The sequence below is a fragment of the Scatophagus argus genome, chromosome 17, assembly GCF_020382885.2.
Source record: "Scatophagus argus isolate fScaArg1 chromosome 17, fScaArg1.pri, whole genome shotgun sequence".
NCBI lineage: Eukaryota > Metazoa > Chordata > Actinopteri > Scatophagidae > Scatophagus > Scatophagus argus.
In genome coordinates, this window is record NC_058509.1 from 21822848 (window position 1) to 22047499 (window position 224652).

Below are 224652 nucleotides of genomic sequence, written 5' to 3' on the forward strand. Positions count from 1 at the left end.
CTGCTACCATTATTATTGTTACTAATATTGCTATCATAATCAACATAGTACTGTACTTTCTGTATACTTAATTGTCATTATCATTATCATTATCTACAGTCCCAATACTTCTGGTACTATTTCTGCTGCTGTGCATCTCTGCTTGTGTGCTCCTTCTCTCACGCCCCACCCCCCTCCCTCTCTCTTCTTGTTTGTCTGTCTTTCTGTCTTTCTCTCTCTCTCTCTCTCTCTCTCTCTCTCTTTCTCTCTCTCTCTCTCTTTGTCTCTCTCTCTCCCTCAACCCAACCGGTCAAGGCAGATGGCCGCCCATCTTGAGCCAGGGTTTGCTCCGAGGTTTCTGCCTTCTACAAGGCAGTGTTTCCTCGCCACTGTCGCCAACTGCTTGCTCAAGGGGGAATGTTGGGTTCTCTATATTACAGTTTAATTAAAGAGTTTGGTCTAGACCTGCTCTAATTGGAAAGTGTCACGAGAAAACTTTTGTTGTGAATTGGCGCTATATAAATAAACTGAACTGAATTGAATTGAGTTTGCCACTATGACATCTTTCACTTTGAGCATTGTAATTTGGCATATTTTTACTGAATTAAATATTGACTGGTAGTAGTAGCAGCTTTAATAAATTTTATATTATATTGTTTTATTTTACTGTGAGTCTCCTTAAAAGGAAGACGCGCCTCAGGAGATTTCATAGCTCTTTTGTTTGTTCACTCTGCCAAGAGGTATTTTCCTGTCGCTGTAACGAAATAAAGTCTGCTGAAATTACCACTATCTCTGTGTCTGAGTCCTACCTTGAGCCCAAGCATGACATTTAAAGCTTCAGTTCAAAAAGCGGGCACCTTATAAATATGGGTCAAACTGTTAATAGAATGTACTACTCCTTCATGAATGTGGAAAATGTTGTGTCGCAATACGCCTAACAGGAACAAACATTAGGCAACAGCTCAGTGGCTTACGTTAGAACACGGGAAACCACAGGTTTCACATAGAGTTTCTTTCTATCTGATTTCATTAACCTCTACAAAGCTCCAGATCACTATATCACTTCTATCCCTCCTCTCTTTTTCTCCTTTTCCACCCTGAGATGATATAGGCCTCACCCAGACAGGTAGAAAGTTCAACAGGAATCCTGCATTGCGTAATTGTCTCGTCACTGTTGCATAACTTCAGTGTTTCCTTTTTTCCAAAATTATCCAAAATTAATTATTTTCCAAATTACATCACATTTTCTAAATTCATATGGCAGCTGGTCCCCCATGTGACTGAAATAATTTCTAATCCTCTTATTGAAAAGAAGTTAGCAGGGTCATTGCTTCTGTTCTGATGACTAGATATGTTGATACAAATTTTTATATACTTTTGGTCTGTGACTGTGTTTCACAATTGGAGATAATCCCCTTAGTTAGAATAATAGAAAATCCTAATACTACAACATATAATTATGTTTTAGACAAATAATTATATTTTCTTTCAACTTCCTTCTTTCTCTTCAGAAAGAGTACCCGTGGTGTTGAAGACATCATGCTTTGTTCCTGTCGAAGACGCTGCGTCCCAGTGACCCCAAGGACTACAGGCCTGTGGCTCTGACGTCACACATCATGAAGACCCTGGAAAGACTCGTCCTGGAACAGCTCTGGCCCATGATAACCACTTCAGGATCGCCTTCAGTTCGCCAACCAGTCCCGCCTTGGAGTGGACGATGCCATCATCTACCTGCTGAACAGAGTCTACACTCACCTGGACAAGCTGGCAAGCACTGTGAGAATCACGTTCTTTGATTTCTCAAATGCTTTTGACACCATCAGGCCGGCTCTGTTGGCTGAGAAGCTGACAGCGATGCAGGTGGATGCCCCACTGGTGTCCTGGATCGCAGACTATCTGACTGCAGTATGTACACCTAAAGTGTCAGATGAAGTAATCAGCAACACCAGGGCTTCACAGAGGACCGTCCTCTCTCCCTTCCTCTTCACTATTTACACCACAGACTTTAAGCACTACACAGAGACCTTCCATCTTCAGAAATTTTCTTAAGACTCTTCAGTGGTTGGGTGTATTACTGGGGGGGATGAGAGAGAGTACAGGACGGTAGTGGACAACTTTGTCACATGGAGTGGGAAAAACCACCTACAGCTCCATGTGACAAAGACCAAGGAACTGGTGGTGGACCTGAGAGGACTAAGGCTCCAGTGACCCCTATCAACATCAAAGAGGCCACTGTGGAGGTGGTGGAAGAGTACAAATACCTGGGGGTGTACTTGGACCACAAACTGGACTGGTGCAAGAAGGTGGACGCCTCTATTTTCTCAGACAGCTGAGGTCCTTCAACATCTGCAGGACGATGCTGAGGATGTTCTATGAGTCGGTGGTGTCCAGTGCCATCACATATGCTGTTGCCTGCAGGGGCAGCTGCCTGAGGGTGAGGGACACTAACAGACTCAACAGAGTCATTAAGAAGGCCAGCGATGTTGTGGGAGAGGAACTGGACTCTCTGACAGTGGTGTCTGAGAGGAGGATGTTGTCCAAAATAAGAACTACACTGGACTTTCCCTCTCACCCTCTCCACAATGTGCTGATCGGCTACAGGAGCTCGTTCAGCAAAAGACTCATACTGCCACGATTCACCACAGAGCAACACAGGAAATCATTACTGCCTGTCGCAATCAAACTGTTGAACTCTGCACTGTGACGGACACACATACTTTTATATATACAATGTACATATATATACAGACACATGTAAATACCTATATTTTAGATTTGTACTTATTTTATTTTTTTATCCTATTTTATATCTTTCACTTTCTTTTCTTAGTCAGAAAAACTGCAAGTACAATGTCTGTACAAAAACGAATTTTTCCTCGGGGATAAATGAAAGAATTCAAATTCTGCTTCTTTCAACAGTTATTTATGTATTTGACCTGTGCTTTCAACTTGACCACGTGTCCATGCACAAACCAGGTCCATAAAGACATGGCTTACCTTGTTAAGTGTAAGAACCCGTCTGGCCTGCACAGAACCATGAGCCCATATTTATCTTACTAAGAATTACACTTCAAATATGCATTCAGTATTAATTAATTTCTATCATTTGACAACAGGGTTGTATAACAAAACTGCATTTGTATTGTCTATATGCTACTCAGACACAGTACTTCCTGTTACTTGTGAGTGAACTTGTGTGAACTGTGTTTTTGTCATAAGTAATACATGTTTCACTAATAAAAGCAATAGAAAATTAAAACAAAAATGTGAGGGAGTTACAGGCTATTTCATGTACATGTGCTACTGTCACCATGGTTGTAATGCATGGATGTACATATGTATGTACTTATGGAGAATAAGACACATATATAATATAACTTTATTTTGTACTGACATTTACATTCCTTTGTTTATTCTATGGGAATCCAGTAACTGCTTTCCTAGTGCAGTACTAACAGCTGAATGCCAAGTGCTACTCCACTTGCTTGCACTACACAGCCTGCAGGAAACTGGGCTGTCAATCAAAAACTCATTAGCTAACCAGGACACCTCCCTGAAAAAAGAGAGCTGTGAGACGTGTCAGGGTTAAAAATGATCAGATGTGTGGAAAGGGCAGTGAAAGAGTTCCAAAGGGAAAGACATGGGGTTTCACCCCTGCTGTCTTCAAACAATTTCCCTTTTCTTCACTGAATCATCAACCTTCCACCACATTTCAAGTGGTTGACACTGTTTGAGTGATGTTTGATAGTTTTTCCCCCCAAAACTTAAAGAAGGTGCTGGTAATACATTCTGTAGACAGTAGGCCAAGTGTGACTCCTAACTGTACAACTCACAAAACTGAGTGATTTTTAAAGCAGTCATGGGACTTTCTCCACTGGCAACAGGTAGCCTATATTGGTTGTATTTGTATTTGTAAAATTCAGTGTAAATAGTTTAAAAATTGTGTTCAAACAGCTGCTAAAAGCAGGCAGGTACTGTGATGCCACAGAAGATTGACATTTTTCACAAAGAAAGAAATTAATATTTTAAGGGAGTCTAGGAATATTGTGGTTACTAGCTCAGTGGTGAAATGACATGAAATTAACCATGTATTGACAAACTTCTATGGCTTACTTTAGCAGGTAAGAGAGCCCAAACACCTATTTGCCTTACAAGTAATATTCTGCAATATGTACATCCTCATCTTGTAATGAGGAAGCTGAGCGATGGGCCGATCTACAAAAACGACTATGTATTCTTGGGGGACTCTGGGGAAAGTATCAAGTCAATTTTAGATGAAGGAAGTTTACTTGTTATAGCAGATTTAGAAATAGAAAAAATGTGAAGAGAATCGTAATGTACCACAACGTGAGGGGAGTTTTTCTCAGCATTTACTTTCAACTACAATTAAATGAAAAAACTTGATCAATGTTTTTTATAAGGCCATGTAAGGGGCAGTTTCTGTAAAGGAAACATTGTTTTCACATCCTTCCTTTCTTCTTGGTGTCAGGTATACTCCCCTCCTACAAAGTCACCCTCACTGGAAAACATGTTTAGTCATTCAGTGACACGTAACAGTAATGTAAAAGTGTTTCTAGTCAAAGCTGAAATTTTCCTTTCACTTATTGTACATTTCTACTTAACACATTCAGTGAAAAAAAGCTTACACTGTTCCTTCTTGTTTCGCTATATGTATTTCTCACTGTGTGTCACTGCACTGAGACAATTTCCATGATTTTGATTAATGTGTATGCCTATATTTTCACTGTTGGTGTGAGCATCCAGACCACATATTTTGCATATTGTATGTGTATGTGTATGTGTATGAACACAGTCACTTCCAAGTGACCAAGTATCAAATTAAAAATATAATGCATTTTTTAATAAAAATGTTTACAAGCAACCAGAACTCTTTTCTGCTTGTATGTTTGTTCTTTTCTAACAACTTTCAACCTAGAAAAATCTGTAGTTTTATTCAAGGTAACAGAATATTTTATTTGGTAACCTGTTTAACTTCCACGAGGGGGTCACAGAGTGAGGAAGGAAGTTCATTAATGCGACCTAACATAACATGAATAAGTCTTTAAAACATTACTTCTGTGTGAGTGATATCAGATAGATTTTCATTGGCAATAGTGGCTGTTTGAAGATGACAACTCCTATATACCACAAATGTATGTCTTTTGTTTTTCATTTATTTAAATACCCCTAATAGGGGAAATCACATCCATTTTCTATCACCATTTATATGTACAAAATCCACATATGATAAGTATACAAAATACACATTAATACAGAATATGCATCCATTTTCTATACCACTTATCCATCAGGGTCACAGGGGAGCTGGAGCCTATCCCAGCTCACTATGGGTGAGAGGCGGGTACATCCTGGAATGGTCGCCAGTCAATCACAGGGCCAACACACAAAGACAGACAACCACACACTCACAATATAGAATAGCCAATTAACCTAACTTGCATGTTTTTGGTATTGTGGGAGGAAGCCGGAGTACCCGGAGAAAACCCACACAGGCACAGGGAGAACATGCAAACTCCACACAGAAGGACCCAGACCGGGATTCGAACCTGGAACCTTCTTGCTATGAGGCGACAGTGCTAACAGATTTGAAAAAGCTGTGCATGTTGCATGTTGCAAGACTTTGAAGAATGTTATGTGTAGAGAACTGAGTGGAACAGAGGAACATAGCTGCTGCTCATTTACTGAGATACAGGAAATTCTGGGGGAGAGTGCCACCAGGGCTTTGAAGGAAGAAATAACTGGACACAAGTAATATCAGCAAAAGAAGAAGAATTGAGGAGGGAACTAAAGCAGGCATAGGGTAACACAAAAAGTCTGAAGAACAATCCAAATGATATTAAAAAAATCAACAAAAAGAGTCCTGTGGACACGAAATGTGGATGTTAATAGTTGGTAATAAAAAGGTGAATCCCCCATGATGGAGTCATATGGTTGATAGAGTCACTTGATCGACACAACCAAAGAGCCTCAACCTTTGCACAACATTAAATTTACCCAAAGCTACATATAAAAATGAAATTGTAAGTTTACTCTGATTAAATCATATTATTTATTTACTTATTTTTGCATTACCTCTGCCAACAAGGTTTTGTGTTCTCTATTGTTATAGAATAGAACGGGATTATAAGTTTAAGAACTCAATCCAACAACTATTTGAACTGTTAAGTAAGGATGAATGTCTTGGTGTGTAATTTTGCTTTTGCTACAGACAGCTGATTCAAAGTGACATTTCGAAATCTGTGTCTGATGTGGCTTCTTTGTAGTTTGCTGTTATGGAAGCAAACGTAGGTGGATGTTCCTCTGCCCAGGCTGCTTGTGATGATGAAAAGACCCACAAACTTTAATTATTTATTTTAACACATCCGCAATGTTCATCTTGAAATTACCTGAATCTTACCTCAACTCTCCATCTTGTTGGCTGAGATTTAGGTTAAAAAAAAACCCAAAAAACTGATAGTTGATAGCTAACTGATAGTTAGTCTTAATCTTCACTGAATCAATTTCTGACTAAGTCTCCCACACATACTCCTGTCTGCTAATAGACATGAAATATCCACCCACATTCTTACTCATCTAACTTGTTATTGCCTGCTTATGGTTGCTCTGTGATGTTGTCATAGACACATATAAACTGACTGACAATGAAAATGATATAGTAGTTTATATATTAATTTACATTAAAATAATTTATATAATAATTATATTATTCATATAATGATTATTCATATTTGATAAAAACATGTTCATATATTTATTAAATAATTTATTTCAGTTTTTCCCAAAGACCCCTGATGATTGGCTAAAAGTTTTTGTTTAAATTGTTGGGTTAGGTATGCTATGTGGATTTTGTGTTGTTTTTGCCTGTGTTTTTGGTATGCAGGTTTTTGGCAGAATATGAGTGTATTTGTGTTTGAAAGGATGTCTCATTATGTGTCCTTATCCTTATCCTTATCTGTATGTGAGTATCTATAGGTTTATGGGTGTGTGTATGTACACTGAGTTGAAAAAGGGGCTTCTACGCAGGTGTTTGTGCTACTGGGATAACACAGTCATATAGATGCCATGTGTGTAGGAGTGTGTGGTCCACGGTTCTGGGTCTCTGTTCCTCATTAAATCTCCACTCACAGTGATGAGTGACATCACTGGAGTTTCCCCTCAGGAGGGAACTGCTTATAAAACAGCCATTCACTGAGTGTCAATCAGTAAACCAGAGTAGCAGTAGAAGGCGAAAGAAAACAATAAGGGTGCTCAGCTTAATTTAAAGTAATAGAAGGAACTCATACAAAGCAATGGAAGGTGATTGCAAGGTTCTGCTTGACACTACTGTTGACACAGAAGCCAGGAAAGAAACAACACAGAGTGTCAAACTCAGCTCAAAGCTCAGCACTACCCTGCTGATGTTCACACTCTGCCTTGCTGCTGCTGCTGCTACCGGTGTCCTTGTCTTCAACAGGCATACCAAGGTGGGAACTCAAGTCAAGTGAAGAGCCTGGATATCTCTCACCGCGAATGGCCCAACTCATTTGAATTCAATTGATAGTCTTTCTCTTTCCTCTTTTTGACACAGGACCGAGGACAAAATGAAGACAATATAGGTGAGAACATTTCAAGGTCAAAAGTTCGGTATTGTACTTTTAGGGTTATATTGATAGCTTTGCAACATCTAATAACTCTGCCTGTTCTCACCAAATAGTGTCTGAATAACGCACAGTTGTCTTATGCAATTTTTGGGTTTTGTCAGTCTTTTTTCAACTTTGCCTGCACTCAGGTTTCTACATGCCTTTTTGAGGACAAATGTCAGAGAAACATGTCAAACCATGATCTTTTCTTGACCCTAACCTAAGTAGTTGTGGTGCCTAAACTAACCAAACAGTGACCACCTGATATTAACCATGTGTTTGCCATTGCTGTGATGACAACGATCACCTGACAATGATGACAAAGGTCATCTGACTTTGTCCTTTCCTGCATGCCCAAAACTCACAAAGTGCAGATGGTGTTAAATGACACATGAAAAGGTTAAAAATACATGCCACCACATTCAAAATGTTCTTTAAAGTGGCTGTTCAAATTTAAATTTGGCTATTCTCATATATATTTTTAGATATGCCCATCCCATGAGATCACATTGAATAACTGATAATTAGCTCATCTTGTTAGATTTTCCAGTTTTTTTTTTTTAGCTCTTAACATGATTCTAATTGCGCCAGAGAATCACATACCGAAAAGTGGAGTTGTATTGGTGTACTCTGTTTTATAAACCTCTGTCTTCTTTTTGCAGATCTTCATCACACATTGAGGCAAATTTCAAATGTAAGAGCAGCCATTCATTTACAAGGTAAAAGCAAGCAATATATTCAGCATCAAAGAATAACTGAGGCTATGTGATACATACAATAAGCACAATGTGAGAAAATTGGCAGGAGACATACAGAAAACTGGCACCCTCTGTGGAAATGTAACTTTTGTTTTTTTTAGTTCAATGGTTCTGAAACCAAATTCTTAAGGTTTTTAAGGAATTTCTCAGGTCTCTTGAGAAGGTTATTTGAGTTCTTAAGGACATCCAATGGCTGGCGTCTTGAGGATGTTCATGTAGTAAAAAAAATCTAGGGATTGTCTAAGGGCGTTGTAGACAGAGCTAAAAGTGTTTCAGAACTCAAAAGCAAAATAACAAATGGTCTCATTTCACTGTGAAGCAATTCATCAGAAATTGCAAACTCTACATTCTGATGGACATTAATATTAAATGGAATTTAAAAAATGTTTCAATAATTTTCCTACTTCAATTGCCAGAAATTTGTGAATATTGTGACCTCCATCATCACTTTACACTCATCAACAGGAAAATACAACCCTGACATCAAGAACTCAGTGGAATGGAGGAATCATGTGGACCAGTCCCACTCACAAGGAGGGCTGGAACTCGACAACAATGAAATTGTGATTCCTCGAAATGGTCTCTACTTTATTTACAGTCAAGCATCATTCCGTGTTGTGTGTGGAAGCAGTGATGCTGATGACATCATTTCAAAGCCTATGGTCCACTTGAGCCACACTGTGAAGCGCTGGTCCACCACCTATGGGAATGATGACACCAAGGAGTCATACGAGACCATCCTGCATTCTGTCCGCACAGCTTGCCAAAAAACAGCTAACAGCAGTCCAGTTCAGGAGGGCAGCTGGTTCTCTGCTGTGTACATGGGAGCTGTGTTCAACCTGAGCAAGGGGGACAGACTGAAGACAGAGATGGAAGAGAAGATGTTGTCCAATTTGGAGGACGAGCAAGGGAAGACTTTCTTTGGTGTGTTTGCCTTGTGAGTACAGGTGACTCAGGGCATTAGGTGAAGATATGTACATCAAGAACAGTTATCAGGCTCCGTAGTGGCTGCATTTTGAGGCATGCAGCTGATGACCCCACCTAAACTCATGTATGTTGAATGTAAGTTGCCCTCAGAGGGTTTACAATGCAAACCACTCTATATGACTTTTAGTATAGAATTTACAGTCAAAGTTAGATGAATGCGTTAGTAAGTTAATTTTGCATGTAAAACAACGTAGCAATGAACAAAAGAACTCGCTGTTGAATAATGTATTACCATGTACATTTCTGTGGGTCTAAAATATTATGTACTATGTATTTTCCTCTTAGTGTCAGTACCTTTTGTTGTACTCCAGTTCTTAATCTCTACTGTTTTTAACATTTGTACAAAGGCTGTTTATTTATTGTGTTACTACAAACTGATAAAAATGGATTTTAGAAGATGTATTTATTCAACATAATATTATTTTATTTATTGAATTATTTATTTATTTATTTATTTTTGTGTGCTTTGATGTATTTTCCAATAAATTTTGTACAAATTTGGCCTGAATTTTCTACTTAGTTTATTAAAATATTTATTGAATCTGATAAACAGTTCAACTGTTTGACTAACTGTTTGTCAGTGTAATTTTTTATTGACATTTGCAAATAATTTCATGTTGCCTAATGCACTGCAAAAATGTTTGAATAAAGAATCATTATGAATATTATAGAGCCAAATCAGGGTCAAAAGTTTCAAAAGAGCCCTGTTCTCAATCAATAATTCACCAATTCCAAAGATTTGGTTCCTATCAGTCCTTTACATGGGACAATAAGGTCCTGGTTATCCTTCCAGACGTGAACATGGTTTATTCATCAACCTATTTATTTGGCATGTTTTCCACCGGATATTTTGGCCGTTTGATGTATTCATTTGCCGGACAACAAAATGCCAGCTAACATACACTCTGCTTGTCCTATGCTTAATTTCCAGCTTTCGCCAATTCCCCTTCAGGTATGCCCCTATGTTATAAAATTACCCATCGTTATAACATCTGGGATCCTTTCTCAAAGTATCCATTAAAAAAATAGCTGACATTTCATCCGCACCAACATTTCAGCCTACCGGTTGACCACTGCTAGCCAATACTTTGCTTTGCTCTCTGTTGCATGTGGAAGTGGGAAACAAGTTCAGTTTAAAACAGCATGCTAAACAGAACCTTACCAATAGCGTCAGTTTTTTCACTGCCCATAATGTAAATATGGTGTATAGAAAGTGTGGAGTCATACATCGCACAGTACCTATATTTCTTGAAGGCAACATGATAGACAAAGGTCCTCAGTCTGTCTTTGTTAAGCTGTCACTAATGATTGCACCCTCCTCTAAGCTGAACAAAAGATCTGAAAGCCACAAAGAGATCTGAAACCTGATAAAATAAGATCTGAAACTGTAAGAAAAGAAGGTGGATCTGAAAACACAAAATCTGTAACTGAAAAAAATAAGAATTCAAATATTGAAATATATTAAAGTGAAAACTGAAAATAAGCAATTTATTAAAAAGAAATTCAGAACTGAATAAAAGTTATAATTAAATTGAAAAAACTTTCTATACACGTATTTTTAGTTTGAGTACAATGTTGTATTTTTCAAAGTTCAAATAGAAATTTCAACTTTCAAATTCACTTTTTTTTTTTTTTTTTAAATCAATTAAACTTTTGGCCCTGATTTGGCTCCAAGGGAAATAAGGTCCATATTAGAATCTGAATGTGGAACTAAAGAATGTGAATACAACAATTTCATGCATGAATTACAAATCTTGAGCCAGGATTTTTTTCCTAAGTGTTTTTATTTTTCTTAGGGCATGAAAAAAAGGGAAAAAAAAGTCCACTCAGGTGGACAGAATACGTTTTGAGTTTTTTAACTAAATAAATATACTGATATACCTTTATAGTAATGTAAACATATTTGCACAAATTGTAACACTGTTTAATTGAATTCATAAACACTGAACCTTGCACCTGACTCAATCTCAATCTACTATTCACTCCTGTGTCCGCCCTCCCTTCACTCCCTCATTCAGCTCCTTGCTCTCATCTCCTTAGCTCCTCCCTATCTTCCCCTTTTTGAACTGTATAGTATTTCAATGAACATCTTCTACAAAAATAACAAAATTACTGTCCATATCCAAACATTCTCTGTCAGATGTAATTCAGCAGTATCGTTTTTTCAGTTTCAGACTTGCACATCAGCTCACCAAGTCTATCTTTTAAAAAATTGGCAAAGCACCCAGGACCCTTTTTTCTTTCTTGCTCCACCTCTGAGCCAAATCTGGTGGAGACTGGCCAGCGCAGGAAGAGGCCATGTGGATCGCTGAACTATCTAGCCAATGTGTGATGATGATGTTTTCAGCATTGCTGATAACAGAGATCCTCTTCCTTCATTTTTGAGTTGCTTTCCACTCTTCAGTTATTGTTGTGCAACCTGGAGCCTGCTGATTCTGCATGTGCCAGTGCCATAAATGCCCTGTTGTTGCAATGCCTGAATGAGTGGATGCAAAAAAAGTTGTCAAAAAACACCTTGTGATTCTTTTGCTGTATGTCATCACAGAGACACATGACTGTATCTGCAGTCATTCCCAAACGACGGACCTGACATCTCAAAGCTAAACCTTGATACTTCAAATCTTCAAATCTGTACATGTATCCAGAGGTCCCTGCTCTCACCCACACTTTCAGACCTCATGGTTTGGGGTTTTTTTTTTAGATATACTGCTTGAGTGAAAGATGACCCTTAAAGGCCATGAACTCATGAACTGCTCGCCAATTGATTGAAATTCTTCAGAATCAATGGCTGAATGGAAGGTTTTCTTGAGTACATTTAACATTGGTCTGATTTTGAAGAACTTATCAGCATTTCCTGTTCATTTGAGTAATTGTCAATAAAATGAATGTACCTCAGAAGCTGCTCAAATCTGTTCACTGGCATGGAATTTGCTATCAAATCAAGATGAAGCCCTTGCTGTGATGACCAATACATTCTTGATCTTGGCTATCCAATGTATGACATGACCATATTCATTCCTAGAAATGTCTTCATTTCCAAGTTATAAGATCTTCAGGAAATTGATGCATGAAGAAATTGGTTGGTCTATTAGTTCTTGTCCCTCAACATTCACTTTCCACTCCCCTAACAAGGCGGGGAATTCTCCTTCAAAGTTATTGTCCTTGTTTTTCCAGACATTTCTGTTTTTCTATCCCTGATTTCTGTCAGGTGGTGCATCCTTTGCTCCCTCAGCAATGTCTTGTTCCTCTTCATCCTCATCTCCCTCAGCAGTCGCAGGTCCCTCACCATCCTCGTCTTCACTGTCACTACTACTATCACTAGTGAGTTGCTCTTTTTCTGGCAGCCACTCATCGTCACTTCCACTAGTTTCATCCTCACTTGAATCAGTTGGCAGTTGCTCCACTATCCTGTAGGTTATATATATATTTATCAAACTCATGGAAATTTAAGGTATTCCATACAGTTTGTTCAATGACAATGAAAATTGGTTTATAACAGTATGCATTTGCATGTAACTTTTGTGGTTTAAAAAAATGTCAGAAGGAACTATTCGCCCCTGGGCATCTTCACTTTATCAAATCTTCAAGGATTCAAGGATTCAAAGAGGTTTTATTGTCATTTCACACATGTAGAAACATGAGGTGGAACGAAATTAGTTCCTCAGGTCCCGGTATAAGCCCAATAACCTACAAATATGTAATACTATAAATATTAAAAAAATATAACATAACACTATATAATTTTTAAAACAGCCAGGATAAAAAAGATATAAACAGTGGCGGGGATTACAACAATATTTACAGTATTGTGGTATTGTGCAAATGAAAGAGTAGTGCAAATATGAAACAGTAGTGCAAGTCTGAAACGAGTAGTGCAAAGTTCTGTGCAAGATGGCTGTTGTTCCGTGGGTGGTTGTCAGGGGAAGGGAGAGGTCCTCCAGAGTTTAACAGTCTTATAGCTTCTGGGAAGAAGCTGTTCCTCAGTCCTGCTCTTAATGTTCCGCAGCCTCCTGCCTGAGGGGAGAGGGACAAACAATTTGTGTGAGGGGTGGGTGGGGTCCTTCATGATGCAGGAGGCCCTTTTCCTGCATCTGGAGGTGTAAATGTCCGTAGTTGTGAATAGGCTGCGTCCCACAGTCTGCTGTGCAGCTTTCACTACCTTCTGCAGGGCCTTCTTCTCTGCCGCAGAGCAGATGCATTGCCACACAGTGATGCTCTCCACCACAAATCTGTAAAAAGATGTCAAGACTGAGCTCCCCAGTCCGGCATGCCTCAGCCTCCTGAGGAAGTAGAAAAAAATATTAGGGTATAAAATGACAGGAGATAGGCCACTCACAAAACAGAACAAAAAAGTCATTTTTTTGATATTAGAGACATTTAAGCATTTAATTGACAGGTTAGTTGTGGTACTTACTCACTCACTTGTACCTCTTACTCATCCCATTTCTGCTCTACCAAAACCTTCTCTGAAATTTGTATTTCCTGGCTGCAATATTTAAAAATGGTGTGAATAATAAACCCAGTTAAGTACTTCTCTCTTCAAACCTGTGGACCTGTCTATGCTGAAAGAATTTCATTACTTTCTGATGAAGCCAACATTAATTTCTGTTTATTAAGTGGGTGGATATTATTTAACAAAAAAAAAAAAAAAACACTACACAAAAGAATCAGAATCAGAATTGTCTTATTGCCTTGTAAGTGAAGAGGTTTCACATGACTAGGAATCTGTCTTGATGATTGGTGCATATGTGGCCAGGTGAGTCGTTTCCTTCCCGCTGCTATATGGCACTGTTCCACGGTTCCAGTGCGCTGATTGTGGGGCTGCACCGCAACTATTTAAGCCGGCAGGTGGCTGCGCTCCTGTCTCTCTTCTTCCTCCTTGTGCGGCGGTGGCCTGCAGCAGTGGCTGTGGTGGACGTGGGTGCCGTGGTGCTCTGGTGTCTAGGTATGTGTTTTGTCCGTTATATCTGTGCGCCAAGGTACATTGCAGTCACAGCGGCTGTGATTTGTTTTGCAGCGTGCGTTGTGGCGGCGTGTATGCGGTGGGGCTGTCGTCTCCTCTTGCCTGGGTCCGCCTGTGGTGTTGGCACGGTAGGTTGTTGCAATATTGTGCTAGCTGTTCTCTTTTTGATCTGCAGCGGTGGTTGTGACGGGAGTGGCTCACCCAACGTTGACGTGGCCTCCCTTCCCTCCCCTTCTCCTTATCAGTGCACCGGGTAGGTGCTGCTGTTCTGGTTGCGCCGCTGTTTAGGACGCGAAGTCGTTCCGGACGCGGAGCCCGTTCGTCCAAGGGACTGTTAAAAAAGACTGAATTGAACGTAGCAGCAGCCACGTTTAGTCAGATTGCGTTGGTGGCAGTTTGTGCTTTATTTTTTTTGTTCCTCTGGATTATTTGTTATTTTGATTTATTGTGTAAATTTAGGTTTAATTTTTGTTGTAATCTCCATTGGGGTTAGATTATGTATGTGTATATTTACATTTCTTTGCATTGTTTCTGGGTTAAATTTAGTAAAGTAGATATAGTTATTGTGTTTTTCTTTCCTTTTTATTTTCTTCCTTTGTTTGTTTATTGGAGTGTGTGAGTGTATGTGTATTTTAGGTTGCCATGTTGTTGGGCCCCTGTGATTAATTTCTCTTTGTCTTCGCTGTACAGGAGCTGTGGCCTGGTGGTGGCGGTCCCCATTTCCTGGTGCTGGGTTTTGTCTCCACATTCTCATTTTATTGGATTGTAGTGTCACGGTGTGTAGGTTGCTCCCTTTTCTTTATTTCCTTCCCACCCTCAGTACTCCACAGTCCTGTTGGCTTTGGTTTTGACTTTGCAGGGCCCCAACGTACCTTGTTTGTGATAGGCAACAAATTTTAGTATTCACAATCAAATTTTATTGTTGTGCTTGTTTTTCCTTTTTCTGGATTTAATAAAAATTGTTCCTTGTACCCATCCTGTACCTGTGTGCCTGTGTGTATTTCCTGGGGTTGAGACACCTCTCCTCCAGGTGGCGTTGTCAGCAGCTGTCGTCCAGGCAAGACAAGACAACTTTATTTGTATAGCCCATTTTTACAAGCAGTTTGTCTCAAAGGGCTTAACATAACATCAGCAACATCCTCTGCCCTTTGACCCTCACATCGACTAAGGAAAAACTCCCAGAAGAAACCTTTAACAGAAAAAAATGGAAGAAACCTCAGGGTGAGCAACAGAGGAGGGATCCCTCACCCAGGACGGGCAGACGTGCAATGGATGTTGTACAGGCAGGAAAGCAGTTAACAACATGAGAAATGACATTACTAAAAAGACAAGTAAAACAAAAATCTCAACTGTTAAGTTTCACTTTTGATACCACCTCAATATGATTTTAACATTTCACAAGACTGAAATTATAATAATGAAATTATAATGACCTGCTGTATCATTCATGTATTTTTTTATGTGCTGTTGAAAATCACTATCCTATCAATTCAATTCAGTTCAATTTTGGCCCGCAAGGGAGAACCACCCCGCTGATAGTCGGTGCACAGAAGAATGACAGGCAGATGTCAACAATACACATTGGGTTGGTCATAGAGCCGGCTACAGTTCAACTTGAAGATCTGGATGGAGAGATACCTGCAGAAAGATACAGAGAGAGAGAGAGAGAGAGAGAAAGGGAGGGAGAGACACAAAACTATGAGGAGAACTGGACACACATTTAGTGACATAAAATAAAATGACATAAAATAAATATCTTTTTCTTCCCTCCTGAACTCTGCCACACATACATAGAACGTAAGAACGTGTAACATATAATAGATAGATAGATCGATAGATGTACTTTATTGATCCCAAGCTGGGAAATTGCAGTGCAGCAGCAGCAATACACACAACAAGCTAAACAAAATGTTAAAAATAGCTAAATAAAAAGTGGCATATATAAAATATATATACAAGGCAATATAAAAAAAGTCTATATACAGCAGTAAACAGTGTAATGTAGTGCAAAATAAAGTAGAGGTAGAGTGTAAGGTGCCAGCAGAATGTAAGGTGTAATGAACTGAGTGAGTAAAACATCAAGTGCATAATGACTGTATGTTATGACCAGACTTTAGCTGTTATTGTACAGTGTGATGGCATGTAGCAGGAAAGATTTCCTGTATCTGTCCCTGTCTGTCTACTGTGTGGTGGAGAGGGTGCTGTTCATTGTCCATGATGGATAACAGTTTGTTTAGCATCCTCCACAGTCTCAAAAGACTCCAGCCTGAGACCGAGTACAGAGCCAGCCTTCTTGATGATCTTATCAAGTCTGTTGGTGTTGCTGGCTCGGACGCTGCTGCCCCAACACACAACAGCAAAGAAAATGGCGCTGGCAACAACAGACTGGTAGAAGATCTCCAACATCTTGCTGCACATGTTGAAGGATCTCAGCTTCCACAGGAAATAGAGTCTGCTCATCCCCTTCTTGTACACAGCCTCAGTGTTAGATGACCAGTCCTGTCTGTTGCCGATCACCACTCCCAGGTATCTGTAGTCCTCCACCTCCTCCACCACCTCCCCCCTGATCCGTAGTGGCTGAGAAGGCGTCCTCTTCCTCCTGAAATCAATCACCATCTCTTTGGTCTTGTTGACATTCAGTCCCAGGTGATTCTGCTCGGACCACTCTACAAAGTTGTCCACCAGTGTCCTGTACTCTCCCTTCTCTCCCTCTCTAATACACCCGACAACAGCTGAGTCATCAGAAAACTTCTACAGGTGACATGACTCAGAGTTGTACTGAAAGTCAGTGGTGTATAAGGTGAAGAGGAAGGGAGAAAGCACAGTTCCCTGTGGAGCTCCTACATCACTGACCACCACATCAGACAGGACATTGCCCAGCCGTAATCCAGGAGATCCTTGCATCGTCAACACCCATCACCTGCAGCTTCTCACCCAGTAGCAGAGGTTGAATGGTGTTGAAAGCACTGGAGAAATCAAAGAATGTGATCCTCACAGTGCCTCCCCCACCATCCAAATGCAAATAGCTCATTGCAACAGGTAGATGACAGCATCGTCGACTCCGAAGTGGGGCTGGTAGGCAAATTGCAAGGGGTCAAGAAACATCCTCTCCTGTCTGGGCTAAGACCAGTCTCTCCAGGACCTTCATCACGTGAGATGTGAGGGCGACTGGTCTGTAGTCTGCCGGATCAGATGGCCTCGACCTCTTGGGGACTGGAACAAGCAAGAACGTCTTCCACAGTGTCAGGACTTTCTTTTGACTCAGGCTTAGGTTGTACAGATGTCCCAGTACAGGAGACAGCTGGCTGGCACAGGTCTTCAGCATCCTAGGTGTGATGCCATGAGGACTTGCAGTCTTCCACTGATGTAGTTTTTCCAGCTGCCTCCTAACCTGGCCTGTAGTCGCTGTTGGGTTGATGATGTCTTCCGTGGAGGAGGAGGTGGGGGAGAGAGAGGAGGGGCAGATAGAGGGGTGCTGTACAGGAGAATGCTGGGGGTTGGGTCGAACCATTTGGGACAGTGTGGGTGTGTGGGAGCTTAGGTTGTAGACGGGGTGGCAGGAGGTGAACTAAACCTGTTAAAAAAGTGGTTGAACTAGTTTGCTCTATCCAGGCTCCCTGATGTCTGCCTGTCTTTCCCCTTCATCCCCATGATGTGCTTCATTCCCGTCCACACATCCCTCACACTGTTCCGCTGGAGCTTGGCTTCCAATTTCCTCCTGTAGTTGTCTTTACATGTTCTCAGCATGTCTCTGAGTTCATGCTGCACCCTCCTCTGCTCTTCTCTGTCTCCAGACCTGAAAGCCTTCTTCTTCTTGTTCAGAAGTGCCTTCAGTGAAATCTCTCGGAAAATAATACAGGCGCATTCCCACAGCCAGCAGTTCAATGTCCAGGGTGCAGATCCGTTCCTTCATGCTAACAAGTCCGGGATTGCACCACCTCTCACTCACATAAAGTGCAAGCCCGCCACCCTTCTTATTCTGACTCTTGGAACAGTCTCTGTCACCCCATATCAAACTATAACCTGGGAGCTCAACGCTGTTGCCCAGGATGCTTCTGTTTATTTACTCATGAAATGAGGTGGGGGTTTGGCAGTATTTTTGAGCAAAATGCCACCTGATTGTTTTGATCATCAGTATATCACTATAGCTTTATATTACATAAGATACCGTAACTTGCATTTGTTGGCACTGCATCATTCATTTACAACTGTGGATTAATAAACATTTACCGTACCTTATTCTGTTATATGCTTTAGTCTAATTCACAAAGTTATAATCATGTAAAACTGGTTGTTTGTCTCAGTACTGCACACTCCGAGGGAGGTAGATGCGTCATGCATAGCAGGAGAAGGACACCATATCTCAGTACAAACATAGTGCAGCTATACTGATGCAGGAAATAGATGAACACACTAACCGACAGACGAGGACACTGATACACCACCCCTCCCCTCTGGCATGATTGGAAATGTGCTGTCTTGAGGTATATATAATGATGTACTTCCATAAGTGTTTTAGATCCCACTTGTCGTTTGACTGGAACAGAATTGTACTCTGTGGTGGGATCATCAAAGATCTCTGGTCGACCTAAAACAAAGGTAAAGCAGAAACCTGTTTTAACGAATCAAAGGGAAAGCATATGAGGAGGAGAGGAGAGAATGGTCTGAGTTGGCGGTCTGGTGGCAGGGTGCCGATCATCTACACCATATGTGTCAAACTCACGGCCCGCGGGCCACATCCGGCCCGGCGTATAATTATATCCGTCCCGCGAGCTCATATAGATCTATTATTATTGTTACCAATGGCCCTCCAATATGAAGCGCTGATAACACACAAACTACAGATCCCATAATGCAGCACAACTGCCGCTACCTGGGAACATTCCTACGTCAATCAAGTCGAGCTCTGTTGCTGTATACAACCGAGGCTGTTGATTTTGTTGGCCTAGCTTGCTCTTTTATTATTATTTTCAGCACAACAACAACGTCTCTACTTGCGCAATTAGCGCACTGCTCCTTCCTGTCGGAAAGCAGTCACGGCACGCTCATCTGTGCGGCGCCGGGCTCGAAAGGGTGATGTAATGGAGTGGGAAAACCGCAATGCATTGTGGGCTTTTCGGACAACTGAAAAGTGTGTTTACGCCGGCTGCTTGCATGATGCTATTCATGTGTTCTGTTGTTTTGTTTCAACAAGTTAAATGTGATACGAACATGCTCTGTCATTAACTGCCACAATTGTTCACATGATCACTTCGGTAAAACAAACGATCGGGTCAGTTTTTTTTCTCATTTCCTAAGTGCACGCAAACCCAAGGACCTCGGATCTGTGAGCTAACTTTCTTTACAAGAAAGTTAATAAAATTATGTCTGATGGTGATAATAAATATTGTAGTTCACTAGCAATATATAAAACTATATTCCAACTACTGTAATTGAGCCATAAGAAGTCTTCTGTGAGATCATGCCATTTACTCAAGCAATAATGTCTTGTCTTTTCAGTTTATTACCAACATTCTCAGGAGAAAAGCCCTTTTTTTCAAGGTTTTTTTTGCAGCATGTTTGTATTTCTAACTTGTTTTGAGGAGATTTTATTACATATACATACATATATATATATATATATAGTATATATATATATATATATATATATATATATAATATACTATATATACTATATATATATTATATATATACTATATATATATTAATTTATGAATGAATGATATTCCTGTTTGTTTTTATTTTGTATGTTTAAAAATGTGTTCAAAGTGTTCACTTTAGATTGGCCCACGAGTTTGACACCCTTGATCTACGCAAAGAGAATAAAGAAAAGCGAGTAGGAGGAGGCCAACACATCGGTCCAACCCCCACCCTACGCTCCTCCCACTGCACCATGTGAGTCCCCTCAGGGAAGGTACCCAACACTGAAAATAGAGAAAGGGCAAGTTTTCATAAGCATACCATACCCAACACCCACCGCCTCGGCAGCCAAAGGAGTGTTGGATAACGCCTCAGTCTCAACGCAGTCAGAACACCTGTAGGTACTAGAACAGACAGATAACGAATCAGAAGTGTCAGAATATCGCGCACTGCCAAGACAAGGCCATCGATAGAATAGTACACACCGTATACACACTCCTACCAGCGAGGACAAAGCGCTCCACGAGCAGCACGAACACCCTATGACCTTGAGATAACACACACACTCAACTGTGAACATTTTCCCTTTAATCGCCACCAGCCAGGGAGTCAAATACAAAACATTCGGACCAGGTGATGTGCAAGCAATAGTTGATAAAATGCCCCCAGTGGAAGAAGGTGGAGTATTGTGGTTAAACAAACTAGATAGTCTCACTGTAGGACAGACTCTGATGCTTGGACACTTTAAAACGGTGGCAGCCAGATGCATGACGGGAGCAGATCTGAGGGAAATTAAGTAGAAGGCTAGTACGAGACGCTCTACTGATAACACACAATTCACTAGAGGAAGCACTGACATAGGCAAAGCAATGAGAGAGAAGTATCCATTGCCCAACGCTGCAATGGTTCCAAAATTACAGTGCCAGAACAGCACCCACGTGAGTTTCTAGACAAATGTAAGGACACGTGGATCAAACACACAGGTGTCCACCCAGGGCCAAAAGGGGTACAAAGGAAATGCTACAGACAGGCAGTGTAACAGGGTATTCCAGAGGAGGTTAGAAAAGCCATGAAAGGAAATCCAGACATTCCAGGGTGTAATTCATATGTGTGGGAAAAACATTTAGTGCACCACCTCACTCGAGCACAAGACAAACAGCAAAAGGAGCTTCAGGGTCGATTACGGAAGCTACAACTGAACAAGGCCAGACAAAAGGTAAACAACAAAAAGACAAAAGAAAAAGGTGAAGCCATGAAGGTAATGGTTACTGCTGAGAATAATGATACTCCTGATTTGTTTCCTACCCACCATACGGCAGAGGAGGAGGCTCCGGGGGCTGACTACAGGAGGAGGATGGACGAGAAGACGTGGGGGAAGGTGCAGACTGCCAAGGGAACAGCTATGAAGAAACGTGTGCTGCTACTGCAACCAGCCAGGACATTGGGTGAAAGACTGTCCCAGTATACCGCCATGAGGGCGGGGCCGAGGTGGAGGTGGTCCACCACGCACAGGCCTGACGCAGGCACCCAATCACCAAGCAGCACCTACAGAACAGTATCCCATGGTGAACTGGGAGGAGTGGGGAACACACCAGCAATGACAAACCCCACAAAGAGACCATGACAGCATTGACACGGCAGACCCAATGCTGTCTATAAAGTTTTGGGGAGAGATCTCCTCATCAAGCTGGGGGCATCCATACTGTGTATCCTGGACAGACTCATAGTGACATTGCCAGACGGCACCCTTCAGTCCAACTGAAGGGTAAAGGAGACACATGGTACCACTGGAACCAGTGTACAGCAGTGGTCCCTCTTCGAGGTCCACCAGGACCTCCAGGCAGCAAACATCGGGGAAGGGAAGTCTTACCCTGGCACTGAATAACAGAAGAGAAGACATCACGGGAGGAGGTGAAATAGCGCCCCTCTCCTGCATGTGGCATGCCAAGCCACCAACCCCCAAAACAGATACCTCTGAAACCTATGAATATAATAATCAGAGAACAAAACGAATTGACCGAGCAGGTGGTATCACTCAGACAAAGAACAGATTTGATTAAACCTCCTCCTATAGCTATACTGAAGTGGGCAGAGTAGTAGGACATGACCGACATTTTAGGAGAACTACACTGTCCACTCCAGCCTACTGCACTCAGGTCTATTACCAACACTTGTAGGTGGCAGAAAAACTTTCCAATTGGGCTTTTCTACATTACATATATGTTGGACGAAATCAGATGTTGTTTTGATCAGAGTACTCGCTCCCGTAGAGGCTGGGGTACCTAGGTAGAAATTGAATTAGGACAATTAGTGTTGCATACCGGGAAGTCTATATATGACAAAATAGACAGATGGTAAGACGGTATGTTTTGAGAATCTAAGAAGTTTAAATAGGACGCAAAGATGTCCAACTGTCAAGTATCTTTCTTTATTGTTTGTGTTGCTTTCGCTCTTGCTCTAATAAACCTTTCGCTGTTTGTTCATATCAGAATATAAAAGGGATAAACTGTGCAATCTAGTGGCTGCTAGAATTGAGTTATAATTCATTTAATGCTGTATCTTTGCTATTTTAAGTGTGAACGCTTGCGTAATTAACTTTGAAGTGATTTTTTTACAGTAGAACGTCTTAAACCCTCTGTGACAGCGCAGGCACACCTCTCACAGATACAATCAGAGCCTGATTGTCATCAGAACGGAGTTTGAACTTGACATTCGTAAGTGATCTCCTAATAGAGATCAAAAGGGGGAATTGTGGATTAATAAACATTTACCGTGCCTTATTCTGTTATATGCTTTAGTCTAATTCACAAAGTTATAATCATGTAAAACTGGTTGTTTGTCTCTGCACATGAGGGAGGTAGATGCGTCATACATAGCAGGAGAAGGACACCATATCTCAGTAAGAACATAGTGCAGCTATACTGAGGCAGGTGTGACAGGTTGTCCCTCTCCCTGCCACTATATGGCACTGCGTCAACACTCTGAGCACCCTGATCGAGGGGCGGTACTATGCGCCCCTGTATATATATATATATATAGATATATATATATATATATATATATATATAGGTGCAGAAACACTCGCCTCTTCCTCTTCCTCCGCTTCCTTCCGGTGGCCACCTGTTTGGCATGACCACCGTGATTGTTTGGCGTTGCCGTTGTGGGTGCACGATCCTCTTCACTCAGGTAATGCATTCTGTGTGTGTATAGAGCAGTCATTTTGGTGACGCGATCTTTGCTCAGTATAGTGTGACCGGCTACCGGGGCCGTGGGGATGCATCGCTCCGCGGGAGGTCTTTCCTGGAGGTGCTCACCTGCCCCTTTTCGGTAAGTCCGCGATTGTCCGCCATCCAGCAGCTCTGTCTCTCAGTTCCCAGTAATTCTTTTCTGGTGTTTTGGTGTAGCTGAGTCATTGACCCGTGGCACGAGCTAGTTGTCCTCTACCTCTCTTTGGCATGACTGTAGCCCGACGGAGTGGTGTGTATGAATTTGTGTTTTCCTAAATGTTTCAATTACATAATTTATGCGTAAAGTTACAATTTATGTGCCTCTTTTTTCTCTAAAGGCCATGGTAAATTGCCGGTTATAATCAGCCACCCTTCCCTGGGTCCACACTGCTGTTTTGGCTTTATGTGGGTTTTGTTTCCTCTCTTCCTCTGTGTCGTTTTCCTTTTTGGTCCGGACTCTGGCGGCTGGCGTGACTGAAGCACACTCCGCCTTTGTCCATTTCGTTGAGCGCTGCCTGGGCCCGCTTGAGCGTGGCACTGACTGTTTTACGACTGCATAGTGCTCACGCCACCGATGCAGGTCCCGGTGGTGTTACGCCGTCTTTTATATTTGTTCTTTCTTTGTAATTGGGTTGGTTTCCTTTTCATTGCATTGATAAGTATATTACATTTTTTCCTTTTGTTTTTGCTTTTATTTAGGTAAATTTGTTTTTTATTTTTAATTTGTACGTTTGTTTAGTTCACACCAGTTCGGTTGAACTTTCGGACTTGTTTTATTAAATTTTGTTTCTTTTATTGCCAGGTGTTGTGGGCTCCCTGCAGAAGTTAATTCCTGGTGGTGGTGCGCTGTTCACGATCCCCCCCTTTTTCTTGATTTTGTGTACGTGTGTTTGCAGTTTCACGGGTGATTATTTTGAGGACCTCCCCCTTCTCCCCCACCTTTGATTGCCCTGCCACACAGTAGCAGTCACGGTAGACTTAAGAATATGTCAGCTTAAATAAATCCACTCCCCAAAGTCATATTAATACACACATTCCTCGAGACACCGGCCGAGGAGGTGGAGTTGCAGCCAAGTCAACTACCATTCATTCGAAAGCCTTATTCTTAGTGTCTCACACCCGACCTGGAAAACAATACAGCCAATTTTTATTGTTGTAGTGTACTGCGCTCCTGGCCCATACTCTGAATTTTTACTGGAATTTCCAGAGTTCCTATCGAGTCTTGTCCTTATAACTAATAAAGTAATTATTATGGGTGATTTCAACATCCACGCGGATGATAGTAATGATAGCCTTCGCGCAGCATTCATCTCTCTCTTAGATTCAATCAGCTTCTGTCAGTGTGTACATGAACTCACTCATTGCTTCAATCACACTCTTGACCTCGTTCTGACAGATGGCATTGATGCAGAACATTTAATAGTCTTTGAACAAAATCCTCTTCTGTATGACCATTGTTTAATAATTTTGAGCTTATACTATTTGACTTCATACCACCAAGAAAAAACTCCTACATTAGATACCTGTCTGATAGTGCTGTGGCTAAATTTAAAGAAACAGTTCTACTGTCATTAACTTCAGTATGTCCCGATACTAGTGAACACTACAATAATCCCTCTCAAATCGACCATTTCGTGGACAGTGTTGCAAGATTATTAAGGACGACTTTAGACTCTGTTGCTCCGCTAAAAAAGAAACTCATAAAGCAAAAGAAACTTGCACCCTGGTATAATACAGAGGTTCGCAAATTAAAGCAAAATGTGCAAAGACTTGAGAGGAAATGGCATTCCTCCAAACTTAATGAATCTCGCTCAATCTGGCAAGATAGTCTTAGATTATATAGGAAGGCCCTACGGACTGCCAGAGCAGCCTATTACTCGAAATTAATTGAGGATAACAAGCATAATTCCAGGTTTCTCTTCAGCACTGTAGCCAGGCTGACAGAGAGTCATAGTGCTATCGAGCCTTGTATCCCTGTGACCCTTAGCAGCAATGACTTTAAAACCTTTTTTAACGACAAGATTTTAAACATTAGAGACAAAATTCAGCACCTACTGACCTCAGCTGGTACTGATCTAACATCAAACACTAGTGTCTTAGAACCAGCAGTAGAAACAGATAATCATCTTGACTGCTTTTCTCCTATTGATCCCCATCAGCTATATTCATCCAAGGCAACAACATGCCTCTTAGACACCATCTCTACTAACCTTCTCAAAGAAGCTTTACCCTTACTTAGCACCTGTCTATTAGACATGATCAATCTGTCCCTGATAACAGGCTATGTACCCTAGTCCTTTAAAGTAGCTGTAGTCAAACCTCTCCTTAAAAAACACACACTTGTCCCAGAGGTTTTAAGGAACTATAGACCAATATCTAACCTTCCATTTCTTTCCAAGATCCTTGAAAAAACAGCCGCCAATCAGTTATGTGACTATCTTTGAAATAATAACTTATTTGAAAATGTCATGTCCTGGTTCTGTTTTTGATTTTGGAGTTCACATGCCATGTTTCATGTTTGTCTTCTCATGTGTTTTCATGTTTTATGTTCAAGGTTTCTGTCACGTCCTGGTTCTCTGTCTTTTGGTTTTTGAGTCCTTGTGTCATGTTCCATGTGTGTCTTGTGTTTCCATGTATTATGTTCAAGCTTTTTGTCATGTTCTGTTTTATTTTGAAGGTGTCACTTCGTCTGTGTGTCCCATTTTCATGTAGATTTGCTTTTGGTTTTCCTGATTGCTTTCTCCCTCCTAATGTGTGTCACCTGTGTCTTGTTGTCTTGTCTATTTAGTCCTTGTGTTCACAGTCACCTGTTTCAGAGCGTTTACATTGTCTTCATGTTATGCCAGGATTTGTTTTGTCTTGTCCCCATGCCATGCTATGCCAGGAAGTTATGCCACAGTTTTTCATAGATCCCATGCTACCGTAAGTGTGTGTTTTTGAGTATTGCTTTATTTAATTAAAAGACTATTCTTTCGGACCTCTGCCTCACATCACTGCTTTTTCACTCTATCACAGTTCAGCTTTTTTTTGCGTTAGCGACGCTGACCTTTTTGACAGAACGCTCTGACCAAAGATGAACCCCGCAGAGTCCTCCTCCTTCTTTTTTGGGGCACCAAACTGGCTATCAGACCCCCTCCCAGTCTGGGCCACCTCTGGAAGGTGTACATGTGCCGCTTGAGGTCCAGGGTAGGCCTGCATCCAGCGACAGGCTCCCCACTGCCGGAGCAGACTCTGCGGACCACCACAGAGATCCGCGCTCCAGTCCCTGCTCCATGGACCAGGCCGCCAGCCACCACAGAGATCAACATTCCTGTCCCGGCTCCGAAGACCAGTGCTCCAGTTCCGGCTCTGCCTTTTGGCGGGCTTTCATATGCGTTTTACTGAGGAGTGGCTTCTGTCTGGCCACTCTACCATACAGGCCTGATTGGTGGAGAACTGCTGACCATTGGGTTCTTGGTCACCTCGCTGACTAAGGCCCTTCTAACCCGATCACTCAGTTTAGTTGGGCGACCAGCTCTAGAAAGAGTCCTGATGGTTCCAAATTTCTTCCACTTACAGATTATGGAGGACACTGTGCTCTTTGGGACCTTTAATGCGGCAAAAATCTGTACCCTTCTCCGATCTGTGCCTTGACACAATCCTGTCTCAGAGGTCTACAGGTTTGTAGGTCTTATTGATTTGTTTTGTCTAACTGAAACCTGGCTGTCAGAGGATGATTACGTCTCCTTGAATGACGCTACTCCACCTAGCTGTATTAACGCTAATACACACACGACTGCTCTGCTATCCACCCCACAAACATGGTCGTTAAGTTTGCGGACGACACCACTGTGGTGGGTCTCATATCTAACAATGATGAGACCCACTACAGAGATGAGGTCCAGAACTTGACACAGTGGTGTTCCAGGAACAACCTCATCCTGAACATCAGCAAGACCAAGGAGGTCATAATGGATTACAGGAGGTCCAGGAAGACTGATCACGCTCCCGTCTGTATACTTGGGGAGGCGGTTGAGCGGGTGGACAGCTTTAAGTTCCTGGGCATCCACATCTCCTCTGACCTCTCCTGGTCAGTGAACTCCTCACACCTGGTGAAAAAGGCCCAACAACGGCTTTTCTTTCTTTCAGGAAGTTGAAGCAGACTGGACTGTCTTCTCAGTTGCTTGTGAACTTTTACAGGGCCACAATTGAAAGTATCCTGTGTCTTAGTGTGACTGTGTGGTATGGCAGTTGCACAGCACAGGACAGGAAGGACTTAGCCCGGGTGGTGAGGACATCACAGGGGATTGTGGGCTGCAGTCTACCAGATCTGGACTCAGTTTGCCCGAGTCCAGAAGAAGGCAAGACGCATTGCCACAGACCCCACCCACCCGGGCAACAAACTGTTTGTACCGCTTCCATCAGGAAAGCGGTACAGGAACATTAAAACCACCATGAACAGACTCAGGGACAGCTTCTTCCCACCCCCCTACAGGACTTCACACATACACCCTCCCCCGTCTAGCCACATACACACACACAGCATACCATAGACTGGCACTAAGTGCACTTTATTTACCTCACGTGTATTTTGTATTTTATATTTTTATATTTTTATATTTTTCTTAAGTGTTCAATTTTAATCTTCTGCTGCTATTTATAAGTGTGCTTTTAAGTCAAGAATCTGCACAAAATTTCGTTATGCTTGCATAATGACAATAAAGACTCTTGATTCTTGATTCTTGATAGGATTCAAGGATTCAAGGATTCAAGGAGCTTTATTGTCATTTCACACACGTAAAACATGAGTGGAACGAAATTAGTTTCCTCGGTCCCAGTATAAGCCCAGTTTCCTAAACAAAATAAATATAAATATAAACAATGCTATATAATATAAAAATATAAAAATATACATATATACATATATATATATATATATATATATATATATATAATACCCCTCGATGCTCTGGTCATGGAGGTGGGGTTGCAGCAATTTTTGATTCTTATTTATCCATCTTTACTAGACCAAACACAGGCTATAACTCATTTGAAAGCCTTGTTCTTAGTCTGTCTCATCCCACCTGTAGGACAGGTCAGCCTGTCTTATTTGCTTTATTATACCATCCTCCAGGCCCATACTCTGAATTCTTACCTGAATTTCCGGAGTTCCTGTCAAGCCTGGTCCTTAAATCAGATAAAGTTATAATGATTGGTGACTTTAACATCCACGTAGATGTGGTTAATGATAGCGTGGCTACTACATTCAATTCCATACTAGAAACAATTGACTTCTGTCAATGTGTGCATGAACCCACTCACTGCTTCAACCACACCCTAGACTTTGTGTTAGTATATGGTATTGAAATTGAACACTTTACAGTCTCTCCTCAGAATTCAGTTTTGTCTGACCATCATTTAATAACTTTTGATTTTATTTTAGCCGATGTGAGAGAGTGTGAGAGAGGGGGAAAGAGAGAGCGAAAGAAAGAAAGTGTGTGTGCGGGGGGGGGCGTCAGTGGTTGACTTCTCATTTGTTCATGAGCCTGACACCGTAGGGAAAGAAGCTGTTTTTTTGGTGAGAGGTTTTGGGGAGGGGAGCACCTCCAAGAGTTTGTGACTGGGGTGAGAAGGGTCGGCTGCAATCTTTTTTGCTCTCCTCAGGATCCTGGAGGTGTACAGATCCTGAAGAGAAGATAGGTTGCAACCAGTTACCTTCTCAGCAGAGTGGATGATACACCACTGTCTGCTAAGGTCTTTTGCAGTGGCAGCGGCATACCAGATGGTGATGGAGGAGGTGAGGATGGACTCTATGATGGAGGTGTAGAAGTCCACCATCATTGCCTTTGGCAGTTTGAACTGCTTCAGCTGCCTCAAGAAGAACATCCTCTGCTGTGCTTTTTTGATGACGGAGCTGATTTTCAGCTCCCATTTGAGGCTTCCCCTATGTTGAGCTGCAGGTGGTTCTGTCCACACCACACCTCAGTATTCAGCTTCCTGGTCACCAGTGATGCAGCCCACAATGTCAGAGTCATCTGAAAACTTCTGCAAATGGCAGGATTGTGAACTGTACCTTAAATCACAGGTATATAGTGTGAACAAATAGGGTGAGAGGACCGTCCCCTGAGGCGCCCCTGTGCTGCTCAGTATGGTGTCTGAGGTGGTATTCTGCAGCCTCACGTACTGTGGCCGGCTAGTGAGGTAATCCCCAATCCAGGTGACCAGGGAGTCATACACCTGCATGTCCAGGGGCTTACTGCAAAGTAGAGCAGGTCTTATGGTGTTAAAAGCACTGGAAAAGTCGAAGAACATCACTCTTACGGTGCTGCCTGCCCTGTCCAGGTGCGTGTAGGCTCTGTGCAGCAGGTAGATCTATATGTGATCAGAAAACACTAAATAAATTAAAATAATAAATACATTTTATGCTGACGACACCCAATTAGTATTTATCAATGAAGTCAGATGAAAGCAATCAGCTAACACAATTGCAATCCTGTGTTGCCTGGATGACCCACAACTTTCTTCTATTGAACTCAGACAAAACTGAGGTTCTACTAGTTGGTCCAAAACATCTTAGACAATCTTTAGCTAATAATATAGCCTTTCATAATGGACTCCTGCCTCGAGCACCATTGTAAAGAACCTCGGTGTTAGCTTTGATCAGGACTTGTCTTTCAACACGCACATAAAACAAATCTCGAGCACTGCGTACTTCCACCTTGACCACATTTCATCTGTGCTGGTCTCTCTACATTGGCTTTCAGTAAAATCTAGAGTAGAATTTAAGATCCTCCTCCTATTGTACAGACAATTTCTTTGACTTCATGGCTTGGTTTGTGCTCTGACATGCACTGTCAACTGTGAGGGCTTATATAGACAGAAGTGTGCCTTTACAAATTATGCTTTGTGACAGTCCATCAAATCAAAGCTTATATTCCAATGAACTAATGAAAACTTTCATCATCTGGTGGCATACTATTTACTAAGTCAAATGTTCTCTAAAGCTATTAAGATTCATCTTTTACAACCCTGAAAATCTATCCTTAATGGCAATTTATTATTATTTTTTAAATTAATTTATTATTAATTTTTATTTTCATTTATTCATTTAAACAAAATCAAAACAAATTCATATTTACATTACACTTCAACAAAGACAGAACAAGAGAAAAGGGTAAACTATCTACCTTCAAGATAACCTAAAAATTTCCTCCTTCATACTCATATTTCTCTAATTTGATACTTAACCACATAACCTCATAGGACATTGTCGTCTTTGCCAGAACATTCATCCATTCCCTAAAAGAGGGAGCTTCAGCGCTTTTCCAGTATTTGGAATAAGTCACAAAATTGGTACCATTCCCAGACTTAGAAGTTTAAGAGTCTCATCAATTCCCCCAACTTCATCCTTATCATTTAAAAGGCAGAGACTCGGTGTCTGCAGAACAGAGGGCCCCAGCCCTTCTTCCAGTACTTGCAACATTCTCTCTCAAAATGTGCAGAAAAACCAGGCAATCACACAAAGCTTGTACCAGTGTTGCTAAGTTGCCCAATTTAAATTGCTGTATCAGTTCTTCAACAGGAATAAAATATTCATCTCTGTGTAATTGTCCAGTAGTATATATATCCCTTCTCTAACCCATTTCTCGGAGTATATTGATTTTTTTTCCCCTACACAAATAACAGGATTGGACCAAATAGATGAGTAGCTTTTTCTGTCTGATAGTTCTTAAGATATTTCAGTCTGGGTGGTGGGTCGAACAGTGACGACAGTTTGAGAAAACATTTAGCTTTATTTTCTTTTTGCATGTTAAATAATCTCTGATATCAAATATTACAGCATACAGAAATATATACTGAATACTGTACCACATGAAATACTGTATGTATACGCAAAGTTCAATGAGATTATTTACATCATTATTTACAGTCAGTACACATACAGTATTCTCATTCATATCAACATCACATCTTCACTGCTTCACAGATTTAACAGTTAAGATATACAGTATAATTACAGAAAAGCATTTAGTATTTACACATGGTCACAAAATAGTAGTAGGAGCACTGCACAGAATTTTCATAGTTCACACATCTGGGCCTCATATTCTAGTTATTAGACCATTCAGAAGAGCTTACAACAATTTAAATCACCTACAAACTGTGCTACCACACAACAGCACATAAGATGAAGCTGGAAGTCAAGACCAACTCTATGCCTCAAATACAGACTTCACACAATATATTTGTTATGAGAATTGAAGAAAAGTGAAAGTGAAAAAGGTGTTTATAAGCATTTATTTCACACAAAAAAATGACATAAAATGTGAACCCTCAATTAAAAGAGCTGTTGCAAGAAGAGACAGGTACTGTATTTCCGCAGTGAGACAAACATTATGTAGTACTTTAATTAATAATTAATTTAATTAATATGTGCTGCTAATACTGTCTCACAAAATTGAACATGAAAATTTGTTTTTCACCTTGAAAACAGAAGTTGGGCCAAAATCATAACTCATGGTCTACATGACAACTTAAAGTCCATTGTGTAAAATTTAGTGGCATGTACTGGTGGAACACCCCTTATCTGTAAAACCAAAACTTAAGAGAGTAAGAAAAATGACCAGTTGAACATATATCAGCATGATAGTACTACCCTAGATAACAGAAATCATATTTTGGAAAAACCTATTTGATCCTTATTATTATCAGGATGTCCAAATTACTATTAATAACCTGCAGATGATCTAGAATGCAGCAGCTAGAGTTTTGACAGGAATCAGTAAAAGGGATCACATCTCCCCCATCTTAGCTTCTCTTCACTGGCTTCCGGTAAAATTCAGAATAGACTTTAAAATCCTCCTACGTACATATAAGGCTCTAAATGTACTAGCCCCACCATACCTGCAGGATCTAATAGTACCATATATTCCCAATAGATCGCTCAGATCACAGAGTGCAGGTTTACTTACAGTTCCCAGAATTCATAATCGTGGATCAGCGGAACCAGCGGACCCGTAACCAGTGGGTCGCTGGTTCGATTCCCCGTACCGGTGTCCATGGCTGAGGTACCCTTGAGCAAGGTACCTAACCCCCACTGCTCCCCGGGCGCTGCACGTGGTCGCCCACTGCCCCGGGTTTGTTGTGTGTGTGTGTGCACGTCACTTGGGTGGGTTAAATGCAGAGCACGAATTTCGTTGGAGTGAGTTCCCTCCAATGACAAAATATGTCACTTTCTACTTTCTACTTTCTATAAAAGTAGAACGGGAGGACAAGCCTTTAGCTATCAGGCACCCCCACTTTGGAACCAGTTGCCAATCTGGGTTCAACAGGCAGACACCACCTCCACTTTTAAGACTAGACTGAAGACCTTTCTGTTTAGTAAAACACATAGTTAGCCTCAAATAAAGTGTGTAGGGCTGGTAGGCATAGTTACACTCACCTCTTGATATATAGCCACAGGTAGAATAGGTCTGACTAACTCTTAGTCTTTAATCTCTATCATAGCTGTGCTGCTATAGGCCTATGCTGCCCTATATATATGTGTGTGTGTGTGTGTGTAGTTTGACTGAGATTGCCAGATCAGAAAATGCAGATTTGAATCTTGAAACAACAATTTCTCTGCTATATAGAGGGATACTTACTGTATCAAATGACTGATTATAACTTGCTGGTATTCAAATTCAGTCAAAACCAGACCACAATGAGAAAAGTGAAATAGTGTCTAATTTACTCCAGTGACTGCTGCTGATTTGTATTCAGCATCCTTTTAAGCACCCAGACTTCAGTTCAGTGCTGAAATACTGTATTTCTGCGGTGTGAGTGACGACTACTTTATTTTTGGTCCATTCTGATGTTTTTATATAATGAGCAATAGCATACAAGTGATACAAGTGCCAACGATTCAATCAGTGTTTCAGTCAATAAAAGCTTTTGAGTTTGGAAACCTTTTCTTTATGACTAAAATAATTATCTGTGTAAACGTACTTATAAAAACAATAATCTATCTGAGAAATGCTGAGACATCATAAACCCTCTTATTACATTTAGTTCTAGGAGACCCATTTTTTTGTTTCTGTACATGCTGTAAATTTATTTTCTGCTGTGAAAACCGTTTAATTGAAACTGTATCAGAAACTTCCTGTTTGGCCAGAAAAGCTGTGGTAACTTTAGAATGAGACCAAAAAAGCAGAACAGTGAAAACAAGTAGTGAAATGCTGCAGCAGTCTCTATGGAGGAGGTCTAATGTTAACCTGTTGGTTTTGTTTGAAAAAATTAACAGAAACACTGACTTTGTTTATAGTACAGAGGAAATGTAGATAGATAGATAGATAGATAGATACAGACATTCATCATATGAACAACTGTGCAAAATGGCAGTAAAAACATATTCAATATATGATATAAACTGTATGTACATATAGTAGTGCAGTAGGGTGTTCCCCTATTACACAGAGGTGAGCTGTTGTACAGGGTTATGATGAGAGGTAAAAATGATTTCATCATATGTTCTCTATGACTGCAGAGCTGAGTGAAAATGAGTGATGCTGTTTCTGTAGTGTGTCAGAGAGAGAGTGGGATTGATTGTCCATAATAGAGAGCATTTTGTTCAGAGAAATCTTGATTGGGAATTGGGAATGAATTAATTGATTTTGCTGGCATCTCTGGCACTGATGCTGTTCCTCCAGCAGACCACACAGTACTTGGTGCTCATCACCAAAAGACTGGAGGAAGATCTCCAGCATCTTGTTACTTCTTTTCATCTCTTTCTTGTACACCACTTCAGTGTCAGTCTTCCAGTCCTACCTCCTGTTCAAATGGCCAACAATTCCAGCCTCACCCATGACGTTTATGGACTTGATCTATTGCACCACTATCCAATATTTGCCTGGACTCAGACTCCTGCCCAAGTGGATCTGGGCCTTTCTGTGTGGAGTCAGTGTGCATGTTCTCCCTGTGTCTGCGTGGGTTTTCTCCGGGTACTCCGGCTTCCTCCCACAATACCAAAAACATGCACATTAGGTTAACTGGCTACTCTATATTGTCCCTAGGTGTGAGTGTGAGAGTGTGTAGTTGTCTGTCTTTGTGTGTCAGCCCTGCGATTGACTGGCGACCAGTCCAGGGTGTACCCTGCCTCTTGCCCGTAGACAGCTGGGATAGGTAGCTGGGATATATTGTATATTCATATACAATATGTGGATTTTATCTCTCTATTTATCTGAAAATACAACACTTGGCTGCAGTCTCACATTAAACAGATAAAGGTTTTTGGATGGATGCCTTTAGCCTCATGTAATGCTCCTTCAGCTTGAGTCTGGCAGTTACAGCATTCAATACAGATGATAGCACTGTCCCAAAATCAAAAAACACATATTTTCTCATACCTGTAGGGCTATTTATCCATCTAGATTGTTTTGTTTTGTTGTGTCTGGTTACTCAAGATATTTGTATAATTAAAAAGTTGCATGTACATTTTATCTTCTCTGAGAGAAAAGAAAAATAATGCAATGACAGCTTAGAAAGAGTAAATCAAGCAGAAATGTAAATCCTCACTGGAAATGTTTTTTGATATTAACCTTTCTACTGGCTATCATCCAACCTCTCACTTGTAAAGCAGCTGCAGCCGGCTGGTGTGGCAGTTATTTCGACTGATCTTGCTGTCTGGCTGGTAGAGGCTGGATGAGTTGGTAAAGGATTGAGAGATGGGGTGGGGGTCAAAGGCGGGGACGGGATACCCTGGAGGAGGAGCAAGCGACCTAGGGTCAATCTGGTGGATGGTGAGGTGAGGAGAGCTGTGGTTCTGATTGATGACAGTTGATGCCCTTCTCCTGGATTGCAGGGCTTGTCGCTCAGACAGCTGGTTCCTCAGCTCAGACACACGCTCTTCTTTCTGACAGAACAAATGGTACCAAAAACTCAAATTTCTCTAGGGACAAGTTCTCTAAGACTGTTTTTATTTTTTTTATTTTGTGTACTTCCTTCTTGACAGACTTGACTAAATATAAAGAAAGAAAAAAAATAATAATCCTGTGAAAAAGAGTGTGGCTGACCTCCTGGATGATCTTCTGTAGCTCTTTGTTCTCTCTCTCCAGCTGTCTGGATTTCTCCTCATCGTTGTTATTGGTGGACGATCCAGTTCGCATGGTGTCCTGGGAATCTGACTGCCACTCACCCCTTGTGATCAGACGTCGCATCTACAATTCACACACAAACCATTACTTTACATGAAAAAACTTTTCTTGAAAGTTAACCAGTTACCAAAGGACCATTGATTTACGATGTATCATTGTGTATTTTTAAATATCACATTTGTTTACTGCTAATCTTCTCATAAATAGTCACCCATTGCCAGTGATGTTCATCAAGGGTTAGATCGCGGATCTGTACAGTCGGCCTGGTAATAATGATTTAATGATTAATCTTTTCTTCATTAAACTCCTTAATTGTTTGGTTTATAAAATTTCAGAAATGAAAAATATCAAATACAATTTGGGTGGCAGTATATGTTTTTCTAAAACTTGAGGGTACCGTTCAGCATTAATGGTGCCGTCATATAGATGTATAAGTTAGCCATTGGACTGAGCACTAACACACACTGTGACACACCAGCACACACCCTGATCTCTGTATGCGCCATCTATGTAAATACTCATTCTTGCCTGTATATATTTCTATTCATTGTATATATTTCTGGTGGTCTCATTCTGGTCATCACATTCTGTATGTATCTCACCTCAATTGTACATATTCCTCAAGGCACAACCTTTTCTAACTTTTTTATTTATTGTTAATGTGGCACTGTTACCCCAGGGCAAAATCCTGTGTACACTGTACATTTGGCGGATAAAAAGATTCTGATTCTGATTCACTCTTACCACTGCAGATGCTGGCTTTTGAACTTTGCACTGGTAATATTTTGAATTGTGCTTTTGTAACCCAGCTGTAATTATAGCTACTAAGTTACTGTAAGTGTAATATTATTATTGTTTGTGTTTGTATTATTTGGGTGTAGTGCCCTTTAAGGGTTAGGACGGCACCCTATGACAGTTTTTACGACATGTCAGCTGAGCCATGGTAGTGCCCCAGCGAGAATCGCAGGCTCAGATGCCAGGGCTGCAGAGTGTGTGAGTGTGTGTCCACTGTGTGCTCTGATCATGTCGTGCTTTTCCTATTAGATGTGTCATGTGGTGTGAGAGACTGCTGTGGATTTCTTGTTGCGTCAAAGGAAGACAGTTGCGGGCTGTCATCGCCGGGACATCGGTTGCTTCGGATTTAATTTTTTATTTCATGGACTGAGGAAAGATTCAAACTAACAGAGAGCGGGTACAAGTTTGATAGTATCCATACAGAATTTATTTTTGTATATTATTTGATGAAAATGTGTTTTTGATGTGTAGACTGTTTTTGTTGGAAGAATGGGACATGTTGCATTTCAGTCCAGTTTGAATTTCACAATAAATCTGGACAGATAGTTCACTGTTATCAGGACTCTGCTTATTAAATCCTGCTTACTGGTTACACTTTCACTCTTTAGAATGGAGTACACAACATCCATGCTTTCCAAAACCAATTTGAACTTGGTTGACTTGTCACAGGCTTAAAGTGCAGACAAAACATCCAGTGGGCCTAAGTTCAATTCACTTAAATTCAGTTTATTTATATAATGCCAGTTTACAACAAAAGTTATCTCACTTTCCAATTAAAGCAGATCTAGACCAAACTCTTTAAATAATTTTTTTTAATACAGAGAACCCAATATTCCCCCTTGAGCAAGCACTTGGCGACAGTGGCGAGGAAAAACTGCCTTTTAGAAGGCCTCAGAGCAGACCCTGGCTCTAGATGTGCAGCCATCTGCCTTGACCGGTTGGGTTGAGAGAGAGAGAGAGACAGAGAGAGGGAGGGGGATCGGGGTGAGAGAAGGAGCACACAAACATGTGTAGCAACAACAATAATACCAGAAGTATTGGAACTATAACTAATTATAACGATGAAGTATACAGAAGGCACTATGGTGATTACAATAACAATAGTATTACCAATAATAATGGTAGTAGCTGTACAGAGTAGTAATAGAATTAAAATAGATTATGACTGAACAGCCGTAATCGCAGTAGGTTTCATGCAGGACTGCAGCAGGAGGTCCAACCATGATCCATGGGAACCTGCAAAACAAGAGGGCACAAGGACTCCAGGGAAGACGTCGAGTTAGTAAGATGCATTAATGGCACATAAATGTGTGAAGAAGGAGAGGGAGAGAAAGCTAAGTGCATCATGGGAGATCCCCCAGCAGTTAAAGCCTATAGCAGCATAACTAGGGCTTAACTATAAGCTTTATCAAAAAGAAATGTTTTAAGTCTACTCTTATATGTAGAGAGGCTGTCTGCCTCCCTGACCGAAACTGGAAGATGGTTCTACAGTAGAAGAGCTTGATAACTAAAAGCTCTGGTTCCTGATCTACTTTTGAGGACTCTAGGAACCACAAGTAACCCTGCTTCTCTGGTAGGATAACAGGGATGATGGTGCCTGGCTATTCGGGGCTTTATATGTGAGGAGAAGAATCTTAAACTCTATCCTGGATTTTACAGGCAGTCAATGTAAGGAAGCCAGTACGGGAGAAATATGATCTCTAATGCTGGTTCTTGTGAGTAATCATGCAGCAGCATTCTGGATTAGCTTGAGAGTCTTTACAAGATACAAGATACAAGATATTTTTATTTGTCACACACACAATCATACACGGTACAATGTACAGTGAAATTCTTTTTGTCCCTGCTACCAAAAAATAGGTAAGTACAATAGAAAGAGTAAAATTAAATATTATAAAATAGAAACTTTATAAAAATAATAAAATTAAAAACGTGAAAATGTGCAGTATTTACATGTACAGCATTTACATCTAGTGCAGGTGGGAGTAGGATTGTCCAGATTAACGCTCGCTGTTGAGCAGATGGATGGCCTGGGGGAAGAAGCTTCTCCTCATTCTAGCCGTGTTGGTTCTCAGGCAGCGGAACCGACGGCCTGATGGCAACAGGGAGAAGAGTGGGTGTCCAGGGTGATGGGGCTGCCTGAGGATCTTCTCGGCTCTCGACCTGCATCGTTTGATGTAAATGTCCTGCAGGTCGGGTACAGTTGTTCTACCCTCCTAAAGGCCAAGAGGTCCTGCTTTGTGCAGCTGCCCATCCATGTGGTGATGCTCCCACTCAAGATGTTCTCAGTGATGCAGGTGTAAAAGTTCCTGAGCACCTTGAGAGGGGAGCCTCACAGTCTCTGAGGCATCTGAGGTGGAACAGACGCTGCCTGGCCTTCTTAACAGTCCTGTGAATGTGCAGTGACCAGGACAGGTCTCGTGTGATGGTCACACCGAGGTATTTAAAACTGTCCACCCTCTCCACCCCAGACCCGCCAATGCAGAGTGGACGGATGTCCTTCTACTGCTTCCTCCTGTAGTCCACAATCAGCTCCTTAGTTTTGCTCACGTTCAGCAGGAGGTTATTCTCTGGGCACCAGCTCTCCAGGTGGGTGACCTCCTTCCCGTAGGCCTTGTTGTGGGAGATTAACCCCACGATGGCTGTATCGTTAGCAAACTTTATGATGATGTTGCTGTCTGATGTGGACACACAGTCATGTGTATACAGGGAGTACAGCAGGGGATTCAGCACGCAGCCTTGAGGGGATCCAGTGTTGAGGGTGAGAGGGGGGTGAGCTATAGGGGCCCACGCATAACACCTGTTGTCTGCCAGTTAGGAAGCTGGGGACCCACCTGCACAGGGTGGAGTTCAGTCCAAGATCACACAGCTTAGTGACCAGCCTGGAGGGGACTATGGTATTGAAAGCTGAGCTGTGGTCCACAAACAGCATTCTCACATAGTTCCCCATCCTAGTGTCCACGTGGGAAAGTGTGTTGTGCAACAGGAAGGTTATGGCGTCATCTGTGGATCTGTCTGGGCAGTATGCAAACTGAAGGGGGTCCAGGGTGGGGGGCAGAGAGGAGGCGATGAATGTTTTGACCAGCTTCTCCAAACATTTCATCACTACAGATGTGAGGGCTATAGGGTGTTGGGATCTCTGGCCATGTGCTCTGAAGAACAATAGAGCAGCCTACATGTATCCCATAAAGCCTGAGTTAGAGTGACTGCCGGTTCGAGACCCACTCCCCCATGATGCACACTTAGTTATAAATCTGAATTCAAACTCAGAACCGGCACAGACATTGGCTGTGGTCCAGCCATCTCCACAGGGGTCCGAGGTGACGTCACTCAGGTAATAAAAGTTCACTGCGACCCTCAGTCGTTGCTTTTTCCCCGTGCTTGCTGTGACAATGAGAGCTATTAGGCTGTCCGAGGTGTCCAGCTGCCGAAAGGAGCAACAGTCAAACGTTTGATTATTATCATCACTTTAAATCTTGGGTCACAGTTTTCAACTCGCAGGCCGAGAAACAGACTGCTGTGTTTTTTTTTGGAACTTTTTCTTTTTTTCTTTTGCCGACGTGGATCGCTGCAATCAGCTGATCACGCGTTAATGAGCCGCGCGCCAACTTTGTTTAAGGACGAAACAAAGTTAGTTTTTTTTCTTCACCGGTGATTTCCCCGCTGCCGCCGAGGGACACACAGTGATATGCCGCATCGCCAAAGGAACGAGACAGCGGACCGCCCGCATCCCGTTGAGGACGATGCTGCGAACGTTTAAGTGGACTATTAATTTTCCAACTCCAAAGGACCAGAGCAACTCACAGTAAGAGTCTTATGTCTGGGCGGACGCATTATTAAGGCAGAGGCAGCATTAAGATAGATAAGATTTTTGCTTGTGCTGCAATCATTTAATTTTTGTTACCGATCATCCAAGCTCATCAATTCAGTGAGCTCGCGCATCACCATTTAATATCTAATATCTATCACCAATATCTAAGCAGATAAACTTCGGTTTACTGACTCCGCTATTGTGTGGTGACAGTGTGAGACTCAAAAGAACTTAAGAACTTAAGTGGTGATCTTTACTGGGTTTTTAATTCTTTAAGTTCCTCTTCTGTCCTTATCTCTCTCTCTCACATTGGCATGTGTTAGAGTCCGAGCACGCGATCACAAATCTCCTTGCGAGACACGTGACGCTCGAGGGTCTTTCCCTTTGTAGTCTTTGTGTGCCACATTAGCCACATTACATGAGCAATCGCCACCTTGGCTCTGAGCTGCACGTCTTGCGTGCCACTCTGCTGCCATCTTGGTCTTGCTGACGTCACTCACGCGACGACCTGTCATCTTGGCTTCGAGGGACATGCCCCCTCGCGTCATCCTTCTGCCATCTTGGTCTCCATTGCCATCTCTCCCCCTCTCTCTCTCTCTCTCTCTCTCTCTCTCACACACACACACACACACACTCCTGTATATATGCACACCCATGTATAGATATACTCTTGCTGGTGTACCTGTGTTATCTTTAGTTAATAGCTAATGTGTATAGATAAAACTTGGATTATAATAGTGTTTATTGCAAAGTGATACTTATCTCTGGATGGTTGTTGCTGGTTAATGAATCCTGTTATAGTTTAACCTGTCATTGTCTGTGGTTATCGTGAATGTACTTGTAATAACAGCTGAATTCATGACAGTCAGTGCTCGGATTCATCCTTCATAATTTTAAGAGACTGTTATTTCCTATTTATTAATTTGGCTATTAGTCCCTGGTGACAGGGTGGTGCCCCGATTTTTACGTGTATAAAGCATACACTGATTTTGCTTTAATGATTATTCCCCAGGGTGGCAGGGTGGTGCAGTGGTTAGCACTGTCGCCTCATAGCAAGAGGGTTCCAGGTTCGAATCCCGGTCTGGGCCCTTCTATGTGGAGTTTGCATGTTCTCCCTGTGCCTGCGTGGGTTTTCTCCGGGTACTCCGGCTTCCTCCCACAATACCAAAAACATGCACATTAAGTTAATTGGCTACTCTAAATTGCCCCTAGGTGTGAGAGAGTGTGATTGTCTGTCTTTGTGTGTTGGCCCTGCGATTGACTGGCGACCAGTCCAGGGTGTACCCTGCCTTTCGCCGGTAGTCAGCCCCGCGACCTTGACGGATAAGCGGTATAGAAAATGGATAGATGGATGGATTATTCCCCATAATCATTGACTCTCTTTTGCCAATAACCAAATTGCTCCTACTAGTGCACAACAGGGGCAATAGTCATTGGGGTTACTGGGCTGGGCTGTCTTTGGGACGGGGACTACAACAGACTTTTTAAAGCAGGTGGAAATCACACACTGTGAAAAGGAAAGGTTGAATATCATTGTAAACACTGGTGCGAACTGTTCAGCGCAGGCTTTGAGGACTCGACCGCTAATGCTATCAGGCCCTGCTGCTTTCCTGGTGTTTAGAGACTTATTGTGTGATAAAAGGGAGTTTCAATAATCCATCCTGGAAGTAAGCGTAAATACAATAAAATAATACATGTCAACGGTAATGACACCCGACTGCGCCAGTTGGAGGTCATTAAAATTAATGTTAAAACTGTGTGTACATTTGCAAAAACTATGTTGGACTCCGTACTTTTCTCTGGACCCTTACTCAATCTGACCAGTGATGACATGTTTAGCCGCATGTCATCTGTCATCATCATGGCTGTCGAGGTGGTGTCCAGCAAATAATGTGGGCTTTGTAGATAATTGGCAGACCTTTTGGGGAAGACCTGGTCTCATTAGGAGAGACGGTATTCATCCCACTTTGGATGGAGCAGCTCTCATATCTAGAAATCTGACTTCTTATTAAACCAAAACCCTGACAACCCAGAGTTAAAACCAGGAGGCAGAGTTGCAGTCCTACACGCCTCTCTGCGCTTCCATTAAGACAGTTATCCACCCAATATCGGATTGATACTGTGTCTGTCCCCCAACCACTTAAATCAATTAAATCACATACAAAACGAGAAGTTATAAAAATCTAATAAAGATCTAATAAAGGTTTTGGTTTTATCAGTGGTGGTCCTAACTTGAATGGCACCCTGGCCGAACAGCCTCCTGAACTAAAGTCTGACCCTGACTCAACAAATAGCTTCTAACAATATTTTCACCACTTACAACTATCCTTTCAAAATAGTGGTGGCGACAACATCTCCCACCACTCTCTTTCCTAGGAAGAAAAAAAAAAAAAAGAAATCTGATGCCACCTTACTTGGCCCTCTGCATACCAACTCGGTCCTTATGCTGTCTGTCAGAGGTGATGGCCAGTCTGCAGGGTCTGTTAAAAGAGGCTCTTCCCCTGTGGCAGTTGAACTTTGTGGGGGTTCAGGCATTTCTGTAGAACAGCACATTTGATTTGGTACATTATTCAAAGCACACAGCAGTGGAACAAAACATGATTTTAAGAAATAGCAATATTGGATTAATTGCTTTTTAAAATTAAAATTAATTGCTACAGATGAGGCCTCTCATGCTGGAGATTCATCCTGGGCGGGAGGCGCTCCAAAATATTTTAGCAGTGCCCCTGGAAAAGTGCATCAATGTGCATGCATGAACAGCACACTTGAATACATTAGCTATCACTTAATGTCATTACGGCTGTTACATGCTATTAATCTACAGCGGGGAGAAATGCAACATTGCCCAAACTCTATAAACGTTATACTGAGACAGAAAATAATGGGTAAAAAGTGTGCAACATCCGTCTTTTAAAGGCTAGCTTACTGCACAAAAAATTCCGACGGCCAAATATAGAGCCCAGCGATAACCAAATGGTCACAAATCAATGACAGCAAAGGTGCTGATAGCTTCATTGTAGACACATTTATTGGTATGTATGTATGTTAATTCAGATAATGTTCAGGTAAACTATAACTAGTATACAAAATAGCAAACATGACCGCTAAACAGTTGGCCCCTTTTTATAACGTAATTACAGTAATACACTACAGAGGGAACATTAGCTACATACCGTTGTCTTGGGACCGTTTCTCCTCTTCTTCTTTCCTTTTCTTTCTGAAATAAGCACCTGATGGTTTTGGCCTTTTTCTATCCATTATGTTTATTACCTGAATCAGAGTCGGCTCTGGAATCAACAGGTTTTGCTCCCTATCCCCCAATGCTCTCTGACGTGATGGACAGCAGGGGTCAAGACTAAACCAGTACATTGGTGGTGTACAGATTTTTGTATAGTAAGGCTATATTATTGGACTTCGCACAACCCAGACAGACGAAAAACAAGAGTGTATGGAATTTGAAATAGGCCTACAGTAGACAACTATCTATCTAGATAGATAGATAGATAGTTATACTTTATTGATCCCAGGCTGGGAAATTACAGTGCAGCGGCAGCAATACACACAATAAACTAATACAATAAGCTAACAAAATATGTTCTGAATAGCAACATAAAAAGCAATATAAAAAAGTGTATATACAACAAATAAACAGTGTAATGTTGTGCAAAATAAAGTAGAAAGTAAGGTCCAGTGAACCGAGTGTGTAAAACATATAAATGCGTAGTGACTGTATGTTATGACCAGAGTTTGGCTGTTATTGTACAGTGTGATGGCATGTGGAAAGAAAGATTTCCTGTATCTGCATGGAACAAAATGCATGGAAGATGTAACCATCACCAAGGACATTACAGTAAGAGCAAATGAAAAACCCTGGTTTACCAGGGAGGTACGTGAGCTCCTGAGAGCACGAAACACTGCTTTCAAGTCTGGGGACAAGGAGGCCCTCAAATCGGCCAGTGCCAACCTGCACCGGGGCGTGAGAGCAGCCAAGCGTGCCTATGGACAGAAAATCAACTCCCACTTCACAGATACAAAAGATCCAAGACGCCTGTGGCAAGGCATCCAGTCAGTCACAGATTACAGGCCAGCCCCCCTACTGTGTGAGGACAACACAGACTTCCTCAACTCACTTAACACCTTCTTCAGCCGGTTTGAAGAAAATAACAAAACAACACCTACAAAAGCCCCCGTCAGCCCAGACAACATAACACTTCAACTGGACCCAGCGGGCGTGAGGAGGACCCTACTCAAAGTGAACCCCAGGAAAGCTGCAGGTCCAGACAACATTCCCGGGCGTGTGCTCAGAGACTGTGCAGACTCACTCACTGACGTCCTCACAGACATCTACAACACCGCTCTGAACCAAGCCTCCATACCAGCAAGCTTCAAAGCCACCACCATTGTACCACTACCAAAGAAGTCACCAGCATCATCATTAAACGACTACAGACCCATAGCACTCACTCCCATCATGATGAAGTGCTTTGAAAGATTAGTAAAGGCCCACATTACATCCACCCTCCCCACTACTCTGGACCCATATCAATTTGCATACCGCCCCTCCACTGATGATGCCATAGCAACAGCACTCCACCTCTGCCTGGCTCACCTGGAAAACAAAAACAGTCACGCACGGATGCTGTTCATCGACTTCAGCTCCGCGTTCAACACTGTTATCCCCCAACATCTGGTGAACAAGCTGAGTGAAATAGGCATCAACACTCCACTGTGCAACTGGCTGCTGGACTTCCTCACAAACAGACCGCAGACAGTCAGAGTCGGAAACAACTCCTCAGCGACCACCATCATAAACACCGGGGTGCCACAAGGATGTGTGCTTTCTCCTCTGCTGTTCACACTGATGACCCATGATTGCTGTGCCAGATCTGCAACAAATCACATCATCAAATTTGCTGACGACACAACAGTGGTGGGCCTCATCAGTGACGACGACGACTCAGCATACAGGGAGGAGGTACACCAACTCATCAACTGGTGTGAAAGGAATAACCTGTCACTCAACGTCAACAAAACAAAAGAAATAACTGTGGACTTCAGGAAAAAACAACCAACACACATCCCACTCTTCATCAATGGCAGTGCTGTGGAGTCTGTGAAAAGCACAAAGTTCCTTGGAGTGCACATCACAGAAGACCTCACATGGACCACAAACACCACCTCCCTGGTCAAAAAAGCACAGGCACGACTCAATTTCCTGCGGAGGATGAGAAGAGCTGACCTCCCCACATCTGCACTCACCATCTTCTACAGAGGTGCCATTGAGAGCATCCTGACCAGCAGCCTCTCTGTCTGGCACGGCAGCTGTCTAGCTGCAGACAAGAAGGCACTACAGAGGGTGGTGAAGACTGCAGAAAAGATCATCAGATCACCACTACCAGCCATTCAGGACCTCTACACCTCACACTGTTCCAGAAGAGCAATAACCATCATCAAAGACCCCACTCACCCAGCACATAAACTGTTCTCCCTACTACCATCAGGGAGGCGCTACCGCAACATGCGGTGCTGCACAAGCAGACTGAGAAACAGCTTCTTTCCACAAGCCATCAGACTCATCAACACACTGATGAACACTCCATGAACATTCCATGACATGTCACTCGCACTTTACTCTTTGCACCTTACATACTGCATCTACACTACTGCACATACCTGTATGTCCATTGACTGTACTTCTGCTGCTGTGACTGTGTGTGTGTGTGTGTATTTATTGTACATGGTTGTATCAGTATGTTGTCCTTTTACTGCACACTGTGTGTGTTTGTTTGGGTGTATGTGTATGGGTGTGTGTGCGCATGTGTGTGTAATTATTGTCACTGTCTTACCTACATGTTTAGTTTTTAACTGCACATTGGAGACTGGTCAAACGAAATTTCAATTTTCTGTGCTAACCCCTGTTACATAGATTTTTGACAATAAAGTACACTTTGACTTTGACTGTCTCTTTGACAGCGGAGCTGTAGCAGCCTGTGAGAGAAGGTGTTCCGCTGTCTGTGTGATGGAGAGGGTGCTGTTCATTCTCCATGATGGATAACGGTTTGTTCAGCGACCTCCTCTCCACCACAGTCTCAAAGGACTCCAGCCTGAGACTGAGTACAGAGAGAGCCTTCTTGATGATCTTATTAAGTCTGATAGGTGTCAAATGTCCCTGGTTCTGATGCTGCTGCCCCAACACACAACAGCAGAGAAAATGGTGCTGGCAACAACAGACTGGTAGATGATCTCCAACATCTTGCTGCACATGTTGAAGGATCTCAGCTTCCTCAGGAAATAGAGTCTGCTCATCCCCTTCTTGTCGGTGTTAGATGTCCAGTCCAGTCTGTTGCCAATCACCACTCCCAGGTATCTGTAGTCCTCCACCACCTCCAACACCTCCCCCCGATCCGTACTGGCTGTGAGTCGTCCTCTTCGCCCTGAAGTCGATCACCATCTCTTTGGTCTTGTTGACATTTAGTCTCAGGTGATTCTGTTCAGACCACTCTACAAAGTTGTCCACCAGTGTCCTGTACTCGCCCTCCTCTCCCTCTCTTATGCACCTGACAACAGCTGAGTCATCAGAAAACTTCTGCAGGTGACATGACTCACAGTTGTACTGAAAGTCAGTGGTGTATAAGGTGAAGAGGAAGGGAGCTCCTACATCACTGACCACCACATCAGACATGATGTTGCCCAGACAGACAAACTGTGGCCTGCCCGTCAAATAGTCAGTAATCCAGGAGATCCTTGCGTTGTCAACACCCATCACCCGCAGCTTCTCATCCAGTAGCAGAAGTTGAAAGCACTGGAGAAATCAAAGAATGTGATCCTCACAGTGCCTCCCCCACCACCCAGATGCAAATGAGCTCATTGTAGTGGGTAGATGATAGCATCGTTGACTCCCAAATGGGGCGGGTAAGCAAATTGTAAGGGGTCAAGAAACATCCTCACCTGTGGCCTCAGCTGGGCTAAGACTAGTCTCTCCAGGACCTTCATCACATGAGATGTGAGGGTGACTGGTCTGTAGTCTGCCGGGTCAGATGACCTCGACTTCTTGGGGACTGGAACAAGCAAGGACGTCTTCCACAGTGTCGGGACTCAAGCTCAGGTTGTATAGCAGCAGCAGCAGCTGCAGCCTTCCACTGATGTAGTTTTTCCAGCTGCCTCTTTACCTGGCCTGTAGTCACCGTTGGGCTGATGATGTCTTCCATGGAGGAGAAGGTGGGGTGTGGGAGGCTGGGGATGTCACCGGGGTGGCAGGAGGTGAACTAAACCTGTTAAAAAACTGGTTAAACTGGTTTGCTCTATCTAGGCTCCCTGATGTCTGCCTGTCTTTCCCCTTCATCCCCTTGATGTGTTTCATTCCCATCCACACATCCCTCACACTGTTCTGTTGGAATTTTGCCTCCAATTTCCTCCTGTAGTTGTCTTTGCATGTCCTCAGCATGTCTTGGAGTTCATTCTGCACCCTCCTCTGCTCCTCCCTGTCTCCAGACCTGAAAGCCCTCTTCTTCTTGTTCAGAAGTGCCTTCAGGTCACTGGTGATCCAGGGCTTGTTATTGGAGAAGCAGTGCACGGTCTGGGCTGGTATGGTGGTGTCCTCACAGAATCTATTGTTAAGACATCTAGTGTTAAGAATGCAATTTATTTTGAGTGCTTTTTGATTCCATTACTGTGGCGCAATTAGGAGGATCCCTGGTCCCCCTCCTCCTTATTCCAGTGGCGTGACCTCGGTGAGTGACCCTTCCTGCACCCCCCACCTCCCTCTTGCAGAGTTGCAGTAACTGCGCCAGGGTGTACGCCAGGAGGCATCAATATTTTTTAGCTTTTTTATTTTGCAAGGGGCGGGGCGGGGCAAAGTGTCACCCTGGGCGGTCATCCACTTCGCCCATATGAGAAACCGCTACTGGGTTTTATTATTTCCCGCTTTAGGCTGGAAGTTCAGTCTCCTCATGTGTCATGTTTTGTTTTACTTCCTGTCTTTGTGTGCTTTTCGTGTCATCTGTGTCTCCTTAGTCAATTAGCCACTTGTGCATTATATATATGTCAGTTGCCTTGTCTAATATGTCCTCTTTGCCCGATCCTCATTGAATTAGAAGTTGTCCTGGTCCACCATCTTGCAGGTTGTCCCAAAATTCTTCACTGTGGGAAGTGAGTACCAAAGAGCGGGGAGGGATCTCTGAAAAGCCGTGATCAAGGATACATGAGACCGAACGAATACCGACAGACATGCCAAAACTGATATTAGCTATTTATATGACGCTGCAGCTGATCAGACTGACCTGATACATCGCAACATAACTGAGTTTTCCTACCGAAGTGATGACAGATTAAGTCCATCCACTCATTTCTTTCCACTGATTTGCAGTCGAGTCACAGTGGCAGCAGATGAAGCAGAGTATTTCCAGCGTTCCTCTCCCTTATGTTTTCCAGCTTCTACTGGAGCATCCCAAGACGTTTCCAGACCAGACGGGATATGTAATGCCTCCAACAAGTTCTGGTCTGCTCCCAGGTTTCTTCCCAGTTGGACATGCCTGGAGAACGTCCAAAAGGAGGCTTCCAGGAGGCATCTCAATTAGCCTAAACCACCTCAGCTGTCTCCTTTTGACACAAAAGAGCAGCAGTCCACTCTGAGCTCATGCCAGTTGTCCAGTCTCTTCATCTTATCTCTAAGGTTGAGTGAAACCACCCTGTCCATAATCTCATTCTTTTGGTCACTACCCAAAATATTTACCTTAATAAATAACTTCCAGTGTTCATAAGACACCACAATAATTTTATATCAAATAGTAATAATACCACAATCAGAATATCAGTTAATATAGGTGCAAACAATGAATGAATAATATGCTTACAGTCTGCCAGCAGAAATGGTTCCTGTGTCTCTGAGAAGGCCACAATATAAACTTACATTGTTATAATTTATATATATTATAGTATAGTATATATATGGATTAAAACTCACAGGGGATGCAGGGGAAATAAAAAGTTACAGAGGAAGAGGGAAGCTTTGAAACAGCGGAGGCTTATGACTAGAAAGTTTGAGCCGTGTCTCCCCTCTATCGTCATGGGAAATGTGAGGTCACTCGGGAATAAGATGGACGAACTGATGGCACTGTCGCAGAGTCAGAGGGAATACCGGGAGTGCAGTTTGATGTGCTTTACAGAGACATGGCTGCACCAGGATATACCCGACGACAATGTGACAGTAACGGGCTTCCATACGGTCCGTGCGGACAGAGACTGCGCTACCAGCGGTAAGCACAAAGGGGGGGGGCTTGCCGTGCTTGTCAACAACCGGTGGTGTAATCCAGCTCACATCACGGTGAAGGAGCGCATCTGCAGCCCGGATGTGGAACTTTGTGCCGTTGGACTACGTCCATATTACTTGCCCAGGGAGTTTTCACATGTTGTCATGGTAACTGTTTATGTTCCCCCCTCTGCAAACCCCAGCAGGACATGTGACACTATTCACTCTGCGATAGCCCGGATACAGACTCAGCACCCGAGTGCATTCATTGCAATCTCGGGTGATTTCAACCATATTAACCTGGACAAAACACTCCCCACTTTCACTCAGTTTGTGAACTGTCCTACCAGAGAGGGAAGAACAATAGACCTGCTAATGCAAAGGACTGTTACAGCTCTTCCCCCCTCCCCCCACTAGGCAGGTCAGATCACAACCTGATCCACCTCTCCCCCTGCTATGTGCCTCTCGTAAAGCGTCTGCCCGTAACTTCAAGGACTGTGAGGAGATGGACAGATGAGGCGAATGAGACACTCCAGGGCTGTTTTGAGGTGACAGACTGGCAGGCACTCTGTGAGCCCCACGGCGAGGACATTGATGGGCTCACTGAGTGCATCACTGCCTACATAAACTTCTGTGTGGACACCATTGTCCCAACCACAACGGTAAGTGTTACCCCAACAACAAGCCGTGGGTAACCAAGGACATCAAAGCCATCCTCAACGACAAGAAGAGGGCTTTCAGAGCAGGCAATAGGGAGGAGGTGAGAGCTATCCAGCGCACCCTGAGAATAAAGATCAGGGAGGCAAAGGAGAGGTACCGCAGGAAGCTGGAGTGGAAACTCCAGCAGAACAACACGAGAGAGGTGTGGAGTGGCATGAGGACCATCACAGGTTACGGGCCAAACAGCGGAGGAGTTGATGGCAGTGTGGAACGGGCGAATGAGCTGAATCAGTTTTTTAACAGATTCGACACTGGGACCCCAATTCACGCTTCAATCGACTCCTCAGCAGTACGGTTGCAGCAACCAGCCACTCCAGCCTCTCTCCCTCCCCCCACATTCCATCTGGATGGCCTCGCTCACACCTCGTCCCCAGAAGCCTGGGTGGACCACTCTCACCTGGGTACCACAAGCACTCCTCCCCCACCCATCACCCCAACAATGACCTTCACAGCTGACCAGGTGAGAAGACAGCTGCAGAGACTCCGTGCAGGCAAAGCTGCAGGCCCAGATGGCGTGAGCCCTAGGGTCCTGAAAGCCTGTGCCCCCCAGCTAAGCGGAGTACTTCATCATGTCTTCAACCTGAGTCTGAGTCTTCAGAGGGTCCCCGTGGTGTGGAAGACGTCATGCCTCGTTCCTGTCCCGAAGACGCCGCGTCCCAGCGACCCCAAGGACTATAGGCCTGTGGCCCTGACGTCACACATCATGAAGACCCTGGAAAGACTCGTCCTGGAACAGCTCCGGCCCATGGTCCAACCACTTCAGGATCCCCTTCAGTTCGCCTACCAGCCCCGCCTTGGAGTGGACGATGTCATCATCTACCTGCTGAACAGAGTCTACACTCACCTAGACAAGCCGGCAAGCACTGTGAGAATCACGTTCTTTGATTTCTCGAGTGCGTTTGACACCATCAGGCCGGCTCTGCTGGCGGAGAAGCTGACAGCGATGCAGGTGGATGCCCCACTGGTGTCCTGGATCGCAGACTATCTGACGGGCAGACCGCAGTACGTACGCTTGAAGTGCTGCCTGTCAGATGAAGTGATCAGCAACACCGGGGCTCCACAGGGGACTGTCCTCTCTCCCTTCCTCTTCACTATTTACACCACAGACTTTACACACTGCACGGAGTCCTGCCATCTTCAGAAATTTTCTGATGACTCTGCAGTGGTTGGGTGTATTACTGGGGGGGATGAGAGAGAGTACAGGACGGTAGTGGACAACTTTGTCACATGGAGCGGGAAAAACCACCTACAGCTCCATGTGACAAAGACCAAGGAACTGGTGGTGGACCTGAGGAGGACTAAGGCTCCAGTGACCCCTATCAACATCAAAGGGGACACTGTGGAGGTGGTGGAGGAGTACAAATACCTGGGGGTGTACTTAGACCACAAACTGGACTGGTGCAAGAACGTGGACATGGTCTACAGAAAGGGCCAGAGCCGCCTCTACTTTCTGAGGCGGCTGAGGTCCTTCAACATCTGCAGGACGATGCTGAGGATGTTCTACGAGTCGGTGGTGTCCAGTGCCATCACATATGCCGTTGCCTGCTGGGGCAGCTGCCTGAGGGTGAGGGACACTAACAGACTCAACAGAATCATCAAGAAGGCCAGCCATGTTGTGGGAGAGGAACTGGACTCTCTGACAGTGGTGTCTGAGAGGAGGATGTTGTCCAAAATAAGAACTATACTGGACTTTCCCTCTCACCCTCTCCACAATGTGCTGATCGGCTACAGGAGCTCGTTCAGCAACAGACTCATACTGCCACGATGCACCACAGAGCGACACAGGAAATCATTCCTGCCTGTCGCCATCAAACTGTTAAACTCAGCACTGTGACGGACACACTCACTTGTATATACAATGTACATATTGGCTACTTCTACTTTTACACATTGTACATACCTGTATTTTTAAATTTTCTTAAAAATTTTTGAATACAGTTTTTTGTAAATACCTGTACTTGAGATTTTAGTTTTTCTGTAAATACCTGTACTTGAGATTTTAGTTTTTGTTTTATCCTATTTTTATACTCTGCACTTTTCTCCTTTCTTGGTCGGGAATACTGCATGTGCAATTGTCTGTAGAAACAAGAATTTCCCTCCAGGGATTAATAAAGGAATTCTGATTCTGATTCTGATAAAGACTGGATTGAGCTTGGTCTTTATGTGCAGGTGATTCATATGCAGGTGTTTGTTTAAGTAACAGATAGAATAAAAACAGTGAGTGCAGTGTTTGGGTGTCCACAAACTGGTATCTCCAGTATCTCCATGTAGCTATTATGAGTAGATGAACATACACAGACACATTGCTGTATGGAGAATGAGAACAGCATACTGTTGAAAACTTGAACGGGTATTAATGCTGACACAGACTGGACCAATCTACATTTCATTATGTTATACAACACAGATGACTTCTATGATGAAAGGCAGTTTATTATGTGTGATGTTTAAGTTGCAGCTAAACTGCTGGAAGGAGATGATGGGAGGAAGGCATTCCTCCACTTTTACCTTGGGGATGAAAAGAACCACCAGGGTGATGTAGACTGAGAAAACAATGGCCAAGGAGGCAAAGGCAAAGGAGGCATCCTGTTGAGAGGAAAGGATCATGGTGACCGGAGCTGTGATCAAACACAGCACCTGCAGAAAACAATGAACAGAAAGAGTACGTTCTTTTATTACAACAAAGGAAGCACATTAGAGGAAGGTCACAATGAGCCTGCAAGTCAAAAGGAGCTGGTGGTATTATGAGGAAAATAGCTTAAGAACATGTCTTCATACAGTGTTTTCTTCATATGGGTATCTTTCAGTTCAATAAAGTAATTAAATAAAATTATTAAAAAATAATGACCTGGACTAAAATGCCCGGAACACGAAACAGAGTCCAATCCTATCCTATCTGGGAATGGGTTTGACTTACTGCTAGCAATGCAAACCAAACTCTCACTCTGGCCCTTCTTGCAATGGACCATCCACCCCCTACCCCTAGAGAGCCCCCCACAGGATACTGTTAGGGACATGGTCATAAGCCTTCTACAAAGCAAAGAACAAAGAACAAAAAAATCAACAACAAAAGATTGTTGTTCCTCTTTTGATGACATGGCACTGTGACAGCGGCTGCCTGTCCCAGCAGCAACTGGATTGTCTTAGCCTGTGTGCATGTTGGAGTGACTTTTTGGAGCGATCTATGGACTTTTGAACCTGCCTGCACAGTCTGGAGCTATGATGATCAGACTCTGAAGCCTTTATTGTCATTGTACAGGGAATACAACGAAATGATAGCTGGGTGGATCGGACATCTTATTTTACTGAGCTTTGTGCTGGGACTCCTTACCACGCATAGCCATGTGTTATAAGTGCGCGTGAATGGCGGTTGGCCTGTTCACCTCAGAGATAACTGGCCAATGACCCTCGGTTGCAAGTAAGACCAACCTCTGTACGGGGCAGACCCAGCCCAAGAAGATAAAGGCAAACTACAGTTGGATATCTGGGCTCCTTCTGACTGAGATTCTGCGAGAGCTCTGTCACTCCGAGCCAGCGCTGCCATACTTTACCTGTGACCCAAATATATTGTACTTCTGTGAACTGAAGATCTCTCTGGCCTGTTCTTGGGCTTCCAATTAAAGAATCGAGCTAACAAATTTGGTGCCGTGACCCGGATTGGTTGGTTCTGAGATGGCGTCCGACTGAGGACCTCCAGAGTCAACTGGAGGAGACCATTTGTCAGACAATTCCAGAGGCTTCTAACCAAAGGTAAGCAGAAACCCTTTTCCTATCTGAAATTTCTGCACATTGGACATTGGACATGCTAAAACAAAATTGTCTGATCAATATATGGAAGATGAAAGTGACATATTTTGTCATTGGAGGGAACTCACTCCAACGAAATTCGTGCTCTGCATTTAACCCACCCAAGTGACGTGCACACACACACAGCAAACCCGGGGCAGTGGGCGACCGCGTGCAGCGCCCGGGGAGCAGTGGGGGTTAGGTACCTTGTTCAAGGGTACCTCAGCCATGGACACCGGTACGGGGAATCGAACCGGCGAATATATATCAATATTGTCTGATATAGTAAATTTCTGTCTATACGTACCTGCTTGTTTACTGTTTATTTAACTGAATGGTCATATGTAAAATATAAAACACAGAGACTCACGTGAGGGACAGAACATGAGTGTCCTAGTTATCTGAATTTAGAAACATAAAAGACGTAAAATTCATACTATAATGAATAACCCCTTGGGGATGTCTTCAAAATTTTAACAAGGATGCCAACTTCCGTATGATGACGTGCAAGACGGTACTATGTTAGGTGATGCTGCGAAAGGCGATGAATTGGTTTTGGGGTTTTTTTATGTTGGAAAAAAAAACTAACCTGGATCGAAGCTCTCCCTATAGTGCTATTTACCCTCCAAATGCGACAATGAATGTCAGCCCACATGAGGTTTTGACAGGAAGAAAAATACCCTGTCCTTTTACTACTGCACCAACAGACATACTGCCTGTGTTGTTACAGTATGAAGATCTGTAACAACACAGCCGGGATAGCCGGGATCCACTCATCACCGCTGCTTTGTGTGACAGGGTCCTGCTGTCGGCTATGCAGATAGCAACAGGTCCAAGCACCACTTTGCTGAGCTACTCTGTCAACCAGCTGATGTAGCTCAATATCTCCACCACTCCACCATGCTTCTCAGTCATAAAACAACTTGGTCTTCTTTGCCATCCACGATATGTCCATAGAAGCTCCTGCAGAAAGTTTGTCTATTCACAGTCGACTCACACCATCCCAACTCTCTGGTCAGCCATGCGACCTTTCGCTGTCTCCTACTGGACAGGTAGCACAGGCGTTTCCATGTCAATACCTTTCAGAGAGCTTAATGTAAAATGTGGAGTGGATTTCAATCCACAAATCACAAACAAATCCTGCTTCATACGTGATCATATCCTGGACAAATGCCTAGACTTGATTTGCATTACAGAGATATGGCATCAACCAGATAGCTTTTCTGTTTTAAATGAAAGCTGTCCCTCAGGTTACAGCTACCTGCAGAAAGCTCGCAGCACAGGCTATGATGGTGGCCTGTCATCTATCACAGCAACCTGAATTTGTACCCACTGCCTCTACCTGAACTGTCCTCATTTGAATGCCTTGCTTTTAAATGCAAAGCCTCTACACCTGTGCTGCTTTTGTCATCTATAGACCACCAGAACCAAACTCATATTTTATTCTGGAGCTGTCAAACCTTTTCACAACTATCTGCATATCCAACTATCTGGATGACCTCCAATTTTTTATTATTAAACTCAGACAAAACTGACATCATTGTTCTAGGCCCCAAACACCTTAGAAATAGAATAGCTGATAATATTCTCTCTCTGGACGGCATTACTTTGGCCTCCAGTACGACTGCAAGGAACCTCGGCGTTATCTTTGATCAAGATGTGTCATTTATTCATCACATTAAACAGACCTCTAAGACCGCCTTCTTTCACCTCCGTAATATTGCTAAGATTAGGAGTGTCCTCTCTCAGAGTGATGCTGAAAAACTTGTTCATGCTTTTGTTACTTCTAGGCTGGACTACTGCAACTCACTATTGTCAGGATGTCCAAATTATTCTATTAATAACCTGCAGCTGATCCAAAATGCAGCAGCTAGAGTTTTAACAGGAATCAGTAAAAGGGATCATATCTCCCCCATCTTAGCTTCTCTTCACTGGCTTCCGGTAAAATTCAGAATAGACTTTAAAATTCTCCTACTTACATATAAGGCCCTAAATGGACTCGCCCCATCATACCTGCAGGATCTAATAGTCCCATATATTCCCAATAGATCACTCAGATCACAGAGTGCAGGTTTACTTACAGTTCCCAGAATTCATAAAAGTAGAACGGGAGGACGAGCCTTTAGCTATCAGGCACCCCTGCTGTGGAACCAGTTGCCAATCTGGGTTCGACAGGCAGACACCACCTCCACTTTTAAGACTAAACTTAAAACCTTTCTGTTTAGTAAAGCATATAGTTAGCACCAAATAAAGTGTGTAGGGCTGGTAGGCATAGTTTCACCCACCTCATGATATATAGCCACAGGTAGAATAGGTCTGACTAACTGTTAATCTTTAAATCTCTATCATAGCTAAGCTGCTATAGGCCTATGCTGCCGGGGGACACAAACATGATCCACCAAGCAGTTTCCCCTCCTCCTTTTCCTCTTCTATCCTCTCCCCTCGTCAGATTAACATGCAGTTCATTATTTTATGTCACTAACTGTGTGTCCAGTGCTCCTCGTAGTCTTGTGTCTCTCCCTCCCTTTCTCTCTCTCTCTGTATCTTTCTGCAGGTATCTCTCCATCCAGATCTTCAAGTTGAACTGTAGCCGGCTCTATGACCAACCCAATGTGTATTGTTGACATCTGCCTGTCATTCCTCTATGTACCGACTATGGGCGGGGTGGTTCTCCCTACGGGCCGAAATCGAACTGATAGGATAGTGATTCTCAACATCACATAAAAAAAAAAAAAAAAAAGAATACATGAATGTTACAGCAGTTCATTATAATTTTCAATACTATAAATTTCCTATAACTTGTGAAATGTTAAAATCATATTGAGGTGGTAGCAAAAAGTGAAACTAAACCGTTGAGATTTTGTTTTGCTTATCTTTTTAGTAATGTCATTTCTCATGTTGCAAATTGCTTTCCTGCCTGTACAACATCCATTGCACGTCTGCCCGTCCTGGGTGAGGGATCCCTCCTCTGTTGCTCACCCTGAGGTTTCTTCCATTTTTTCCTGTTAAAGGTTTTTCTGGGAGTTTTTCCTTAGTCGATGTGAGGGTCGAAGGGCAGAGGATGTTGCTGATGTTATGTTAAGCCCTTTGAGACAAACTGCTTGTAAAAATGGGCTATACAAATAAAGTTGACTTGACTTGACTTGACATATCCTCATAAAAAATCATAATTTGGGGGGACTTAAACATCCATGTCGACACCCCTTCCTGTCACACTGCAACTGAATTCCTCCAACTCAAACCAGGGGACACACTCTTGATTTAGTCATCACGAACTCTGCCCCTCTCACCAACTTGCAGGCCTATGACCTCAATGCTTACTCAGTGTGGGCTTTGCCCTGGGATCTGTTTCTCTCTGATTCTCTTCTCTCTTTTTTGAATGTGTTACTTACACACCTGTAAAGTGTCTTGTTACGAATTGGCACTTTAAATAAAATTGAATTGATTTGAATTGAATTGACCTTGAGGTGTCCGATCACCGACCACAAGGCAATTTCCATGGAATTAATATTCTCCCATCCCGTTAAACCAAAACACCAGATATGTTTCAGAAATATCAAAAACATCAACTCAGAACACATGACAGCAGACCTCCAGCATCTCCGGACCAGCTGATGAAGCAGTCCACTACTACAACACCCAGTTGAGCATCCTCCTGGACTCTAATGCCCCAACCAAAACAGCATGATCGCAGTTTTACTCTGACACCATCAAGAACAGTCCAACAAACTCCAGACAGCTTTTCTTCACTGTAAACCATCTTCTGTATCCACAGCCCCCCCACCACCCACCCCCCACCCTACACACACCCACAGCCACCACCAGAGAACAATGTAATAATTTCATGGATTTCTTCAAATCAAAAATTGTATCCATTTGTTCTCTCTGCCCCCTCAACCCATACAATTCATTCAACACATCTACTGTCTGTCATCACCCAACCCCTAAACTGTTTTCCTGAAGTCACCCTGCATGAGGTACAGGATATCATTAAGAGGATGAAACCCTCCACCTGCCTCCTGAACCCCTTTCCTACTGCGCTGGTTAAAACACATATTTCTACCCTAGCCTCCCTCATCACTTCTGTAATAAACAATTCCCTACAAGCTGGCCATGTCCCTTCTGCTCTGAAACATGCCTTCATCAGACCACCACTAAAAAAGCCAACTTTTGATCCAGATGTCTTATCAAAGTATAGACCCATCTATATCCAAAGTACTAGAAAAGCCAGTTGCCATTCACCTTTAAGACCATCTCAAACAAAATAATATGTATAAAAATTTCCAATCCAGTTTCTGCCCGGCCCATAGCACAGAAATAGCCCTGCTTAAAGTCACAAATGACATACTTATGGCATCAGATTCCAGCTCTCCCTCTCTTCTGATTCTCCTCGACCTCTCTGCTGCATTTGATACAGTTGACCATACCATTCTCCTTCACCAGCTTCATCACACCATTGAATTCACTAACACTGCCTTCAGCTGGTTCACCTCATACCTCGCAAATTGAACAGAAGGCATCTCTCTTGGACATTCCAGTTCACATCCTCACACAGTCACCTGTCGAGTTCCCCAGGGCTCAGTCCTTGGTCCCATCCTCTTTATCATATACTTACTCCCCCTCTGCAAGTCATCAGCCACTATGGCATTTCTCACCACTGTTACGCTGACAACACACAGCTCTACATCAAAACAACTGCTGCAACCCCACCCTCATCATCACCATCCTCATCACAATCATCACAACTCACCATCTGTCTGGAGGAGATAAAGGCATGGATGGGACACAACTTTCTACAACTAAACAGCTCCAAGACAGAAGCCATCATGATAGGCACCCTCCACCAGATGAAATCATCATCCATAACCAGCATCACTTTCTCCGGTTTCAACATTCCGCTTTCCTCAACAGTCAGTATCCTTGGTGTTAGAATGGACTCTCACCTCACCTTCTTTGCAAGATCTCATTCCACCACCTCCGTAATATTGCAAAACTCCGCCCCACTCTCACCTTCCCGGATGCTGAAAAGTTGATCCAAGTCTTTGTCTCCTCCAGACTGGACCACTGTAACTAACTTCTCATCGGGATTCCTAGCAAGAGCATACAGAAGCTCCAGTACATCCAGAACTCTGAAGCTCCAGAACTCTGAAGCTAGAATCCTGGCACTGTTGCTGGGAACTTTAAGTGGGCTAATTTGTTAAACCGGTTTTTTAATAGGTTTGACTCTCCTACCCCCAGTAACAGCTCTGACAGCCTGCAGGCCCTGGGTCTGACCCCTCCTCCTCACTCACCTTCTGACTGTACAACTAACTTTGGTATCACTGCCGACCAGGTGAGAAGAGAGTTGGAGAGGCTTCACCGTGGGAAGACCCCTGGTCCAGACAGCATTAGCCCAAGGGTACTGAAGGCCTGTGTGAGCCAGCTGTGTGGAGTCCTGCAGCACCTCTTCACTATGTGCCTGCAGCACCAGAGAGTTCAGGAGCTTTATAGAACATCATGCCTGGCCCCAGTGCCAAAAAAGTACATCCTATGGCACTGAATCACCACAGGCCCATAGCCCTGACCTCCCACATCCTGAAGACCATGGAGGTTGGTCCTGGCACACCTGAGGACACAGGTGTGTGCAGGCAGAAACCTCTGCAGTTTGCATACCAGCCCCAGGTAGGGATGGATGATGCTATTATATACCTGCTGCAGAAGACCTACTTCTCTCTGGACAGAAACACCACCACTTCTTCTGATTGCATCATTTTCTTTGAATTTTCATCCACCTTTAACACCATCCAGCCTAGTCTGCTGAGGGAAAAGCTGGAGAGAATGGATGTGGACACACCCCCCATCGCCTGGATTACTGACTATCTAACGGGCAGACCACAGTTTGTGAGGTTACATCTGACAAGCAACATCGGGGCTCCCCAGGGAACTGTGCTCTCTCCCTTCCTCTTCACCACCTACACTGCGGATTTCAAGTACTGTTCCAAGTCGTGTCACCTACAAAAGTACTCAGATGACACAGCTATAGGGTGTGTGTCGAGAAGGGACAGGAATACAGAAAACTGGTGGATAACTTTGTGAGGTGGTGTGGGGAGAACCACCTACAGCTGAATATGGCAAGACTAAGGAGATGGTGGTCAAGTTTAGCTGTACGAAGACATTGCCGCTGCCGATCTCCATCTCGGGAACAGATGTGGAGCGGGTCACATCGCAAGTACCTCGGTGTTAACCTCAACTGCAAACTGCAGTGGTCCACAAACACTTAGGTACTCTACAAAAAGGGCATGAGTAGACTCACTCATTTATTCTGCAGACTCAGGTCCTTCAACATCTGAAGCAGGATACTCCAGATGTTCTACCAGTTAATGGTGGCCAGTACCATTTTCTCCGCAGTAGTGTGCTGGGGTGCGGGACTAAAAGTGAAGGATTCAAACAGAATCAACAAACTCATAGAAAAGCAACCTTTTGAGTTTGTTGATTCTGTTTGAGTCAGTTGTGGGGACCAAGCTGGCTCCGTTGGAGGAGGTGGTGAGAGACAGAATGCTGGGGAAGATCGGAGAAATAATGAACAATGTCTCCCACCCCCTTTACAGCACTCTGAATAGCCTGAGGAGCAGCCACAGCCAAGACTACTGCAGCCCAGATACGAAAGGGAGCGCTACAGCACGTCCTTTCTGCCTGAGGCTATGAGACTTTACAACAATCATGTAGCCTCCAGATCTGTGCATCTTAAACAACCTTAATCTTTACTGAGTAACGTGTGTGTGTCTTTGCCTTTTATTGTGATGCTAGGACAAACTAATGGGCATTAGATCCCCCCCTCGGGGATCAATAAAGTTTAATTCAGTTCAATTCAATTCAAAATACACCCAGACTGGTTGGACAAACTCCCATGCCCCCTCCAGCACCCTCATAACTCAAAACCACATTGCTCCTCTTGAATCCAGAGATTCAAGATTGTTTTTCAGTTCAATTTATATAGCACAAAATCACAACAAACACTGTCTCATGACACTTTCCAGTTAGAGTAGGTCTAGACCAAACTAAATTAATTTTGATTTTTGTAGAGACCCAAAAAAGAGAGAGAGAGAGAGAGAACAAGACAGTGGTGGGCAGGTACATAGACAGAGATGCATAACAACAGCAATAACAACAGAGTACTGGAATGGCAATGATGGTATTTCAAGAATTTCCCTTCAGGGATAAATAAATAAAGGAATTCTGTATTAATAATAATAATTTTGATAGTAGTAGTAGTAATAGTAATAGAAGTAATAATAATAATAATGTAGAAATATCACTGGAAATAACACTGCATCCTGGGAACATAGAATTCTAGTTGGATAATAAGGTAGTATGAGCTCTTTAAGATAAGATGGCACTTCACCATTTAGGGCTGTGTATATGAGGAGGAGAAATTTAAACTCTACTCTGAATTTTACAGGGAGCCAGTGGAGAGAGGTCAGATTTGACAAACGGGTGGACTCTCCTTTCTAGCACCCTGGAGCAGACCTTCCCAGGGAGGGTGAGGAAGGTGATCCTGCTGTAGTTGGAACAAATACTTTTTTTGAAAGGGGCGCCACCAGCCCAATCTGCCACTGCAAAGGCACCAGCTCCCCATCCACAGTGTAAACAGCGTGAATGAAGTGCCGCATCCCTCTCCTTAGTCGCCAGACGGTTTACCAGAATTTCTTCTGGGATGACTGAAAGTCTTCAGCGACTACCCAGGCTGCACATCATTTGCCTTGCTGGTAGCTGTCAGTTGCCTTTAAAGTTCCACTAGCCAGTCATGCCCATCCATGCCCAGTAGGACATCTTCAGCTTAACGTCACCCTTCACCTCTGATGTCCACAGCTGGTTTGGGGATTTCTGTCGCAACTAGCACCTGTGACCTTCTGATTGCAGATGTCATTGGCTGCATGAGCACTGAAGTCCCCCAGCAGAACAACAGAGTCCCCAGTAGGGGCACTTTTCAGCACCTATCCCAAAGACTCCAGAAAAGAAGTGGTAAACCACCTCTGACAACACAGCTCCTTGGATCATTAGGGCACTCAAACCCCTCCACCATGATAAGGTGGTGGTTCATGGAGGGGCAATTGTGAATTTATAAATGGATAATTAATTGAAATTATTAATAGTTAAATAGTGGTGATAATGCAAAGTTAAATAATTTCCTTCACTTTACAAGATGAGCATCTACACTCTGCTATAGCGAATGCCGGTATGCATCTGTTTAAGTTTGTTGTTATCTGCCAATAAACACAGAGAAGAAGAAGAAGACAAGCAACAAGCACAGTATCACACATCTCTTCAGGTCTCCACGTCAGGTCGTCAAATCTCCACGTCAGGTCGTCAGGTCTCCACTTCGGGTCGTCAGGTCTCCACGTCTCGTCAGGTCTTCACGCCTCATCAGGTCGCCATGGAGGCGTCTCATGGATTGGATGTTGGTCCAGGCCCTGCACTCGGACCGCTGGGTCCAGACCCAGCATTTGTGCAAACCGCCTGAAGCATCTTGCCCCGTCTGGATGATGAACTGGGGTTGCCTGCCCGAGGTTTCGGGCCAGGCCCATGCCCTGCACCCAGGTTGAAACTGACTTGCTTTTTTTTGGTTTTGTGCCCTTTGATTTGTTCCCTCCTTCCTGGTCCCCCTCCACCCGCCCAGCCTGGTTTTGAACTGGTTTTTCTTTTTAGGGACATCTGGGATCTGTCCCTTAAGTGGGGGGTACTGTCATGCCTGGTGTTTTTGTTATGCTTTGTCTTTTGATTTGAGTCCACGTGCCATGTTTCATATTTGTCTTGTCATGTGTTTCCATGTTTTATGTTCAAGGGTTTTGTCACGTCCTGTTTTATTTTGAAAAGCGTCACTTCCCCTGTGTGTCCTGTATTCAGGTAGCTTTGCTTTTGGTTTTCTTGATTGCTTTCTCCCTCCTAATGTGTGTCACCTGTGTCTCGTTGTCGTGTCTATTTGGTCCTTGTCTTCCCAGCCACCTTTGTCAGAGTGTTTTTGAATGTATTCAGTTCTTGCCAGGAGATCTTTGCCTTGTCTTGTCTTGTCTTGTCTTGCCATGCCATGTTTAGCCAGGAGTTTTTCCTTAGATCTCAACTCACAGTTAGTGCGAGCCTGCTTTTGTTTAGTTTTTTTTTTATTAAAAAAAAAGATTATTGTTTTTTGGATCTTGGCCTGCCTGCCCTTTTTGACTCTGCATCGGGGTTCAGCCTTTTTCTGCGTCAGCCAAGACGCCCATTTGTGACAGTTTCTGAAACATACAAAACCTTCCCTCCCTCCCAATCTGGATACAGAGCAAACAAGTCAACAGGGGACGACATCAGCATAGCACAGCTCTCCACACTGCACTGACTCACCTGGGACATCCTGGGAGAATGATGTTTGTGGACTTAAGTTCTGCATTTAATACCATCATCCCCAGCAGTTGGGTACCAGGGTACCAGTCAGCACGTATGGAGGTGGATTAAGGACTTTTTAATAAACTGCCCACAGTTAGTCAGACTGGGGACCCATCACTCCTCTAACCTGATGCTCAGCATTGGAGTCCTCTGCTTTACACTCAATACACCTATAACTGCGCACTAGCTCACGATACAAACACAGTCATTAAGTTTGTGGATGACACAACTATAGTGGGAGTGATACCAAACAAAGATGAATCCACCTATAGGGATGAAGTCCAAAAGCTGACTGTATGGTACTCTGGAAACAGCTTGGCACTTGGCAAAGACAATAAATATAAAAACAATAAAAACACTGCATCTGAAACTATACAAAAGGTCCATCTAAAACTATAACTATATATAAATAAACACATTCAAGCAAATGAAACATTCACATTCTGCAGGTATTGCACGGTTCATCAATATAGCACAGTGATCATTTACAATATATTCAAGCTTTCAGCTTGTGCTTTCAGTCAGCCTGAGGGCAGCAGTTCAGAATCTCACCCAGGATGACCAGGGTGAGATGGGTCCCTGAGAATGTTCTGTGCTTTCTTGAGGCAGCGAGAACTGTACAGATCTTCTGGGGAGGAAGAGGGCAGCCATCTTTTGAGCTGTAGTGACAACCCTCTGGAGTGGTTCTTCTTGAGTATTCTCAGGAAGTGAGGTCTCTGTTGTGCCTTCTTGACAATGGTGTTGACACTCTAGGTTAGGTAGTCCTCTATGTAGACGTGTGCCTTACCTCCACTGTGAGCATATGGCTACTGTGAGCTTATTGCAGACCCTGCCTGGAGTCACTGCTCAGGAAGCAGTCCTCGATCCGCCTCCTGTAGGTAGTCTTGGCCTATCTGATGCCTCCCTTCAGATTGGCTCTGGCTGCACTGTGTTGTGGCTCATTACCAGACCCGAAGGCAGTGTTCCTCTCCTTGAGCAGGCGCTGCATTTCTTTTGCTTTTTAGTTGGGATAAACTTGGATGTGTTTCGTCCTTTGTGAGATCACACCAGCTTTTCCTTGTTCTCAGCTGCAGCCATATATATATATTTTTAAATATATCTTTATTATTAATTATTGGTAGGCCACTTGATACAGTCTAATGTTGGGAACTGCCAATCCTCCCTGACCTGATGGCAATTGCAATTTTGCTAATTTAAGTCGTGGTCTTTTACCATTCCATATAAATGAACTAAACCAGCCATTCACCGTCTTGATAGTATTATTATTTAATAGTTCTGGAATCATTTGAAATTTGTAGAGCAAACGAGGTAAGATAGTCATCCTAATAAAAGAGATTCTTGCCAGCATCGAGAGTGATAAAGAAGACCACCTCTCCAGGTCATTGTGGATGCGCAAAGGTTGAAAATTTGCTTTAAACATCCTTTGCAATAGAGAAGTAATGCCTAGATAAACAAAGCCTTCTGTTGCCCCTGTTGTGGTGGTGGTGGTGGAGTGGTGCACCTGACCCACCCAGTGGCATGGCCTCTGACTTACTGAAATTTATTTTTTGACCAGAAAACTTACTAAACTCATTAATAACAGTAAGGACTGATACAATGGATGTTTCTGGTTGAGTGATAAACAATAAAACGTCATCAGCATACAAGGAGATCTTATGTTGTCTATGATTAATCAATACACCATGAACAGTAGAATGGGTTCTAATGGCTTCTGCCAATGGCTCAATTGCGATCGTGAACAACAAAGGTGATTAAGGGGCACCCCTGATGCGTGTCCCTCCCCAGAGCAAAATAGGGAGAACATCTACCATTCGTGATAACAGCCCCTAGCGGATTATGATAAAGCAACTTCCATCCCTCCATTTTCTGTACCGCTTAGATAAAGCAACTTGACCCATTCAATAAACTCTTTACCTAAATCAAATTCTTTGAGTGTGAAAAACAAGAAATACCACTCTATACAATCGAATGCTAAAGCCATCAGGGCCCAGAGCATTTCCTGATTGTAAAACACCAACTGCTTCATTTATTTCTTCCAACGCTATAGGTCCTTCCATACTGTTTTTTGTTATTCATTAGGACAGATTGGAAAAAAAAATGAATTCTGTGAAAACCTTCTTTATGCCATTGTTATCCATTTTCACCTGCCCAGAGACATCTTTACCTGAAGACATGTTCTGAAAATCAGATCTACCCTTGACCAGGCTGGCTAAATACTTGCTGGGTTTGTTACCAAATTCATGTAGTTTTTGCCTTGCGAATCTTATACTCTGCTCTGCCTTCTGAGTGAGCAGCTAGTTCAATGTTGCTCTTGTGGTCAAAGTTGCTTTAAGATTAGTATCCGTAGGGTTCTGGTAATATGTCCTCTCACACTCAGATAGCTGTATCTCTAATTACCATTGTTCTTCCTGATGCTTACATTTTCATAAGACATAATCAGACCACGTGAATAAGCCTTACGCCGCTCCCATAAAATAGAAGGAGATATATCAGATGTGTTATTACAAGAAAAGAACATCTGAAACTCAGTCTGAAAAAAAGATCTAAAATTCCGGTCATCCAACAAATGATTATTAAACCACCATTTACTCGACCACTGTCGGGCCGCTTCATGTGAGAAATTTAAGTAAACCAGGGCATGGTCTGATATTGTAATGCTCTTTAACTCACACATAACACATCAAAGACTGCATTCTTTCACCTCTGCAATATTGCAAAACATTAGAAAGATGCAGAAAAATTAGTCCATGCATTTATTACTTCAAGGATGGATTATTGTAACCTTTTATCAGGTTGCCCCACTAAGTCTCTAAAGCAGACCTAGGCTACGGGCCGTAGTAGTAGCCCCTGTAGTCCCTGTCTGGCCCGCTTGAGGCCAATCATAAATTACATTACAACATAAATTACAAAAGAGCGGTCGGATTTGACTGTTTTTCTCAGGCTTTGGATGAGAGCATGACACCGCCTAGCTACTCATCTTCTTACATGGGATAACTGCAGACTTTCAAATCACGGAGGAGCTGGCAGCCATGCAGTCAATGAAAGGGACAACCACTGGTAATGACTTGTTCACAGAGGTAAATGCATGTTTGGACAAGTTAGGACTGAAATGGGACAAGCTGGCGGGTGTGACAACAGACGGTTGTCCAAATCGGATGGGGAAAAATGTTGGACTTTTAAAGAGAATGCAGGATAAAGTGGCAGAAATGAACCCTGAGCAGAAATTGACATTTTTGCATTGCATTATACATCAGAAAGTGTTGTGTAAGTCAGTGTTAAAAATGAACCATCTTGTTGATGTTGTAGCTAAAACAGTTAACTTCATCAGAGCGAGAGTATTAAATCGCAGACAATTTGTTGCACTTTTGGAGGAAAATGAGATTGAACATGGTGACACAAGCTATCACTGTGCTGTCAGGTGGCTCAGCCTGGGCAAAGTACTGAAAAGTGTCTCGGGCCTGAGAGACCAGATTCAGCATTTCTGTGTGAAGAAAGGACATGACATCCCAGAGTTTTCAGATGAAGACTGGGTGGCAGACCTCAGATTTGCTGTGGATGTGACTGCACTAATGAACGACCTAAATGTCAAACTGCAGTGCAAGGGCCTTTTTGTGCATGAGATGTACAATGCAGTGAAGGCTTATATGAGAAAGCTGCAGCTTCTCTCAAGCCAAGTGAAGGACAGCATTCTGACCCTCTTGCCAACACTAAAGGAAGCCACAAGATCAGCCAATCACTGCCACAAGTACTCAACCATGTTAGAAGCACTGCATGGAGAGTTTTCAAGGCGATTTCAAGATTTCAAAACTTTTGAGAGTGAAATGCACATGGTTTCTTCTCCCTTCAACTGCAGCGTGGATAATGTACCAAGTGATGTTCAGATGGAACTCATTGACCTGCAGTCTGACACACTTCTGGCAGATCACTTCAGGTCAGTCTCCCTGCTGGACTTTTACTCCAGCAGTGAAACTTTTCACACCTGAGGAGGTATGCTCAGAGGATTCTAGTCCTCTTTGGATCTATCTACATATGTGAACAGACATTCTCAGTGATGAAATTCAACAAATCCAAACACAGATCCTCTATCACTGATGACCACAGCGGTCCATCGCATAGCCACCTCATTCAACCAGATTTCACTGCACTTGTTCATGCCCAGAACAGACCGGATTATTCTCACTGAAGAGGTAAAATGAGGTGGAAAACAAATAACATTATTTGTTATATTGTTGTGTTTCTATAAACGTGTTTGTTGTATTTCACAGTTTGAGGAGATTAACAAGTTAAGAATAAATTGCACTGTTAATGATTATTTTTGTTTTTTTATTTGACTTATACACCAGAATTTCACATAGCCTAATATAAATATTTACAGAATAGTTGTATTCTTCTGATTACCAGTACCAGCTTGTGAGGGACCAGAGTGGTCTCCCCGAATAATGGGATCTCGGCAAGATTGGATTCAGGCGGAAGAGGTTGAAAATAGGAGGCAGCAAAGCATCAGCTGCCAGGAAAAACCCTTTTATTTTCCCGGAACACAAGGTTTTCACAGCCAGACAAAATGCAGAAATAATGCAGGAACTAAACACCGATAACAAACACTCACAGCAGCACATGGTAGTTCTCCCTAGGAACAACAAGAGCAAAATGAGGCTCCTTTAAATAGTGCTGCTTGTTGAGCCCAAATGGACCAAACCATTATGGAGGGGATTACCAACAAACATAATGGTCCATCCAATACACTAATCATAATAAATAAATACAAAAAATAAATACTGCAATATTTAATTTATCCACAGCGGCGCGCGCTTCCGCAGAGGAGCAGTGGAGCTGGACCGGGAGTGCAGGTGACTATGTGAATGTATGACAAACCAGAGTCTTTACAAACTGAACTGAAGAGGTGGACGAGTAGTGGGTACCTCACCACACGCCTGGGTGCTAAACCAGGGAGAAAACTGACACGGGTGAGTTGTGGTTGTGGTGAGTGAGCGACGCAGTGGGCTGAATTTACAGCGACAAAGCGTCCATGGCGTACGCCACGCCAAACATGTCACCAAGCATTTAAAATATATATAAACTGACGACAGAGTCCATTTCTCCGTGTGCGTGTGTGTATGTGTGTGCGCACACGCATCCGCGTATACATGTGCCACAAAGTCCAAAAAGTTTTTTAATTTTCCGACGCTGCCTCGCAGGCCACATCACCCAAACGTGTCCCTCGCGGGTGCTCACCTTCTCACATTTCCCTACCCCTCTGGAGTCTCGCCAACTGGGTGGCGAGACAAGAAGTCTGCCACGGTATTCTGCTTTCCCACCCGGTACTGCACCGTAAAACGGTACGACTGCAATGACAAGAACCAGCGGGTGATACAAGCATTGGAGTCCTTCATGCGGCCCAACCACTGCAAGGCGCGGTGGTCAGTCTCCAATGAAAAGTCTCTACCTAATAGGTAATATTTCAAAGTGTCCAGAGCCCACTTCACGGCCAAACACTCAAGCTCAACTGTTGCATACCTGGTCTCTCGAGGAAACAGTTTGCGGCTGATGTATGCCACAGGCTTCTTGCTGTCACCCTCTCCTTGGAGCAGCACTACCCCAAGACCAACACCGGAGGCATCAGTCTGGACAGTGAAGTGCTGTCCAAAATCAGGACTCTGGAGCACTGGGTCCTTGCAGAGTGCCTCTTTCAGGTCCAGGAACACCTGCCCCTGCTTCTCCCCCCACTGGACCTTGGAGGATCCCGACTTCCGGGTCAGGTCCTACAAAGGTGCCGCTCGCCGTGCAAAGTCCGGCACAAACCGGCTGTACCACCCCACTAGGCCCAGGAACAACCGGACATCCTTCTTGGTCTGGGGCCGCGGGCAGTCCAGTACCGCCTGAACCTTCTCTTTCTGTGGCTGAAAGGCTGTATAGGGCCTGGCCTCCTTAGTCAGAGGTACTTGCCAGTATCCTTTGCACAAGTCCAAGGTGGTGATAAATGATGCTTTGCCCAGGCGCTCAATCAAATCTTCCAGCCTCAGCATAGGGTAAGCATCAAAGTGGGACTGTGCGTTCACTCGTCGAAAATCAATACAGAAGCGCATGGTGCCATCCTTCTTGGGCACCAGCACTACTTGGTTGCTCCACTCACTAGACGATTTTTCGATCACCCCCAAGGTCAGCATCTCCTCCACCTCCGCCTTGAGGCATGGCAGAAGACGCTCCGGTACCCGGTACATCCGCTGCCGCACCGGAGTTGTGTCTTTCAGAGGGATGGAATGCTCGACCACTGTCGTGAAGCCCGGTCTCTCTTGGAAGAGACCTGCAGGGATGACCGCTTCCATCCCTCTCTGCTGCTGAGGAGTCAGGTGCGACAGGTCTAGGGTGGTTGACTGCTGGCTGATTGGGAAGAACTGCTCAGGACTCTCCTCCCCCTCTGCCACTGCCACCATACTTAGTTGCAACTCCGGTTGCCTCTCATGCCACTCCTTCAGGAGATTGATATGGAACGTTTGCCTGGGTTTTCTCTTCCCAGGAAGGTCAATCTCATAGGTGGCTGGACCCATCTTCCGCACCACCTTGTAGGGCCCCTGCCACCTGGCAAGCAGATTGTTCTCAGTGGTGGGCAGAAGAAGCAGAACCTTCTGCCCTAGTTGAAGACTCCTCTGCCTGGCTGCCTTGTCGTACCAGGACTTCTGGTGAGTCTGGGCCTGCCCCAGGTTCGTTCATACCAGCTCTGCCATCTCCTCCATCTTGTCTCTCATCTTCAGCACATGAGCCAAGATGCTGTGAGTCTTGGGAGACCTGGGTCCCTCCCAAGCCTCTCTCAGGACATCCAAGGGACCACGAACCTGTCGGCCATAAAGCAGCTCAAAAGGTGAAAAACCCGTGGAGGCCTGGGGGACCTCACGGTATGCAAAAAGTAAGAAGGGCAGCCAGCGGTCCCAGTCTTTCCCATTGGCTGCCACAAACTTCCTCAACATGCTTTTAAGCATCTGGTTGTAACGCTCTACAAGGCCATTGGACTGAGGGTGGTATGGAGTGGTTCTTATGCCCTTAATACCCAGCAAACCATAAACCTGTTTCATGGTCTTTGAGAGAAAAGCTGTGCCCTGGTCCGTAAGGACTTCCTGTGGGATGCCCACCCTGGAGAAGAGTTGCAATAATGCCTGTGCTATGGGGCGAGCTGTTACCTTGCGCAGAGGGAAGGCCTCTGGGTAACGGGTAGCATAGTCACAGACTACCAGAATGTACCTGTAGCCTGTCTGTGTTCTTTCCAGGGGACCTACAATGTCCATAGCAATGCGAGTAAAAGGCACCTCGATGACAGGAAGTGGCTGAAGGGGATAAGGGCTAGTCTTTCTGCGGGTACTCATGCTCATCCCCATTTACACATAAGACCCTCAGTTTTCCATCCGGTAAATAGTCTCTCTTTTCTACTACTTGGGGCTGCACTAATGTCTGGGTCAATAGCCCTCTTCCCATTAACCCCAACTGGTTCAGTCTGAAGCCTCCCCACCAACCCTGTGTCACCCTCTTCCCGTTTCGGGACACAGCAATGGCTGGAATGCTTGGGCTTCCTGTTCAGACACTCAGGCTTAATGTGGCCCTCTTGATGGCAGTGATAGCAAACCACCGTTGCAGTAGGTTTTTGTTCATGGGCCTCTCTGGACCTCTGTGGGCAACGAACTTCAGACAGGCTGTCTACTGGGCTCACTAGTTTTTTAACCACTCCCATGACCAAACCCCTCAGACCTACCTCGAGCTGCTGGTCTTGGTGGTGGCTCCATCCGGAAGGTCTTGTGGCCCCGCCGAACTGCCATGACGTTCCCCACCAGTTCTGCTGCCCTCTGACCATCCTGCGGATTGTGCTCCTTCACCCAGACTCTGATGTCAGGGTTCAGGGTTCGCAGGAACTGCTCTAAGACCAGGGTTTCCGTCACCTTGTCAATCGTCTTCGTTGCCGGCCGAATCCACTTGTTGAAGAGATCCTTGAGGCGGGTGTACAGCTCCCGAGGCGTTTCTCCTGGCCTGACGTCTGGTTCACGGAACCTCCTCCGGTACACCTCCTCGTTGATCTCATACTTATTCAGGATGGCCTCCTTCACACGATCATAGTTCATAGCATGACCTATGTCCATTGCGACATATGCACTATGTGCCTTGCCAGAGAGGTAGGGCACAAGGATCACCGCCCAGTCCTCTCTTGGCCAGCGGTAAGCCATAGCTAGTCGCTCAAATGTGGTGAGGTATTGTTCGATGTCATCCCCTTCCTCAAACCTGGGGATCGCCACACTGGACCAGGCCCTTGGTGCAGGGGCTGATCCTGCTGCTGCTGGAGATACTGGTGCTGCTGGAGCTACTGCTGGTACGCCGCCCAGTGGGGAATGGAGACCCCTGGCTGAGGCATAGGTGGTGCTGGAGGTGGACGCCTATGGTCAGCATCAACATCTTCCTTGAGTTGATTCAGCTGGAGCTGGACACCCCTCCATCTCTGTTCCTGCTTCGATGCCTCCCTCTCCTGGGCTCGAAGAGTCCTGACCAGGAGCTGGTGCAGGCTGGCTAGGTCGCATTCACTGGGCTGGTCTCCGCCCGACGCCTGGGCCCCGACCTCACCGTCTGTCTGCACCTCTTCTTCCTCCTCTGTGTCCACTGGGGTCTGGATGGGGAAATCCATGCTCACCCCAGTTCGGCCGTCTTGCGCCCCACGGCCTTGCTTCTCTGCTCGACCTCTCATTCCACCTCTTCTCTCCAGCTTCTCCGATGGCCACAGATCCCACCGCCCCGAAGAGAATGGAGACTCAAAATATATAATTTAGTGCATTTTACAATGGAAGAAAGTTGAGCAGAATTAAGTTCAAGCTATCATTGGTGTGGCCCCCTGACACAACTCAGGTTTCTCATGTGGCCCCTTGTAAAAATTAATTGCCCACCTCTGCTCTAAAGACCCTCTTGCTAATCTAGAATGCTGCTGCAAGATTACGCACAAGAACCAGCATTAGAGATCATATTTCTCCTGTACTGGCTTCTCTACCTTGGCTGCCTGTAAAATCCAGGATAGACTTTAAAATTCTTCTCCTCACATATAAAGCCCTGAACGGCCAGGCACCATCGCATCTTAAAGAGTTGACAGTACCCTATTATCCCACCAGAGTTTTACAATCCCAAGATGCTTCAAGAATTTCCCTTCAAGGATAAATAAAGGAATTCTGATTCTGATGCAGGGTTACTTGTGGTTCCTAGAGTCTTCAAAAGTAGATCAGGAACCAGAGCCTTTAGTTATCAAGCTCCTCTATTGTGGAACAATCTTCCAGTCTCAGTCCGGGAGACAGACACCTTCTCTATGTTTAAGACTAGACTTAAAACTTTCCTTTTCGACAAAGCTTATAGTTAGGGCTGGCCTAGGCTGGCCCCTAGTTATGCTGCCATAGGCTTAGACTGCTGGTGGATCTCCCATGATGTACTGAGCTCTTTCTTCCTCTCCCTCTCCCTCTGCAAACTTTTATGTCCCATTAATGCATGTTACTAACTCAACTTCTTCCCTGGTGTCCTTGTGCTTTCTCTCGCGGATTCCCATGGATCGTGGTTGGACCTCCCACTACGGTCCTGCTTGAGGCCTGCAGCGATTACTACTGTTTTAGTCATAATCTATTTTAATTACTACTATGACTACAGCTACTACCACAGACGTAATTTGGGGGGGGGGGCACAGGGGACATGTCCCCTGCACTTCTTCAAAAGGCCGTTTTGGTCCCTTGCACTTTTTACTGTCCAAAAACAATGTTACGCTATAGTAAACAGAGACGCGTCAAGCACTAGGACCAAGCAAAAAACGGCTGCTCAAACTGAAGCCTGTTTCCCTTAGTTTAGACTGCCCACAAGCTCCCCGATTGGCTCTGACGTTTCTTGTGTGATTTGTCGTCCACCTTGCTTGTACACCGGTCTGCTAGTCTGCGGTCAAGAGTCCTTGTTAATCTGCTACTGTAAATTGGGTGTTTGTTCTGCCTGGCCTGGGTCATGTCAGCTAGAAGGATTGTAACATCAGAGGTTTCATTTACATTAACGTTTGAATCGGTGTCCATGTGCGTATGTGCATGCGTGTGTATGTGTGTTTGGTAATTAGGCGCAGCCAGGATGTCTAAAAAAAGAAAAGTGGACATAAGAGACTTCTTTAGAAGTGAAAGTGTAAGTTGCTCAAAGAAATGCGTTACACCCATCCTGCAATACCTTCACTGGATCAAATAAAGCAGCATATCCACTTCAAGATTCTCCTTAACATTTACAAAGCTCTCAATAATATTGTAAAGTGTATTAGTTTTGTTGATTAGAGTTATATTAGAGATTAGAGATTTATTAATAATACTGCCCCCCCCCCACCTCTGAAATCAAAATTTCGCTATTGGCTACTACCATTATTATTGTTACAACTATTGTTATCATAATCTCCATAGAATCTTCTGTAAAATTCATCATTACCATTATCCATGGTTCCAATACTTCTAGTATTATTGCTGTTGCTACACATTTCTGTTTGCTCCTGATCTCACCCCCCACCACCCTCTCCCTCTCTCTCTCTCTCTCTCTTCAATCCAACCAGTGAAGCCAGATGGCCGTCCACCTAGAGCCGGGTTCCGCTCCTGCTCTGCTTCTGCCTTCTAAAAGGCCCTGGTCAGGCAGCGTTTCCTTGCAATGTCCTGGAGAGGAGGGAGTGGAGTCCCTATGATTTTCTCCGCTGTCCTCACCACCCTCTGTAGTGATTTCCAGTCAGAGGCACTACAGGCCGCTGACCAGACTGAGATGCAGCTGGTCAGGATGCTCTCTATAGTTCCTCTGTAGAAGGTGGTGAGGATGGGAGCGGGTAGTTGTACTCTCCTCATCCGGCAAAGAAAGTGCATGCGCTGCTGGGCCCTCTTTACCAGAGTGCCAGTGTGATTGGACCAGGTTAAAGAGTCTGTTATCTGCACCCCCAGGAACCTGGTGCTGCTGACAATCTCCACTGCTACATTGTTGATGGTGAGAGGGGTGTGGCTGGGCCGGTTCCTCCTGAAGTCCACAATGATCTCTTTTGTTTTTGAGACATTCAGGATCAGGTTGTTGGTGTCACACTAGATTGCCAGGTGTTTCACCTCCTCTCTGTAGGCCTGCTCATCATTGTTCGTGATGAGGCCCACTACTGTTGTGTCGTCTGCGAACTTCACAATGTGGTTGGTAGTGGACCTGGCGTAGCAGTCGTGTGTCATAAGTGTGAACAGCAGCGGACTCAGAACACAGCTCTGAGCTGAGCCGGTGCTCAGAGAGATGACACTGGAGACGTTGTTTCCCACCCGCACACGCTGAGGTCTGTTGGTGAGGAAATCAAGCAGCCAGTTGCAGAGGTGGGTGTTATATCCAAGGGGGGCCAGTTTACTTATCAGGTGTTGTGGAATGATGGTATTGAATGCGGAGCTGAAATCCAGAAACAGCATCCGCACATGTGTGTTTTCCCCTTCCAGATGCTCCAGGCTCCGATGGACTGTGGAGGAGATGGCGTCCTCTGTGGAGCGGTTGCGGCGATAAGCAAACTGGTATGGGTCGAATATTGAGGGGAGTTCAGAAACCATGTGGTCCTTTACCAGCCTCTCAAAGCACTTCATCATGATTGGTGTAAGTGCAACTGGGCGGTAGACATTGAGGGAGGAGGTTGTATTGTTTTTGGGTATTGGTACAATGATGGCAGTTTTGAAGCAGGATGGTACCACAGCCTGGTGAAGTGATGTATTGAAAATGTCTGTGAGAACCCCAACCAGCTGGTCAGCACATTCCTTGAGCACTCTTCCTGGTATGTTGTCAGGGCCACCTGCTTTCCGGGCATTCACCTTCCTCAGGGTTCTCCGGACATCAGTTGAATCCAGGCGGAGTATCTGCTCACCGGGGCGAGGAATGGATTTTATTGCTGAGGTGGTGTTCAGTGCCTCGAACCTTCCAAAGTGTTTGTTCAGTTGGTTGAGGAAGCTAGTGTTGTTCTCACAGGAAGAGGTAGGAGCCTTGTAGTCAGTGATAGATTGGATGCCCTGCCACATCCGTCTGGTGTTAGTGGGGTCATTGAAGAAGTCCTGTATTTTTTGTCCATGAGCGCGCTTGGCCAGTCTTATAGCCCGGTTCAGGTTGGCTCTAGCTGTTTTCAGAGCCACCATGTCACGGGACTTGAAAGCCTCGTTTCTTGCTTTCAGCCTTGCACGTACCTCACTGGTCATCCAGAGTTTCTCATTTGCCCGGGTGGTGATAGTTTTTACCATGCTAACATCCTCCGAACATTTCTGGATGTATCCTGACACAGATTCAGCATACTCCTCAATGTCCATGGCAGCTGACTTAAACATGTCCCAGGCAGTAGACTCGAAACAGTCTTGTAGGGCATCCATGGCTCCTGCAGGCGAAATCCTCACCTGTTTCACAGTGGGCTTATTCCTGATTCCTGATACGGGCTTATATGCAGGAATTAGCATCACAGAGAGGTGGTCTGAGGAGCCGAGGTGGGGGCGGGGTATTGCCTTGAAAACCCCTTTGATGTTGCTGTAAATCAGGTCCAGCGTATTCTCGCCTCTCGTGGCAAAATCCACATACTGGTGGAAGTGAGGAAATACAGTTTTCATATTGGCCTGATTAAAGTCCCCTGCCACCATAAACACCCCCTCTGGATGTGCAGCTTGCAGGTCACTGATGGAGCGGTAGAGGACATTCTCTGGTATTTGCACTGGGTGGAATGTACACTGCTGTGATGGTGATAGCAGTGAATTCCCGAGGTAGATAAAAAGGTCTGCATTTTACCGTCAGTAGTTCCACATCAGGAGAACAGTGACATGTGATCTTCTCTGCATTGCTGCACCAGTTGTTATTTATGCATATGCAGACCCCACTGCCCCGCGATTTGCTGTCTCTGTCCAACCTGAATGTTGTTAGCCCCTCCATGCTAACGGCATCATCCGGTACAGATGGATTCAGCCAGGTGTCTGCGAGAATGATGGCGCAGCAGTCTCTTGTTTCCTGCCTGGTCGTCATCTCTAGCTTTAGGTGATCCAGTTTGTTCTCTAGGTAACGGACATTGGAGAGCAGGACGGAGGGTAGCGGCGACCAGAACGGGTTAGCCTTTAGCTTGGCTTGTAGCCCCGCTCGACACCCCTGCTTCCTCTTCCTGTCGTACCGCCTCCGCCTCCCCCGTTGTCGAACACCGCTGGTACGAGGCTCCGCTGCATCACAGGCCGCTGGATGTGGCTGGCGCAGCAGTCTGAGGCTGTTTAGGAGCTCCAATGTGGATGCGTCTATGTACCCATAACCACTGTTTCCTGCCAGATCTAATACTTCCTCTCTGTTTGGATAAGTTTGCTGCCAGTTCCTATCTAAACTGCGTGAATTTGATGAGTTGTTCGCCAATATATCTGTCGGTAAATCTATTTGCGCTGTCAGAGCCACTGCAGCCGCAGCCGGCACAGGCGCCGCCATCTTGTTATCAAAATACAAATAACAAATAATAATAATAAAAAATAAAGTATTTACAAGACGAAAAAAAACAAGATATAAATATATGTACATGTAGTGCAAACGTGCAGTGCAATGGTTCATGCAATGGCAGGTGGATTACAGCGAGATCAGGGAGACAGCCTGGGGAAAGAAACTGTTTTTGTGTCTGGTAGTCTTGGCGTACAGACCTCTGTAACGCCTACCAGAGGGAAGCAGATCAAACAGTTTGTGTGCAGGGTGTGAGGGGTCTGCGGTGATGCTTCCTGACCCTGGACTGGTATAAGTCCTGAATGGAGGGCAGGTCGACTCCGATGATTTGTTCTGCAGACCTGATTATGTTCTTGTCTGTTCCTGTCCTGTTCGGTGGCCGATCCAGTGCAGTCCCATGTTGACTGCAGAGGTTGACAGAAGTTAAGTTTTGTGGATTGGGTGGGTGATGAGTGTGAAAACCGGCAGTAGAAGCTGTTCAGCTCTTCTGCCAGTATCTTGTTACCCACAGGGTGGGGGGATGGGCTCTTGTAATTGGTGATGTCTCTCAGGCCCTTCCACACTGAGGCAGGGTCGTTGGCTGAAAACTTGTTTTTCAGCTTCTCAGAGTAGCAATTCTTTGCAGCTCTGATCTCCCTCATCAGTGTGTTCCTGGTCTGCTTGTACAGGGCCCTGTCCCCACTTCTATGGGCCTCCTCCTTGGCTTGGCGCAGCTTTCTGAGTTTGTTGGTGAACCACGGTTTATTGTTGTTGTATGTGCAGAAGGTTTTGGTCTGCACACACGAGTCCTCACAAAAACTGATGTGGGATGTCACAGTCTCACTCAGTTCGTCCAGGTCTTTGGCTGCAGCCTCGAAGACACGCCAGTCAGTGCTGTCAAAGCAGGCCTGTAACTCCAGCTTTGAGTCAGCTGTCCATCTCTTAACTGTTCTCACTACAGGCTTTGCTAAAACTCCGAGGTGACCGTCCGCGGTGCCATCTAGGATGTATTTGTTGTGAATTGGCGCTGTATAAATAAACTTATCCGAATTGAATTGAATATTAAATGGCACTTTCCTTTTGGGATTCTCTTTGTATTGTTTAAACATACATACATAGCCAGGATCAGAATCTTCAGGTATCTAAAGCAGTGTTTCCCAACCTTTTTTGAGCTGCGGCACATATTTTACATTAGAAAGATCATGCTGCGTGCCGCTGGGCAAAAAATGTTTGGATGAGTTGGTCGCTCCGCCTGCCACCACACACCGATTGGGTGAAGCCGGATGGCCCCCCGCAGCACAACCGACAACTGCCAATCTAAGGATTAGTTTTCGATTTCTATTGAAAATGCCCTGACTTAATCACAACATTGTCGTTGTTCTGATTTCACCTTTGGAGAAACATGTTTCAAAACACTCATTTTTAAATTGTGAGTACGCTCAGCCATCACAGAAAATACAGTATACAGATCAGACAGAACACTAACATATAACACTGGGCAATACTGTAATATAAACTGTGAGACAACAAAAAAACACATGAATATAATACAAACTGATACACCCCTTTACATGTCTGGCTGTATGAGTCAGCTGCATTCACCACTTGGCAAATCTAGGATTTACAGGATTTTTGCATCAGTGTGATAAAGTACAGTAATTTAAAGTCTTTTAAAATTTTATTATACAGCCTATGAATAGTTTATCAATTGTATATAAAATTGTGTGTACAGAAGAAAGATGCTATGTTTCCAGCATTGTAAATCTATGGACGGTTTGTCACAACACATTGCAGAAAAAATTACCAGATAAATTTAAAAAGTAACTGTTGTCAGTATCACCAAAAACAGCAACAGGTTTCAAGAGATACAGGATACAAGATAGGTTCATTTGTCACACACACAATCATACACGGTACAATGTGCAGTGAAATTCTTTGTGTCCCTGCTACCAAAAAATAGGTAAATAAAAAATTTTAATTTAAAGAAAAAAAAAAATAAAATTAAAATTAAATTTAAAAAAAGTGAAAATGTGAATATAATATTTTCTGATCAGCCCACACACTGGGTTGTCTTTTTTCACATTTTTTGAGTTGGACGGCAGTCTAAATACACAAATATTTGTGTACTGAAAGCACTGAAAAAGTTAGTTTTTCATAATATTTCCCCTTTAAATTCATCCATCTATCTTCTTCCGCTTCATCCGGTACCGGGTCGCGGGGGCAGCAGCTTGAGCAGGGATGCCCAGACTTCCCTCTCCCCAGACACTTTCTCCAGCTCTTCTGGGCAGACCCCAAGGCGTTCCCAGGTCAGCCGAGTGTCCTGGGTCTTCCTCGGGGCCTTCTCCCGGCATGCCCGAAACACCTCCCCAGGAAGGCGTCCAGGGGGCATCCGAAACAAATGCCCAAGCCACCTCAACTGGCTCCTTTCGATGTGGAGGAGCAGCGGCTCTACTCCGAGCTCCTCCTGGGTGACAGAGCTTCTCACCCTATCCCTAAGGGAAGCGCCCCACCATCCTGCGAAAAAAGCTCATTTCAGCCGCTTGTATCTGAGATCTCGTTCTTTCGGTCATGACCCAAAGTTCATGACCATAGGTGAGGGAAATTGAGATCTTCACCTTACGGCTCAGCTCTCTCTTTACCACGACGGACCGATACAATCTTCCTGTCAATCTCATGCTCCCATCTTCCCTCACTATTGAACAAGACCCCGAGATACTTAAACTGCTCCACTTGAGGCAGGAACTCTCCTCCAACCTGGAGGGGACAGACCACCTTTTTTCGGTCGAGAACCATGGCTTCGGATTTAGAGGTGCTGATTCTCATCCCAGCTGAGCTGCTTCGCACTCGGCTGCAAACCTCCCCATTGCATGCTGAAGGTCCTGGCTTGAAGAAGCCAACAGGACACATCACCCGCAAAAAAGCAGAGAAGAAATCTTGTGGTTCCCAAACCAGACACCCTCCGGTCCCTGGCTGTGCCTAGAAATCCTGTCCATAAAAATAATGAACAGGACTGGTGACAAAGGGCAGCCCTGCCAGAGGCCAACATGCACTGGGAACAGGTCCGACTTACTGTCGGCAGGAAAAGGACCCTGGACCCCATACTCCTGAAGCACCTCCCACAGGATGCCACGGGGAACACAGTCGAATGCCTTCTCCAAGTCCACAAAACACATGTGGACCGGTTGGGCAAACTCGCATGAACCCTCAAGCACCCTGCGGAGGGTATAGAGCTGGTCCAGTGTTCCACGAACAGGACGAAAACCGCATTGTTCCTCTTGGATCCGATGGTGCAACTATCGGCTGGATTCCCCTCTCCAATACCCTGGCATAGACTTTCCCGGGGAGGCTGAGGAGTGTGATCCCCTTTAAATTGACTAGTAGTATTAATTGTGATGATCCTACAATTGCTTACTAGAGTGCCATAACACAATGTCATGCCAGCTATTCTGATTGGACAAGAAAAAATGAAAAGACTAGGTGGGGAGGGAGACATCACATGATTGCTGCTCAGAGAAAAGTTCTATTATGTCTCATTGCTTCCAAAAGCACAGTGCAATGAGTTTTACAATGCACTGGGTTAACTTCTCCTTTACCAATTTACTAGTTAGGAGGCGAGAAGATTTTTTTGGTATTGATGTATGTCAGTGTACCACTTTCCTGTGAATCTCAGTGATAAGTTGGCATGGTAAGCTACCAAAACTACCCTACCAAAACTATCCTTTCAGACCACCTGAATAAATGAGATGAGAATACATTTAAATTCATTTGTGGTTATGCAAAATGTTTGGGTTTTAATATAGATGATTCTATTTACTAATTAATTGAAAATGGTTCCTAATGGATATCATATTATTGTACAAAGAGAGAGATATGTTCCCTGTGATAGATTGTTTTCTTTTTATCTTTTTGGCGAGCCAGGATCAATACCGGAGTTGAGGGAGTAGTAACTGTCACTGTACTTCACAAGTGGGTGAGTACATCGTGTTACTCTAGAACTGGGTTCAGATCTCAGCCAGGATTGAATGCAGTCCATACACTCTAATGAAATGTTGTATTCACATAATCAAGTTATGGCAACCGGTCCCACACAACTTGTTTGAACTGGAATAGTAATATACAAATAACTGTAATGATGTGTTTTCAGTAAACCTAACTAAACTGTTAATTCAGTGCTAAAGTATAGAGTTACTTTAAATTAACTTAATGTTTTTAGTGATAACAGGTTCAATTTACTTGACATGAGTAAGTTCGACTTATTAAACACAAATAAGCATTATTAACGTTCTCAGGTTGTATTAATTCTACACTGTGGGTCAAATAAATACAATTTAAGTTGCTTCAATTCACCTGACTTCATTAACCAGCTTTCAAAAACTTGCCTAACAAGGCATTTGATAAGGTTGTCTAACAGACAAATTTAACAGTGAAGCCATTACATAATTATCAATCAGTACAAAACATTTACATGTGTCACTCTGCCTCCTTAAAAACAAGTTTTCATTCTATAATGCCAGCTGGTTCTTGTTTACTATCGCAACCAATGTAAGCATGACACTTGCTGCTTCTTCACTGATATCTCATTGAAATCCTTAATTTAACCAAAACTGACAAAATTACTAATGTGTGAAACTTTGAGAGGAAATGGTTAGTTAGTTATCAACAAAAAAAAATGTAAGGAAGGGGCACCTAACATGACTAACTGAGCTGACTGATATAGTAGTGTGAAAATACAACGACTATGAAAAAAGACCAATATGAAGATATTTGTAGTTGACAATATTATTTATAACTGAGACATCTGCAATACCAAAATTGCTCTCCATCCTTCTCGAAATTGTTTTTCCCTTTGCTTCAGAGAGTTTGAAGAAGACAGTTTACAATGATACATGTTCACTTGAAATGGCACAATCAAAACTGTATTAGGGTAGCCTGTATTATTGTCCAGCATTAATCCAAAATACTTTTTTTTTTTTCAAATCTTCTGCCCAGGTAACCACCAACAGGTCCAGTGTTGAGTACTGTAGTTTTTTTTTGTTTTTTTTTCACTTAGACATTTTGCATTTTGAGGACCTCCACCTCAATGGAATCCAGCTCCATCACTACAAACACTGCAGCAGAAAACTCGAAACATCAGTCAACAAAAAATCAAGACGTTCAAGAGGAAGTTTTTTTCTCTGCTTCAAATAGAGTCAACATGAGTGCAACTCGAGGTCCAGTCTTGTTCACTGTAAGTGAGTTAACTCATGCAGTTTGGACGCACGCAAGAACTGCGCCTTAGTGGAGTTTGTCCTTATCTAGTACCATCAACACTTTTTGAAGAAATTTAAATGTGTATCGCAGTTCCTTAGAATAGCTCAAGTTCAAATAGTAGATCAAGTCAAACAGGACTGCACACCCATTTGCCACATCACCCAGATACTACATCACTGTGCATCCCTCAATGATGATGCCAACATCCTCAGGTGGCTCTATATCGTCTGCTCCCTCATATCAGACAACGTAGATACTCAAAACCACTTTCTCCATTTCTGTCACTGCATAAGCATCAGTATTCTAAAAATGGAAGAAAGACAGATTATTAATTACACGTTAATAACACATTAACAACTTAAACTGTCGTAATATGACTGTTGTTGAACTGTAAGTGCATTGAATAAATGTTTCATTGAGGCAAAACACGCAAGTATTTTCTGCCATTTGCATTTTTCTATTAAAAAAATAACGATTAAATCGATGATTGATCGTTGATTTTTTACAATGATCGATCAAGGGAATTTCTTAAAATGCCCATCCCTAGTAACAACCTTTGATCAGGAAAAAGTTCATGATGACTTTTTCTGTGCTCTGAGATTTTGCACTCCAAGTATGCAATTGATTCTAAACCATGAACAGGGGCAACAAGCAATTCTGCTATATCTTTTAATTCCAAAATCACCTGGCAAGCAGGAAGTAGTCTAAGGAGACACCAATTGTCGTGGACATTGCCACCTATTGTATGTTTCCTCTGAAAGGTTTTGGGTAAAAGATGAGGGCCCTCTCTGTATGGAAAAGATTGTATTATTAAGATTATTAAGGTGTTCAAGGGTAAACAGCTTCTTCGATATAAGCACTTCAAGGCACTGTGCTAGATCTACAGGAACTATGCCGTCATGGACAATATCTGGTGGGTAACCACTTGTCAAATTAAAGTGAGAAAGGCTGTCAGTTAAAACACAAGCCTCTTTACACCAAAGCAGCTTACCCCTTTTTCTTGAGCTGTTTTCACATGAAGCTGATGAATATCCTTAGTTCTGCGCTCAAATACTCCTGACTTCACTTCTTGATGCTGAATGCCACAAAGATATTTTTCTGAGAAACTCTCAACAAATCCAGCTAGCCCATGAGCTCCCAGATTATCAGCAACAACACACTGTACTGTGCCCTCAATAAATGACCCCAGCTGCGGAACAAACAGGCCTTGCTCCTCCAAAGTCACTATATCATGCAACAGAGGCTCAAATATTTTGCCCTAACAATGAGCTTTTACATGATCACTTTTGCACAACAGTGCAAGATAAATTGAGGAGAGGGCTGAGCTTCTACCAGGAGTCAAGTTACCTAAAATCCAATAGGCTATTAGGAAAAGTTTATTAACCGCATGATCATCTAGATTCTTTCCTTTCCCGATCCCTGCTCTGTCTGTCGTTCAGCTTAGCTTAGCTTAGTGCTAGCATGGTTTCTTCCACTCACTCTCGCTCTGCCTCTGTTTAGCTATTTCTCTGCCTCCTTTGGTGAGAGTGAGATGTGTAGAAAGTGTAGCTTATTCATAGCCTTGGAGGCGAGGCTAACTGAGTTGGAGTTTCTTGCTGTGTTAATGATGGTAATTATCCTCAACACGAGAAATTCCTCTCTCTCTAATGCCATGCCTTGTCATATTGCGTTTTTGGATAGTATTGATGTTTTTTTATAATTACGACGTGATAGTGGTTGTATTAAGAGGTGGGCTAAGTCAGGTATGTCCCCACTGAAGGCCCAGGTACCATATGCACGGCCTGCCACTGGGCAACAGAGTACCCGGAACATACTGCCTGCCACCACATAAATTATTGACGGAACTAAAACCTTAAACTATTAAGAAAGAAGTCTTAATTAGGAAATAGTGTTATGTTGCTGATATGATGTTATTATAACCATCTTTTGTTCGTGCCTTTTGGTGCAAACGGCAGCACATCAGGTTTGGAAGACACCAAATCTTCAAAGGAGGCATGGCAACTGTTAGACTGTACTACGTTTCAACACAGTGTGCCATGTTATTCCAACAGTTTACAATGTTCAAACTGCCGTCTGATGTATTTGTACATGTTCATGGTTATATTTATCTTTGCATGTTAGCACGATATGTTAAGCTACTGTTAGCTGGTGAAAAATCAAATCCACAAAGCAGCAAAAATGTTAAAAGCAGTCCTGACAAAACTCTTACACAGAAGCCTAAACATTCCATTAATGTATATATATATCCATAGATATATATATATCTATGGATATATATACATAATATGCAAGAGGGAACATAAAATAATGACTTTTTCCATGCAAATACAAATGTGAGCAAGGAAACCGTTTGTAACAGTGTATGAATTAAGCTAGCGATAGTGCATAAAACTGATAAAATATTTCTTGGGGTGCCACAAATGTACCGTTTCATTGTGTGTTATGAAGTAAAAAAGAGTTGTACTTACCAGAACCTCAGTGGAAGGTGACTTCCACATGGCACACAGAGCAAGAGCTGGCGCAGTTTGAAAGTCGAGTTAGTCTTGGAAGCACTGCGCATGTGCGAGACAGCGGAATGTTGAGTTCAAGGACTACTAGTAGATCGGAAGTAAAGTGGTTATATTCATTTAAATCTGAGGTATTTTGTAGCCTTGACATTTCTTACTATTATTTTGATACAGATTAACCTGCTTATTTTAAGTGTCGAAACTAAAAAACTAATTGTAATTTTCACACAAAAATACATGTAAGGTAAACAACATCAGTATTTCATTTCTTAGAGTGTAAAAAAAATAATTTTCAACCTGCTGGTCAGAGGGCCTTCCTGTTGGCTCAAGTTCCTTGGTAAAAATAGTCGAACTCAATTCTCTTATGAAAAGTTATTTTAAAATAAATACTGTTGCATTTCATTAATTTGTTTGACCTGTTTGTTGAAAAGTATGTCAGACAAAATTATTTGTATTGTAAAAGAAGGAATGGAGACTGCTTAATAATACAAGGAGTACATTGATCACATCTGCTCATAGATCACATCTCAGCTACTGGAGTCTCTGATCACACTGATGTGTATATTCAAGTGTTTGTTTTTAGTTCCATTTTAATTGTCTTATATTTTTTCTACATATTTTTTTTTGGCAACTCTGTTCTTCGGAACGTGAAATTAGAGACTCCAGCAAACATAGGTGCATCCCCGGGGCCAGAGCGGGCGACACTGAAGCTGCGGGAAAAGTGATTGTAATTCACGTCAGCGTTAATATATATATAATATATACATATATATGTATATATATATATATATATATATACATATATAGGTGCACATACACTTGCCTCTTCCTCTTCCTCTTCCTCGTTGGCGTGGCCATTGTTGGCCGTTGGCTACTCAGGTAATGCATTCTGCTAGTCTTCCGTTGCTCATGTGCGTATAGAGCAGTCGTTTTGGTGACGCGATCTTCACTCTGTATAGTGTGACCGGCTGCCGGGGCCGTGGGGATGCATCGCTCCGCGGGAGGTCTTTCCTGGAGGTGCTCACCTGCCCTTTTCGGTAAGTCCGCGATTGTCCGCCGTCCAGCGGCTCTGTCTCTCAGTTCCCAGTTGATTCTTTTCTGGTGTTTTGGTGTAGCTGAGTGATTGACCCGTGGCATGACCTGGTTGTCCTCTGCCTCTCTTTGGCGTGACTGTAGCCCGACGGAGTGGTGCGTATGAATTTGTTTTTTTCCTAAATGTTTCAATTACATAATTTATGCGCAAAGTTACAGTTTGTGTGCCCTCTTTTTTTCTTTAGAGGCCATGGTAAATTGCCGGCTATAATCACCCACCCTTCCCTGGGTCCACACTGCTGTTTTGGCTTTATGTGGGTTTTGTTTCCTCTCTTGCTTCTGTTTTCCTTTTTGGTCCGGACTCCGGCAGCTGGCGTGACTGAAGCGCCCTCCGCTTTTGTCCATTTTGTGGAGCGCTGCCTGGGCCCGCTCCGCATCATCCGCTTGAGCGTGGCACTGACTGTTTTGCGACTGTATAGTGCTCACGCCACCGATGCGGGTCCCAGTGGTGTTACGCTGTATTTTATAGTTGTTGTTCTTTTTTGTAATTGTGTTGGTTTTCTTTTCATTGTATTGATGAGTTTATTAAATTGTTTTCCTTTTGTTTTTCCTTTTATTTAGGTGAATGTTTGTTTAGTTCACTCCAGTTCGGTTGAATTTTTGGGCTTGTTTTATTAACTTTTGTTTCTTTTGTTGCCAGGTGTTGTGGGCTACCTGCAGAAGTTAATTCCTGGTGGTGGTGCGCTCTTCACGATCCCCCCCTTTTTCTTGATTTTGTGTGCGTGTGTTTGCAATTTCTCAGGGGTGATTATTTTGAGGACCTCCCACTCCTTTCAGGTGGCATTGTCGCAGCTATAATCTCCATTCTCCATAGTTTACATCTCGCCACACAAGCCAGATGATGCGCCACTCATTAAGGCTGCTCTTTAATTTGTTTTCAAGTTTATGTGGCTGGAGCTTTTTCTTCAAGAGTTCCCACCGCAGTCCTGTCCACTAATGGGAAAAAAACCTTCAACCTTGTTTACACAAACATCCTCAGCGCATATCATGCAGATTGACGCCCCCACCTTTGGACATTCAGACCTCTCTGTTATGCTAATTCCAGCATGCAGACCATCTGTCAAACATGCCAAACTGATTCTGAAGCAAGTGAAAACCTGGCTAGGAGGATCCATCTCTGCTCTCCAGCACTGTTATGACCACACTGACTGGCAAATGTTCAGATAGGCAGCAACTAATGGCAACTCTATCAACTTGGAGGAATACACGTTATCAGTGACCAGCTACATCACCAAATTGCATTGATGACGAGACTGTCTCTGAGTTTATCACCAGACACCACGGCCAGAAGCCATGGATGCCATGGATGTGCGGGTGCGTGTGTTACTCAAATACTACACGTATACAAACTCTTCCTTCAGAGATAGTGACAGGACAGCCCTAAGAACAGCAAGGGCCAAACAGTCCTGGACCATCAGAGTGGCAAAGTGCACGTACGCCTAGAGAATCCACAGCCACTTCCAGGACAGCAGCAACACTTGGAGCATTTGGCAGGGTATCCAGGCCATCTACTGGCCTAACTACAGGACAGAGAATCCCTGTCACTTCCCTTATAGATGCACTGAATCAAGGTTTGAGACACAGAACAACATGGTGGCAAGGAAGATCACCCCTCACCCCATCATACAGAGTACAATATATGTACTCCTTTTATGTAGCACCATGTAGCATCCTGGAGGAACGTTATTTCATTGCTCTATGTACTACACATACATGTTTGTAATGACAATAAAAAAACTCCCTGACCTTGGCCACCTTAAGATATGTCATTGGTAAATACACAGAAGCACACATACACATGCACAACTAACTGAACTCACTGCAACATTGTAGATTGCCATGCCCACAGCTCGGTGGTCATTGATCTTCTCTGTAGAGATGGACTTGGTCTCATAGGCCAGGAAGATGCCTAGCAGCAGCAGTAAGCCTTTATAACCATATACCACACCTAAAGAGATGAACAAGATAGCAGTTGTGAGGAATGATGAGACTGAAACTGCTTATTTCACACAGTGCTTCAAGAGGTTGCACAATAAGTTCTCACAGCACTTAAGTACTACTTAAGTTTACTTGTTCAAAGATCATATCCTTAATTTTACATTTTTTAAGTCCTATGGTATGTTACACTGATTTAACTTTATCTTGACTTGTTTCGCAGCTATCATTAGAAACAATTTGTACACTTATTTTTCACTGTGGTTGTTTACTATGGTTGCTTAAAGGCATACGTGTAAATAGCACAAATACTCAAAATGAACACTTAAGAAAACTATAGAGATATAAAACACAACGTAAAATAGATAAAGTGCACTTAGTGCCAGTCTCTGGTATGCTGTGAGTGTTTGATTGTGTGTGTGTGTGTGTGTGAGAAGGTGTGTGTATGTGGCTAGAGGTTGGAGGGTGCATGTGTGAAGTTCCTGTAGGGGGGATGGGGTGTGAGAGTTTCACTGCAGGGGGGGCATTGCTTTTACAGCTCTGGGGAAGAAGCTGTCCCTGAGTTTGTTTGTTCTTGTTTTAATGTTCCTGTGGCAATTTTTGGCCTTTGGCCTTTTTCTGGACTCAGGCAGCATAAACTGAGTCCAGATCTGGTAGACGGCAGCCCACAATCCCCTGTGCTGTCCTCGCCACACGGGCTAAGTCCTTCCTGTCCCGTACTGTGCAACTGCCTTACCACACAGTCACACTGAGACACAGGATGCTTTCAACTGGCCCTGTAAAAGTTTGCGAGCAGCTGAGAAGACAGTCCAGTCTGTTTCAGCTTGTTGAGAAAGAAGAGCCGTTGTTGGTCCTTTCTCATCAGGTGAGAGGTGTTCACTGACCAGGAGAAGTGAGAGGAAATGTATGTGAAATGGATGTAGGGATGGGCGATATGTTATCGTTTACGATATATCGTCAAAAACATTCCCCATGGTAAGAATATGTCACGATAACACGTCCCACGATAAAAATGAGAAATTCCCATTGGTGATGTATGGAAGTGCGCGACAAACTTGCAGCCTGAACGTGTGGAACGTGTGAAATATTGACAACAATGTCGGAAAGCGGAGCAGATACGCCAGGCAGCGAGGAGCTCGTTCCTACACAGGGCTCCAGCTCCGTTATCTGGTACTGGCTTAATGACCCTGGTAGGGTCTCCCAAGGAAAACAGCTTCTAGGTGACAGGTCAGACAAAGAGCGGTTCAGAAGCCCCTGATGAAAGATAAAACAACAACGATGTGTACATCGCCTGGATTGGCGTTACCAGGGCCTCACCCTGGAGCCAGGCCTGGGGTTAGGGCTCGCAGGCGAGCCTCTGGTGGCCGGTTCTCCACCCACGGGACCCGGCCGGGTACAGCCCGAATAACCATCCGCGAGAGGGTTCAGAAGGGGCGAGTGCAATGTGGTTTGGGCGACCCAAGTCCTGGACAAAAACTGGGGGGGAAAGAGCCTGAGCTTGTGCGGGAAATTGAGCAGTATTGGCTAGAAATAGTCGGGCTCTCTTCCACACACAGCCTGGGCTCTGGAACCCAACTCCTGGAGAGAGGCTGGACTCTCTTCTACTCTGGAGTCGCCCATGGTGTGAGACGGCGAGCTGGTGTAGGCTTGCTCATAGCCCCCAGCTTAGCCACCATGTGTTGGAGTTCTCCCCGGCGAACGAGAGAGTCGTTTCCCTACGCCTACGGGTCGGGGAAAGGCCTCTCATTGTTGTTTTGGCCTATGGGCCAAACAGCAGTGCAGAGTATCCGGCTTTCTTGGAGTCCCTGGGAAGGGTACTTGAATGTGCTCCAACCGGGGACGCCATAGTTCTACTGGGGGACTTCAATGCCCACGTGGGCAACAACAGTGACACCTGGAGGGGCGTCATTGGGAGGAACGGCCTCCCCGATCTGAACCCGAGCGGGGTTCTGTTGTTAGACTTCTGTGCTAGTCACAGTTTGTTCATAACAAACACCATGTTCATGCATAAGGGTGCCCATCAGTGCACATGGCACCAGGACACCCTGGGCCGGAGGTCAGTGATCAACTTCACGGTCGTGTCATCTGGCCTTCGGCAATATGTTTTGGACACTCGGGTGAAGAGAGGGGCTGAGCTGTCCACCAATCACCACCTGGTGGTGAGTTGGATCCGCTGATGGAAGAGGAAGCCGGACAGACTTGGCAGACCCAAACGTATTGTGAGGGTCTGCTGGGAATGTCTGGCGGAACCCTCCATCAGAGAGATTTTCAACTCACACCTCCGGGAGAACTAGATCCCGAGGGAGGCTGGGGACATTGAGTCCGAGTGGACCATGTTTTCCACCTCCATTGTGGAAGCTGCTGCTCGGAGCTGTGGTTGTAAGGTCTCTGGTGTCTGTCGTGGCGACAATCCCTGAACCCCGGTGGTGGACACCAGAAGTAAGGGATGCCGTCAAGCTGAAGAAGGAGTCCTATCGAGCATGGTTGGCTTGTGGGACTCCCGAGGCAGCTGATGGGTATTGGAGGGCCAAGCTTGCGGCAGCCCGAGCGGTTGTGGAAGCAAAAACTCAGGTCTGGGAGGAGTTCGGGGAGGCCATGGAGGAGGACTATTGGTCGACCTCGAGGAAATTCTGGCAAACCATCCGGCGCCTCAGGAGGGGGAAGCAGTGCCCTGCTAATACTATTTACAGTGGAAGTGGGGAGCTGCTGACTTCGACTGGGGATATTGTTGGAAGGTGGAAGGAATACTTCGAAGATCTTCTCAACCCCGCTGACGTGTCTTCCGTCATGGAAGCAGAGGCTGAGGACCCTGAAGCAGATCCACACATTACCCAAGCTGAAGTCACTGAGATAGTTGGGAAGCTCCTCAGAGCTGGCAGAGCATCGGGTGTGGATGAGATTCATCCTAGGTAACTTAAGGCTCTGGATGTTGTGGGGCTGTCTTGGTGGATGCGACTCTGCAGCATCGCATGGCAGTCGGGGACAGTGCCCTTGGACTGGCAGACCAGGGTGGTGGTCCCTCTTTTTAAGAAAGGGGACCGGAGGGTGAGGAGCTCTGTCACCCGGGAGGGGCTCGGAGTAGAGCCGCTGCTCCTCCACATCGAAAGGAGCCAGTTGAGGTGGCTCGGGCATTTGTTCCGGATGCCCCCTGGACGCCCTCCTGGGGAGGTGTTCCGGGCATGCCCCACCAGGAGGAGGCCCCGAGGAAGACCCAGGGCACGCTGGAGGGACTATGTCACTCGGCTGGCCTGGGAACGCCTTGGGGTCTGCCCGGAAGAGCTGGAGAAAGTGTCTGGGGAGAGGGAAGTCTGGGCACCCCTGCTCAAGTTGCTGCCCCCGCGACCCGGTCCCGGATGAAGCGGAAGAAGATGGATGGATGGTGTTTATTTATTTTTATTTTTATCGTTATCGTGATTAATACCAGAAATTATCAGGATAATTTTTTTTCGTTTATATCGCCCATCCCTAGGTGGATGGCAGAGCAGTCGTGTGTAAATAGGGCAGGGATGAGCACGCAACCTTGCGGCGTGCCAGTGTTGAGGATCACACTCCCCTATCCTCACCATCTGGGGCCTGTTGGTGAGGAAATCCCTGATCCAGGAGCAGAGCAAAGTTGACAAACCCAGGTTGTGGAGCTTCAGGCCAGCATATCCTGGAGGAACAGTGTTAAAGACTGAGCTGAAGCCCACAATAGTAGTAGTACCCTGACATAGGTGTTAGGATGCTGTGGGTAACGAGACAGCGTCCTCCGTAGAACGGTTCTCCCTGTAGGCAAACTGTGAGCTGTCCAGGCCAGTGAGGATGGCGTCCTTGATGCATCTTAGGAGGCTCCTCTTGAAGCACTTCATGATAACTTGGGTCAGAGCAACAAGTCGGTAGTGTCAGCTCCGGAGTGTCTTTCGTGTCCCCGGTTTTGGAAACCTGGATTCTCAGTTTGGACTGTTTGGATTTACTACTGACCATATGTGCTCATTTGCCACCTGGCAATAATTCTGGACAGTTTGTTGAAATACTCAGAGAAATTGAACTTGCTTCAGTATTTTAAATAGTTCCTCAGTAAAACTTTTTATAAACTCATCCCTGTTGTGCGGTGTCTGCTTTGGGGTCCTTTTTGTAGTAAAACTCAACGCTAAACCTGTTAGTTGCTGTTAATCATAGAAATAAAGGTAGTTTGGTTTGAATAATGGCAGGTCTGTTAAAAAATCTGCACTGACTTTGTGCTGATCTCTCATTCACCTGAACTGAAGCCTGGGTGTTGTATGTAAGTGGATGTTTTTAGTGTCTGGTGATTGTGTCTGTGTCTACCTGTCTGGGGACTGCAGATGGAAATTAGCTAAGAGCTAAACTGAGATTCAAAATTCACTCTTCACTCTTATCTGTTGACAAAATAATCTTACCTCAAGGTCCATTGGAGAAAGTAATATAATGAAAATCTAGAACAGGTACAGAGTTTTGTTGGGCAGACTGCTAATGACTGCTTCTGTTCGACAGTATTTTCAGCTAAAATATGCAAAGCCAATTGCATGGTGTTGTATAGAAACAGAGAATCAACATAAAAAGTGATGCAGTAACTAAGTGGTTCCACTCACCCAGCCAGGTGTTCATTTTTTTTGAGCTGCAATGCTCCAGTAAAGGCTGGATCAAAACATCCAGGTCTCCTTTGGGGGCTTCTCTTCTGAATTTCTGGTCACATATGAACAACAAAAACACTACAACTTCAACAAAAAGCATATGAGATAAAATCAATTTAAAATTAGAAAAAAAAGTGAAAATTAATCTGTTTTCATGGAAGTTTGTGGCTGGTAAAGTGAAGTCAACTGAAATGTTTTCAATTTCAATAAATATAACATATGAACTGAATTAAAATCAAAAGCATTTAAAATCCAATTTCCATTTTCCTTTTTGCTGTCCGAAATTATTACTAATTAATTAATCATCATTTGGCTGAAAATTTTCAACAAATCTGAAAATGTATTAATTGTTTAAGTAAGTTATTATGCAAAAATTTCAAAGATTTATTGAAACTTTAATTTTTTTCTAAAAGAAATCAGAAATTTGACTTTTTTTAATGTTGGCAGCCACATATGGTTCGCCTCATAAATAAAAAGATGATAATACCTCCACTGTGATATGCAAAGGATCCACAATCTGCCAGATCAAGAGAGACAGGATGTCGATGCCGAGAAGTATTCCAACAGTAGTGTAGAGTTTCCATGGTTCTAGGTGCTGCTGGGAAAAAGGAGGGAGGTGGTCTCTACAGCTGCACAGTGAGGGATCAGCAAAAGGCACAAATCCTCTTTTTCTGATTTTGTAAGAGAAAATAATGATCTATCACTAACTGAAGCCAATTTAATCTGCACTCAAAGCACTGGGCCACAACAAGAAATGAGACAAGTTGCTGGAGCCTATCCCAGCTGACAATGGGCGAGAGGCGGGGTACACCTTGGACTGGTTGCCAGTTGGTCACAGGGACAACACAGATACAATCACACATTCACACCTAGAGGCAATGTAGAGTAGCCAATGAACCTAATGTGCATATTTTGGGGACAGTGGGAGGCCAGAATACCCGGAGAAAACTTACGAAGGTACAGAGAGAACATGCAAACTCCACCCAGAAAGCCCAGACTCTGACTCAAACGTGGGAACCATCTTTCAGTGAGGTGGCAGTGCTAATCACCGCACCACAGCTACAGAGTTCTCCTCCAGTGGCTGTGATTCCACCCTCTCATCAATGGTGAGCTACTGCCGCACGGGAAGATATTTATTAACTATTAACTATATTAATAGCCAATAAGCTAGGGTTAGGATTCTAGAGAATTCGCTAGAGAAGAGAAGTAACGGACCGTCAGCACCCCTAATGAAGACAGCGCTGTGGTCATTCAAGCAGAGTATTTCTTTTTCAAACTCCAAAGAATCGGAGCAACACGCACAGTAAGAGGCTTATATTTGGGCAGAGGTGTTATTAAGATAGCATTGTTAATGTGTGATTTTTGGACTTGTAAGTGCTGCATTCATTCATTTACTTTTTGTTACCGATCATCCACCCTCATCAGTTCCGTGAACTCACGCATCACCAGTTAAAGGACCAATACCTGATCAGATAAACTTCGGTTTACTGACTTTACTGTTATTGTGTGGTGATAGTATGAGACTCAAAAGAACTGAGGTGGTGATCTTTATTGGGCTCTTCTTCTATCTCTATCTCTTTCCCTCACATTTTTACATGGACATCGAGGTAGAGGCCAGAGCACATGATCACAAATCTCCTCACGAGACACGCGACGCTCGAGGGTCTTCGCCTTTGTAATCTTTGTTTACCACGTAAGTCACATCACGTGGGCAATCGCCATCTTGGCTCTGAGCTGCACGCCCTGCGTGCCACTCTGCTACCACCTTAATTCTTGGGATGTCAGATGAGTGACGTGTATATATATCTATGTGTATATATACACATAGATATATATATGTAGGAGCCAAACGCAATGTTATGGGGAAGAATGGTGTATATATGTAATGGGAAATCGGGGGCCATCAGGTGTTGTGTGACCCCGGAAGGGCAAACGTTTTTTGACTGCTAGTGCATTGCTGGGGCATCGGTAAGGCACCTAGGACACATGTTGAATGTTGGGAGGATGAATGGACACATTTTTTTGTTGCACCGAGAATAAACCTTGTATTGAACAGTCAATGGAGACTTGTGAACTCATTCCTGATCTAGTAAGGAAATTGGGACAACTTAGCGCGTCAGAAAGGTCACTCCGGGGTCAAACCCCTCAGTAGCTTGTAGTAGACTAAGCTCCTATAATATACATATATATATACATATATATATGCACATCCATATGTATATACCTGTATAGATATACTCTTGCTGCTGTACCTGTGTTATCCCTTGTAGTTAGTAGTTAATGTGTGTAGATTATAATAGCTTTTATTGCAACGTGATACTTATCTCTGAATGGTTGTTGCTGGTTAATAAATCCTGTTATAATTTAATTTGTCTTTGTCTGTGGTTGTGAATGTACTTGTGATAACAGCTGGATTCATGACAGTCAGTGCTAGGATTTATCAATTTTACTTCATCTGTTTTAAAAGACTATTAATTCATACTTATTAATTTGGCTATTAGTCCCTGGTGGTGCCCCGATTTTACCTGTATAAAGGATATACTGATTTTGCTTCAATGATTATACCCCATAATCATTGACCCTTCTTGACAATAACCAAATTGCCCCTACTAGTGCACAACATTACATTAAAGTGAGCTCAATCAGTTTTGACAGAGCTCTTGAAAAAAATAATTCCACCTAATATGTTTTCTCCAATTAAGGATATGAAGTAACATTCACAAATTGGCTGTATTTCTCTCCTGGAAAGATTTTTGCTCAAAGATGTCCTGTCTGACATGTCATTTTACATATAGGAAAGACAGGAGAGAGGATGGAGAACTGGATCCAGGTGAAGAGCTTGCTGGGTAGGCAGCATGTCAAATAGATGCTACAAAATGCTCAAGGGCAAGCAGTGGGCCAACTATTCTATAGCATATTTCCCAGCACTCTATTGGGGAATACATACGCGCTGACTGTGAAGGTGAAGAAGAATTCACAAACATACTTTATTATTACTATGCGGGAAATATTGGGGAAAATATTTTTTTTTACTCTGCTGTTATTTTACTCACAACGTATGAGACTCACATGTGCAAACAGAACCTATATGCAGCTATATTTATTATCTATTCTGAGAGATGTCAAAGCAAGCGAGCTGTAATATAGTCAGATGCCCCAATCAGTTAACAGGTTCGGTACCTTGCTCAAAGGCATCTCAGCTTTTCCTAGGAGGTGAACTGGCACCTCTCCAGCTACCAGTTCACACTCTGTAATGACTGGTCCATGCTGAACTTGAACTGGTCTCTCTCAGTTTCCCAAGCCAAGTCTCCATGGATAGAGCTACTGCTGCCCCAGGAGCTTGCCCTTGAAGAGGAAAATTAGGCACTCCCTAACCCTCCATGGCTTGGCAGAAAAGCCTGGGGTAGTTGTAATTCTTCACTGCAGAAAGATAAATTCCATTTTCAAATCCTTTTATCATTCACCTTTCTCTTATCCTTTTTCTCATCCTTCTTGGTGAAGACGGTGTGGACCCACCAGATTTTGGTGAACATGCTGTCATATGCAAGGCTGAAACCCAGACCAAGCAGCCACAGACGAAACTAGCGGAGAAGAATGAAAGAAATAAGAAATTTCATAATTAAACACATTAATATATCAGATAGATTAATCAAGACAGCTCCCAAGTAATCGCCGAGTCTTATTTGAGTTCAATAGTGTTTCATAAATGACCTTGAAATGAAAATAACCTTCTCTGAGGCTGTCTCTCTTCCACTATTATAAACAAAAGTGTTGGGGCACCTGACCATTACACCAACAAGGTCTTCAGTGACACTGCCTTCTAAATACATGGACAACTTTGACACTATAACAGCTTCCACTCTTCTGGGAATGCTTTCCACAAGATTTTGGAATGTTTCGATGGAAATTTTGCCCATTCATGCAGCAGAGCAATAGTAAGGTCAAGCACTGATGTTCGACAAAAAGGCCTTGCTCTTAATCTCCATTTCAGTTTATCCCAAAGGTGTTTGATTTTTAATTCAATTTAATTTTAATTTTAATTTATTATACTTTATTAATCTCAAACTGGGAAATTCTTTCTCTGCATTTAACCGATCACTGTTCGAAACACATACACACAGGAGCAGTGGGCTACCATGTCAGGCGCTCAGGGAGCAAAACTGGGGGGTTAAGTGCCTCAGCACCCTCAGCAAAACATTTTTAAACCCACTAATACCCGATTCAAAAAAGATTTTCATGAATAAAAAAACTGGACATTATGATATTCTACATAAAATCAGATCTGATTAAAAGCTACAGAGTTCAGACTGTGTAATACATTTGATTCAATTTCAATTCAATTCAATTCAGTTTATTTATATAGCGCCAATTCACAACAAAAGTTATCTCATGACACTTTCCAATTAGAGCAGGTCTAGACCAAACTCTTTAATTAAATTGTAAATAGAGAGAGCCCAACATTCCCCCTTGAGCAAGCACTTGGCGACAGTGGCGAGGAAAAACTGCCTTTTAGAAGGCAGAAACCTCGGAGCAGACCCCGGTTCAAGATGGGCGGCCATCTGCCTTGACCGGTTGGGTTGAGAGAGAGGGAGAGAGAGAGAGAGAGAGAGGCAGAGTCAGAGGGGGTGGGTTGTGAGAGAAGGAGCACACAAGCAGAGATGCATAGCAGCAGTAATAATACCAGAAGTATCGGAAATGTAGATAATGATAATGACAATGAAGTATACAGAAGGTATTATGGTGATTTTGATAACAATAGCAGTAACAATAATGGTAGTAGCTGTACTGAGTTGTAACAGATTTAAATCAGATTATGACTAAACAGTAGTAATTGCAGTAGGTTTTGAGCAGGACGACAGCAGGACCGCAGCAGGAGGTCCAGTCATGATTGATAGGAATCTGCGGGACAAGAAAGCACAGGGACTCCAGGGAAGAAGTTGAGTTAGTAATATGCATTAATGGGACATGAATGTGTGCAGTAGTCTAAGCCTATAGCAGCATAACTAGGGGCCGGCCTAGGCCAGCCCTAACTACAGTGGTGGTCAAAAGTTTACATACACTTGTAAAGAACATAATGTCATGGCTGTCTTGAGTTTCCAGTTATTTCAACAACTCTGATTTTTCTCTGATATAGTGATTGGAACAGATCCTTCTTTGTCACAAAAAACATTCATGAAGTTTGATTCTTTTATGACTTTATTATGGGTAAACTGAAAATGTGACGAAATCAGCTGGGTCAAAAATATACATACAGCAACATGAATGAGCAATTTTGGAGACTTAGAAAGTTGTGTCAATGACATGAGCTTCATAGCATGATCTCTTAACTTCTTGTGAGTGATTATGAGTGACTACCGCTGGTGACTTCTCTGAGGCCATTTAAAAAGGGCTCATTGGATAAAAACACCCACAAACGCTACAATGGGAAAGTCAAAGGAGCTCAGCACAGATTTGAAAAAGAGAATCATTGACTTGAACAAGTCAGGAAAGTCACTTGGAGCCATTTCAAAGCAGCTGCAGGTTCCAAGAGCAACAGTGCAAACAATTGTTTGTAAGTATAAAGTGCATGGCACTGTTTTGTCACTGCCACGATCAGGAAGAAAACGCAAGCTGTCACCTGCTGCTGAGAGAAAACTGGTCAGGAGGGTGAAGAGTCAAGCCAGGAGCACCAAAAAGCAGATCTGCCAAGAATTAGAAGCTGCTGGAACACAGGTGTCAGTGTCCACAGTCAAGCGTGTTTTGCATCGCCATGGACTGAGAGGTTGCCGTGCAAGAAGGAAGCCCTTGCTCCAAAAGCGGCACCTTAAGGCTCGACTAAAGTTTGCTGCTGATCACATGGACAAAGATAAGACCTTCTGGAGGAAAGTTCTGTGGTCATATGAAACAAAAATTGAGCTGTTTGGCCACAATGCCCAGCAATATGTTTGGAGGAGAAAAGGTGAGGCCTTTAACCCCAAGAACACCATGCCTACCATCAAGCACAGTGGTGGTAGTATTATGCTGTGGGCCTGTTTTTCTGCCAATGGAACTGGTGCTTTACAGAGAGTCAATGGGACAATGAAGAAGGAGGATTACCTTCAAATTCTTCAAGAAAACCTGAAGTCATCAGCCCGAAGGTTGGGTCTTGGGCGCAGTTGGGTGTTCCAACAGGACAATGACCCCAAACACACATCAAAAGTGGTAATGGAATGGCTAAATCAGGCTAGAATTAAGGTTTTAGAATGGCCTTCCCAAAGTCCTGACTTAAATCCCATTGAGAACATGTGGATAATGCTGAAGAAACAAGTCCATGTCAGAAAGCCAACAAATTTCACTGAACTGCACCAATTCTGTCAAGAGGAGTGGTCAAAGATTCAACCAGAAACTTGCCAGAAGCTTGTGGATGGCTACCAAAAGCGCCTAATTGAAGTAAAAATGGCCAAAGGACATGTAACCAAATATTAGCATTGCTGTATGTATATTTTTAACCCAGCTGATTTCGTCACATTTTCAGTTTACCCATAATAAAGTCATAAAAGAATCAAACTTCATGAATGTTTTTTGTGACAAAGAAGGATCTGTTCCAATCACTATATCAGAGAAAAATCAGAGTTGTTGAAATAACTGGAAACCCAAGACAGCCATGACATTATGTTCTTTACAAGTGTATGTAAACTTTTGACCACCACTGTATAAGCTTTATCAAAGAGGAAAGTTTTTAGTCTACTCTTAAATATAGAGAGGGTGTCCGCCTCCCAGACCGAAACCAGAAGATGGTTCCATAGTAGAGGAGCTTGATAACTAAAGGCTCTGGTTCCCAATCTACTTTTGAGGACTCTAGGAACCACAAGTAGCCCTGCATTTTGGGAATGCAAAGTTCTGGTGGGATAATAGGGTACTATTAACTCTTTACGATAGGATGGTGCCTGACCATTCAGGGCTTTATATGTGAGGAGGAGAATTTTAAAATCTATCCTGAATTTTACAGGTAGCCAATGTAGAGAAGCCAGAACAGGAGAAATATGATCTCTCATGCTGGTTCTTGTCAGTAGTCGTGCTGCAGCGTTCTGGATTAGCTGGAGAGTCTTTATGGATTTATTGGGGCAGCCTGATAGAAGGGAGTTACAGTCATCCAGTCTAGAGGTAATGAATGCATGGACTAATTTTTCTGCATCTTTCTGACTCAGGATGTGCCTAATCTTTGCGATATTGCGGACGTGAAAGAATGCAGTCTTTGAAATATTTGCTATGTGCGAGTTAAAGGACATGTCCTGGTCAAAGATAACTCCTAAATTTCTTACAGTGGAGCATGAGGTCACGGCTAAGCCGTCTGGCAATGCAATATCACTGCATAATTTGTTTCTAAGGTGTTCGGGGCCCAGAACAATAACTTCAGTTTTGTCTGAATTTCGAAGTAGGAAGTTGCTGGTCATCCAGGTTTTTATGTCTTCAAGACATGCCTGAAGCTTGACTAGTTGATTTGTTTCATCTGGTTTCATTGATAAGTACAATTGTGTGTCATCCGCATAACAATGAAAATGTATGGAGTGTTTCCTAATAATATTACCAATGGGGAGCATATACAGGCTGAATAATATTGGCCCAAGGACAGAAGCTTGGGGAACTCCATGACTAACCTTTGTGAGTGTGGACGATGTATCATTAACATGAACAAATTGAAATTGATCTGATAAATAAGACTGAAACCAGCTTAATGCAGTTCCTTTGATGCCAATCAGGTGTGACAATCTGTGCAGTAATATAGAGTGGTCAATGGTGTCAAATGCAGCACTAAGGTCTAACAGTACAAGGACAGAGATAAATCCCTTGTCTGATGCCAGGAGGAGGTCATTTGTGACTTTGACCAATGCTGTTTCTGTGCTATGATGAGCTCTAAAGCCAGATTGAAAATTTTCAAATAAGTTCTTATTTTGTTGAAGAAAGTCATATAACTGATTGGCGACTGTTCTTTCAAGGATCTTGGAAAGAAATGGAAGGTTAGATATTGGTCTATAGTTGCTTAAAACCTCTGGATCAAGTGTGTGTTTTTTAAGGAGAGGTTTGACTACAGCTACTTTAAAGGACTGGGGTACATAGCCTGTTATCAGGAACAGATTGATCATGTCTAATAGACAGGTGCTAAGTAAGGGTAAAGCTTCTTTGAGAAGGTTGGTATGGATGGGGTCTAAGAGGCATGTTGTTGGCTTGGATGTATATACAAGTGAGTATAGCTGATGGGGATCAATAGGTGAAAAGCAGTCAAGATGATTATCTGTTTCTACTGTTGCTTCTAAGACACTAGTGTTTGATGTTACATCAGTATCAGCTGAGGTCAGTAGGTGCTGAATTTTGTCTCTAATGTTTAAGATCTTGTCGTTAAAAAAGGTTATAAAAGCTCCAGAAAAAGCTGGAAAGTAGACGTTGAGTTAGGCTTGTTTTTCTAGAATCAAACAATGACGATAATCATACCCATAAGAAAGTGATGGTCAGTTCTGTCAATTTTGAAATATGGAATTATATTACTGTGTTTGGAGAAACTTTTAAATTGTACCTGGCAAACAACCGGGAACTGCCTCCTATGGACATGAAGACCATCGATGCCCAGAGGGAAAACAGCAGCCAGAGCCATTACACAACCCACTGTCGTCAGATTGTTAAGGTAGGGCTGAGAGTTCTGAATGTACCTGAAGCAAAGCAGAAACACATACATTCATAGAGATAACATAAACATCGACAATCATAAACAAACACAAACAGCAGATGCATACAATTGTGAAGGGAGTGGATAAGATCTAAATAAGACAGGCTTGTCCAAAGTCTGGGTCCAGGGGCCACGGCCACGTCAGATTTCATACGACCCGCAGCTTCCGTCTGTCATGTCTGGTGTTTTTGCTATGCTTTGTTTTTTGATTTTTGGAGTCCATGTGCCATGTTTTTTGTGTTTCCATGTTTTATGTTTGAGTCCATGTGCCATGTTTCATGTTTTAACTTCAGGTTTCGGTCACGTGCTGGTTCTCTGTCTTTTGGTGTTGAGTCCTTGTGTCATGCTCCATGTGTGTCTTGTGTTTCCATGTATGTCTTGTGTTTCCATGTATTATGTTCAAGGTTTTTGTCATGTTCTGTTTTACTTTGAAAGTGTCTCTTCCCCTGTGTGCCCTGTTTTCATGTAGCTTTGCTTTTGGTTTTCCTGATTGCTTTCTCCCTCCTAATGTGTGTCACCTGTGTCTCGTTGTTTTGTCTATTTAATCCCCGTGTTCCCAGTCACCTTTGTCAGAGTGTTGTTTTGTCTTCGTGATACCAAGGCAGGATTTTCTTGTCTCGTCATGCCATGATAATGCCACAGCTTTATTTGTACTTTTTGTTGATCCTGGAGCCACAGTAAGTGTGTGCCTTTTTTTTGAGTTCATTGTTAAGAATAAAAGTCTGTTGCTCAGACCTCAGCCTCGCATCCCTGCCTTTTTGACTCTGCGTCGGGGTTCAGCCTTTTTACACGCTTTTTGATACAGTCTTATAATGTATTGTTTATGGCCCACTAGCACTGTCAAAGAAAATAAGTAAATCATAAAAATGTAATACCTCCTTTCACCACATGGTGAAAGAACTACTTTAATGTTATCTGGCTCAGCATCCTTGCTGCAAACCCTTCTCTGCTCATTTCTGTCATGGAAACTGGTCCTATTTTCAGGAGAGATGGGAACTACAGTACTTCTTCACTGAAAATCAAGGCAATTGTGTTTGTCTAATTTGTAAAGAGACAGTTGCCTTGTTTAAGGATTTCAACGTAATGAGACACTACCACACTAAACATGCTAACACAAACAGCAAGATAATGGGGAGTGACCGTGCTGAAAAAAGTGAAGCAACTCCAAGCTGCTCTGGCATCACAACAGTGATTCTTCACACAGGCCTGTGAGTCGAAGGAAAATATCAATCAGTGGCCATGTTAATAGCTAAACATAGCAAACCTTTGACTGAAGGTACATTTATCAAAGATTGTGTCATGAAAATGGTGGAGAACATTTGCCCCAAGAAGAAGCAAGAATTTATGAACATTTGCCTAGCACATACCACTGTGGCACGGCAGTTGAGGATATACCGTCAGATATTCAAAGACAACTGGGGGACAGGGGAGCGGCTTTTGATTATTTCTCATTAGCCTGCGATGAATGCACAGCTAATGATTTTCTTAAGAGTTGACAACAGCATGAACGCAACAGGAGCTGTTGGACCTCCAAAGCCTTAAAGGCCAAACTAGAGGAATGCATTTATTCATTTCTGTTTGTGAAGCTGTTGATGATATGAAACTACCATGGAGTAAAGTTTCTGGCATCATTTACGATGGTGCGCCTGCCATGGCTGGTGAGCGCAGTGGATTGCCCACACTGATCTGCAATGAAGTCAGTGAAGAATGAGGGAACGCTATTCAATGTCACTGTATAATTCATTTGAATTTTGCAGTTATTGAAAAGGACATGTTGCTTTACTGTTTTCCCTTCTCTGAATGATGTTCCTCCACAGCTGCAGCTGAAGCTCATTGTGCTGCAATGTGACGATGTGTGGCCCTGCAAAGAAGCTTTCCCTCTCCACGACTTTTACTGGCAGCTGGATAAAAAGGCAGGTTTCCAGAAATGCGAACATTTGCTAAGAAAATGCTGAGCTTATTCGACTCAACATATTTGTGTGAGCAGACACTCTCTGTCATGAACTTGAACAAGAACCTATTGAGGTCAAGACTAAGAGTCTCCCATTTACATGACATTTTATGCATCTCAACCACTGCCCTCAAACCAGACCTGGCCTCTTTACTGAAATCCAGATCTCAGTATCTCAGTATGAAATTGAGTGTTTCAGCGGTAACATTTGTCTAAAAGTCAAAAGCACAAGTATGCACTTATTTTATTAAACTCTTGAATAAGATTTGGTTTTAGGTGTTGATGTTATGTGCCTGTAGACACAAACTATTACAAACTCATGGAAATTTAAGATATTCCATACAGTTTGTTCAATGTTACCTGACTCTCCAGATATGAATGAAAGGGAAAATTGTGTTTTTACAGTTGTTCAGGTTGTTCAGTTACTTATATTTGGTTACATTGCCATTTGAAAAATAAAGATAATTGTGACAATGAAAATTGTTTTATGACAGTGTGTATTTGTATGTAACTCGTGGTTTAAAAAAATGTCAGAAGTAAAGAACTATTGGCCCTGTGCATCTTTACATCAAATCTGGCCCTCTTTGCAAAAAGTTTGGACACCCCTGATATAAGATATATACAAACTAGTTTTGATGTTTTGGTCCACCATGCAATAAATGGTAAATGGAATGAACTTATATAACACTCTTCTCATCTGACTGTCCATCAAAGTGCTTTACAACACAAGGCAGCTTTCACCCATTCACACTGATGACAGTGGATACCAAGCAAAGTGCCACCTGCTCATCAGGAGCAATAACCATTGATACAAACACTCACATATCAACGGAACAACCATCAGAAGCAATTTGGGGTCCACTGTCTTGCCCAAGGACACTTCAACATGTAGACCACAGGGGCCAGGGATTGAACCACCTACCTTCCAACTGGTGGATAACCGCTCTACCTCCTGAGCCACAGCTGCAATAATAGATCAGTGGGATCTAGTAGCATGTTTGTAGACTGTAATCAACTGAATACCTCTTGTTTTAATCATTGATCCATTTTCTATATCACTTACCTGACAGGGTCATGACGAGCTGGGGCATATCCCAGCTGACAACGGACAAGAGGGGTATACCCTGGACTGGTCAATTGCAGGGCCAACACACAAAGACAGACAATCACACATGTACACCTGGGGGCAATGAAAAGTTGCCAATTCATGAGCATGTTTCTGGGGCTGAGGAAGGAAAATGGAGTATGCAGAGAAAACCCACGCAGGCACAGTGCAAACATGCAAACTCCGCACTTTATCCTATTGTACTTCTGTGTAAAAGTTTGTCAAAATAAAAAGTGGCAATAAAAAATATATATACAAAGCAATATAAAAAAGTGTATATACAACAATAAACAGTGTAATATCATGCAAAATAAAGTAGAAGTAGAATGTAAGGTGCCAGTAGAATGTAAGGTGTAATGAACTGAGTGAGTAAAACATCAAGTGCGTAGTGACTGTATGTTATGACCAGACTTTAGCTGTTATTGTACAGTGTGATGGCATGTAGCAGGAAAGATTTCCTGTATCTGTCCCTTCGGCAGCGGAGCTGTAGCAGCCTGTGGGAGAAGGGGGTCCGCTGTCTGTCTACTGTGTGGTGGAGAGGGTACTGTTCATTGTCCATGATGGATAACAGTTTGTTCAGCATCCTCCTCTCCACCGCGGTCTCAAAAGACTCCAGCCTGAGACAGAGTACAGAGGCATCCTTCTTGATGATTTTATCAAGTCTGTCAATGTTGCTGGCTCTGATGCTGCTGTCCCAACACACAACAAAGAAAATGGCGCTGGCAACAACAGACTGATAGAAAATCAAATCTCCAACATCTTGCTGCACATGTTGAAGGATCTCAGCTTCCTCAGGAAATAGAGTCTGCTCATCCCCTTCTTGTACACAGCCTCGGTGTTAGATGTCCAGTCCAGTGTATTGCCGATCACCGCTCCCAGGTATCTGCAGTCCTCCACTTCCTCCATCACCTCCCCCCTGATCCGTAGTGCCTGTGAAGGCATCCTCTTCCTCCTGAAATCGATCACCATCTCTTTGGTCTTGTTGACATTCAGTCCCAGCTGATTCTGCTCGGACTACTCTACAAAGTTGTCCACCAGTGTCCTGTACTCTCCCTCCTCTCCCTCTCTAATACACCCGACAACAGCTGAGTCATCAGAAAACTTCTGCAGGTGACATGACTCAGAGTTGTACTAAAAGTCAGTGATGTATAAGGTGAAGAGGAAGGGAGAAAGCACAGTTCCCTGTGGAGCTCCTACATCACTGACCACCACATCAGACAGGACGTTGCCCAGCTGGACAAACTGTGGTCTGTCTGTCAAGTAGTCAGTAATTCAGGAGATCCTCGTGTCATCAACACCCATCACCCGCAGCTTCTCACCCAGTAGCAGAGGTTGAATGGTGTTGAAAGCACTGGAGAAATCAAAGAATGTGAACCTCACAGTGCCTCCCCCACCATCCAAATGCAAATGGACTCGTTGCAGCAGGTAGATGACAGCATCGCCGACTCCTAAATGGGGCTGGTAGGCAAATTGTAAGGGGTCAAGAAACGTCCTCACCTGTGGCCCCAGCTGGGCTAAGAAGTCTAAGTCTCTCCAGGACCTTCATCACATGAGATGTGAGAGCGACTGGTCTGTAGTCTGCCGGGTCAGATGGCCTCGACCTCTTGGGGACTGGAATCAGACAGGACGTCTTCCACAGTGTCTGGACTTCATCATGACCAAGCTGTGGTCTGACCTGCCAAGGGGGGGAGGGCTGTGGCGTCCATGTGCATCCATGGCATATAGGAGATCCAGTGATTATCTCTGGTGGGGCAGTCGACATACTGGTGAAAGCTAGTGATACTGGTGAAAAGAGTTTTGTCCAGAGAAGCATGATTAAAATCTCCTGTAATAACCATGAATGCATCCGGGTGTTCAGTCTGTGGTTTGGCCGTGGTGGAGCTGACCACTTCACAGGCCACCGCTGCATCAGCTGATGGGAGGATGTAAAGTATGTAGGATGTAAGTCCACCATTGTTATCGCAATGGTGGACTCTGAACTCTCTCAGAAAATAATACGGGGGCATTCCCACTGCTAGCGGTTCAATGTCCAGGGTGCAGATCCGTTCCTTCACACTAACATGTCCGAGATTGCACCACCTCTAACTCACATAAAGTGCAAGCCCGCCACCCTCTTCTTCCGACTCTTGGAACAGTCTCTGTCACCCCATATCAAACTTTAACCTGGGAACTCAACACTGTTGTCTGGGATGTGTGAGTGCAGCCATGTTTCACTGAAGCAAAATATGCTACACTCACGGTATTCCCTCTGGTTCTTCACTAGCGCAGCCAGTTCGTCCGTCTTATTCTCTAAAGACCTCATGTTCCCCATTGTGATCACTGGGACCACTGGTTTATGCCTTGCAGGTCCAGAGTCAAACCCCGGCGTCTCCTCCGTAATTCCTGCGAGACCACAGGTCTGTCTCCGGGCAGCAGTATGGGCTTACACAGCCCAATCAGCTGTTTGCACGTGTAAACAATGCCCCCACCGCTATTGGCAACGTTCTCTGTTACAAAGAGCAGTAAAAGAAACAGAAAAACGCGGAGAAGAATAACAAAACTTAATCCAGGCATTGCCACAACTTTAATGACTGGTTGTGGATAATCAGAGAAAACAACCAAGCAGGAATAAACCAACAAATATACAGTATAAAGATTAAAAAACACAACAAGAGCTGCAGCTGCAGGCTGCCATCTGGGACAGCGCCATCTTGGGAAAAAAAATCTGACTTATACCAGTGAATTCTAGAGGAAAATATCAGGACATCTGTCCGTGAGCTGAATCTCAGGAGAAACTGGGTCATGTGGCAAAACGTATATAGTATAATACTTTTGTCTAATTTGTTTGATTGGGTTCTCTTTGTCTACTTTCAGGTTTAGTGTGAAAATCCGCTGATGTTTTGATTCATTTTTATGCAGAAATATAGAAAATTCTAAAGACTTTTAAGTGGCATGTATGTATAGGGCTTTAGAAAGTAGAAAAAACTGGAGTCTGCATGTAAAAATGAGCTGTTGTACCTCACATTGCTGTTGTAGATGTTAAAGGTGAGGCAAACGATTCCCAGAAGGATTCCCAAGCCAGCAAAGATAGACACAGAAACAAAGAGCTTCTGGGACAGGTATCGAAACTCCTCAATGACCACTGTCTGGTCAGCAGGGGGTCCTGGACCTTGGAAAACACAAAAGAGACGATGAGAACGATGAACGAATGATGACTGAAGGCGATAGAAGTAATAAATGAGAGAGAGCAAGGAAATCTTGTGAATTAGTAGAACAGAAAAGCTAAATGCATCCCCTTGTGTATGCTCTGCTGGTCTAATTGTCAGTATAGTAGTTTCCAGCTATGCTTGAGCCCTCACTTCATTACAAAGGCTCAATTAATAATCATGACCAGCAGTAACAGTTACAGACACAGCTGAGGACTGAGAACAAAAAATTATGCCAGTAGCCACGAATTGGAGGTATCTGCCTGAACTAACTCTCAGATTTAACCGAGCCCAAAGCATTTAAAAGAAGACTACATGCTAAATATAAAGACCAGTCAGGTCGACAAAGCACATAAAACACAGTGAAGTCTGTTAGACTGTTATACTAGGATAACATAGAAATATTCTGATAGCTTTGCTGAAGTTTAGAACAGATTCAGGTTCAGGTTCAAACGGACACTTTTGATATTTGACCGATAACTAACCGAATAGTAATGATAGCCAAATAGTAATGGTACGTAATAGTAACAATGTAACTGTTCAGTTGTTATTACATTTCCGGCTGCACAAACAGTTAAGCAAAGACAGAAAATAACATCACATTAAACAGAGGACACTTTTAATTCTAGCAAATATTATTTAATACTATACACCTATATAAGCTACATGGTTCATTTTAATGTTGTTATCCAGACATTATTCACCACTGAGGAAGAACGAGCATACATACATCCATAGCATTGAACGTCAACCCCCTGACCTGAAGACGAGTGCTATGACAGGGGTAAACATAAGTGCAATTTCAGCATTGTGCTTGGACTCTTCATTTTTCTTCTTTTTAAGATTAAATGTCTGTTAATTGAATTGAACTGAATTAACAATTAAGCTTACAAATGTAATTGCACGTCTTGACACATAAACACTCTGAGGGCATTCCAACTTGAATTTTGTCTTATTCCAAGCTACGATCCCTTACTGGTTAGACACGGACATATTTTTCGTATTGTTATCCATCGAAATTAAACACATTATCTATACCTTTTCCAGATGAGCAGTTATTAGAAAAGCACTGTGGCAGCAGCAGACATCCAGTGGCTTACACAGATAGAACTAAGCACACATTCCCTGTAGTGAGTAATAACCGTCAGAACAGGTAGCCTTTTCGGACAGAATAACATTTGCAGTTGCTATTTTGCTTTTCTTCTATGATGGTGTAAGTGCGCTTGGCATTCAAAAGAGTATGTTTTTTGTATTATAAATGTTTACTTACTGTACTGTGTTTAGTAGTCAAATAGGAGGGCTTTTGTGGGAGTTCTCAAGGAAGGGGTGGGATTTTTTTCTGTTATAATAATTTACTCTCTCTTAAATAAGAAAAAAGTAATTTCAGTATTAAAAGATAAGTAACGAAATTCGTTGTAACACCGGCATTGCTTCAATGAAAGAAGCTGTTCAAAGACCTGGGCTGAATAAACTGTTTATTCTGCACATGTGACCAGGATAACTGAACTTAAATGAAAAAACTGATAGAATATCTGCAAAGACTGGGACATTCACACCTTTATGGCTATTTAAAGCATTCAGTAGATTTAAAAGCTAAGGTGCATAATGTTTTAACATCATTCCCAAGGAGAATGTTCATAATTTATGTCACCATAGATCATACTGTAATGGTTAAAGGGTTGGAAAATTTGTTTTCTACAGTTCTGACTAATACATGTGCTATTCCTACAAAAAAGTTTTGCTTTTATGGATTAGTTCACAGCTTGTCACAGCTTGTCATCTAGTCAGAAACCCAGGTATTCATAAAAGGAACCAAGGTATTCATAAAAGGATACTCCTTCAATCATGGACCCATTTAGTCTAGCAATATACAGTTCAGTGGAACTGGTACTCTAGAAAACAGCATGCATTTTGTTTTATCTGAGTTTAACAATTGTTTAAGATAAATTCAAATTTGCTGCACAGTACAGAAAACAAAACAGAAACATTTTTGAAAATAGTGAACAAAAATTTTGGAAAACATACTTACTGGTAACACTTACAATTTACACTTCACAACTGATAGCTATTAGCTACATCAGCTTGTGTTCAACTACTAAAATAATAGGCAAACCAATTACATAACTTTTTATCAAATCCAGTAGACACTTGAATTTGATGATCAACAGTAAGGAAAGCATTCAATAACTCAATAAAAAGAGTGACAAATCTAATCCACTGCGAATATCACTCATGGTTAACAGTGAGAGATCTAATTATGCAAATAAACAGGTGATATAGTTATACATGCTTTGCACCTGGCAGCGTCCTTTTCATGTAACATTACAGCAATTTCTGAACAGAACAACAGACTGTATTTATTTTTGACTTAGTGTTTCAAAATTAGATGAATCAGAAACACTGGTTAACCAGTTATTGTTCATGTCACCCAGGATAAGATAAGATTACCTTTATTGTCCCACAATGGGGAAATTCACATTGTTACAGCAGCAAAGTAGATAGTGAAAAACAGAGGAAGGCAAAACTGTAAATACAAAAACAATGAAGCAGTGTATAATTTACATAAAGATGTTGTAAAACTCTGAACCAAACACAACTGTTGATTTGACAGTAAGAATATATTAAAAAGATCATATTTTTTTGGAGAATTCACAAATTACTGTAGTTTAATCACATATAAACTGTAAAGCAAAAAACATTGTGATACAGTTAAAATGACATCATAGCAGTGTTTGAATAACATTTTTTGCCAGAGAACCTATGTACCAGAGCTATTTATTAATAGAAATTAAAAAAAAATGCATTAGGCTACATATTACAAATTTGAAAAACAACAACAAACAATAGCCTAATTTTTGAGTCAAAATTGTTTATCAGTCGTAAATTCTATAACTTAAAGTTTGTTTTTTTCCAATATAGCATTGTGTCATTCACTTCTGAATACTGCCCTAAGTTAATTTTAAGTGTCATTAATCCTTCTTATTTTTGAATTTTACATTCCCGCAAAACAAACGGCTGTATTTGAACTTCAAACTAGATGAGCTCATTCTTTGTCCACTCATTGGACAGTAGAGTTTTTCTCTGTTCATCTTAACATCTCTCAAAAGCATCTGTATCATGGAGCTGTGAAAGCATCTGTTGCTCAGGTAAACTGACAATTCTCAACTTTAAATGCATGATGTGTGTGATAAAAAACAGCTAGTTTCTCTCTGTGAGAGATATTTTTTTAGTTTAACATGAGTTAAAATGGTGATGGTGAGTAAGAAAATGTTGAAGAAAGGTGACAAAATCGATTATTAAGTATTTTATTTTTTCTCTGCCAACAAAAATAGTTCCTCCGCATTCAACCTGTAGTCATGACAACGCAGCAAAGCCCAACCAACACAAACGCTGATTGATTGGGAGTAATACACGCAGTCGTACTCCAATATCAGTTTGAATGTCTCTTGGTGCGGAAAGATATCGTTAGCTACAGTGAGGTGACCGTTAAGTTTTGCTCATTTTATCCTGTTGTGAAGCGGTGGTAAGTTTTACATGTGACTATTTGGTCGCAGCTATAATTTATTTTAATTTTGCGCTCGTTCCATGCTATTGTGAAGCGATTGTTTACATATAATTACTGTTGCTCGGGTAAGCTGACAATTAATTCTCAACTTTAAATGCATAGTGTGTGTGATAAGAAAAAAGAGCTAGTTTCTGTCTGTGAGAGGTATTTTTCTTGTATACAACAGTTTAACATGAGTTAAAATGGTGATGTTGAGTAAGAAAATGTTGAAGAAAGGTGACAAAATCGATTATTAACTATTTATTTTTTCTCCGCCAACAAAAATAGCTCCTTCGCATTCAATCTGTATTCATGACAACGCAGCAAAGCCCAACCAACACAAACGCTGATTGATGTGGAGTAATACACGCAGTTGTACCGTATTTTCCGGACTATAAGCCGCTACTTTTTTCCCACGCCTTGAACTCTGCTGCCTAAACAACGATGCGGCTAATCTATAGATTTTTACGGGCTAACTGCCTGGTGATGCGAAGAGGAAAACACTAGTTTTAAGCGTAACTTTTAATAGTCATTCTGCGCGTCATACACACACCCTCATCATGTAAAACGCTCGATGAAATGCATATGATGCAGCTTTTAAGTTAAAAGCAATCAAACTGTCTGTCCAAGAAGAAAATAGAGCTGCTGCACGTAAGCTTGGCGTAAATGAATCAATGATGAGACGTTGGAGACGGCAGCGTGAAGAACTGACGCAATGCAAAACGACGACAACAGCTTTCAGAGGTAAGATGGCCCGAACTTGAAAACGTATGTCATGTTACAATGTGGACATCTGCGGCTTATAGTCAAGTGCAGCCTATATGTACAAATATTTTTTTCTTTTTAAATTTGGTTTAAAGTTGGGCTTATACTCAGGTGCGCTCTGTAGTCGGGAAAATACGGTACTCCAATATCAGTTTGAATGTCTCTTGTCACGAAAAGATACCGTTACATTTGACTACTTGGTCACAGCTATACTTTACTTTGATTTCGCGCTCGTTCCATGCTAAAAAAGCAGAGACCCTCCGGCCACTGGAAACATGGTCGAATGACTTCTCCAAGTCCACAAAACTCCCATGAAGCCTCAAGCACCCTGTGGAGGGTATACAGCTGGTCCAGTGTTCCACGACCAGGACGAAAACCATTGTTCCTCTTGGATCTGAGGTTTGACTATCGGTCGGTGAGTGTGATTGGAGCACACCCTCCGGTCCCCCTTCTTAAAAAGAGGGGCCACCACCTCGGTCTGCCAGTCCAAGGGCACTGTCCCTGACTGCCACACAATGCTGCAGAGTCGTGTCAACCTAGACAGCCCCACATCCAGAGCCTTAAGGTACCCAGGACGAATGTCATCCACTCCCGCTGCTCTGCCATTGAGGAGCTTTCCAACTACCTCAGTGACTTCGGCTTGGGTAATGAGTGGATCCGCCTCAGGGTCCCCAGCCTGTGCTTCCATGACGGAAGACGCGTCAGCAGGATTGAGGAGATGCTCGAAGTATTCCTTCCATTCCTTCAGCAGCTCCCCACTTTTACTGCATTAGCAGGGAGCTGCTTCCCCCTCCTGAAGCATTGGATGGTTTGCCAGAATTTCCTCGAGGTCGACCAATAGTCCTCCTCCATGGCCTCCCCAAACTCCTCCCAGACCCGAGTTTTTGCTTCCACAACCGCTTGGCCTGCCGCACACTTGGCACTTGGCACTTGGCACTTGGCACTTGACCCAAACCTATCATTTAGTCCAAAGTCTAAAGTCAACTACCATTCATTCGAAAGCCTTATTCTTACTCTCTCACACCCTACCTGGAAAACAATACAACCAATTTTTATTGTTGTAGTGTACTGCGCTCCTGGCCCATACTCTGAATTTTTACTGGAATTTCCAGAGTTCCTATCGAGTCTGGTCCTTAAAACTAATGAAGTTATTATTATGGGTGACTTCAACATCCACGTGGATGATAGTAATGATAGCCTTCGCGCAGCATTTATCTCTCTCTTAGATTCAATCGGCTTCTGTCAGTGTGTACATGAAACCCACTAATTGCTTCAATCACACTCTTGACCTTGTTCTGACATTGTATTGATGGATACATTGATAGAACATTTAACTGTTTTTGAACAAAATCCTCTTCTGTCTGACCATTGTTTAATAACTTTTGAGTTTATACTATTTGACGTCATACCACCAAGAAAAACTCCTACACTAGGTACCTGTCTGATAGTGCTGTGGCTAAATTTAATGAAACAGTTCTATTGTCATTAACTTCAGTATCATGTCCCCATACTAGTGAACAATACAATAATCCCTCTCAAATCGACCATTTCGTGGACAGTGCTGCAAGTTTACTAAGGACGATTTTAGACTCTGTTGCTCCACTAAAACAGAAACTCATAAAGCAAAAGAAACTTGCACCCTGGTATAATACAGAGGTTTGCAAATTAAAGCAAAATGTGCAAAAACTTGAGAGGAAATGGCGTTCCTCCAAACTTATTGAATCTCGCTCAATCTGGTGTTGGGATCTCTGGCCATGCGCTCTGGAGAACAATAGAGCGGCCTACATGTAACCCATAAAGCCTGAGCTAGAGTGACTAACTGTTAGAGACCCCACTCATGACGTGCACCTAATCATAAATTCCTGGGTTCAAACTCGGAACCGGCACGGACATTGGCTGCGTGCCAGCCATCTCCACGAGGGGCCGAGGTGACGTCACTCAGGTAATAAAAAGTCACTGCGACCATCAGCACCTGCTTTTTCCCGTGCGTGCTGTGACAGTGAAAGCTGCTCCAGGCTCTCCAGGTGTCCAAACCGCCAAAAGGGAGCAACAATCAGACGTTTGATTATCATCATCTTAGATCCCGGGTCACAGTTCTGCAACTCGCAGGCCGAGAAACAGACTGCTGTGTTTTTCTGTAACTTTCCCTTTTTTTTTTTCTTCTTCCGACGTGGATCGGAAGCTGATCGCACGTTAACGAGCCGCGCGCCAACTTTGTTAAGGACGAAACAAAGTTTGTTAACTTTTTCACCGGTGATTTTCTCCGCTGCCACCCAGAGATCAATACTCCGCATCATCTGACATAACGGACCGCCAGCATCCCGCTGAGGACAGCGCTGCGAACATTAAGCAGATTATTATTTCAAACTCCGAAAGATCGGAGCAACGCAAAGTAAGAGGCTTATGTCTGGGCAGAGACAGTGTAAAATAGGGTTGTTTACACATGATTTCCTGTAACTTATAAGTGCTGCATTTATTTATTTTGTTTCCAATCGGTCATTTCCGCCGTTTCAGCGAGACCGCGCATCACCGGTTAAAGGACCAATAGCTGAGCAGATAAGCTCCGGTTTACTGACTCCGCTATTGTGTGGTAACACGCGAGACTCCAAAGAACTGGAGTGGATTCTTTAGTTGGGTTGTGTTTCTTGTATTTTCATTTCTATCTTTCCTCACACTCTTCTTTCTGAACGGTGAGGCGAAAGTCCGAGCACGCGATCACGAACCGTAACCAAGGGGTACGTGGCGCTCAAAGGCTTCCGCCCATTGTTCTCTTCTGTGACCATATAAGCAACATTACGTGGGTTATCACCAACTTGGCTCCGAATAATACGGCCAGCGTATTCTTCTGTAGTCATTTTGGGTTTTGCTTTGTGTGCTGATTCCCCCTCATGTAGTCCTCCACCCTTTTGGTTGTAGTTTCCCCACTCGCCATTTTGGTTGTAGTTTCTCCACTCATGTGGCCATCTGCCATCTTAATTGTAGTCAGCCACTAGCTTGTTAGCCTCCACCTTGTTTGTTGTCATCTCTCTCTCTCTCTCTCTCTCTCTCACACACACACACACACACACACACACACACACACACACACACACACACACACACACTCTCCTGTATATATGCACACCTATGTATAGATATACTCTTGCTGCTGTACCTGTGTTATCCCTAGTTAATAGTTAATATGTGTTGATAAAACTTGGATTATAATAGTGTTTATTACGAAGTGATACTTATCTATGGACGGTTGTTGCTGGTTAATAAATCCTGTTATAGTTTAACCTGTCGTTGTCTGTGGTTATTGTGTATGTACTTGTAATAACAGCTGAATTCATGACAGTCAGTGCTCGGAAACATCCTTCATAATTTTAAGAGACTGTTTTCCTATTAATTAATTTGGCTATTGGTCCCTGGTGACAGGGTGGTGCCCCGATATTTATGTGTATAAAGTTTACACTGATTTTTGCTTTAATGATTATTCCCCATAATCACTGACTCTTTTGCCAATAACCAAATTGCCCATATTAGTGCACAACACTGGCAAGACAGTCTTAGATTATATAGGAAGGCCTTATGGACTGACTCTCTCAACCCAACTGGTCAAGGCAGATGGCCGCCCTTCTTGAGCCGGTCTGCTCCGAGGTTTCTGCCTTCTAAAAGGCAGTTTTTCCTCGCCACTGTTGCCAAGTGCTTGCTCAAGGGAGAATGTTGGGCTCTCTCTATTTACAGTTTAATTAAAGAGTTTGGTCTAGACCTGCTCAAATTGGAAAGCGTCATGAGATAACTTTTGTTGTGAATTGGTGCTATATAAATAAACTGAATTGAATTGAATACTCGGACTCAATTTCCCAAACCTCCCTTGGGATCTGGTCAAAGTTCTCCCGGAGGTGTGAGTCGTGAGGGTTCTGCCAGACGTTCCCAGCAGACCCTCACAATGCATTTGGGTCTGCCAAGTCTGTCCGGCTTCCTCTTCCTCCAGCGGATCCAACTCACCACCAGGTGGTAATCAGTGGACAGCTCAGCCCCTCTCTTCACCTGAGTGTCCGAAATATATGACCATACAACCATGAAGTCGATCATTGACCTCTGGCCCAGGGTGTCCTGGTGCCATGTGCACTGATGGACACTCTTATGCATGAACATGGTGTTTGTTATGGACAAACTGTGACTAGCACAGAAGTCCAACAACAAAACACCACTCAGGTTCAGATCGGAAAAGCCATTCCTCCCAGTCACGCCCCTCCAGATGTCACTGGAAGGCTTTGCATTAAGCTCCATTCTAGTGCACTGTTCCACTATTACTATTGCTTATATTTCTTATCTTCTTATTATTAAAAACCTAAAAATCGCAAAACATTGCTCTCTTTGTCGCCCTCTAGCTCTGCCATAGTTTCACCGAGAGACGTCATTCGAAGTTTTGGGTAAGGAGGGTTGGGGCTAAATTTTCTCCAATACATTTGTTTCAATTTTTTTGGGTTTTCCAGCTGGAGCAGTTTAAGTTTTATGACGATTTTGGAGCGACGAAAAAATTTTCCCGCCAAGCCGTGATGATGTCACGCACTCTAAATTTCAGCTTCTGAAAAACAGCTGAAAAAAGCTGAACAACTGTCGTCTGTGGGCGCAGTGTGTATCGCACACGCACAAATTATACATCAAAACGTAGGGATTTTCGTCCCGGCTAAGATGGCGTGCCACTCGTTGCCATGTCACTAATATCACAGTATTTGGTAGAGGCCCGGCTTTGTACTGTAGATCATAGCCCATCAGTCCCGACAGCTAGCCAGCAGCAGTTAGCCTGTGCAGCCCAGCCGACTATTGGTACTTTAGTTGATGTCAGCCGTCCCCCAGCAGCCCCTGAGCAGCCGGGAAGTCAGGGAGGTTGGGTGGCCGTTCGAAAGAAGCGTAGTCCAAAACAAAGGCCCGTGGTTCACCACCAACCGCTTCATGTGTCTAACCGCTTTTCCCCACTCAGCGACACACCCGCTAAGAAACCGACCCTGGTTATTGGCGATTCTGTTTTGCGATACATGAAGCTGACACCAGCGACCATAGTCAAATGCATCCCGGGGGCCAGAGCGGGCGACATCAAGGATAATTTAAAGCTGCTAGCAAGAGATAAGAGTAGATATAGTAAGATTATAATTCACGTCAGCGCTAACGACACCCGGCTACGCCGGTGGAAGGTCACCAAAGTTAATATGGAGTTGGTGTGTAATTTGGCAAAAACTATGTCGGACTCCGTAGATTTCTTTGGTCCCCTCCCGAATCTGACTAGTGATGACATGTTTAGCCGCATGTCATTGCTCCGTCGCTGGCTGTCACGGTAGTGTCCAGAAAACAACGTTTTGTTGTTGTTGTACTGGTAGGATCACAGGGACTGCGCTTCGCTGGTTCAAATCATATTTAACAGATAGATTTCACTTTGTTCACGTTAATGATGTTTCCTCTTCATATATAAGGGTTAGCCTCGGTGTTCCACAAGGTTCAGTGCTTGAGCCGATCCTGTTCCCCTTATACATGCTCCCTCTAGGAAATATTATTCAGAAACATGGCATAAACTTTCATTGTTATGCTGATGACACTCAGCTGTACCTATCCTTAAAGTCTGAAGAAACAGAGCCGTTAGCCAGACTCCAGGCATGTCTTAAGGACATAAAGGACTGGATGAGCTCCAATTTTTCATTATTAAACTCAGACAAAACTGAGACCATTGTTCTAGGCCCCAAACATCTTAAAACTAGAGTAGCTGATAATATTCTTTCTCTGGATGGCACTACTTTGGCCTCCAGTACGACTGCGAGGAACCTCTGCGTTATCTTCGATCGCGACGTGTCATCTGTCCATCACATTAAACAGATGTCTAAGACCGCTTTCTTTCACCTCCGTGATATTGCTAAGATTAGGAGAGTCCTCTCTCAGAGTGATGCTGAAAAACTTGTCCATGCTTTCGTTAATTCCAGGCTGGACTACTGCAACTCACTATTGTCAGGATGTCCAAATTACTCTATTAATAGCCTGCAGCTGATCCAGAATGCAGCAGCTAGAGTTTTAACAGGAATCAGACAAAGGGATCATATCTCCCATCTTAGCTTCTCTTCACTGGCTTCCGGTAAAATTCAGAATAGACTTTAAAATTCTCCTACTTACATATAAGGCCCTAAATGGACTGCAGGATCTAATAGTCCCATATATTCCCAATAGAACACTCAGATCACAGAGTGCAGGTTTACTTGCAGTTCCCAGAATTCATAAAAGTAGAATGGGAGGACGAGCCTTCAGCTATCAGGCACACTTACTGTGGAGTCAGTTGCCAATCTGGGTTCGACAGGCAGACACCACCTCCACTTTTAAGACCAAACTTAAAACCTTTCTGTTTAGTAAAGCATATAGTTAGCCTCAAACAAAGTGTGTAGGGCTGGTAGGCATAGTTAAAGTCACTTCTTGATATACAGCCACAGGTAGAATAGGTCTGACTAACTGTTACTCTTTAATCTCTATCATAGCTATGCTGCTATAGGCCTATGCTGGCAGGGGACACAAACATGATCCACCAAGCAGTTCCCCCTCCTCCTTTTCCTCTTCTTCCTCTTCCATCCTCCCCTCGTCAGATTAACATACAATTCATTATTTTATGTCACTAACTGTGTGTCCAGTTCTCCTCGTAGTTTTGTGTCTCTCCCTCCCTTTCTCTCTCTCTCTCTGTATCTTTCTGCAGGTATCTCTCCATCCAGATCTTCATGTTGAACTGCATTTCTCTATGACCAACCCAATGTCTACTGTTGACATCTGCCTGTCATTCTTCTGTGCACCGACTATCGGCAGGGTGGTTCTCCCTTGCAGGCCGAAATTGAACTGAATTGAATTGATAGGATAGTGGTTTTCAACAGAACATGAAAAATACATGAATGATACAGCATTTCATTATAATTTCAGTCTTGTGAAATCATAAAAAAAAAAAAAAAATCATATTGAGGTGGTATCAAAAGTGAAACTGAATGGATGAATGACATGAAAAATTAATATTTTTAATATTTTCTAAGATTTTGTTTTACTTGTCTTTTTAGTAATGTTGTTCTCATGTTGTTAACTGCTTTCCTGCTTTCCTTCTCCCATTTTTTCCTGTTAAAGGTTTTTCTGGGAGTTTTTCCTTAGTCGATGTGAGGGTCGAAGGGCAGAGGATGTTGCTATGATGTTATGTTAAGCCCTTTGAGACAAACTGCTTATAATGGGCTATGCAAATAAATAAATAAAGTTGTCTTATAAGTAAAGTCCTGTTAAGATAAGGCTAAACTAACATTCTGTGCTTGCTTAGATGCTAGTCTGATAGATACTGGATGGACTAGGACTAGGACCCCAAAGCAGAGACGTACACACTGGTGAGTGGGAAAAGAAGGTTCTTTTAATCACTCTACAAACCCAGTCCAGAACAAATGCAGGCAGAGAAGGCAGGGAGCTGGCTGGCAGGAAGAAATCTTTAGCAGCATAACACAAGAGAATCTCTATTCAGGTAACACAGGAGAACAGCATGCAGAGGTAGAGCGTAGAATAATCTGACAGCAAGCAGGAGTGAAGGCCGGGTTTATAAAGTGGAGGGAATAGGTTGATAGAACTCAGGTGTGCCTGAACACCAGAGTGGCATGCCATCTTGGAGGCATGTCCCCACTGGAGCACAGGGGATCAGACAGGTGGCGGCACAAACAGACGGTTAGATGGACCACCCTCAGGGGCAGGATGGTCAGATGGTCAGTGGCTGGTCCTCCTGGACTCAATCTCTCACCTGGCTGCTCCCACCACACAGAAGAATAGCAAGATGGTGCCCTCAGCAGGCTCCTCAACAGAGGGTGAGTACTAGCGTGAGGGGGCATCAAGCTTGGCATTCCTGGAGCCTGGCGGGTAGGTGAGTGTAAAGTTGAACCGGCCCAGGAACAAAGCCCACCAAGCCTGACGGGAGTTGAGCCTGCGGGCAGTACGGAGGTAAGACAAGTTCTTATGGTCTGTCCATTCAACAAAAGGGTGAGTAGAGCCCTCCAACCAATGTCTCCACTCCTGAAGGGCCAGCACCACTGCCAACAACTCACGATTCCCCACATTGTAATTACTCTCCTCAGGTGTTACACGGCGAGAGAAAAATGCACAGGGGTGCAGCTTTTTCATCCTGCAGCGTTGGGACAGGACTGCCCCCACACCAGAGTCTGAGGCATCGACCTCCACCACAAACTGGACAGAAGGATCGGGATGACACAACACAGGAGCAGAAGAGAACATACTTTTAAGATTGGCAAAAGAGGCTTCAGCTGCAGGTGACCAAGCAAAGGGTGACTTAGGAGAGGTTAAACTGGTTAGTGGTGCAGCAACTTGACTGTAATTACGGATAAATCCACGGTAAAAATTGGCAAACCCTAGAAACCTTTGTAACTGCTTTCTATTGGTGGGAGTGGGCCATTCCTCCACTGCCTTAATCTTGAAAGAGTCAGACCTGATCAGCCCCTCCTCCACCACAAAGCCCAGAAAACTGACAGAAGAAACATTAAACTCACACTTTTCAGCTTTCACAAAGAGTTTGTTCTCTAAAAGTCTCTGAAGAATAGGGCTGGGTACCGAACTTCGGTTCTTCTATGGTACCGACTGAAATGCTTCGAGAGTATCAAAATATGCCCCATCTTTCGGTGCCAAGTTTCGATACCCAGAGGTTAATCACGTGATCAAGACCTGATCATGCTGCTGGCGATTGGCTGTAACGTTACCTGTAATTGCAGCATATAAACGCGGTTCACCTGGATCTGTGTTGGAAACTGTAGTGGTGTGTGTGTCCTTGAACCGGTTAAAAAAAATGCTACGAGGTGGAGTGTGGCTCCATTTTAGCAAGATTGATACCAATAGTGCGCGATACAATATATGCGAAAAAGTCATCGTTGCTAAGGCCGGCAACACGGCTAATTTGGTGAAGCACCTGACCGTGCACGCAATCAAGTTCAGAGCAGAAAGTTGCTCTGTGTTTAACTGCAAGAAGAGCGGATGGTCCGCAGCGGACCGCATCTTTCCTCCTCTCAGCATTCAAATCTGCCTGTGGACGTTACAAAGCCCAAGCGTACAGTGGCCGACAAGTACAAATGGGCATATACAGAAACGCGCTGCATATAGGAAAACAGGTGCAAAAGGAAAATGCTGCAAATACAGAAATGCGCTACGTATATACTACATATTCTTTTTTCTTTTTCTCTCTTTCTCTTTCTTTTTCAGCACTGCCCCTAGAGGCCTGGAGCACTTCCGTTGTATGACTGGATGTGCGGCTTTTCTTTCTGCATTTGTTTGCTTATATGCAGTGTGTTTCTGTATTTGCAGTGTTTTCCTTTTGCATCTGTTTCTTATATGTAGTGCGTTTCTGTATTTGTAACACACCGCTACCATACCGAGCGGCCTGATTCAAAATCTCCACCTTTGCAACTGCACTGGAAATTATTCGTTGTTTATTTTTTCTGTAAGAAAACCGCTTGGAGTGGTGAAATACCAAAGCTGAAAAATAAAACTAAAGATTTGTACTGTACTATATAATGTAATCTTCTTTTTGTTAGAATTAATATTATAAAATTGGTATTGAAAAAAGCATCGTTAAGGAACCGAAGTGAAGGTATCGGTATTGGTACCGGTATCGAAAATTTTTGATTGATACCCAGTAGCCCATCATCTAAATAAACAAAAACTAATCTATTGAGCACATCATGGAGGACATCATTAATAAGACGCTAAAAAACTGCAGGTGCGTTGTTTAATCCAAAAGGCATGACTAGGTACTCAAAATGTCTCAGTTGTGTTGAACTCAGTCTTCCATTTGTCCCCCTCCTTAGTTCTCACCAAGTGGTAAGCATTGCGTAGGTCCAACTTGGAGAAGATGGTGGGCTGGTGGAGGGGAGCAAAAGCTGAGTCAATCAGGGGAAGAGGGTACTTGCTTTGGATGGTGAATTCGTATAAGCCCCTGTAGTCTACACAGGGCCGTAGAGTCTTTTCAACAAAAAAGAATCCTGCTCCCATGGGCGAGGAGGATGGATGGATTAGGCCAGCTGTCAGAGAATCTGAAATATGACTCCATAGCCTCTCTTTCAGGTCTGGAGAGGTTGTAGAGCTTGCTGGTGGGATAGGGGGCACCAGGGAGCAGGTCAATACTGCAGTCATATAGTCTGTGAGGTGGTAGGGACAAAGCACGATCCTTGTTAAAAACCACCTGGAGGTCATGAAACTCTACTGGGACTGAAGCAAGATCTACAGGTTTGGGGAAAAAGGAGCTGAAATGGTGCTGGGGATGGCCTGGTGGACTCGAAGAATTGCAAGAGAAGAGCATTAAGAGGAATAAGCAGACTGTTACAGACTGTAACAGGCAAGTCCCCAAACCCCAAATACACCGAAGGTCACAACAAAGTTTTACCGACACATCCCACTTGCTGTTAAGAGGCTGTCAGGTCACAGAGCCAGCTGAACTGTGCTAAAAGCTAGCCTACACCAACAACACCGCATGTTTTTCTGATAAAAGATAACAGATAGTTAACAGATAGTTAACTGCACCTACAAAAACATGGTCTGTAATGTTATAGCTTGAACTAACTTTTGAGGGAGCATGGTGCATATTCGCAGGAAAAATATTCACACCAGACAAAACCCATGGGCTAATTGCTCATGGGCACATTAACTGAAAGATCCTGGTGGATATTATATTGCCTGATGGATGTACAGTGAGCTGTAAATTAATGTGTGTTGTTGTTGCCACATCTTAAAAAGAAAAAAAGGTTGATTTATTGCTGAACATTTGCAGCCATCCTCGTAGTAGATGTATGTAGAGAATTGGAAGGGGAGAAAGAGAGGACGGGGCAATAAAGAGGCAAGTAAAGAGGAAAGACAGGATGAGGCTGCAGAGTCAGAGAAAACAAGAGATGGAAGGTTGGAGTGCAACAGACAGTGACAAAGGGAAAAATAAAAGGACTGAGAAACATTAATGTCCCTCACCGATCCACTTGTCATTTCCATACCAGGACAGATTGCCTTTCGTGCTGTCGTAGTAACCAATCTTCTTATAGCTTCCCCCTATGAGAAAGAGAGAAAAAGAGAGAGAAAACAAAGGATCACACTAACTCTAATTTACCATATAATTATTCAGGGTGGGATTTTAGCATTGATTCAGACCTTTACAAAATTCTCTGCCCATGTTTTTTCGTGCTAGCCCCAGGTATGCATCCCAGCCAGCTACCTTACAGTCTGCCTCTCAGTCAACAACCACTTGCTAGCTTCTCATTAGCTCCAGCTCCTGAGTTGGTGAGCCACCAGCTTGCTAGCCTCTTTTCAGTCCTTGTTCTACAACAGAAACCTGCAGCCTTCATGTTACAGCAGCAACCCCTTATTTCTGATATGCAGTGAATGCTGGATTCTGAGATGCACCTGTCAACAGTTCCCAAGCTGCAGCTGTTCCCTGTTTCCAAGGCTTCACAGGCTACCCTATCACCAGCCTTGAGCCTTGCTGCCCTGTTGCTGGCCTCTAGCCCTGCTGTCCTGTCTGTTCTGATCTGCAGCTGCCAATCTGTGGTCCTAACCTCTAGTGTCATCACCAGTCTGCTGGGCAGTTCCACCCATTTGCCACCAGCCTCCAGCTCAATCTCCAGAGGGGTTCTATCTTCAACACCAGCTTCCAGGGGGCCCCACTGATGAAGTGGTGACAAAAGGTGGTGGTTTACATAAAGAGCTGGCATCGGCTCTGTTGGCAAAATATAGCCTGCCAGTACAACTGTGATGCACTAGTACTGACACTGGTTAGTTGGAACACCTGCACAGAAAAGATCTTGTGCCCTGTACAACCCCTGTATCAGAAGACATATGCCGTGGCCTAGAGGTTGGAGAAGCGGCTTGTGATCGGAGGGTCACCGGTTCGATTCCCCCACCGGACGGGCAGGAAAAATTTGGGTGTGGTGGAGTGATTAATGCGAAAAAATGCTCCCCCCCCTTCATTACTGAAGGCTGATGTGCCCTTGAGCAAGGCACTTAACCCCCCCAATATGCTCCCCGGGCGCTTGACGCTGCCCACTACTCCTGTGTGTGTTTCATTGCATGGGTGTTGCATGTGTGTTCAACTAAGAATGGGTCAAATGCAGAAGACAAATTCAGTATGTGTATGTAAAAATATATGTACTGCTAATAGAGTTGATTCTTCTTCTTCTCTTCTTCTTCTTCTCCCCAAGGAAAAGATTAGGAGAAACTGAAGAAACATACTCCAAAATGATTGTGTCAACATGCTATTTGTGGATTTGAGCATTACTATTGGTGTCTGTCCCTTGCAGGCCAGGTGTGGCTTATTAGCTATCAGCGAGATTAAAATCCAGAAGAATATATCTGATCTTGACTGTTTCAGAGATCTTTCCAACCTCAAAAAAAAAAAAAAAAAAAAAAAAAAATCTGAGGAAACTCTAAGTAGTTGTCTTTTTGCTCATATCTTGTTGATGAGTAAACTCGCATGAAATCTTAAAATTATACTTTTTCCTATCACCATGTAATCAGGTAACCCCATATAATATTCCAGGATTGCTAATGCCACAGATCTCAGACATTTAAAACCCAACTTTCTATTTTCTTTTCAGTTCTTAGCCATTGTGAATAGACTATATAGAACTCGTTTTCCAATTGCAAGGGCAAGATTGATGTGCATTGCACCTAATAAGTTGACTATTAAAATGAAATTTAAAAGAATAATTTAAAAGGAAGAACATGTATTGTGGCATACCTTGAAGCTGTTCAATAAGAGTCCAGGCCATTCGAGAGCCTTGAGCATCAAATACAACATGGCCCTGAGGGAAAATAGCAAGATTTTGTGACACTTAAGAAATTGTGAAATTAATACAAAAGACTTTCTCTAAAGCTACTCTGTTTGTGTTTTCTGTCTCACAAATCCAGAACTTTCTCACCTTCTCTCTCATTTAATGCAACTCCACCCTCCTCTAATTTTTATACTTACTGAAATTCCTTCAAAGGAGCTTGTATTCAGGGCTCGGTAGATCTCAGCAGTAATTTCTCGATTGTTGTAGTTGAAATCTTGTAGTTGGTGACCCTTGACCTTTAAAGGACCAACAGTTTTATTGAGAGCCAGGGCTAAAGCCCACACAGCGTCATAAGCCAGTGGAGCCTCCTGGAAACCACCTGTCTCCTCTGGATTTTTACCCCCGAGTTTAGACATCAGTTGGCCAAGAAACTCCTGAGAAGTCTACAGAAGAGAGAATATGACAAGATAATACTTGGTTATGCATGCATGATGAGTTGGTACATCTGGATTATAAGATAAGATAAGATGAACTTTATTGTTCCGCAGTGGGGAAATTTACTTGTCGTGGCAGCTCATAAGAACAGAAATAGTGTGCAAAAACAGTTACAAAAAAATATAGAGGTAATAAATTAAATTAACAAATTAACCATTTACAGTACAGGAAACACAGTATAATTCAGTTCAATTCAATTCATTTTATTTATATAGCACCAATTCACAACAAAAGTTATCTCATGACACTTTCCAATTTTAGCAGTTCTAGACCAAACTCTTTAATTAAACTGTAAATACAGAGAGCCCAACATTCCCCCTTGAGCAAGCACTAGGCGACAGTGGCAAGGAAAAACTGCCTTTTAGAAGGCAGAAACCTTGGAGCAGACCCCGGCTCAAGATGGGCGGCCATCTGCCTTGACCGGTTGGGTTGAGAGAGAGGGAGAGAGAGAGAGAGAGAGAGTGAGAGAGAGAGAGCAAGGGAGAGAGGGAAAGGGGGTGGGGTGTGAGAGAAGGAGCACACAAGCAGAGATGCATAGCAGCAGTAATAATACCAAAAGTATCGGAAATGTAGATAATGATAATGACAATGAAGTATACAGAAGGTATTATGGTGATTTTGATAACAATAGTAGTAACAATAATGGTAGTAGCTGTACTGAGTCGTAACAGAATTAAATCAGATTATGACTAAACAGTAGTAATCACAGTAGGTTTTGAGCAGGACGACAGCAGGACCGCAGCAGGAGGTCCAATCATGATCGATAGGAATCTGTGGGACAAGAAAGCACAAGGACTCCAGGGAAGAAGTTGAGTAAGTAATATGTATTAATGGGACATGAATGTGTGCAGAAGGAGAGGGAGAGGAAGAAAGAGCGTCATGAGAGGGCCCCCGGTAGTCTAAGCCTATAGCAGCATAACTAGGGGCCGGCCTAGGCCAGCCCTAACTATAAGCTTTATCAAAGAGGAAAGTTTTTAGTCTACTCTTAAATATAGAGAGGGTGTCCGCCTCCCGGACCGAAACCGGAAGATGGTTCCACAGTAGAGGAGCTTGATAACTAAAGGCTCTGGTTCCCAATCTACTTTTGAGGACTCTGGGAACCACAAGTAGCCCTGCATTTTGGGAACGCAAAGTTCTGGTGGGATAATAGGGTACTATTAACTCTTTAAGATAGGATGGTGCCTGACCGTTCAGGGCTTTATATGTGAGGAGGAGAATTTTAGAATCTATCTATTTTACAGGTAGCCAATGTAGAGAAGCCAGTACAGGAGAGATATGAGCTCTCATGCTGGTTCTTGTCAGTAGTCGTGCTGCAGCATTCTGGATTAGCTGGAGAGTCTTTATAGATTTATTGGGGCAGCCTGATGGAAGGGAGTTACAGTAATCCAGTCTAGAGGTAATGAATGCATGGACTAATTTTTCTGCATCTTTCTGACTCAGGATGTGCCTAATCTTTGCGATATTGCGGACGTGAAAGAATGCAGTCTTTGAAATATTTGCTATGTGCGAGTTAAAGGACATGTCCTGGTCAAAGATAACTCCTAAATTTCTTACAGTGGAGCTTGAGGCCATGGCTAAGCCGCCTGGCAATGCAATATCACTGCATAATTTGTTTCTAAGGTGTTCGGGGCCCAGAACAATAACTTCAGTTTTGTCTGAATTTCGAAGTAGGAAGTTGCAGGTCATCCAGGTTTTTATGTCTTTAAGACATGCCTGAAGCTTGACTAGCTGATTTGTTTCATCTGGTTTCATTGATAAGTACAATTGTGTGTCATCCACATAACAATGAAAATGTATGGAGTGTTTCCTAATAATATCACCAATGGGGAGCATATACAGGCTGAATAATATTGGCCCAAGGACAGAACCTTGGGAAACTCCATGACTAACTTTTGTGAGTGTGGACGATGTATCATTAACATGAACAAATTGAAATCGATCTGATAAATAAGACTGAAACCAGCTTAATGCAGTTCCTTTGATGCCAATTAGGTGTTCCAATCTGTGCAGTAATATAGAGTGGTCAATGGTGTCAAATGCAGCACTAGGACCTAACAGTACAAGGACAGAGATAAATCCCTTGTCTGATGCCAGGAGGAGGTCATTTGTGACTTTCACCAATGCTGTTTCTGTGCTATGATGAGCTCTAAAGCCAGATTGAAAATTTTCAAATAAGTTATTATTTTGAAGAAAGTCATATAACTGATTGGCGATTGTTCTTTCAAGGATCTTGGAAAGAAATGGAAGGTTAGATATTGGTCTATGGTTGCTTACAACCTCTGGGTCAAGTGTGTTTTTAAGGAGAGGTTTGACTACAGCTACTTTAAAGGACTGGGGTACATAGCCTGTTATCAGGGACAGATTGATCATGTCTAATAGACAGGTGCTAAGTAAGGGTTTGCTCATGACATTATCCACTTGCTGTTCATTTTCACTGTTTACCTCACCCACTTGCACTATACTCCACCCTGCACTACCTCACTTTTGGACTACCTCCAGAAACATATTTATTGTACTTATCTTATTTTATTTTGTTTTACTTTATTCTATTCTATTTTATTTTATTTTATTTTATTCTTCTATTATATGTTACTTGTTACGTTCTATGTATGCACCAATCACCAAGACAAATTCCTAGTAATGTGAAACATCTTCACTTACAATGGCAATAAAGTCTTTTCTGATTCTGATTCTAAAGCTTCTTTGAGAAGGTTAGTAGGGATGGGGTCTAAGAGGCATGTTGTTGGCTTGGATGAATATACGAGTGAGTATAGCTGATGGGGATCAAGTAGTCAAGATGATTATCTGTTTCTACTGTTGGTTCTAAGACACTAGTGTTTGATTTTACATCAGTATCAGCTGAGGTCAGTAGGTGCTGAATTTTGTCTCTAATGTTTAAGATCTTGTCGTTAAAAAAGATTATAAAGTCATTGCTGCTAAGGGTCACAGGAATACAAGGCTCGATAGCACTATGGCTCTCTGTCAGCCTGGCTACAGTGCTGAAGAGAAACCTGAGATTATGCTTGTTATCCTCAATTAATTTGGAGTAATAGGCTGCTCTGGCAGTCCGTAGGGCCTTCCTATATAATCTAAGACTGTCTTGCCAGATTGAGCGAGATTCAATAAGTTTGGAGGAACGCCATTTCCTCTCAAGTTTTTGCACATTTTGCTTTAATTTGCGAACCTCTGTATTATACCAGGATGCAAGTTTCTTTTGCTTTATGAGTTTCTTTTTTAGCAGGGCAACAGAGTCTAAAGTCGTCTTTAGTAAACTTGCAGCACTGTCCACGAAATGGTCGATTTGAGAGGGATTATTGTATTGTTCACTAGTATGGGGACATGATACTGAAGTTAAGGACAATAGAACTGTTTTTTTAAATTTAGCCACAGCACTATCAGACAGGTACCTAGTGTAGGAGTTTTTTTCTTGGTGGTATGTAGTCAAATAGTATAAACTCAAAAGTTATTAAACAATGGTCAGACAGAAGAGGATTTTGTTCAAAGACTCTTAAATGTTCTACATCAATGCCATATGTTAGAACAAGGTCAAGAGTGTGATTGAAGCAATGAGTGGGTTTATATACACACTGACAGAAGCCGATTGAATCAAAGAGAGAGATAAATGCTGCGCGAAGGCTATCATTACTATCATCCATGTAGATGTTGAAATCACCCATAATAGTAACTTCATTAGTTTTAAGGACCAGACTCGATAGGAACTCTGGAAATTCCAGTAAAAATTCAGAGTATGGGCCAGGAGAGCGGTACACTACAACAATAAAAATTGGTTGTATTGTTTTCCAGGTAGGGTGTGAGAGAGTAAGAATAAGGCTTTCGAATGAATGGTAGTTGACTTTGGGCTTTGGACTAAATGATAGGTTTGGGTCAAAAATGGCGGCAACTCCACCTCCTCAGCCGGTGTCTCAAGGAATGTGAGTATTAATATGACTTTGGGGAGTGGATTCATTTAAGCTGACATATTCTTCTGGCTGAAGCCAGGTTTCAGTTAAACAAAATAAATCTATATTATTGTCCAATATTAATCATTCACTATTACAGCTTTAGATGAGAGAGATCTAATATTTAACAGTCCACATTTAATTCTCCTATTTGATGTAGCTGTGGAGGTGTTGGTCTTGATCTTTATTAGATTTTTATGTATAACTCCTCTTTTTGAATTTGGTTAAATTAATTTAAGTGGTCGGGGGACAGACACAGTCTCTATGGGATATTGGGTGGGTAACTGTAATGGAAGCACAGAGAGGCATGTAGGACTGCAACTCTGCCTCCTGGTCTCAACTCTGGGTTGTCAGGGTTTTGGTTTATAATATACAGTATAATATACAGTATATAGTATAATATACAGCTATATACAAGTCCTCATAAGGGAGGAAAAGAGGACTAGTGCTGCCCGGTCCCCAACAGACCACAGCGTAGTGAATAGCAGAGGCTACCACAGAGTCATAGAAAGTCCTTAGGAGGGGCCTCCACACTCCAAAGGACCTCAGTCTCCTCAGAAGGTGGAGGCGACTTTGGCCCTTCTTGTATAGGACATCAGTGTTATGTGACCAGTCCAGTTTATGGTTGAGGTGAACACCCAGATACTTGAAACTGTCCACCATCTCAATGTCCGAGCCCTGGATGTTCACTGGTGTAAGTGGTAATGTCCTTCTCCGGAAGTCATCTCCATCTCCTTTGTTTTACTGGTGTTTAAAGCACAGAAGAATGCAAAGGAGAATCAGCTTTATTGACAGTATATGTTTTTTTATATACACACCTGAATTCGTATTCTGCATTTGACCCATCCTTGGTTGAACACACACATGCAACACCCCACCAAATTACATGCAGTGAAACACACAGGGGCAGTGGGCAGCATCAGGGGAGCATGTTGGTGGGTTAAGTGCCTTGCTCAAGGGCACATCAGCCGGCTAATGGAGGGGGGGAACGCATTTTTCGCATTAATCACTCCACCACACTCAAATTTTTCCTCCTCGTCCGGTGGGGGAATCGAACCGGTGACCCTCCCATCACAAGCCACTTCTCCAACCTCTAGACCACGGCTGCCCCCACAGGTGGTTGCGTTCACACCAGTCCACCAAACTCCAGGATGACTGACCTGTACTCCTTCTCATTCCCCTCAGACACACAGCCAACAATGATTGAGTCTTCAGAGAACTTCTGGAAGTGACATCTGCTGGTGTTGTAGGTGAAGTCCGAAATGTAGAGGGTGAAGAGGAAAGGTGAGAGCACTGTTCCCTGGGGGGCCCCTGTGCTGCAGACCACCACCTCAGACACACAGTTACACAGTCTCACGTACTGTGGCCTGTTGGTGAGGTAGTCGATGATCCAAGCAGCCAAAGGTCCATCCACTCCTGCTCTCTCCAAGCAGTCCTGTTCTCTCCAGCTTCCCTCTCAGCAGCACTGGTTGAATTGTGTTGAATGCGCTTGAGAAGTCAAAAAACATGATTCTCACAGCGCTCCCAGCACTCTCCAGGTGAGTCAGAGCCTGATGCAGCAGGTAGATGACAGCATCATCCACCCCAATGTTTGGCCTGTAGGCAAACTGCAGCGTGCCCATCGCTGTACTCACCACAGAGCGAAGGTGACTGAGGATGAGCCTCTCCATGGAACCACACAGGAGGTTTTCCACAGGACAGGGACCTTCTTTAGACTGAGGCTGAGATTGAAGATGTACATGACCACCTCACAGAGCTGGTCAGCACAGTCCCCAAGCAGTCTGGGGCTGATCCCGTCTGGTCCTGCAGCTTTCCTGCTTTTCAGCTGCCTCAGTTTTCTCCTCACCTGGTCCGATGTTAAGAAGAGGAGTGAGGGAGGGGGAGGGGCATGGGGAGGGGAGGGGAGAGGGGTGGACAGTAGGTGATGGGGAGGCTGATAGTGGTGGGGGGGCTGGTGTGAAGTGGTGTGAAGACGGGGGTGATGGGAGGTGGAGTGGTGGTGGTAGTGGAGATGTGTGAAGAGGGGAGAAGATGGGTGGCAGAGGGGGTGGGGTTGGAATTAAATCTGTTGAAAAACAGGTTTAATTCACTTGCCCAGCGCTGGTTGACTTCAGCTGTCCCTATTTGGTCTGAATGTGTTGAAAGGAATGGTGAACCAAAATGCTACATTGAGGTAGATGATTTTTGTTTATTTTAACATGATCTTGAAATACATGATAAATGGGGGCATATGCATATATACACATATATATATATATAGATACATATATACAGTGGTATGAAAAAGTTTGGGCAACCCTGATCATTTTCAGGATTTTCCTTTATAAATCATTGGTTGTTCGGATCAGCAATTTCAGTTAAATATATCATATAGCAGACAAACACAGTGATATTTCAGAAGTGAAATGAAGTTTATAGGATTAACAGAAAGTGTGCAACAATTACTTAAACAACATTAGGCAGGTGCATAAATTTGGGCACCCTTGTTGTTTTATTGATTTGAGTACCTTTAGCACTAATTATTGGAACACAAAGTTTGTTTGGTAAGCTCATTGACCCTTGACCTACATACACAGGTGAATCCGATCATGAGAAAGGGTATTTCAGGTGGCCAGTAGCAAGTTGTTCTCCCTTTTGCATCTTCTCTGAGGAGTGGCAACATGGGAGCCTCAAAACAACTCTCAAATGACCTGAAAACAAAGATTGTCCAACATCATGGTTTAGGGGAAGGATACAAAAAGCTGGCTCAGAGATTTAAGCTGTCAGTTTCCACTGTGAGGAACATAGTGAGGAAATGGAAGACCACAGGCACAGTCCTAGTTAAGGCCCGGAGTGGCAGGCCAAGAAAAATCTCTGATAAGCAGAGGCGAGGAATGGTGAAAACGGTCAAACTCAACCCACAGACCAGCTCCAAAGACCTACAACATGATCTTGCTGCAGATGGTGTCACTGTGCATCGTTCAACTATTCAGCGCACTTTGCACAAGGAGATGCTGTATGGGAGAGTAATGCGGCGGAAGCCTTTTCTACGCACATGCCACAAACAGAGTCGCTTGAGGTATGCTAAAGCACATTTGGACAAGCCAGCTTCCTTTTGGAATAAGGTGCTGTGGACTGATGAATGTGAAATTGAGTTATTTGGACATAACAAGGGGCAGTATGCATGGCGGAAGAAGAACACAGCATTCCAAGACAAACACTTGCTACCCACAGTAAAATGTGGTGGTGGTTCCATCATGCTGTGGGGCTGTGTGGCCAGTGCAGGTACTGGCAATCTTGTAAAAGTTGAAGGTCGCATGGATTCCAGTCAGTATCAGCAGATTCTTGCCAACAATGTTCAAGAATCAGTGACAAAGTTGAAGTTGCGCCGGGGCTGGATACTTCAACAAGACAACGACCCCAAACACTGCTCAAACTCTACAAAGGCATTCATGCAGAGGAACAACTACAACGTTCTGGAATGGCCATCTCAGTCCCCAGACCTGAACATTATTGAAAATCTGTGGTGTGATTTAAAGCGGGCTGTCCATGCTCGGAAACCATCAAACCTGACTGAACTGGAGATTTTTTGTAAAGAAGAATGGTCAAAAATACCTTCAACCAGACTCCAGACCCTCATTGGAAGCTATAGGAAGCGTTTAGAAGCTGTTATTTCTGCAAAAGGAGGATCTACGAAATATTGATGTCATTTTTCTGTTGTGGTGCCCAAATTTATGCACCTGCCTAATGTTGTTTAAGTAATTGTTGCACACTTTCTGTTAATCCTATAAACTTCATTTCACTTCTGAAATATCACTGTGTTTGTCTGCTATATGATATATTTAACTGAAATTGCTGATCCGAACAACCAATGATTTATAAAGGAAAATCCTGAAAATGATCAGGGGTGCCCAAACTTTTTCATACCACTGTATATATATACACACACACACACATAGGTATATGTGTGTATACATATATATACTGTGGCTGATTGTCTTGTGCTAATGCAATTGCTTGATGCTTGGTTTTTGATCAAAAGTAATTTAATTATAACAAATAAGTGTAGCAATCTGAAACGGTGGCGCTGCCAAATTACAAACAATACAAATTCTTGCATAATGTTGCTTTTTATATTTAAAAAGTCAAAACTGATTTGGTTTGTGAGAGGGAGACTGTCAAGTTTTGTAATATTTAAAAGGTACTCTGTGATTTCTGACCTCTAGTGGAGCAATGTTTGTGTTAGTCAGATAGTGTCAGTTTACGATGGTCTGTGTGAATACTTGATTCTAACTTGCTGACCATTAATTACTGTTATACCATGGACTGGGTGTATTTAATTCTGATTGGTTGCATGTTATCAAATAATTCCTGATAATGGACACCTACTAAGTACACTGCTCAACAAAAATAAAGGGAAAACTAAAATAACAAATAGAGGGATCCCTCCTCTGTTGCTCACCCTGAGGTTTCTTCCATTTTTTCCTGTTAAAGGTTTTTCTGGGAGTTTTTCCTTAGTCGATGTGAGGGTCGAAGGGCAGAGGATGTTGCTGATGTTATGTTAAGCCCTTTGAGACAAACTGCTTGTAAAAATGGGCTATACAAATAAAGTTGACTTGACTTGACTTGACTTAATAATAGAAAAAAAAATAGATCTCAATGAATGAAATATTCCAGCTGAAAATCTTCATTCATTACATAGTGGAATACGTAGAGTACAAAATAACATAAAAATAATCAATGTAAATCAAAATTATTATCCCATGGAGGTCTGGATTTGGAATCATACTCAAAATAAAAGTGGAAAATCACATTACAGGCTGATCCAACTTGAGTGGAAATTCCTCAAGACAAGTCAAAATGAGGCTCAGTAGTGTGTGTGGCCTCCACATGCCTGTATGACCTCCCTGCAACACCTGGGTATGGTCCGGACGAGGTGGCGGATGTTCTCCTGAGAGATCTCCTCCCAGACCTGGATTAAAGCATCAGTCAACTCCTGGACAGTCTGTGGTGCAACGTGGCATTGGTGGAACGATGGAACGAGACATGATGGCCTCGGTTGGATTCAGATCTGGTGAACAGGTAGGCCAGTCCGTAGCATCAATGCCTTCATCATGCAGGAACTGCTGACACATTTCAGCCACATGAGGCCTAGCATTGTCATGCATCTTAAGGAACCCAGGGCCCACTGCACCAGCATATGGTCTCACAATGAGTAGATAGATAGATAGATAGATAGATACTTTATTGATCCCAAGGGAAATTCAGGAAGGTCTGAGGAAATCATCCCGGTACCTAATGGCAGTACCTCTGACTAGCACATGGAGGCTCTCCAAAGAAATGCTTCCCCACACCATTACTGACCCACTGCCAAACTGCTCATGCTGAAGGATGTTGCAGGCAGCAGAACGTTCTCCACGGCATCTCCAGTCTGTGTCACATCTGTCACATGTGCTCAGTGTGAACCTGCTCTCATCCCTGAAAAGCACAGGGCGCCAGTGGTGAACCCCCAATCTTGGTGTTTTCTGGCAAATGGCAATCGCCCTGCATGGTGTTGGGCTGTAAGCACAAGCCCCACTTGTGGACGTTTGGCCCTCATACCACTGTCATGAGATCTGTTTCTGATAGTTTGAGCAGAAACATGCATATTAGTGGCCTGCTGGAGGTCATTTTGCAGGGCTCTGGCAGTGCTCCTCCTGTTCTTCCTTGCACAAAGGAAGCCCTCCTGTGGCTGCCTCCACGTCTCCTGGTGTACTGGCTTGTCTCCTGGTATCTCCTCTCGGACACTGTGCTGACAGACACAGCAATCATCCTGGATGAGCTGCACTACCTGAGCAACTTCTGTGAGTTGTAGACACCACCTCATGCTACCTCTAGGGATGAGAGCACCGACAAAATGCAAAAGTACCCAAAACATCAGCCAGAAAGGATGAGAACAGAGAAATGGTCTGTGGTCACCACCTGCAGAACCACTCCTTTATAGGGGTTGTCTTGCTAAGTGCCTCTCATTTCCACCTATTGTCTGTTCCATTTGTACAACAGCAGGTGAAATTGACACACATACATGTTCATTTTAAATCCCACTCACTATTGAACTCGCGACTTCAGGCTGTGGCCGGGAGTACACATGGACTATCATTTGTTGGTTAAAATCTCGAGAGTCATTTGGGGACAATGGCATGGCTGGAATCCATAAAGTTGTGTTGTTAAACATACTGTCAAATTATATTTATTGTCACCTGGTCACACTGACTTTGAGTTTTGCTAGTATATGATTAGTTTTTTCATAGCTGAGCCAGAGAAAATGGTGTTATGACTTTCAAAAACTTTAAATTTTGATTGCAAGACACATGAGAACATAAAGAATGGTCTTAATTATTTTTATTTGGTAAGTTACCATCGTATATCCCTTACATCATCAGATACTGGATGTACATTAGGGTGCACATTCATGAACACATGAAGAAGCAGATGATTCTCTTGAGGACAAATAGTAAGTAACATTACAATGCCTGTCTTACCAGGTTGGAGGCTCCTCGCACTGTCTCTGGGTTCAGCATGACAATCTCAGTCGTCACATGACCCTCAACAGCCTCTGTCATCTGCTCCATGGTACAATTAATGGATGGGTCCTTGATCTTAAACCAGTTGTCTGCGTACCAGCCGATGAGGAACCACACATACTTTTTCCCATACAGCTTCTCCTTGTAAACCTTGAGAGAGACAATGGAAAACAAACAAGTGTGCTGAGGCAAGAAGAGATTAAACAGAGATTAATATTTGATACTGATAAACTAATATTTGACATATTTTATGTGATGGACAATGTTAAACAAAATCTGAACTTGTCAGAATAGCATGGTGAATAACATGTTTTTTGACAAAAAAGTATCAGATAAAACTGTACAATAGTAATGTCATGTGGCAAGATTACATAAATTTTGTTGCATGTCATTGAAAATCTTTAGCAAATCAAACAGATAAAAATAAAACAAATATCTGGCTGGAGAATCTATAAATTAGATTTATTGTGAGTGGACACAGAACTTGAGTCCTCCAATATAAAACATAATAAAGGCTCTTGATGTCACACCCTGGGTCTCTGTCATTTGGTTTTGATTCCATGAGTCATGTTTCTTGTGTTTCCATGTTTTATGTTTTATGTTTGTCCATGTGCGTCCATGTGAGTCCAAACACATGAGAACACAAACATGAAACATGATGTTTGTGTTCTCATGTGTTTTCATGTTTTATGTTCAAGGTTTCTGTCACGTCCTGGTTCTTTGTCTTTTGGTTTTGAGTCCATGTGTCATGTTCCATGTGTGTCTTGTGTTTCCATGTACTATGTTCAAGGTTTTTGTCATGTCCTGTTTTATTTTGAAGGTGTCACTTCCCCTGTGTGTCCTGTTTTCATGTAGCTTTGCTTTTGGTTTTCCTGATTGCTTTCTCCCTCCTAATTTGTGTCACCTGTGTGTCGTTGTCTTGTCTATTTAGTCCTCGTGTTCCCAGTCACCTTTGTCAGAGTGTTTTTAAATGTCTTCAGTTCATGCCAGGATACGCTTGTCTTGTCTTGTCTTGTCTTGTCTTGTCTTGTCTTGTCTTGTCTTGTCTTGTCTTGTCTTGTCTTGTCTTGTCTTGTCGCCACAGTTATTCTTAGATCCCACGCCACAGTAAGTGAGTTTTTGCTTCGTTTAAATAAAGACTTTTGTTCAGACCTCAGCCTTGTCAGACTCTGCATCAGGGTTCTGCTTTTTCTGTGTCAGCGACGCCATTGCGTTCGAGCACTTTAATATGTGTCTCTGACACCTTAAATACATGTCTAACAAGTCTGTCACAAATTAACAGAAGAACTCATTTACCTCACAAAAGACCTTCCTCGCCTCCGTCTCATAAAACAGGCCAACAATAATTCTGGCATCTTGGCGCTTGGATGCGAAAGAACAGAGGACAGTGTCAGTGGGGGAGATGAAAAACACAAATGAAAGGTTCTGGAGTCTGCATAGCGAAAACAAGGACCAACCCTCCTTCCAGCTCCTGCACCACACAATGGTAGACTTCCTCTCCATTGTGTTACATTCAAATGGTTACCAAGGTTTCTACTGCAATGGCTAATTAATCCTGCACAGGCTTGTATGTTGGGCAAAGTTATTGCATTCTATGTTATATTCTTTATGTGCCAGCAAGTCAGGCTGACTCAGGTGAAGGAAAGAGATGAGGAATAAAGGAAGGAGAGGAAAGTTTGTACATAGTTAAAATAAAGGTTCAGGATCCCTGTGCTTTCATTAAAACTGATGTAACATTTGTGCTCATATTTGGGGAAAAAAGGGATCAATCCCTTGCATTGCCGTATGCAAATGGGAATACTTATCTTCATTATTGCATAGCAGTGATAAAGTTAGTCAATCATAGCTTGCCCTGAAACAAAACATTGTGTTGCTTTTGAAAGTCATGTACATAAGGTTTGTGTTGTTTTTTTTTCAACAGCGAATGCATCGATCCTCTTATCTCACTTTTTGAATCTAAGCCAATAAGTGTATTTAAAATTTTACAGTGCAATGTCCATGTATTAGTTATACTGATGACATGCTTATCCACAAAACTACCCAGTGGTGTCCTACCATATTAATCTCTACAGGCTGCAAGGGCTATAATAACCTGGACAACCTGAAGCCATTAGTGAACTGTCAGTCTCAATTCCATGACATTTAAATAAACTCCATCTGCTGATGAAAGCTGTGTGATGCAGTCCCGCAGGCTTCAGTAAGTGAGTAAGTGGACCTTCAGTTTAGACTGTTTTGTCAGCCTATCAAGAATAAGAGAAACCACATATTGAGACAAGTACTGAATCCAAGAACACTTGCTGAATCTAAGAATACGCCAATACTGAATTTAGCATCAATCATGGTTTGCCACAACTTGGGTCACTGGGTAGTTACAGAGATGCATATATCTTTTGTTGGCAAGTATCTAAGACTTGAGATATACGAATTGGGAGATATGACACCTTAAGGTTTTTGACAGCCACAGCAGGATCGGTGAGGAAACTCTGCCGAACACTGATTTCAATCCCTGCTTCCTTCACCCTCTCCTCCAGATCATCCAATGTCTGTAAAACACAAAGACACAAACAATAACAAGAGAGACCGCTACCAAAATATGAGAGAGAGAGATAATAAAACATTAAGGTACATGGAGAAAAGCAACATGCCTTTTCTGATAGCTGCACAATCATAAAAGTGTGTGCTGAACTCCACAACAAGAGGTGTGATGGCTGTTGTATAACTCTTTGTTCTGATACTGTCCTTTGGAAAACTGTTGTTACAGACCAAATTAATTTCTGCATGAATACCATATCAATAAAAACAATTATAAAATATGTAAAAATAAAAAAAATATACTTCTCAATTAAAACAACAAGCATCTCAGCCTGTTTCACCAAAACTGGAAGTCAGAAAAGGCAGTTTTATTAGTTGTTGTGTATCGCCCACCTGCTGCTGCTTACTCAGAGTTCCTGTCTGAGTTTTCTGACTTCTTATCTAGTTTAGTGCTCAGTACAGATAAAGTCATTATAGTAGGTGACTTTAACATTCATATGGATGTTGACTCTGACAGTCTTAAGACAGCCTTTAGTTCACTCTTAGATTCAATAGGTTTCCTTCAGACAGTAAATGAACCAACACACTGCCACAATCACACACTCGATCTGGTTCTTACCTACGGCCTAGAAACTAAGAACCTGTTAGTTGTCCCTCAAAACCCTCTCCTTTCAGACCATTCACTTGTAGTTTTTGAACTAACTCTAGAAGACTTTACAGCACACAACAAAAAGATCTACTATACCAGATGCCTCTCTGAAGATAGTGTAGACAGATTTAGGGATGCAATCCCATCACAGCTCCCCTCAGCACCATGTACCCGTACAACAGACCGTACTGATTTAAATGTTACTCCTGCAGCAATTGATTCTTTTGTTAATAACACTGCAGCCACGTTGCACACAGTTTTAGATATGGTTGCTCCACTGAAAATAAAGGTTACAAATCATAGGAGGCTAGCTCCTTGGTATAATTCAAATATACGAACACTTAAACAAACATCAAGACGGATGGAGAGGAAGTGGTACTCCTCCAAATCAGCTGAATCCCAGAGAGCCTGGAAAGACAGTCTATTGGCATACAAAAAAGGCCCTTCGTTAAGCCAGAACTGCCTATTATTCAACATTAATACAGAAAAACAAGAACAACCCACGTTTTCTCTTTAACACTGTAGCCAGGCTGACCAAGAGTCACAGCTCTGTTGAGCCTTGTATTCCTGCAGCTCTTAGTAGTGAAGACTTCATGAGTTTCTTAACCAATAAAATTAATAACATTAGAGAAAAAATCAATAAAGATCTTCCCGGAATCGCCGATATAGTGCCATCTCTAGAAATCTCTTTTAATCCTACTCCATCTCTGGACAGGTTCCTGCCCATAGACCTCCCCGAGCTGACCTCCAGCATTAACAAATCTAACCCAACTACATGTCTCTTAGACCCCATCCCAACTAAGCTCCTCAAGGACGTCTTTCCCTTGATTGGCGTTTACTTCTTAGATCAGATCAACTTATCTTTAACAACAGGTTATGTACCACAGGCGTTTAAAACCGTTGTCATTAGACCTTTACTTAAAAAACCTTCACTTGACCCAGACATCTTAACAAACTATAGGCCGATATCCAACCTCCCGTTTTTATCTAAAATACTTGAAAGAGTGGTTGCAAATCAGTTAATTGATCACCTACACAGGAACAGTCTCTTTGAAATGTTTCAGTCTGGTTTCAGAGCCCATCACAGCACAGAAACAGCACTGGTTAAAGTCACAAATGACCTCCTCATGGCATCGGACCGCGGGCTTGTCTCCATACTTGTTTTACTAGATCTCAGTGCTGCTTTCGACACTGTTGATCACAGCATTTTATTACACAGATTAGAACATGGGACTAGGACCACAGGGACTGTGCTATGCTGGTTCAAATCATATTTAACAGATAGATTTCACTTTGCTCAAGTTAATAATGTTTCCTCTTCATATATAAGGGTTAGCCTTGGTGTTCCACAAGGTTCAGTGCTTGGGCCGATCCTGTTCACTTTATACATGCTCCCTCTAGGAAATATTATTCAGAAACATGGCATAAACTTTCATTGTTATGCTGATGACACTCAGCTGTACTTATCCTTAAAGCCTCAAGAAACAGAGCCGTTAGCCAGACTCCAGGCATGTCTTAAGGACATAAAGGACTGGATGACCTCCAATTTTTTATTATTAAACTCAGACAAAACTGAGATCATTGTTCTAGGCCCCAAACACCTTAGAACTAGAATAGCTGATAATATTGTCTCTGGACGACATTACGTTGGCCCCCAGTATGACTGCGAGGAACCTCGGCGTTATCTTCGATCAGGACATGTCATTTATCCATCACATTAAACAGACCTCTAAGATCGCCTTCTTTCACCTGCGTAATATTGCTAAGATTAGGAGAGTCCTCTCTCAGAGTGATGCTGAAAAACTTGTCCATGCTTTCGTTACTTCTAGGCTGGACTCCTGCAACTCACTATTGTCAGGATGTCCAAATTATGACCAACCCAATGTCTACTGTTGACATCTGACAGTCATTCTTCTGTGCACCGACTATCGGCAGGGTGGTTCTCCCTACGGGCCGAAATTGAACTGATAGGATAGTGATTTTCAACAGCACAATACATGAATGTTACAGCAGTTCATTATAATTTCATTATTATAATTTCAGTCTTGTGAAATGTTAAAATCATATTGAGGTGGTAGCAAAAGTAAAACTAAACAGTTGGGATTTTGTTTTACTTGTCTTTTTAGTAATGTCATTCTCATGTTGTTAACTGCTTTCCCGCCTGTACAACATCCATTGCACGTCTGCCCGTCCTGGGTGAGGGATCCCTCCTCTGTTGCTCACCCTGAGGTTTCTTCCATTTTTTCCTGTTAAAGGTTTTTCTGGGAGTTTTTCCTTAGTCGATGTGAGGGTCGAAGGGCAGAGGATGTTGCTGATATGTTAAGCCCTTTGAGCCAAACTGCTTGTAAAAATGGGCTATACAAATAAAGTTGAGTTGACTTGATAAAGCTTTCTGACTGTACAGGAACCCAAACAGAATCTGTCAATATCAACTGTCACAGAACTTTTTATCATTAATATGCAACCTTACACAAAGTACCATGACCCATGATAATAACTGAAATGGTGCTTCCTCATGCACTCAGCTTTTGATGTTCAGCGCTAATCACTGCACCACTGTGCTGCCCTGAAGGGCTTGTTATTATAACGCGAATCACTGACAAGCAACATATTTCACATGTTTTTGACAGTACAGAAAGCTGTGTTGCTGACAAATGAAACACTGTGAAAAACAGTCTTTAAATGGACATTGCGTGCAAATAGAGGTGTTCTGCTGCATTTTGGCTTTTCTTGTGTGCTAGCCTGGCAAGCTGCAGGTTTTGTGTATCGTTTCTGCTGTTTGCTTCACAGTTAGTATGGCACTGTTTGTTTTGAATGTACTTATACTTGCTTATACTTTTGCCTAATTACAGACTGAATACAAAACAGAATCAGCTACTAGTCCTGTATCTGCTGACTCATGATGCACTCATCAGCACCCAGAGGATCCACCCTTGATCAAATGTTTTGTCACAGCTAATGAAAGAAAGATGAAAGATGAAAGTGACATATTTTGTCATTGGAGGGAACTCACTCCAATGAAATTCGTGCTCTGCATTTAACCCACCCAAGTGACGTGCACACACACACAGCAAACCCGGGGCAGTGGGCGACCGCGTGCAGCACCCGGGGAGCAGTGGGGGGTGTTAGGTACCTTGCTCAAGGGTACCTCAGCCATGGACACCGGTACGGGGAACCGAACCAGCGATCCACCGGTTACGGGTCCGACACCCTAACCGCTGATCCACGACTGCCCACCATAAGGTATAAGGATGCTAGTAGTAGAACAGTCATTTGTTGACAGAGGTATGTTTATGCATAAATGGATTTCACAGCCTGGTAGTGTAGGTGAAAATTGGAGTACTGTTCACCAAACAGCTGTTTCCATTGGATCTCCACAACATGTGTTTGCTCATGAGTACTCATAGTTCGGTCATTTTAGTGTCCCCAAAATGTATAATCATATTTTGATTCTGATGTTTTGTGGTTTCTCTTTTAACAAGACAAGAACAAATCTTCCATGTAGTCAGACAATCCGCGGGACAGTTTATATAATCTGGACCAGGGGTCTCCAAAATTTTTCATTTGGTCGTTGAAAGTGAAACTAAGTAGTGGACGGTGGATCAAAAGAAAACGTGTTGTATTGTATTGTTAAGATGCAAAATGGTACTCGGATCCTATTTTACCCCACTCACTGATTTCATAATCAAAGTCAGACTCTTATGGTTATGAAAAATAATTGATAATTGAGAAATAATTTTTTCCTTCTTTTGGAATAAAACCTGAAAGAACAAAGCCCCACAATGGTGTCAAACTGTTGGGTTTTGCTCTGCCTCCAGAATTTTCCCATGGTTTCTCCCCTCCCTCTTCCCTATCTCTCCTTCCCTCCCTTCCCTGTGTTTGTAGGTGTGTGTGTGTGTGTGTCTCCCGTGAGCCTATCTAGAGAGGTGCTGGGCGGTCCTCAACTACTCATTCACTTACCTGGTGGCAAGGCTCTGAGCACCTTCTTTTGTCCCACCTCAAGACTCTCACAGACCCCTTCTTGGATTCCCTGCAGTTCATCTATAGAGCCAACAGCTCTGTAGATGATGCCAAGCTTTCCCAGCTGAATATCCCAGATTTCCGTGCAGGTGGATCACAGACTTCCTGTCTGACAGGAGGCTGGCTTGTTTCCCTCTACCTCTGCATCTCTAGTCACCAGTTTGTCTCCTGAGGTTTGTGGATGACACCACTGAATGAATGAATCCATGAATGAATGAATGAATGAGTCCATCCTCATTTCCTCCATCACAGTCTGGTATGCTGCTGCTACTGCTAAGGACAAGAGCAGACTGCAGCATATCATTCACACTGCTGAGAAGGTGAATGGCAATCTGTCCTCCCTGCAGGACACTGTACATCTCCCGAACCCCAAGGACGGCAGGAAAGCCAACCCCTCTCACCCTGGACATAGACTTTATGAGTCACTCCCTTCTGGCAAGAGGCTACAGTCCATCATGACCACAAGAACAGTTTCTTCCCCTCAACAAGGAACAGTCACACATACACACACCCCATACACAGACTCCAACTCTCCTGTAAAGACATTATGTTAAACATTACATTAATATGTATTCTACAGTCTGTTCATGCATTACATTAACGCTCATTCCTGGCCTTCATGTATTTCTTTCAACACTGTGAACACTACAGGATCATATTGTGCACTTACCATACAGCTCTCTTGTTTTAGTTAGTTAAATTCCTTTTCATTGTACATTAATTTTGTGCATTTGACACCATCACGCCAGCTCTTCTGGCTGAGAAGCTGACAGCGATGCAGGTAGATGTCCCATTGGTGTCCTAGATTGCAGACTATCCGACTGACAGAACACAGTACGTCCGCCTAAAGTGCTGCATGTCAGACAAAGTGATCACCAACACTGAGGATCGTGCTCTCTCCCTTCCTCTTTGCTATTGACACCACAGACTTCAAGTACTGCACAGACACCTGCCATCTTCAGAAATTTTCTGATTACTCCACAGTGGTTAGATGTATTACTTGAGGTGATGAGTGTGAGTACAGGACTGCAGTCAACTTTGTCACTTGGAGCGGGAGAAGCCACCTACAGCTCAATGTGACAAAGACTAAGGAACTGGTGGTGGACCTGAGGAGGACTAAAGCTCCAGTAAACCCTACCAGTTGTACCTCTGGCTGCGGTCCTGCTTGAAGCCTGCTGCGATTACTACTGTTTAGTCATAGTTTATTTTAATTCTATTACTACTATAACTACAGCTGCTACCATTATTATTGTTACTACTACTGTTATCATAATCACCATAGTACCTTCTGTATACTTCATCATTATCATTATTTATAATTCCAATACTTCTAGTATTATTACTGCTGCTATGCATCTCTGCTTGTGTGCTCCTTCTCTCACACCCCACCCACCTCTCCCTTTCTCTTTTTGTTTGTCTATCTCTCTCTCGCTCTCTCAACCCAACCGGTCAAGGCAGATGGCCGCCCACCTAGAACCAGGGTCTGCTCCAAGGTTTCTACCATCCATCATTTCACATCTCAAGTTAAACCAATTTCCTCCAGCCATCATTGCCATCCATCCAAACCCCCCACGACTACTCCACCTATTGTTCCATGGTTTGTCTCTCGTGAGTGGGTGGTCCTGTCTCCTCAACCGGTCATTCACTTATCTGCACACCAACTTACCTGTTTCAATTCAATTCAATTCAATTCAGTTTATTTATATAGAGCCAATTCACAACAAAAGTTATCTCATGACACTTTCCAATTTGAGCAGGTCTAGACCAAACTCTTTAATTAAATTGTAAATAGAGGGAGCCCAACATTCCCCCTTGAGCAAGCACTTGGAGACAGTGGCGCGGAAAAACTACCTTTTAGAAGGCAGAAACGTCGGAGCAGACCTCGGCTCAAGATGGGCGGCCATCTGCCTTGACCGGTTGGGTTGAGAGAGAGGGAGAGAGAGAGAGAGAGAGAGAGAGAGAGAGCGAGAGCACAAGGGAGAGAGGCAGAGGGGGTGGGGTGTGAGAGAAGGAGCACACAAGCAGAGATGCATAGCAGCAGTTATAATACCAAAAGTATCGGAATGTAGATAATGATAATGACAATGAAGTATTAAAGTAAACAATAGTAGTAACAATAATGGTAGTAGCTGTACTGAGTCGTAACAGATTTAAATCAGATTATGACTAAACAGTAGTAATCGCAGTAGGTTTTGAGCAGGACGACAGCAGGACCGCAGCAGGAGGTCCAGTCATGATCGAGAGTAATATGCATTAATGGGACATGAATGTGTGCAGAAGGAGAGAGAGAGGAAGAAAGAGCTCAGTGCGTCATGGGAGGGCCCCCAGCAGTCTAAGCCTATAGCAGCATAACTAGGGGCCGGCCTAGGCCAGTCCTAACTATAAGCTTTATCAAAGAGGAAAGTTTTTAGTCTACTCTTAAATATAGAGAGGGTGTCCGCCTCCCGGACCGAAACCGGAAGATGGTTCCATAGTAGAGGAGCTTGATAACTAAAGGCTCTGGTTCCCAATCTACTTTTGAGGACTCTAGGAACCACAAGTAGCCCTGCATTTTGGGAACGCAAAGTTCTGGTGGGATAATAGGGTACTATTAACTCTTTAAGATAGGATGGTGCCTGATCGTTCAGGGCTTTATAAGTGAGGAGGAGAATTTTAAAATCTATCCTGAATTTTACAGGTAGCCAATGTAGAGAAGCCAGAACAGGAGAAATGTGGTCTCTCATGCTGGTTCTTGTCAGTAGTCGTGCTGCAGCGTTCTGGATTAGCTGGAGAGTCTTTATGGATTTATCGGGGCAGCCTGATAGAAGGGAGTTACAGTAATCCAGTCTAGAGGTAATGAATGCATGGACTAATTTTTCTGCATCTTTCTGACTCAGGATGTGCCTAATCTTTGCGATATTGCGGAGGTGAAAGAATGCAGTCTTTGAAATATTTGCTATGTGCGAGTTAAAGGACATGTCCTGGTCAAAGATAACTTCTAAATTTCTTACAGTGGAGCTTGAGGCCACGGCTAAGCCATCTATCAATGCAATGTCACTGCATAATTTGTTTCTAAGGTGTTCGGGGTCCAGAACAATAACTTCAGTTTTGTCTGAAAAAAAAAAACTGGTTATCCAGGTTTTTATGTGGGGGCAGTCGTGGATCAGCGGTTAGGGTGTCGGACCCGTAACCGGTGGATCGCTGGTTCGATTCCCCGTACCGGTGTCCATGGCTGAGGTACCCTTGAACAAGGTACCTAACCCCCACTGCTCCCCGGGCGCTGCATGCGGTCGCCCAATGTCTAATAGACAGGTTCTAAGTAAGGGTAAAGCTTCTTTGAGAAGGGTGGTAGGGATGGGGTCTAAGAGGCATGTTGTTGGCTTGGATGAATATACGTCATTGCTGCTAAGGGTCACAGGGATACAAGGCTCGATAGCACTATGGCTCTCTGTCAGCCTGGCTACAGTGCTGAAGAGAAACCTGGGATTATGCTTGTTATCCTCAATTAATTTGGAGTAACAGGCTGCTCTGGCAGTCCGTAGGGCCTTCCTATATAATCTAAGACTGTCTTGCCAGATTGAGCGAGATTCAATAAGTTTGGAGGAACACCATTTCCTCTCAAGTTTTTGCACATTTTGCTTTAATTTGCGAACCTCTGTATTATACCAGGGTGCAAGTTTCTTTTGCTTTATGAGTTTCTTTTTTAGCGGAGCAACAGAGTCTAAAGTTGTCCTTAGTAAACTTGCAGCACTGTCCACGAAATGGTCGACCTGAGAGGGATTATTGTATTGTTCACTAGTATGGGGACTTGATACTGAAGTTAATGACAATAGAACTGTTTCTTTAAATTTAGCCACAGAACTATCAGACAGGTATCTAGTGTAGCAGTTTTTTTCTCTTGGTGGTATGAAGTCAAATAGTATAAACTCAAAAGTTATTAAACAATGGTCAGACAGAAGAGGATTTTGTTCAAAAACAGTTAAATGTTCTACATCTATACCATATGTCAGAACAAGGTCAAGAGTGTGATTGAAGCAATGAGTGGGTTCATGTATACACTGACAGAAGCCGATTGAATCAAAGAGAGAGATAAATGCTGCGCGAAGGCTATCATTACTATCATCCACGTGGATGTTGAAATCACCCATAATAATAACTTTATTAGTTTTAAGGACCAGACTCGATAGGAACTGTGGAAATTCCAGGAAAAATTCAGAGTATGGGCCAGGAGCGTGGTACACTACAACAATAAAAATTGGTTGTATTGTTTTCCAGGTAGGGTGTGAGAGACGAAGAATAAGGTTTTCGAATGAATGGTAGTTGACTTTGGGCTTTGGACTAAATGATAGGTTTGGGTCGAAAGATAAAACAGCAAGGATGTGTACGTCGCCCGGATTGGCGTTACCGGGGCCTCACCCTGGAGCCAGGCCTGGGGTTGGGGCTCGCAGGCGAGCGTCTGGTGGCCGGGTCTCCGCCCACGGGACCCGGTCGGGTACAGCCCGAAGAAGCGACGTGGGCCCGCTCTCTCGTAGGCCCACCACCCGCGAGAGGGTTCAGAAGGGGCCGGTGCAATGTGGTTTGGGCGACAGCTGTGGACGGGGATCCCGGCGACCCAAACCCCGGACAAAAACTCTAGCTATGGGGACATGGAATGTCACCTCACTGGGGGGGAAAGAGCCCGAGCTTGTGCAGGAAATTGAGCGGTACCGGCTAGAGATAGTCGGGCTCACTTCCACGCACAGCCTGGGCTCTGGAACCCAACTCCTGGAGAGAGGCTGGACTCTCTTCTACTCTGGAGTTGCCCATGGTGTGAGGCGGCGAGCTGGTGTGGGCTTGCTCATAGCCCCCCAGCTTAGCCGCCATGTGTTGGAGTTCTCCCCGGTGAACGAGAGAGTCATTTCCCTACGCCTTCAGGTTGGGGATAGGTCTCTCACTGTTGTCTCGGCCTATGGGCCAAACAGCAGTGCAGAGTACCCGGCTTTCTTGGAGTCCCTGGGAAGGGTACTGGAATGTGCTCCGACCGGGGACGCCATAGTTCTACTGGGGGACTTCAATGCCCACGTGGGCGACGACAGTGATACCTGGAGGGGCGTGATTGGGAGGAACGGCCTCCCTGATCTGAATCCGAGTGGTGTTCTGTTGTTGGACTTCTGTGCTAGTCACAGTTTGTCCATAACGAACACTATGTTCAAGCATAAGGATGTCCATCGGTGCACATGGCACCAGGACACCCTGGGCCGGAGGTCAATGATCGACTCTGTGGTTGTGTCATCTGGCCTTCGGCCATATGTCTTGGACACTCGGGTGAAGAGAGGGGCTGAGCTGTCCACCGATCACCACCTGGTGGTGAGCTGGATCCGCTGGTGGAGGAGGAAGCCGGACAGACTTGGCAGACCCAAACGTGTTGTGAGGGTCTGCTGGGAACGTCTGGCGGAACCCTCCGTCAGAGGGGTTTTCAACTCACACCTCCGGGAGAACTTTGACCAGATTCCGAGGGAGGCTGGGGACATTGAGTCCGAGTGGACCATGTTTTCCACCTCCATTGTGGAAGCTGCTGCTCGGAGCTGTGGCCGTAAGGTCTCTGGTGCCTGTCGTGGCGGCAATCCCCGAACCCGGTGGTGGACACCGGAAGTAAGGGATGCCGTCAGGCTGAAGAAGGTGTCCTATCGAGCATGGTTGGCTTGTGGGACTCCTGAGGCAGCTGACGGGTATCGGAGGGCCAAGCGTGCGACAGCCCGAGCGGTTGCGGAGGCAAAAACTCAGGTCTGGGAAGAGTTTGGGGAGGCCATGGAGGAGGACTATTGGTCGGCCTCGAGGAAATTCTGGCAAACCATCCGGCGCCTCAGGAGGGGGAAGCAGTGCCCTGCTAATACTGTTTACAGTGGAAGTGGGGAGCTGCTGACTTCGACTGGGGATATTGTCGGAAGGTGGAAGGAATACTTCGAGGACCTCCTCAATCCTGCTGACGTGTCTTCCGTTATGGAAGCAGAGGCTGAGGACCTTGAGGCGGGTCCATACATTGCCCAAGCTGAAGTCACTGAGGTAGTTGGGAAGCTCCTCGGTGGCAGAGCTCCGGGTGTGGATGAGATTCGTCCTGGGTACCTTAAGGCTCTGGATGTTGTGGGGCTGTCTTGGCTGACACGACTCTGCAACATCGCATGGCAGTCAGGGACAGTGCCCTTGGACTGGCAGACTGGGGTGGTGGTCCCTCTTTTTAAGAAGGGGGACCGGAGGGTGTGCTCCAATTACAGAGGGATCACACTCCTCAGCCTCCCCGGGAAAGTCTATGCCAGGGTACTGGAGAGGAGAATCCGGCCGATAGTCGAACCTCGGATCCAAGAGGAACAATGCGGTTTTCGTCCTGGTCGTGGAACACTGGACCAGCTCTATACCCTCCGCAGGGTGCTTGAGGGTTCATGGGAGTTTGCCCAACCGGTCCACATGTGTTTTGTGGACTTGGAGAAGGCATTCGACTGTGTTCCCCGTGGCACCCTGTGGGAGGTGCTCTGGGAGTATGGGGTCCGGGGTCCTTTGCTAAGGGCTGTGGTCTCTGTACTCTCGGAGCAGGAGCTTGGTCCGCATTGCCGGCAGTAAGTCGGACCTGTTCCCAGTGCATACTGGCCTGTTCCCAGTGCATACAGGTGAAGCTCTCAATTTACCAGTCAATCTACGTTCCTACCCTCACCTATGGTCATGAACTTTGGGTCATGACCGAAAGAACGAGATCTCGGATACAAGCGGCTGAAATGAGCTTTCTCCGCAGGGTGGCGAGGCGCTCCCTTAGAGATAGGGTGAGGAGCTCTGTCACCCGGGAGGAGCTCGGAGTAGAGCCGCTGCTCCTCCACATCGAAAGGAGCCAGTTGAGGTGGCTCGGGCATTTGTTCCGAATGCCCCCTGGACGCCTTCCCGGGGAGGTGTTCCGGGCATGCCCCACCGGGAGGAGACCCCGAGGAAGACCCAGGACACGCTGGAGGGACTATGTCACTCAGCTGGCCTGGGAACGCCTTGGGGTCCACCCGGAAGAGCTGGAGGAAGTGTCTGGGGAGAGGGAAGTCTGGGTATCCCTGCTCAAGCTGCTGCCCCCGCGACCCGGTCCCGGATAAAGCGGAAGAAGATGGATGGATGGATGGGTCGAAAATGGCGGCAAATAAACCTGTTTGGTGTTTGTTCCAATCAACTCCACCTTGTTCTCAAGCTTTTCCAGGTTGGCTCTACCACTCCAAATCTGCCAGATTGTACTGTCTGTTCTTTTTCAATTCAATTCAATTCAATTCAGTTCAATTCAATTCAGTTTATTTATATAGCGCCAATTCACAACAGAAGTTTTCTCATGACACTTTCCAATTTGAGCAGGTCTAGACCAAACTCTTTAATTAAGCTGTAAATACAGAGAGCCCAACATTCCCCTTTGAGCAAGCGGTTGGCGACAGTGGCGAGGAAAAACTGCCTTTTAGAAGGCAGAAACCTCGGAGCAGACCCCGGCTCAAGATGGGCGGCCATCTGCCTTGACCAGTTGGGTTGAGAGAGAGAGAGAGAGAGAGAGAGAGAGAGAGATGGGGTGGGGTGTGACAGAAGGTGTTCTAGTGGTATCAGTGTCTGGTTCACCTTTTGAAATTCTGCTTTGTCCTTTATCTTTTCATGTGAACTTTTGTTTCTGTGTCCAGGTCCCACAGGGAAAGGAAATATATGAACATATATCCAAAAATATGCAGAATATATGTTGCATGTGTGCCATATTTAGGGTCATATATGTGCATGCATGTGGATATACAGGAAATATATGTGTGTTGTGCACTTGTAGGAGCAATTTGGTTATTGGCAAAAGAGTCAATGATTATGGGGGATAATCATTAAAGCAAAAATCAGTGTATGCTTTATACACATAAATATCGGGGCACCACCCTGTCACCAGGGACCAATAGCCAAATTAATTAATAGGAAAACAGTCTCTTAAAATTGTGAAGGATGATTCCGAGCACTGGTTGTCATGAATTCAGCTGTTATTACAAGTACATACACAATAACCACAGACAATGACAGGTTAAACTATAACAGGATTTATTAACCAGCAACAACCATCCATAGACAAGTATCACTTTGTAATAAACACTATTATAATCCAAGTTTTATCAACACATATTAACTATTAACTAGGGATAACACAGGTACAGCAACAAGAGTATATCTATACATAGGTGTGCATATATACAGGAGTGTGTGTGTGTGTGTGTGTGTGAGAGAGAGAGAGCGAGAGAGATGACAACAAACAAGGTGGAGGCTAACAACCTAGCCAGGTAGCGGCTAACAAGCTAGCGGCTAAAAACAAACAAGATGGTGGTTAGCAAGGTAGCGGCTAACAAGATAGCAGCTAACAAGATAGCAGCTAACAAGATAGCAGCTAACAACAAGCTAGTGGCTGACTACAATTAAGATGGCGGATGGCCACATGAGTGGAGGAACTACAACCAGAACGGCGAGTGGGGAAACTACAACCAAAATGGTGGAGAACTACATGAGGAGGGGTCAGCACACCAGGATGAACAACCACAGCCCTTTGAGACAAACTGCTTGTAAAAATGGGCTATACAAATAAAGTAAAGTAAAGTTGACATAAAGGTTGATTCAGCAAACAAAACAACTAGTCACACGCAAGTGATGACTCAGCAAAACCCAAAATGACTACAGAAGAATACGCCGGCCGTATTATTCAGAGCGAAGTTGGTGATAACCCACGTAATGTTGCTTGTATAGTCACAGAAGAGAACAATGGGCGGAAGCCTTTGAGCGCCACGTACCCTTAAATTGTTGTAACAAAGTCGGCGCACGGCTCGTTAACGTGCGATCAGCTGATTGCCCAGCGATCCATGTCGGAAGAAGGAAAAAGGAAAAGTTACAGAAAAAATACAGCAGTCTGTTTCTCGGCCTGCGAGTTGCAGAACTGTGACCCGGGATCTAAGATGTTGATAATCATACGTCTGATTGTTGCTCCCTTTTGGCGGTTTGGACACTTGGAGAGCCTGGAGAAGCTCTTACTGTCACAGCACGCACGGGAAAAAGCAAAGGCTGATGGTCGCAGTGACCTTTTATTACCTGAGTGACGTCACCTCGGATTTTAGGGATGGCTAAATGTCCGTGCTCGTTCGGAGTTTGAACTCAGGAACTTATGACTAGGTGTATGTCAGATGGGTTTCTAAACGATTAGTCACTCTAATTCAGCTTTATGGGTTACATATAGGCCGCTCTATTGTTCTCCAGAGCACATGACCAGAGATCCCAACATGTGTCATATATAACTTACATATATCCACATATATGCCACAGTCAGGTGCATATATGTCATACATATATGCCTATATCTCACTTTATTTGCAAATGATGTAAAGTGCATATATGTTCAAACAAAATGTGTTTATGATTGTACTTATTTTAGTTCAATGCAGATTGAGGTTTGCAGTAGAAAATTCAATGTATAAGACAATAGCTTTTGATTGTTTTATTGCATGCAGCAATTTTTAAAGTGGCCTCACACTCATCATCTATCATCAACTTGATCCACGAGCAAACTACCATAAAGCTGAACCGAGACACCCAGCTTAGAAGGCAATTGTGCTCAAAAGTGTGACGTGGTGGAGTGGGAAAACTGCAATGCATTGTGGGCTTGCACGGGCAACTGAAAAGTGTGTTTATGCTGGCTGCATGCGTGAAACTGCTCTTGTGTTCTGTTGTGTTATTTAAGCAAGTTAAAACATGGTGCAAACGTGCTGTGTTGTTAACTGCCACAAAGAACATTTTAAAAAATATCCCCATGTGGTTGACAAAACAGAAGCATGTTGTTCAACAAGGACATTTATTTTAGACCTTGAAAACACTATGTATAATGTAACAGATTTAAAGGTACAATTACTACATTTTTGAAGTTTTCAACTACATCTCATATCTGTAACAGGAAGTGGAATAAGACTTAATAATCAAATAACCTAATGTCTGTATGTTATTCAGTCCCCTGAAAATGGAAACTTGGTCTTCCAGCTTATCAGACTGGGTGGATAGATATATATGATGTAACAGCAGAGCGGCACTGTTGTTGTATTTGCTGTTTACACCTTTTTCACGATACAGTCCCACATGGAAAGAAATATATTAACACACACATATATATATATATGCCACATATATTTTCCAACATATGTGCACATATTCGAAATTGCCCCTCTATATATATGTCTTTCATCTTTATGGGAATATATGTCCATATATGCACACATATATTTACATATGTAAATATAGAAATATTAAAAATAGTGTTCATAACTTTGTTTCAGAAAGGCTGTTCAAATTGTTCCCTGTGGCTTGCATCTGCTCATTTTGGGGTCCAGTCTTTTGTAAAAACTTAACACAAGAAAATTGGCTGTGTCCCATTTCCCTTATTCACTGCTGACATGCCTGTTTAGCTTTCTGGTCTTAAATTCTCACACAGTTTACAATAATAACTGTGACAGATTTACTCATTGTTTTTCTGGGTTTCAGACGAATTAAAACAAGTTCTTATTTCAAGATGATGAGCCCTTGGACTGGCAGACCGGGGTGGTGGTCCCTCTTTTTAAGAAGGGGGACCGGAGGGTGTGCTCCAACTACAGAGGGATCACACTCCTCAGCCTTTTGGGAGGGGGTTTTTAGTACCATCACTGCTGTGTGTGGAATAAGAATTCAACCAAACCCTGTCACAGTTTTATTCGGTGCTCTCCCAACACACTGCAATATTTCAGCAAACCATGCCACAGTAGTGGCTTTTGCTACACTCCTGGCACAGCGGGCTATCCTGCTTAAATGGAAAAAGACACTAACTCCTTCGCATAAGCAATGGGTGATGGACATGATGGCTCATCTCAAGGTGGAACAGCTTAGATATATAACTCAAGGCACGGAAAGAAAGTTTAGAAAGCACTGGCAGCCATTTCTGCTCTATGTTGAAAAACTCCCTGTTATGTGAATGAATACAATGGCCCTGTAATTTATTTATTTATTTATTTTTGGATGTTTCATTTATTTTTCATTTATTTATTTGTGTAGTAATTTTGTATTATTTATACGATTTTATTTTTTAAGTATCTGTTCTTGGCCTAGAGGTTGGAGAAGCAGCTTGTGATTGGAGGGTCACCGGTTCGATTCCCCCACCGGACAAGCAGGAAAAATTTGGGTGTGGCAGAGTGATTAATGAGAAAAAAAAAAGCTCCCCCCCTCCATTAGCCGACTGATGTGCCCTTGAGCAAGGCACTTAACCCCCCAATATGCTCCCCGGGCGCTTGATGCTGCCCACTGCTCCTGTATGTGTTTCGCTGCATGTAATTTGCCGGGTGTTGCATGTGTGTGTTCAACTAAGGATGGGTCAAATGCAGAAGACGAATTCAGTGTGTATATGTAAAAATATATATATTGCCAATAAAGCTGATTCTTCTTCTTTTATTTATTATTATCAGTATTATCCAGGTGTGTGCAATAGTGTGTGTGTGTTCATGTGAAATATGTTAAAATCAATAAAAAACATTCAAATAGATATATATAAATTCAGAATGAGAAAAGGGATATTTTAATGGATCCCATAGAAATAAATAACGCTTTTAAATTATTTTATCAAAAATTCTACACAACACAAGATTCTTGGGATGGGAGTGAATTTCAAAATTTTCTGTCTAGGACTACTTTACCAGCACTAAAGCTAGGGACATGTTGGGGCCATGAATCACATTTGGAGAGGTGCAACAAGCGATTAAATGTCTGAGCTGGACTTCCTGTTGCAGTAAGCGTCCTACGTCATTTCTTGTTGTTGTGTGTTACTGGTGGTACGAGCAGCTCCATCTGCACTTTAATTAAAGATCGCTTAAGTTGTTCTAATATTTGTTGTAGCGAGTAATTCCACATTGTTACCTTGATCGTCTGTTCTAGTCATAGACTTCATCACTCACTTTATTAATTTGACGCTAATCTTATAACCAATTAGCATTTGCTAAATTCCGCTAAGCTAGCTTAGCCTGTTCATTAGCGATGGCGTCTCTGTCTCGCTCTCGTGCTCTCTCCTGCTTGGTGTGTCAAGTGTTTAGTTATTCCTCTGCCTTCTTTAGTGAAAGTGGTAAATGTAATAAATGTAGTTTACTTGTAGCGCTGGAGGCAAGGCTTAGTGAATTAGAAGCATGGCTCCACACCATGGAAACAAAGTCTTTAGCTACTGTTGTTAGTCAGCCCCCATTAGCCGGTGCGGACCGATCTAGTGTAGCTCGTAGCCTGTCCCCGGTAGTTCCCGAGCAGCCTAAAAACCAGGAAGGCTGGGTGATTGTACGGAGGAAGCATAGTCCTAAGCACAAGCCCACGGTTCGTCCCCAACCAGTTCACGTTTCCAACAAGTTCTCCCCACTCAGCGACACACACGCTGAGAAACCAACTCTGGTAATTGGCAGCTCTGTAGTCAGAAACGTGAAATTAGCGACACCAGCGACCATGGTCAAATGCATTCCTGGCGCAAGAGCGGGCGACATTGAATCTTATCTAAAACTGCTGACTAAGGATAAGCGTAAATACAATAAAATAGTAATACATGTTGGCGGTAATGACACTCGACTGCGCCAGTCGGAGGTCACTAAAATTAATGTGGAATCAGTTTGTACATTCGCAAAAACTGTCGGACTCCGTAGTTTTCTCTGGACCCCTACCCAATCTGACCAGTGGTGATATGTTTAGCCGCATGTCATCATTCAATTGCTGGCTGTCGAGATGGTGTCCAGCAAACAATGTGGGCTTTGTAGATAATTGGCAGACCTTTTGGGGAAGACCTGGTCTCATTAGGAGAGACGGCATTCATCCCACTTTGGATGGAGCAACTCTCATATCTAGAAATCTGACTGACTTTCTTATTAAACCAAAACCCTGACAACCCAGAGTTGAGACCAGGAGGCAGAGTTGCAGTCCCACACGCCTCTCTGCGCTTCCATTACAGTTATTCTTACTCTCTCACACCCTACCTGGAAAACAATACAACCAAATTATTGTTGTAGTGTACCGCGCTCCTGGCCCATACTATCGAGTCTGGTCCTTAAAACTAATAAAGCTATTATTATGGATGATTTCAACATCCATGTGGATGATAGTAATGATAGCCTTCGCGCAGCATTTATCTCTCTCTTAGATTCAATCGGCTTCTGTCAGTGTGTACATGAACCCACTCATTGCTTCAGTCACACTCTTGACCTTGTTCTGACATATGGTATTGATGTAGAACATTTAACTGTTTTTGAACAAAATCCTCTTCTGTCAGACCATTGTTTAATAACCTTTGAGTTTATACTATTTGAATTCATACCACCAAGAAAAAACTCCTACACTAGATACCTGTCTGATAGTGCTGTGGCTAAATTTAAAGAAACAGTTCTATTGTCATTAACTTAAGTATGATGTCCCCATACTAGTGAACAATACAATAATCCTGCTCAAATCGACCATTTCGTGGACAGTGCTGAAAGTTTACTCAAGACGACTTTAGACTCTGTTGCTCCGCTAAAAAAGAAACTCATAAAGCAAAAGAAACTTGCACCCTGGTATAATACAGAGGTTCGCAAATTAAAGCAAAACGTGCAAAAACTTGAGAGGAAATGGCGTTCCTCCAAACTTATTGAATCTTGCTCAATCTGGCAAGACAGTTTTCGATTATATAGGAAGGCCCTACGGACTGCCAGAGCAGCCTATTACTCAAAATTAATTGAGGATAACAAGCATAATCTCAGGTTTCTCTTCAGCACTGTAGCCAGGCTGACAGAGAGACATAGTGCTATCGAGCCTTGTATTCCTGTGACCCTTAGCAGCAATGGCTTTATAACCTTTTTTAACGACAAGATGTTGAACATTAGAGACAAAATTCAGCACCTACTGACCTCAGCTGGTACTGATGTAACACTAGTGTCTTAGAATCTTATCTTAGAACAGTAGAAACAGATAATCATCTTGATTGCTTTTCACCTATTGATACCCATCAGCTATACTCACTTGTATATACATCCAAGCCAACAACATGCCTCTTAGACCCCATCCATACCAACCTTCTCAAAGAAGCTTTACCCTTACTTAGCACCTGTCTATTAGACATGATCAATCTGTTCCTGATAACAGGCTATGTACCCCAGTCCTTTAAAGTAGCTGTAGTCAAACCTCTCCTTAAAAAACACACACTTGACCCAGAGGTGTTAAGCAACTATAGACCAATATCTAACCTTCCATTTCTTTCCAAGATCCTTGAAAAAACAGTCGCCAATCAGTTATATGACTTCAAAATAATAACTTATTTGAAAATTTTTAATCTGGCTTTAGAGCTCATCATAGCACAGAAACAGCATTGGTCAAAGTCACAAATGACTGGCATCAGACAAGGGATTTATCTCTGTCCTTGTACTGTTAGACCTTAGTGCTGCATTTGACACCATTGACCACTCTATATTACTGCACAGATTGGAACACCTAATTGGCATCAAAGAAACTGCATTAAGCTGGTTTCAGTCTTATTTATCAGATCGATTTCAATTTGTTCATGTTAAAGATACATTGTCCACACTCACAAAAGTTAGTCATGGAGTTCCCCAAGGTTCTGTCCTTGGGCCAATATTATTCAGCCTGTATATGCTCCCCATTGGTGATATTATTAGGAAACACTCCATTGTTATGCGGATGACACACAATTGTACTTATCAGTGAAACCAGATGAAACAAATCAGCTAGTCAAGCTTCAGGCATGTCTTAAAGACATAAAAACCTGGATGACCAGCAACTTCCTACTTCTAAATTCAGACAAAACTGAAGTTATTGTTCTGGGCCCCGAACACCTTAGAAACAAATTATGCAGTGATATTGCATTGCCAGACGGCTTAGCCGTGGCTTCAAGCTCCACTGTAAGAAATTTAGGAGTTATCTTTGACCAGGACATGTCCTTTAACTCGCACATAGCAAATATTTCAAAGACTGCATTTTTTCACCTCCGCAATATCGCAAAGATTAGGCACATCCTGAGTCAGAAAGATGCAGAAAAATTAGTCCATGCATTCATTACCTCTAGACTGGATTACTGTAACTCCCTTCTATCAGGCTGCCCCAATAAATCCATAAAGACTCTCCAGCTAATCCAGAACGCTGCAGCACGACTGCTGACAAGAACCAGCATGAGAGATCATATTTCTCCTGTTCTGGCTTCTCTACATTGGCTACCTGTAAAATTCAGGATAGATTTTAAATTTAAATTCTCCTCCTCACTTATAAAGCCCTGAACGGTCAGGCACCAACCTATCTTTTGGGAAGTTTTGGTACCAAAACTTCCCAAAATGCAGGGCTACTTGTGGTTCCTGGAGTCCTCAAAAGTAGATTGGGAACCAGAGCCTTTAGTTATCAAGCTCCTCTACTATGGAACCATCTTCCGGTTTCGGTCCTAGTTATGCTGCTATAGACTTAGACTGCCGGGGTCCCTCCCATGACGCACTGAGCTCTTTCTTCCTCTCTCTCTCCTTCTGCACACATTCATGTCCCATTAATGCATATTACTAACTCAACTTTTTCCCTGGAGTCCTTGTGCTTTCTTGTCCCGCAGATTCCTATCGATCATGACTGGACCTCCTGCTGCGGTCCTGCTGTCGTCCTGCTCAAAACCTACTGCGATTACTACTGTTTAGTCATAATCTGATTTAAATCTGTTACAACTCAGTACAGCTACTACCATTATTGTTACTACTATTGTTATCAAAATCACCATAATACCTTCTGTATACTTCATTGTCATTATCATTATCTATATTTCCGATACTTCTGGTATTATTACTGCTGCTATGCATCTCTGCTTGTGTGCTCCTTCTCTCACACCCCACCCCCTCTGCCTCTCTCCCTTGCTCTCTCTCTCTCTCTTGCTCTCCTGCTCTCTCTCTCTCTCTCCCCCTCTCTCTCAACCCTCAAACCATTTTCTGATCTGTTGGCCCCAAGACTTCTTACTGTCTTTCGGGATGCGTTCCAGAGGGGAAGCCTACCACAGAGTATGCAGAATGCAATAATAACATTAGTACATAAGAAGGGCAATGACCCACAGCATTGTGGGAGCTATAGACCAGAATGCTTGATTAATGTGGATGCCAAGATTTTGGCTAAGATATTGGCATTAAGACTAGAAGTGTGCCTCCCTACCTTGATCCACCCTGATCAGGTGGAATTCATTAAGGGGCGGTCCTCGGCAGATAATTTGCGCAGACTGCTACATTTGATATGACAAACAAGGAACAGTGTGGAACCGGTGCTGGCTTTCTCTCTGGACGCAGAGAAAGCTTTCAAAAGAGTGGAATGGGAGTATTTATTTGAAATTCTTGAGAGGCTTGATGTAGGTAACATATATAATAAATGAGTGAAATTGTTGTATAGAAATTAAAAGGTCGTTGTCCTTACGAATGGAAATATTTCTGATCCTTTTAGACTATCACGTGGGACCCGACAGAGTTGCCCTCTTTCTCCCTTGATCTTTGCCTTGGCTTTAGAACCCTTAGCCGCAGCAATTAAGAACGATGTCGCTATTTAAGGCATTGTCTCAGGACAAGAAGAACATAAACTTTTATTATATGCAGATGACAAGTAACCCAGAAATTGCAGTACCTCAATTTCTGGGTTACTTGACAATTAGTTCTTTTTCACGTGTATCAGGCTACAAGATCAATTGGTCAAAATCTGAAGCGATGCCTTTGTGTAAAATATGCCCCCCCAGTTTTCGCAATAGTTGGCAATTTAAATGGCTCCCATCTGGATTGGTCTACTTAGGGATCATGATTACCCCAGGCTTAAAAGATGTAATGACTTTAAACCTGCTGCCCCTTATCCAAAAAACTGAAAGTAATTTACAAAAATAAGTTTATCGCTACCTCTAGACTTCCCACTTCCCCTTCTGTCTAAATTTAATAGGGCCATAAATGGCTTCTTGTGGATGGGGAAGAAGCCTGCTTTTAATAAAAAGAGACTATATGCATCTGTAGAGGCGGATGGTTTAGGATGCCCAAGAATAGATTGGTGTCACTGTGCCTTTAGTCTCAGTCAGCTATCTAAGTCAAATATGCCGAAGGTCTGTGTTCCTGCCTGGGTGGCGATAGAGAAGGAGTTGATAGAGCCTTTCTCAGTACAGGCTTTCCTTCCTGTGTTGGCATTTTCTAGAGAAATTATTACCACACCATGGGATCATCAATATGGTATAATAATTCATTGAAAATTAACAAAAAAATCGGTCATGTGGGAAAATTGGGTGAAGGCAGGGGTAATGTTACTGGAAGATATGTTTGTTGGGAAAAATGTGTGTTTGAACAATGTGTGTCTAAATATGATATCCCCAGAAAAAGTTTTTGGAAGTAGATAGGAAGATTAAATTTGCACCTGTCTCTTGTATTCAAGAGCTATGGTGATCAAGCTGGAAACTTAGAGGAGGGACATATGTTTAGAAAACATCAACCCCCAAATTACCAAGGGGTTAAGCTAGCATGGGGAAAAGAGCTTAGGGCACATATTGACTGGGAGGTCAGGGAAGAAACAATTAGGTCCTGGTACACTGTAGCACGAGACATGCAGACACGGCTTATTTCATTCAGAATATTGAATAGGAACTATTGGACTCCAGCAAGAATGGTCAGGTTGGGACTTAGGGAGAATGATGAGTGTTAGAGATGGAAGAAGGAAAAGGGCACACGGGTACATATGTTCTATGAATGTGAGATGGTGCACAACTTCTGGGTGGTGGTTATCCAATGTATCAATAAAGCACTGAAAGTAGAGTTCAGGGAGGGGCCACCTTTGTGTATTTTGGGTATCTTGCCGAGGAAATTCGGCCTATCCACACAAATGCAGGAGATAGGGTAGTCTTGAGACATTGGAAGTCAGAAGTAGAGATCAGTTTTAAGGAATGGCGGGATGAGCTAACTAGGATAGCTTCTTCTACAACTTATATATAAGATTAATGATAATTTAGATCTCTTTTTGAAGGTATGGGCTCCTTATCTGGAAATGATTAAAAAGTGCTGATCATGATGGCTGATATCTGTGTGCTTCCTCCATGTACCTTTTCACTAAAGTCCAACACATAAAGTAGCATGCTTTGGTGATGAATCTAGCTGTCAAGAATGTGCATCTTAGTATCTATTATTCTACACATATATATATGTGTGTGTGTGTGTGTATATAATTTATTTATATTATTTATATTATTTTTATTGAGCAGCACGGTGGTGCAGTGGTTAGCATTGTCGCCTCATAGCAAGAGGGTTCCAGGGTCGAGTCCTGGTCTTGGCCCTTCTATGTGGAGTTTGCATGTTCTCCCTGTGCCTGCATGGGTTTTCTCCCGGTACTCCAGCTTCCTCCCACAATACCAAAAACATGCACTGTTGTGCACTAGTAGGGGCAATTTGGTTATTGGCAAGAAGATCAATGGTTATAGGGAATAATCATTGAAACCAATTAAGTGTATTATTTACACGTATAGAATCGGGGCAGCACCTTGTCACCAGGGACCAATAACCAAATTAACAAGTGGGGAAAAACAGTCTCTTAAAATTGGGAAGGGTAAACTTGAGCACTGACTGTCATGAATCCAGCTGTTGTCATTAGTACATTTCACAATAAACACAGACCACGACGAATTAAATTACAATAGAATTTATTAAAAAGTAACAAACATCCAAAGATAAATATCACTTCATAACAAAAGCGCACACACTAACTACTAACTACAATAGGCATACAGGTACAGCAGCAAAAGACATTCATAAAAGTGGGTGTATGTGTGTGTGTATATATATGTATATTGCGTGTGTGTGTGTGTGTGTGTGTGTGTGTGTGTGTGGAAGTATCAGTCAGAGAGAGAGTGTGTGTGTATAAGAGGGAGGATTAAAAATGGCAGCAGACTACAAACAAGATGGCGGCTGACAACAAACAAGATGGTGGCTGATCACGTGAGTTGGGAGAATCAGCATACAAAATGGTGAACAACCACACAAATGGTGACTCAGCAAACAAAGCAGCAAATGAACACGCGAGTAATGACTCAGCAAAACCAAAATGGCTACAGAAGAACACGCCGGATGTATTATTCAGAGCCAAGGTGGTGATGTGGCTTACGTGTCCACAGAGGAGAGCAATGGAGGAAAGCCTTTGGGCTTTTGGGCCTTTGTTATGGTTCGTGATTGCGTGCGCGGGCTTTCGCCTCACTGTTCAGAAAGAAGAGTGTGAGGAAGAAAGATAGGAATGAAAAGAGCAGAAAACACAACTCAATGAGAAAAATAATCCACTCCAATTCTTTGCAGTCCCTCGTATCACCACACAATAGCGGAAAAATCAAAATCAACAAATGCAGCGCTTACAACTTACAGAAAAACATGTGTAAACAATCCTACTTTACACTATCTCTGCCCAGACATAAGCCTCTCACTTTGAGTTGCTCCGATCCTTCGGCGTTGGAAAGTTAATAATCCACTTGAACGTTCGCAGCGCTGTCCTCAGCGGGATGCTAGCAATCCGTTGTCTCAGGCGATGCGGAGTATTGATTCCTCGGTGGCAGCGGGGAAAATCACTGGTGAAAAAGACAAACTTTGTTTCGCTTTAACAAAGTTGGTGCGCGGTCCTCGTTAGTGTGCGATCAGCTGGCTGTAGCGATCCACGTCGGAAAAAAGAGAAAAAAAGAAAAAGCAAAACACTGCAGTCTATTTCTCGGCCTGCAAGAGACTGTGACCTAGGATTTGAAATGGTGATACTCAAATGTTTGAGGAGTTGCTCTCTTTCGGAGACCAAGTTGCAGACAACTTCACAGTCCTCCATTGTCCTTGTGCACAGGGAAAAAGCACGGTTTGAGGGTCGCAGTGGACTTTAATTACCTGAGTGATGTCACCTTGGACCCCCGTGGAGATGGCTGGTGCACAGCCAATGTTTGTGCCGGTCCTGAATTCGAAACCGGGATTTTACGACTAGGTGTACGTCATGGGGGGGTCTCTAACAGTTAGTCACTCTAGCTCAGGCCTCGTGGGTTACATGTAGGCCTCTCTATTATTCTCATGAACACATGGCTAGAGGTCCCAACATCCCTCCTTTGATCTGAGAAATGGAAAAAGGGTCACAGTCTTTAGATCAACTCTGAGGTCGAAAAGTCCATGTGTTCTAGAGTTGGTAATCCTTCCTGTTGGGTGAACAAACAAGGTAATCAACAGTCCAAAAGTTCACAGTCTATAGAGGCTTTCATGTCTGGCAGAGTTGAGGCACAGTCCGGGCAGAGACGACTAATAAACTAGCTAGCTCTACTATAGTGGTTTGGCACTTCAACAACACATTCAAACATTTCCAATACATAGCTTTCATGAAGATACCTGAGAAAGGAAAGGAGAGGAAAGAGGAGGGAAGGTGTGTCAGTGAACTGTTATGTGCTGGAGCGTGGAGTGATGAAGAGGAGGGAGTCTAACTTAGCCTGCAGCTTTTGGATGTAATTATACATCATGTGGGCTATGAGAGCCGTGATGATCCAACCACCAAGCAAGAGTCCAAGAGTGACTAGATCGACGGGGTTCTCTAAGTAAGAGTGTGACTGATTCTCATGTCTGAAGAATGTAGTCGTAAGTCCCATTGGCTTCCCGCTGAACTTAACCAATTTAGTCCCTTCGGCCAATAGTTGCTGGTGCATGGAGGTGTCAATCATGAAATTTTGGCCCTTAAATGCATCCAGAATTTCAATTTCCACATCGTGACGCTCTGAGATAATGGAGGATGACATCATCAATGTGTACTGTGGGTCCTTGCGGAACCGTCAAAAACATTGTTTGGTTTGGCAGAGTCAACTTAGTGGTTGTATCATGGCGGTCATAGGCTAATAAAGCTTCCTTGGCGATCGTGTTCACGAGCCAACGGTGGCCAATACGCTCCACTTGAGTCCCATTTTCTCGCGGACATGGTACCCTGGCATTTTTGCTAGGGTGAGTCAGCTCTCACCACATAGGTATCCATCTACATCCCTGATGAATGGGTTGCTAGGGCAGACCCAGTGAATATCTCTCGTTTGATTACATGCATTAAGATTTGGCACCAGATACAGGGAAGGGTCTTCGTCATGGTATGCTAGTATGGACGGTGTATCGAGACGTACATGTGTTTTGTTCTGCCAAAACTCTACATTCAAAATGGACTTAAGTCTGTACACATTAGCTCTAGAGCCGCATGCAGCTCTAGAGCCGCATGCAGCACCTCTCTAGTGGCTCCCTGGAGCTTTTTCAAAAATGTATGAAAATGGAAAAAAATAGGGGGGAATATATATATTTTGTTTTAATATGGTTTCTGTAGGAGGACAACCATGACACAAACATTCTTAACGTTTTCCAATGCTGTAAAAATGTTTATAATAAATATTAAATTTCAACATTTCTGTCAACGACGATGTGCGTCATGGCCTGCGACACACGTTTCAGCACGGCGCGGTGGTGCCACGCAGGTGGCTGTTGTAAACAAACCGGCAGGTGTGTCATGGGCCATGGATCCCAAAGAGGAAAAGCGAAAGATAGCTGATGAGAACAGAGGATTCAAGGAAGAATGGACCGAATCATTTGCTTTCATTGCCGATGTGGAAGGATTGCCTGCATGTTTGCTTTGTAATGAGAAATTGTCAAATATCAAAAAGAGTGATTTGGAAAGATATTTCCAGGGAAGGCATGCTAAATTTGCAGCAGACCACCCAGTTGGGAATGAGAGAAAAAGTGCGATTGCTTTACTTCTGGAGAAATTAGAGGAGCGCAAAGATAGATTTAAGAAGTGGATTGCATCTCCAAACTCCACTTCTGCTGCTAGTTTTGTTGCAACCCGGGAGATAATAAAGCGTGGAAAACCGTTCACAGATGGTGAGTATATGAAGGATTCATTCATCAAATTAGTCATTTTGGTAAGCTAATATAGCTAATATACACTTACAGCCTGTGTTCCCTTCATATAAGGCTTATATAAGGCTTTTAATTTTTTGCAGCTCCAGACAGATTTGTTTTTTTTTTTTTTTTGTTCAATATGGCTCTTTGAACATTTTGGGTTGCCGACCCCTGGTCTACGGCAATTGGAACTGCACTGCCCAGGTTGTAGGCCAGGTGTACCTGAGTGGTACTAACTATAGGGGGGGTAGCAGATTGGAGGATCTGTTTCACTAGATCTAAGGAGACCAAGTAGGCTGGGATCTTTCCTCCACTCAAGCTATTGACAGAGGAACTCACTTCCCTGATCAGATCTTGCATTAAATCTCCAACTACTTGCACATATTTGATGTCATCTCTTACTACTTCAGTGAGAGTTTCTAATGCGTGTAACATATTGTTTAGGATAGCAGAATGGAGATTAACTGTTAGTATAGTGCCTTGGATCTTTGATCCAGGTTTTGCAATTGTTCTTGTTGAAGGACAAGTTTCTGTTGGATCTCTGGCATTTCTTCCTCTAGTTCATTCACAAGTTTGCGTAACGTGCTAACAGAGTTGGCAGCGGATATGCCCACAGAGAACGGGGATCCGATTGCTGATGCTGCAACGATCAGTCCACAGAGGAACCGTTTTGATCTCTTGTTACCGCTTCCTCTGTAACAAGGAATTTCTGTAATTGTTCCAGGATATTCGCGGTTGTATGTTTAGCACGTTCAATTGTGTCATGTGTCTGGACTCCGCTGGGTCTTCCTTCAGACAGGCGTGGGGGAAGCTGGATGTGTTTACGATATACATCCCAAGGATCTAACCGCACATAAATTCTTTGGGTGTAAAGGTTGCAGCGTGTAATCAATAGTCCAGGTGTGTTCTGGAGAGCGATGCCAGTTGGTGGGCCTGGTTCGAACACATTAGTTGTTCAGGCAGCTTGTAGACTGAGGAGGATGCCAAGGACCCAAGGGAAGTTCATCCTGAAACAAATAGGCTTTAATTACTACGTGTGATATGGTACATGATCGTTGTGCTAGTGCATGCCAGTGGGTGAGTTACGGCATGCAACTATTCTTATCCTTACTGATCTGCATCCTCTCACTATTCCCTCACTCTGGGGGAGTGGTTCTCCCTTCCCCATTTGGGATGGGTTCAGTTCCGCGCCCGGGAGTGTTGTTGGATTAAATGGTTTGATTTGATTGGCATGGACCCATTTGTATACCGGGGGATGCCGTGGGTTTTGAAACCCGGATGCGGTAGGCTACTGGGGAAAGTTTTCCTACCACCTCAAAGGGGCCTTTCCAACTGGAAAGAAACTTCCTGGAACTTCCTACCGGTGGTGTGAACTGAAAATAGAAGACCCTATCCCCTACTTCGTACTCACAGCTGGAAGCTGTCTTGTCATAGTATGCCTTGGCTCCTTTGGCTTGGGCTTCAAGGCTTTTCTGGGCGAATGCAAATGTGGCTCGGAGGTGCTCACGCAGATCAGTCACATGCTGGTGTGCTGTGTAAGCAGTCATCACGCTGACATCCTCAGGGTGGTACAGGAGGTGCAGTGGGAGTGTCATTTGCCTCACAGTCATCATCTCAAAGGATGTTAACGCCATGGTGCGATGTGGAGTGGCTTGACATCCCAATCTTGTTACTCACATACTTCTTGAGCATGTGCACAATGGTGCAGTTGGCTTGTTCGACTTGACCCGATGACTGGGGATGGTGAGAAATGTGAAATTTCACCTCAACACCCAGGATATGGTATAGGGTCGTCATGACCGTGGAAGTGAAGTGTGTGTCACGATCTGAGTTAACAGATAAGGGGAGTCCCCAGCAGCTGAACACGTGATTCAGCAGTAGGGTGGCCGTGGTAACGGCCGTGTCATTTGGCGCCGGGAGGCACTCCACCCACTTCGTGAAGGCACATGTGACTGCGAGGAGGTATCTGTTACCTCTAGAGGATTTGGGCACTGGTCCAATCCAATCAACTTGGAGACTGGACCATGGAAACCACCCTTTCCTGAAGTGGGGCTCAGTTGATGGGTCGCATGGGCTGAAACTGGCAGCAGGTGAGGCACCCTTGAATGTAACCTCTAATGTCACTACTCATGGATGGCCAATATGCAACCTGCTGGAGGGTTTGGAGTGTGGCTTTGTAACCACGGTGACCGCCGACGGGTGAATCGTGGGTGTGAGCTAGCATCACCCCCCTATGGTTAGTAGGGACGACCCACCGACTCGGTCCTTGTCCGTTCTGGCAATAAACCAGCAAATCCTTTTCCAATCTTAAGTGTGGCAAAACCCACCGGAAGGCTTGTATTTCCTTGGTCTCGTTGGGTCCAACAGACGAGATTCCCTGTGGGGAGGGATTGGCCACCACCCATCGGATGGTTTGGATGGTTGGATCCTGCTCCTGCATAGTGACCAAGTCTGCATCTCCAGGTTTCCCCTTATAGCTAATTTCACTGCTTGTTGAAGGACGATAAGGACAGCAGCGATCTCTGCATACTGGCTGGTCTTGGAACTCAGATGGTAGTGGTTGGGTTCTGTAACCTTGCGGTTGGTCCAGACAATACTGACTCCTGCTTGAAATTGATCTGCGTGGTGGATTGAGCAGTGGCAGGGAAAGTGTGGTATAATTTCTATGTAAGTTGTGATGAGCTAAAGTTATAGTATGCACTGCAATACGATAGCATGAAGTAGTCATGTTATGTTTCCATTAAGATTGAAAGAAAAGCAAGATACAGCTGTATTAAAAGGATACAACTGATTAAGGGCCTGTAAGCTATAGAAGGCAAAACTGTAAGTATATAATCTGTTTTATGGTAGTGAAACACTGTCTATGGTAGCCATACACTGTCAATGTAATGTCATTGTAACTGCTGTAAACCTGGGGAAGAACATTTGTTGTAATCCTGTATAAAACAATTTAAAAAAAAAAAAAATAGCACAGGAAAAGGCCTGGAGATAGTAGTGTCTGCTACCAGCTGAAACTTAGGCCGAAACTGGAAGGCAGCCCAGAGCGGAGAACTAATGGTGTAAACTGAGCATAGAAGCACATGAAAAGTATAACAGTGTAAACTGTACACCGAAGCACAAAATATAATGGTGTAACCTGTGCACAGAAGCATATAAAAATAATAAAATAATGAATAAACAGGTGCAGGATGAGGTCAGTGGAAAGTCCCCAGAAAACCTAATGGTGTAAAAGTCACCACCCAATTCAGGACAAAAAGAGAAACCTATTGGAGTAAATAAAACAAAATTGGCAAAAGGGATGGACAATAGGCGTGGAAAGGTCCAAACCTTAAGGTATATAATGTGAAGCCACCAGTCATTCTACGAGAGACCCTTCATGTGTACCTAGTGTGCTTTGTGAACGGTTTTTCCCTTTTTTGCCGACGCTGATTTTGTGCGTACTTAACCTCAATGTCGTAGCCCTGCAATGCCATCATGCAGGAGGCAATGTGGCTGTTTGACACTCGTCCCTCCCTTAATCTCAGGCTATTCAGGAAAGTCACTGGTTGATGACAGGTCTCAATGATAACCTTCTGGCCTCCAACGTAACTGCAGAAGTGTTTCACCGCCCAGATGGTGGATAGAGGTGCCTTTTCACAGTCAGAGAACTTAACCTCCACAATGCGCAGTGGTCAGCTAGCACAGGTGACAACCTACTTGTCCGTGTCATATTGTTGCGTCAGAGCCGCGCTAAGACACTGGTTAGAAAAGCTAGCCTCCAGATGGAACTCTTTGTCTTTATCTGGATAGACTAGAAACGGGGCGGAACTGAGCTTTTCCTTCATCTGTTGGAAGGATTGCTCTTGGGGTTCTCCCATTCGAAAGGTTTGTCCTTTTGGAGGAGCTCAGTGAGGGGTTTTGCTATCTCGGCGTAGTCCTCAATGAACTGCCGTGAATAGTTACATATCCCCAGAAAGCTCCTGAGTTCAGACACGTTGGATGGCGCTTGAATGGTTTGGATGGCCTGAATTCTGCGTGACTGAGGTTCGACACCCTCGGGACCGACTGTCAGACCGACGTACTGAACCTTAGTGTGACACCACTGTCCTTTGGTGATAGCTAGTTTAGCTCCTGCTCCAGAGAGTTGTAACAGGACATGATGGAGCTCTTCCAGATGTTTTTCGAAAGTCTGGCTCCTCATGAGGATGTCTTCCATGTAGATGAGGTTCCTGCGCGCCGCGGCATCGCTCATTGCCTTGTGAAGGAAGATGATGAATTCATCTGGAGAATTAGCATATCCAAATGGGCAACGGTTCCACGTGTATTGGCGGTTGCCGAAGGAGAAGGCTAATTTGTACTGATCGGTTGGATCGACTCTCATGGTCCAGAAATTGGACACATCCACAGTAGAAAAGAAGCAAGCTCCTTTCACTTTAGCCAACTCTTGATCAAAGTGGATCATGGGCTAAGAGTGGAACCTGCTTATTTAACGACCAGTAGTCAATGGTGAGGCGCCATTTGCCATTTGAACCGTGAACCACGGGCCTTTGTTTTGGACTACGCTTCTTTCGAACCGCCACCCAACCTCCCTGACTTCCCGGGTGCTCAGGGGCTGCCGGGGGGTGGCTGACATCAGCTAAAGTAGCTAAAGTAGGCCGGTCCGCACAGGCTAACTGCTGCTGGCTAGCTGTCGGGACTAATGGACTATAATCTACAGCACGAAGCCGGGCCTCTAACTCAGTTAGCCTCACCTCCAAGGCTATGAATAAGCTACACTTTCTACACATCTCACTCTCACTAAAGGAGGCAGAGGAATAGCTAAACATTTCACACACCTTACAGAAGACGGGAGAGGCAGAGGGAGAATGAGTGGAAGAAGCCGTGTTAGCACTAAGCTAAGCTGAGCTGAGCAACAGACAGAACGGGGATCGGGAAAGGAAAGAATCTAGATGATCGTGCGGTTAACTTAACTTTTCCTAAAGTGCTTGTGTACTTATTTGTAAGAGCCAACCACAGTAAAAGCTAACACAAAATATGTCGATTGAAGTACACCAATGCCACCGAACACCAAATGCTAGCAAGAGAATGAGTAGTGCAAGAACAGGAAGTGACCTAATACGCAATACATTACCCAATGCAGGTCCAACGTGCTTTCCAGAGTTTCTCTGCATAAAGAAATTCAAAGAATTCTTTATGCAATTCGTGGTGCTTTTGGATCCGTCGGGATACGCACCGTATGCAGATCTGTGACTCCACAGTCATTAGAGTCCTTTGAAAACGTGGTGGAATTCTCTGAACAAAACCCGGAGGGCGTCCCTGCTCATCTGTTGTGAGAGCATCGGCTTTTGTCAATTGTTCTTCGACCTCTGACTCAAAGTTTGGTTGAGGCTCCTCTGGTGAGATGCGGCTGTCTTCACCACTGTCAGGAGCTGTAGCCCCATCTTTAGTCATGATTGAGCACACAATCATATCACCTTGAGTCCCGAGGGAGGCGCTGCAAATGACCTCATCTGGTAGCGACTCATCGCAAGCCACCGTGATCATTTTAGTCGGGAAAGTGGATAGGATGTTACGAGTCACAAGTGAGGATAGTAGTTCGCCGATTGAACTGTCGATCAGCATCCCCAGAAGTTGCCGGGCTGAGATTTGAACAGGGACGCGCGTCGGTTTCTGGACCAGCAAGTATATGGAGTGATTGTCCAACTGAAGAAGAGGTGTACCACAGATGGTAAGACTCGACTCTCAGAATTGGGGCAAGGGCTGGAAGAAGGCCTGAGAACCCGATATCTTTTGTCCCTTAAGAATGACAAGGCGAATAGGTGCACCGGCGGACCGTGGGGGAATGGTTACATCAACCTCAGTTGTGACCTGACAGGCTTGTGGGATGGTCTGTCCCGATAGCATGTGTTCTGAGTCGGTCTCCAGAGACTGTATCCAGTTTGGTGCCGAGCCTGACCAAAAAGATCCGCTCCCACCAGGAACTGGGGTCGTAGTTTCGGGACGACACTCACGTCTTTTCCCGATTTTCACAGAGAGGGTACATACTCCTATGGCTTTGAGAGGGGTTTGTGGTATCTCTGTGGAAAGGAGGCGGTGGGAGGGTGGTCACTTTGACACAGGGTGGCGTAGCTCTCGCTCACAGCTGACTTTTCTGACCATAGTGTCACCAGTGTGTCTGAGACTGGGAAGCACAGGAATGACTGGTGACTTCAAGCAGAGGCATGGTTTGCATGGTCAGAGTTCAGCCTGAGTGCTAAGGAGGTCAGGACTGGCGACACCCGAGCGCAGGCCTGGATGGTGGCCACTTGTCTCTCTGAGACCGATGGGCTTGGTGTAGGCTCCAGGGGTATTGGAATCCTGACTTGGGCCCAGATGTGTCCTTGGTGGAAGTCGATGAGCGGGGCCACTCAGTCCAGCAAGTCTTGGCCGATCAGAAGGGGTTCTGTGTCGATCGCACAGATGTATAACAGGTGTACCAGCGTCATTTCTTGGATTGTAATGCTGGCCTAAACCCGTTTGGTGATGGATGTGTCATCTTGCATGTAGCTAGTGATGCTAATGTTGCAAGGCTCCACAGGAAATGGTTTGCCAAGTGCGAGCATCGCCCTTGTGACCTCTGCAAACAGATCAGAACTTATCAGACTGATTTCAGAACCTGAGTCCAGTAGTGCTAGAGAGCTGATGCCGCCCCCTACTATTACCGAAGCATAAATGCGCCGAGCATTTCCTTTCCGGACAAGACTGCCTAAGAAGGTCAAAGGAGTCCAGTGTCTGGAGTGTTTCGGGGAAGTGCTCTAGCTCCTGGTGGTCCTCTTCCCCAGCCCACAAAGTAAACCCTGGTGTCGGCTGAAGAAGAGGTCTGGCCTAGTCATAATGGTGGTTGCTTGGGATCAGACAGGCTGAGTCGTTGGGCAGCTAGGGCGGTCCATCTCCCGAACTGTTTCAGACACACACTTTCGGATAAATTCTGCCAGCTTTCCTTGTCTGAAGTCCCTTTTAGGAAAGGGTGGGGCCTTGTCACCATACCTCCTACCCTGTTTGGGGTTGGATTCGAACCTGACCTTCCGGTCTTGTTGGGAAGCATTTCGGTGTGGTCTCAGACTGGCTTGGACCGTCGGTCCTCTGACTCTGGTGTCCACCCTGTAGGCAGACCTGGTGCTGGGGGACCTGGTCTCGCCTGCATCTTGGCACTAGGCATCTCGCTGCCTTCTAGTGCCAACTCTGCAGGCTGGCGTCTGGATCTCCAGGACCCTGGCACTGCTGTCAGCTGTTCTGCTCAGGCATATTCGTGTTTCTCATGCCAGCTGTGCGTACCGCCTTATTTTCTGCATGTTGAGATTTCCAGTGCAGCAGTGCATGGTCACGTCATAACGGAAGAGCGATTTAAAGGCATGCTCTTCCTATAACCCAGGCGCGTTGCGCCCTTGGAAATATGCGGCCCTGAGGCATCTATAATATTCCCTTGGTGGTTCAAATTTTCTTTGCGTGATAGCAAAGGCACCAAGAGTGGCGGAAGCCTGGTTCATATAGTGGGAGTATTCCTCCCGCAGGGCCTGGCAGAGCGCTGAATAGCGGTCTCTGGTTCTCGGTGGGAGAGTCTCCATGAAGACATGGACGCTTCAAAAGGTAGTTTTCCAGATGAGACGAAGTTTCTCGCGAGCAGAGGTGTGTGGCAAGTCCAGGAGGCAGCGCTCTATCTCTCTGAGGTAGTCGTCAATTGCTGACTCCTGGTTCCTGAGGTCGAAGCGCTCAATGTCTTTAGCGAGAGACTCAAGCTGGCGCGTTCGCAGACCCTGTTGGTGATAGGTGGCGTCATCGTCCGAATCTTCTGAGGATTGTGGATTTCTCAGATCTTGATAAGGCAAGCCATGAGCTCTCCTTCGTTGTGGAGAAGGGGTTTGGTCAAGCTAGCAACTTTGTATGGAGGGGATGATTTCTTAACTCTACTTCTGGGAAGATGAGAGAAACCAAAAATTAAGAAAAAAAACAAAAAAAATCCTCTAAACCGTCAATAACCAATAACAGATTATTGTGGTTATACTGCAACACAGCTGGACTTAAAAACAGCCTCACACGGGGCACCAATGATATTGTGCACTAGTAGCAGCTGATTACGTGAGTGGAGATACTACAAACAAGATGGAGGCTGGTCACATGAGTGGGGAGAATCAGCACACAAAATAGTGAACAACCACACAAATGGTGACTCAGCAAACAAAGCAGCAAATGAACACGCGAGTAATGACTCAGCAAAACCAAAATGGCTACAGAAGAACACGCCGGGCGTATTATTCAGAGCCAAGGTGGTGATAACCCACGTGATGTGGCTTACGTGTCCACAGAAGGAAATAATGTGCGAATGCCATTGGACGCCACGTGGGGTACGGTTCGTGACCGCATGCGCAGGCTTTCGCCTCACTGTTCAGCAAGAAGAGTGTGAGTCTCACTGAACTGGCGGAAGTGGACGATCGGTGATCAAAATCAACAAATGCAGCACTTACAAGTTACAGAAAAACATGTGTAAACAATCCTACTTTACACTATCTCTGCCCAGACATAAGCCTCTTACTTTGAGTTGCTCCGATCCTTCGGAGTTGGAAAGTTAATAATCCGCTTTGCAGCGTTGTCAGTGGGATGCCGGCGATCAGTTGTCTCAGGCGATGCAGAGTATTGATCCTTCGGCGGCAGCGGGGAAAATCACCGGTGAAGAAAACAAACTTTGTTTCACTTTAACAAAGTCGGTGCGCGGTCCTTGTTAGCGTGCGATCAGCTGGCTGTAGCGATCCACGTCGGAAAAAGGAGAAAAAAAGAAAAAGTAAAACACTGCTATTTCTCGGCCTGTGAGAGACTGTGACCTAGGATTTGAAATGGTGATACTCAAACGTTTGAGGAGTTGCCCCCTATCGGCGACCAAGTTGCAGACAACTTCACAGTCCTACGCTGTCCTTGTGCACGGGGAAAAAGCAAGGTCTGAGGGTCGCAGTGGCCTTTTATTACCTGAGAGACGTCACCTTGGACCCGCGTGGAGATGGCTGGCGCACAGTCAATGTCTGTGCCGATCCTGGATTCGAAACCAGGATTTTACAACTAGGTGGGGGGGTCTCTAACGGTTAGTCACTCTAGCTCAGGCCTCGTGAATCTCTTCGATGGCTTGATGTAGTTGGGGCGGCACGGGGGTGCAGTGGTTAGCGCTGTCGCCTCATAGCAAAAGGGTTCCAGGTTCGAATCATGGTCTTGGCCCTTCTATGTGGAGTTTGCATGTTCTCCCTGTGCCTGCGTGGGCTTTCTCTGGGTACTTCGGCTTCCTCCCACAATACCAAAAACATGCACATGCATTAGGTTAATTGGCTACTCTTCATTGCCCCTAGGTGTGAGTGTGAGTGTGTGTGGTTGTCTGTCTTTGTGTGTTGGCCCTGCGAATGACTGGCGACCAGTCGAGGGTGTACCCCGTCTCTCACCCGTATTCAGCTGGGATAGTCTCCAGCCCCACCGTGACCCTGACGGATAAGCGGTATAGAAAATGGATGGATATTATTCTTATTTATTTATTATTTATTATTTATTGTTATTATGATTATTATTTTTGTGTGTGTCATTAGTTATTTGTACTTAAATTTGCTTGCATTGTACGGATCTGCACATTGGCTGTACATTTGTTTTGAAAAGTCAATAAAAAGTTAAATTATAAAAAAAAAAAAATTATAATAATATTGCATTTTAGAAGCCTAGTATGTTTTTCAACTTTTAACACTTTAATTTAAATACATGACTCACTGATGTAAACACTTCTGTTGTTTGCTGAATGGTGGCAATCTTGGTCCATTTCCACTTTTGGAAGAGCTGGACTCGAGTGGGGTTGTGCAGTGTGGCAGACGGATGAGTACGGAAGAAGGTGGGAAACCGTTGGCGGTTAGACAGAGCTGGAGAGCTTGAGCCATATGACAACTGAAACAGGGAGACAGAAACAACCATGTTTAGGCTAGTGGCATTCTGATGACTGCTGCAAAATGATAACATGAGAAAAAGGTAAGACTGGAGAGGAGTAGCTAAAATTGTAATTATATTTTAGAAAGCAAAATGCACGTCTTCTGGAAAAGTTTAACTATTCTGTGGACTTCAGCTCTTGTTTGGTTACTATGGGTCCTGCAAACTTAAGACTGCAGTAGTCAATATTAAGGCAGTTAACATAAAGTCTCTGCAAACTTCTGAAAAGTCATTAAAACAAAAATCGCCATGTTGGCAATACCTTGTGTAGCTCACTCAATCACCACTGCACTCTCTCTCGCTCTCTCTCTGACTCTTGACCATTAAGCAAAGGAGGAACAGCAAACTTGAGTTGTGCACTTACAAACAACAACCAAAATAGTCTGCATATTAGGCCTTTAGCAGCCTGGATCATACTAATAATACTGTATTTTTCGGACTATAAGGTGCACGTAAAATCCTTTAATTTACAATCCGGAGCGCCTTATGTATTAATTCTGGTTGTGCTTACTGACCTCGAACCAATTTTATGTGGTGCACGGCGCTCAAAAATCTGTCAAAATGATTTAATATGACTTTGGTAAGCTACGAAGCCGCACTGCTTGATGGATTGTTGGAGCATTACAGGTACCGTAGTCAGGAGCATCGTGGAGTAATACGAACTGTGTGTCAACATAATATTACCCCAAAATGGTACCTGTTAAGAGACATATTGAGGTGGTAGCAAAAGTGAAACTAAACAGTTGAGATTTTGTTTTGCTTATCTTTTTAGTAATGTCATTTCTCATGTTGTTAATTGCTTTCCTGCCTGTACAACATCCATTGCACGTCTGCCCGTCCTGGGTGAGGGATCCCTCCTCTGTTGCTCACCCTGAGGTTTCTTCCATTTTTTCCTGTTAAAGGTTTTTCTGGGAGTTTTTCCTTAGTCGATGTGAGGGTCGAAGGGCAGAGGATGTTGCTGATGTTATGTTAAGCCCTTTGAGACAAACTGCTTGTAAAAATGGGCTATACAAATAAAGTTGACTTGACTTGACTTGACTTGACTTGACTTGACATGCTTACGAAGCGGATTTCAAACTCAAGGCTATCAGTCACGCAGTAGAACATGGGAATAGAGCAGCTGCGAGAGAATTCAACATTGACCAAACAGAATTTCCACGGGAACAAAGTGAGATGGCCACAGTTAGAGGACAAAATTGAACAGTGGGTTATTGAACAGAGAACAGCAAGTCGAAGCATCTCTACAGTCTCTTTCGACATGAAGATCAACGACTCATGGAGGTCCTTCTTGGTGCTTCCGTTTTATGAAAAGGCATAATCTCTCCATCTGCACAAGCACTACCATCTCGCAGCAACTGCCAAAGGAGTATGAAGAAAAACTGGCCATTTTTCGCACCTACTGCAAGAACAAGATCATTGAAAAGAAGATCCGGCCAGAACGCATCACCAACATGGACGAGGTGCCCCTTACCTTTGACATCCCTGTGACCAGTACAGTATCTATACACACCACAGGGAGCGAGAAGTCATCTTTCACTGTAGTTCTCGGTTGCCAGGCTAATAGCCAGAAACTACCACTCATGGTCATTTTCAAGAGGAAGACTTTGTTTCTGGCCCGCGTCATCATCAAGGCTAACCCAAAACACTGGATGGATGAGGAGAAGATGAGTGAGTGGCAGAGAGAAGTTTATGTCAGGAGACCAGATGGCTTTTTCCACAAATCTCCATCCCTACTGATCTGCGACTCCATGCACACCCATCTCACCGATACTGTCAAAACCCAAGTGAAGCAAACTAATTCGGTGCTTTCCATCATTCTGGGTGGATTAACCAAAGAACTGCAACCACTGGATAATGACGAGAGGGATCCGGGCATGTTTGATGCCGAAATCGCCCAACTGTTAAACAGACTCTGAAGATGAAGGATTCGATGGATTTGTGGAAGAAGAATTAACTGAAAAAGTTGATATATTGTTTTCAATTCAATTTCAATTGTTTTGTATTTTATGTGTTACAACTGAACAATGTTGAGATTTATTGTGAATGAGTTCGACAGAGTTTGACTTATCTATGACTGTTTTGTTTCACTTAATGCGAGCCGTTCATTGATATTGCGCCTTATAATCCGATGCACCGTAAAGTCCGCAAAATATGGTAGTTTATATTCTGTATAGACAAAAGTATTGATACACCTGACCATTACACAAACAAGGACTTTAATAACATTGCATTCTAAATACATAAACAGCTTTTTTATTTGCAATAACTTTTCTGGAAAGGCTTTCCACGATTTTGTGTTTCTGTGGAAGTTTTTGCATTTCCATGTAGTATTTGTGAGGTCAGGCACTGATGTTGGACAAAAAGGCCTCGCTCACAGTCTCGTTCCAGTTCATCCCAAAGGTGTTCAATGGGTTTTGAGGTCAGGGCTCTGTGTGGGCCAGTCAAGTTCCAAGTCAAGCCATATCTTTATGTACCTTGCTTTGTGCACTGGGACACACTGTTGGAATAGAGAAGGACCTTCCCCTAACTGTTGAAGTTAGAAGCATAGTATTGTCCAAAATGTCTTGGTATTCTGAAGTATTAAGATTTAGGACTTAGCCCAACCCCTGAAAAACAGACCCATCCAAACACTTTTGTCTAGATGAAAAAGATCCTCAACAGGAAAAAAGCCGATATAAGACTATTTATCTGCCAATAAACAGTTCTGCACAATTACTGAGACTGAAGATATTTATTTGACTTTGTTTTGATTTTATTGATTTGCTGTTTCTTCTATCTTCTTCTTACTCTTTTCTTATTCATGTGGAGCATTTCATAACCTCTATGACTTTTTAAACCAGTCTTCAATTAGCCTGATCACACTGACTACAGGATGGTTTTCAGGCAGGTTTTTTTATGCCTACTTTCTCAAACAGCCTCCTCTGAATGCTTGTGGATATAATATTTCATATGTGTCTTATTTCTTTATTCACCTAATTCTGAAGAAATCATATTTGCATCACGTATGTTCAGTATCCTTCAGATTACAATTTTCAGTTAATTAGTGTGTTTAATGGCTAAATCTCTACCAGTGGCCCGTAGTTGTTATGAAGCAAACAGTAGATTTGGACTCAGATGAGACAGCATAATGTAATGTATTTAAGTTCTTGTGAAGAAAATTGAAAGAAATTGATGTAGTACAATAGGATGTCAGTGAAGCCCCGTAGGTCCAGTTGTTCTAGAACACATTCTGTGAGCGCGAAACAGTCCTGCAGCTGGGAGAGTGCATCCTCCAGCCAGATTTTTACCATCCTGAAGGCTGTGTATGCTGGGATAAGCAAAAGTGAGAGATGATCAGAAAAGCCCAGATGGGGGAGAGGGGCTGCGCGTTAATACTCAAAGTTGGGGAAATAAGGAGGCAGCATTTCAGCTGGCAAGGTGTAAGACACTTGTTCTCTTCATTGACAGAGCAACTCAGCTATCAGACGGCGAAGTGAGTTGGCTGATACATACTTATGAGACTTCAGTGATGTCTTGTGTTAGCAGGCTGTTGCTTAAAATATATTAAAATGCAGTGGTATGTTTTGTGCCAATTCAGGTATCAATCTCAAAATGAGATTCATTGAGACCAGGAAGACACATCCTCCTGCATCAAGCTGGTACCATCAACCTCATCATGGTTGATGGTAAATCATCTACAATGGCAGGGACAGATGGAAAATCAGAAAGGTTAGAGAACTCTGAGGAGAAAGCAGAAGACTTGGAGGAACAATGAGGTAAGCCAACAGGAGGCAGATGAGTGGTAGAAACTACTCCACCACAGATTAAGTCCTGTAGACCAGTCTATGTGCAGGTTATGCTTCACGAGCCAAAGATAAATAACAATCAGAGGCAACTGCGGTGAGTCGATAGTGTGGAAATTAATGCGCTCTGAGTGGTTACCTGACATGTGGAGGACCCAGAGGTGGACTCTGGTGAAGCACCCAACACATCCAGAGCATGAACACAGAGGCTGCTGGTAAGAGGTTCCAGCTGCAGGTGGAGCTGTTAAGCTAGTCAGCAGTCCATTCAGTTTTCTTTGGGTTGGGTTGCAGAGTGACCACCTGGAGGAGGCCTGGGCAACTTCTCCCCAAGTGATTGGGATGCCTTCATCCTGGTCGACTCATTTCTTTCCTATTCTCAAAATCTCTATCTTAATGCCAAGGGTCACCAGAGTTTAAGTCAAAAGGGAGGTCCAGAGGGGCAAGTTGGTCTTGGATTTAATTAGAAATTCTAAAAGGCATCTGTCACAACACTACTACAACACTTGCTCATGGTCATACAGTTGTATACTTTAAATAAATATATTCAAAAGATCCAGGGTCATAAACTGGTAGGCAGTTTGACAACTATACAAGTAGGGAGGGAGCAAAAATCCAAAAACCAATCCAATGTACAAACCAAGAGAGCAGACAAATTCAGAACCCATAGAACCCACTGTCTGATGACGATTTACCCTTTGGGAGCAACAGCCCAGCCAGTGTTTTGGGGCTTTGAGTGCAGCCAGCTGATATTCAGTGAACTGCAACATATATCCATATCCACCTGATGTCCCAGGCATGTCAGGATGATGGCACTGGGAGTTTTCAATAAGTTTGGGGCTCAGAATATTACTCATGGAGACGCAAGACCTCTCCTCAGGTCCAGAACTCTCCTTGGTTGGTTTGAGATGGGCCATGTCAAAGTTAGGATTAGGATTAGGATAAATTAGAAATAGAAAAAGGACCCACAATCCTGCAGGGGCAGGTCCCGAGTGGAGAGCCACACCCTTTGTCCCAGGCAATAGTCCATCAACACTCCACCCCCTTCTTGCATTGATCTGTGCTCTGAAGTAGTGACAGGTCCCATTCCAGACTATGTAACACCTCCAGGTGAAGGTGTGGGCTGAGGGAATGAATTGAACCAGCAAATCTGTAAACAACAGTGAGTACTGTGGTACTACCATCTGAAACAGGCAGCCCAGTGACAATTTCTAGGGAGATTGCGGGCCAGGGCCAGTGGGGAACAGACAAGAGGTGGAACACATCTGGGGGAGGACGTCAAACGACCTTGCTGTGGGGACATACCGGACACACCGCAACTTACTCTCTCACCTGCTTCTCCATGGACGGCTGCCAGAAACACTGTTTAATTACAAACAGGGTCCTTCGAACTTCAGTTGTTGGTCCAATGGTTAATGGCCCAGTAGATAATGTTTTGGGGGACAGGGAAATTAGCAGCAGCTGCCTTCATCCTCCTCTGTATTCCTCACATAACTGCCCCCATCACAGAAGAGCACAGTAGGATGCAGGAGAGAAATTTAGGAACAGAACCAGAGGCCAGCAATCTAGAGAGGTCATCAGACTCAGTCTTCTTAGAACCAGGGTGATAAGACAGAATGAAATTGAAGGAATTAAAGAAAAATTCACTTTGCCTGGACTGGTGCTCCAGATGTGCTCAAGATGCTTGTGGTTTGTCAACACTAGAGGGGCTGCTCCGGCCCCTCCAACCAACACCATTCCACCAAGGCCACCATGACTGCCAGCAACTCCCATATACCCACAACATAGGTCCACTCAGTGGGGGAAAGTTTCCTGGAGAGGAAAACAGGGGTGGAGACTGTTGTCCTCAGGAAAACACTGGGAGAGAATGGCTCTCATCCTGATATTCAAAGTGCCTGCCCCCACCCAAGACTGTAGTCCTCAATCTCTCCTTCTTGCTCTCCCTCTCTTTTTCTATGAAGCAAGTGTCAATAGGGATGGCCAATGCCACCACAGAGTCCAGAATCGAGGGGAGGCTCCAGCTGGCCCTTGATGGGATCCACCAATGGAGGAAGGTTTTGGCCCACAAGGTGATGTTCCAGGCACTGTTGGCCGCCAACATCTGGGACTCAATGGCATAATCGATCACTCTCCACCTGCCTTGATACAGACCCACAAGAGAACGCAGCCTCTTGACTTGGAGTGATGCCAAAAATCTTGTTCAGAGTTTCAGAAAACAGGGGTAAGGAGTGGAACACAGGAGTCTTGAGTCCACTTGGCAGTGGCCCATGCCTCGGTATGCCCAGAGAGGTGAGTGATGATAAATGCCATGTTGGAAAGTGGGGAATGAGGATGCCTGAAAATTTAGCCTTTCTTTTTCTTCTGGACCAGATTTTTGTATATATGGAGATCTTCTTTGCTGTGTCATGCTGACTATCACTATTCATGCTTACTACCCACATCAACTTCTGTTGTGTTATTTTCTGTCTAGAATACAGACAGAAATACAGTACTGTGCAAAGGTTTTAGGCAGGTGTGAAAAAAATGCAGTAAACTAAGAATGCTGTCAAAAATATAAATAATAATTGCTTATTTTTTAAAACAATTTACAAAATGCAATGTGAGCGAACAAAAGAAAAATCTAAATCAAATTAATTTTTGGTGTTACTACTCTTGCCTTCAAACCACCATCAATTGTTATAGGTACACTTGCACAAAGTCAGGGATTTTGTAGGATCATAGTCAGGTGTATGATCAACCAATTATACCAAACAAGGTGCTTATGATCATCAATTTCACATGTAGGTTGAAACACAGCCATTAACTGAAACAGAAACAGCTGTGTAGGAGGCTTAAAACTGAGTGAGGAACAGCCAAATTCCGCTACCAAGGTGAGGTTGTGGAAGACAGTTTCATGTAACAGGTAATACACCATGACAAGACTGAGCACAGCAACAAGACACAAGGTAGCTGTACTGCATCATAAAGGTCTCTCCCAAACAAAGATTTCAAAGCAGACTGGGGTTTCAAGATGTTCAAGTTCTTTTGAAGAAGCACAAAGAAACGGACAATGCTGAGGATCGTAGACACAGTGGTCAGCCAAGGAAATTTAGTGCAGCAGATGAAAAGCACATCAAGCTTATTTCCCTTTGAAATCGGAAGATGTCCAACAGTGCAATCAGCTCAGAACAAGCAGAAACCAGTGGGGCCCAGGTACACCCATCTACTGTCTGGAGAAGGCATACAGCCAATGTCATTAGGAGCTATCTTCCTTTAAAGAAAAACAAGAATTAATGGAAGTGATGGTGTGGCCCCCACAGAGTCCTGATCTCAACATCATCCAGTCTGTCTGGGATTACACAAAGGGACAGAAGGATTTGAGAAAGTCTGCATCCATAGAAGATCTGTGGTTAGGTCCTTCAAAATTTGTCTGCAAGTGTAGAAGAAGGGCGGTCACATCAAATATTTGATTTGATTTTAGATTTATCTTCTGTTCATTCACTGTGTTTTAACTGATGAAAATGAACTGTTAACACTAAAACTTTTGCACAGTGCTGTACATAACTTAAAAGCAGATACATTTTTTTTGATATAAAGATCTACCAAGCCGAGGAAACATTTTGATTCAGTGATTTATAAGCATGGTAAAGCACAATACCACTGTATTGAAGATTCACAAACAAAAATGGTTCTTACCACTATGAGGTTCCACATGCGAGCAGCCTCGGCCACAAGTGTGGACACAGAGCTGCAGCCTGGCATCAGCACAATTTTAATGGGCTCTGTGTACAGAAGATCATACAGCAGCTTGGTGGCCTCCCCTGGATCACACTGTGGACATACATACACAGACAGCAGGACAGCCAGTATAAGAAACACTGTACCTAGCATCCTTACATAGGTAATGCATCTTATCATTTGTCAACATTATGTAAATAACCAGAACTCTGATGGAATATGCAGAGCTACTTCAGGTTTCACAATGATAATACATTATAAAGCTGTCTTCCCAAAGCTGTATGTTTAAGAGTTCTTATTCCAACTGGCCATAAGGCTGATAATCAGACTAAACTGTCAGCCTACATCATGTATTGTAACACTGCATTCATGGAGTTGATTCTATTAAGAAGTTCTTTTGTTTTGCTCTAAGCAGTGAGTGATGCATATTATGCTGGTGTTGTCTTCAAAGCACACTTTAGATCGCAGGCCAATCTAAAGTGAACACTTTGAACACATTTTTAAACATACAAAATAAAAACAGACGGGAATATCATTCCAAAATAAATTAATAAATATATATATATATACATATATATGTATGTAAAATCTCCTGTCAAAACAAGTTAGAAATACAGACATGCTGCAAAACCTTGAAAAAAAGGGCTTTTCTCACGAGAATGTTTGTAATAAACTGAAAAGACAAGACATTATTGCTTGAGTAAATGGCATGATCTCACAGAAGTCTTCTTATGGCTCAATTACAGTAGTTGGAATATAGTTTTATATATTGCTAGTGAACTACAATATTTATTACCACCATCAGGCATAGTTTTATTAACTTTCTTTGTAAAGTGCAGGCCCGGCGTTTGTCACCATATGAGCAAGTAGCAGGCGAGGAGATTTTCCTGCGCCTGACATATCAATGACATGTTAAGGATAAACAGAAATAAGCAGAGGAAGATAGCCAGCCATTCATTTTATTTTCAGAAAAACACCACCAACACCAGTCTGAAAATGCCGTGAACACACCAACATGTGCCGGGTGATTGTGCTGAAAGTGATGTTTGGTCGTCTCACGGCTGTTACCCAGGCCATTCAGCGTCTTCTCGTTAGCTCACAGATCCGAGGTCCTTGGGTTTGCGTGCACGTAGGAAATGAGAAAAAAACTGACCCGATCGTTTGTTTTACCGAAGCGATCATGTGAACGATTGTGGCAGTTAACGACACAGCACGTTCGTATCACGTTTTAACTTGTTGAAACAAAACAACAGTTGTCCGAAAAGCCCACAATGCATTGCGATTTTCCCACTCTGTTACATCACCCTTTCGAGCCCGGCGCGGCACAGATAAGCATGTCGTGACCAACAAAATAAATAAATAAAAAATAAATTTAAAAAAAAAGGCCAACAAAATCAACAGCCTCTTGATTGATGCGGGAATGTTCCCAGGTAGCCAATAGTAAGGCAAGGCGGCAATTGCGCTGCATTATGGGATCTATAGTTTGTGTGTTATCAGCGCTTCATATTGGTGGGCCATTGGTAACAATAATAATAGATCTATATGAAATGAGCTCAAGGGGCGGATATAATTATACGCCGGGCCGGATGTGGCCCGCGGGCCATGAGTTTGACACATATGATCTAGAATCTCTTCAATGGCTTGATGTAGTTGGGGCGGCACGGTGGTGCAGTGGTTAGCGCTGGCGCCTCATAGCAAAAGGGTTCCAGGTTCGAATCATGGTCTTGGCCCTTCTATGTGGAGTTTGTATGTTCTCCCTGTGCCTGCGTGGGTTTTCTCCGGGTACTCCGGCTTCCTCCCACAATACCAAAAACATGCACATGCATTAGGTTAATCGGCTACTCTACATTGCCCCTAGGTGTGAGTGTGAAAGTGTGTGGTTGTCTGTCTTTGTGTGTTGGCCCTGCAATTGACTGGCGACCAGTCCAGGGTGTACCCCGCCTTTCGCCCGTAGTCAGCTGGGATAGGCTCCAGCTTCCCCGCAACCCTGACGGATAAGCGGTATAGAAAATGGATAGATGGATGGATGGATGATGTAGTTAGCACTTTTATGGAATGTTTAGCAAAGTTGGTAGTGCTCATACTCTAAATGAGAGATTCAGTGTTCTACTTCATCTAGCTGTTCCTAGCTCAACACTGGCCTCTTTAATTTCTGTTTCCTTGCAAAGCTGCAGGGAGCCTCCCTACTTTTCCCCATCTCTTCTGTAGCCTTTTCCATGGACTGGAATTCCTTTGTTACTCTCTCCTTTGCAAGGGCATGCTATGCTTTTGTTTATGTTAACATTAGTGTTTTTTCTGTATGCTTCAGTTGCCATAATATGTAAAGCATATAAATATAATTACCCTAACTTGTAGCATAGTGAGACTTAGCTAACAAATCTGGGGTTAGTAGGTGGGGATAATGAGATGTTTCCAACTACTCAACCCTCTTGCTTTATAAGCGAATATCAGGACAATTTCCAGTCATGCCTCTGGCAGTTAAAGCTGTTATTATGATATTATGCTGGGATAGTTTTCAGCCATGGTTGTGGTGATAAAAGCAGATATTTTGAACATTTACATTGGAAGGCTACAAACCTAAGCTGGTATTACTGGTATCTTGCACAGCACACAGTTTAGCTGAAATTTAAGGTAAACGTAAAGTAATGTTTAATCATTTTTTGGGCAGGCAGCAGGGATGTCTGATTTGCTAAAACAATTATAGTCTTCAATTCAATTCAGCTTATTTATATAGCGCCAGTTCACAACAAAAGTTATCTCATGACACTTTCCAATTAGAGCAGGTCTAGACCATACTCTTTCATTGTGAGCAAGCGCTTGGCGACAGTGGTGTGGAAAAAAACTGCCTTTTAGAAGGCAGAAACCTTGGAGCAGACCCCGACTCAAGATGGACAAGGTGGGTGGGGCATGAGAGAAAGAGCACACAAGCAGAGATGCATAGCTGCAGTAATAAAACCAGAAGTACTGGAACTGTAGTTAATGATAATGACGATGAAGTATACAGAGGTACTATAGTGATTATGATAGCAATATTAGTAACAATAATAATGGTAGCAGCTGCAGCAGAGTGGTAATAGAATTAAAATAGATAATGACTAAACAGTAGCAATCGCAGTAAGTTTCGAGCAGGACCACAGCAGGAGGTCTGACCATGAACCATGGGAACTTGCGAGACAAGAACGCACAAGGACTCCAGGGAAGAAGTTGGGTTAGTGATATGCATTAATGGGACATAAATGTGTGCAGAAGGAGAGGGAGAGGAAGAAAGAGCTCAGTGCGTGATGGTAGGACACCCGGCAGTCTAAGCCCATAGCAGCATAGTGGCTGGCCTAGGCCAGCCCAGACCGAAACCGGAAGATGGTTCCATAATAGAGGAGATTAATTAACTAAAGGGTTCCCAATCTACTTTTGAGGACTCTAGGAACCACAAGTAGCCCTGCATTTTGGGAACGCAAAGCTCTGGTGGGATAATCAGGAACTATCAACTCTTTAAGATAGTATCAGAGTCAGAGGGAATACCGGGAGTGCAGTTTGATGTGCTTTACGGAGACATGGCTGCACCAGGACATACCCGACGACAATGTGACGGTAACGGGCTTCCATACGGTCCGTGCGGACAGAGACTGCGCTACCAGCGGTAAGCACAAAGGGGGGGGGGGGCGCTTGCCGTGCTCGTTAACAACCGGTGGTGTAATCCAGCTCACATCACGGTGAAGGAGCGCATCTGCAGCCCGGATGTGGAACTGTGTGCCGTTGGACTACGTCCATATTACCTGCCCAGGGAGTTTTCACATGTTGTCATGGTGACTGTTTATGTTCCCCCCTCTGCAAACCCCAGCAGGACATGTGACACTATTCACTCTGCAATAGCCCGGATACAGACCCAGCACCCGAGTGCATTCATTGCAATCTCGGGTGATTTCAACTATACTAACCTGGACAAAACACTCCCCACTTTCACTCAGGTTGTGAACTGTCCTACCAGAGAGGGAAGAACAATAGATCTGCTGTATGCTAATGCAAAGGATTGTTACAGCTCTTCCCCCCTCCCCCCACTAGGCAGGTCAGATCACAACCTGATCCACCTCTCCCCCTGCTATGTGCCTCTCGTAAAGCATCTGCCCACAACTTCAAGGACTGTGAGGAGATGGACAGACGAGGCCAATGAGACACTCCAGGGCTGTTTTGAGGTGACAGACTGGCAGGCACTCTGTGAGCCCCACGGACAGGACATTGATGGGCTCACTGAGTGCATCACTGCCTACATAAACTTCTGTGTGGACACCATTGTCCCAACCAAAACTGTAAAGTGTTACCCCAACAACAAGCCGTGGGTAACCAAGGACATCAAAGCCATCCTCAATGACAAGAAGAGGGCTTTCAGAGCAGGCAATAGGGAGGAGGTGAGAGCTATTCAGCGCACCCTGAGAATAAAGATCAGGGAGGCAAAGGAGAGGTACCGCAGGAAGCTGGAGTGGAAACTCCAGCAGAACAACACGAGAGAGGTGTGGAGTGGCATGAGGACCATCACAGGTTACGGGCCAAACAGCGGAGGAGTTGATGGCAGTGTGGAACGGGCGAATGAGCTGAATCAGTTCTTTAACAGATTCGACACTGGGACCCCAATTCACGCTTCAAACGACTCCTCAGCAGTACGGTTGCAGCAACCAGCCACTCCAGCCTCTCTCCCTCCCCCCACATTCCATCTGGATGGTCTCGCTCACACCTCGTCCCCAGAAGCCTGGGTGGACCACTCTCACCTGGGTACCACATGCACTCCTCCCCCACCCATCACCCCAACGATGACCTTCACAGCTGACCAGGTGAGAAGACAGCTGCAGAGACTCCGTGCAGGCAAAGCTGCAGGCCCAGATGGTGTGAGCCCCAGGGTCCTGAAAGCCTGTGCCCCCCAGCTATGCGGAGTACTCCATCATGTCTTCAACCTGAGTCTGAGTCTTCAGAGGGTCCCCGTGGTGTGGAAGACGTCATGCCTCGTTCCTGTCCCGAAGACGCCGCGTCCCAGCGACCTCAAGGACTACAGGCCTGTGGCCCTGACGTCACACATCATGAAGACTCGTCCTGGAGCAGCTTAGGCCCATGGTCCAACCACTTCAGGATCCCCTTCAGTTCGCCTACCAGCCCCGTCTTGGCGTGGACGATGCCATCATCTACCTGCTGAACAGAGTCTACACTCACCTGGACAAGCCGGCAAGCACTGTGAGAATCACGTTCTTCGATTTCTCGAGTGCGTTTGACACCATCAGGCCGGCTCTGCTGGCTGAGAAGCTGACAGCGATGCAGGCGGATGCCCCACTGGTGTCCTGGATCGCAGACTATCTGACGGGCAGACCGCAGTACGTACGCCTGAAGTGCTGCCTGTCAGATGAAGTGATCAGCAACACTGGGGCTCCACAGGGGACTGTCCTCTCTCCCTTCCTCTTCACGATCTACACCACAGACTTTACGCACTGCACAGAGTCCTGCCATCTTCAGAAATTTTCTGATGACTCTGCAGTGGTTGGGTGTATTACTGGGGGGGATGAGAGAGAGTACAGGACGGTAGTGGACAACTTTGTCACATGGAGCGGGAAAAACCACCTACAGCTCAATGTGACAAAGACCAAGGAACTGGTGGTGGACCTGAGGAGGACTAAGGCTCCAGTGACCCCTATCAACATCAAAGGGGACACTGTGGAGGTGGTGGAGGAGTACAAATACCTGGGGGTGTACTTAGACCACAAACTGGACTGGTGCAAGAACGTGGACATAGTCTACAGAGGGCCAGAGCCGCCTCTACTTTCTGAGGCGGCTAAAGGTTCTTCAACATCTGCAGGACGATGCTGAGGATGTTCTACGAGTCGGTGGTGTCCAGTGCCATCACATATGCCGTTGCCTGCTGGGGCAGCTGCCTGAGGGTGAGGGACACCAACAGACTCAATAGAATCATCAAGAAGGCCAGCCATGTTGTGGGAGAGGAACTGGACTCTCTGACAGTGGTGTCTGAGAGGAGGATGTTGTCCAAAATTAGAACTATACTGGACTTTCCCTCTCACCCTCTCCACAATGTGCTGATCGGCTACAGGAGCTCGTTCAGCAACAGACTCATACTGACACGATGCACCACAGAGCGACACAGGAAATCATTCCTGCCTGTCGCCATCAAACTGTTAAACTCAGCACTGTGACGGACACACTCACTTTATATATACAATGTACATATTGGCTTTTTACACATGTACATGCCTGTGTTTTAAATTTTCTTAAAAATTTGAATACAGTTTTTGTAAATACCTGTACTTTGAGATTTTAGTTTTGTTTATCCTATCTTTATTAAGTTTATCCTATTTTTTATACTCTGGACTTTTCTCCTTTCTTGGTCGGGAATACTGCATGTGCAATGTCTGTAAAAACAAGAATTTCCCTCCAGGGATAAATAAAGGAATTCTGATCTGATCTGATCTGTATGGTGCCTGACCGTTCAGGGCTTTATATGTGAGGAGGAGAATTTTAAAATCTTTCCTGAATTTTACAGGTTCTTGGGAGTAATCTTGCTGCACCGTTCTGGATTAGCTGGAGAGCTTTTCTAGATTTATTGGGGCAAGCTGATAGAAGGGAGTTAAAATAATCCAACCTGGAGGTAATGCATGCATGGACTAATTTTTCTGCATCTTTCTGACTCAGAATGTGCTTAATTTTTGCAATATTGCAGAGGTGAAAGAATGCAGTTTTTGAAGTGTTCGATATGTGTGGGTTAAAGGACATGTCCTGGTCAAAGATAACTCCTAAATTCCTTACAGTGGAGCTTGAGGCCACGGCTAAGCCATCTAGTATTGCTAAATCACTGGATAATTTGTTTCTAAGGTGTTCAGGGCCCAGAACAATACCTTCGGTTTTGTCTGAATTCAGAAGTAGGAAATTGCAAATCATCCAGGTTTTTATGTCTTTAAGACATGCCTGAAGTTTGACTAGCTGATTTGTTTCTTCTGGTTTCATTGACAAGTACAATTGTGTGTCATCTGCATAACAATGAAAATGCATGGAGTGTTTCTTAATAATATCACCGATGGGGCATATAAGGGGTGAATAATATTGGCCCGAGGACAGAACCTTGGGGAACTGACTAACTATTGTGAGTGTGGACGATGTATCTCTAACAAACTGAGATCGATCTGATAAATAAAACCGAAACCAGCTTAATGCAGTTCCTTTGATGCCAATTAGGTGTTCCAATCTGTGCAATAAGATGGAATGGTCAGTGGTGTCAAAAGCAGCACTAAGGTTTAGCAGTACAAGGACAGAGATAAGTCCCTTGTCTGATGCAAGAAGGTCATTTGTGACTTTGACCAATGCCATTTCTGTGCTATGATGAGCTCTAAAGCCAAATTGAAAATTCTCAAATAAGTTATTCTTTTGAAGAAAGTCACATAGCTGATTGGCGTCTGTTCTTTCAAGGATCTTGGAAACGGTCTATAGTTGCTTAAAACCTCTGGGTCAAGTGTGTGTTTTTTAAGGAGAGGTTTGACTATGGCTACTTTAAAGGACTGGGGTACATAGCCTGTTAATAGGGACAGATTGATCATATCTAATAGACAGGTGCTAAGTCAGGGTAAAACTTCTTTGAGAAGCTTAGTAGGGATGGGGACTAAGAGGCATGTTGTTGGCTTGGATGAATATATATATATATTAATATTATATATATATATATATGTATATAATGTGTCCAATGTTTAAGATTTTGTCATTAAAAAAGGCTATGAAGTCATTGCTGCTGAGGGTCACAGGGATACAAGGTTCGATAGCACTATGGCTCTCTGTCACCCAGGCTACAGTGTTGAAGAGAAACCTGGGATTATGCTTGTTATCCTCAATTCATTTCGAGTAATAGGCTGCTCTGGCAGTCCATAGGGCCTTCCTATATAATCTAAGACTGTCTTGCCAGAATGAGAAAGATTCAATAAGTTTGGAGGAATGCCATTTCCTTTTAAGTATTTGTGCATTTTGCTTTAATTTGCGAACCTCTGTATTATACCAGGGTGCAAGTCTCTTTTGCTTTATGCGTTTCTTCTTTAGCGGGGCAACAGAGTCTATAGTTGTCCTTAATGAGCTTGCAGCACTGTCCATCCATCCATTTTCTATACCATTTATCCGTCAGGGTAGCAAGGGGGCTTTAGCCTATCCCAGCTGACTACGGGTGAGAGGCAGGGTACACCCTGGACTGGTCGCCAGTCAATCGCAGGGCTCACACATAAAGACAGACAGCCACTCATGCACTCTCACACTCACACCTAGGGGCAATGAAGAGTAGCCAATTAACCTAACGTGCATGTTTTTGGTATTGTGGGAGGAAGACAGAGTACCCGGAGAAAACCCACGCAGGCACAGGGAGAACATGCACACTCCACATAGAAGGGCCCAGACCGGGATTCGAACCTGGAACCCTTTTGCTATGGGGCGACAGTGCTAACCACTGCACCACCGTGCCGCCCGGCACTGTCCACAAAATGGTCAATTTGAGAGGGATTGTTGTAATGTTCACTAGTATCAGGACATGATACTGACATAAATGACAATAGAACTATTTCTTTAAATTTAGTTACAGCAGTATCAGACAGGTATCTAACGTAGGAGTTTTTTCTTGGTGGTATGAAGTCAAATAATACAAACTCAAATGTTATTAAACAATGGTCAGAGAGAAGACAATTTTGGACTATTAAATGTTCTACTTCAGTGCCATATGTCAGAACAAATATAGTCATAGAGCCTCAAAATAGACGACCCAAAATGCAGACCTGGGACACACAGGGAGGTAAAATGAACAAAAGTAAACTTTAATGAACTTATTTAAAGTGAACTGAAGCAGGCAGGGCAATACAAAGAAGTTGAAATGGCTGGATATTTGGGAATAAAAGTCCAAACAAAGAATAATCTAAAGGAAAACAAGGAAAGCAATAAAGTAGCACTGCCACACTGAAATATGTAGATGCAGGAAAATCACTGGAAGCACAGGTAATACATAAAACAAAAGTCAAACTTTGGGCAGACTGCCTGACAACTAGTGAGCAGGGGCAACTAGAAACCCCTCTGGAGGTCAGTTAGGAGGTGGGATCAATCTGGAGACCAGTGCAATGATGGAACTGACCAGCAGACTGATAATGAATCTGAAGGAGCTGGAAATCAGAGCTGGAGGCCAGTGACAAGACAGTAGAATTGAACACTGGCAACACGGCTGTTGGCAGGTCAGCCAGTGAAGCCTGGGAAATGGGAGACTACAGCACATAAACTGAAGACTTCTGGACTGCAGGAGACAGATGGCTAGAGGTATGGCTGATGAATAAAATGGATTCAAGGAGGTCTGGCTTGACTTTGGCTATGGCAACAGAAACCTAGAAACAAGCATCGACGTCAGGCTAGTTGACTGGGAAGAGTTGGCCAGGTCACCTACAAGGAGGCCAAGCACCGACGGGGTACTGGGAATAGGAGTTGACTCGGCCACCAACTGTGAACCAGGAGCAGTCATTTGCCAGGCTGCATACGGGTAACTTAAGTTGTTTGGACCAGCAAAATCTAATCAGATCACCTTTGAGTCCAAGTTGATGTTAATGCCAAATTCCCTAATGAAATTCCCTCAGTGTATCAAGCTCACAAGAATGGGATAAACAGACAACCTGAAAACATAATCCTCAGATCCACAATCCCCACAGCTACTGCATCAAAAATACTGCTTTAGGTTTTCTTCCTGTGTTGCAAACCTTTTTAATTTTTCTGACCATCAGGTTCTCTTTCAGCTGTAAAAGTTGTGTAACACTGCTGCTGTTGACAACCCAAAAGTTTCCGATTTTATTGCTTCATGATAAAAGACTTTATTGGAAATTAAGTGTGTTTAACACCAAATATGGCAAACATCTATTCTCCAATACTGCAGGGGGGAGAAGTACAACAGAAAAAGCACACGACAGCAAATGTTAGATGAAGGGCTACAGGAAACAGGCTCTTTAACCGGCCCTCTTCACCTCAGCTGTCATGGTTTGAAGCTTTTGCTTGCCATTTTTTATTATTCTTTGTTTGGACTACCTTTTTTTTTACTGTTACAAGGTCATTAAGTGGAGGACCCACAGTGCGGACACTGACACAAGAGATAGGTGGACAAAAGAAACTTTTATTAACTTACACAGAAAAAGAACAGAAGCAAACAAAGGTAAACAAACAAAATGATATCAAAATAACACAGGAAGCGTAAAGCTGCACAAGACACAGGAGAAAAAAACTACAAAATAAAACATGAAACTAATTGAACTGAAACCATGACATCATTTCCAACAGCCATGCCATTTTGTCTGCTAGACTGTGTAATAGAAAAACACTTTAAACAGTAATAACAAGGAAAATTAAACATGGCTATTTACTGTTTTAAAACTAGTTCCTTTTCTAGTCACAGCCATGATGAGTCTCCTCGTTTAAATGTTATCAAGACAAGCATGTCACCAGTTTAAGACACATCTTCAAGCAGATAGGCCTCTTGCCTGTTGTGTTGTGGACATGCAAAATTTACATATGCATTTAAAAGTCTAAAAGTAAGACACTGCTTAAATAAATAAACATGAAATGGTTCAATCCATTTTTAAGTATCTGAAACATACTCATTTTTTCACTTTAAATTATGTTAACCCTTGAAAATCACAAATCCTGTCAAGTTTATGTTTTCATATTCTGTGTTAACTGTTGTATTTTGTTACTAACTTTTTTTCTTATTCCAGAACCTTCTGCGTCTTACCTTTGTGTGTTTTCCTACCAGTTTTGGTTGTCAGCCCCGTCCTGATTCATTTCACTTTTGTCTCCTCATTTTATTTAAACAGTGCTGTGTCTTTCCTCTGTGATCAGATCATCTTAGTAACATTGTGTTTAGTGTCCAAGCCTTCTATTCCATATGTCAATGGATTTTTGGATTTGTTTGCCGAACTAATTTCATAAGGGAGCAAGAGACATGAAGCCAAGAAAAAAATAATTCAAAAAGTAATTCCTTGAAATAAAGCCTTTGAGGTTTGACTGTTTGACCAGTCTGTATTCTGTGTAAAATAAATTATAATTATTAAGAGAAAATCAAATGAAAGAGTGAACCACACCATTTGAATTTCTTTTGTGGGGAAAAATAGTTTTAAATATGTAATAAGAAAATACTGCATTAAAATACTACATTTAAAGGCTCACTGAATTCCTAGATGCTTGGTACAGGTCTGTCAGGGGTCATGGTTTTTTTGATGATTTAAAATTGATGATTTAAAAAACTGATTTAATTTACTGCTACAGTTTATTTGCCAACATGAACTGAACACTGAACTGCAGTTGTCTTGGTTACTGTTGCCGTGTGTGTGGACGTGTATTCCTATAGTTGTGGGGACAAAAATCTGTTTACATCATATTGTGAGTACCCACCTTACTCATGGGGACAAAAAATCCTCACAATGTCAATCATTAAATACTAGTCATGGAAACAAGACGTGTGTGTGTGTGTGTGTGTGTGCGCGCACGCATGTGTGTTGGTATGCAGTGTGTAAAGAGTCCAGGTAGGAGAGGCAGAATGAGAATCAACTCAAATTATAATCTAGCAGTGAGAGATAGATGAAACATCTCTGATAACACTGCATACAGTGACTCTAAATATATCTCTGTCACAAATGTTTAGAAATAGAAACACAGTACTTTCAAGCTTAAACAGATAAATAATATAATAAAAATTATGTTCTGTGAATCAGAATCAGAATTCCTTTATTTATCCCCAAGCGGAAATTCTTTTTTGTACAGACATTGCACTTGCAGTTTTCCCAACTAAGAAAGAAAATGAAAGTAAAGTAAAAATAAGATAAACAACAAGAATAAATCTAAAAAATACAAGTAAGAGTTCAAAGCTATTAGTAAAGCTTTAACATATATTTGACAAATTGTAGGTGAGTGACACAATGAGATGGAGGAGCAAAAACTGGACAGACTGAATGATACTGGAATAAACATGTTTTTTATCAATAATTTTGTCACAAAAGTTACGGCGTTGCTGACGCAGAAAGAGCTGAACCCTGATGCAGAGTCAAAAAATGGGCAGGCAGATGGCGGTCCAAAATAGCATTCTTTTATTTTAACAAAAGAAACTCAAAATTAGCACAATCTTACTGTGACTCTTGGATCAAAAAATTAACAAAATGCTGTGGCGTGGCATGGAGAGGCGAGGCGAGACAAGACAAGACAAGACAAAAATTTCATGGCATAGCAAACATGGAGACAATACAATGCACGGACACCAGTGACAGGGAAGACGCGGACTAAACAGACGAGATAACAAGACACAGGTGAAACACATCAAGGAAGGAGAAAGCAATCAGGTTAAACAAAAGCAAGGCTACATGAAACAGGGACACACAGGGGAAGTGACGCTTTCAAAATAAAACAGGACATGACATAACACATGGAAACACAAGACACACATGAAACACGACACATGGACTAAAAACCAAATGACAGAAACCCAGAGGATGACAAATATATATTATTATTTCTTCTCATTTCATGCTCTTGAAAGTGTAATCAGCTCTAACCCTAAATCATGTCTAACACAACTTGAAAAAAAAAGGGTTGGACAGTAGGGATGGGGGGGCTGATAGTGGTGGAGGGGGCTGGTGGGAAGTGGTGTGAAGACAGGAAGGTGATGGGAGGTAAAGGTGAAGACGGTGATGGTGGTAGATGTGTGAAGAGTGGAGAGGAAGGGTGGTAGAGGGGGTGGGGTTGGAATTAAATCTGTTGAAAAACAGGTTTAATTCACTTGCCCAGTGCTGGTTGCCTTCAGCTGTCCCTCTGAGATAGGCTTCAGGCCCCTTCGCACATCTTGTGTGTTGTTCTGCTCCAGCCGCTCCTCCAGTTTCTTCCTGTAGCTGTTCTTGGCCCGCCTGATTGCGCACTTGATTTCACACTGAACTCTCTTCCGCTTCACTTTGTCCCCAGAAAAGAAAGCCCTCTTCTTCTGGTTCAGCAGGGCTTTTAGCTCACGGGTCACCCAGGGCTTGTTGTTGGAGAACACTGTACCTTCCAGGTTGGCAAAGTGTTCTCCACACAGAAGTTAATGTGGTCTGTGATGCAGTCGGTCAGGCCATTGATGTCATCAATGGTCTCCCAGTCTGTAGTTTGGAAACAGTCTCTCACTAGCTTCATCAGTCCACACTTTCACAGACTTTTTTCTGTGCAGGCTCTCTTCTCACCTTTGGTGTGTATCCGGGGAGCAGATGAATGAGTGATCAGAGCGTCCAAGCGGGGGGAGGGGGCGGAGGTGTATGTGTCTTTGACATACAAAAGGTCCAGCGTCTTGTTGTCCCTGGTGTGGCACTTCACATACTGTGTGAATGTGGGGAGAGTGGAAGATAGAAAGGCTCGACTGAAGTCTCCACTGATAAGCAGGAGGGACTGTGGGTGCTGTGTGCATCCTGGTCACTGCACTGTGGAGCAACTCACAGGCAGCTGCCGCATCAGCCGAGGGAGGGATGTACACATTAAACACAATAATGTGCGAAAACTCCCTTGGGATGTAATAAGGCCGTATGCCAAAAGCAAGTAACTCAATGTCTTTAGTGCAGACTTGTTCCTTAACAGAAACGTGCCCCGGGTTGCACCATTTCTCATTAATAGACACCGCCAGCCCCCGCCCTTCCGCTTACGATAAGATAAGATAATCCTTTTTTAGTCCCATAACTCTCTGACAGTGGTGTCTGCTCTCTGACAGTGGTGTCTGAGAGGAGAATGTTGTTCAAAATAAGGACGATACTGGACTTTCCCTCTCACCCTCTCCACAATATGCTGATCAGCTACAGGAGCTCGTTCAGCAAAAGATTCTTACTCCTGCGATGCACCACAGAGCGACACAGGAAATCATTCCTGCCTGTCGCCATCAAACTGCTAAACTCAGCACTGTGACGGACACACTCACTTTATATATACAACGTATATATTGTTTTTTACACATGTACATACCTGTATTATTTAATTATTATTTTTTTTAATTTGAACACATTGTAAATACCTGTACTTTTAGATTTTCGATTTACATTTATCCTGTTTTGTTTATCCTATTTTTATACTTTTCACTTTTCACCTTTCTTGGTCGGGAATACTGCAAGTGCAATGTCTGTAAGAATAAGAATTTCCCTTCAGGGATAAATAAAGGAATTCTGATTCTGATTCTGATTCTGAACTGGGAAATTACAAAGTAAAAGCTTTACCACAGTCCGCCACTCTCCGGTCAGCACGCACAAGTTTAAACCATCCAGGGAAACCACAGAGTCCGGTATCAGTCCATTCAGCCAGGTCTCAGTGAAACACATAAGGCTGCACTCCCTGTACACCCTCTGCAGCCGGATCAGCATAAGTTTGTCGGTCTTATTGGAGAGGGAATGGACAATTCCCATAATAATGGAGCATAGATATGGTCTGTACCTCCGTTTCCTCTCCTGGATCTTTCGTCCTGCTCTGCAGCCTCTCCTTCTCCTCCGTATTTCCGCAGGAATCTTTGGTTTCTCCGTGTAGAGAAGAACAGGGCCACATAGAACTAACAGCTGATCCCTAGTGTAAACAATAGAGCCATGGCTGAAGCTGAAGGGATCCCCCAGTGGAATGCCAAAAAGGTCAAAAACATCAAAAAGCAAAAAACAAAACTAATAAAAGTGGTGTCCCTGTGTGCACATTTGCGACAGGAATCAACCACATTAAACAAAACAGGTAAAACATGCCAAAAAACAGTAGAAAAAACAAAAAAAAGTCAAAAGGGGGCAGAGCTGCCACAACAACCACAGCTGCTGTTCCTGCAGCGCCATCTTGGATTGTTTGTTATATGATTCATCAAACCTGCTACCAGGCTTCTAAAACAGCTGACAAAAGGATAATTGGCCTTTAGTCGGGATCAGCAGCAGCTCACTTGTCACTTGGTGCAGCAGCAGACTCTCGTCCTGCAGCTGCACCAAGTGACCTCCGCTTTGAGGAGGATCAATGTCAACAAGGCTGCAGGTCCAGATAAGGTGTCAGGATGCACACTGAAGTCATGCGCTGACCAACTGGCAGAAGTCTTTCTGGACATTTTCAACCTGTCCATGCAGCTGTCCACGGTCCCTGTGTGCCTGAAGTCCTCCATCATTGTGCCTGTTCCCAAGAAATCAACCATAACCTGCCTCAACGACTACCGACCTGTCACTCTGACCCCGGTTATTATGAAGTGCTTCGAGAGGATCCTCCTGAGATACATCAAGGATGCCATCCCCGTTGGCCTCTACAGTCTGCAGTTTGCCTACAGGGAGAACCGTTCTACGGAGGATGCCGTTTCGCTAGCACTTCACACGGCCCTGACTCACCTGCAGCATCCTAACACCTATGTTAGGATGCTATTTGTGGACTTCAGCTCGGCTTTCAACACCGTCCCCCCGGATATGCTGGCCCTGAAGCTTCACAACCTGGGTTTGTCAGATTCACTCTGCTCGTGGATCAGGGACTTCCTCACCAACAGGCCCCAGGTGGTGAGGATAGGGGAGTCTACATCTGCCCCACTGATCCTCAACACTGGCACGTCACAGGGTTGTGTACTCAGCCCTGCCTTATTCACACTCTACACACACGACTGCTCTGCTATCCACCCCACAAACAGGGTCATTAAGTTCGCGGACGACACCACTGTGGTGGGTCTCATATCTAACAATGATGAGACCCACTACAGAGAACTTGACACAGTGGTGTTCCAGGAACAACCTCATCCTGAACATCAGCAAGACCAAGGAGGTCATAGTGGACTACAGGAGGTCCAGGAAGACCGATCACGCTCCCGTCTGTATATTTGGGGAGGCGGTTGAGCGGGTGGACAGCATTAAGTTCCTGGCATCCTTAAGCATCCTCTGACCTCTCCTGGTCAGTGAACGCCTCACACCTGGTGAAAAAGGCCCAACAATGACTTTTCTTTCTCAGGAAGTTGAAATGGACTGGACTGTCTACTCAGCTACTTGTGAACTTTTACAGAGCCACAATTGAAAGCATCCTGTGTCTTAGTGTGACTGTGTGGTATGGCAGTTGCACAGCACAGCACAGGAAGGACTTAGGCTGGGTGGTGAGGACAAGCACAGGGGATTGTTCAAGGATTCAAGGAGCTTTATTGTCATTTCACACACGTAGAACATGAGTGGAACGAAATTAGTTGAACATGAGTGGAACGAAATTAGTTGTGGGCTGCAGTCTACCAGATCTGGACTCAGTTTACACTGCCCGAGTCCAGAAGAAGTCAAGACGCATTGCCACAGATCCCACCCACCCGGGCAACAACTGTTTGTACCACTTCCATCAGAAAGGCGGTACAGGAACATTAAAACCACCATGAACAGACTCAGGGACAGCTTCTTTCCCAGAGCTGTAAAAGCAATAACCCCCCTACAGTGACACACTCACGCCCCACCCCCCTACAGGACCTCACACATACACCCTCCCCCGTCTAGCCGCATACACACACACACAGCATACTATAGACTGGCACTAAGTGCACTTTATCTACCTCATTTTGTATTTTATATTTTTATATTTTTTCTTTTTAATTTTCTGCTGCTATTTATAAGTGTGCTTTTAAGCCGAGAATCTGCACAAAATTTCGTTATGCTTGCATAATGACAACAAAGACTCTTGAAGTATCTGGCCGAGCACTGTGGCATCCGGGAGATTTGGTTTTGGCAGACCGTGGATTTAATATTGGGGATGAAGTTGGACTAATGTGTGCCAAGGTGAAAAGCCCAAGCTTCACAAGAGGACGTGCTCAAATGGACTCAAAATCTGTGGAGGAGACGCAGCAGCTCACCTAAGGGTCCATGTGGAAAGGGTTATAGGTTTGGTAGGCAACAAGTATAACATACTTCAGTGCACCATACCAGTGAGCCTACTGGTTCCACTTGAGGGTGAGAAATTTTCCTTCATTGATAAGATTGTGACTGTGTGCAGTGCTTTACGTAATACATCTCCCAGTACTGTCATTAAACAACAAGGCCCTGTGATACCAGATAGTGACTGAGAAACAGTGAGTGAATTGAAAAAAAAAAAAGAAAAAAAGAATGTGCGCTGTATCTTATTCATGTATTTTTGTGGTTTTCTGAAAATTAAATGAATGGCTGTTAATCTTCCTCTGCTTATTTCCATTTATCCTTAACATGTCAGGCACAGGAAAATCTCCTCTACTGCTACTTCCTCATATGATGACAAACACCGGGCCTGCACTTTACAAAGAAAGTTAATAAAACTATGCCTGATGGTGATAATAAATATTGTAGTTCAGTGGGAATATATGAAACTATATTCCAACTACTTTAACTTAATATTAAAAAATAGGCATGGAAGTCCTCTGTGAGACCATGTGCCATTTACTCAAGCAATAATGTCTGAACACTTCTTGTTTTAGTCTTTTCAGTTTATTACAAACATTCTTGTGCAGTGCAGTGACTGTTAAAGTGCCAGTAACAGCGCAGATAGGGTGCCAACAGCAGAAGACTGCATGCAAACAGATAAATAACACTGCAAATGAGGTAATTCCTAAATTCTTCACCGGTGTAATAACTAACGCCATTGACAAGAGGACAAGCTCAGCTTCAAACAGTTGTGACATTTATATCTATTTTCCAGTAAACGTGCTCATGTGGATCCATTTCACCAATTTTACTATTTTTTTCGAAGAACCGAGCCTTTGGAACAGAGTCCAGCTTGTCTCGGTACGATCCATTTTTTCCATCCTCTCTCTCTCTCTCTCTCTCTCTCTCTCTCTCTCTCTCGCAGTACCATCTCTATCAGAGACACCAAGACTTGTTATTCTTAATGTACTAAAGATTGTGTAGCCCCCATACTGCCGAGTGGAAATCGATTTCTAAGACTTTTCGTGGTTCACCTTGCGGTCTAGTAAAACTCTATGGTAAAACTTCCCACATGGATGCTGCAATGTGATTGGAGCAGAAGCAGTCAATCACAAGTTTTCGCCATCCCAGTGCTCTGATTGGTTGACCTTTGTGGCACATTTATAACGTGCAAACTTGAGCGAGCGTGGCTGAGGCAGACTAAGGGAAAGTAGCATTATGAGCGTGCAGAAGTCTGCCTGAGCGCCGAGGAAGATATTTCTTGAGCACAGAATCGATTTTTGTGAGCTCAATTTTAAGTTTTCGCGCTCAAAATTTCCCCGTGTGCTCAGAATTGTGGCATGAATATAATTTCATAATGATAGAGAAACCCTGGTCTGTTCTGTGTAGGACATTACACTTCCTAGATCCGAAAAAATATTGTCAGAGAACATGATCCAGCTAGCATTTAATGTTTACCCCAAATTATATTTAATAGAACCAAGTTATAGCATAGGATATTTTGAAGGGTTGGACAGGATTGGTTCTAACATGGTTATCAAAACGTAACAGAACATTTCAGCTGTTAATTGTCATGCGACAGCAATGTCTATCAAGTGTCATTTCACAGGTATATTTTATATTGTATTAACTTTGGCAGTATGGTCTTGCTACACAGACATAAATGAGGCAACCCAGTGTCACTTGACTTTGTAAAACACATAATAATGTTCACATCTTGATTTTTCACTGAAATTATATAAAACTACTGTTGACCACATCCTTTCCTGGTATATTTCAATGTTAATATTTTTCAAGTGACAACCAGCAGATTTAGACAAGCTTACAGGGTGAATAGACAGGGAGCTATTAGTGTGGTGTAGTTCTAACATACATAACATATAGCCCGTTGTTACCTTTACTAGATTAATGGCTCCATACTGTAGTAGGGACACCTCTGGTTAAAATTGGCTCATTGCTGGTGACTAGCTAGTCCAGACAAAACAAGGCAAGAAAAGCAAGGAAAGCAAGATAAGGGCAACAACTTCAAAACTTTGATGTTGGGCCTTTTATTGTCCTTTACTGGCAAAAGAGCTGCTTAATACAACTTTACATTAAACAAAACCAGCAAGTTCTCATAGTGCACAACAGTGACTACTTTCAGCTAGCAACAGTTGTGGCGCGCATGTAGTTTGCTCGCTATGCTACTTAAGAGACTCCCTCTTGCAACAACTGCCTACACAGCTGCCACCCCTAAGGGGAAGAGGGATCAGCCTGTAACACTGTATAGCTGCATTTCGATAGAAACACACACAGATAAGTTGTTAGGTAATTATACAGTAGGTAGAGCATTTTTCTGGGGATGTGACCCACTTAATGACCTCACTGCTGAATTTTTAAAATATACAATACACAGATGACTACCAATTATTGTAACTTTCACATGTGAAATGACAGCCTTACATTTTCAGAAATGGTTTTCTATTTTTTTTTTTCTGTGTTATGTGTTGTAACTAATCGTTTTGAAAATTATTGTTTTAATATATATCTCAAATTTCATATAGATCAGTTACGGTTGTGAAAAATCCATTGGATGCCATCACTAAAATATTAAAAATCTATAAGTCCTTTAGTAAAAATCTTTAGTATTAAACATTAATAAAGGCATCAGTTTCAATATACCACTCTTTCACAAAAGATGCCTTCTTTGAAAAAATGTGTAACTTTGTACAATCCCAACCTTGCATTGTTTATCCATGCAATGGATTACCCACTACATGGGTTACCACTAAACACAAATGTTGATGCTACTGAGTGCATTAATGTTACATATTTCAGAGGAAAATAGTGTTTTATCCTTTTTATGCACCACATGCCACCATGGGATGAAAAATGTAATTGAATCTATACTGAGAATGAAATAAAATTGTCATAATTTGTTAGTTACTCACCATACTGTCGTAGTGTATCAGCTCCAGCTCGTGGTCCGGCAGTATGTCGGTCCTACTATTTACCAGGTCCAGAGCCATCTGAGCCGCAGGGAGGCAGGCCTGTCCACCGGGCCAGCCTCCACTCATAGGGAAGAGAGCTCCGATGTAGAGCTTCTTCTTGCCTAGAGCCAGGCAGGAGCAGGAGAGGAGGATAGTGAGAGTTAAGGCAAAAGAATTGTAAAGGACGGACTTCGGGAGGAGGCATTGGCAAGCCATAGCTTGTGGATGCCGGAGGCTCAGTGGAGCGATGAGGTCAGTTTAAACGTCTTGTACTGTTGAACTCTGAGTCTAGGAAAGTGCGTGCATCAGGAGTTGAATTTCAGTACAGACGAGAGCGCATTTCTAAAATTAATTTACATTATGACACACATTTAATTAGGCTGCTTTTTTGTTGCAAAATAACAACAGTTAAGCAATTAACAATAAAACGCTCTTCAACTAAATAAACTCTTTGAAAATTATTATAATCTACTCCACCACGTTTGGAGAAGAACTAAATAAATGCTTCATCAGTGTGGGTAAAATCAATTTAATAAAATCAATGAAAAGCAGAGTTAGTTATGTGATGAACGGTGAGTTCGTTTACATATGAGCAGGCTGGAGTGGCTGTTTACTTGAATATTAATCAGATTCGTAATTATAGTCTGTTTTGAACCCTTTCCGCTGTCCAAAGACCTGAAACTCAAGTCGCGGACGATTTGTGACATACAACCAATAATTAAACTAACAAATACATAAAGTAATAGATTGCATACAGCGTATCCCTGTTCCGTGTTATGAAATATTAACAAATATCCTCAATGAGTTTATAGAAGCTCTATTCTGTCCGGATCCTCTCGTCATCTGTCCTCCCTCCTCCATCCGCCCACATACAACGCACATTTTCTAACATACTGAATGGAAACACCGCAATAATCCAGTGCAGGCAAATGGGGGAGCGGTCAATCTGGAAATAAGGTCTTTCCAAAAAATTGTGAAAAAGCGTTAAAGCGTTGCTGGAATGCGTTTAGCTCTTCTGGTCAAAAAACGAGTAAAACGACGCCACCGACATCGAGCTTGCAGGTGTGTGCCTTTTTATGGCTGACTGCAGAGAGAGAGAGAGAGAGGGAGAGAGAGAGAGAGAGATGGATGATGGTGATGATGATGATTTTGATAGTTAGAAATAGATCGACGGATTCCAATTTCTGGGGTCAATAACTCAAAAACAAAACGATGTAGAAACACACAGAACACCTCCTCGTTGTAGTAATTTAGACAATCAGCTACGATACCGTCTTCTGGCCAGGACAGTGGCGGTCCTAGCCTGAATGGCGCTCTGGGCGAACAGCCCCCCTCCCCCCGCACTGGCTCACGCCCCCACCAACCCAAAGAGAACATCGGGTGAAAAGTATATGTATAAACTTTATTAAGATAGAAATACAATAAAACAAACTAAACATTACACAACCAATTTAAAGTGCACAACCATAAACATATGCAAGATATATATTGTTTTTAAAGTGCTTTATAAATAAAGCTGAATTGAATTGAATTGAATTGAAAGAAAATACACATTTCATATCACAAGCATAGAAAAGCACGACAAAGAAATAAGGATAACTGAATATAAATAACAACAATAAAAATACAAGTCAAAATACACAAATCCTTCACACACACAGAACTAAAACCTGACCCTTCTGGTGACAACATCTCCCATTAGGAAAAAAGAAATCTGATGCCACAACTTGGCCCTCTGCGTACCAACTCGGTCCTTATGCTGTCTGCAGGGTCTGTTAAAAGAGGCTCTTCCCCTGTGGCAGTTGAACTTTGTGGGGGTTCAGGCATTTCTGTAGAACAGCACATTTGATTTGGTACATTATTCAAAGCACACATCAGTGGAACAAAACATGGTTTTAAGAAATAGCAAAACTGGATTAATCAGAACAGGAAAAAATGTGTACAGGCAGGTAAAGATCACAGATAAAACACACTGCTACTTCTATCTTCACACACACACACACACACACACAAATGACAGCAAAATACCGCCCACCTATAGGCTCCTGCTGAGAAGAAGCAGCAGCAAACTCTTCATGGCGTTTCTGAGACATGGCAGGAGATGCCATAGAAACCATAGCTGCCGTAGAGGTGGATGGGATCTCCTGATCCTCTGCTACAGATGAGGCCTCTGTTGCTGGAGACTCATCCTGGGCAGGAAAAGTGCATCAATGTAAACATGCATGAACGGCACACTTAAATACATTAGCTATCACTTAATGTCATTACGCCTATTACATGCTATTAACCTCCAGATTAACCAACGGGGAGAAATGCTTCATTGCCCAAATTCTATTAACGTTAAACTGAGATAGAAAATAATGGCGGAAATGTGGGCAACGTCCATGTTTTCAAGGCTAGCTTACTGCACGGAAAATCCCGATGGCCAAATACAGTACGCAGCGATAACCAAGTGGTCACAAAGCAATGACAGCAAAGGTGCTGATGGCTTAAGTGTAGACACAATTATTGGTATGTATGTATGTTAACTCAGATAATGTTCAGGTTAACTATAACCAGCACACAAAACAGCAAACAAGCTAATGACCGCTAAACGATTAACGTTAGCCCCTTTTCATAACGTAATTACAGTCGTACGCTACAGAGGGAACATTAGCTACATACCTTTGTCTTTGGACCGTTTCTCCTCTTCTTCTTTCCTTTTCTTTCTGAAATAAGCACCCGATAGCTTTGGCCTTTTTCTATCCATTATGTTTATTACCTGAACCAGAGTCGCCTCGGGAATCAACAGGTTACGCTAATGCCAATGCGCTCTGAGGGGTCAAGACTAAACCAACACATTGGTGGTGTACAGATGGTCTCATTTTTGAATAGTAAAGCTGTATTATTGGCCTTCGCACAACCCACAGACGAAAAATAAGAGTCTATGGAATTTGAAATAGGCCTACAGTAGGAAACTATCTAGTGTTATGAATGAAATTTACTTTGAGTGCTTTTTGATTCCATAACTGTGGAACAATTAAGAGGATCCCCGTTCCCACTCCTCCTTATTTCAGTGGTTTGACCTATTTACAATTTAATCTATTTACAATTTAATTAAAGAGTTTGGTCTAGACCTGATCAAATTGGCAAGTGTCATGAGATAACTTTTGTTGTGAATTGGCGCTATATAAATAAACTGAATTGAATTGAATCCTAGGTGAGTGACCTCACCTCCACCCCCCTCTTGCAGAGTTGCAGTAACTGCAGCGGCGCTCTTGGGGGGGGGGGGGTAATTACAACGCCAGGGGGCGCCAATTATTAATTAATTATTTAAGTATTTTTTATCTTTTTTTTTTTCTTTTTTTTTGGTGGGCGGGGCGGAGGTCCTCACATGCCGCCCCCAGCAAAGTGCCGCCCTGGGCGGCTGCCCAATTCGGCCATATCAGAAACCGCTACTGGGCGAGGAGAATACCAACTTAGGTAAAGTTAGACATAGATTGACAGATTCGAACTTCCGGGATCAATAACTCACAAATAAAATGTTGTAGAGACACTCTATCTCATCGTAGTAATGAGTCATCAAAAGATACTGTCAGTTTTCATTGTTCTCTATGAGCAGACTCGTGTGTGAGAGTGCGCAGGCACCTTCTACAAACTGCAACACCAAGAAGAGATGTATGCTGTAAATCGCCACGCAAACCAAGAAGGTCCTGTTCGTTATACTTGTTCTACAGCTTCATCATAATTTTGGTGAATTCTTATTGGCAAGATTGATGACTCTATTGTTATAAGGTATAGAGTCACCAAAATCACCTCGCAGTTTCATCAGTTGCTCCTTATACTACAGCAATTAGTTTGGAAAAATGTGAATTTTTCATTTTTTTATTGGCAATATCGATCAATAACTCTACTATTGTAAGGCGTAGAATCATCAAAATCACCCCACAATTTCACCAAATCCTCCTTGTTAAACTACAGCAGTTAGTTTGGAGAAAATGTGATTTTTTCTTTATTTAGGGGATACAGAGCCTCTGCCCACTCACATCTAGGGCAGTCTGACCACATGTCACTGTTCCTCCTGCTTACAACAAAAGAAAAAGCCTGGCCAAAACTGTAAAAATCTGGCCCAAGAAAGCATCTATGCAATTGCAAGACTGCTTCCAACATACCGACTGGGATCTGTTTTTTGATCTTGATCTGGGAGCCTTTGTTAGCACAGTTCAGTTATAACAGGATCTGTGTGGAAAATGTGACCATCAACAAGCAGAACCGTGTGTACAGGAAACAATGGATGACTAACCAAGTCAAATCCCTGTTTTGTAGGCCACTGTGTCCACAATCATCCCAAACTCCTTGACCTGAGTCTCAGCAACTCTCTGTGCATGTGGATTAAAAATTTCCTGACCAAACGACGACAGACAGCCTCTGTTCCTTAACACACTAAAGGAGAGGACGTGGATAGGGTCCTCTTTAACATAAGGCCCAACAGTGGCTGTACTTCCTGAGGGTATTGAAGAAGATCAGCCTGTCTGTAATAATGGTATGCAAACTGCACAGAGACATCTCAAGGAAATTCAATCGAATGCAACTGGACTTAGTTATTTGTCTTTGAAGACGTTTCACCTCTCATCCAAGAGGCTTCATCAGTTCATGCTCGCTCGACTAGGCTGGGACCACACGTTTTGAGGGCATCCCTCAGGTGTTTATGTTCTTCCCCTTGGGCCTCCGAGCTGGTGGGTACCTTATCAGCTCTGTGTTGCAGGGTTCTGATAAGACCAAGTTTGTGTTCCAAAGGGTGGTGTGAGTCGAAAAGGAGATATTTGTCTGTGTGTGTGCCCTCAAAACGTGTGGTTATTCCAGTTGGACCTTTGTGAAAACTGCAGCTGGTTCCAGGAAGAACACCACCAAGGTGGTTGAGGAGGAAAAACAGGACAAAAGAAATAACATAATCATCCCATATGTATCTGGGGTATCAGAAAAACTCAGGAGGATCTTCAGCAAGCACCGTATCCCTGTGTATTTCAAACTCAGCAACACACTCAGACAGAGACTGGTACATCCCAAAGACAGAACACCACACACTCAGAAAAGCAATCTGGTGTATGCTGTCCAATGCAATGAGGAATGCAAAGACCTCTACATTGGGGAGACAAAACAACCACTACACAAGCGCATATGTCAGCACAGGAGGCCCAACTCCTCAGGCCTAGATTCTGCTGTCTACCTACACCTGAAGGAGAAAACACTCCTTTGAGGATAACAATGTTCACATCTTGGACAGAGAGGATAGATGGTTTGAAAGAGGAGTAAAAGAAGCCATCTATGTGAAATTAGAAAAACCATCTCTCAACAGAGGAGGAGGTCTGCAACACCACCTATCTCCAATTTACAATGCTGCCCTTTAATCCCTTCCCAGGAGATTCAACAACTTAGCTTCTAAGAACAACTGCCATTCACAAAGGACCCCATGTGACTCTAACGACTGTCGTTATAACACAATAGGGCATTAACGAAGTCGAAACCAACTTCACCATCCCCAACGACTGTCTCTCAACGACTGTCGTTTGGCACAATGGGGCACTAAACGAGCCTATGACACCACTGGCCATGTGAATGCCTCCACAGAGGTTAAATACCTGAGTCTCCACACCAGCTATTTGGACTAGTCCCAGCCTAGTCGAGCAAGCATGAACTGATGAAGCCTCTTGGATGAGAGGTGAAACGTCTTCAAAGACAAATAACTAAGTCCAGTTGCATTCGATTGAATTTCCTTGAGATAACCATGACCTGGATGAATGAGAATATTCACAGGCTTCCTGCACAGAGACAGACAGGAAAACTCTTTAGAGAGATATTACCATGTCTCAGAAAAACACTGGACTTCACCTGTCCACACATGACAACATCTTTAGGACAAGCTGCCTCAGCAGAGTCAACAACTTCATTGGAGATCAAACTCACCCCTCCCATCCTCTGTTCTCACTGCTGCCGTCTGGTGGGCACTGCAGGGCTCTTAAAGCACAGACCTCCAGGCTAAAAACACATTTTTCCCAACAGCCATCATGGAACTGAACTCAATAAACATCAGTAACACTATTACTGATTCATTACCCAGGACACACTATGTCAATACCTATGTGCATATATCTGGTCATTTATTTTATTTTATGTTATTTTGCGAGACATTATGTGCAATCTGTTTATTTATTTATACTGCCAGACATTGTACTGCACTGATGCCACTCTTTTAACTCTTTCAAAACTTTGTATGTATGAGAATGAGTATGAAGAAGTAAAAGTATGATTCTGTTGTGCTTTTTGCCTTCCTGAGTGAGTTAACTTGAGGGTTAACAACATTTGTTAAGAGTTGAAGGTGGAAACCTTGCTTCTGTGCAATTTTGTTGATAGCTGTTTTCCATTCTTGAATATGTCAATTAGAAACTGATAGCTTGAAGGCAGATGCACACTGTGTTTAAAATTTTCAGACAAGTTTCGCAGCTTGTTCAGCAAAAAAGTTGATTGTATTCTCCTTTTGTTCCGATATTGTTATCCCATACATGTATAAACTACTGGAATTGTGTAAATTCAGGCACAGACCAAATCTGACTAGCATTGCTCCACTCTATAAGTGTGCCTGACTAGCTTCCTAGCTGTTTAGCTGTGTCAGCTCGCTCTTTTTCCCTTCACTTTCTCCTTTTCAACTTTCCTTTGTCAAATGGATTGACTGTTTCTGCAGCTTTTCTGGTACTTGCATTGGCCCTGTCTTCTTCACCTTGCCTGATTCTTTCCCTTTGTTCTCTTTCCATCTTTTTTTCACAAATTTATTGCTCCGATTCTTGCAACCTGTCACTTGTTAAAATGGTCAACAGTGTGTGGGAAGTACCCTTGCTTGGCACTTTGCCCAAACATATGTCATAGCTTTAGTACAAGCCTCTAAATCATCAGCCTGATATTATTTAATTCTCATCATCTCTATGGCTCTTGTCTGATACTTGGGCATACGACATGCATTTACACACTTAACACTCTGTTAGTGGTTTTAATTCTTCAGAAATGTAATTTTTGCCTTTTGTATTCAATCTGATTCTGCACTGCCAGTATTCTGCCTTCCATAAGAAGTAATGCATTATATTGACTCTGACTTAGTTTAATTTAGCTGATTTAGCTTAGGAAATACTGCCACCGTGTGGGCGTTATGTGCAACTGCGCTAACTGCGTAAGTTAAGCTTCCTGTTTAGTTTCCTACTCTTGTATTCAGTGAATTGCCACGAGTTTCATTGCTGCATTTACGTTCGACATACACACTGGAGCCTTGGACATTATTTGTCTGTAAGTAGATATTTTGTGTTAGCTTGTGATATAAGGTGGAACTACACTGATTTTGACTGGATTACGTTAGTTTTTCTGGCTCTAGATGTAATGATTGTTATTCATGTTTAGCGGCTAGTCATGCTAGCTCTCGTCACGAACGTGCAGGCTAAAAATAGCTCTTTACTCGGAGCTCTGTCAATAGCATTTCTGTTGAATGTAACACACATTTATTACGTGGAATTTATGTATCTTTATTTCTGTATTTTGTTGCAGTTTTACAAAAAGTATACAAGTGAATGTACGAGTGACTGAAGATCAGTAAAAACAAGAAAAGAACGCCTTGTTGATTTATTGGGATCTCGACCATTCATTTACATGTTAGCTAGCTGTCTAGTTCTGCAAGCAGACTGGAACGCAGTGCGAGGGCAGCATAGCCAGCGAATCACCCACACTTGCGTACATTCTGTCATGTATCCAATATTCAAAGAGGGATTGCCAATACAAGGGATAACATTAATCTCAGCCATCTGCACCTTTTCTTTTTCAAACAACCTTTCAGTGAAGATTAGGGAAACACAAATGTCCATCCTTTCTCTGCAGCTATAACAGCTTCCACTCTTCTGGGAAGGCTTTCCATAAGATGGTTTTGTGCTTCTGTGGGCATTTTTGCCTATTTATGTAGTAGAGCAATAATGAGGTCAGCCACTGATGCTGGATGAAAAAGCCTAGCTCACAGTCTCCTCTCCAGTTCATCCCAAAGGTGTTTGATGGGGTTGAGGTCAGGACTCTGTGCTTGTCAGTCAAGTTCTTCCACACGAAACTCATCAAACCGTGTCACTATGGACCTTGGTTTGTGCACTGGGGCACAGTCATGCTGGAATAGAAAATTAATTAATTTGGTATATTCACTTCTACTCCCTGCTTAGGGCATTTGCCCATTCTCACATGTACATTAGTAGAAGAAGAAGAACAAGAAGAATCAACTTTTATTGGCAGTATATATATATATATTTACATACACACATACTGAATTTTACTACTGCATTTATCCCATCCTTAGTTGAACACACACATGCAACACCCAGCAAATTACATGCAGTGAAACACACACAGGAGCAGTGGGCAGCATCAAGCGCCCGGGATGCAGCGTACTGGGGGGTTAAGTGCCTTGCTCAAGGGCACATCAGCCGGCTAATGAAGAGGGGGAGCATTATATTGCATTAATCACTCCACACCCAAATTTTTCCAGCCCGTCCGGTGGGGGAATCGAACCGGTGACCCTCCCATCACAAGCCGCTTCTCCAACCTCTAGGCCACGGCTGCCCCCATTACATACAAACAAATTTCACCAAATTTTGCAATAACATGAAATTCTCTCAGAAACTCAGAAAGTATGTTGCCTTGTGTGCACACTCTCAAAACTATTGGCGCCTAGGATCGAAATCTGAACAAAACTTCCACATTTCCCAAAGTACGTGGGACCGATAATGCCAGGTATTGGTTTAAATGAAGTAGACACTACCCTGAAAATGTCTTTTCTATGTTAGGAATGTCATTCTCCCAGTGTTTCCCTTTGTTTCCTCTCCTTCCCTTTCCCCTGACAAGTTGGAATTCCAACTTGTCAACTTGATCTCGACTGACCACAGAGGATACAGAATTCACAGGGTTTGCAAACCAAGATGGCTAACCAGACCATGCACTAGATGTCTAGAGGATACTGAAGGCAATTTCAGTTTATGTCTATTTAGGTATCATTCAAAAATTCATCAAACATGGTAAGGCACAATAAAAAAAATTTCACTTACCACATCCTTGTCAGGTTGAAATTCTTGTTTACTGATGTCAGTTGATGGAGATGTCTGCTGCACAATGATCAACTTGTCAGTGAAGAAACTACCCTACAGTCTGATGATTTAGGCTGCTTCCTTATTTAGGCCTGATATCAAGGAGAACAGGGAAGTCATCCATACCCCAGTCAAAAGATGTCAATCTCTATACTGAAAATGCATTCCCGGGCGGTCAGTTCAGTCAATGTATTGAAAACTATGACATGAATATCATATGCCCAGAAATAGTCACACTCAGTGTATCTATACATGCAAAATTAGCCTATTGGCTGTTTTTTCTCTAAAGAGGAAGAATGAGCTCAGTGCATCATGGGAGATCCCCTGGCAGTCTAAGCCTATAGCAGCATAACTAGGGGCCAGCCTAGGCCAGCCCTAATTATACGCTTTATCAAAAATTAAAGTTTTAAGTCTACTCTTAAATGTAGAGAGGGTGTCTGTCTCCCGGACCCAACCCGGAAGATGGTTCCACAGTAGAGAAGCTAAAGGCTCTGGTTCCTGGCCACTCAGGGCTTTATATGTGAGGAGAAGAATTTTACTCTATACTGGATTTTACAGGTAGCCAAGCCAGTACAGGAGAAATATGATCTCTAATGCTGGTTCTTGTAAATAATCATGCAGCAGTGTTCTAGATTAGCTGGAGAATCTTTAGACTTACTGGGGAAATCTGATTAAAAGGAATCACAATAATGCAGCCTGGAAGTAATAATTGCATGGACTAATTTTTCTGCATCTTTCTCTTTCAAAATGTGCCTAATTTTTGCAATATTGCTAAAGTGAAAGAATGCAGTCTTTGAAATGTGTGTTACGTGAGATGTGGTAGGTGTGGTTGACTCCAGGTAGTAGGAGTTGACCACACCTATTGCCTTATGCCTGGGCAAAGCTATATAGGCCACCCCCAGCATGATGAGGCTCTCTCTCTCTGCTGCCTGGTGAGCCTGGGTTTGTCATACTTCTGTTTTGTTTGTTTGTGTTGTGTTAGTTTTAGTGTTTTGTTCAATCACTATTTTAGTTATCAGGGTACTCTGGTTATTTAGGTCTGTTGTGTTGTATATTTTGCAGTTCACTATTCACCATTTCCCCTGGCCTTTTGTTGAACAGGTTTGTTCAGGTTTGTCTTTCTTTTTGTATTGTGCTGCAGGGTGCTGCAGTGAGCATGGCTGGTCTGACTGCAGGTGGTTTGGTGATGGGGCTCTTCACCTGACTCCACACCCCCATATTAGTGAGCGGATGGTAATTTGTGCACACCCTTCACTTCTTGTTTGTCTCCCTTCATTGTTAATTTGCTGTGTGTGTATGTATGTAAGGCACAGAGGGCTGGTGTGATGCCCCACCCCATGTGAAATATTTCAGCTGTGGCCTCTGGCCCCTGCTGCCAAGCCCTCAGTGCTCTCCTGGTTTGCTTTGCATATATTTTAACTTCATTGTACATTAAAGTTCTGATATTTTTTTATATTTGTTTATTAATAAAATTGCAATCTTGGGGGGGAAAATCCTTGTCTCGTGGCCCTCCCTTTTAACTATTTTACAAGACCTCTATGGCTGCTCTAGATCGTGTGTTTCCCTGCAACAGTTTCTTTTCTAGGAGGCATTTAGAAGGAGAGTCACTTCAGGAGTTTTTGCATGCATTGTGTTGCCTCATGGAAAAAATAAAACGGTGTGCCCCAAGAGTAATGCGTGATGTCCCCATTCTTCTTAGGGACCAGTTTGTGTAAAATGTGTTTGACCCTGACCTTTGTAAGGAGTTAAACGTGTAGTTCAACAGCACCCTGACTATGATCTCCTAGACATTAGAACAGAAACCATACGTTGGGAACGGGAGGGGAGGCCTGATGAACCAAGGAGTAGGTGTCACTCTGTCCCCTCCTTTAATGCTATGCAGTTCTCCCAGAGCAGGGCACCTCCAACTCCTGGTAGCATTGAGATGGCAGAGTTGAAAAATATATTACAGAAAGAGCTCAGTTGTGTACAGGGTCGTTACGGCCCCCAAAGGTGGAGAATCTGCATACACCATTGCTCCAGTAGATGATCTCAGTAAGGCAAGGAATGTTCATCGCTCTCTGTTGAAAGACCACCCTGGACAGACAGATGCAGCTGAACCCTCTGTGGCATCCCCTGTTGAAGAGGAAGCATCATTTGATGGCGACCTGTGTATGTCCCCAGGCAGAAACTTCACCCTCAGTTCAACTGCAGATCGCTCCTACAACCACCACCACCATTACGACCTCAGAGGAACGGTCGTTGGTTACACACCCACCCTCTCAACCAGAGGACCAGCTAGTCACCAATGCCAGAGCAGTAAGGGGACCACCTGTCCCACAGCTGGCAGACACACTGCACACAGCATGGCAATAAGGTCATCGTTAGGGCCCCAGTTGGAAAAAATGGGGGTGGATTCTGATGGGGAAACCAGTGCTACTTTCATTAAGTGGTTGGTTCTTGAACACACCCTTGTGTTCAGGCCAACCCCCTCCCCCCACTGCTTCCTGAATAGGCTGAGGGCATTTAAGTCACCTGTGGCATCATGGCTGCCTCTTTGTTCTGCTCTGGCTGTCGTGTGGGCTTCCTCTGACTCTGAGCTCTCCTTTATTGCTTGGTTGTATTGGTGTCTGCATTTACTAGTGAATCAAGGTATGTGTGAACTACTGATTTATGATATGGTATGATGTGATGTGATGTGAAGTGGCCCTAATGAACATGAACTCCTGTCCTTTTATGGTTCTTCAATGTTGTGGGCACTCCTTAAGCTGGGTTAGCAACTGATAAAATCCACCTTGACTGACCTGTACTCCTTCTCATTCCCTCAGACACACAGCCAACAATGGCTGAGTCATCGGAGAACTTCTGGAGGTGACATCTGCTGGTGTTGTAGGCGAAGTCTGAAGTTTGGAAGGTGAAGAGGAAAGCTGAGAGCACACGATTCTCACAGCACTACAAACTCAGCACTCACCTGGAGAGTGGAGGTAAAGGTGAAGACAGTGATGGTCAGGTGATGGTGGTAGTGTCTGCTGGCCTGGAGATGTGTAAAGAGGGGAGAGGAAGGGTGGTAGAGTGGGTGGGGTTGGAATTAAATCTGTTGAAAAACAGGTTTAATTCACTTGCCAAACCCTGGTTGCCTTCACCTGTCCCTCTGGCTCCACTCTGTCCATGTCCTGAGGTGGTCTTCAGGCCCCTCCACACATCTCGTGTGTTGCTCTGCTCCAGCCGCTCCTCCAGATTCTTCCTGTAGCTGTTCTTTGCCCGCCTGATTGCGTATTTTAGATGACACTGAACTCTCTTCTGCTCCACTCTGTCTCCAGAAAAGAAAGCCCTCTTCTTCTGGTTCAGTAGGGCTTTTAGCTCAGGGGTCACCCAGGGATTGTTGTTGGAGAAACACCGTACCTTCTAGGTTGGCAAAGTGTTCTCCACACAGAAGTTAACGTAGTTTGTGATGCAGTCGGTCAGGCCATTGATGTCTTCACCATGAGGGCTGTAAAGTGTCTCCCAGTCTGTAGTTTGAAAACAGTCTCTCAGTCTCTCACTGGCCTCATCAGTCCTGGGTGTGTATTCGGGGAGCAGATGAATGAGATAGTGATGTGGGGTGCTGTGTCTGCATCCTGGTCACTGCACTGTGGAGCAACTCACAGGCAGCTGCTGCATCAGCCAAGGGAGGGATGTACACATTAAGATGAAAGTGACATATTTTGTCATTGGAGGGAACTCACTCCAACGAAATTCGTGCTCTGCATTTAACCCACCCAAGTGACGTGCACACACAGCAAACCCGGGGCAGTGGGCGACCGCGTGCAGCGCCCGGGGAGCAGTGGGGGTTAGGTACCTTGCTCAAGAGTACCTCAGCCATGGACACCGGGACGGGGAATCGAACCAGCGGTTCCACGATCCAGCGATCCACCGGTTACGGGTCCGACACCCTAACCACTGATCCACGACTGCCCCCTTAAACACAATAACGTGTGAAAACTCCATTGGGATGTAATAAGGCCAGCCCCCCGCCTTTCTGCTTACCACAGTCCTCCACTCTCCGGTCAGCATGCACAAGTTTAAAACCATCCAGGGAAACCACAGAGTCCGGCATCAGTCCATTCAGCCATGTCTCAGTGAAACGCATAAGGCTGCACTCCCTGTACTTCCTCTGCAGCCAGATGCAGTCGGTCTCGTCGGTCTTACTGGAGGGGTAATGGACATTTCCCATAATAACGGAGGGTAGATATTGTTGTGATCTCTGGCCATGCGCCCTGGAGAACAATAGAGAGGCCTACATGTAACCCAAGAGACCTGAATTCAAACTCAGAACCGGCACGGACTGTGTGCCAGCCATCTCCACAGGGGTCTGAGACAATGTCACTCAGGTAATAAAAGGTCACTGCGACCCTCAGTCGCTGCTTTTTCCCTGTGCTTGCTGTGACAATGAGAGCTATTCCAGGTTCTCCGAGGTGTCCAGCTCGCCGAAAGGGAGCAACAGTCAAACGTTTGATTATTATCGTTACTTTAAAATCCTAGGTCACAGTTCTTAAACTCGCAGGCCGAGAAACAGACTGCTGTGTTTTTTGTAACTTTCCTTTTTTCCTTCTGCCGACGTGGATCGCTGCAATCAGCTGATTGCACGTTAACGAGCTGCCGACTTTGTTTAAGGACGAAACAAAGTTAGTTTTTTTTTCTTCATCTGTGATTTTTCCCCACTGCTGTCAAGGAACACACAGTGAGACGCCGCATCACCAAAGAAGCGAAACAACGGATCGCCAGCACCCCGCTGAGGACAACGTGTCAAATGTTTAAGTGGACTATTAATTTTCCAACTCCGAAGAACCGGAGCAACTCACAGTAAGAGGCTTATGTCTGGGCGGACACATTATTAAGGCGGAGGAATTATTAAGGCAGATGCATTATTAAGGCAGAGACAGTGTAAAGTAGGGTTATTTACACATGATTTTCTTTAACTTATATGTGCTGCAATCATTTAACTTTTGTTACTAGCATTAAGATAGAGTTGCTAACGTGTGACTCTCGTTTATATGTGCTGCAATCATTTAATTTGTGTACTGGTATTATTAAGATAGAGTTGCTAATGTGTGACTTTCTCTTGTAAGTGCCACACTCATTTAATTTTTGTTACCGATCATCCAAATCCATCAGTTCCGTGAGCTTGCGCGTCACCAGTTAAAAGACCAATATCTGAGCAGATAAACTCCGGTTTACTGACTCCACTATTGTGTGGTGATAGTGTGAGACTCAAAAGAACTGAGGTGGTGATCTTTGCTGGGTTCTTAATTCTTTAAGTTCCTCTTCTATCTTTATCTCTATCTCACATTTTTACATGGGCATGAGTCCGAGCATGCGATCACGAATCTCCTCGCGAGACATGTGACGCTCAAGGATCTTTGCCTTTGTAGTCATTGTTTGCTACGTCAGCCACGTTATGTGGGCAATCGCCATCTTGGCTCTGAGCTGCACGTCCTGCGTGCCACTCTATCGCCATCTTGGTCTTGCTGACGTCACTCACGCGACGACCCGCCGTCTTGGCTTCGAGGGACACGTCACTCACGCGTCATCCCTCTGCCATCCTCGTCTCCACCGCTATCTCTCTCTCTCTCTCACACACATACACACACACACACACTCCTGTATATATGCACACCTATGTATAGATATACTCTTGCTGCTGTACCTGTGTTATCTTTAGTTAATAGTTAATGTGTGTTGATAAACTTAGATTATAATAGTGTTTATTACAAAGTGATACTTATCTCGGGATGGTTGTCGCTGGTTAATAAATCCTGTTATAGTTTAACCTGTCGTTGTCTGTGGTTATTGTGAATGTACTTGTGATAACAGCTGAATTCATGACAGTCAGTGCTCGGAATCATCCTTCATAATTTTAAGAGACTGTTATTTCCTATTTATTAATTTGGCTATTGGTCCCTGGTGACAGGGTGGTGCCTCGATTTTTATGTGCATAAAGCATACACTGATTTTTACTTTAATGATTATTCCCCATAATCATTGATTATTCTGCCAATAACCAAATTGCTCCTACTAGTGCACAACAATATGGTCTGTACCTCTGTTTCCTCTCCTGGATCTTTTGTCCCACTCTGCAGCCTCTCCTTCTAATCCGTATTTCCACAGGAATCTCTTGTTTCTCCATGTAGAGAAGAGCAGGGCCACATAGAGCTAACAGCTGATCCCTGGTGTAAACAATAGAGCCATGGCTGAAGCTGAAGGGGTTCCCCAGTAGAGTGCCAAAAAGGTCAAAAAACAGCAAAAAACCAAACTAATAAAAGTGGTGTCCCTGTGTGCACATTTGTGACAGGAATCAACCACATTAAACAAAACAGGTAAAACACGCCATGTTACTCATTTTTATGTTTTATGTATGCACCAATCACTAAGACAAATTCCTCCTAATATGAAATCTCTTCTCCTACATGGCTTACATGTACTTTATATTTTTATATATTTTTTTTTCTTAAGTGTAGCCAAGTGGATAGGGATTACTATGTTTTTTTTTTATTAGTGTCCTAGTATAACACGTAACGTCACTGTAAAGCCAGCCAGATTGAAGATCTTGAGGGAAAAATCACATGAAACCTGATATACGCGTGAACAGTCATCTTCCGAGCACAAGCAATGGCGAAGGTGTGTGTTTTTCGCATGTGTGCAAAGAGAACCAGATAACCATGTTCCGCTGGGAGTGTGTTTGGTGTGCGTTGGATGATAGGAGTGCGGAGAGCCAACCAAGAACATCTGTGACTGAACACTTTGCTCTTGTTTCACATCGGTCGGGGGGTGTCTATTTGGTCTACGTTGCGCTGGGAGCAGACCCCGATTGTCCCGCGTCAGCAGGGGAGATAGAGGGCTGTGTGTGCTACGACCTTTCTTTCTGTCCAGGTTAACTTGCCTGCCTCTGCCTGCTTCATTTCTGGTGTTGGACCCTCGTTTGGTTTGTGGACTGAAGTTTTGGTGTTCCTGTTTATCTACCTTGGTGCATTAATCTGATGCCCTGTTTTGGGTTGTTTTTTGTTTGACTGATTTCTTGCCTGCGTACAAACTAATCCATCCATCCATCCATTTTCTATACCGCTTATCCGTCAGGGTCGCGGGGAAGCTGGAGCCTATCCCAGCTGACTACGGGCGAGAGGCAGGGTACACCCTGGACTGGTCGCCAGTCAATCGCAGGGCCAACACACAAAGACAAACAACCACACACTCTCACACTCACACCTAGGGGCAATTTAGAGTAGCCAATTAACCTAATGTGCATGTTTTTGGTGTTGTGGGAGGAAGCCGGAGTACCCGGAGAAAACCCACGCAGGCACAGGGAGAACATGCAAACTCCACATAGAAGGGCCCAGACCGGGATTCGAACCTGGGACCCTCTTGCTATGAGGCGACAGTGCTAACCACTGCACCACCGTGCCACCCCTACAAACTAATCATTTAATCATAATCAGTCTCATTGACTACCTCACCAACAGGCCACAGTATGTGAAACTGTGTGTCTGAGGTGGTGGTCTGCAGCACCCCCCAAGGAACAGTGCGCTCACCTTTCCTCTTCACCTTCTACACTTTGGACTTCAGCTACAACACCAGCAGATGTCACCTCCAGAAGTTCTCCGACGACTCAGCCATTGTTGACTGTGTGTCTGAGGAGAATGAGACGAACTACAGGTCAGTCATCGTGGACTTTGTGGACTGGTGTGAGCGCAACCACCTGTGCTTAAACACCAGTAAAACAAAGGAGATGGTGATTGACTTTCAGAGAAGGACATTACCACTTACACCAGTGAACATCCAGGGCTCGGACATTGAGATGGTGGACAGTTTTAAGTATCTGGGTGTCTACCTCAACCATAAACTGGACTGGTCACATAACACTGTTACCCTGTACAAGAAGGGCCAAAGTCGCCTCCACCTTCTGAGGAGACTGAGGTCCTTTGGAGTGTGCAGGCCCCTCCTAAGGACTTTTTATGACTCTGTGGTAGCCTCTACTATTCACTACGGTGTGGTCTGTTGGGGATTGGGCAGCATGGACCGGGACAGGAAGAGACTAAACAAGCTGGTCAGGAGGGCCAGCTCTGCCCTGGGCTGCCCACTGGACTCCGTGGAGCAGGTGGGTCAGAGGAGGATGTTAGCCAAGCTGACATCCATCATGGACAACACCTCTCACCCATCTGCATCAGACAGTGGAGGCTCTGAGCAGCTCCTTCAGCGGCAGACTGCTACACCCTCAGTGTAGGAAGGAGCGCTACTGCAGGTCCTTCATTCCCAACTGCTCTTAGACTACATAATTCAATGATGTAGTCCTCTTTTCCCCACTTATAAGGACTTGTATATAGCTGTATATTGTACTGTGTTTACTGTACTTGTAAATTGTTAATTTATTGCCTTTATATTTTTTTGTAACTGTTTTTTGCACACTTTTTGCTTTTTGCGCTCTTCTTCTGTTCTTGTGAGCTACCACGACAAGTGAATTTCCCCACTGCGGGATCAATAAAGTTCACCTTATCTTATCATCTCAACTGGGAGTATCCACAACAATTTAATACAATCTTTCCTCAATCCCCTAATGGTATTGATGAATTACCAGAAGACTTTTTTGGTCTAGAAATAGGTGTAAGCTACGCCAGGGTTCCACGTTTTAGCTGAGGGGCCGCAGCTCACAGTTCCAGGGCTGGGTCTGCCAGCAGCCCCAAGCCTCGCCAGGTCTTCACGCTGCAGTGGACAGGCCGCAGCTCACCGTCTCCGGGCTGGGTCTGCCTGCCTCCATGCCATGTCTCGTCAGGTCTCCACGTCTCGTCAGGTCGCCACAGAGGCGGCTCATGGATCGGCCATTGGTCCCGGCCCTGCGCTCGGGCAGACCGCCTGAGGTCTCAAGTTGGATTCTGGCCCAGCACTCAGACAGACCGTCTGAGGCCTCACGTTGGGTCCTGGCCCAGGCCATTCTTGTAGGTAAAAAAGCAACGACACTTACTCTCATAAGTGTAATTGCAATTTCAATTCAGTTTATTTATATAGCGCCAATTCACAACAAAAGTTTTCTCATGATACTTTCCAATTAGAGCAGGTCTAGACCAAACTCTTTAATTAAATTGTAGTATAGAGAACCCAACATTCCCCCTTGAGCAACCACTTGGCGACACTGGAGAGGAAAAACTGCCTTTTAGAAGAAAAGAAACCTTGGAGCAGACCCCGGCCCAAGATGGGCGGCCATCTGCCTTGGCTGGTTGGGTTGAGAAAGAGAGAGAGAGAGAGAGAGAGAGAGCAGGAGAGAGAGAAAGAAAGATAGACAGACAAAGAGAGAGCAGGAGAGGGGGGTGGGGCATGAGAGAAGGAGCACACAAGTAGAGATGCATAGCAGCAGTATATTATGATTGTTCTGAGAGCTCTGAGAGTCTTCTTCATTTGTATTTTTCTGACAAAATACATACTATACCAACTTTACTATCGATATAAGTCCCAGCAAAGTTAAATAAATAAATGCATTTATGCTCAACATATTTAGCCATGACAGATCTCTGTAGCAAAAACACAATTCAATTCAATTCAATTTTATTTAAAGTACCAATTCACAACAGAGTTATCTCAAGAATCAGAGAGAAACAGGCAAAATGGGCAAAACGGGCAAAACCCCGCACTGAGTAAGCAGGCGAGGAAGAACTTCCTTTTAACAGGCAGAAACCTTGAGCAGAACCAGACTCAGGAATGGATTGCTCGATAGAGTTATGACTCTGGGTCATCCTGGCTACAGTGCTGAATAAAAACCTGGGTTTGTTCTTATTTTCTTCTATGAGTGATGAGTAGGGGGCGGCACAGTGGTGCAGTGGTTAGCACTGTCGCCTCAAAGTGTTATGTTCTCTGCCTGGTTTCTGTCTGCTCTGCTCCTCCCCTGTCTGTGTGCACCTGATCTCTGACTGTTTCTCCCTCACCTGTCTCTAATCACTCCCCATTAGTCCTGCATATATACCCTCTTGTGTCTTGTCTTGTTGCCAGTTCGTCGAAGTTCACAGCCTCACGTACCAGCGTTTATTCACAGTTATAGTCATAGCTTCATAGTGTTTGATCCCTGCTAGTTTTTGACCTTGCCTTTTTGCCTCACGATTTGGATACCTTTGCCTGGTTTGACTGCTTCACAGTGTACCGACCTCTGCCTGGAATAAACCTTGTTTTCTGCTCTACCGATTCGAGTCGTGCCTTTGAGTCCCAGTTTCACCTAGCCAAGTTCTTGACACATAGCAAGAGGGTTCCAGGTTCGAATCCCCGGTCTGGGCCCTTACATGTTCTCCCTGTGCTTGCATGGGTTTTCTACGGATTCTCCAGCTTCCTCCCACAATACCGAAAACATGCACATTAGGTTAAGTGGCTACTCTACATTGCCCCTATGTGTGAGTGTGAGAGTGTGTGGTGTCTGTCTTTGTGTGTTGGCCCTGCGATTGACTGGCAACCAGTTCAGGGTGCACCCTGCCACCTTAACGTGGTGGAGGGGTTTGAATACCTGAATGATGCTAGGGGCTATGTTGTCGGGGGCTTAATGCCCCTGGTAGGGTCTCCCAAGGCAAACAGGTTCTAGGTGACAGGTCAGGGGCTTCTGAACCACTCTTCGTTCAGAAGCCCCTGATGAAGGATAAAACAACAAGGATGTGTACATCGCCCGGATTGGCATTACCGGGGCCTCACCCTGGCGCCAGGCCTGGGGTTAGGGCTCGCAGGCGAGCGTCTGGTGGCTGGGTCTCCACCCACGGGACCCGGCCGGGTACAGCCTGAATAAACGACGTGGGTCTGCTCTCTCGTAGGCCCACCACCCGAGGGTTCAGAAGGGGCTGGTGCAATGTGGTTTGGGTGACAGCTGTGGACGGGGATCCCGGCGACCCAAATCCCGGACAAAAACTCTGGCTATGGGGACATGGAATGTCACCTCACTGGGGGGAAAGAGCCTGAGCTTGTGCGGGAAATTGAGCGGTACCGGCTAGAGATAGTCGGGCTCAGTTCCACACACAGCCTGGGCTCTGGAACCCAACTCCTGGAGAGAGGCTGGACTCTCTTCTACTCTGGAGTCACCCATGGTGTAAGGCGGCGAGCTGGTGTACGCTTGCTCATAGCCCCCGAGCTTAGCCACCATGTGTTGGAGTTCTCCCCGGTGAATGAGAGAATCGTTTCCCTACGCCTACGGGTCGGGGAAAGGCCTCTCACTGTTGTTTCGGCCTATGGGCCAAATAGTAGTGCAGAGTACCCGGCTTTCTTGGAGTCCCTGGGAAGGGTACTTGAATGTGCTCCGACCGGGGACGCCATAGTTCTACTGGGGGACTTCAATGCGCACGTGGGCAACGACAGTGACACCTGGAGTGGCGTGACCCGATCTGAACCCGAGCGGTGTTCTGTTGTTGGACTTCTGTGCCAGTCACAGTTTGTCCATAACGAACACCATGTTCATGCATAAGAGTGTCCATCAGTGCACATGGCACCAGGACACCCTGGGCTGGAGGTCAATGATCGACTTCGTGGTCGTGTCATCTGGCCTTCGGCAATATGTTTTGGACACTCGGGTGAAGAGAGGGGCTGAGCTGTCCACCAATCACCACCTGGTGGTGAGTTGGATCCGCTGGTGGAGGAGGAAGCCGGACAGACTTGGCAGACCCAATCGTATTGTGAGGGTCTGCTGGAAACGTCTGGCGGAGTTTTCAGCTCACACCTCCGGGAGAACTTTGACCAGATTAAAACAACAAGATGACCACACATTACCCAAGCCTGTCATGCCTGGGTGTTTGATATGCTTTGTCTTTTGATTTCTGTCCATGTGCCATGTTCCATGTTTGTCTCCCATGTGTTTTTTCATGTTTTAAGTTCAGGTCATGTTTCTTGTGTTTCCATGTTTTGTTTGAGTCCATGTGTTCCATGTGTGTCTTGTGCTTCCATGTATTATGTTAAAGGTTTTTGTCATGTCCTGTTTTATTTTGAAAGTGTCTCTTCCCCTGTGTGCCCTGTTTTCATGTAGCTTTGCTTTAGTTTTCCTGATTGCTTTCTCCCTCCTGATGTGTGTCACCTGTGTCTCGTTGTCTTGTCTATTTAGTCCTTGTCTTCCCAGTCACTGTTGTCAGAGCGTCTGCGTTATTTCCATGTCATGCCAGGAACCTTTTGTTGGTTTTGCCTCGCCTTGCCTTGCCATGCCATGCCATGCCATGTTTTTGCCAGGAATTTTGCCAGTTATTCACAGATCCCGAGTCACAGTAAGGTTGTGATTTTTTGAGTTTAGCTTTGTTTAATAAAAGACTTTTGCTTGGACCTGCCTGCCTGCCTGCTCCTTTTGACTCTGCATCGGGGTGCAGTAAATTTCTGCGTCAGCGACGCCGACTAATCTTGACAAAGCCGAAGTCACTGAGGTAGTTGGGAAACTCCTCGGTGGCAGAGCATCGGGTGTGAATGAGATTCGTCCTGGGTACCTTAAGCTCTGGATGTTGTGGGGCTGTCTTGGTTGACACAACTCTGCAGCATCGCATGGCAGTTGGGGACAGTGCCCTTGGACTGGCAGACCGGGGTGGTGGTCCCTCTTTTTAAGAAGGGGGACTGGAGGGTGTGCTCCAATTACAGAGGGATCACACTCCCCAGCCTCCCCGGGAAAGTCTATGCCAGGGTACTGGAGAGGAGAATCCGGCCGATAGTCGAACCTCAGATTCAAGAGGAACAATGCAGTTTTCGTCCTGGTCGTGGAACACTGGACCAGCTCTATACCCTCCGCAGGGTGCTTGAGGGTTCATGGGAGTTTGCCCAACCAGTCCACATGTGTTTTGTGGACTTGGAGAAGGCATTCGACCATGTTCCCCGTGGCATCCTGTGGGAGGTGCTCTGGGAGTATGGGGTCCGGGGTCCTTTGCTAAGGGCTGTTCTCTGTACTCTCGGAGCAGGAGTTTGGTCCGCATTGCCGGCAGTAAGTCAGACCTGTTCCCAGTGCATGTTGGCCTCTGGCAGGGCTGCCCTTTGTCACCGGTGCTGTTCATTATTTTTATGGACAGGATTTCTAGGCGCAGCCAGGGGCCAGAGGGTGTCTGGTTTGGCCAGGACCTTCAGCATGCGCTGGGGAGGTTTGCAGCCAAGTGCGAAGCAGCTGGGATGAGAATCAGCACCTCTAAATCCGAGGCCATGGTTCTCGACCGGAAAAAGGTGGTCTGTCCCCTCCAGGTTGGAGGAGAGTTCCTGCCTCAAGTGGAGGAGTTTAAGTATCTCGGGGTCTTGTTCATGAGCGAGGGAGGATGGGAACGTGAGATTGACAAGCAGATTGGTGCAGCGACAGCAGTAATGCGGTCATTGTATTGGTCCGTCGTGGTAAAGAGAGAGCTGAGCCGTAAGGTGAAGATCTCAATTTACCAGTCAATCTACGTTCCTACCATCACCTGTGGTCATGAACTTTGGGTCATGACCGAAAGAACGAGATCTCGGATCCAAGCGTCTGCAATGAGCTTTCTTGGCAGGGTGGCGGGGCGCTCCCTTAGGGATAGGGTGAGGAGCTCTGTCACCCGGGAGGAGCTCGGAGTAGAGCCGCTGCTCCTCCACATCGAAAGGAGCCAGTTGAGGTGGCTCGGGCATTTGTTTCGGATGCCCCCTGGACGCCTCCCTGGGGAAGTGTTCCGGTCATGCTCCACCAGGAGGAGGCCCCGAGGAAGACCCAGGACACGCTGGAGGGACTATGTCACTCGGCTGGCCTGGGAACACCTTGGGGTCTGCCCGGAAGAGCTGCAGAAAGTGTCTGGGGAGAGGGAAGTCTGGGCATCCCTGCGCAATTAGATTAAGTGCGCTATGCAATCAGCCTGCAATGCTATCAACAAAGTTATCAATGTCATCACAACTAGGGGTAGTGTATGAGTCCCCTAACACACTGAGCCTGGGTATTGTACTAAAAATCGACGGAATTGCTTCCTTAAATTTGGCTATGGCATTATCAGACAGACATCTAGTGAGCGTGCTTCTGCTGGGTTTTGTGCCATCGGCTAAAATAAACTCAAAAGTTATTAAATGATGGTCAGACAAAACTGAATTCCAAGAAGAGCCTGTTAAGTCTCCAATTTCAATCCCATATGTTAACACAAGATCTAGGGTGTGGTTGAAGCAGTGAGTGGGTTCATGCACACATTGACAGAAGCCAATTGTTTCTAGTATG

The 224652-nt window shown here is 43.8% G+C and overlaps 2 protein-coding genes and 1 long non-coding RNA gene across 4 annotated transcripts; 2 read left to right on the forward strand and 1 right to left on the reverse strand.

Annotated features, from left to right (window-relative positions):
* The first annotated feature begins 7224 nt into the window (after positions 1-7224).
* tnfa (tumor necrosis factor a (TNF superfamily, member 2)) lies at positions 7225-9775 on the forward strand. The gene is made up of 4 exons (XM_046418555.1): positions 7225-7463; positions 7568-7595; positions 8282-8338; positions 8843-9775. Exons 1-4 carry the CDS (start codon positions 7290-7292, stop codon positions 9316-9318), a joined length of 735 nt encoding a protein of 244 aa, XP_046274511.1. The 5' UTR covers positions 7225-7289; the 3' UTR covers positions 9319-9775.
* Positions 9776-34531: 24756 nt separating this feature from the next.
* Positions 34532-201878, reverse strand: gabbr1b (gamma-aminobutyric acid (GABA) B receptor, 1b). The gene is made up of 18 exons (XM_046416938.1): positions 201331-201878; positions 181464-181598; positions 173800-173970; positions 137376-137477; positions 136231-136296; positions 134893-135084; positions 124136-124381; positions 123905-123968; positions 122143-122220; positions 106654-106804; positions 100451-100583; positions 95385-95501; positions 92408-92515; positions 91879-91972; positions 87175-87302; positions 52386-52514; positions 35224-35367; positions 34532-35063 (listed from the first exon to the last, which is right to left on the reverse strand). The coding sequence occupies exons 1-18, from the start codon at positions 201583-201585 to the stop codon at positions 34776-34778; spliced, it is 2601 nt and encodes an 866-aa protein (XP_046272894.1). The 5' UTR covers positions 201586-201878; the 3' UTR covers positions 34532-34775.
* Positions 201879-208453: 6575 nt separating this feature from the next.
* On the forward strand, positions 208454-216197 carry LOC124074251. Of its 2 annotated transcripts, XR_006845826.1 has the most exons (4): positions 208454-208680; positions 211648-211739; positions 213314-213469; positions 215197-216197. It is a non-coding gene; the product is annotated as an uncharacterized LOC124074251 (long non-coding RNA). The 2 variants fall into 2 exon arrangements; XR_006845825.1 differs by lacking the exon at positions 215197-216197 and having other exon boundaries at positions 213314-214288.
* Positions 216198-224652: the final 8455 nt, after the last annotated feature.

Coding starts and splice junctions, on each gene's coding strand:
- gabbr1b (XM_046416938.1), bottom strand. CDS start 201,585: ATGGCTTGCCAATGCCTCCTCCCGAAGTCCGTCCTTTACAATTCTTTT. Junction 173,971..181,463: donor GCATGTGGAACCTCATAGTG/GTAAGAACCATT, acceptor TCCCTGTTTCAG/TTGTCATATGGCTCAAGCTC. Junction 100,584..106,653: donor ATCTACAACAGCAATGTGAG/GTACAACAGCTC, acceptor GCTTTGCTTCAG/GTACATTCAGAACTCTCAGC.
- tnfa (XM_046418555.1), top strand. CDS start 7,290: ATGGAAGGTGATTGCAAGGTTCTGCTTGACACTACTGTTGACACAGAA. Junction 7,596..8,281: donor ACAAAATGAAGACAATATAG/GTGAGAACATTT, acceptor TTCTTTTTGCAG/ATCTTCATCACACATTGAGG. Junction 8,339..8,842: donor AGCAGCCATTCATTTACAAG/GTAAAAGCAAGC, acceptor ACTCATCAACAG/GAAAATACAACCCTGACATC.